This window comes from Haliotis asinina, chromosome 7 (genome assembly GCF_037392515.1).
Source record: "Haliotis asinina isolate JCU_RB_2024 chromosome 7, JCU_Hal_asi_v2, whole genome shotgun sequence".
Taxonomy (NCBI): domain Eukaryota; kingdom Metazoa; phylum Mollusca; class Gastropoda; order Lepetellida; family Haliotidae; genus Haliotis; species Haliotis asinina.
In genome coordinates this window covers 21175417-21463774 of record NC_090286.1, presented here as the reverse complement: position 1 = coordinate 21463774, position 288358 = coordinate 21175417, and the positions used below count along the sequence as shown (strand labels likewise).

At 37.1% G+C, this 288358-nt stretch overlaps 2 protein-coding genes across 6 annotated transcripts; one reads left to right on the top strand and one right to left on the bottom strand.

Annotated features, from left to right (window-relative positions):
* Positions 1-47824: 47824 nt before the first annotated feature.
* Positions 47825-253229, bottom strand: LOC137290481 (caspase activity and apoptosis inhibitor 1-like). Of its 3 annotated transcripts, XM_067821450.1 has the most exons (11): positions 253181-253229; positions 251483-251566; positions 196971-197044; positions 188090-188163; positions 187379-187537; positions 164707-164886; positions 123093-123177; positions 107566-107631; positions 51708-51780; positions 50516-50570; positions 47825-50065 (listed from the first exon to the last, which is right to left on the bottom strand). In XM_067821450.1, the coding sequence occupies exons 5-11, from the start codon at positions 187502-187504 to the stop codon at positions 49640-49642; spliced, it is 1011 nt and encodes a 336-aa protein (XP_067677551.1). In that variant the 5' UTR covers positions 187505-187537; positions 188090-188163; positions 196971-197044; positions 251483-251566; positions 253181-253229; the 3' UTR covers positions 47825-49639. The 3 variants fall into 3 exon arrangements, with proteins under 3 accessions (XP_067677551.1, XP_067677549.1, XP_067677550.1); XM_067821448.1 differs by lacking the exon at positions 188090-188163; XM_067821449.1 differs by lacking the exons at positions 188090-188163; positions 196971-197044.
* Positions 253100-286306, top strand: LOC137290478 (uncharacterized). Of its 3 annotated transcripts, none has more exons than XM_067821437.1 (3): positions 253100-253271; positions 264864-264926; positions 275729-286306. In XM_067821437.1, exon 3 carries the CDS (start codon positions 275923-275925, stop codon positions 280114-280116), a length of 4194 nt encoding a protein of 1397 aa, XP_067677538.1. In that variant the 5' UTR covers positions 253100-253271; positions 264864-264926; positions 275729-275922; the 3' UTR covers positions 280117-286306. The 3 variants fall into 3 exon arrangements, with proteins under 3 accessions (XP_067677538.1, XP_067677539.1, XP_067677540.1); XM_067821438.1 differs by lacking the exon at positions 253100-253271 and adding an exon at positions 256532-256665; XM_067821439.1 differs by lacking the exon at positions 253100-253271 and adding an exon at positions 258006-258112.
* Positions 286307-288358: the final 2052 nt, after the last annotated feature.

Below are 288358 nucleotides of genomic sequence, written 5' to 3'. Positions count from 1 at the left end.
CATTTGTGTCATGAATATTCACGGCATTTCTAGTACCGAACGTCCTGCATAGTCCACCATTCCTCAACCATACAGTTTACTTCATAATCCGAACCTTAAAAGAGAGATAGTACGTACTACGTAGGCGATAGTATGTCTTACGTAGGCGATAGTATGTCTTACGTAGGAGATCGTATGTCTTACGTAGGAGATAGTATGTCTTACGTAGGAGATAGTATGTCTTACGTAGGAGATCGTATGTCTTACGTAGGAGATAGTATGTCTTACGTAGGAGATCGTATGTCTTACGTAGGAGATAGTATGTCTTACGTAGGAGATCGTATGTCTTACGTAGGAGATAGTATGTCTTACGTAGGAGATCGTATGTCTTACGTAGGAGATAGTATGTCTTACGTAGGAGATCGTATGTCTTACGTAGGAGATAGTATGTCTTACGTAGGAGATAGTATGTCTTACGTAGGAGATCGTATGTCTTACGTAGGAGATAGTAAGTCCTACGTAGGAGATAGTAAGTACTACGTAGGAGATCGTATGTCTCACGTAGGAGATAGTATGTCTTACGTAGGAGATAGTATGTCTTACGTAGGAGATCGTATGTCTTACGTAGGAGATAGTAAGTACTACGCAGGAGATCGTATGTATAACGTAGGAGATAGTATGTCCTACGTAAGCGATAGTAAGTCCTACGTGGGAGATAATATGTCTTGCGCAGGTCTTTTTAACTCCTACAAACTGTGCTTGTGTCCACAAACTGGGTACACTTCCGTGGATATGACTTCATATTACAATACGTGTATCGTCTGATTGTTGTCTGTCATACAGACCCTGAAAACAATATATCAAGGAAGCCCAGTCTATAATATGAGGCAAGTCTCAGATTACAACAGTTCGGCTTTAACATACAGAAAGTATGTGGAATTTTTTTTTATTAGATTTTCTAAGTTAATTTCAGAATTATTTATGTCTATACTATGTTCATTTCAGGGTCTAGATGTTAGTGTAGATTGGTTGGTTGTAAAGTACCGAACTGTTTTTCCTCGCATACATGATCACAGTGTATTAATTTTACTAAATGGCGTAATCTGCTGATCTCCTGACAGTAGACCAGGCCTGCGCTTGGTATAAATTAGAAAACCAATACTGCGGAAATATTGGTACTCTGCATCACGTGACCTTGTCAGTAGTTCCAGACAAGTTTATTGCCGACGGACGCTGCCTGCTTACGAAGAATATGGCAGGAATTAGTAACACCAAATCCTTGCTGTTGCCAGTCGACCCGGAGAGCAAGTGCTGGCCAAACCTGTAGTCTGCTGTAGCCACTTTATTTGATTTATTCATTGTTTCCCTGCTCCAGCTCTCACGAAGCATTTGTAAGATGGAATCACCCCCTTGACGTCAAGCTCGGGGCAGAGGGCGCTGATGTGGCACGTCACGTGACCTTACATTTGCCAAGCAAATTTGATTTGGCGTTTTGGACACGACACGCATTCATCTGCATGTCCCTTTGGTATTTCACAGAGATCAAATATTGAGATAACGTCATGTAAGGAAATTATGTTTTGGATCATATAAATTCATTATTTCATGAAGCAGTCTACAAGTAATTTTCCTTATCGCTGTTATCAACAAAAAGTTGTGTCCGCATAAGAACTTACCATCAGATACCAAAGGGTGAAAATGTCCGGCTGTCGCATGGTCGAAAAACACATAATTCTGACACCATCTGTATGTTTTTGCAAGGTCGACAACGAGACAATGGCCTAGGATTCCACAGTTTATATATACTGTTTATAAATTCAACACGAATATCTATATGTAGGCACTCTAACACGCATGGCGATGTTGTCCGTACAATCGGTTTCCAGTTACTATGTCACACACAGCCACTTTAATCTACGATCGGTAAAAGTTACCCTGGATCGTTGCTCATGACGTCAGTCACTGAATTGTCTGGCCTTGTGCTGTAGCTGAAAAACTGCTGAACACAACGCGGCGTTAAACAAGAAACATCAAGAACAGTCACTGTTCTCAGCTGACACAATAGTGAGCTGACATTCCAGCCGAGTCAGACTTCACTGGAAGTTACTATCGTTTCTAATCTTCCCTCGAACAAACCCCAATTAGTCAAGTGTGTGTCAATCGTCCCTCCTTCACGTCGGTGAAGATCTAACAAGGGGAAATCCTGGATTAATTAGCTGTGATGGTTGTGGGGCGATTGGCAGCGTGGCTACCTCCTCGTCCAGTATATACGGTACCCATAACTTGTAATCCTTATCGGTGGTAGTCCTATGTCACTCTGGATTGTGTTTGGAAACATTGCACGGAATAAGGTATTGTTTAACGGAGATTCGTTTAGTAATATACATATGTCGGACAGCAACACCCACATTTAGGAGCAAGAAAAGATTCCTTACCCCTAGCAAACAACTCATTGTTTTAGACAAAGCAACATACTACAATCATGTATTAACACCCGAATGTCGTTGCTGAATTATAATTGCTTGAATATACACATTAAAGAATGCGATTAGGCAAGCGGTCATACATCTTCGTGGAATACATTCCTTTTGATTTGAGCTTTAACTTTTCGTTGGGAGGATGTGTGTTCTGACCATTTGTCGTCGTGGATGGGGTTGATTGCGTTGCATAAAAGCAATCTCTGAGGCTCCTAACGTTTTGTATCACATTTGTGGCCCATGTTGGGGATACATCGTGCATACTGCTACGGTTCCAGGTTCAGATCATTTGAAAGAAGTGCATTAAGGCTACCGGGAGGTCGAGGTTATATCATACTTCCTGTGTTTTAAGTACTAATTCAAAGAACACAGTAAACATACGACTAACAACTTCAGCTTTCCTTAGCAATATAAGGCGATGGCAAAAACACCCGTGAAATGATCACATATACAATGTAATCGAAAACAGACAGCATTTGTGTAAATATGTTATTGTGACAAATATTTCTTCATATGTGGAGGATATGTATTCGACTTAACCAGTGCAAATGTGTGCCAGCCGTGTGCCTTTACTGATTATTTAGATTATCAGACCAAGAGGGGTAGGGGAGTGAGCTAGTTTGGCTCTACAGTTTACACTAAACATCTTTTATTCCAGCCATATCATGGCGAGGACATGTTTAATGAATTTAGGAGTGAGTGAGTATGTTTTCATGTCAATGTAAGCGATATTCCAGCCATATCATGATGAGGGACACCAGAAATGGGCTTCATACATTGTGCCTATGTGGGGAATCGAACACGAATCGTCAGCGTGACGAACGAACACTTTAGCCACTAGGCTACCCCACCGCTCTCCAGACCAAGAGAAATTGCGGTAGACAATGTAGTGCATTTAGAGGATTTTGCGATTTTTGACATGCGATGTTTTCGGAACAAATATTCAAACTGCGACCAAATGTCATATGAGTATAAAACACTGATTTCCCAGGCTGGTGTTGCTGTTCGGGTAATTCTGTCACGTCAGTTATTGCTTTTTAAATTATTGTTCATACTTCAATAGGTTAGTGACTGAAATAGACAGTCTAAACCTCTGTTACTGAGAACACTAAGCGAAGATCGGGGTTAAAATAACAAGTTTCGATCGCACATACTCGTGAGCTTTGGATATATACCGGAAAGTAGAAGTATGGGAACATGCTTCACTGCATGTTGTAACATGTCGTTTAAAGTGGCCATTAAGCACACAAAAAGTTGTATTTAACATACAGTATCCTATACCTTTTCTTTGTAGTATATGTCTGTATTCAAATAGTAGATGGAACAGACCTACTCCATTCGCAGGAGAAGCAAATAGTGACTTCTTCTCAATATGCCCTGACTTATGTGTATCCAAGAAGGTGGTCCTACTTTCTTAGTGTGTGCTCATTGGGTCTCAGATGTCACTTATTACCTTGAATGACATCACCAGAGCTCTGGAGCGAAAACATACAGAACGGCAGGGAACTCGATGTAAAACATGTGAGTCTGGAGTTGATGCATGGTATACAAGCAGTTATCATCTTCATTAGGTCTTGCTAAAACAAGGGGAACAACTCTGTGGCCACATAACAATAGCCTCAATAATGCCTGGATGAGGGAAGTAGGTTTGTTGGGTGTGTCCTAAACATTTTTTCCGTTGAGATGGATGCAAATGTTTTCCTCTTTTGCACTCAACGTGCACCCTTGAGGCAGTTGGACAATCCCACATGTTCTAGCTCTCTCCCCCTTAATATGTATTCGGAACAGATGTGAGTGTGGTCCTCTTGAACATGCAAATGCGTCATCTGGCATTAGACATGGACAAGTAATTCTTTGTCAATATGTTCAAGTGTGTCATTATCTCCGTTATTTCCGGTTGAGGGAAACTAGATGACGACTGCCATCTTGGCTGGTATTTGGGCCGTCCGGCTGCTGGGGCTTGAGGTAAAAACGGAACTGTTGTGAACGTTCTTGTTTGCAGCAGATCATTGATTTTTTTAGAAAACAGCTGGACGATACCCCTCGTTCTTGACTATCCGACATAAGACTATAGTTTGTGACTGTAGGTACCCAAACCTGTGTTCCTACTTCTTCACGGTCAACCACAGCAACCATCGCTATAACAGTATCAATTCAATAACTGGATCGTCAGTTGATCTGACGTTGAATATCAAACATTCCAACATGGCGAAATGGGCTCGTCCTGCCTGGTTTGATCACGAGTGTGTCAACGTTTAGAACCAAATTCAATCATACCGTCAATAGTCATTTTCATGTACTCGTAAACCGCCTTTTTGCCTAAATGTTTAATCGAAAAAATGGCAGTCATACCTGGGGAAAGAAAATTATACCTAGCCCAATGAAATACTCTTGTTTATTTATTTATTTATTTATTTATTTATTTATTTATTTATTTATTTATTTATTTATTTATTTATTTATTTATTTATTTATTTATTTATTTATTTATTTATTTATTTATTTGGCACATATCCACGCAACTAGTACATGCTCAATGCGCTGGTATTTTTCCCTCGATCACTGCATGTCACTCTCAATGGCACATCGCATTTTCTGTCAGCACCCCGGGGATAATGCAACTATTGCAGGCACTAGGAGCACCAAGTTAATGTGGCTTTCCCATCCTTACGAGGTACCCATTCACAGCAGGCTGGACCGGGACACATGGTCACAGTATTTTGTCCACGTTCACTGCACGTTGTTGTACCCACAACTAAGTGTTTGCAAGTTTTCATGTGGCTACCATTTGGCCATATACCAACGGATTCGTGGGTTCTTGTAAGTACACGGGGCTGTGCACTGTAATATATACCTTGTTTTAAACGTGCATACTCATGGTGATACACTTGCAGAGGAAATGAAAGTAGCATATTACGTCTTTCGAATGTCAAAGAGCATCTTCATTGCATTAGGAAATGATCTTCAAGTACCGGATTGAAACAAATGATGCATGTGACATGTGATGAATTCCGAACTATTTATTATCTACGTATTCGAATAAGGAAGGCGTTCACACCAAGGTAAACGCATCCTGCCAAATAGTAACACCACCTTCTGTGAAATGTTTTGATCAGCAAGACTATGGCAGTTACTAGACACCAAGTGTTCACCAATTTTTGTAGAGTCATAACCAGTCATTTATTACAAACCCATTCTCATCAATGTCCGTGGTGTATTATCAGTGATATATTCTGACCCATGTCATCAGGAATGACAGGTAGAGCGTGACGTCATCCCTTATTGTGTCAACAATGTACGATACATCGTCATGCCCTGACGTTACGCGGTACAACTGGTCTGTATAATGCTACAGCCACGTAAAGCAGTGTGCTTGATTTCCATACTGAGACGGCGCTTTGACATTCGCTGACTTGGTGCTCTCGAAATTGTATTGACTAAATGGCCTAATCCACTTATCTCCTGTCACTTACCGACCTAAGCTCCGTATAAATCAGAAAACTAATACTGCGGAACTGTTGGCACTTTGGCTCACGTGACCTTGTCAGAATTACTAGACATGTCTATTTCCTACGAACGCAGTCTGCTTACGAAAAACATGGCAGGAATTAGTAACACAAAACCTTTCTGACAGTTGATCCGATGAGCAAGTGCTAGTCAAATCGGAGTCTGCTGTAGTCATTTTTTTAATTTCTGTATTGTTTCCAAGCTATTGCTCTCACGAAACACTTGCAAGGTAGGGTCGCCTCCCTTGGCGTTAGTGACGAGACGGTGTTTGGGTAACGTGACCTTATATTTGCAAAGCAAATTCGAATTTGCGCTTTGGACATGGCCCGTTTCCTCCAGGGATGAAATGCCAAAACAAATTTTACAATTTCGATATGTTTCTGACGGATTTTAATATTTAAAAATAGCACCAGATTTTATGAAGGTTGTGAAGAAATGCTGAAATTGTCTGGATATATCAGAACTTGATCTTTGACTGTGCGTGACCTTATTGTTGTGACACTGACGTGTTAAACTGTCATAGGTTTGGTTTTCAGACGTAGTTTTGGGCACACAATATATTGTCATATGTTTATGAAACATAGCCGCTTCTAACAGCAGTCAACGTGATTCTAGAATTCTGTATTGTTTAAAACTCAACTTAAAACCAGTTTGAACAGACACTGCTGCTGTACTTTGTGTTTTCCTCTGACGTAAGGAGCAAACTACTTTTTCAGACATCCAACAATCGATCTATTTTTGTGGTAAAAAATGAGTCAAAATAGTTTGTCTCAAATTTTCTCAAAATCAAAGTGAATGTCCCAGGTTGAAACAAATATAATTGTGAACTATTTACAGCAAAGAATATCATCACTGGCACACAGACGTAGTTTGAGCAATCGCTGCTGTTCAACAAAGAGCGGTTTGATTTAGGACCTTCATTTGAGGCGCAGACCTCAAACCTACTCTCATATTCCACCTCCCAGTACACAGGATCATGGTCGGAAAGACCAGGAGAAACAAGGCGAATATCTATGGTCATATTCTTTATCGCCTCTTAGACAAAACCCAATTAGTTGAAAGCGTAAGTGTCGTCCCTCCTTCATGTATTTGAAGAGATGACAAGGGGAGATAAGCCGGAGTAATTAGCTGTTATGGTTCTCCGACGGTTGACAGTATAATCACATCTTCCAGTGTGTATCGATGAGTATTTGATAACTTGTGAGCCAGACCATATCCGCGTGTATGTTTAGTAGTTTCTGTGTGGATACCGATAGTATCGGAACTGACAGATACTATACGTAAACAAAATGCAATGATTATTGTAGTGAATCTGTATTTTGAAAGGAAAAAATCTGCCCACACAACTAAGTGTAACAGTCAAGAAGACTCACTGCATATGGTTAGTAGTAAATGACAAGCTTTGGTTAAAGGAGAAATGGATTGCCTGGGCCTGTGATTTCGCATATATTGACCGAGAATAAATGTACGTAAAACATTATGTTTATATATGTATTCATATGATATTTGACCAATTTTGTGACAAAACACTTTTATATTCGTAAACAAATATCAGCCCCTAGCCATGTCCATGTTTCGATTCTGATTGCGTATTTGTCACCACAGTCACTATGGCAATCTAAGTATTATCATTGGCGGTAGAAGTGGCACCCGGTACAGGTGACTGTATGTTTCTTGTTGAACCTAATATTATTCTATGTATATGCAGCCGGTAAATATTCCAGCGTGAAAGAAAGAATCCAGTTAGATCCACGCTATCACCCAAATCACTCAATGATTCAAAATCTTCTTACAACAGCATAGCATCCAGGCGTTCCAGTCTTATGGAACCTGCATGGAATATTTTCCACTTGACATAACTTTCAAATTGACTTTCATGTGTTTCTTATATTATCAGAAGTATGTTTGTGTTGGTATGGAGGAAAGTGTTCATTTTTCGTTTGTTTAAGCGGTGGCATCAGACAATTTCTTCCATTTGCCAATAATATATCTGCAGTCTGTTCTCCGATTCATGATTGATGTTGCCAGCAAAATGATTTCCTCCCAAGCAGTTACTAATACATGAGAACTGAGCAGTGAAAGGGCTGTGATTGTTTGAGTGTATTTCTACTGAGGGAGGGTAGGGTGGGTAGTGTTGGAGTCATATACGTAGGCTGACAGTAATTTTAGACATGAAACGATACAAAACCGACACTTGAGCCCAAGTCCTGACTGGATGGCAGGCTGGAAGAGTACTGCTTTGTATACTGTAATTATCACCAGTATACTGTTATACCATGAAACAGTTAAATGATCTTTTAAGCTGGTGCACTCTTCGTGGACACTCTTTCGTGGAGTTCTCCCATTTAGCACTGCTTTGCATGATTGCTGTACCAACGTTTGGAAATACTTCTACTTCATAACACTGAAAACTCAGTCAGCATTCATTTTATTGTTATCACTGAATACAGAGTGATTGCCTATCAACCAAGTCCATTAGACAGTCTTTCACTTGAATCCTCCAGAGATATATAGAACTGTCTGAAACAGACAATACAGTTTCACCTTGAATTTATTTTACTGGCAATGTTCATGCCTAAGAAAGACCTATTGAACCAGACACTGTTAGAAAACCCAATACTATTGGTGTTCAGTTTCGGCGAATACGGCAGATTCGGGAAGATAGTGAGAGGCAGAAATGTTTCTAAGTTCGGAAACAAGAAGGGTTCCATAACCTGTACCGGGGTTTACTGAAAGCAAGTCTTCTCGATTGGAAGCTCTTGGGCTACTATTAGGGAAATAATTCCAAACAGAAGCCCATGGGCTCCTATTTAATTCCAAAGTCTGTCAAATGAGAGTAGCATCCTCTTTCTACAATGTAAATAGTGCATGTTGTTTCTTCCTATACTGACATGATGAACGTATCTGTTCACGTAGTGTCGACTGTCATGATCCTTTTTCCTTTGTGTGTTACCCGATTGAAAGGCAAAGTTCTCATGACCAATTTTGAAATATTTCAAAGTTTTCAAGAGTCATAGCAGAGTTTGTATGTGTTCCGTTTGATTGAATGGTCATTTTACTATTCCATGATTGTCACTTTCCGAATAATAGCCCATGCTTCCGAATATAAGCCCGGGCTTTTATCTGGTGTCAAATTTCACTTGTCAAAAACCCTATTTTCCATGTAGAATCCCTGGGCTTGCTTTCGGAAAACCCCGGTACTATGAATTCTGAAGACATTCTTGTGTTAGTTCTGTAATAGACAGTGCAGACTAATTGATCTAAAATGCTAAATCATGTCAAATATTTGAACAAAAATAGGAGATATTATGCCTTGAAATGGCCAAATGAAGGAAGAAATATACATGCGTGCGTGCGTGCGTGTGTGCGTGCGTGCGTGTGTGCGTGTTTGTGTGTGTGTGTGTTGGCTATAGTTGACTTAACCGTTATGATAAATGTATGATGTCATCTTTTGGCACCAGAGATCATCGATTTCTCAGATCATTCTGAAATTTTGTGTATTCAGTCATCGTGGCAGTGAATGTTTCAAGAACGTTTCGTTTTCTGATCTACTGCCCTTAGTTATGCGGCTCATTTCGAGCATCTAAACAACCATGTAGGAAGCAATGCAAAATATTTCTCTCGCATATATCCGTACCAGCTTTGAATGTATTTATCTTTAATTTGTAAATGCGTCAGATCCACTACAAGGCGTTGACCAAGTAAATAGTAGGTCCTAATCAATATGTCCGAGCTCTGATTTTCCAAGATGGTTGTCCCGTTTCCTAGTGTCTAGCCATTTAACCATTATCTCAATTACTTCCGGTTGAGGGAAACAAGTTGATGGCCGCCATCTTGGCTGGTACTTGGGCTGTCTGAGTGGCTCAAGCTTCGTTAGGTAAATACAGAACTGCCGTGGACATTTATGTCATATTTTCAGTAGATCATTGATGCTTTTTGTAAAACACATGGGCAGTATCCCACGTTCTGTGATGGCTGACAAGGCACCAAAGTCTGCGTCCATTAATGGCAATGTAAACATTCTCGGTATGTTTGTGACCGAACATCTAAGGTCTTGTTGTGTTGATGGCTACCCACTTCTTCAGCCTCAGCCAGTATGACTGCCCTTGTGCTCGCCGAATAACCGGCGTCCAAATCATCGATATTCGGAGACATATACACTTGTATAGGCCTCGTGAGAAACATCCTTCGTCTGTCTTGATCGTTTCAACTGCTGTTAGTAACTTCAGTCACAAGAACTACAATCAATGATATCCCAACGTTCCTGTTTCATTCAAACATGCAGTAGTTGTAATAGAACTTACAAATATTTTCAAATTATCTTGGATTGAAGTTCACGAGCACAGCTGAAAGTGAAATTTCTATCCACAGATTTCCGAAGCAGAAAGAATTCAGTAAAAGAAAACATTTGGCGTTGTTCTCTAGGGAGTAGTAAGTTGGTTACATGCAGACACAACATTCGTTGTTAAAATCACAGAACCATGTAGATGATATGAAATTGAACATACATACACCATTTAGCATCCTTGTTATGTTTATACTGGAAACTGAATTAGTGTTACTTTTGTAGCCCACATGAACTACATGGAATTTTCACCCCACGCGACGGTTTACTCATTCGGATGCTCGCTCTCGGATAACAATGACTTATGTCATGTCAAGATTGACAGAGCGATACCAGAAATATTTCACTGTGTTTACATTGTATGTGTTTCGTCGGCTATCGAAGAAAACGCATCCGGGGAAAAATGTTTGAGGCATGTTTGACTACATGTCTTGGTAGAGACCTTATATGCAATTCCACGTAATTTCATCTACTCGAGGTCATTATCTAACATATAGAGGTGACCCTGATCTTCAGGAACAATGGGTGATACAAGTGGGAGTTGGTAAGATAAAATTGTAGTTACAACTATATTGTAGCAATATTTCGGCCATATCGTGACTCAACGATACATTCATAGATAAGTAACATTACAAAATCTGTCGGCACAGGACAGTGAAATGACGAGATAATCACACCCCATGAAATCGTTTGGGTAAGGGTATCATATCAATAAGTGGTGCACAGTAAGCGGCATCTCTAGGGACACGTGGTGGGATCAGCCAAGGATTTGGACGACCAAGAGTACCGAAGCACACCCGGGCTTGTTGACTCACTGATGCCATCGGCCTTCTGATGACGTCATTTGTGGTTCCATACTGGAGAGGTGTTCACTGTGATCTTTGGCGAAGGATTGGTAACATCAAAGGTTAAAACGTCATTTCTATAGATCTGACCGTTCAGGTTGCCGGGGATGATGACAAGCCCCTCGGGTTGATTGCAACTAATTCCTCTCCAGACCGTCAACCCACCGCTGCCACATACACACACTTCCTGAATGCTGTCTAGCGCCACTGCTTCCTCCATGCGACCATACACCCGATTATCATTATGGCTCCCTGATCCTGATTTGTGCGTGCCCGGTGCCGTTCGCGACGTTAATGTTCATGGGACAAGGTTATGTCATAGAGACGTAGCCAAACAGTGTGTCGTTAATGCTGTCGTACCCGTTGTTTGGACAAACTGTTGTGTCAGTCCGCTTTTACCTGTGGTCCAGTAACATTGCCACAGCCATTCTCACCGTCACAAATGTTTTGCCTGAATGTCTGTAACGTTCAAAATTACTGACCGTAGTTGCATTTGTACAGTTGCAGGTTTTCGCTATTTAAGGGTAGCAGGCGTCCATTTGCCTCATTCCCACAGTCCACTCTGTCCAGACCAACAGATTGTGTTTCCACCGCAGTAAGAATTTGTTAATGTCAGAAATGGTTTGGTTGATTCCATTTTATTTCCAGTGCTTGTATTTTGTCTGGTAGTATTTGTTCAGAATAAAAAAAATATTGGTTTCACAGACTAGCATCGGGTGAAATAATAATGCGATCTGCAGTGACCATCACATCTGGACACGACCTAAACATCCAACTTGTACAATCATACACTGTTTCTTTAACTACATTTATCAATGTTGAAACTATCAGTGAAGGCCGTCTATGCACACCCTCTCTGTTTCACCTTCAGGTTAACCCATTCTTTGTTGTTTAGGCCAGCATTCCGTGGCAATCTCAGTCTTGCAAATCCTGCCTTATCTTGGCGAACAAAACCTAATAAGTATGTATGAATATTCCTCCTTCGTGTCAGTGCAGGGCTGACATTGGGAGATAAGCCATGGTAATTATCTGTTTAGCTTCTCAGAAGGATGACACTATCATGAGGTTTTCCCATGAGTGTTTGATAACTTGTGAACCCGACCATTTCTGGTGTAACTGTAATACATTCTGTGCGGTCAATGGCACAGAAGGAACTGCAACCTGAAAAAATAAAGTCTTAAGGAATTCATTTACCAAGACTTTGTACCTCTAAACTAACTTTTAATATGAAACAGTTATGACAAGAAAATAAATCCTGCGGTTATGAAATGCAACGTTTGGCCACAAAGGGCAAGGAATGTGACAAAACAATCTTTTGTGTTATACATATATTCATAGATACATACATGTATGAAGGTCGTAATCCTGCTGCATGAAAGCTAAACTGGTGTGTCACAAAAAGTGGTTTGATGTGACAAGTAAGTCCCCTGACGAAGGAATACAAGTAAAGCAATTGAGACAACTTTAATGCTGGTCATTAACAGATGTTTTATATGCACATATAGGTTTGCGTTTAGTGCATGAATTTCGCTCCCATGGATTATTTTGAATTACCTTGTTTTTGCAGGGTATGACTTGGTATGGTAAGAAAGGATAACCGAGAGCACAATAATACAATTGAAAAAAGCAGAATAATATGTTGTTTCACTGTAAATCATATAACGAAACAATGTTATACCCCGGTATTGTATTGGCATGGCATGTCCCTAGAGATGTCAGTTATTGTGCTCCACTCACTGACAACGATTACATATTCAGTGTGGAACCATCCACCAACTGACCGTGTATAGTTTAGGATATATTACTCACTGCACCCTCATTGTTGAAGGTTACAGGTGGAAATTGACTCCAAAGGTGTGTCATTATTTTAAGTCTGTGTCTGGACGAATATCGGTGTTCACTAATTTCTTTAATGGAGTTAACAGCATACAATCATATCAATACCAGTACATAACTCACACTGCCCTTTGAATTCAAACCCGATATATTGTCATTTTACGTGACGAGAATCCTTAGTGGAGTAAACGGCATCAAAAGCCGTGCCAGCAATGTTTAAGGACTTACAGTTTGGGTCGAGGTATTGCTTTGTTGGCCACATATACATACCAAACTAACAGCCACTTAATAGGACTGGACGTTGTTAGTGCATTTGAAGCATTGTCTCATTTCCTCAACACTTGTGCCACTTTTAACATTTCATACGAAAGTAGCACTTCTCCAGGGGCAATTATTCACTGATTCACTGACCCCCCGGCCACAGGGACGCGAAGAGACTTCCGTGGTGTGTATCACATTAGAACAATAACCTGTAGTATTTCGTTGTGACGCTCAGCTGTAAGGTACCTAGCCTCTTAACGAAGTTGACTAGACGAACATTCCCAAGAGGTGTTCATGCCTAATAGAACTGTGTCAGTCAAACAATGAAGTTTCACCTTTGAGTTAGTGTGTTCGTTGATGTCATACTGTAGAACTAGGCAACACTATAATTTGATTTAACAATACCCTAGATACATGACTTAGGTGTGGGTAGAAATGAAAAGAACATGCTAAATTTAAGCAGCGTTACCGTAAAGACGAATGGCCACTTACGATGGACTACTAAACTAGTTCTGTTGACTGTTCGCTGAACTCACGTACACAGAGTGAGTGAGTGAGTAGGTGGGTGGCTGGGTGGGTGAGTAAGTGAGCGAGTGAATGAGTGAGTGTTGAGTGAGTTTGAGTTGTGTCGACATTATTTCCGCCATATAGAGACGAGACCATATGGTAGTCAATGCAGTCACCTGCGTTTAGTTAGCTGTCCATAACGTCACTCATCATAGCCTGTCCGATACATCGCCATCGAATGATGACTTCTTCCCTGTTTGGCAGCATCAAACATGGGTATATACTTCATATTACCCAACAGATTGTTATAACCAGTTAATGAACCATTTCCAAAATACACATGTATACATACTGTGATTCAGAGATGTTCTGTTACACATCACACCATCTGCACAAACATATGACAAAATGGTTTTTAAGTAATGAAATTACTAGTCAATGAGGCATTTAAATGAAGATATGATGAAGACTAATGACACAAATTAACATTTAATGTCACTGAACGAACAAAACACCAAAGCAAAACCTACGCAGTTCAGAGATGGTTCAGTTGCATCCAACGTGTTCCATGCTCTACTGCACATTGGTAAGTCAATCCTAGGGCTCTGCTCTCTTCTCCATCCACGACCTTAAACCCCAGTTATCACGTTAATGACACACGTGGGAAGCATGATAAATCTGCTCTCTTAGAAGGGGAATTTAAAGTGATCGACCAAACAGAAACTACATTCTGCTGGACTGTGAACATGTATTTAATTCTCCCTTACCTTCCTGGCTGCGATTATCTCTCTGTACCGTGTGTTTAAAGAGGTGTGTTTTCTGTGTCTCGTGTTATATATAGACGGCATGGGATACACGCCTTTCTCTGTAAGACTTCCTTCACTAACGTTTTCCATTAACGTTTTCAAATGGCATTTCAAAGAACAAAAACACGGAGCACTGTCACCCTGCTCAGAAGCGACCATGTAACAAAACAAACACTAATGATATCTGTAGATGACGTTTGGGAAGGATGTGCTAGCCATGTCACATCCATTCACTGTGTACTGATCCTTGGATTTTGTGTACTTGGAAAGTTTGTGTGCTTTGCAATGCTATAAAACTACTGAAATTTAATCTAATTTCATAAGGAGGGACGAGATCCTTGTTCCCTGACAGTCTCCAGACTTCGTGTGCTGTCATGTTTCATTACGTTACGTGAAACCAGTGTAACAGATTGTCAGCTGTTGTCTTTGTGAGGTTTGTTATTCAGCTCCGTCATATAAATTTAAAAATATAACACGAAAAGATATACCTAGTAAATCTCTCTAGAGTCCCTTCTCTCTTATGCTAGTAATAATGATATCGTGAATTGCAATTATGATACTGTCGAAGGTCCTTCTATTTATATCATACTTTTCGATGAAGAAATTTAAAGCTGAATTATGTCTGAACTTTGATTTTTATACAACGGAGCTATGGTATATTTACATTTAAAGTCTATACTCTTATGGTCCAGTTGCCTCTGTGAATTGGAAATAAAGACTGACTGAGTCAGTGCGTAATGGTGTTTGCGCCAGACATAACATAAGGTTTTTTTTAATACTGCGTTTGATCCCCTATGTAACATTGTTCTGAGTTGAACTGTTATGAGCCAATTCAGCACCAGGTGTTGGCAAGTGTCTCTATCAGGTCTCCAATACTATGTTCTGAATAGGGAGTTTATTTTCAAAGTATCACCCTAATATATGCACATGACCGAAAAAGGTTCTCACATGCGAATAACTATATGTTATGTCCACCTGTTTAATACCTCCCACGCGACTTAATCGATATGTTTGAGCTGTGGTGTCCTTTGATGTCCAGTATAACGTTTACCATGGCCAGCTTCCATCCCCATGGTTTTCGAGAACTCAGATTTCCTTGATTTTCACTGACATTTTACCGACCAATCAAACGTCGATATAAACACAAAGGAAATGGGTAGGGGAGGTAACTTTCATTGCATACGGATACCATCCACTAAACATTGAGCCTAGTTTGTAACTCGCAGTTTGGTGCATTATGCGGAGTAGCGAAAGAAATCAAATTCGTAAATGAAAGTCAAGAGCAGGTAATCTGAGATCTGGAGAAGCACGGGAAGGGATCAAGGGTAAGTGTAGGTTTACCGAACTGCGAGCCAAGGAGATAAAGAGGATACAACCCTAGCTTTCCCTTGATGGAGGGGCATCTACACGATGTCTCGCAAGTACAATTTCAATTACTTCCGACTGAGTGAAACTGGTTGATGAAAGCTAACTTCTTCAATAACATTTATTGAGGACATTTATGACACTGTTACTGTTATGATATCGCGTTCTGTTGTCCAGAGACCCAAGTACTAACTGTGACTGTCTAGACATCCTGTTGTGCCCCACAGTCCGGTGACTGTAAGGAACCCACCGTGACGATAGACAGAGTACTTCACGACAGCCAGCAATATTCCAAGTTAATCATGGTGGCCTGTAAATGATATCAATCTGCTTTGTGTCTACTGACGTCATTCCTGTTGAGAAAGAAAGCCTCACATCTCACACTCCAGACGGCGGAAACCTGGTCTGTTTACTGTGGACAAAAAGAAAAAGAAATATGTTGCACAAAAAGTGGTATTTATGAAGACGACTCCAAGACAACGTCAGTACAACTGTAACTGAAAAGTTCAGTGTGAGGTAAACTGAAACTATATCGAGGCACTTGTTGTACTTTTCTTTTTAAATCAGACACAAAATATCCCTGTGGTACATGGTCAAACTGTCACCGACGGGGTGTTGCACTCCTAGAGTGCCAACAACGAGGCTATATAATTGACAATTGGATTTGTGCTATATTTAATTCTTAGCCATGAAATGGGTGTATATTTTCTATTGTCCAGCAGTGTATTGTTTTGCCATATAATCGTATGAACAGGAAGCCCATCTGATCACCAGGGAAGGGGTTTGTTTTTCATTTCCCGGATGATCTGATATTTTTAGAATCTGGGAAATCTCACACATGATATTCTACACTAACGTCAAATATGTTTTGTGTGGTGTCCCTTCAAAAGGTGGACGATGTTTTCAATAAATAAATGTGAAAGTGATTATATATCTTGCCTTCACTATCGGAGCACTGCAAACGAATACAGTTGTAAGACAATCAATGGCATCAGCTTTCTTTCAGTGTTCTTTGGATTTCGCTCCAGCTCTCAGGAGTCGAGATTCTTGAAGCACAAATACTATTTGTTATATGCTCCTCTTGTCTCGAACAGAAGGAAATCCGAGTAGCTATTACAAGTATTAACACATTCAGTCTGCGACTGTCGGGTTAGGGATCCAAGGACCAGTGTCACAAAGCCTGTGTTGTGATATAGTGATGTGGAACATCTGATCGACCACATGATGCCTCAAGTTTCCAACTGATCTACTACATTTCTCAAAAGGCTTACTGAGAACGTTTAAATTATTTTTTTCGTCTAGGTCTGTGACAGGACGGGGTTGTGAGTAGTACCGTCTACAGACAGTGTAGACAGAGCAGGCCAGTCAGGAGGGTACATCGTACATGCACACAATACTATATCGGCAGTTTGCCTCAAGATGAGTCAGTTCAGTTCTCGTATTGCCAACTTTTCTGCAGTATGGTGAAAGATTGATACGTCAGGAATTTATGAAGTATCTAAAGACTGGCAACTGGATTGGTTGTTTTATTTTTTAACACGTCAGTCTGTAAATACCGGAGTCTGGACCAGACAGTCCAGTCTCCAGGACAAGTTGTAACGCGCAGTACAGCTAACGCCATGTTATCTTGCGTCAGTTGCCCGCCATACTCGGCTGCATTCACTTCATCCCTGTCGTCAAATACACGGAATTTCGCTGCACAGAGGTGCGTCCCTTGGGCGTGTCAGAAACCAAAGATCGTGAGTTCGAACTGCAGATTTGTCTTTAACAAGCTTCTAGGTGTTTGTATGTCAGCCTCTGTGTAGGGTTTCGCCATGGCGACCAACACCTGAGACCTGCATCACACCGGGACGTACTGTTCACATCAAGATATAGGTGACTAATTCTGAGACGGCAATATCCAATATGTTGTAACGACTGTTCATCTGAGGATATCATAGCGGATTTCTGAACAAAGGAGAGCCTGGTGTATTTGATATATAGTTGGTATTAAACTTTAGTTGGATATTTAAAGTATGTGAAATATGTCAAGAACGTTTCACCGCACATCTGAGTAGGAGCATGTTCACGAATAGATAGACGCGTCAGACTACACTATATAATTCAGAGAGATCAAGTTCAATGACTTTTCATATACTCACGGTGTGAGGGCGCACACGCACACGCACACGCACACGCACACGCACACGCACACGCACACGCACACACCGTTTAATTGTTCCTGTGTTATTGTTACGAACACATGACTTCAACATCTCCTCATGTCCTAAGCATCACATGTGACAAACGGGTTTATCTTGAACACGTAGCTTCACGGGAACTTAACCTTGACCTTGTATTAATACCTCCCGAACTTGAAAGAAAATACCCACTGTATCTGTTGTTCCAATCTCGCGATAATTTCGTGTCGGCAATATTCCGATCCAAAGACAACAGCAGTCTGCAGTTAAAACATATCGTGTGCCTCATCCTCCGGTGATGGGTCGGTTTGTATGTTTTCTGGCTGATACCCCATCTGATAAACCTGCTGTACTATTGTCTCAGGCGTTACGAGAAATTTTAGTCCTCCCAAACACAAACCAGTTGGGCCTTTCCCGACAAGAAACAAACAGAGGGTATAGCCTATTTATATTACATATAGCGACAGCATGTTCACTGAGCTGTGCTCAAGGTTTAGCATTAGGTGTATAGAAATCAGATGTACGGCTGTAAGATACGTCGCGATGTAGATGAAACATTTGAACCACTATCCTTAAAATTGTAAATCGATACCTTTTTCTACGCAGGTTTAGAAGTGTTTTTTGTTCCTTTTTCTTTAATTTTTCATTCATATATCTTACGTGAGAATACTAAATTACCTTCTTCTATAAACGTTCTTCTAAAACATTGTAAACATAGTTGTTTAGTGAGATGATTCTCAAACCATACCATTTGTCGAAAGTGATTGTTCTCATTTTGGTGTCAAGTCTAATAGCTGAAATCACGACCTGTCTGAGAAATAAATACTATTCCTATTACTGACTTTTGGACTTTGTGCAACTAATGGTTAAACAACGGATTGTCCCCTTATAAAACGAAATGATATTGAAAGAACCACTTAAGAACACAGTTGGACATTCTGGACGTGTAAGACGTGGTGTCCCTCAGCCAGAACAAGGATTCCGTGGCCATTGTTGTTAGTCTGAGTGTACACACATCCACGCTTGTTTTAACCAAACCCACTCACACTTGGAACATCTGATACCGGTGTCACCGAAACGACACCGCCCATTCTCCGGTCTGGTCAACGTCCCTTAATGTTACGAATAGGCAGCTTCCGTCTGATCCGAATACACGGAAACACTGAGTGTACACGCGATGTTTACAGCTATACATGTAACTGTTGAAACCGCCCAGGCAATACCGACCAACAGACAGATGTACCAAGATCTAACCAAGTGCTTGGCACACATGCACCCACACTGTACAAGACAACAACCGGTCAGTCAGTTAACTCCTGTGATGTATTATGATGACATTCCGAACAAATTGATTTCACACGTCGTGTTCATATTGAGAATCGAACCCGGTTCTTTGGTGTGACAAGCCAACGGTTTAACCAGAAAAACACACCCGTCGTTTTAGTCACGGCTATTGTCGACTTTCAAATCTTACCTGATATGTGAATAAGGAGAGACGGATTACCGCCAACAAAAGCAAAATAAACGTCTTGTGGTGAAGTTTTCTGGATTTCTACATGAAAAAGCGGTGGTGTTGTTTACAGTTAAAAACACCCCCCCCCCCCCCCATTTTGTTTGTTCACAAACAACAGGAACACTCTCCTATTCACTCAAGTCGAATAATGACACCAACTCACACAGACCTCTAAACAACAAGGCAGCTCACTAAATCCGGGGTCAAAACAAATGGGTATACTGTTGTGTGCGGACACCCTTTCTTTGGTTTAAACCGGAAATCCAATTACATAGAAAAGAGGTTGAGGCCATTTCCACGCCTACCTGAGCTAATTTGGTCTATTTTACTTCTGCACACACGTACTTCCTACCACGTTAAAACATAATAACATCTCGTTTCGTATCCACCTCCCCGTAAAACCGTCGTAAAAGCCATATTGTCAAGACTCCGTGATGACAACAAGGAACACAATGGACGCTACTCCGGTCTTGAAAGGGAAAGTGATAATGGTGCTCTACTCGGAGTCCTTGCTGAAAAGGTTTAATTTTTTTTTGCAAGAAGTCAAAGGGAAGATTACTTCTCTTCGTGACAGTCTAGTTAATGGGCGTCACTGTCATTGGACGGGAATCTCGGTAGGATTGTGTTAATTACAACTATAAGGCAGGTGAAGAAACTGTAAACATTTAGAATCATTCAGTTTGATATTATTTTCTTTAAGCATGATATTCTCACGGTCCATATTGTATACACTTTACAACTTGAGACTAAAACAAATAGTCAGCACATCCTGGCACGGTCAAGGGAGAAAACAAAGTTAACACCCAGTGAGGAGCTTGAGCCCTGGAGTGTAAACTAATGCGAGGTTCCTAGCGCTATTCCACTGTCTAACATGTAGATACCGAACACAGACATACGAGTTTCATACTGCCTCTGAGCAAACCAGTCCTTCTTTTACTCATTTTACTTCTCTTACTCCCGGGATCGTGTTGTCACGCTCGCTGACTTGGTTGACTTGCCATCGGTTCCCAATTGCGCAGATCGATGGATATGCTGTTGATCACTGGAAGGTCTGGTCCAGACTCGATTATTTACAAACCGCCGCCACATAGCTGGAATATTGTTGAGTGCGACGTAAAATTAAACTCACTCACTCACTCGAGCACTAGATAGGGAAACCAGAAGTACTATCTTTAAGAGTCTCATGGTCTGGTCTAAACCAAACCAAAGTTTGAGACGAAAAACAATTGGAGTGCTCCATTACACATACAGACTTCTCGACTGTCCCCAAGTGTTAACGAAAGAACAATATGAACCGTCAAGGTTATACATGTTTATTGCATGTTTATGTCGTGTGAAACGTTGCTACACCTTGTGTTGGGACAATATCTGTACCATCATGGAGAACTACTGGCTGCAGTTACAATAAAACACTGCACTTTAGAAATCTGTGTGTCAGCATCTTTCTTAACTTGTTAAAATCTTACAAATTCACTTTTTACAATATTCACGCTCGACGTTCCAGTTCAAAGAATAGCATGCTATTTGGATGGATTGATTGATGGATAGATGGACGGACGGGCAGACAGACAGATTTCGATTCCACCTTTGTAACTTAAAAGAGCACAAACTTCTATGTTTCTACTTTATCCCGACCTGCAACTTAACCTTGTGAGAAAACTGTGGCTATTTATTGAGGCATTTTGAGGCAATCTCTTCGTCTTGTGTATTGCGTGGTTTAATTACAGCTTTACATCACTGCAAGTTTCTCTATGCCCCCACATCCAACAGCTGTTTGAACATTATTTTTCCAATCATCCATTTCTTTTGATCACAAGGCAGATTGATTCCACGAAGCTAATTCTCTGTGTGTGGACACATGACCTGCTTGAGTTTACTCACTTAATTACGACCGCGCGAGGCCCAGTTCGATTGCAGACTCGTGTTCAACGTGAAGCATTGACTACGGTGATATATCCCTGGGGATACGGATGTGGGGAAATTGTTCTCAGTGAGAGCAGACGTATTCAATAATCTCCGTCGCTTATGTTCTGACAGGAGCCCAACATACTCGTTTCATAATTCCTTTCATCAGTAGCCATCATCTGGAGTTATTTCTGGGTCACTTAAAGCAAAAATATATGGGGTCAAATTACTGATATTGACAGATAAACTGCAAAAGTAACAGGATCCTTTGCTGTCACAAATACTGATGTTTACAAATAAACTGCAAGTAGAACAGAATCCTTTGCTGTCACATCCACTGATACTGACACATAAACCGCAAGTAGAACTGGATCCTTTGCTGCCATGTTCACTGATACGGACACATAAACTGCAAGCAGAACAAAGGCATTCACGGTCACATACATTGAAATATACATGTAATCTGCAAGGCCAACATAGACCCGAGATTATAGTTACAGATATGTACATATGAAGAGATTACATAGCACTCATACTACACGCAAAATCTACACATTTTCCACATTCGTCAATCGTGTGAGGTGTACATTTACAAGTCAAAATATTTGAAGATGCAAATGTTATTTGTCAGTTATTGAATACCGTTCCAACAGGCACGCGCACAAAGAGCAATTATAGTCTAGTGTTTTGCCAGACTGCGGAGTATTTGAATGTATTTCTCGTTACAGACATTTCGATCGGTTGCTATGGACATTTGACGAATGATCGTATTCAGCATGTTTGCATTCCTGCCAAAAATCATCTGAATATGTCTCCTGATAGCGAAATCAACGTCATTACAGGGAAGATTGCTACATACAGACTCTGATGTAAGTCAGACCCCATCTGCCAGGGACTCAGACACCATCAGATGACTACTCAGGCCCCATCTGTCAGGGACTCAGACACCATCAGATGACTACTCAGACCCCGTCAGATGGCTACTCAGACACAAAACTACCCTGACGCAATCGAACGACTACTCAGACACCACCAGACAGCCATTCAGACACCATCAATCATGTCCACCATCAAACAACTACTCAGACATCATAGGACAACCATTCAGACAACATCAGTCGGATACTCGGCCATCCGCAGACAGATGGTTACCCCAAGGTCTTAGCCATTACTTTTGAACAAAGATGGATATGTCATATATAATCGTAGATTAAATATAATTAATTACGTTCTTGCCATATCGGTCAGATCGTGTGACTAGACATATATATTTATATATATTTATATTTATATATTTAAGTTCAGCGCAAATACCTCTATAAAACTTGAAATTTATTTTTTGTCAGATCATACCTTTGACCTTTCATTTTGGACTGATCGGATTAACAGTTCTGTCCCTTAATAGTATCAGGGTCCGCTGAGTTTTACGTAATGGTTACGTTGACATGCCTTAACAACACAATTATACACATGCAGTTAAACTTAACCCACTATCCACATTTGTCTTACAGACAGCAGTTACCGTTTTACTACACGCCTGGACTGGTCAAAAATGTCAGTGTCGCCCATTCGGTACTATCATTCAAAACAATGGTAACAGGTGAAGATTGGATATTCTATCCACGATTCTGTTTTTCTCAAATTTGTAAACCGGTTCTCCCATCCTGTCGACGCTGCCAAACATGAAGAATCAATGTGCTCTATTCGGTTTATGCATTTCTGTACAGAGTCGAGAGTAGGCTGTGTCTGTTATGAAAGAGATATCATATTTGCCGTTGAAATGAGGAGAATGTTGCGTCGATTTCTCTTTACTGAAAGGCCAGATAATGCCCGCCATGATGATTCATAAAGTCCAAGCTATTCCAAGAAAACACGAACAAGTGGAAAGTACAAATCAGAAAAGAGCAAATGTGTGTTCTGGACACAAAAGGAAGAGCAATTGTATACCGTGGACCGGGTTAAGTGCTCTCAAGGACATAGGAAAAGTGAAGAAATTGAAAGAACTCCTGAAAATGAGGTTAGCTTCGACAGCCCCATGTCTCGAGACTGACAAAGGAGAAGAGAGGGTTTTTTCCAGAGAGATTATTTGTATTGCAATAGCGCATGTATCTGCCCAAACCCCGACGTTAGATCAATGGTACAGATTATTATTGCAGCGAGTGGATACCGATTCAACTGCAGCTTTCTCTCCGGACAAACGGCGACCAGATTTAAGCAATTACTGTGGCTGAAATTACAGTGAATGTCAGAGGAATGTCCACGACATCCAAGCACGAAGCAATCGTGTGAGGGAAAATGGGAAAGGCAGCTCGAGGGTCGACTGTTCCACAGAGGGGGTGAAGAGAGGGTGATGACCAGAGAATGAGATTAAGTTTAGACAGAAGCAAACACGGCGGGCCAGATATATCGAGGAACATTTGGCTTGATGGCTGACCAAACATAGCTTGGGGGCTCTCTGTCGAAATACAAAAAACTCAGCCATGACATGGGTTCTTCTGATTTGGTGAAATTGTTCAAGTGCTCCCGATTAGGCTCTCTTATTCCTGCAAGGTTCCAATTACCTGTCAGGCTGCGAAACGGTTTGATGGACATTTCTGGTTAGTGGACAGTGGGCATTGAACCCAGGTTGTCACCGTGACGTGGGGATGTATAGTCGCGGTGCTGACACAGAATATTGTTAACATGTTAACGAGGTGGCTGTAATTACATGAATCCCACTCAGGGATCGCATAGCAACACGACCTCACTGTTACAGTTTTAATGGTTAAACCCTCTCTTTCAGATCTTGGGTCATAATTGTCATGGGTCATACATATCTGTATGCCATGTTACACCTAACGTGAGTGTATGCCATCAGTGAAATGTCCTGATGGCCTATGCTCCGTTACCTTCAAGATACTCTATTTACCCATGTGAGATAGCAGTTAAGGATGCCAGTGAAGCAGCCACAGATGAGAGAGAATTGTAACCATAACTGATGTGTGATCCAAATCCCGGATTTGACTTGTGTCATATGTTCCCGTGTTTCCACGAGTGAGCTGTTGACTGCCTCTCTCTCTCTCTCTCTCTCTCTCTCTCTCTCTCTCTCTCTCTGTGTGTGTGTGTGTGTGTGTGTGTGTGTGTGTGTGTGTGTGTTTATAATGGATGCCATAGCCGTAGCCGGATATGTCGAGTATCATGACAACGTGCGGTGTATCCGTATTGATAGTACTTGTCGGTAAATATTGTCGTTTTTTCCTATTGGAACTATATGAGTGAAATCTGATAATTATTAATGTCACGCGTCACGTGGATGCATGTCATGTACACACGTGAGTGAAATATCTTCATGTGTTGTACATATGCATGTCAGTGAAACACCTTGGTGTCGTGTCGTACATATGCATATCAGTGAAACACCTTGGTGTCGTGTTGTACATTGAAACACCTTGGTGTCGTGTTGTACCTATGCATATCATTGAAACACCTTGGTGTCGTGTTGTACATATGCATATCATTGAAACACCTTGGTGTCGTATCTATACTTTTGTTTGGACGCATAAGCTACTGGAAATGTCAAATAATTACGCTGTGGACATTGAAGGAAACTGTCAGTAATGTTCAAACAGCTGATGGCCTTTTGTTCTTAGATCCACAACGTTTTTACTTCAGCATGATCATATACATAGATACGTGCAGTTACATGTGAAGAGAAGGTCGACTTGTCAGCCTTAGAAAGAGAGTCTAAGTGTGAATTTCCAAACATGAATATCGTTTCTACAGTTCAATCACTGAGAACCAGCTTGGGTCAGACAGTTTCAAATGTTACAGTATAGTAAAACGCTTTCTGAAAACGTAAAATTTCTGCATAATAATTGTTATTCTTTCTATGGGTTTTTGGTGCAGATACGTTGATGAGATTATTTCCCATTCTTGTTGAACACATCTGACAACGTATATACTAATTTCTAAACGTTTTGCTCCATTCCTAAACTATACAACCATTCTGGGCCAATGAAGGTCCTTATATTGCTTTGTTCTTAGAGTATGGTGTGTGACATATCCTGATACCATGTGTGACATTTGTATTTATTTCAATAAAACACCTTACTACGTGCCTGATGTGGTATGTCTATATATCTGAATACAATATACAGCTGTGTATATCGCGAGTGAATACTGTGACCTCACACTTGACGTGTCTCCGTCGTGATACTGCTGGAACATTGCTAAACGCGGCGTAAACCATACTCACTCACTCACTCACTCACTCGCTCACTCACTTGACGTGTTCCTCTCAGTGAAGAATCACATATATTCAGTTTCAGGTTTCGGAAATATTTTACAATTTTGTACGAGTGCTCTCGATTTGCTCTTAACTCGAACTCGAGTGTGAAGATTCCATTCACGTCACATTGCTTTAAATCGCCGTTCTTTTGCAATGTGGAATATCGACAGTGGGATAAAATTCACAATACACAAGTGGTGTTCACCTTCCTTCGTCCACTGGAGCTCGCCCACTCTCCCATTTCGACTGCAGAGCAGTTGAAGCCGTCACAGTCGCGGTAACAAGCTATGGAGATCTCCGAGCTGATCTCAATTGACATCTCCATTGATTCTAGACTGAGCATTTACGAATTACGATGCACACTGTGTTAATAATCACAAGATCCTTTGCCGAGTTTTTATTGTTCCCAGTTGATGAGCGAGGTCATATTGTTGACAGGCTAGCAAGGAATTAAACCCGATGTGTGGTGGGACACTTCCCCACCCGGCTGAATGTCTCCTGGAGCTTGAGCCGCCCTCAAACCAACAATTTTCCGTTTGGGAATGCTTCCATCTTTGTGTGATCATTGCCCCATTGTGAGCGATAGAGGCGCATCTAGCCACGCTATTGTACTACGGCGTGCTCGGCCCTTCAAATCAGCGGCCACCATCGGTGCAGCGGGCAAGCTGAACAGTCTCTGTATTTCTATCATTCTAATTATGCCGAATTTATGACATCTCCCTAGAGATTTTGCGGCAATTAGTTGTAACTCATCAAAATTCATCTGCTGAGATATTACCATATTTATTGTATGACTTAACCTCCGAGCTGCCGAGAAATGACAGGAAAATAAAAGACCCCTTAATGAACAAATTACAGGGTGCTGTCCCCTGCTGGCCTCAGACATGTTTTATCTAACGTTATGGACGGGGGATACCACGAGGCGAGAAACAGTTGGAACAACGGCGGCAGATAGGCTGCTGCAGTATGTCGGAATGTAACATGGCGGCAAAGGCCATTCTGGGAACGTCAGTCATGATAGATTTAAAAATTTGTTTTGTTTTTGCAATTAAAACTTATACGTTACGTTTTAAATTAAAGAAATATGCGGTTACCTCCCCTTGGGAAGTCATGGAAACATTTTCGGATTTTTTCTATCAGTGTACTGTTTACGTACCGCTTGTAACGTCATAACGTGGTTGTAATCTGCATGGCTTACTTGAATGTGGCCGTCATGAAACTTCCGAATAGTCATTGTACAAGCAAAAAGCAAGCGTTTCAAGTGTTGGACATGATGCTTTGTTTACTGTAGTGAGCTGCCCAAGTGGGATGTTCGAACCATCAGTGATCTTGTTTCAATGTTTGTTCTTGATCTTTATCGAGGTTATGGTTTAATAGTTAATACAAAATATTCTTGTTCCCATTTGCCGAGCTGGACGTCCGTGCGAAATTGAAACGCCGCTCTGAAGCCACCTTTCAAGAGATAGATTCCTGGTTACCGCGGGGACATAATTCTTTTTCTACTACCCATATAATAAAAGACGGAAATCTATTGGAAACCTGGGCTGATAAATCTAAATAAAAGAGGTGGTAAAAATGATGAAATATTTAAAATCGATTCCCTTTGACTTGAGAAGAAATGTAATTTTCAAGGAGTTTGTTATCAGTATTCACATTTGCTGACAAGATTTTTCCCTCTGGAGACCAAGATAACATTTCCATCACACCTGCTTCCATTTGTCAAGATATTTCTGGACCGTTCTCTGCCGGACGATACAGGGAGTTATAGTCAGTATCAGGGAAAATCCTAAAAAATTCACAAGGGAGGAGAGATCAATAGTTAATTACAAGAAAAAAACAGATGTCTCTATGAATTATGGATTGTGTATTAATTGCACCAGAGATCGTTGATGGGAAAGCAGTATCGACATACCGCTCTGGGATGGAGGGTTTCACGTGATGCTGCATGGCGACCACGAGACTGGCCGGGGATTTCATAAGGCGCCATAAACATGCAAAACTGACCAAATTGGAAGCCAAGAGATGTGATTTGATTTTCTTCAAACAATGAGTGCTTTAAGAATAGTGTTTTTTGTTGATTTGTATTTCGAGTGTGACATGCAACTAATTATTTTGTGTCCTCGATGACACGCCTATGCAGAAAGGATGGATATTCTATTACATGCAGGTCTTATTTTAGTGTCTTTCTACCGACCTCAAATATTAATGGGAGAGATCGGTAAAATTGAATCTATCCGGGGCATCTGATTGAATTACAAATACATATGACGTTAGAATACATTTTCTGATCAGTGACTCCCCAATTTGATAAATTGTACAAACAGGATGCCAAAGGAATATTTTTGAAGATGTTTTGAATATCTGTATCATATTCTTGAATGTTGAAGTTTTATTTAAAGGGGAGCGAAGTCTGAAGACAATGTCAATGAAGTAATGACCTTCTAAATGCACGGTCTTAAACTGAAACGCTGCATCAATGCAATTAAGGTACAATTTTACTTTATCTTATCTCACACAAAAATGTCGATTTCTGATTTACTAATCGCTCTCCTATTATTTTCAATATACACCACTTACAAGGGCGGTACATTTCAGTGTACCCTGCTGCCCATGGCAACTCATTCGGTACTTCGTGGTTGTACTTTCTTATCTCGAATAACATTGAATCACTCATGATGCACGGAAATTACCGATATTTTGCGAATGCAACTCGATGAAAGGGAGATATTTCTTAAATATGTTTTTCTTTTTTCGCCTGCAAAATCTAGTGATGACTAAAAGACTTTCCTCGAATTCCAAAAAATAAATTTTGACAAAACGTTGTAGTCCCTTTGAATATTAAGAAAAGGAATCACTAAGAATCATTTCGAAGATTCGAATCACAAAGATTCGAATCATTTGATTGCCACATTTGGCAGAGGTGTACGAGGCAATACCCATGCTTCAAACAGTTCGAAATTTTCAGAAAACTAGTGAGGACTGCCAACTTTCTAAGGTATTACGTTATGTGAAATGCCAAGCACTCCTTTAACATTTGCTTGTTCCCACAACCTATAATTAAGAGTAATGTGAGTCGAACTGATGTCAGGTTTAGGGTCGCTTTTTTGCGTATTGCACATCCATGCACGTGTGCGCGTCTATGCCACTGGTACTTGTGGCTGTAGTTAAGCGCTTGTGAAGACAGTTTGATTTTAACTCTAGTAGTCATGTGTCCATTTGTGAAATGCTGCTAAAGTACAAATCAAACTGTCTTCTCAAGCGCTACAGCCAGATATTGGCGATATCTGTTACGCGGCGATAACTGGTTGCTAGCCAGTAGTGTCATCTGACAGCTATTGCCATGAGATATAGCCAGACGCTCTATCACCTTGATCGCTGAGTTCCATCACATATATAGAATGTTGTATATATTTACTATGTTGTATATGGTATGATGTATATGATATAGTATAGTGTATATGGTATAGTGTGTTGTGTCATAATGTAAGGTTTAAAACTAATATTTTAGTACATTAGTCTACAGTTATAACGTCACTAACACCTCTGTCACAATGCTATTGCACCAGGCTTGATTCACAGAAAGCTGAGAGTCATCGCAATGTAAGTGCCATACATTAACAATGTCTTAGGCTACATTAGCCCCAAGCCAGCTTCGAAAATCAAGGCTCTGAATACAAAGCTCGTTCGTTTGATACCAAATCAGTATCCTTTATATATCATGCAGTATGATGCATATGGTATGGCGTATGTGATACTGTATGGTGTATATGATATGGTATGCTATATGTGGTATGGTATATTGTACATGACATGGTATGTCATATATATGGAGGGCACTAAACGACCTTCCGTATAACACCATTTATATTAAAGGAGAGAAAGCGAATATTTCATAACGTGATGTATTTGACACTACACATTAACATACAACGAACACAACACTTTTTGTCTTGAATAACAGGTTAACACCCGTGACGATCCTCAGCAACACATGGTTGTCGGAGGCGAGTTACAGCATCGGGTAGTGAGACTCGATGACTTTCTGATGGTTCTGTCCACATTGTGTAAACACATGCTCCCATCACCGGGTTGTCTGGTCCAGAATCGATTATTTACAGGTGGTGGCCCTGTAAATGGAATATTGTGGGGCGTGTCGTCGTTAAGGAAAAAAAACAAATATAAATTCAAATGATACGAAATCGAATTGATGGACTGGTTTAACGTGCAAAGGGAAATAACTCTTATCTGTAAAAGTAATGTAACCGCCCGTAAAATCTGTAAACGTAAATGGGTTTACACTATTTCAGTAATTTTTGTCAGGCTTCGAATGTTTAGTTTATTTTGAATTAGAATTCCGTTCGTTCAAGTACACATTTTCCCTTCAACACGCACGTGTTTGCAACATCTCCGATTTTCGAGTATCTGTTTACACAGGGTGATGAAGACTTCATTTGCGTTGAAAACACATCACCGTTCTGAGAAATCTCCAAGACAAATCAAAATCGCATAAATATACACACTTAAGTCGGGATCTCATGGACGATAACACGGGATTCTCATTGTTCTTTGACAAACGCTTTGAACGGGTAGAAAATCAAAGAATAATATTGGTTTTGTAGCCCGAATCGTTCCAAATGTAATTTTCTGGCTCAACCAAACTGGAAGCGAAAACACGAGATTTGGCGAGAAGACTTAAAGTGGAGAAAGAAGATCAGGGCAGACATTCATCAAGTATTCTGGGCTTTTGTTGCCGGGAGTTGTGATATAAATGAAATTATCTAAATCCGAGACTGGAACGGCGGGGACATCAGGACGCGTTAGGGCAGCGACACCGTCATCTCGCCGTGCTTTTAATGGTCAGACAATGTCGACTTATGCAAGGTTGAGACCGGAGATGTGGAGAGGGCCAGTGGCAAATACAATTTGTGGGAGGCAAATGATCAATTATACATCTGTTTTGGTAGGGGTACGCATGTCCTGACATGTGCTAATGTGAGATATCGTGTGATGGGGATATTTCCTGTTGGGTTGGGTTTTGAATCAGGCCCAAAAGTAATGGTTCAGAACATATTTACCACGTACATTGTACAATATAAATTTAAAAAAAAACAAACGAAATGCCGCTACTTGCCCTCTCCCCATACAGTGTGGCAATGTAACTAGTACTGACTTTACTCTAGCCATCACGGCGAGAACGTTTTCCTCCAGATCACAGTTCGAGTCGTCATTAAGGAGCATGACAGAAGCCGTCTGATTATAATGTGAAGCTCTACTAAAATCTCAATTATTTATTGAGCGAACGATTTTGGTTTTACGCCGCTTTTAGCAATATTCCAGCAATATCATGGCGTTGTACCCGAGAAATGGGCTTCAAACACTTACTGATAATCCAACCTGAGAACACTTTCACCACTACTCTGCCCAGCGTTCCAGACTATTCAAATGACGTGTGTTTATATAGACACAAATATTACCATTACTTTAATTTCTGCCTAGACATCCAAAAGACGTTTCTTTTATCGAGAAAATTTCCTTCATCGGTTGAAACACATCTGAACATGAGTTACGTTTTTAATTCATTTTTGTTCCAAAGAGACTGTCCTCCCCAGACGCCAAGTCAACTCCATCGTCTGTGGACGACGTGTCTTGACTAACGGGAAACTGTTCCAGCATCGCAGAGGAAGTGCTTACTTAAAACGTATTGGATACAGAGGAGTTCCGCTAACTCGGGCAACATTAGCCTTGCAGATAGCCTGGTCTTGACCTTGATTGTGAAACAGACCTGCATTCTTCTGATGGAACCGGAGTAAAGGATGTATGGTGACACGCTAAGGCGTCAATCACAGGAGATGTGTTACGAGAGTTAACAAATTAGCTTGTGCAATACCAGGCGTACCAGAGGCAGTGGATGAACTAGATGTGCATAAATCTAAGGGTTATTCGTTGTACCATGAATAGATCACAGAGTTGAGTTCTGCATCATTCTAGCTTTACTACACCAACATTACACTTAAATCACACGTGGAGAATTGAGCCCGAGTGGATCTTTGTTAACTCACTAAAATCAGCAGCACCAAGTCAAGAGTGAGTGAGTGAGTGAGTTTAGTTTAGTTTTATGCCGCTTTTAGCAATATTCCACCATTGTACCCACCCGTGTCTTCGACGTGACGAGCGAACGTATTAAAAACGATGCTATCCTATCGCCCTACCAAGTCAAGAGATCTGGAGACGTTTGGATAACACATTCCCTTGATATTCCACTTTATCTCAACCAGGTGTTCGTTTCAAGCGATATTAATAGACTTCTCAATTGTTCTGTTTGCTTGTTACTTTCATTAAATGTATAGTCTTGTTTGTTGTTCCACGACGTGGGTTTCAAACTAGATCCAATGAAGCCTACCTTTATCAACAACAACAAACGATTCATCCACCAAACACAAATGTGAGGACTACCTATACAAAATAAGAGACGCCCCCTTCTCCCGTGGCAAGGTATTGTATGGGGACTGATACTAGAGCAAGAACTGAACAAGTGTCGCATGTAATCTTGACTTCTTAGAAATAAGGGTTAAAGGGCATGCGAGATTGTTCCTCATTAGTTTAGAAAAGTAATTTTTTCAAAGGCTGGAGTTGTTTGCAGACCCAAATACATGTGTTTGTTGTCACTTTGGTGAATCTTTATGCTTAAACCTAAGTATGACACATATGAGACGATCTCACTTGTCACTTTCATGTCAAGGAGTTCACGAGGATGCATACTTCTTCGTACATGTGCCTCCCGCAAAGTTCAGAATTTCACTTATTGTTCTCCCTGTAAATTTCAAATGGCAATGCCACGTTACCATAAAACTCAAATAGCCATTTTGCATCAGCGTCTGTAACAGCTATCTATGCGAACGTAAAATCTGTTTTGTGTCGTATTATCATTACTCAAACTGCATTCTTGCTACACTCATTCCGCTCCTACTATGCTCAATCTGCTCTCTTGCTACGATCTGACTCCACTCAGTCTGGACACTTACTACGCTCAATCTGCGCTCTTCCTATGCTCAATCTGCACTGTTGCTATGATCAAGCTGTACTCTAGCTACTCTCTGTCTCCACTCAGTCTGCATTCTTGCTATGCTTAATCTTTACTCTTGCTAAACTCAATCTTTACTCCTCTCTTGCTACACTCAAACTACTCTCTTGCTACGCTTAATATGCACTTGTGTTACACTTAATCTGTACTCTTGTTACATTCAGTCTGTACTCTTGCAACACTTCATCTGTGCTCTTGCTACGCTCAATCTGTACTGAAATCTCAATCTGTAGTATTGGTACACTCAGTCTGTACTCTTGGAAACCTCAATCTATAGTATCGGTACACTCAATCTTTACTCATTCTGTTCCCTTCATATTCTCAATATGTACTCCTGCTACTCTCAAACCGTACTGTTACTATTCTGATTTCGCACTTAGTGATTGCTAAATGATCGCCTAACCAACTACATACGTGCAGCTATAATGTTGATTTGGGGAAACTTGGGCTCATGTAATCTAGTTTCGATACCATACCGTTTTTTTTTTGTTAAAAAAACTCATGGTATATTCAAAATGAAAACTTTTACAAAGATTGTTAAACGACTTTTAACTATTAAATATCTATTGGCCTACAACTGATTTCGAAATTCAGAATCTGTACTTGGAAGCTGGAGCTGGCTGTATGTCAGACAACTTCGTCATCACTGCTGTCTTGGCATTCATTATATTTACTTGAAATTAACTGTTACATGTACCACCGTTGGTTGGTTATTGAGAATAAAGATGACGACGGTGAAGCTCGTTGTTTTAAGGTGTGCATATAGCATGTTGTTTTAAGGTGTGCATACAGCATGTTGTTTTAAGGTGTGTATACAGCATGTTGTTTTAAGGTGTGTATATAGCATCCTGTTTTCACATGTGTATGTAGCCTGTTGTTTTCGGGTGTGTACAGCGTGTTGTTTTCAGGTGTTTAAATTGCTGTTTGTTTTCAGGTGTGTATATAGCATGCTATTTCCAGGTGTGTGTAGCATGTTGTTTTCAGGTGTGTTTATAGCATAGTGTTTTCAGGTGTGTGTGTAGCATGTTGTTTTCAGGTGTGTTTATAGCATAGTGTTTTCAGGTGTGTGTGTAACATGTTGTTTTCAGGTGTGTATATAGCACGTTGTTTGCAGATGTATATGCAGCTCGTTGTTTTCAGGTGTGTATATAGCATGTTGTTTTAAGGTGTGTATATAGCATGTTGTTTTCACATGTGTATGTAGCCTGTTTCTTCGGGTGTGTACATAGCGTGTTGTTTTCGGGTGTGTTTATACCATGTTGTTTCCATGTGTGTATATAGCATGGTGTTTAGGTGTGTACATATGGCATGTTGTTTTCCGGTGTGTGTATAGCACTTTTTTGTCAGATGTGTGTAGCATGTTTTATTTTCAGGTGTGTATGTATCATGTAATTTTCCGCTGTGTGTGTGAACGGTGGTTTCAGATTTAGATGTTTAGTAGAACTCGATTTTAATTAATAAATCAGATACTGGTTTATATCATGCAAACATATTTTAGCTTCTATGTACATGTATATCATAAGCTATGCACACGTATGATGTCAAATGACATTGTGATTATATGTGTTCAGGGGCAATGACAGCGAATTGTACATGTTCAACAAAACTGAGGTGCCTTCGAATCAATAGTTCCTTTACTTCTTGTCGGTTGTATAGTTTCGTTTTAGATCCGGTTATGTTATAGCTCAAACTAAACTAGATCTGCTTCATGTCTAATTCTTTGTATTAACGACAGGACGAGATAACGTAAATCCTGTAGTATTCAGTTTCAAACATTTGTTGTAACTGACACGTTTGTTAGTTCCAAACACCACCCTAGAACCGGTTTTCTACAACATCCTCTTGCTCAGTAGAATGATAAACAGTGTCCCAGTCAGCAGCGAAACATGCCATTATGACTCCTGGAGTTATCTCCCCTAGATCACTGACCTAACTAATCATCTCGCAAACCAAAACAATTATCTCACACGCAAAGTCATCCAGCCACATAAAGACTTTCCTATTTTCTGTTCCTCACGCACCATAGTTCTAATAACTTCAGAATTGATGTTTCCTTCGCGACCTCAGCCACACAATTCCCAGCTGAAGACTGCCAAGTACTAGGGTGTCTGCCAAACAACATTGGGAGACGGCAAACCGAATAACTTCATTGTACAAACAACGCGTCGGAAAATGAAGATGAATATGTTTACAGTCTAAAGCCATAAACGATGTTTGCAAATATAACCTCAGTATAGGACTAATGTGTATTGATTCCCGCCATGCATAACATGTTAACTTGTCAACTTCATTTATATTAAAGACATATACTGTTTGAGTTTAGGCTATTCGTTTCTGACCGCTCAAACTTGGCAGAGAAAAGGTGTGTGGTTTCATGGCGTTGCGTTATTTCAGTTCCGACATTTACTACTGATTTAACGGTTCGGGAAAAAATGTTATTTCTTTGTGTGCAGTTCTATCGCAATGAGTGATCGACAGGCACCTGTATTCACCAGCTGAGGCAGAAAAATAATTGGCTTGTCACAGAGCTCACTACTAAACCACAATCCAATAAAATGTGACGCACTCTCGGTAATTAATCACAATCTCTTTGATCGTTTAAATTGCGCAATATTTATGGAAATAAAGCATCGCCTGACCTTTCGTTCTGCGACAGAAGTTATATGTTCGCTATATATCAAGCAGAGGCATAGGGTGCGTGGTTGTCTGGAGCAACACAGACCATACGAGTAATTGTAGGACCATAATCCTTGCTCATCACATCTACATCGACATGTCACATTCAGGCCTGGCCGGGGCTAGCTAGCCTTGTGCTTGAAGTTTTCCCTCGTCATTCGGAAGAACGGGTTCGATTCCAGCAATGCGAAGAACGTGTGAATAATGTTTTTGGAGTGTCAGTTTCTGAGAACAGATTATCAAAACATTATCACCCTTACCCTGAAAATAACGCTCGACCCAAGGAATGTCTTGATAGAAGATACGTTAGCGCTAAGGAAACCCGAGATGTTTAAAATTTACATCCATTCAATGCAGGGCCCACGATCACAGACCGATCGAGAATACTATACTCTAGCACAGCATGTTGAACCCTGGATGGCAATACACTGAAACCATTCTTACAGGGGTGCGTTCTTGGCATACAGGCCTTGCCTTGCCTTGCCTTACCTTGCGTTTGCTTTTGTTGAGAGTACAATTCTGGTCGATCATTGCTTTCATAATCTTTCATTGTACTACTTCTCACTGGAAGAAAAGAAAACAAGGAATGCTTGGAAGCTATGTCTTGCATTTTTAAAGTGGTTCATCCAGTGTTAGTTATCTCCCCTAGATGTACTGTAGACCTAGTGCATTATACTAAACGGTGAACACATACGTCCCTGGTTCTGCCCTGTGGGGAAACACACCATTTGTATAGGTGGAAATACTTTCTGTAACTATGGTTTTAGTTCATTATTTACAGAACAGGGAAAATGTATTTTATATAAACTATAAATATCTCTCATGGTAAATGCACCTACTCAAACTAACAATAGCCGGTGAATCTGTGCCAAGCAAACGAATTGCCTTATTCCGAGGAGGTTTCCAGTAGACGATGTTTCCAGTACCTATTGCTTGTGATATAACGGACTGATTAGGTGGGCACACTGGGGCCTGGATGCCATCGGTTATACTGACGTCGGCCATTACGCGATCTGTCTGCCCGCTGTTTCTATGACGTTGACTGGAATAGAGGCCTACGTGAATAGCTGACACATTGCGGCGTAAAACAATATCTACTCAGATATTCACATTATTCACAGACAAACAAGGAACTATGCGGTGTACTCCTCTACCACTAGTTGGCACCTGTGGTCTGCCATACCCAAACATGTCTGTTGTTTCACGCCGCACTAAGCAATATTCTAGTGTGTACAAGAGGTTACACTACAGCAGATTATGCATTGTGGCATTGTCATTGGAAGCAGACCCGGAGCCGGCATTGTCACTGGAAGCAGACCCCGATTATGAATGAAGAAAAAATAGCATGTCCGTGATATGGTTTCCTCGCCTAGTATGTTCCTGATGCATGTAAGCATGCACCCATGTTGGATCTGTTTGTCGTGTGAAGCGAACACTTTATCCTCTTAGCTATCCGAACCTCGAGACACCACTCAGGCCGTTACAGTCTCATATAATATGTGTTGTAAGCAAAAGTCGGTCGCTTACACACTCAACAAGTCTGTATAAACTTACTTAATAGTAATGTTCACGTAATAAAGTGCAACCTATCAGTTTAAAGAAAATTTCTAACTTTGAGCCACAATAATCTGTAAAACAGCTTCACGGAAACTGAATCCCGTCTTAATCTTAGACTGCCTTGTCGGGCCGCGAAGAGAAGACTGTAGCGAAGTGGAGCATATATTGCCACCGTGATCTACTGGTGTTAGTTAAATATCTTCCACACTGTAACCCCCAAGCTCTGTCCGGGCAATGCTGGAGACTGTTGAGAAAAGATAACATCCAGGTACATCAATAAACCAACTTAATGATCTTGTGGAGGCAGGTAATTAAGGGACAAACGTATTAAATCAAGATTGGGATCGCTGGCCTTTAGAAGAACCACACACAACTCCTAAACAAAGAGCTCGCTAACTCAAACCTTACGCATACATAGTGCGATTATAATAGATTCGGTAATTTAGAAATTTAGAACCATTTTTCATGCTTCTATCGTCTTTCCCTATCCTCAGCAACGATAGGTGTCCAGACAAACTGCGGTCAGAAGATTCTAACTTGATATAATATTTCAGAGCCACACTGGGGTTCACGGTAAAACATCCCACAAGGAATGTCATCAATGAAGGGACAAGATCATTGATGGCGTTTGGAAACAACACATTCCAAATAAACCATTCGTTGCAGATGATTCGTAAGACACTCCCAGAGCAAGTGTGTGCCAAAAGTTGATATGTGACACGAATGGATGGGTAGCTGGTTGTGTGGGTTGGTGACAAGAATGGATGGGTGGCTGGTTGTGTGGGTAGGTGACACATTCCCTGTGCTCTCAGAAGGGAAACAGTGAAGAACGAGCTCGCGGTGGTGCTACTCTGAGGAGGCACTGTGCATGGCACTTCATTCGTCATGCTGCGAATGATTTTGATGCATTTTTGCTTTCAACCAGTAGAAGAAAAACTACGTCATGTCATAAATGAACCCAAGCGGAATTTATTTACAGTTTTGTTAACTGAGTTGGCTTGTCAAGACTGACAGACACTTTTGGACCTTTAAAAAAGCAAAACCTGAAAATACAGGCACGTGCTGTTCACAAAATCAGAATGTGTTCCCAAGCTATATACAAGTCAGAAAGCCAATGTTGTACGGTGAGAATGAAGTACTGGCTACATGCCACATGGTGCAGTTAGCTCAGATTTATATTTCAGTCCCCGAAGTAATACCTTTTAGCATCGTGTTTGCGTAAATGCTTGTGGCATAAAGTTGCATACCTAATGTGGATAAATACAGCACCAATTCCCCACTGATCTCGGAGTTCAACATTCCACACACGTGTTTGAATTCAACAAATCGAGAGAGATTGTTGGTTGTCGAATGTTGAAAGGATATAACCTACTTTCAGCAACAATACAGCAATATCCGGGATATCTGTAGTACACGTTACAGTTATATCACGGATGTCTGTAGTTCACGTTACAGTTATATCACGGACGTTTGTAGTACACGTTACAGCTATATCATGGATGTCTGTAGTACACATTACAACTATATCACGGATATATGTCGTACACGTTACAGCTATATCACGAATGTCTTTAGAACACGTTACAGCTGTATCATGGATGTCTGTAGTACACGTTACAACTATATCACGGATATATGTCGTACACGTTACAGCTATATCACGAATGTCTTTAGAACACGTTACAGCTGTATCATGGATGTCTGTAGTACACGTTACAACTATATCACGGATATATGTCGTACACGTTACAGCTATATCACGGATATATGTCGTACACGTTAGAGCTATATCACATATGTCTGTAGTACACGTTACAGTTATATCACGTTACAGCTATATTACAGACGTCTGTAGTTCACGTTACAGCTATATCACGGATGTTTGTAGTACATGTTACAGCTATATTACGGGTGCCTGTCGTATACGTTACAGTTATATCACAGATGTCTGTAGTATACGTTACACCTATATCACGGATATATGTCGTACACGTTACAGTTATATCATGGATGTCTGTAGTACACGTTACAACTATATCACGGATATATGTCGTACACGTTACAGCTATATCACGGATGTCTGTAGTACACGTTACAACTATATCACGGATACATGTCGTACACGTTACAGTTATATCACGGTTGTCTGTAGTACATGTTACAGCTATATCACGGATGTCTGTAGTACACGTTACAACTATATCACGGATATATGTCGTACACGTTACAGCTATATCACGGATGTCTGTAGTACACATTACAGCTATATCACAGATATATGTAGTACACATTACAGCTGTATCACAGATGTCTGTAGTACACATTACAGCTATATTACGGATATCTATGGTACACGTTAGAGCTATATCACAGATGTCTGTAGTACACATTACAGCTGTATCACAGATGTCTGAAGTACACATTACAGCTGCATGACGGATGTCTGTAGTATACGTTACAGTAATATCACGTTACAGCTATATCACGGATGTCTGTAGTACACATTACAGCTATATCACGGATATCTGTGGTACACGTTAGAGCTATATCACAGATGTCTGTAGTACACATTACAGCTGTATCACAGATGTCTGAAGTACACATTACAGCTATATCACAGATGTCTGTAGTACACGTTACAGTAATATCACGTTACAGCTATTTCACGGATGTCTGTAGTACACATTACAGCTATATCACGGATATCTGTGGTACACGTTAGAGCTATATCACAGATGTCTGTAGTACACATTACAGCTGTATCACAGATGTCTGAAGTACACATTACAGCTATATCACAGATGTCTGTAGTACACGTTACAGTAATATCACGTTACAGCTATATCACGGATGTCTGTAGTACACGTTACAACTATATCACGGATATATGTCGTACACGTTACAGTTATATCACGGTTGTCTGTAGTACACGTTACAGCTGTATCACAGATGTCTGAAGTACACATTACAGCTATATCACAGATGTCTGCAGTACACGTTACAGTAATATCACGTTACAGCTATATCACGGATGTGTGTAGTAAGTGTTACAGCTCTATTACAGTTGTCTGTAGTACACATTACAGCTGCATGACGGATGTCTGTAGTATACGTTACAGTAATATCACGTTACAGCTATATCACGGATGTGTGTAGTAAGTGTTACAGCTCTATTACAGTTGTCTGTAGTACACATTACAGCTGCATGACGGATGTCTGTAGTACACGTTACAGTAATATCACGTTACAGCTATATCACGGATGTGTGTAGTAAGTGTTACAGCTCTATTACAGTTGTCTGTAGTACACATTACAGCTGCATGACGGATGTCTGTAGTACACGTTACAGTAATATCACGTTACAGCTATATCACGGATGTGTGTAGTAAGTGTTACAGCTCTATTACAGTTGTCTGTAGTACACATTACAGCTGCATGACGGATGTCTGTAGTACACGTTACAGCTATATCACTGTTGTCTTTAGTACATGCTACAGGTATTTATAAGGGGCGCGGTGGAAGCCAGGGTAGTGATCCAGTAAGGCTGTGGTGTCGGGATCTAGCCCACCAGTGACCGGGTGTAAAAACCTTGGAGTCGACTATCTGTGCAGACTCTTTCAGTGTTGTCACAATCCCTAGTGTGCAGTACACTACCCTGTTCACATAAAAGAACCCACGAATCCATTGTTAGATGACCAGATGGTGGACACATGAATACGTGCAGACACATAGTTGCGGGGACAGCAACGTGCAGCGACCTTGGACAAAGTGCTGTGACTATGTGTCCCAGTCCACCCAGCTGTTATTTGGTACCTCGTTAGGATGAGAACGCCACAATAGCTCGGTGCGCGTAGTGGATGCAAGAGTTGTATACTCCCCAGGGCGTCGAGATAATACGATGTGTTGTTGAGATTGACATCTAGTAATCGAAGGGGAAAATACCAGCGCCTTGAGCATGCACTAGTGCGTGGATATGTGCGCTGTATAAATATCCTGTATCACGGTTGTCTGTAGTGCACGTTACAGTTACATGTGGCTGTCTGTAGTAAACGTTACAGATGTAGAGGATATTATACGATTTCCCATGACACAAATTCCTAGATGTGGCATTTCCCGAGCAAGAGCGAAGAAAGAAACGTGACGTCAATAGCATTGTTCGTGACGTCACGTCGCTATGACAAAGTGATATTTTGCCCTAGGGCATCGTATGAAAAAAAGTAAATTTCCGCCCTCGTAGGTAATAAATTTCCAATATGTCATTTAGGTTAACTTGGGTGTCACTGATTAATCGAAATTAGGCTTAGAAATTATTAAATACGGCATCTTAGAAAAGAAATACAGTTCGTTCTACCACCATGTATAGTGTCATAAAGCACACGTTCGCCCTGAACTATTATATCGTTCAAGCACTCGGACGCTTGCGTCCTTACACTATACATGGCGGTAGAAAGAACTGTATTTCTTAAACTGTATTCCGACTGGTTCAACAAAGTGCCCCTATTTGCCCTTGTCAAAGGTTGTACCGAGTGCTTCCGTCAGGTATGTACAGTTATTAGAGAGCTATGCTTAGACGCAAGTCTGGATAGTGGACGACCCTGATATGTTATTGACACGTTTGTTTTTTCCCAAATATATGATCATTTAAACTATTAAGCAGTGACACGGAGACTTGTGCAAGTCTGTTTCCCTATATAAAGCCATCATGTTATTAACATGGAAACTCCCTATACCCGAGGTGTAGCATCAGTTCTCCTGAATAATTTAATGATAACACCCATCAAAGGAGCAAAAATGACTCAATAAAAATACCTCAAAATGCTTTCAATGTCACCTCGTAAAAATTGCAATAGATATCAAGCTGCCTCTATCGGCGTTTTCTCCTTCCGTGCTATTGAAATCTCTACAAACCATTCCTTAAACGACAAATTTTCACGCTGGTTTTTTTCAAAGAAATAAACCTCTTAAAAGAGCTTAAAAAGAACCGTGCCTTAAAAGGACTCAGTTTTGTACATAGGCAGGATATACCGCTCTCCTTATGTGCTCTTTCTTAAATGTGTGGCACAGAAGTGCCCCGTCAGCTACAGATGCGCTTTGTCCTACATTCAAAAGGCTCGATGGTCTGATACAGTCGCGGAAAGCTCGCCAGCGAAGGGGTCATTCATTTTCAATGTTTACAGTGATTTGTTCGGACATAATATTTATTGCACCGGAGATGAGTCGGCCGGGCCAAGTAGAGCGGCTTGCATTTCCTCTCCTCGGTTGTTCTTGCATAGCTATTAGCCGTTTCAAAACAATCATCAACTTTCAAGCCACATTTTCCCTGACGAGTGATTGGGCCTTGGAAGATTTCCACTCAATTTCATCTCACAAAGTATGATGGAAAAATCAAGAAGCTATTAGTATTGGCGACCCCCGTTTTCTGACCATTAATTTTCCCGGCCAAGCTCGTAGGGCCTATATACGTCAATATGCAAGCATTACTGGGGAATGCACGGTAAACAAATTGTCACAAATATAACATTAATTTCAAATAAAATACGAAAGTGCACGTGGTCTCATAGAGTTGTGACATTTATGATGACGATAAATCAATGAATCTAGGTCCATTATTAATTTGGAAGAAAGATGGCCAATAATGCTATTCCAATTTACCAAATAATGAGCAATAAAATTCAAAATAGCGAATCTTAAATTATTAATCTGATAAAAGGTAATGTTTACTAGAAAAATGCCTTCATCATATTTTATTTAGATTCTCTTTTCTACCATCATTTAGATGCTTTAAGTCGGGTCCTCAATGGAAAAAAGGATTCTAAAATTTTCATAATGAAAATTGAGAGAATTTAATGACAAGTAATATCTCGTCCAGTCGAAAAAAACATTACTGCTTTCATGTTCAGTCTAGTTCATTTACGTGTGTAAACTTGGTTTATTAGAATTCAGACGTGAATGTATCTACAATATGGTGCCATAAAATCTGCGCAATCTGTACATAAATCCCACGACGCTTAGTGTATTCTTTATCTAAACTGTAGAAAATAGTTTTAAGCGGAAAATTGCGTGTAAATTTCACATTTTATGACAACATCCATATTTATTAAAGTTTGAAATAACCAGTCCTGCTTGATGTTCCTGTATTAAACAGCCATCAAACATAACACTTTGAACACAGTATCTCTTTGAAATGTAGGCAAATTAGTTTTGTGGAATCGATTTAATACTATTTTACACGTAAAAGACAGCAGTATTTTCTTTTGTGAATTATGTAAACATTTTTACGTTGTTTGGGGTGTCATTGAATGTCTGGATGACGCATGCCAGTTATAGCCTTGTTTTTGTCAAATTTGTTACATCTTGAAACATCAGCACTTGAAGCCATCGTTCGGCATGCCATGGACGGGAGCTCTTCACCATTATCATGTCAAGATAAATAACTGAACGTGAGTTGCTTCCCTTTGATCAGTTGCCACTCAGTCTGCTGCTCTGACGTCCCACTCGTTGTCTCCTGCAAATATTTAAGTGACTGAATTTCAGTATAAGATAATTTGATATATTCTAATTAAAGGGTCTACTGCATACATGTATTCGTAACACTGGTTATATTTAAAGGTCAAGATTCTGTTTCCTGTGAAACAAGCCCAAATGTTCCGATAACAAAAACCACGAATTTGAGTGAAATATTTTTCACAGCAGTTTTGCTTTGCTTCCAAAATAAACACACGTAGGAGTGACAAAAAACCCATTTCTATCACAGTAACTGTATCCTACATGACACACTGTACTGCCACAAGTACGTATAAAGTAACCTCGAGCCATATTAGGGGCGGTTGGGTAGTCTAGTGGATAAAGCATCCACTCATCACGCTGAAGACCCCGATTCAATTCCCCACATGGATACAACGTGTTAAGCCCATTCCTGATGTCCTCCACTAGGATATTGCTGGAATATTGCTAAAAGTGGCGTTAAGCCATACTCAGTTAATTTGACCACATCAATGCAAGGATATTACACAAGTGGATCATGAATGTTTGTTTGGCAATAACTAAGCTATATCACAGTAAAATCTCAAATGTGGATCAGACAAACTACAGGTGGATTGCATGAGCATACATTGTGACAGTCCACATTGGTGTAGCTTTTGTGCAATGCCAAATATGGGTACAGATTCTGGTGTCTACTGCCATGATATTGCTAAAAGCAGCATAAAACCTTACTCACTCTCAATTTCTACATGCATACCTTATGAATCTGGGTTAGTACTGCTTCTGGCCAAGCAATGCTTGTCAAAAGAGGCAGCCAAACTGATTGGATACACTGGCATACTCAGTGGCTTTGTTGTTTCCTTCCCTGATGGTGTTTGGTGCTCACAATATCATGCACTGGTCTGTCTAGTCCAATCTGTCTCATTACTGACAGGGTGCTAGGATAGCTGGACTACTGCAGAGTCCTGCATTAATTATGTTATGGCCAGTATTGGAAGCTAGGAAACAATGTTTCTTAAGAGTAACTGAGTATGGTTTTAACACCACTTTTAGCTAGATTTGAGCAATGGTAGTGGACACACACAGGCTTCACACATTGTACCCATGTGGGGAATCAAACCCGGGTCTTCACATGACAATTGAACTATTTAACCGCCAGGCTACACCATCCTCCCATTTCATAGAATTCGTAACTGAAGCAGTCATGTAGGTTTCTGAAAAGATTAAATGTCATGGCAATGATTCACTGGTCACTAATAGGCATTGTTGTAAATGGGAAAATGAAAACCAGTTGTTAAACAAAAATATGTACTGTAAACCATATCATGTGTGATCATTTACATGTTGCAGTTGCCTCCCCTTGATTGGTCCCCTCGCGAGGCAAGTGGATGAAATAACTACTACACTGACATGTTTTCTATCCTTAGCAAAGGTTCAAATTAACGATAAACTTTTGATAGATAAAAATATTATTTGAATTAATAATGATGTAGTTTTTATTGTAAAAAAAAATGTGATTCTCGTTTTCATATATTTCATTTCCCAACAGCTCCCCAAATCTGTCATAGATGACGTGGTAAACGGTGATTTTCTACAGCCTAATTTGGAAAAAAGAAGCCATTTCTCTCTTGTGTCTGGAGAATTGACACGTCCAGGCAATTTGAATGAATCTAAGTAAGGCTGGAAGCTGAGGCACTTCCCCCTGTTTGTGAGGCTGAGGTAGATAAACTGATGCAGAAGTCGTTAGCTGTGATTGTAAACTAGGAGCTAAGGTTGTGACAAAAGGGAGGTTGTCACTATGTGACTGTGGTTGTAAATAATCTAAATATAGGTTGTGGTTGTAACCAAGACAGTAAATCAGTCAATGGGGACAAAAAATGTTTGATGGAGGTTACGCATGACTGATGTGATGGATATTGAAAATAGTGACAAAATGGTTACAAATGACAGATTACTGCTCTAACTGGGAAACAACAGTAGAAAACTGGCAACTGACAGTTTAAATGAGCTAATGAGGCAACAAATGTCTGACTGAGGTTTAAAAATGTCAGAAGTTGTAAATGGGTGACTGGTGATAGAAATGGTGCCTGATGTTGTAAATGATGGAGGATGGTAACCAACTGGGGAGTCAGCTGGGAATCTTAGGTTATAAACTGAGTGAAGCAAGAAATAAATTCACTGTAACTCCAAACTTGATTTACCCTTTCATAAGTTCTCCATACAGAATTCCTCCCATTATGTTTTCAATGTACTGAAACTCCCTCCTTTAGGCTATATCCATATGTATGATTATACTGACAAACTGGTGCTGTGAATTTCATAGATTAAAGATAAATAAACTTCTAACACTATTCAAACTAAGTGTAACACAGAAATGTATGGAATTTCATGAAACTGCTAAAAAATACTGATAAGAATTCCCACAGCACTGATCATCTTCCATCAATTTTACCATCCAACGTGACAAAGCGATTTCCAGATGTATACCTGTAGTTCCCCATTACCCTGGCAAGATTGTATCTATTGTATTGATTTTCAACAATAGGTATTAAAATGTCACTGGCTATCGGGCATGTTTGGAAGTGTTTCGAACACGATAAGTGAACTGCAACAGCTGAGCTCACTATCATCATTTACAAATAACTTTTCCATTACACGTGTCTCCATGCCCAAACAGAACTTGTGATTTATATGAACAGAAGCAGGACTTTGGGTGACTATGATGTCAGGCTAACGTAATAACACTGTCTGGACTTTTGAATGTTTAAAACATTAAGATTGAACTCACACCATGTTTTAGAGGTAGAAGTTGCTGGTATAATTTAACCATACACTACATGTATACCATTAGGAAGGTGTTATATATGATGACATGTAATAATTCTTGTTGCAATACACTCTCAAATGGGAATTTACAGCCCATTCTGAATGTGAATTTTAGCAAAGCTGTGAAGTAAAGCTGAGGCAGCTTTGGGTATACAGTGTACAATTAGGAAGAAAATATACATCAAAATAACATGGATCAGGTTGGAGAATCACCCGAATCAAGACTTGAAACAACAGATTCTAATGGGTTTTTTTCATGATAGGGATATAATTACTTCCTTTTGTAAAAGTTAATTAATCACTTATGTTGCTATTTTCCTTCTAAAATCTGTTATCTGTTATTCACAAGTTAGGACTCAGGGGCAGAACTGGTCCCTAGCATGAATTGCATGTTGTTTTCAGGATCCTGCATTTCACTTGGCTTATAATTACTTCTCCATATGTGACACGATTGGAAATTTGTTCCATGCTCTTCAAGCCAGCAACTGAATATCAAGGTTGAGCAATACTGTCCATATATATCTTGAACACAAACAGAGAAATGACCATCTAAGAAATTGCGTTCATGTTTTCATCAAAAGGTACATGAAAACATATACTGAACACATTCACTATATGTTATGTTTATACATATAATATATATGTGTATATATGTATATATAAGTTTCCATGGAAGCCTGATTACTCCACTAACCTGGGGGAACCAACTGCAAACCTTATGCTGATGATGTGCAAGAGGATCATGCATCAAATTGCTGAAAAGCATGTAAAAATATAGTCCACGTGAATAGCTGCATTTTTGTGTAAAGTTTTGTGAAGAATTCATCAATTTTCACTGATTTTGATCATTTATTGAACTCAATGATACAAATTTGTTGAACAACACATCTAAACAGTACCTTTAAACACTATGGAATATTTTGTAAAAATTAGATTAGAACAGTTGGCTGATGTAAGTGGGTATATTTACACTAGTGACTCTAAATTTTTGATGTGAAGTATACATTAGACTGCCATTGTAATCTTATTTCCACATCATGAAAGTCTTTTCCATTTCCTATTTGAGAATGTGCATATGACAGGTCCTTGCCTCAACTGTAAGTGTCTCTGTACAGAGGCATCAGGCTATGGCAATACATAACACTACAGGCTGGTGGGGTATAGCTGGGACACAGCTGATTCTGCCTTAGAATACATACATCAGCATACACTCTTGTATATTTATACATGAGATGTACTTTGAATTGTTTAAATTACATATCAATCATGTTTGTCGCTGTTTGCATGTCTATCAGTGCCAGTCCTGCTTCATACATGTGTCAAGATCTGTAACATTCTTTTTAAACATTATACATAGTTGTAATTTCTTTCTGAAATATAGGCTTGTATGAAATATAAAATACACATATAAATATATGATCTTTTTATTCATAAAATCTACATAAGAGAATTATTCAAAAGTCACTTTTGACTTTTAAACACATTTTCACAGTTTTAATGCATATAAAATATAAACTGTATCCCATGGGGTAAGTTAAACAAAGATGATATATAGACAACAATAAATTTCAACCTATCATTGTCAGAATGGTGAATAAACTGGTATCATTTAATGATGGAGATCAGCTTCTTCATATGTTAATATCATGTACATTTCAAAAGTAGCCCGACAGGGTCACATTAGAGGAGGACTGTAATACCCAATGTACATGCTCAAAAAGTGTTTCTCATACAATATTCGTCTCTAGTGCCAAAGGTAAAACATTATTGTCTGAAACAGTATCAATCAGTTGTTTAAAAAACATACACTTTGCTTCAGCAACTAGTGAATATTCATAAAAAATGATGAAACATACATGCATATTTACAGCACGATCATACGTCATTCCATATGAATTAAGACTTACTGAAGATAAACTTTATCTTCTTTTTCAGAAAATTACCTCAGAATGTAAACAAACTTGTATACCAACCCCTATGTGCACAAGATGTGCATTTTTTGTCATGTAAAAACACTTACTGGCTCTGTATAGCCACCAAAACATCACAAAGTCTTTACTGGAATGTAGGTCACTCGGTGTGTAAGATAAACATAGACGATTGCAAACACTTTTCTTAACTTCAATGGATGATAAAAACACACCCTACGGACATCAAACAGTTTAACCCATAGTTACATTTTCATGTTCTAAAAATGCTGAAGGCAGTATTGAAAAATGTGAGGACAAAGAAACATACAACTTTCATGTATTGTAATAAAGCCATCAATTAGGCATTTTAGATGTTGTTTTGTCACAATGGAAACACAAAACTCTAAGACACATTATGATCATAATGACATGACTGAGCGATTTAATAACTGATTGAGTGAACGGAGGATGTTTTTCACCCTTTGGTTTCATGACACAGCAAAATGCATATCATCTACACCATCAGAAAGAAGTGATTCTCAACATGATTTGGCTTGATTCAGGACAGGCATATGCATGAAACATTTCACTTGTTGAAAAAAAGTAAGGAACAAGGACAATGTGGGGAGAACAATCAGAATTCTAGCATTTAGGACAACTTTCTGTGAGGATGAGAAGAAACAAGACAACAAAAACAAAACTACCCATTTGTTTCCTTAGGAACCTTGCATGGTCAAACTATGTATTGTGCAAATCAGTCTTAAACTAGTATACAGATATATACTGTCACATCCAGTACTGCATCAGGCAATTTCAAGTTCTACTCTTGCACATACACCACCAACTCTTTAGTTGCCTCACTCCTTTAGAAACACATCCATTTGATAAAAATTACACAGCAATATACCTGACAGGAATCCAAAAGTCTAGTCAATTCATACTGTAAATATCACAAGGTATATTTGTAAGGCATATTATTTGCTACTAGTCAGAAGCAGAAGCATATGTCTTGATCACATCCCCAGTCTAATTAATGCCACAACCCAGACAGTCATCACATAACAATGTTGAGAAGAAACATGACATTTTGGCACACAATCACTTTATTCACAAAATATGACAAAGAGTGATGGGTCCATCAGACACGCTTCATCTTCCATCCTCACTCTTCCATTAGGATGAAATGGCAGTGACACTAAGTATGTCTATCCATAGTATGTCATGGCAGTTTTGTTAGACAGAACTTGTTAAATAGATGGACAGTTCTTGAAACACAAAAGCACATAACAGACTTTGTGTTCATCTAAAGATGGTCAGAGAGTAGTCTTGCTTTGGTGTTTCTTCAGCATGGCCTTGATGGCCCGTGCTCTCATCTCCAGTTCCAGGAGCTCCATCTGGTTCTTGGTCAGCACTGGGGTGATTATGTCACCAGCCTCTGATGCCTCTATCTTAGGCTTCACAGACTCAGTCAGCTCTTCCTCTAGATTTTTCACATCTTCAGGATCTGAGCTCTTCAGACTGCTAGCCTTGTCCTTGACTGATTCTACATCAACCTCTTCCTCCACTTCCTTATCATCTTCTTCCTGATCTTCACTGTTACCTTCGCCTTCAACTGATCCCTCTCCCTCCCCTATATCCTCTTCATCCTTTTCTTCTACAACTTCTTCCATCTCCTGATCACTGCCTTCATCTTGGGGAGGTGTTCTCCATTCACCTTCTGAATCTTCTTCAATATCCGTCTAGAAACAAACAGATGATTGGAATCAGAATGTCACTTAAATGATAAATAATAATAATGGCCATTTTTACCTCGCCTTTTCTACACACTCATTCATGCTAAAAGTGCTAACGCGTGATTACCCCCAATAACCCAAGTTGCCGGTAAGGCCCTAAAAGGTAATTAGTCAGATGACGTGTCCCATCCGTTACCCACTTTCTGCTGGGTGACAGAGGCAATTTTAAACAAACTAACTTGCCTAAGGTGAGACCACATGTGACACATGTGCATTGGTGTGGGGTAGGACTGTAGTCCTTGTGACTCTCAGGAGTCAAACAACCAGTCCATCCACGGACTGTTCGTGTTTCATGTTCGACATCACTTAACTATAACTGAGCTGAGACCTGAGCTCTATGCACAGGACCACACACCACCATAACTCATGATCTGTTACAGTTAACAACGACCTCACCTGCTCTTCATCTATAAGGATCATGTCCGCATTCAACATCTCAGTCTTCTCTTGGCTAAAAGAACACAAAAGATTTTCAAAACTACTCAAATGCAGCTCAACTCTACAGCATACTTTAAATTTGAATGATTTGAAATGATATATATATGGTACAAATATCAAACTAGAAAAACAGGTAAATACTAAAAATATTAAAAATAACCAATTCATCATAATTGATGAAGATCATTATAATCCATGACACATCTTCATTTTGAAAATGACAATTTCATTATGGAAGCTCTGGCTGCAATGACATTTTTTAATCTGACTGGAATGAAGTAAGTAACAATACTATGTTTTCAACTATGAAGGTCACTTAGTGTGTCTACTTCTATTAATTACATTTCATGATAACATGCTTCACAAAGCATGTAATGAAAGTATGTAATATGATCTGTCATTTTATATTTTAATCTAAATAATGTATGCATGAATGTAGGCTGTTTCAAACACTGTTGACATGTGACATGTAGCAAACAATGTTCAGGATTTTAAAGGAGCATGTAGTTTAAACTTAAGCTGGCTTAAGTATCTTCACTGTATTTGTCCCTGATGACACTGGGAGGAAAAGGTCCCCTGCATCACATGCTTGAGATAAGTGCACCCTTATTAGGATAATGCAGACTAACATGACCTAATCAGATGGAATATTTCTCATGTATTCAACCACTTCCATAGGTCACCTATTTAAGTCCTGTATGTCATAATGTTTCTAAACATTATCAAGGCAATCTGAATTTAACTATTTTTAAACTAGTCTTTGATCTACTTGTGCTTCAGTATTTCATTTGGTATGAAATACTGTAAGTTGTGTGGAGATTTACCATGTGGTTCACTTGATTAAGCAGATTTAGTTTAGGACAATAACTGATAAAATGTGCCACATATAATGTCCTGGGCCTCATTCCCTGGTGTGTAACCCTAGTCTATCACCAATCTTACTACCATGACAATTGAAAAGTTTCAGACCAATACCCAACGCTTGACATAAGTCTGACATGGACTGGATGGTAAGACTTTATATGTAACCTATGCTGGTTCAAGCTATCAACCATCGGTTTACAGGCTAACCTACAAACATCCTCAATGTATATGGAACAAGGCTGACTCCGAAGACAACAAACTGCTTGGCCTCTACTACATCACTTACTTGTCCTCCTGCTCCACCCCAGTCTGGGAGGTGGAGTCCGCTGCCTGCTGACTTGTTGCCTCTTCCACTCCATCTGTAATACATGACAATATATACTTATCTTCAAGCAGTCATCTGTCTTATCCCCAGGTAGCCAGCTACATCAGAATCTCAAAAGAAAACACATTACAACACACTATTACTTTCACCAGGGATCTGTTCATGACACATTGCATGGCAAGCATGGTTTGCTGAAGACCTATTCTAACCTGGATCTTCATGGGTCTCCAAAGATGATGGTATACAGACATGGTCAACACAATCACGATGTATTCATTTGATGTCAAGCAATATTTCCACAACAAGTTTCGTGATTCAAATTCCTCATCCATAGATTATCATATATACACGCAATTGTCTCAACCCCTTGGTAATATCTCCCAACATTTAGTAGGTGCAAATTTCTGGAAGAAAGCCTCCAAGTAACTGTAAAGTTACTGATCAGTATAATAATCAATACCCATCTTCAGCTTAAACAGGATTTTCATCCTTTAGATGTGATGGCCAGTTCATCAAATAAGATAAATTATAATCATTCCATTAAACTTGATAAAAATTCAGGTCACATACCCCAGACAGCTACATCTCTTGAATAAATACTCAGATGCCAAGACTGCACAAATCAGTTCCAATATTTCACATATGAGAACAATGCACACCAGTAAGATTTTAAGAGCGCAGATAAATTCTTGAAGATTAATGTATTGAAATACCTCAGCTCTTCATTTATAGCCTGTGTTTTGGTTAATCAGTCTCAGAAAGCTTTGTCTGCTGGTGTGTTCGCACTGTAATTTACATTTTTATTTATTGCATGGATGAACTTTCTGCAATTATATCGACTACCAAACTAGCTGTCTGGGTCACAGACAGTTTATTCCTCAATTATTTCAAAATGTTCAACTTCCTTGCACTGAAAAACTATTCATAACACATGGGACATAAAAACACTCTCTCACAGCTCATTTTCCAGCATGCCATTTTCTTCCCTACTGCTAAAATCAGTTTATGTTATACATCATTATAATTAATCAATTTCACTGATGTCTGTCAGATAATTTTCAAATTTATCAAACCATTTTAAGGGAGGCCACAGTTTAGCTAGGAAAAGCTCTGAATAGCAAATTCATTTCAATCGAATTTCACACCCAATATTTCAACATCTAAAGCATTTAAATTCCTTCATCTTTCCATTAGACTAAACATCAAAATAAGATAATATCCATGGGTTCAATTTGAAAGCGATTACATCCTGCAACATAAAAGGGCATTAATTGAGAATGCGCTAGAAAACTCTCAATACGAAATAAACACAAACGTCTTGAGCCTGTGGAATCATATAAGTTATTGCATTTCTAACACTTCAATTCATGAAAATTTCATAATCTTCATTTTATACTGCATGGCTTCGAAAATACACTATGATTACGATCACATCAGTGTTGTTTCTTTCAATTATTTCATTTATCGCGATTGAACGTAATCCACTTGACCGGCATCTAAAAGGAATGACGGCAACTTTGCCAATTCAAATACCTTTGATGTTACAGACTGCAATTGATAACTCCCACAAAGAAGATCTTAAATTTGATTTGCTACAGTTTCTATTTTCAGGAAGTGAAAATTGTGTTTTTTGTATTTCAACAATCAAAGATTATATCTGTATACATGCCATAACGAACAAACAATTTCTCCCAAGAGATAAATATTTGTGAATTTTCCATCCACTACCAGCATCCAATGAGAAGTCAGAACCATAATGATTCCTGTTTTCAACATGGCTGATTTTACAACCAGATTGAAATTATAATATAGGGTGTAAAACGAAATAAATGACGATGTTGTTGATTACAGATATCAATCTGCATTGGCAGGTAAATTTCCATTTCATATCAGGTGATGACAGATCAAGCCCTGTTTAAATGGAGTGTTTTGCCTGGAGCTGCCAGAGATAATATACTCCTCCAACAATTCTAAAGTCAGTCAGTGCTTCATTGGAATCAAAATTGATCTCATAATTACTCTGTCTTCCATTTTATAATCAAAACTTCATCGGGAATAATAGTTCACTTTCAATCAACGTGGTAGGTGCATTTGCGATCAATAATTTATTGTCGTTTTACATGAACAAATATGATGAAAGGACAGCTTTTAAATCAGAAAGTTATCTATTCATTATGTAAGCAGGTGTATGTTTGTAATCACAGTAGTGCATGGTTTCAATAAAGCTTTATGTATATTGATTTTATAGATGGTAAACATGCCAAATGAAGGGCTCCACAGTCATTATTTACTAACAAATATTAAATCTTTGAAATTTTGGTTCTGATGAAATAAAGAAGTTATGTCAAAGTGTCATTATACAGTTGGTTCCATGTGATAGAGCCAACAATAAACTTCACAACAAGGTGATTTAAAATGAGAGCCATAAAAAAAGTCTTGCCTCAAAGGTTTACAAAAGACCAGTCTTATAGCTGGATCAAGGATATTGTCTTGCAACTGATCCAGAATATGGAAATGAACTTCCATCATTTCATCAAACAAACTTTATCTGCACACATTGTCAATCCATTTATTTTTTTATTGAAGTACCCTGTTATCAAGCAATGAAAGCTTTGTGATGTAGGTCAACAGGTTTGTTTGAAATGAATTGTCGTTCTTGAGGCCATGATAACCCTGAACCTCAAATACTTCATTTCAAACTAAGAATCACAGAAAGCACAGGCTTCATTTCTGTGGGTGTGACATTTAGAGGTCTAATGACCAGCTGTAAGGACACAATTTTACAAATACCATGAAAAAAGTAGCTGTGCAACATCAGAAGGAAAAAACAACCACAGACAACACACGATCATAAAGACTATGCTGGTCCATTACCAATGGCGCTAATGTTTGGTATCAAGTATCTGCAGAACCTCACCATTACCTTACATTTAAAAAACTACAATTATAAATACACTGAAGTATAATTTGAAAGGATATGGAACTATCCACTGTAGGTCCATAAGCTTCAGATAAGATCTACACACAAAGATCAGTTGGTTATAATGTGAACTGCCTACTGGTATAACAATAAAGCAAGTTTCAGATTGTTGCACCACTAGGTGGTTTGAAATAGGTTCAGTTACCTTTCAGGCCACTCCTGGAATACTGTCAAGGTGCAAACATGAACTTCTCGTATAAGGACCAAGATGACTACAACCTGTGTTGAAGGGTGTGCATGAACTGTTACTGTTTATTGGTTGGCTGCTGTCAAGGCTATACATAACACAATTGTTCATCAGGGTTATTAATCATGTTTACACAGCCATGAACCATTAGTGCAAGTCTCACAGTATCAGTCTTATGTTCTTACGAGTTAGGACCAATAATCAGTCTCTTAAATGCTGCCTTTGAAAATTCATCTGAAAATCAATGTCATGAACTAGACCTGCTGATATACAAGAAGCTGTTTCATCTCGTTAAATTTTTAAGTAGCATGACAGAAATTAAGTTAAGACAAATCGTACACTGACACATATATTTCTCTGTGAATAAAACAATATCCCCATTACCATGAAATAAAGTATAGATTTTGAATTCTAAAATCAAGTACATCACAAATATATGCTTTGTTCTAAACAACAATCTAACATAATGCATTAAGAATATTTAGAAAACTTCTGGTAACTACAACAACAGCACAACAAAACTGGACACACATAATGGATGGTCATAAAATTGGAGGGCTGGTGTATGCGGGAGAAAATTCCACTTCATTTTGTTTCACCAATAGTGTTAGGGTCCTCACAACAAAATATCGGTAGCATATGAACACAATACAACTCTCCCTGTCCAGGAATAATCAATGCTTGTTGATATGGACTGTCAAACAAGTAGAGACAGTGCTGATAAAAACAGTTCCTAAGTCAGATGACTGCTAAATATTTTCATTGATTCTCAATCTTGGACATATTTCCTGCCTTCTGAAGTACATCCTCCCAAACATTACTGAAATAGCATCTCTGGCCACACTGCAATATGACCATTTTCCACTTGTTGAATTTCAGCTACAAACATCAAAGAAACTGATACTTCAGATTCCAAACACCACTGAAAATTCATCTGACCCTTACGTTCTTTTGAGCAATGTCTTTTACTTCTCTTTTGTCTAGACAAAAACAACATCCCACTTTTCTGATTTTTATTATCTTCAATCAACACTTTTATCTTTTATCCTGCCTCAGACGTCTGGAGTTTCAACAAAACAAAGCTCATAATTAGACCATATTCATTTCCGTCTTTTATGAACTAGTATAAAAACGGATATTTATCCCTGATAATAATCAGTTTTATTTTCTCTCCGATGTGATTATGCTATCAGCAGGACTGTAGGCAGATTTATAAACTAGAGGCAACAGCTTGGACTTAATTGTCAGTTAATAGGGTTTTCCTGAACCTACATAATCATGCCTAAAATGACAAAATATTTCCTTGCAAGAGAGACATATTACAAATAAAGCTATCAAATATGAATACATGAAATGGGAAAAGTCAGCTTACATCTAAGATGGAAGCATTTGCAAGGTGTATTCACATTACATACATAATTAATCCGATAAACAATGATGATTGTAGGACATGTTTAAGAGATGTAATGAAGGTTGTGGCATCATTATCTAGGCATGATGGTACAGTGTGTCTACAATGATTGGGTGCTGGTCATGCTTTAACCTTTTCAAGTTATGTCACACTTGACACGAGAGCATAAACTGAAGTACAACACACATGAAAGTTTGGCACATGAGCATAAACACAAGCCCAACAAACATAAACATAATGTAATTGTACATGTAAATCATTGATGTACATTCCACAACAGCAGTGTTTGGTCACAGTGGGTTGCCACAGATATCAATACAAGAGCGTCAAAACCATCATTACTGATACTATTCAAACATCAATGAACATTTTTAAAAGTTTCAAATCACTGATCATAGGTTCAAATCCTAAACCATTGACCATGTTTCTCAAATTCCAAATTAGATGGTCATATGTCAACCCTTTTGACGAAAATAAATAAAACTAACAGCCTTTTTTCCCCTTGTATCTAAAAGACATACAAAGCCACTTTAGCATTAACTCTAATCAACTCAGTTAGTTTTGGCTGGGCTACCATAAATTTCCTTTGATGATTATGTCTCCTAGCAAGGCAAGTCTCAAGTATTCCTGTAACGTATGCTGACCTTACTATCGACATACGTATTGCATCGTGACAAACTTACAGCCCTTGAGGTGAGTAATGAAAAAAGAACCAGACATTAAGGAAGGTCACACCACCAAGGTGACCAAATTCTATGTTCTGTGGCCATGATTTATCTTGTGGCTATTCTCATGATTCAAACCAGGCTCTGTCATTAGGCATCATTATCATAATTGTTAGTCTTCATTGGTCAACACCAAATTCCTGGGCTCCACGGAAGTATTAAAAACAACTCCTCCTGCACCTTGTGCCATCATGTAAACACATTACTGACCAAGGAAGTGTAAACATAACTCATTCCATCACTCTGTTTCCTATGTTTGTTCAAATGATACAGCATTTGAACAGTATACAGTATACGAAACTGTGCCCATATGTAAGGGAGCATGTAAGCTTATTACACATACTTACTGATGTATCATTGTGACTGTAGGACTTTGATGAAGTGGGTATTTATGAATACCTCAAGTGCATCATTAACCAAAAATTTCTTAAACAAGTGGTAACCAGAATAACTATTAAGATATATTTGTGTCCAGTGATTTATACATATATAAATTCAAGAGAACATAAACATTATATTGGTTGATAATTTCTTCAGGCCAGAAAGAACTTATGCTAACTTTATTTGAAGGAAAATCACATCATATTTCCTTCTGTGAACATTTGATAAAATAGGTCAGATATACTCTCTGACCAAACATTCATGCTTCAACAGTCATATATACACATGTTTTCAACTGTTTCTTGCAAATTTTTTAAAGGTTTAAAAGAAATGCTTCCACCTAAGATTATAACATATTTGAATTAAAATATGAAACCTGAATCCTATGTGGCAACAACCTTTCGCAAACTAAACACCTCTTGAAATGTGACTGTCATATTAGACAATGTCTTAACTTATTCCAGTGATCAAATATCAAATGATCATGCTTGTATGAAAAAATACTGTCCTGTATTTCAGGGAATTTGAATTTGTATTACATGGGATTAATCCAAATCCTTTTCTTAAAATGGCAAAACCCTTTTGGACAAAAGCAAAGTATTGTAAACTACATTTTTCAAACCTGTTTGATACAAGCACCTGTGATTATTCAAGACACAATTGTCCTGAATGAAAAAATAATGAAGCTTCTGGTTCATTGGTCTAGCAGTTCCAATGGAATTACCTTCAGTCCAGTAATCTCATCAAATACTATCCTATTTGATGAAGTTAGAACCTTCACAAAAAGACTCCATACAGCAAGCTTGAGATAGCAGACTCCAAGATGCACAAGTAGGACAGCAGTGAAGCTTTTAATGTTGATCATACCAACACTTGCCCACTACCAAGCTACCTGATGTAACCAACTATTGATCATACCAACACTTGCCCACCAGCAAGATACCAGGGGTAACCAACTATTGATCATACCAACACTTGCCCACCAGCAAGATACCAAAGGTAACCAACTATTGATCATACCAATACTTGCCCACCAGCAAGATACCAGGGGTAACCAACTTATCAACACTTTCCCACCACCAATGTACCAGAGATAACAAACTATTGATCATACCAACACTTTCCTATCACCAAGGTATCAAAGGTAATTAACCTCCAACTACTACTGATCATACCAACACTTCCCTACCACCATGGTACCTGAGGTAACTAACTATTGATCAAACCAACACTTCCCCCATCACCAAGGTGCCTGAGGTAACTCACTATTGATCACACCAACACTTGCCCACCAAGGTACCTGCTAACACTCCCCCAATACCAAAGTACCATAGGGAACCAACTACTGATCATACCAACACTTCCCAACCAAGGTACCAGAGGTAATTATTGATCATACCAATCTTTTCCCACCGCCAAAGGAACCAGAGGGAACCAACTATCAAACATACCAACTCATTCCCACCATCAAGGTACCAGAGATAACCAACTATTGATCACATCCACAATTTCTTATCACCAAGGTACCTGAGGTAACTAACTATTCATCATACCAGCAATTCGCCACCACCAAGGTACCAGAGGGAACCAACCACTGATCATATCGACACTTTCCTACCACCAATGTACCAGGAACAAGTAATTCACAGCAGAAGAGCCAGCACAGACTAGAAAACACTCAAAATGCCAGTGATAATCTGCTATCACAGCAACACCAGTGAAAACCCACTATAGCTAAATACTTATTTTCAAAGCTGATCCTTTATGGCATCCGAGCAGACCTGTTCCAACCAAAATATGCAAACATATTCCCGGAGAACATAAAATATTGTTGTTTATGGTCAAGCAGACATGGCTCTCTACATGTATAGCCATACAGAACACCCTCTGGTGGTCTATGTCTGCAATAATTCAACCCCCAACCCTCAGTGGACCTGAAATTCCAGCCGCATAGCATAGTTTAATATCCTGAGTAGCCTGCCTGCCCTGTGTTGGTGTTTCAATCACCCTGCGTCCACTTGCTATTATATTTTCTTGTACATGCGTGTTTTCTCCCCTCCTTGGTGGTCATTTGGGCCATTGATTTAGTCATTGTTTATGCTGTCTCAATCTGCCCCAGCAAGCATGCTGGCTTCCTAGCCCGGTCAAGTCATGAATATTTGACATCCTGGTCAGTCTATTTTACCAGAAAGAAGCTGAGCACACTAGGAGGTCTAGGATGTTCTTTGCATGGTAGACAGTGGACAAAACAGATCAGTGGTCAATACTGTCTGACTCTAATGATGGTCTGCTGTTTGTCATCCAGCACTGTGTGATCCTAGCACTTTTTTGTTTACCTAACATGATAACAATAGAACTCTTAAATAAGCATCTAAATGTGTGAAAAAGAAATACTGCCTAATGATTCATTTCACCTTTCTGTTTATAAGAACTGTCCTTTGGCAATTTAAGTTTTAAATCATAACTACTAATTTTCTCCAACTATCTGTCTCAAAAACAAATAATGAATGTGAATTAAGTTGGATATGTGACTTGTACATTATATGAATAATTCAGAAAACAAAATCTCATTGCTAAAATGTGAAATTTGCAAATCTACGAAAGTAATCAACTCAACAGTAACATGTTCAGATAGGTTGACAATGATAAAGATTAATTTGCAAAAACAAGCAATAACAAAATTAATCCTTGAGATAAAGCTCTGCTCTCATGCATAATAACCTGCTACTATAGTTTATTGTAAGTTGCTTAAGGAAAGCGAAGACAAAACCTCTTTATGGGTTAGTTGAGAGTGTATTGGGTGGTAATATGGGTGACATGCAGTTGTGTGAAAAGATAGGAGGATGGTGTGAAGATGGAATGGCTTGACGGGCAGTTGTGGGGACTCAGTGATGTAAGGGTTGTGAGGATGGTGAGGTAGGATGGGAGGTTTGTGTGAGGACCTGATAGTGTTGCAGGATGGGATTTGTTTTGGTGAAGAATGGGTGATGTGGTAGGATAGCAAGCTGCTATGAAGACCAGATGTGGTGTGGTAGAATGGGAGCTTGATGTGAGGACCAGGCAGTTGGGTGGAATGGGAGGATGTTGTAATGACCAGATTGTGTGGTAGGATGGGAGGTTATTGTGAGGACCAGATTGTGTGGTAGGATGGGAGGTTGGCGTGAGGACCAGATTGTGTGGTAGGATGGGGGGTTGGTGTGAGGACCAGATTGTGTGGTAGGATACGTTGGTGTGAGGACCAGATTGTGTGGTTGGATTGGAGGTGGTGTGAGGACCAGATTGTTTGGAAGGATGGAGGGTTGTTGTGAGGACCAGGTAGTTTGGTAGAATGGAAGGTTGGTGTGAGGACCAGATTGTGTGGTAGAATGGAGGGTTGGTGTGAGGACCAGATTGTATGGTAGAATGGAGGGTTGTTGTGAGGACCAGATTGTGTGGTAGAATGGGAGGTTGGTGTGAGGACCAGATTGTGTGGTAGAATGGGAGGTTGGTGTGAGGACCAGATTGTGTGGTAGGATACGTTGGTGTGAGGACCAGACTGTGTGGTAGGATGGGGGGTTGGTGTGAGGACCAGATTGTGTGGTAGGATTGGAGGTGGTGTGAGGACCAGATTGTGTGGTAGGATGGAGGGTTGTTGTGAGAACCAGGTAGTTTGGTAGAATGGAAGGTTGGTGTGAGGACCAGATTGTGTGGTAGAATGGAAGGTTGGTGTGAGGACCAGATTGTGTGGTAGGATGGGAGGTTGGTGTGAGGACCAGATTGTGTGGTAGGATACGTTGGTGTGAGGACCAGATTGTGTGGTAGGATACGTTGGTGTGAGGACCAGATTGTGTGGTAGGATTGGAGGTGGTGTGAGGACCAGATTGTGTGGTAGGATGGAGGGTTGGTGTGAGGACCAGATTGTGTGGTAGAATGGGAGGTTGGTATGAGGACCAGATTGTGTGGTAGGATGGGAGGTTGGCATGAGGACCAGATAGTGGGGTATGATGGAAGGTTGTTGTGAGGACCAGATTGTGTGGTTGATTGGAGGTTGGTGTGAGGACCAGATTGTATTGTAGGACAGGTTGATTTGAGGACCAGATTGTGTGGTAGAATGGGAGGTTGGTGTGAGGACCAGATTGTGTGGTAGGATTGAAGGTTGGTGTGAGGACCAGATTGTGTGGTAGGATGGGAGGTTAGTGTGAAGACCAGATTATGTGGTAGGATGGGAGGTTGGTGTGAGGACCAGATTGTGTGGTAGGATGGAAGGTTGGTGTGAGGACCAGAGTGTGTGGTAGGATGGGAGGTTAGTGTGAAGACCAGATTATGTGGTAGGATGGGAGGTTGGTGTGAGGACCAGATTGTGTGGTAGGATGGAAGGTTGGTGTGAGGACCAGATTGTGTGGTAGGATGGGAGGTTAGTGTGAAGACCAGATTATGTGGTAGGATGGGAGGTTGGTGTGAGGACCAGATTGTGTGGTAGGATAAGTTGGTGTGAGGACCAGATTGTGTGGTAGGATGGAAGGTTGGTGTGAGGACCAGATTGTGTGGTAGAATGGAAGGTTGGTGTGAGGACCAGATTGTGTGGTAGGATGGGAGGTTAGTGTGAAGACCAGATTATGTGGTAGGATGGGAGGTTGGTGTGAGGACCAGATTGTGTGGTAGGATAAGTTGGTGTGAGGACCAGATTGTGTGGTAGGATGGGAGGTTGCTGTGAGGACCCAATTGTGTGGTAGGATGGGAAGATGTTGTGAGGACCACATTGTGTGGTTGGATTGGAGGTGGTGTATGGATCAGATTGTGTGGGTGGATGGGAGGCTGTTGTGAGGACCAGGTAGTTTGGTAGAATGGGATGTTGGTGTTCAGACCAGATTGTGTGGTAGGATGGGAGGGTGGTATCAAGAATCCAACTGCATAAAGGTATGAAAGTGTGGTTGGAACATTTATTTCTCCCAAACCCTGCATTTATTTTTGTGAATTAATACCTAAATTAAAACAATACATAATTCTGTTGAAAAACCTTGGAATGATGATTTAGAAGGCTTAGCCATGGAATCAAAAATAGAAATGTTCAAAGGTAAGTTTGCTTTTACTCAAAACACATTTAACAACAAATTTCTTTCTAACAGCCATTGATGAAACAATACGCATAAACAAACCATGTTCATCTAAAATGGATTATGCCAACATCCGGTTACACTGACTGACACAACAGACTATGATATATATAGCAGGTGCATACATACTCCCATACTTTCTACCTAACATCCATTAGAGATGCTCAGATCAATACTCTCTGCACTGCACTAGTATACCTGTCATATATCCACATACCATTTACAGTCAGTGTGGTATTGTCGTTTACATTTCAAATTGAATTGACATCATTTAAAAAATACTGAACTTGGAACTTGGAATAAGGTCACCGAAAACCAATGAAAGGCACATAATGAAAGCTTCAACACTATTTCTGTGGTAATTCAAATGCAAAATCCCAACTTAAAATGAAACCAGCTGATACAGTGTATTTCTTTTCCAATGACACAAACTGGTTGTCTGTAACAAAACAAAACCCCATTTAATTCTATGGGCTCTCTGTAATCATGAACCTTTGAAAATATGGAATCATTACAAAACACATCCATAACATTGTTGAATAATTATGAGGTACCAGTATTGAAGAAGCAATTATTTCTCAGTGATGGAATTTGCTGGGTTAAAACTGCAGTCAATAAAAGCAATTCTTTTCCTTTCAAATCTAGTGCACAAGATTTTACACAAAAGCAAGAAAGACCATCAATATGAATATCAATTTTCCCATATGTCCATCATGCTATGACCACAACACAACCAGCCTCACATCAAGGCCGAAGCATGCTATAATGTGAGAATTTGACCCGAGATTATAATTATAACTCATTTCTATGGGAATTATAGGAACCATGACAACAACTGAAATGATCCAAGAGCATAGTTATTGATGGAGAGGAAATTGATTTTAGTATTAATGCTGTAGATGAGGCGATAATGCTCTGATATTGATATATAGAAATAGCCTCCCAACTCTGCTGCACAGTCAATCTTTATTTAAATGTTTAAAAGATTCATCATCTTCATTGTAATCCTCTCTAATGTACAGGATACGTAGATTACATCTACGTCGAGTGAGTCACCGGACAACTGATTTCATTCCAAACTCCAGGCGTAAGATTTTATTTTAGTGCATTATGAAATAAGTTTAAAATTGGCAGTAATACAGGGTTGATTGAGTTGCAGGTTGCGACCTGTATATTGACGATCATTTGAGGAGAAGAAAGGACTCTATTATTGGAAGCAAAGTAGGATTAGTTGACTACTCCGTCCCAGACAGCCAACACAAATAACATGCTTAGACATGATTACAGGAAATCTTGCACACTTAAAATTGAATTCCCGTCTCGTCGCTTTTCATTTATAAAATGCAGCTTCTTTTCCCTTTTAAACTGTCTGTTACAAACCTGTTAAAGCACAAGTACCTTTTTCAGTGTTGGTGAATGCATTCATGAATGTTTGGGGGACTAAGATATTTTCATGTTTCTTTTTATTACAATGATACTACCTGAAATGGTTCTTGTTAATAAACCCCATTGTAATTGATATTTTAGAAACTTTTATGAGCAGTAAATACATCTGTATTTTCCGGCTTAGAAAATAAACAGTTTCTGAAGCATATTTTTGGGATATTTCTCATAAATCTAATATTTCAGTTGCACTTCAGTTACAAAGCAATCAAATCTTCCACTTCTAAGCACACAAAAATCGATAGTTTTTATATCTTGTTTGAAATGTTTCCTCACGTGTTTGTGTCAAAATCCGTGCAACAGCAAGAACAAGTTCAAATCTGTTCTTTAACCCAAGCCGTGATCACATTTTATATTTACATGATATAGTTCAGGCATTATGAATTTTTTGGATGGAATTCAATGTCTGGTTTGCTTACATAGGCTGAGAACTGGCAAGAATCATCTCATACACATGAGTTTTGTCTCTGTTTAATGGAGACTATTATCCTGATTTACAAATTTACATCATAGTTTACCACTATACTAACAATCAAGAAGGCTTATCTGTCTATATGCACTGTAGCTCACCTGTACTGCTTTCAACCTGCAATGTTATTGACTGTCTGCTAACATAAATAAAACACATTTCAAAAACAGAACCACTGGAACAGTAACACTGAATTAACATTTACAATGTCATTTTTATAAGCCATGTGGTTTCCATGGAAACTTGAAAATAGAGATGCTCTATTGCGTTTAAACAAATTCCACAACAAAGGTCTTATGGTGATGAAAATGCAAACAAGGTTTTGTTTCTGTTTTCAGTTTGATTGTCATAAACATATAACAAACTTTCTTCTGTTTTGTTAGTTTGATATAAGCTGAGTAAATCAAGGTCAAGTCATGCCCTTTTATATAAATGCCCATATCTTTATTCTTCATCTGGAACAAAAAGATCAGACCCACTAAACGGCCATAAGTCTTGTATTTTAAAATGTACTCTTGTATTGTCCAAAATGGACATGGGTACACCTATAAACCATACCTGTAGCATGCTGGCCTATCATGGCAAAGGCCAGGATTTCAATCCTGGTGAATTTGATTTGGTGACCTGGGTCTCAAACTGTGTCTGACACTGTGTTGTGTCCCTTGGTAAGGCACTTCATCTACATTGCCCTCAGTTGACCCAGTTGTTTAAAGTGGGTACCTAAAAGGCGGATGTACAGACCTATATGATGGAAGCGGTTAGATGTGGCTTTAAATGTACAATTCCATCAGGGTAACAATGTAACAACAGAGAATAGCATTGTGTTGGATCCTAGGTGCAAATAATTATCATCATTATTATTAGGAACAAAACCAGATATATGTACAAGCATATCTTTAAACATCATTCAAAAGTAATCATCCACTGGACAAACACAATGGATAACACAAGAGATATGACGGTACATCAAAAGTGTCCTATGACCATGCTGATAAAGGAAATTACAAAAATTGGTCCTATCTTGACAGCATCTGTTGCTGATTGGAATCTGGTACAGGCAAACCACATGTGATAGTGAGAACATCATGAGAGAATCTTACCAACATCTAATTCTGATAGTTTTCTGATAGACATCTCAAGACACCAACCACATTTCTTCATTAACTTGTTTCTGGCATGCATGATGAACTGAAATGTGTGAACCTCTTCTCCCCATGAGGATTGTAAATAGTGAAAACTATCTTGCATATTAAGCTTTATCTCCTGTACCTAGTGACTTCACATTTGCTCCTATTACACAATTTCAATTGGAACTGGGAGCTTATGAATTACCAGCCTTTCAATAAAGAATAAATAGATAATTGGTTCTCATGACAACACTGAAAGAAAACCTACTTAATTTTAAAATGTGGACAGTCTGGCGATATTGTAGCCTTGATGAGCTTCAGAATTCATGCCCATGAGGGTGAACAACAAGCTGACTGATATGAATATGTGAAACGCAAAACCTCCTTCAGATTTGGGGGAGAACCCTGATACAGACAGTAGTCATTATGTTCTCAACGGCATACAGGCTTACAAATGTATCTTTTGTATGCAGAGTTCCATTTCCAATCAAATAAAATCCAACACTGAGTTCATCAGCATTGAGAGGGAGCCTTGGAGAATAGTTGTGCATCATATTCCATTATTAAATTTCTGAGCAAAACTGACAAGGCAAACAAAGTTAGAATGGTTTCCAAATATTTTACGATCTTCATCACCCAGAGTCTTGTGTAAATATTCATAGAAAGCAAATTTTTCTTTTATGTTGTATTGATTGTGACAGACCTTTGAAAAACCATTTCAACAGGTTTGAGTATCAGTAACAAAGAATGCAAGAAATGTTCAGGCACTGAGCTGAGTTGCTGTCACACAAGCCTTACTTGGGACTCACCTGCCTTCTCAGTAACACAACTTGCAACTCACAGTCCAAAGTGATAAGGATGAAGTTCAAAATTAAAAAATAAATCCCAATATGGTCAAATTACTAAAGCTTAAAGTTGATAACTCTGGGTCCTTGGAAAAAATTCCCCAAGATCTGTCAAATTTGGGACCCAAATTCAAACTGCTTCTTGAATAACAGCTAAGTTAGCGTGGACTGTATTCTTCTCTTGAGGAAAAATCTGGATACATGTGCCCAAAGTAGATTGGATCTTAAACTGTAGACAACAGTACGTTCACTGTTTAAAAGAAATTGTTCACAGCACAAGAACATGTTTTTGATGGTGCATGGATCGATTAATATCTAATGGTGTCATGAAATCTTGCCAGGTCAGAGCTAAAACTTGTCTTCTAAGGTGGTTGTCACATCAAGTGCAATCAATACTAGTCAGTGAGTATGATGGCATTCAATGGTCACTGTATAGTTACAGGCACTGCCCACTGTATGCCTTTACACTCGCATCACACCAGGTTTGGGTGGTCAAATGAAGAAATAAAATGTCATGCTTATATGATGTTTTCGCTCTCTTTATCATATTGACTAAGTCTGTATGAGAACTGTAGCAAAAATGATTCATCTGCGGATAAACAGAATTATATCCTTTCTAGAGGAGAGCAAACAATCTGAATGCAAAACAAAGTCTGAATGCCTTTCTAATGTCTTGTTTCATTCTTTGAGCTCTCTGTTTAAACACATACATCTCATGATGAAGCCTTTGGTTGCCATGCAGTATCCAACAAAGGCAAGCTATTATACATGCCAAACAGCCTGTAATATCATTCTAATTAAAGTTTCGCAAGCTTGCAAATCAGCAAGTAGATATATGTAATAGCTTAGGATGCGTAGGACATATCGTCTTGATTAATAACCACTGAGTCCACTAAATAATTCACAAACGAGCTTCACTAACGTGATAAAATGATCAAAATAATACAAAGTTGACTCATCTTGAATATCTGTAGCCCCATTGAAATGAGATACTCAAATCTGACATGAAAGTTGCTAATTAATCAAGATACTCAAACCCTCACGGATCTGGTTTATTGGTGGACATTTGTATTTGGTGGTAGGATATATTTACAACATGAACATTAACTGCCTTGCTGCAATTGCTCGATCAAAATGAATTTATCATTTTAATGGCCCAACACAAACACATTTATTGTGGGACTGGACCCAAGACAAATGAAATATATGTTATAAACTTGGCATAAATTTCATTACTGTGGTCATTTCTTTATTATGCAGTCATCTAGTGTCTGTGATGCCTAAGCAGTCGTATACATGATCTAAAGTCCCTCCTGTCTCCCTGGCCCAGGGTGTAGTGGTTATACAGCAACCTAGCAGTGCTAAAATAGAAGTTTGAGCAATAATTATGACTTAAAAGAGCTATATGATCCAAGAAGTTTCAGTAATCTCATACAGATGACGGAAACCTGGAGGCTCTGATGGTCGAGCAGCAAAATGATAAGGTCATAATTTAGTGTTGGGAGCTAAAATACTCTGCCTTGATATTCCCAACACTTGAGCTGTGTTCAATATCAATTTCGATATGAAGGGTCAGATTTGCAAAGGAGAAAATATTGGCGTATATGTATGCCAAAATGGCTTACTATTTTATAAACATACTGATGCATCCGGTTTTTACTTAAGATCCATGTCCTGAAACATTAAAGAAGGTGCTGCAGGCTGTTTGGTATTACACCTCCTCATCTTGTTACAGCTTTTCATAACAAGTGTCTCTAATGAAGAACTGTGTCCCACGTGAGGGCTCCTGCTGCAGGGGTAGGCTGGCCCAAAATGCAGCTTTATCTTTCTTGCATGAAAATCGACATATCAAAAGCTATGCTTTCAGTGGGTGTATGGACAATGTTGGGCTGTAATGATACACTGTCATGATGATATCCTGCAATACACAAGTCTTGACACTTGACATGCTAATGCTTTCGATTCCATCATCAAAGGAACTGATTACATTAAACTGGTAAGTGCCAGAAAGAATGGTACTCAGAACACACTTTCTCTGCTTGGAAACACGTCCAGTACATTTATCCACGTTCTCAATTGATAAGAGGCCTCATGACAAAACACGCAGGCCACCAAGGATTACATGCAATGCTTCCAAACACTCACTATTACACACCATCACTCCCAGACTCAAAGTTTCTGTCAAGGTTCCAAAGGTTACCGACATAGTCTTATCTGAGTGAGTGAGTGAGTGAGTGAGTGAGAATAGAATGAATGAGTGAGGTTTTTACCATGTCCACTAGAATCCATGTCCTTCTGGAATCTGTGGAAGGTTAAGGCAAGTGCTGAGGGAGACAAGACAGGTGGTATCTATAATAACCTCAAATGATAATTGTTTCAACCAATAAGAGGTAATGTGAACAAGAATAAGTGTTAAAGTATCATCTGTTTTTAGCTGAAGGAGTTTATCAAATTTTCCTGGCCCATTTTCAAATCTACTGCAACTGGATATTCTTGTCCAAGATCAATGAAAAACTGTTGATATTTGAACTTATCAAAAATATATTACCATTGGGCCATGGACAATTGAAATGCATCAATAGTTCTGTCATAACATCTCTTCTAACAATACTTTCAGTTTATCCAGGCTCACTCTCTTTTGAGAAGACTAAGATAGCAATATCTGCTACAGATGACATCAATACATTCAATGAACTCTACTAAGCTCCTATCGAGCTTGTGTGTCTAGTTGGGTATAATCCATGGTGGGCATCCAAGGGAGATAAAACCAGTTCCCAACACATAACCTGAAATAACCTTCCACATGTCCTTATCCACCATGGATTAGTCGATTTTTCAAAACTCTCCTTGATGTGTGAAATTAACATTGTACTTTACATATATATATACGTCTTCTAATTCAGAATCAACAAAAATCAATATGATAATGATTATTGTAGAACAATTTCATTACAAACAATAAAGCATTCTATATAGACTGATTCAACCAGCTCAATGGCAGGTTAAAATATAAACACATTCATACTTCAGGATGATAGGAGGATAAATATTGCAGCTCACTCTTCTGACAATTTGTTTCTCTGCTGACCTTCACTTGACAGCAAACATTTAATAAACATTTCTGTCATTTATCTCCCACATTTTTGTAACGGGATACAAAATCTGGCACCATGAAACAGGGAGCTCCTAGTACTGTAAAGTGACTGTGTAATAATTCCAAACAGTGTATTACTGACTGATTGTGAGACAACACAAAAAATGATACCAGATGCTTGAGGAAAATATTAAATCACTCTGGCAATTAGGACATACCAATCAAAATTAGAATCTTGCAAATGATTAGGTTTCACAAGATACCAGAAAATGCCAAAGTCAACTTTCTATCAAGCTGTTCTACATCCCTTATCAATAACAAACATACAATCTTATCATGTCAAAAATATTGGATATTTTGAATGTTTTTTCTATATTAGTCACCTACAAATCAGTGACTCTACTGTTTGAATAACTTCATTACTAAGATAACAACAAAGTGCTCTTACCAAACATACTTTCACTTAAAAAAGAAATAGTAAACTGGTTTGGTTTTGTCTTTTATATCTTTACACTAGTATTTCAATCAAGATACACAACTGGGTAAATGAATTCCAAAAGCCAAACAGAAAGCAGTAACTTGTATTTGATTTTTATCTAAGCATTTCAAATATGGCCTTTTTCTATCTATAGGAGGAATCAAGAAGATGACGTAGTGATAACTTCAAAAGCACTGAGGCAAAAAGAATGTCTCACAATAAATGAAGTTAATTGTAGGAATCATGGAATGTAACTAAATCAAAATGATATGCCCTACCAAACTCTTGATGTTATGTTTATTGCAATATCTTCAATCTTAACTACTTTCTTTTGTGCTAAATGTGTTTTCTGTTTGAAGATTTAGATAAAAATAAATCAAATTTGATGGGTAGTCAGACTCTTAGTTCTTTTCAAATGAACAAAATGTGTTGCTTTTGTTACCAGTTACGAAAACACTATCAAAGCTATTTTCTTACCCACTATATTATTCAAAGTAAGTGATTTTGCCAAAATGACATTAAAAAAATCTAAAAAATAGATAGAAATTGTATTTTACAGCAGGAAGTGCTATTTCAGTTTCTTGCCAACAATTTTTTGGTGAGTAACCTTAATAGAATTCCTACTTGTTCTCAATAAATAAAACAGTTTGAAAAATCAATGACAGAAAAAAATTCGGTTAACAATTTACTTTACTCAACAACATTCAAAGTAACAAAGACAGATAAAATTTAGAATGACCCAAACTATCAAAGTTCTGTGTATATGGAGGCTGATGTTTACAACAGCTTCAAAAGGAGTATGGCACATGGAATGTTGCACCTTCACAGTTAGATGCATTTTCACAAGAACAAACAAAAAGGTTGGCAACTGTAACATTACAATGAGCTGACTTTTTGTGGGAACAATTTCAAAGGTTTACCCAAAGAACCTTTCTAAAGTATCAGTTTCTCAGTTTCAAATAAAACAACATAAGCAATTTGTTCTTAAGTCAGTGAGTGAAAACTGAAATGTGCTGCAATGTTTCAGCTATAAATTATTCCTGCCATGGTCTGGAACAAACCTAGATGTGGATAATACAAGCTGCATTCAAAGACTTGGGAAAAAAGGGGCATGCAATCAACTAAGTCACCCATTGCAGCCATCCAATCAACAGAAGTTCTAAGGAAATACTTGATACTGATGCGTAAGTCTGAGAGATTCGTTTTACGTCGCTCTTATCAATATTCCAGCAATATCACAGTGGGGAACACATAATACCCAAGTGGGGAATAGAACCCAGGTCTTCTGCATGATAAGCAAACACTTTAACCACTAGGCTACCCCACCACTCCCTGGTACTGAAGAACCAGTGTGGTATATGCAACATTATAGGAGAGTAAGTTGCAGCTGAAATGTAAAAAGATCAAAGGTGCCATGCATTAGTATAGTTTCCTTGATTAATATTCTAAAACAATCATTTTCCTAACCTGTACTGTATTTACTGAAAGTATTAATTGTCACCTTGATGAAACCTATCAGCACAAGTAAATTGTTGACATACCAATGGAAATACGTGGGATTGCACTGGGCTTGAACCTAGAAACAGCAAATCCTGACAGCTAAGGGACACAACTCAGAGTGGTTGTGGTGTTCACTTGAAAAAAGAATGCTAGGTAAGTTTGTTGTTCAAAGTCATGCATGAGAATCTTCCAGTCTTATAATGGGTGTCCTCACAGTGACTGATATTTTCCACAATGACCTCAGCTATGATGTCACACGATCAACCCAGTCATGAAGTCTGACCAATCATTCTATTAAAAAGCCTCTAATTATTAGCATAGGTTGTTGGTTTCTTGCAGGAATCCCTAACAAAAGTGAAAGTGGCTACCTGATTGAAGAGCCAGAATCAACTCCTACTCATCATGCCAAAAAAGTGTGGAAGGTAAATAGAGCAAATTATGAAATATTTCATGCTGTTCATCTTACAGTCTGTGTCTGTGAAGCTGATAAATATTGAGGTTGAATGATAGCATCATTTAGGCATGGAAACAAGTTTATACAAAGATTGATTTTCACATTCATTTTTGTTATGCAAGATGATTGTTAGTTATTGATAACATTTCTTATTATAAATGCCATTTTCTTTCATTGCAAAGTTGTGAAGATACCTATACCTACACAGACATGTCAGGCTTGGTGGTAAATAGGAGGTTGTCATCAGTTGTATGTGCACATTACAGTTAATGCTGATAAAGGAGAATTCATAAATTAATGTGTTTCTTGGATGTTTCTCTGTTGACTCGTGCTGTTTTTTCTACTGTCACACTTTGCATATTCAACAATATCAATTAGTTGCCATACATTGCAATAATAGTTTCTCTTTGTCCAATCTATCAATTGATTAATGATACACATACATGAGACAGACTCACGACTGCATCTTCCCATGAAGTCATTCTAAGTGGATCCTTGTGTATATTTTACATATTCTTCTGAAGTCCTCATCTGGCACATCCCTGTGAAACTGGCAACTGTTATTTTAATGAGTTGTGTCCTGACATTTTCACAGATATACAACACTGACGTCAAACAGAATCATTAAAGTAAACTGGTAGCCATTACATGTTAAAACAATACAGAAGTCTTATCACATCTCCTCAGTGACCTGACCAGAGGCACAAACAGACAAAATGCAAACAATATTGGTAACAATGCTTCTCATCACTATTACATAAACTTAAGTCTTGCCAAATGACATATATATAGCTGGATATTAAATGTAGCCTAATTATATTGTATGTACAGCCATATACAAAGACTTGGCTAGACCTTAACAAAATCAGTTATCAACTCTAGCAAAAACATCTATAGATCACATTCTTTACATTGTGATAAATGAGTGACTAAGAACATATGGTCTGTATCAATTACGAAACCATATAAATAGATGAGAAACTGGAATCTATTAAGCAGTATTGTTCTAAGCTACAACGGCGTCAACTTGCACTGACCACCACTGTACAAATCAATGGTGGCCAAAAAACCAGCATGATGCGGTCTCAAAAACAACTTCACTATGGGTTCTTTTGAAAGGCCTATTGATTTTCTGACTTAAAATTAAACATAGTTTATATGGAAATTGGATTGATTGATCAATTTCGCAAACTTAACTATTATTCCTGATTGCAAAAAGCAAGATTCAGTATCAGCAAAGTTTACCAGGGCATCTCACTAATTCAATGGTTTAAAATTTGATAATTGATAGACATGGAATGAATCAAATGTTACTTTGGCAATTGGCCAATATAGCTGAACAAACAAACCTCAGTCACAACACTGCTGACCTCATTTAGCAGGCAGTGTGTTCATTTAATGATTGGCTAGGGATACCTGAACATTTCCTACAGTCCAGGTAAATAAATTGCGTGAGATGATTATCATGGGCATGACACATATTTCAACTAAGAAGTTTGCAATAGGCAGGCTTGATGTTTCCAGACACACCCAACACGCTAGGTCCAGTTTCTTTGAAAGTACAGCATACATATGTACTTGTATCAACCAAAATGCCCTGACAGCTGGCCAGACACGAAATCGCAACACAATCCTCTTTTATCTGAATCAATTCTTTGATTTAAAGTGGCACTTGGTATAATCAGGTTACAGTTGGAGCATTGGACAAACCTTGGAATTTATTACAAAATGAATGCATATGATGGAAAACGTAATTTTCTGAAATGACAGACTGGAATTAAATCCAAGACAATGAGCATTAATCAAATCAGTAATTACACAAGATAATCATTCTAACGAGGATTTCAAAATCTTGAAAAAATACTGCCCTCGTTGCCTGTGAATTTATGCCACGGTGTAAATGTACATCACGTGTAATGAGCGATGGGACAGAGGAATATTGTTTTGCACATTGTAATGACTGTACAAGTCGGTGCCAACAAGCTGGCTGACTAAATGCTCCATGTCATCTGCACTGGCAAACCACGGCCTGAGTGGCAGAGGCCAAAAACTCAACTTTCAAATGGGAATATAATTGTAGGATTGGAGAGCAACTAAAACCATTTGTATTTATTATTCTAGAAAAACAACTCCATTTGAATATCATGTGCAAAATGATTACAAATTGTTATTCTTCCAGTATGAAGTTTAGCAAATTGCGGATGGCATGAGAATGAAATTGCACAAAAACATGCTCAATTGCATTCATCATGTATGTCAAGTGTGTGAAATTGGCCGGTATGTTACTGACGGATGAGATGGGCTTCATATACAAGAAATCAAACCTCCTTGGTCTAGACGTACATTTGCTTTTTATGTACTGGGAAACCCTAATTAATGCCATAAGAAGAAGATCGCTTGACAAACTTAATTTCTCAAAGACTTAATTTTGACACAATCATTTTATATTATTGTTTAAAAAAGGAATTGAAACCAATAGTTGATTGAACTGTGTGATGTTTTTAACATGCAAACACAAATTGAATTAAAGAAAAATAGTCACTTGAGCATTTGTGAATTGTGCATTACATCTGGCAGAGTGTCATTCTCCTCAATCTTACATACAGGCTCTACTGTAGCAGTTCATATGGAGGGGTCCTTTAACACAGCACTGACTCATGGTCATCATTTGTGTGGGGGGGCAGAGGAGTAGCCTAGTGGTTAAAATATTCACTTGTCATGCCAATGGCTTGGGTTCGAATCCCCACATATGAACAATGTGTGAAACCCAGTCCTGGTGTCCCTTGCCATGGTATTGCTGTAATATTGTTAGAAGCCAGTCACCCATCCTGCTAATATATCCAACATGACTTCAGTAATCATACGTTCTGTGCCATCCCAAATAACAACAAGAACAAACCAACTTCAAACAAGAAACAGTCTTTATGTGTAATAACAGGAGACAGATTTGGTGGTAACACTTTGTGACTAGGATGATTAGATGAGCCATGTTGAAATAGGTGATACAATCTGGGTGTGTGATAACCGGAGACAGATCTGGTGGTAACACTTTGTGACTAGGATGATTAGATGAGCCATGTTGAAATAGGTGATACAATCTGGGTGTGTGATAACTGGAGACAGATCTGGTGGTAACACTTTGGGACTAGGATGATTAGATATCATTGTATCCCAGTTGTGACGATCTATGTTCATGACATTAAGCACTGAACTGTCTGGTCCAGACTTAATCATTCACAAACAACCACTGCATAACTACAATATAAAGAAACAAACAACATTTCTACAGTTTCATGTACAGATGTGCAGAAGCCTCCCAGCATGTGAACAGCTCACATAAATGGAATCATATAATATACAAGCTGAAACCTGTAGAACATGTTCATCACAATTACATCTACATGACAACATAACATTCACTTCATGTGTATATAAAATTCACATACATTACAGAAGCAAAAACACTGCCACAGGATGAATGCTCTGCTCAAAACCAGTCATGAATTATTGATAACTATGGGATTGATTCTGCCACTTTGAAATCAAGATCGAAGATCATGTAAGTGTTGAATTAACTTGTTTCACATTATCTCAAATCAATCAAACCTACACAAAAACAAAAAACAAACAGTATCTGAACTGAATAACTTCAATCTTATTCACCGACTACAAAGTCAGGTTTTGGGGAAAAAACTCACACAAATCTGAAATGACAAATGGAACAGAAACAGCTTGAAACTAAGAAATAAAACATTAGACAGCGCTCAAGTGCTTCACCTGTCTCCAACATCCGCAAACAATAGAATATCTCTCGTTACTGGAAAAAAGAAAATTTGTGGTATGTCTACAGAGAGCAAGACGACAACACGGTCCAAGGATTAATCGTGTGTTTGAATGTCAGAGCCTGATTAAAACCTTCAAAACCATTTCTTCTTCAGCGTCAAACCTTTTGTTAGGCCATCAAAATGTCCGACTCTCTTACCGACTGTGAAAAATTATCCCTCAACATTCAATGCAGAAAAGACTCCAACTAAAAGCTTTGACGCTTATCTCCAAATTGAGAGGGGCAAACTTCAAAGGGCTTTGACTGTCTATTGTTCTTCTGAAGCCCCTAAATTAAAACACCATTGAAGTCGTAAAGAAACACTTATGTTGTAGGGGTCTGAGGAGATTATAACCTGGCTTACTTTTCATACTCTTGTCATTTATCTTTTTTCATGACAGAAAAATCGCTTTTAAGTTGTGAGAATAAACATTAAAATGACTGATAGTTGACTGCTATCCTCTGGCCAATCTCCCCGCCTTTACTTATGTCTATTTACAGCGATTGCTTCAGATTTGAATGGTAATTTTCACCTGATAACCTCCAAATCTTCTTCCATTTGATTGATGAATCTTCTAAAAATCTAAAATTACTTGAGAGCATATCATTTCAATCCATTACAACTGACAAACACAATAACTAGGAAATGTTATCAAAATAAAGTTTTGCTACTTTCTGAAAACAATTACAGGGAATAAGCACGTTTTTCACTGTTTCTGCCACTGTATGAAAACAGCAAAGAATGATATTAGTTGAGAGTTTGGAAAATCCAACACTGTGGAACATCTGTCTGAGACTTAAAACCAACTCATCTATTCCAAGTATTAATCAGTCCACACGTTTATACAAACACCTACCAGATGATGTATTATGTTGCCGACTCAGGCTATAAACAAGAAACCTAACTGCTTGTAGCAATAGGTTTCTACACATCTGACCGAGTACACTATGGAATCATATTCCCAACCTACGTGAGGAAATCACTTATTTCTGTGTGTTCACAACAGTCAGCAACTAATTGTGTCAGGGACACACAAAACTAGTGGCTGATATCAAGAGCATTTCCTCCTGCCTACAGGTGTGAGGAAATCAAGCAAGTCACCAAGTATGGCAATCCAATCCACATAATAACTTCAGGACAGGACCCATTCTAACCTTGCATTCTCACTGGTCTACAGGTTCATCCAGTGAATAGTGTGTGTCTTGTACTATTTATACCTTCTTCATTTGAAGCAGGATAGGCATACCATCCAAATATTATTACCAATTATCTTACCTCACACATAAAGGTTGCTTTCTGATTGGCTGAGTGCTCATCTATTATTTTCAATGCAAACCACTTACAAGCAAGTAACATTTTCTATATACCCTGATGGGAATGCCAAACTCATTTAGTACTTTGAGGTAGTAATACTTTATCTTGAAAAAAAATGAATTATATACGATGTACGTAAATTACCAATGTTTTGCAACAGCAAATGGAAGGGAGATAACTCTAAATCTGATTTTCTTATCTGCAAAATCTAGCAATGGCTACAAAAAGTTTTGAACCTGTGCTTCACACATTTCAAAATTAACATTGAGGTGTTTGGCAAGATAAATTGGTCCCTCGGGACGGATGGGTTGATGGGCTCAGGGAACACAAACAGATATGGAGGGTACGTCAACCCATGTTCAAGTGTTCTCGTGTTCACTGAACAACTTCTGCATCATAACTTTGTCAATCCTGACCATGAGTGAACAATGGTAATACCAGCATACCTGCATTTACAGGTGTTACACCAGATAGCACTCATCTCAGCACTGGCAGCACTCAAACATTTCACAGGCCACCTAGCCTTAATTTCATTTGCCCTCAGTGACATCAAAATTTATGATGCCCTATCCTAAAGTTGTTGCAGTATTTTTTTCCACAATACTTTTTTTATGCAACCCACCATGCATTTTGATTAACTGGATACATTAAATCCCAAGAATTGCTGTCAGGTAGACTGAACCATTATATTTTTTCAAAATAGTTTTCATTTACCATCTGTATCTTTTTAAAAGTGATCCATTTACCAGAGCTCTCCTCTGTCCAATAATTCAATCATTCTTGCTTCTTCAGAGACACTGCGCCCAATGAAAATCTAATCGGCATAAAAATGCAAATTCAAATTTCATTTCTTATTCATTAAAGCTCAGACTTAACTCAATATCCACTGTATTTCCATTACAAAAAAAATCAATATGAAAGTTGAATCTGGAAATAAGTATGAAACTGACAACATGCCAATGAAATTACATTTCCAACTTAATTATTTTTTTTGTCTGCCTGACACTGCTAGGCGTCAAAGGAAATTCAAACTTCCACATTAACCAAGTTTAGAACATCCATTATAAAAAATAACCAATTCAGATCATGTTCTATGTAAAAATTACATCAATTATATCAAAATGAAACTGGCATGACATTGGTACCTTTTTATATTTCTGCTCGAGCAAGTGCCATTTTCACCAAACTCTTGATGCAGAAAACTCCTGTGTTCATCTCAGTGCTGGCAGGCAGCCTAATAAGCTTAAGCAGCAAATACCAAGGAATTAATTTTCAACATTGCTTTGTGGTCTTAAGGGGCAATAGACTCATACTTGACACAATCTTCCTTTTATCCCTCCATTATAAAATTAATCCATTTTCATTCTGGAGGTCGCAATTGATCATGTTTTTAGCCTGAGCATGACAAACACTCATCAAGCAAGGTAGAAAATTTTAAAGATATTACTTGTGAGTTGTGAGCACTGGCTGAGAATGTAGCCATCACAGACCGAGGCACTCCACAAGTTGCATGATTAGCTCCATGTGTCTTCACTCCAAGCTTCAAATCACAATTTCCTGGAGTGTAGGATTCTTTAACTGCTGAATAATTGCTGGTGGAACACTACAATGTGGGGTTTTAGTTTCTGCTATGTAGATGACCTATATTGTGTGGCAGTAAAACATTACTGCACGGATAATTCATTTTTTATGCCCTAAATGAATAGGTGATGACAATAACAGAGAGTAAACAGAGACCATTATCATTACAGAAATGTAACCCCAAATACAGACATGGGTGAACTGATAACTTCCACAATCAGTCAACTCAGCCAATTTAATAAAATGATACATTTCAGAAATTTAATTTGGCATAATAATCATTTCACACTGGAACAAACAGCATTCATAGACAATAAGGTAATTGAAACAAATGTCTTTTAGATAAATGCTCAAATGATTTCGCATGATCTTCGCACAGATTTCTAGTCATGGCCTATTATCCTTGCCTGAACAAGCTAGGTGTGACCTATTGTGAACAATTAAGTTTAAGTTATCATAAAACTCTTTCCAGAAACATCCAAGAATATCCAATAGTTAAAAGTGTCCCTGTGTGATGAATCTGTGTGCTTGCTTTGTGGGTGTATTGATAGTCAGTAGAAAAATATCACAATAAAAGAAAATACCTGAAATATTCCATCACATGCTAAAGCAATGTGGTACAAAGATTTAATTTCACATAATTACCAATGGCAAGATGTGAATGCTCATGAAGATGACAAAAAGTTAGTTTGAAAAACTGAATCATAAATTCATGTCATGAGAAATTCTCAGTGCCACTGCAGTGCTTTATAGTCAATGTCGATGTACACTTCAGTGCATCTTAGACGATGATCATGACCCTATAATCTGTCTTTAGAAGGAAAAAGAAACCATTAGTTTCCAGTTTCTGCATTGTTTAGAAACAAAGTGGTTGTCTGGAGGACATTGTCTGGAAACATTTTCTCATGAGCCAGTTGACTTTTTCTTCCCCAAAATGATGAAATATTTGATTTCAGAAACACATAAGTATTCTCTTAAGACATTCAAACATTTCAGTCTGTTTCCTTCAGGCATATGAGGCATGAATCTGAAAGTTGAGAACAGATGATGAATGAGCTGATAAAAGGGTTGGGTTGGGTTGGGTTGCAAACAAACCTTGACCAGTAGTTGTGCAGACAGCTGCTTCTTCTGAACCAAGAAAGACGCCTGTCAAGACCTCACATCCATTCTTATGCTAAGGTCATAAATTGTCATCTGATTCATCAATGTAGCTGTCAATTAACCAAATTTGTATTTAATTCAGTTTTATGTAAAAAATAAATTGACATCCCCCACTTCCCCCATGTTCTTGTCAAATGTCACGCCAAAAATCATGTCTACGACCTTCAGCTAGGCTTTCTCATGAGATCGTTAGCCTAACATATCAAAAATGATATGGCAGCCGATCAAATGTGACATAAGTTATATATCATATGTCTACACACTGAAAAGTCTAAAATCATCAAGCAGTCTGCCAAAGGAAAGCTTTGGTATAGTCAATGCTTCAATACATTTGTTGTTGATCTAATCATGAAAGCAGTCAGTCCAATATGACCTAGTAATGTGATCGTCAATATACCTCATATTGACCAAAATAGCTGGTTGTATTTAATGTTTGATCTGTGCCTACCTATGTACAAATAAATATAGTTTTATTTACACTCATTATCAGATACATATTCACAGGCCACTTTTAATTTATCATGTGACCTTTGACTTTGTGTCACTACCGACATGATAGGCTCTGGGCTATTACTTTTGTCTGATGAGTCACTGATCATTCATCAAATTTGTTGGGCTCTTGAAAAATTCATTACATATTCCACTTACCATCTGTTAAACTGAAAACAATACAGAATGGGGATGACCAACATGGTGTCATAAAAAGCTATACTGGTTACTAACCAGACAGTTGAGAAGTAAAGAGAATCTCTCCCTGAGGTTTAATGTTCATGTTTTGAGTACAGGTTTCCTGAAAGAGAATTAATGACAGGAAAACCTTGTGAGAAATCTGTGGAATATTATTACCTACTGCATCCCTATTCTGTTTGACTAGTCAGTCATGAAGGTTACTGACAAGTCCTCAAGCTACTCTTGACCCGGTTTCAAGCCTGTAAGACAGAAAGGCGATGAGCATGGACAGATTGAGACCTCCAACTGCTGAACTGAATGGGTTAAGACAAGGTGAAGAGACTGCATGTCCAATGTGGACTTTTTTTAAAGGTGACATGCCCTTACAATATCATGTCTTTTGTATACAGCCTGAATAAAACAATCACTCGAAGCATTAGGATCATCTGCTGGAGGTGCTGAAAGAGTGAATTCTGTGGTCAGTAAGCAGGATTTTCATCCAGACAAAGCAGGTACTCCAAATCATTGACATAACATGACTTCAAAACAGCACCAAACATAAAATAAAGCTCTGTATCTTCTTCCTTGTGTTTGTCAGTATCTGAATATCACTGACTGCATACAATCCAAGCGTATCAGTACAGTACTGATACTGAAGACAGTGACTGGAGGTGCTGAAACTGAATGTGAACACTGCACTGATACTGAAGTCACTGACTGGAGGTGCTGAAACTGAATGTGAACACTGCACCGATACTGAAGTCACTGACTGGAGGTGCTGAAACTGAATGTGAACATTGCACCGATACTGAAGTCACTGACTGGAGGTGCCGAAACTGAATGTGAACATTGCACTCATACTGAGGTTATTGACCACAGGTGCTGAAACAGAAAGTCTGTACAAAACTGATAATGATTACAACTGCTCAAACAGAATATCAGTACTGTTTGGTACTCAACATCAGAGCAGATGTTCAAATGTTTGGCATGTAAATCATATGTCAACATAAACATACTTTGGTTAACTACTACACATATTAATTATTTCAGCATAAGTATCAAAGTATATGGCTGATGCATAAATGGTTTCACAGCTCAACATGTTTGATTTTGATCCAACAACTCAACCATCACATGCAGAGGAAATGAAATTAATCTCAAGTCATAAGCACTGACTGCAACATACACCTCAAAACATGTTGCATTTACTACTCTGGCCACTTGACACCACTGAGCTCATTACATGATGACTGATCACTTGAATCATACTGCATAAGTGACCCTTAAACAGCTTTGGAAAATATGAATTTTCAAACCGGAAAAATAATGACATGAAGTGTGCTATTTGTGTAAGGACAAATATTTTAAATGTATATATACAACATTTTTGATCCAAGATTGCCTCCAATCAATCTTACTCAGTTTGCATATTCAGTTTATCTTCAGAACCAAAAACCAAAATGAACTGTTTGAGCAAACGATCAATCACAATATCGAAAACAGCCGATTCAGCCCTTTCTATAAATATAAATAGACTGAAAGAAGAGGAAAGGAGCTGATATTTTAACATTCCCTTTCAAGTCACAACATGAATTTAAATGTTTTTTAAATTTCAAAGCGTTGAAACAGAGACTCATGTTTCTACAAATTCAAGTTGTCGTTCAATCAATCATGGCTGCATTATTCATCTGTTCTCGTCGCATTCAAAAAACTTCTTTCTCTATTTCTTTAACAGCCAATTAAAGTTTAATTTGAATCTCTTTCTTTTATCCTTAAATAAAGATCAAAACAGATTCGGATGTCATTCAAGGAAAAAACTAGTTTCTCAAGAGATAGCGACTTGACTTTGTTTTGTCGAAAAAGCAATATGACGTTTTTGTTGCAGCAGAACGAAGGCATTAGCCATGTTTAAAAAGAAAGCTGACACTTAATTCAGACTCAATCTTGTTAAGCAGGCAGCTCCTTTGAATTGAAAACCGCGTAGCACTGTGAAGAAATTTAAATTTGATTTCTTGCCTGCCACTGCCATCAGGCATTTTAGACAAAACCTGACATTTAACACTAGCATTATTATGTTTGAACGAAGCGAGGCAAGAATGCATTAATGCTATCAAATGAAGTTTCGCTGAATATCAGCGCATGTTCTCAAGATTAAGGCCAATAATTTCTGACAGTGTCATGTTAAATTTTCAACACAGTTTTGATCAAGAGCCGAAAACAAGAGAGGGAAACTAATTTAGACTCGTGCAATACATGTGCACTCACATGCATGTAAACAAATTAGCACTAAGTCTTGGATTAAAAAGCCCCTGGTGACATGAATTCTTTATGTAATTTACTGCGTAAAACTTTTTTGAAAAACATCAAGAAACCGCAAGGACGGATACACAGCGAACAATCAATTTTTCAAGCATTCAAGGGCTTGCTCGGCTAGTTTTTAATCCAGTCTCCCTATCCACAATAATATCTTTGAATTATTGATTTATATAGAGAATCAATTCCACTGAAATTTCATTACTGTGCTCAGGAAATTGTGATTCAGACTTAATTTGATTTTGTGATATCCTAAAGCTGGTATCCCCCATGTTTATCACAGGGTTAATAAGTCCTGCTATGGTCATTACTTCATAAGGCGGCATACACATTCCACATTTGCACAGTGGCCAACCAGTCCTACATACACCACAACCATATCGCCATCTTAACTTGGGGACTAAAAAATATGTGAGAAAACTGATACAACCTTCAAAATGATTTAAAGGATAAGGTACCTTGTGTCTCACAGTTTATAAATTGAATCAGCCGAGATATGACTACAGGATATGTTAAGATATCTTTTTCCGTTTGCATGAAAAAATATCAAATGATCAACACGTGGTGGGGATTCAGATCAGAAATGTTGGTGAAATGTATGAGCTTGTCATCTGTATTTCATGGCAGTTGTTCGGGTATGTTTCAATGTATTTTATTTCCACAAAGATGAATCCAATTAAAAATATTATTTTGTTTTGACATTTTGTTCCCCATGCATAAATCAAAATAACAGTATAAAACACTATTAATCTTGTATAACATAAAAATTCCCTTATCATCATCTCAAATAATACGGCTTCGACACACAAATTTCAAATATGACATAAATCTAAATTCTGGCTTAAATCTCAGCTGAAGGTTTCAAATGGCAATGTTTGTTTTTGAGCTTTAGGACTAAGAAACATGCCAAAACAAAAGTTCCCTGTGTAAACAGTTCAGCAATTTCAACATACTTTCGAGATGAAATACTTGCAACTCACAACGATAACATTCCAGGAATTACTGTTGACATTTTCTAATTGATACACAGCACCCTATTAACCAGGAAAACTATGCTGAAACTCTCCACCTTCAGTTTCAAAGTTCACTTCAACCTTCTAATTACAACCAATTATCAAGCTTAATCACTTCACATCCCAACCATTGAAATTAAGTGCTGATACTGTATGAAATGAAACGATAATTCCTCCACATATCTGCTGGGCTCTTAATTACTTCAGGGTTGGGCTCCTAATTAAAATCAATGAATTATATATCAAAGAGGGCGCAGAGTACAAGAAATATTCGGACATTCTCGCTGATATGAACCTCGGCCAAAGTGCATGTAATCGCTGTAAAGTACCATTAATGGACATAATGAGTTCTGCACTAAATGATACTAAAACAAACATAAACTGTTTGAGCAAGCAACACTGTAGCCTTTATGACCTTTTCCACAGCAAAATTGACAAAGACTTAAATCGGGCACAAATTAGACGCAATCTATCCATGGAGACAAAGCTCCACCCTTGTTTTTTAGCCAATAAATATAAAAGAACCAGATGACCGTCTTTTCATTGATTTTTTAAAATTACAATCCTGGGAGTTTTTTCCCTTCAGGTCATGTTTCCTGATAACAGAATAACTAAGGCGGCTAGGTGGATCAATAAGTTAACTGTGTTTACATTGTAGTTTCATTTAAAATAGCTTTCAAAACTCGCCTTCATTTTATTTCCTTGAAGATACTGGCACATTTTCTTTGCTTCTTGTTGTGCAGAAAAAAAAGAACACTATGCTATTATCATGGATGTGTCCATGATTTTGATAAATATAAAATAGTGACAGGCATTTACTGTTATTGCTTCATTTCATTTAGATTTTAGAAAACTGTATCTTGAAAATATGAACAGAATACGTGATATTTGACATTCAGTAATTAAACGCTCATTGCAATGACATATTTCTTGGTTTGAAGACGTATTAAGAATGTAATTCCCTCAGAGAGAATTTCGAAAAAGATATGATATTTATATTTTTGTTCTGACATTCAAGACCAGTTAATATAACCTTTTTAACCTTGCAAAACATGGTGCAGATGTCATTTCAAAACAAATTATCCTCAGAATAAAATAATACTCACTTTCCATCAATCACAGGTGTTTAATAACTTAGGAAACATTATGTTTGTTAGCAGAGAACTGCCCAAGTAACATAGCCTGTCATTTCAAGTATATATGTTCTTTCCTTGGCACAAAATACCCTTATCCAACAATAAAAACATACTTCTAAGGCATTCATACCCTTAGTTTACAATACACTAACATCCTTTCCCTACCATAAACAAACACCCTTGTCCAGCAACAACCAAATACCCTTATCTAACAAATATACCTTTTACTGAAGAAACTTATTGCATCTATTGTTGTAGATACAGAATGAAGATGTTCTCCAAGATCTGGCCATAGCTGAAAGGTGCAGATAGAAAAAACAAAGATGCTAGATTTTTCTCTGGAATATTTTCACGTTTCTATACATGGGCAGTCCAGGCATGTTGCAAAAAGGTATGGGTCATGTCCCACAGATTTTAGATCAGGGTGATGCTGTTTGTAGCACCCATTCCTTTGACATAAATCTGTCTCTCAAAGAAAGGCCAGCATATGCAGCTTCTTGGAATATACCTTGCTACCAGCTGACCTTTGTTAAAGTCTGCCAAGGCAAATAATCAAGATGTTTCTATCATTTGTGATGGGGCTTGGTTTGCCCTTTCTCCAGAATGTACCCTTCCCAGTTACAAGGTTGGTTGTGATCAGAACCAAAGCATTGAGAAAGGGATCCTTCAAATTCTGTCTTCAGATGATTCTTTTCCGAAAAAGACCATCAGTGCAGACATGGTGAGTTGGAGGTGGATATTTGAGGAGAATACCAAACATGACATAATCCCAGTGACTCCATCATAGTAGGTATTGATGCAGATGTGCTGGAAAGGACAAGAGCATGTCTGGAGGTCAATCTCAAATGGTAAAATGATTAAGTCTTGCAGAGGCTATAGTGGTAATCTGCTCAGAAAGGTGATAAGTTGGCCAGATCATGTGCCTGAAAAAGAATACTTCCACAAAGGGTTCCAGGAATGAAGTGTCCCTGGCCTGAAAATGTGACCTCTAGCAGATTGGACAGATTGACAACCGAGACTTGAGGATGTTCTGAAGTGTCTTGTCTACATCTTTGCTTAACTTAACTAGTTAGTCAATGAAAATACTGAATATTCTTAGAATTATACACAATGACGAAACTTACGTCCATTACATCACTGCCAGAATATACCTGATGGAGAGTTTCTTGCTTTTGCATAATCCTCTGTGTAGTGACATTTCTGGCCCCATCCAAACACCCTTTTTCGTTTCTGCAGCAATAGAGAAATATTAAGACTGTTGTATTTGTTGGGGCAGCAACCATAAGCCTTACCAAATAGACACCCTGGGACATGTAGCTTCACTTTTCACAAGTAAAGTTGGGTGAGGATTTTTATCAGCCCTATTTGCATTCTGCCACGAATTGTTCAATTAAGACAGATGACCAAGTAGCTGAACGTGTACATGAAGTACAGTAAGAAGGGTGTGCAGAACATGATTCTAAAACCAGGGGAGAGTTCAAAGCTAGTTTTTTTGTTTTTAATAACTTATATGGAAGATTTCATCCAACCTTAAGGAATATCCTGGTTAGATTTTGTGTTACATGATGATCTCTTCCTTCACCCACACAGTAGAAGAAAAGCATTAAAGTTATAAAGCATAATAATTGGTTGGAGTGCTCTATCGTTTACCTATGGCCTTTCAGGACTGGTGGTAATAGGCGTTCTTTGATACAAAGTCAGGAAGAGCATGAATGGTAACACACTTCCAGTTCCTCTAATGTGTAAAGCTTGAGTAGTCTAATGCATGAAACTTTGAAACTCGAGCAGCTGTTGCCATGGCTAATAGAAATGCAGCTTTCTTAGATTTATTCAGCAGTAGCTGTCCAAGACTCCAGAATAAGTTGCTTACACAGTGATTGAGGTAGGAGATTTTGTTTCAATGAGTCCAGTCTTGTAGGTGGAAAGTTGCAAATGATAATGCATCTCTTTTGGGATCTACATAGTTCTTGTGCTTGACAGTGAGGGCACAACATGTAGAGGAGCCTGAGGGAGCCTTACAGGAGCCTCATGGGAGTCATATGTAACATGATGATTATAAATTAGTAGAAAATCCTGTACAGCTGTATGAAGATCACCTATGGTTTGTGAGATGTGTTTGTGGGGATAACCTGGGCAGAGGCCACATGCCAGGTGGCCATCGATAGGGTTGTAGAAACAGGTCCAATCTGAATAACTCCTCACACTGAGGTAGACTGGATGACTGAGGCATTTGTTTCACTTTTGAATAGATCTGGTTTCTCCATCTCTGTGGAAAATATCAATAATCAGAATATGAGCATTCATTGTTTTCATGCATGGCTCTTGATAAGAAAAAAACTGAATAACTCATGCAACATGTTTAATCACTTGTTTTGAAGACAAGAATTGTGGTAACAGAGATATAGCAGAGAATGACTTTTGAATATCTATATGGAATTTCTAAATTGTGCAAAAACCTTCTTAGACAAAGGAACACAAGGCTCACACTGTCTCTCATCTGAACATCATGTTCAGTGGTAGTGTGATTGTGGATAAATTACAGAATTTTTAGCAATGGTGCCATGGAGGTAAACATTTTGAAAGAATCGCACTCAAATCAAGAAAACGTAACCTGCCCAATATCAAGAGAATTAGACTTTAACCCTTTCACTTCATCAACATGAATTTCATCCCAAACCAAGGTACATTTTCAACTTTTTTCTTCTCTAAGTCTGAACATAGGAACAGTTAAGCAACTTCTTATTTTTCTGGAGACTCTAGTCAAACCTTTACAATTTTAAATATACTCACTCTGTCCCATCACCAGCTTATCTGATACAACCCATCGCCTGCCCTGTGACTGACTACAGACTATTCCCACAACCTGCTTCTACATCCCACTTACCTCCCCCTGTCTACTGCACTCCAGCTCCACCTAGCCTAACCTGCTGCCCTAAGATTGACATCAGTACGTTTTCACTGCAGACTATACAAACTATTCCCACCACTTACTTCTACATCCCATCATCCACTGTCCTCATCTCCTTTTCACACGCTCTCAGTAACACATATGCAAATTTTCCCTGACCAAACTCTACATTTATGGGTGAACACTGGCACACACTTTCATAGGCCTATTTGAAAGAAAAGATTAGTTTGATGTACACAATACCCTTTCATTTAATATTCACATCTTGTCCTGAATCTGAAATGTCTAGTAGTTAGATTGAAATTAATGCGTTTGCTAAATGACTGTGTATTAGTAGACATTTGTTGGTCTCCAGGCAATGCTGTGTTATGCATTAAATATTCCAAGACAATATTCCTATCACAGTTGATACCAATAATTCATCTTGGCAACTGTCAACTAAACAAATTTCACTTACCTAGGAATTATGTACGTAATATTTATCTCCAATAAAAAAATAATCCATTGTCAGTCATGCAGTCATTTAATAAATTTCATTCAAAGTATGAAGACTCGAAATGAGTCAAGAGGAAAATCAGCAACCCTTCATAGAAAATTTTCAAAGCAAATTGTTCAGTTTACAGTTGAATGTGTCTACATAAAAGTATTCCTCTCAAAAGGTTTTAGGCGACAGGGCACATAACCCATTTCTCTTTGATTGAGCCAGTGAGTGAGTAAACCACTTTAAAGAGGTTTTCACTTAGATAGTAGAGTGTTAGCCTTGTGGAGGAAATCTGGAACAAAGGACTGACTGAGGTTGTTTTTTTTCGCAGCAGTAAAACATCAGTTTCAAACCCCAGTTTCTTAACTCATTAGAGATCATGACCAATGAAATAAGTTTGTTTCATTTTATATCTCTAATTTAAAAATGGTTTGACAAAAATCAATCCCCATGATGAACAAATCCTTAAAACATCAAGTAGCTGGGAGTGACTTATATGGTGTCATAAACAGTAGAATCAGTGGTCGTTTCATCATGGTCATTGACTATTCAAATGTCCAATTTTCTGGAAGTTATTTCCCGTATTGAACACAGTATTATTCTGTCATTCTCATGTGTTCAACCACAGTTCAATTTGACAGACCCTGTTGGTCAGGATGTTGTACAAGCCATATGCATTTAGTTTGCAATTTGTCAAATAACACACACATTTCTATGTGTTATTGGCACTTGTTGACAGTATATGCCTGTCAGTTCCAAATCCAACATGTTGGAATCTCTGGTGCTTTGAGTTCCACAGGACATAGTTGCATCCATCATCATCCAGTACAGAGAAGATGTTGCTCTACAGTGACAAGACACTATGATCAACAGCTAGGAGTTGCTTCTGGTTGTATGTTATAATTGTCAAGGATGAAGGAGAGAGATATGTAGCAAGGAATAATACATATGAACCAATCATCAAATTCTCTTCTGAGGCATTCACAGAATGAAGTAAATTTTGTCATGCTACAGTCAGGTATATTCCGGTTACATCACAGACTTTAGATATCATGGCTGCACACAGGCAAACCAGTGGTTGATATTGTGAATAACACATCCAGGGTAGGATGACGCATATTCACCTATGTCACAATACTCATTAAACTTATGTTTTCTCTTATATAAAACTAATTTTTTAACTAAGAATTTCCTCCAAGTGATGAGCCCATATGCTGTACAGGCTGCTCATATTTGAATGATAAACACACCATGTCTGGATCCTGTGGTTTGGAGAAATGTCTTCCCACATGTCACAAGACATTAGTAGTCACCTGGGCTCAGAAAGACTGACAGGAGGTACGGTGGGATTTGACCATCTAGTGGCAAATGGACAACAACGCAGAACTGCCAAACATCAATCATCTAGAAGGAACAGGTATAAATCTCCACTACATAATCTAGGCATGTGAAGTTCCAGATTTCATGAACATGTTGGGTGAATATTGTATGTGATGTTTGGGTCAGAGATTATTCACAACACCAGTCTTGAGTGAAAATCTTCGTTTGGATATGTATTTATGAACAAAAGAACATTCTCTTGAGGCACAAACCCATCAGCAAAAATTCTGTTTCCCTGTCATCCTGGGGCGGTGGGGTAGCCTAATGGTTAAAGCATTCACTTGTCACGCCGAAGACCCGGGTTCGATTCCCCACATGGCTACAATGTGTGAAGCCCATTTTCTGGGGTCCCCTGCCGTGATATTGCTGGAATATTGCTAAAAAGTGGTGTAAAACTAAACTCACTCACTCACTCATTCACTCCCTGTCATCCTGAAGGCAGCCCAAACTAATCAAGTGAAGAAATGCATCCAGTAGATTTATGCTATTTGCTATTGCTGCCCTTCATCCCTGTGTGTCTAGGGTATGTACTGGATTATTTCTTATTTCAGTCACAACATTTCAAGCTTCCATTAAGGACACAGCATTGGTAATATGACCAGAGATGCCAACCCTAAAGTGTTGCAAATAGTAGTTTCAAGGATAAAAATTAGTAGTTTGACCATTAAAATTAGTGGTCTTTAATTTCACATGCCTCAAACAGCAGACTTCTTATCCATTTTGGGTGAAAATGTATTTAATCAATGAATACATATTGTAATAATATTGTAGAGGTTGGCATCTCTGCAATACTGGACTTGACAACCATCACGTCTCTGACCATGTACCTGGCAACATGATGGCAAGACCAGGTCAGCAAGACATTCCATGATCTAGGTGTCATCAGGTTCATCAAGGTGGATCATCTTGTTCAACTCTGTCCCAAAGGCAGGATGAAGTCAAGTAAGAAAAAAGATAGCATTTATAATCAGATACAAGTATAACTATTTTATAAATAATTTCATCAGACAAGTTCCAAATCATTTTTGGACTGAATGGCTCAAATCAATCCTCTTATCTCACTGCATACTATCTGCAGAAGATTTAAAGACTGTGTATTCATAGAAGACTTTACTTCAAATCTGCCCCCGTAAGACATAATATCAACTTTCATGAGGTGCAAGAATATCTTCTAAAACAAACTGAAATACTTCTACACTGATTTCTAAAACAAACTGAAATAATTTTACAATGATAAATCATCGCAACTAATTTCAAACTTCAATACGGTGGACAAGTAAACACCATTTCAATAAGTCATTTCTTTTTATGGCAACATGTGAGATTATATAAAACGTCACTTCAAACAGACGAGTACTCATTAACAATTTCCGATCAATCACATCTAAATTGATCATCTTTGAAAAACAAAAGTAATTAAAGTCTGAAGATGTTTTCAGAATTTGTATTATCAAAATTTTATAAAGAGAGTATTTTATGGACATTTCAAAGGAAAATGAATTATAACCTAAAACATTAATATTTCTGATATACATATGACTCATAATGAATGATATATGCATTCCTCAAAAAGCAATTTTGGGAAGACACAAAACATGAGTTACTTCCCTTCATCTAACAAAACAGCATTATGTAGAAAACTCTCAAGTTCACATATACAGCCTCAATCTCCTTTTCTTAATTGAAGTTTCTATTTTATGCATAATTTAAAAACAAAATGTACACGGTGGATCATGAAGCATGTTTTTTTTTAAATTCCCATTATGCACTTCACAGAATGGGTACATCAATTTGGACAATACTGAACAGCAGCTAACTGAGTGTTTACCGACAGATACAAAAATAAACCTTAAACTATTCTACCCTAATTATACAGGATTAGACATATGCCATTAATAACTGATAAAGAGAACTTCAAATCAGATAAATCCAAGAATGTTTATCATGCAATTATAAAATAAAATACAGTTTTCCGTTTTAAGTTTTACAACTAGCCAACATTAACATTGGGAACTATTTCAATTAAACGTAAGAACAATAAATACTAAGCAATTGCATCTTAACATGTAATATTAAATGGGGATTACACTTGATGAAGAGGCAATCTTTTCCAAGCCAGTTGCTAATCTTGGCATCCCACACGTAAATCACTCACTGTCAGTGTTAAGTTTCAATATAATTCTCATTTATCCGATAGTAAATATCAAACACAGCAATCAATAGACATCAATGGAAATTAAATAATAAATATTTCATTTGATCAATAAATTTCTTCCCAATGATTTTAAAACAAGCCCATACAATAACTAGATTGAGGTTTAATGTTTCATTAACTTCAGCTTATTGAGCTGGCTCGATTGACAGCTTAATTAAGTAAAGGATACTGTGGAGGTAAAATTCAGTCAACAACATTTGTCTCTATCTATTTCAACATGTCTACAAGCTTTGAACATGAATTCAGGGAAAAGCTTGATTAATTCATAACCCAACTGGAAAATTCTATTTAACTGATTCCTTTTATTAGTTATTTTCAATATTATTGTAACTTTGAAATCCATCATGGTGAAAATACAGTGCCGCTCCCTAATCAATTTCTACAGATCCATGTTTATATCAGTAATGTACCCTTTAGTCATCAGCAGTAATGGACACTTTACTAATTGACCCATGCTTGACAACGTACTTTGCTGTGACGTCACATAGATTTCCAACTCAAACATACATTCACATACACTTAGCCACTTCAATGTACTGGCAGTCATTTCCTTAACATGGTTTTACATTGACTTGCCTACTATTTACCCTAACACAATTTCAGTGTTTCTCGGTCAGTAAATAACTTTCAATAGTGTGAATACAATTTCATGAAAGGTTAAGTAAATACGCCATTAATGAAGCACATGTGATTGCTATTATAATTCTGTCCCTAACGAGCAGAATAAAATCATTATTCAACCTGTATGTTGGGTAAAATCAATGACGAAGCACCTTGGTCCACCATCTGAGGTGGAGGCAGCATTAAATATTCACGAATTTGCTTCATATTTAAAATCAATACAGTAATAAATCGGCCTGACTTGAATATCAGCTAACTGTTTGAACATGATGTACATACTGACAAAGATTTCTCAATTTACATGTGTTAGCTGGTCAAATTTCAATGAAATTTTAACTTTAATGAAAAATCATAAATAATAGAACAAGCATATTGAACAGCAGGATCAGGTTTCTAAAATAACAATATCCATATGATGTATGTGTTTGCTTTAAATGACCGAAGTCGGGCAGAACAGTGAGGCTGGCCACCATATTACCCAAGTAGGCAACAACAGAAATGAGCCTGGTCATTAATGATTTATGGTCAGTCATTTTCTCAAATTAATGACATTTTTATTCTGTCATGCGAAGATGATATCTCTCCACTAAAGGCCATGCAATATAAAACAATCATTAAAAATTCTCTCTTAACTTCATATGCGCTCTGTAAATGAGAAAGAAATATAAATGAGATTTCAAAGTGCTTCAATCCAAGTAAGTAGTCGAGGTGTCCCAAATATAAACATTTATGGGAATGGCTGAAAAATATATACCATGCATTGAAATTCATGATGTTTTTGAAAGCTATGTTATCCAAAATAATCAGGGTCAAAGATTTAATTTGGTGATTAAAATAAAACGAGCCAAATGTAAACTCTAAAAGAGCTTATTATGATCAAAATTTTATTCAAATTGTGCAACAAGATATTTCAAAAGTTCCTTCAAACTAAAAACTTCTCTTTTTTTTCAGAAAATTTCTTACCAGACTGCAGTAAATATTCCCTATCTACATACATGTTTTAAACATAATCCAGTTATCTTAATTAAATATCAGACTGAAAAGAAACAAAATGAAACATTGTTGAGATATTAAACCACAGATCTGAACCCAGACAGTTCCAATTTGAATAATATCATGTCCATTTTGAATTCTTATTTCAGTTCTTTGATAAAACCTAGACATGCTAAAACTATCTATTAGTGGTCAAAGTAGTATCTTATAACATCAAACAAAACCATATATTTGGTTTTAGAATTATCTACAAAAGCTGTCGTATAAAAAACTCAAAATGGCAGTATTCTTTTAATATTTTTTCTTCCACTATGGCCAGATCAATGATAATGACCCCAAAACTGGAACAATCTTTTAAGATGAAAGAAATGCTTTGCTACATATGACAAATTCATGAAAATTTTTGACAATGATATATTATCAGGATCAAAACCTAATTACAGTTGGCTGTCAGAAAAGCTATCCATTACAACACCGGCAATTGAACTGGAGGTTGTAAGGAGAGGTGGCTGGTCATATAGCCTTTGGACATTCAGGACAGCCTAGACCGCTTACCAAGTGTATTGGCACACATACACTCAGCCTGAAGGCCAAACGGAACTTTTGACTCCACCAATAAGTGGACCAGAGACACTTCATGTACACAGGGATATATGACAACTGGTGGAGAAGGTAAAGATAACATGCAAACATCTATGTGAATATAGGTGCTGCTATCATTGACATCATGGCTGGCCCAAATGTCAAACAGTGATCATGTCAAACTTACAACAAACTTGCAGTTGCCCCAAACACTTCAGAATAAGTGAACAAATAAACATACTACTATGGTTTGTAAATGTTTAGTGGTACTAAGTCAATTTCATAGTGTAAACATTTTCCATCACTTATCCACTAGTCAGAAACTGAAGTTCTCATGTAATTTTTTAAAGGAGAGAAAGAGGAGACATGCATGTGGCAACCATTTCCAAAATCTTCAGTCAAATTTAATAATCATACACTTTGACAGAAGAACAAGAATACTTAAAGGGCAAACTTCTCCTTCATAAAGTGACAGAACAAATTCGTTTACATGATAATACTATTCTTAGGTTCACCAGGGCGTCTATTACTGACATGTAGGTCATGTTCTATTCTGTTCAATGTTGAAGTAAAACATGTCCTGCATCATCTCCTGTAAACAGGTGCTTTGTAGCTCACCTGTTTCATATAATGAACTGAGTGAGTGAGTGAGTGAGTATGGTTTCATGCGGCTTTTAGCAATATTCCTACAATGTCATGGCTGGGGACATTCACACATTGTAATCGTGTGGGGAATTGAACCCAGGTCTTTGAAGCCTGACAAGCAAATGCCCTAACCACTAGGTTACGCCACTGCCCCTTGATGTGATAGAGGGCATGGTTAACTTCTGATACATGGGTAGGAAGACAGATAAGCATATATGAACAGCAAACAGAAAACAGATACTTGCTGGTCAGTCCTGCATATTTGGCTGAATCTGAAAATGGCATTCATAATCAAGCCCTTTTTCTGAATGCAAGTAAACTTTGCCAATGAATATGCCTTTTGAGTTGGTCTGGTAATCACTGCCTGATTAATCATATATAAACAACCATGACTGTAAACTGTATAAAAGAAGTTTCTTTACACAACACATAATAAAGTAAACTCTATCATGCATGAGATATTATCCCAATATTGTCATCTGACTTTCAATATCTTTGCTTAGGCGTCGCAATAACAGATAATGATCCTGGTCAATCACAAGGTCCATAGATGAATTCACCAATATTGGTGAAGAATGGATGGATAATAGCCTGACTAAATCTATACTGTGGAGGCAATCACGGGTCATGTGCTACAACCTACTTGGTCTAAACAAGAACCATATGGAGTAACACTACCCTGTTTAAACTGATCATTTTGATCACATTACTGCGCATATACCCCTAATGCCCTATCGCGTAGGTTACATTACTGGGAATATTCCTGTCCTATCTCACCACAAACACTACACTACCAAGAATATCCTTGTCCTACCCCATCACAAACACTACATTACCAAAACATATATCTTTGTCATAACCAACTATCTGGGCCATGGGTCAAATAACTGGGAGTATCCCTTTACTATCCTATCTTTTGAGATATATTACCTTAGAGACTATCCTACCGTACCACAGCTGGCAAAAGGTGACTGTTAAGGTGATTTAGATTTAGAGAGAGGGAGAGAAAAAAAAGTGAGAGAGAGATAGAGAGAGAGAGAACGAGCACTAGGTCAAACCAGAACATGGTGGCCAAGACCTTTCCAGTTGAGACAGACATTGAAATCTTTGTTGGAAGTGATGTCTCTATTCCTGTATGATGGAAGTGCTAAATACAGTTTGGATCCAGGTTTCAATCATATTGCCAAATTGTGCAAGAACCATTCTGAATCAGCCAGATTATGCCTCTTCAACTAGCAATGTGATGCTAAATTAGCAATTTGTGTGTTGGTCATCATCATATTGTGGATTCTCAAATTTAGTGTGGTTGGTGTATTTAATGTCAAGCCCAAGTACTTGGTTACTGCATGTTTCTCAAGTTTTTCAGTTTTCATGAGGTCAAAGATCCCTGCCCATTTTCATGACTTGTTGCACTGACTTAATTATGTAAAGGATATACCTTAAGCTAAGACTTGCAAAGGACATACCTCAATGACATCATATGCCAAAGAAATGCTTACATATTTCTTTCTATGCGGGGCTCAGAACTTAGTAGCTTCACCCATATGCCACTCATATTTAATATCAAAGAAGTTGTACATCCACTCCCTGTTGTTGACTACTTGAAAACTGAGCATCTTTCAACATTAATAACTTTGTTAATAGATAATAGTATCACCCTCAGATATCAATGATGCAATGAAAATTGCATGCTGTAACAGATTTATGAAACATATCTGAATTCAGACTTGAATAACTGTTCCAACATGCCACCAAAATAAATAATAGGCTATAAACTAATGATGGAATATTGCTGAACCAAACAAATTACTCACAAGAAACTTACTCTGACAAAACTTTAAAAAGTTCTCAAAACATTACCTGGCTGAAAACAGTGTGAAACTGTGTTGCCTGTATCAACCATTTCTTGCTTGCTTAATTGTTTTTCACCATCAAATACTTTCTTTTGCATGTCAGTTAAGAGCTTTACAGTATAAACCACAAATCTGTATGAAAAAAAGAGTTCCCATATCAGTGGTATGCTCACATTCCTACAAAACATCACAATGAAACTGTGATGACATATTTGAACATGATATCAGACAAAAATAAAGTCAAAATACATTCGCAACAAACAGAGATGTGATAGATTGTGTGGATTTTTTTTCACTGTCATTGGAAAACACATGTTCCTTTTAAATGCAGACTTCATAACTAATACTTTAAGCTGCATTATGTATGACCTTTCATGAAGGATGAAGTTTAAAATATGCCAATATGTTGTGTATTATATGGCAGGCAACTCCTTTGATCTTGCCTCAATCCATGATGGAATATACGACAAAATCCTCTGCAGGACAATATGCTAGGTCATGCATTACACAGATTCAAGTGATAACAAAAATAACACCTTTAACGAACCCTCATTCACCTTAGGAGTTGATGGTATAAAGTTCCACAAAACCACAAGGTCAGTGTAAAGTTTTTGAAAGCTAAAATATCGATCAAAATAGAAACCCTTCTACTATTCATTGTTTTCTTGTATTCCACATTCTGACATTTCTAAACTCCCATGATCATTTCAAATTTATATCCCCATTTTCCCAGAATTTTTTTCTGAAATATCAAACTCAACACATTTGAGAAACCACTTGAAAACATTTCCCTAAGGACCTAATTCACTGAGCTAATTTTGCATCCTAATGCGCTGACCAGTTCAGAGGAAAAAAACATCCTCTAAATACTTACTGACGTTTTCAGTGACTTCTCGAGTCTGCAATTTGTTAATGCTGGAAGGTCTTCATGAAACTAAATACAGTGTAAGGTTAATTATCTGCATAGGAACAGTGCCCGTTGCCTTAGGACTTAATCAGTGGCCTTTAAATAGTTTGCATGATGAAGTTTAAGCTTAGGGCCACTCTTGTCAGTGATGACCACATCCTTACAGGCCTAGACAGAAAAAGAAAAAGTGGAAATAGTTTAGACTGCATCACAGTGGTTGTTCGCCTTTCAATTCTACCTTTGTCAGTGATTTTCTCAAAGACGTCATCATATTGGATGTCTGCTGACAGGCGGGTGTCTCGACATGTTAGGCCTTAACATGTCTCAATGTCATAGCTTCATTGTCGGCGCCAGCACAGTGTTAAATACAGAAATGGCTTTTTCCTTCACGCTGGATGCCAGCATTTTGTGTCTGCCTCCCTGCAGTGATACATCTGCAGCTTCACAGACAAGAGGCATTTCAGGTGAAATCTTAGTCCCAAGGGGCAAAAACAATACGGATAGCTGGAATTCACATTGTTACTATTATCACCAAATATACAATTTTCTATTTATATGCAAAGGTTTCTTAAATATTTAATTTCAGGTTGCCCATATGCTTTAGTGAAATAATGCCCATATGATAAATTTGATCAAGGTTGACAATTAAACAGATAGGTGCTTGAGGCACTGAATGCCTTCAAATATAAAAGTCCATATGTAATCCCATTCTGTTCAGCAGAAACAAAGAAAGCAACAAGTAATTTTTTTCTGAAAACCCACCCAAAGAACTATCTTCATAACTATACTGGACTTAAAAATGACTAAGTGAATGAATGAGTGAGTGACCTGGGTTTTACATCATTTTTAGCAGGATTCAAGCAAGATATGGTAGGTGACACCAAGAAATGGCAACAAATACTTTCAGACCAAACAACATTAAAATCATTAAAATGTGCTGCTGTCATTTGTCCTCAGCAAAGTAACTATTTACTGCCATGAATTATCACTAGACATATTACTTCAATTCATGAAGCAGTGGAAACAAGAAAAATCTTTGCATGTAGATTTATCTACTATGGGTTTGCATAAGTTTACACTAAGCATCTATAATATGTAGCAAGTGAACACAGATGTTGTGTCCACATAAACGGACATGTGCATTATTTACTGACAGACCAAGTATGTTAAGTTTTACACTGCACTTTGCAATATTCCAGCCTTTTGGTCTGTAAATCGTGTCTGGATCCTACAATCCAATGATTAACATTATGAGCACTGATCTACATAACTGCGATACAATGACATGTGTCAACAAAGTCCTGTGACAAGCAGATCCCGTTAGTCACCTCTTACAACAAACATGGGTTGTTGTAGACCTATTCTAACCCAGAACTTCATGGGTCACAACTCTACTGACAGACCTTATGTGAAACCACTACTCTCAGCCCTTGTGTGAAACCTGTTGAAAGACCTTGTTAGCGATCAATATTGACAGTCCTAATGTCAACTGTCCACCGACAGCACTAATATGAAATTTCCAAAGTGATGACTGAAATTTCAAGTAACAGTTCTTGTGTGAAATCTCTACTGACATACCCTCTCTGAAATCTCCAGTCAGACCTTACTTGAAACTCCTATTGACAGCAATTACGTAAAATCTCTGCTGCCATACCCTGTCTGTAATCTCAAGTCAGACATTACTTAAAACTCCTTTTGACAGCAATTATGTAAAATCTCTGTTGCCATACCCTGTCTGTAATCTCAAGTCAGACATTACTTAAAACTCCTTTTGACAGCAATTATGTAAAATCTCTGCTGCCATACCCTGTCTGAAATCTCCAGTCAGACCTTACTTGCAACTCCTTTTGATAGCAATTATGTGAAATCTCTACTGACAGACCCTGTCTGAAATCTCCAGTCAGCACTTATGTGAAATCTTTTCTGACAGCTATATTCAGACTTTGTGCTCACACAGAACTTGCTTGAAACTTCTATTGGCAGCTCTTGTTATGAAATCTCAAAAAAAACTTGTGTGAAATCTCTACAGAGAGACCTTGCATGAACAGTCTATTCAGACCCACAGGCCATGTGAGAAATCTTTAACGATAACCTTTGTGTGAAATCACTACAGATATACCTTGAGTGAATAATACAAGATCTCATAGACATTGTGTGGAATGTAAAGGCTTGTGTCCTGTGTGAAAACTGTAGTATCTTACATTTTTAACAACTGATGAAATATTTGGCAAAAAAATAAAAATGAAACAAAAATCTATTCATCCTGATTAATTATACCATCAACACATTAATATGCATTAATGAAAATTAACTTCATTAAAAACCTAATCCTCCCCTTCCAGATGACCCGAAATAACATTATGGTTTTCACAGATGTATATCTATTACAGAGAGAATAATAATTAAAATGAAAATAAATATTTCTTTTCAATCAAAAATGATGTATACCTGGCATACAAAAATAAACTTTGTGAGAACTTGTTAATGCAAAATAACTTGCTGTAACCATTTATGTTTATTTAAACTCTGTTAGTTATTCATTCCAGTTGGCTGGACATTGCAATACATTCCACATCTGTGCTGGAGTTTGTTGAACAGATTCAATATCATTTACTATAACATTTATGTTATCATCCCAGCTGAAATACTTCCTTGTGTGTTTATGATAAATTAAAACAGAAAATATTAAATATCTATGCATCAAAGCTTACAATTCAAATGATAAAAGCATATGAATATAAGCAATGATTATGTTATTCAAACTTGTGCCAAACTGATGAACAATTCACATTTTTAAACATATACAATATTTTTTAACTGAATAGGTTTAATGAAAAAGAACTGTTTGTATTTTTACAAATTTAGGTATTTCTTTGTTGAAAGTAGACAATATACTGACACCTAATGAAATGAAAACAGAAAATCCAATATATATTTATAATACATTCCATATTTTTTATTTATACATAATAATCTCTCTTTCCTCAAAAAAAAACTATAGCTATGTTATTAAAACATGGCATTGTTTGTAGTTTCAACAATTTGAAATATTCTATCTATATTCTGATAATTTGAAAAGCAGTATATATCAAAAACAGAATCAATGAATGAATGTTCCTGCATTCAAGGTACACTGAATCAGTGCACTGTATGTGTATGCCAAACATTGATTTTAACCTTTAAAGTAAATCTGCGTTGTTCAAACATTTCATCAGTACTGTAATCAATACAAGGTGTGTATTCCAAGAGGTTACAGCTGTTGCACACGGTAAGCTCACAAGAAACATGTACACTTTCCTTCAGTCTTATGTCCGAAAAGAAATAAAACGAGACCCTTGAAGATCCGGGTTAGAACTGATCTTAAGTAACTGATGTTTGTCCTAAAAGGCGACTTATAAGAATAGGTCATCAGGCTCGCTGACTTGGTTGACACATGTCACTGTATCCCAAACGCATAGATCAACACTCACTGTATTGTCTGGTCCAGACTTGCTTATTTACAAACTGCCAGCTTATAGCTGCTATATTCCTGACTGCAGTGTAAAATTAAACTCACTCACTCACAATAAAACAACTTGAGAATTTATAAATTTCAACAAACTTCAACAGATATATTCACTATTTCTTCTTAAGATGGTTCAATTCAGTAGACAGTAAAGTCTTCACTACATCAACTGGCATAGTGTTACCAGAATGTTCCACAAATTGCAGGGCCTTTTGAAGAAGCTTGATAATACATCTAAGATGTGTCAGTGATTGATACACATTGACGGAAACTACTTGCACTTAGTTGATTTCATCACATAGTGTCATACTTTCACATCATTACATATATACAAACCAAATTTTAGTGCATAATGAAAAGATGATGAATGAACCCCATATTAAACAGCTCTCTTGCCATTATGATCATATGTGTAGTGACAAAGATAGAATCATGACTGGGACATTACACAAATGAAACAGTTGTTTGTATTCACCCCAAGAGAAAAGTTCATACAAAAACCAAGTAAAGTTTGATGCAAGGCATCAACAATGCAGCAATGCAGTATCATTTCTTCGTCACAATAGCAAACAAATTAAGGTATGTTTATATAACTTTCCCAAAATGTTTAATCAACACAGGCATGTTTCAGTCAAAATGAAAACAAAAGGTTTTACACCTGGACACTGTTTTGACTACTATGCGATGACATCCTTCACACACTGACTTTGATGAACAGCATCTCCACAGCAAACAATCGTAGTAGCCTATCCAAGCCACATGGACATCAAGTTAATTCTTTTAATGAACTGGCACACAGACATATCTCATGATAGTGATTACCATCCAAACAAAAGACATGTATTTGAGTGTTAATTATGAAGATAAAGTAGACCAAACATGACATATAGCGAATGGTTGTAAAGGAACAACAGAAATTTATGTGCTTTGTCATCAACTACTGTAATCAAGTCGCAGAGACGTTTGCACAACACAATTACAAACAGCCAAGGAGATTACATTGTTAATTCAAACCTACATTTTAAAAATTGTGTTTCTAATTTTACATCAACACAAAAGGAAACACTGAACAGGTGAGGCAGTATTCTCCTTCTCATTACTGTGACACACTTTGAAACATGTTTAAGGAATTTAGGAGTGAGCATGTTTTATGTCCCTTCAGCAATATTCCAGTAATATCATGGTGAAGGACAACAGAAATGGGCTTCACACATTGAATCAATGTGGGGAGTTGAATCCAGATCGTCAGCCTGATGAACGAATGCTTTAACCACTTGGCTACACCGCCATCCCAAGGCATTAAGAAAACTCACTGTGTTTGATTCAACAACGTCAGTTAGTATTTGTTGCTGACAGCAACTTGCAGTAATGTTCTACTGCATGATGACAGACTGTACATAATGAAGTCTGGACCAGACAAACCAATGGTTTCACCATCCCACAACAGCAGGGGACGATGGCTTACAATCAATTGTGTCACCAAGCCAGACCATGTTATCTATTTTGTCACATGGTATGAAGGAGAATCATTGCTGGGGTATTACTGTAACACAGATTTGCATTCAGTGTTTTCCCTAGTTGATAAGTACTTCAATCAAAGTATGACATATCAGCTTGTTTTTCAGAAAAGTGATAAAGGAAAAACATGTTTTCCACTCAAATGAATAAAAAAAAGAACTGTCAAGCCAGTTACTTATATCTAAGAGAATCTGAAACTGAAAACCATTCTAAAGGAAATAATACATGCCCACTAACGTATGGCCCCTTCTGCCATTAAGGAATTGTGGGTTAGAATAGTTCCCCATTAACTCACACCTATCTTGAGTGCCTACACAGTCTTACAGACCCCAGAACAAATATTTAAACCTTTTAACTCAAACCACCTCTCATCCCATTCTGTACTCAGTTAACCTATATATTCATCCCATTTTTAGCTGTAGAAACTGAAGAGCTTGAGGATTGCCTAATAGTAGTATTTTTATTATCTGGGGTGATATGTTTGTCACACAAGAATCAAGAAAATCAGATTCCATGCTTTATATCATGTCACTGTGCTCTGATGGCAAGGATGAAGTTTCAGAAAGATAAGGTGAGCTACAAGATCGATCCTGTGGAAAATAATGAAAACAGATTTCAAACAAATCATAGTTTCAGGCAAATTGTCTCTCACAAACAACACCATCGGTCATGTGTTGTGCGACAGCTTTAGTCACAACTGTATATGTTCCTGATGTTCCTGTTGAAAACCAGTACTTTTCAATTATTTCATGACGAGTTGGCCATCCCTGTTTTTGCCACCTAAACCTAACAGCTAAAGCAACACCATCAAAGTAGGTTCAACACCAAACAGGTAACATTTTGTGTCATCCATACATTGATAATGTTCCGATAGCACTCAACTCAATCATATGATTCATTTGAAAGTAAATTCAAATTTTTCATTGCAGCAAACTGTCTCCATTACACGTAGCAGATCCTGTTTTGACGTGTTGGCAATGCAGCTGTTACCGGCAGCAGTGATCATCACCTGCTGTTGGACAACTGGCTCACAACTCTAGTTTAGACTTAAATTAATGTAAATGAAGACAGACTGTCAAATCACATATCTGTCATTCCTATTTACAGATCACTTTATATGCTAAATGTAAAAATAACCTAACATTTCTCATTCTCATTCATAGACACTGAAATTTAAACTGTGGAAATGCATATTTTTGTTATGATCTGTATCACAAGCTAAAAACAAGTGATGTCATTCAGTTCTGTTTCCATTAAAAAAAAAACAACAGAAAAAAAACACCCGGGAAAAAGAACCTGGAATATAGGATTGCGAGAATCTAATAAACCAGACTGATAACAAAAGTCAGCATTAGATTATGTGTTTTCTATTCTATCTCCTCTTGAAATTTTGTATTAGCTTAGAACTAATTTCATCTCAGATTTGAAATAACATTATTCTATCTCCTTGTCGCACAAAATTAAATACAAGTGGCAGAAAATATCTCGAAAATGATGTAAAAATGATTATAGAAACTTTTTACAAGCTGAAACTGTGAAGATGGACAATTTAAACCCTTCTTCAAACTGTTTCATTTTGCAGTTAATTTTCTTTTTTTTCAATTTCCCTCCTGAAAAATCACTGAAAATTACATTTCAAGTCTTCAAAATTGATGACTAAGTCTCGTTCTGTCCCACATTAACTTTACAAATATCGGAAATGAAATATTATTCATGAGTCATTATAGCTTCAAGACAAACATTAAAATCATATTCAATTCAATTTAAGAAATTGAAAAACAAAAAACAAACATGGCCTGCAGAAGGAAGCAATTAAACGAATTAGAAACACGACAAAAACAGGGCTTGTATTATTTCATTACTTTGCAACCACAATTAAAAACGTGCCTCATGCCACAGGCTGGAAAACTCTTAGCAGATAAAAATCAAATTACAAAGCAGTGTAAAATCAAAGACAGTATTAATTCAACAATAGGGTACGCAATGCCTAAAATGAGTTCGACCCCTGGAATCTATATTAGGTTGCAGTCTTTTTGCCTGCAGTCCCTTCCCTAAACACTGGACAAATATGTCTGCAGCTTATGCTACTGCAATATCTTGGGAACATGGAACATCATCCCTGGAGGCAATCAGCTTGACACAAAGACAATACACACATACAGGTCTGGTTTGATCCACAGCTTTTAGATTGGCTTTCAAGACATATCCCTATCAATTTCTCATGACCCTAGCATTTTACCTTTCATATTTTATCCAAAAAGAGTATGTGATAGTGAAATTGTGTCATTGCATTGTGTTTAGTCCCGAAAGTCCAAGGTAATATCTTGATTATTAGCTTCAGGGCACATTCAGGAAAATTATAGAAACTTTCCCTGGGCCAGTCTCTAATTATTTCCAGCTGTTTATCCTTTCAGTGGAGAAGAAAGAGGGTTTAATCTCTCATTTCCCTCATTCAGTGGGCTGCAGTTTGTTAAATTTGCTTTAAATCTTTAGGCCTCTCAAATACATACTCTGCAATGCTGATTACTGAATGCTCTTGAGCGACTGATTTCAACACTCTCTTGTTATCGAAGGCACTGCTCCTGATGCAGAATCATACCTAGAGCTGCACAATGATGGGGTCATATGCCAGACCTGACATACCACCTACTGTCTTCCATCCATAAACTACAGTACCATACAAATGGTGTGCCTGAGGAAACTATACTTTCATCCTAGGCAATTCTTATTTTCAAATTTAGCTATGAGATCATCATAGATAATATGGTAGCAGGTTAAAGACATCATATATGACACACACGCTGCAGTGTATACCATATAAAAGTTTATAGTTTTAGTGTACTTATGTTCAGAAATATGTTGCAACTAAGACATCAGTGAGTGAGAGTATGTCTTTGTCTGTCTGAAGAAGTTCAGTCAAACATCAACATGCTGTCCACAATTAAGACATCTGATGGCAGTACTACTGGTAGACATTCTATAGAGATTACCCCAAACTAAGTACATGATGTATTGCAATCATGGTGTATATGTAAGATAAAGTTAATATATAAGTACATATAAAAGAAGATGTTTGGTATTTGTCAATCAATTTGCTCAGGGATAATATTTCTTGGCAGGTTTTGACACAGATAAACACATAAAGGGGCCTGGCTCAAAATAGACACAGTTTATCCTTGACTGACTCAATCTATATGTATGACATGGCCTTTACATTCTATGAGGGTACATCGTCACGCCGAAGACCCGGGTTCGATTCCCCACATGGGTACAATGTGTGAGGCCCATTTTCTGGTGTCCCCCGCCGTGATATTGCTGGAATATTGCTAAAAACGGCGTAAAACCAAACTCACTCACTCACTATGAGGGTACAAGAGACACACATGGTACATCTTAAACATCTGATGCTAGTACAAATGACACATAACGTGACGGCTTCAGATCTGATGATGGTACAAGAGACACACATGGTACATCTTAAACATCTGATGCTAGTACAAATGACACTTAGGGTGATGCCTTCAGATCCGATGATGGTACAAGAGACACACATAGTATGTCTTAAATATCAGATGCTAGTACAAATGACACATAAGGTGATGCCTTCAGATCCGATGATGGTACAAGAGACAAACATAGTATGTCTTAAACATCAGATGCTAGAACAAATGACATGTACATCGAGGCTTTCAGATCATATGATGGTACAAGAGTAACACACATGACCTTAATCGTCAGGTGATACTCACAGAGTGTCTTCTCAGGCAAACATATGGAATAGCATCTTTTCACAATCTGGTACCATGTTACATATGGTATACCCAAAACATCTCATCTCATGATGGTGCAGGAGATGCATATTGTGTGTCAACAACTGATGACAATGGCACAAATGAGGTCATGAACATCTACCAAAGGTGCCAGTGATAGATATGCTATGGTGATCAGATGAAGGAACAAGTCATACACAGAGTGTGCATCAGACAAACATACAAGTGACAAACATGATGCTCCGATAGTTAAAATGAACCAGTTTTGTTGCTTCAATATTCAGAGTGAGAATAAAATGATGCCATGCATGAGCCTTTGTGGTTTCAGACAAAATGTAGGAAACAATCAAAATGAAAATGAGCACTTTACTTAAACCAAATGCTCAGGTAAGGCACAAGGTAAGATTTCTAGACATTATTCCAGGTGTGACATATTGTTTCAATTTGTCCATATTCAGCTTGTTTCACATTCACATTCATTTTTAAGCAGACATTTTGTCTGTGCCATGGGAAAAGAAGAAAAATGTTGTATCTATTGTACTGCAAGTAAGATCTTGACTGCATATTCAGAGGCAGCTGCTAATAACAATTTCTTTGTGTTCACTCTTTCATGTGAAACAAGACTCCATTTAAATGTTGTATGGTTCCCTTCCATTTGGAGTTAAACAATAATTGCACCTGACAGGATTGGTGATCTAAAAAGGTTGTGTGGGTGACAGCATGACTAACAGATCATGAAATACAATTGTCTGCAACTATTTCATATACTGATGCTTGCTACTGTGATATATTGCAAGGACAAGCTGGATGCTACCAAATGGTTGTTGCCCATTCTGAGGGACACACAATATCATTCGTTGTACCGACAACACATCTATGACTTTGCTGTTTGGCTGTTTCCTTTAGAACAGTTATGCACATTTTTGCATCGACCAGTCCATATGATCAACCATTCATTCCAGACTCGAAAGAAATTATTGAAACATGCAGTTCTCCACATCATAACTTCACAAGACCCCCATTTTGCCTGCAAGGACCCTTAATACTATTAACTGAGGTCCCCAAGACCCCCATGTTTGTGAGCTGAGAAAAAACACCGCACATATCTTACACATGTGAGGAATCCAACACTGCAGTCTTTAACAAAACAGCATTGAAGACATACTGGCAAACCAACCACCACTGTCTTGCACACAGCATGAAAATAAACCTTCATGACAACTTTAACTTGATGCTAACATACCTTCAGCCCCTTCATCCGAGGTGTCATCATCTGTGCCTGACGATGATATAGCTGCAGGATCATCACCTGAAAAGATATTAAGCATTCCAATTACTATCCAGTTGTATTGTCCCATCTGTCAATGATCAAGTATCATTTCCCATCAGCATTTTAACTGAAAGGTCAAATTTAGCACAACTTATAACAAAAAATGAACCAATTTCATTTTTAAACCTGAACTAAATTTACACTGTTCTGAAACTGCTTAAGAAGAATCCAACACAAAAAAAAACATTGTACGTAAAAGTATGCAACAGCCCAACTGTGTGCTAAAATCAAATTAACAATGACTTCCTGCATTCAAGTAACATACGTTGCTATAACAGAAACTGTTCAGGTTTAGATAATCAGCAGGATTACTATTTCAGCTTCACCACTCTAAAACTATCTAAATTGTGATGAAAGGCTTATCACAGGATGGAGGCCTACATTTTGAGCATTGTAACCATGGCAGCCACAATGACATTTGATTGTATCAGGATAGTACACTATAAGGTCATCACTGATGATGTCTTGATGGGGAAGGTTCAGAATCTTTATTTAAGAGGATCTTTTGCAAAGATCTTACAGTGTTTAGATTGGCAGATGACACACCATCACATAAACTTGTCTGAGTTTATCATCTATCTTTGAAAATACTAACAACTTGAACTTTCAAGAGATCCAACTTCACTTCACTTAGAACACCTACACGATGCTGATTCTTTAGTCTGAAACTCAGTCTTCTAAAGAGTAACTGTTGTTCATGTCAACATATACTCTTCCTAAAAGTGGACAAACTTACATGAAAATACACTGTTGTGTGTATGTCATGTTATGTCTAAAAGACTAACAGTCTTCCGTGGGGTTGAAAGTGAGTGAGTGAGTGAGTGAGTGAGTGAGTGAGTGAGTGAGTGAGTTGGGTTTACACCATCTTTACCATACGGTTATCTCAATTAGCTGTGACGACAAAGTAATGATCACTAAACACCCTCATAATTTTTTCTTTTTTTTAAAAAAAACCCCCTATATTTCCGTCATACACTTTGCGGGGAGGTAAGAGATCCCATCGATCCTGTAATTCCAAGGTAAGTTAACTAATAATGACTAACAATATCTGTTATTGTTCCTAACTATGTTGCAAGAGTTCCCTTTGGACTATGACTGCCAGAACCCCACATAAGGATGGAGGGCCCCAGTGAATGAGGAAGCATAGGAATACCACTATACCTTCGGATCCAAAATTCCACTTTTTGGGATAACTATGACTTGGGTAACTTCCTGTTCAATATTCCCACCACCATATTATCTGGTTAATATTAATAATAATGTTTAAAAAAACAGGAAGTTATCGTGCAGGACGATTCGGAGGTATTTGGAGAGAAATCAGATCAATAACAGAATTAATCCCTCATTAATGACAAAGTTCTCATTAATTATGAAAAACCTCTTCCAGTCCAGATAAATTGTTTGCGACATCTACAAGTTGTATGATGTCAATACTAGTTCCGGCCATATGATCTCATCTCCAGTTCTTTGATGTCACTTCGTATTTTCATGACATCACTTCAGGCTCTATGACCTCACTTCCAGTCATGATGTCACCTGCCAGTTATACTGTACCATTCCTTAGATAACTTCTACCCTTATTCTGGTAACCTCCAAACCACTTCCATAAGTCTAATAGTTCTCTCAAAATCATATGCTCTGTGAATAAACCATCACCTTTCACTGTTACATGTTAATAGATATAAATTTCACTTTCTCAACAGATAATCTTGGAGATATTCACAGGAATATCTTAACATACCTGTACCCAATATTCAAAGTCCTGAAGTTCTGCTGATCCAGGATGCCCCAACTTTGGATCCACTTCTAGACTTTCACTTGAACACACACTCCCCCCCTTGAAAAAAGGTTAGGCAGAAGATACATGCTGTGCCGACACTAAGGCCTTGAGTCTCATAGGCCCTCTAAGGACCCAGCAACATCTCTAAGATAAAAGGTACAAGTATTTGATGATTTCCATTGACAGCTAGATACTATTTGTTTTGACACTAAATTTCATGCAGCCACGGGTGTGGCTAGAGCCCTTATTTCATGAGGAGACAACTTAGCATCTGCAGTCTCCTGATCACAGTCTCTATATCCAAAGGTAATAATAGTCTTTCTGATAAAATGGTATTCTTAGAAATCTCAGTATCACCTTACAAACAGACCACAACAACCCTTTCTGAAGGTCAGATTTCTATGAAAGTTCCATTGTAAATCACATATACAACACAATAATAATGATCTGTCTGCTCTGGAGTCAGTGGTAGGTAAGGCCAAAATTTCAAAAATCCTTGGTCCCAAAGTCTGCTAGCCACGGACTGATTTTTTGCTACAAATTCTGGTAATGTTCTGCAAGACATATAACTCTAACCTTCCATGAATGTTATTGATCTAAAGTCAAAAGCATGAATTTCAAATACTTTTGAGGCCATTGCAAAAAGAGCCAGCAAAAACAGTGTCTTAGATGATAGAAACTTTAAGTTTGTGGCCTGCATGGGTTCAAAAGGAGCTCTCATCAAACATTTCAGGACTAAGTGTAAGTACTACTTCAGAAAGATGGTAGGAGATCTGGAAGGATCTGATCAATTTTTGAAGTACAGAGTTAGATCCAACTGACAATCCTTCAACATCATAAACTGAATCAATGGCAGATCTATATACTTCTATGGCTATATGTCTTAGTTTCCTGACATCGCTCAAGAAAAGGAGGTAATCCACAATCATAGATACTGGGGAATCCAAGAAACATTGGTTTCTTCTCCACCTGACAAATCAATTCCATTTTGCATGCTGTTGTGTAGGGGCCAATAGATTGGGTAATTCCCAGGGATGATTCATTATCAAATTCTTGTTGCTGGAGTGATTTCCAGAGAGCCTCCACATGTGAAGAGACAGGCTCTGCAGGTTTCTGTGGACCTGTGAGGAATCCAGCTGACTGAGGAGATCGTCCCATTCTGGAAAAGGAAGAGGAGAGTCGGTGAGAAACTGGAGGAAAGTGGAGAACCACATCCTTGCTGGCCAGAAAGGAGCCACTAGATAACCAGAGTTGTGGGACTGAATCTTCTTGGGGGTCCAGAACGTCCAGTAGCATTCTGAACGGGGGAAATGCTTAAGCAGTCATATTTTCCCAAGGTATCCACTTGGCATCCAGTGCCTATGCCATAGGATCTGGCACTTAACTGACATATGTTGGAAGATGATTATTTCTGCAGGTCGCAAAGAGGTCTATCAATGGAGTCTTCCATCTTTTCCCAATTAATTTGAAGGCCTCCCTGTGTAGAGTCCACTCCGTGGGAGTGACACTGATAAAGAGTCCGCAAGAATGTTGAAACGTCACAGAATATTATGAGCCCTTAGGTAACATCTTGTACATTTGGCAGTGGCAAACAACCATTGTGTGGCTCATAAAAGACTCACCGATCTGGTCGCCCTGTTTAGTGACATAAGCCACTAGCGTAGAACTGTCCTTAGCTAGCATGACATTCTTGCCATGCAGATTCCAACTCCTGTGCGCTTATGCTTTTACAATGACTAGCATCTCGAAAACAGTGATGTGGAATATCTGCTCCTGAGACCATGTGCCTTGAACTTGCCCTGGTCCATATGCACTCCCAACCCTGTGGTCAAGCATCCAAGTATATTGTGAAATCCTGAGGAGGTGGATGAAATGAGTCCATCAAAGTAATTCTGCCTTGACATGATCCGGGCAGATAATCAATATGTCTAGATCCACAGTTCTGTCCTGATTTATCCACACTTGGGTTTCTCGAAGATGTACTCTGCCCTGCAGAGTAAAGTCCCTGATGGAAATCAGAGACCCCAGTAAAGGCATCCATTATATCCAGAATAAGACCCCTCCGAAGTGTCCTGTGGGTGTATCTCTATTATTGCTTGCTTTTCCAATAACTGATGCATAGCTTTCTTGGCAGCAATCAGATAATGACCTTGAATATGAAATCTGCAGCTGCTTGGATGACATCCCTGACGAATCACAGATTGAATCCACGTCAAGTACAACAGCGACAAGTACAATATGCATCCCCTGACTGATCTCGCTCTATTCAAGAATGCAGAGGTCATTACTACCTGTGTCGTAGACCTGGTGCCAACAAAGATTGTTGCACTTAGATGTCCTTCTTCCATGTATCACATGCATTGTGAACAAGAGTCTTGAATATGAAACATTTCCTGTGATGTTTTGAACTGCTCTTGTTAAGCCTCTCCTCAAAAAGGACAACCTCATCAAACTTGAAAATCTTCAGACCCATCTAAAATCAATGAAAAAGCTTTTCATATTCGTCTCAAATGTCACAACACAAATCATACTCTTCTAGAAACGTTTCAGTTAGTTTACCGTGTGATTGGGAATATTTGTCCCTTGATCACCGTAGAAGCTGCTAATTGCCTAGCTAGATGAATGATGATGAGTAGACTACTATAACAGCCTCCATGTAGTACTCTCTGATGTCCTTCTTGACAAACTTCAAAAGGTGCAAAATACAGCAGCATGAATCATGACCCTCACTACCAAGAAATCACAGATCAATCCTGTTCTTAGAAATCTCCAATGGCTTCCAATAAGAGCAAGGATCTAGTTCAAAATTCTGTCTGACATTTAAATCTTTGCATGAGCAATCTCCTCCATACATATTGGAGCTATTATCAGCCTATGTCTCAGCATAGATCACAACACCAGAACCATCTGACAGTGCCACAATACAAACTCAGTCCTTTGGTCAGAGATCTTTTGAACATTATGTCCCGTACATGTAGAACTTTCTTCCCCAAGATCTGAAACTTACGTTCGAATAATTTAAAGTTTTCCGCAGTTCTACTACCAACTTTGTCATATTCCCTCCATTTTACTTTTGGATTGTTCCATCTTAAGCATGCAGCAAGTGTGGAAATGAGTGCATTATAAACATGCACTATTACTAGCTTTTGCAATTTGCTCCCTATTTTTGTAATACTATGCTAGACAGCTCCCTCTGGAGAGAGGGTTTCGGGTGAACAAAATCAAAATCCAACACCAAATCCAGGGACAGACCCGAATCGTGAGGTGAAAAGTCAGAATTTGGTACAGAGTCAAAACTTCCTAGCCTTTCAGGGACAAAAGGACATAGCCCCTCTTGCTCTACCCCTGGAACTAGAAGGAGCTTCACGCTGATATGAAGTAGATGTATGCAGCCTAGTATCCATGGCCTTGTCAAAGGCCGAATACTGTAAAGGGGCTCAACGATTCAAAGACCGTGAGCATAAGCCTGAGTTGGACTGTGATCCTTCTCTCCTACCCCTAGGAGCACATCTGTGTCTATTCTGGTTCAGTAGGACCAAAGCTAAGTGTTGATAAAAATTCCTGGAAGTAATACCATCCTTAGCTTATACCGCTTGCTGACACTGACCATTGAAAATATCCGCAAAATTCAATGGCTGCTAGAACATCAACTCCTTAAAAGACTCTGGTATATTCCGGACTGAACTTAGCTTATGAGTCTTCTCCTTAGCAGAGAGTCTGCTGAGTGAATACACCTGGTTCAGAGTAGCATTCGATTCACCTTGACATAATACATCCAGGAAAGAGTTGGCCAGTGCAACCTCGTGCACCAACATAGATACCAAGGTATCCTTCTTAACTCTTAAGCTTTTCCATGAACATGTTGACAGCTTACAGCACACTTGGGTCCACAACTGGAATATGTTTTTCCAAATGTGTCATGGGTAGAGAGGCGAACCTTGATCAAGTGAAATATTGAGAAGTTATTAAACCTGAAAGCATGACTTTAAGTATCAAAGTTTTTTTCATCACCAATATTCAGAATTGCAACATCATTAGTAACATCATTAATATTCAGAATCATTAATAATTAGGGTATAATAAGGTATTTTGTACTACCAACGTATGGAGATGTATCCGAACAAGGAACACCTCATATCAGGTTGTAGAAATGACTCTTCATCTTTAGTGTCCACCTAGCCATCGATGTATAACAATGGGTTAGAAAAAGAATGTTGTTTCAGTCTGCAGTAACAAACACTGCAACTCACTGCAAATTCCGAACAGATATAGTAATTGTAAATAATGTAAACATATGTCATGCTCATCAATTAACTGATCAAGAATGCCAAAAGTGAAACTTTAACAATTATGTTATAATAAATCAATGCAATACATGTATCATTCTATAACACATTCTATTCTAGGAAACAATAACACAGCCAAGCAACTAGGAATACTTCAATTTATTTCACAGAAACAGTTGCCAAAGCCAACAGTGTTGGTCAGTGCTATGCAGATGAGATTTTTTTCAAGTCTGAAATTCATGTCGGTGATAAAGCTGTATCTCATTACTCTTTATAACAATGTTCATTTCCGAAATTGACAAGAGATTAGCACAAATATATTGCACTGTAATCACAGCAGTCATTCAAATTGAAAACAGATAAAGCTGAAGATAAAATCACTTGGACAGTTCAAAATAATCTCCAAAAGACATTTGGGTAACTGCAGTAATGGCCCAACTGATGTCTTTATGCGGTGGAACAGAAAAGAGAAAATGGTATTTATTTATCCAGCGATCTGCCTGCCAGCATGGAAGTAAGAAGGAGATAATTTGAAAATGATGTGCGATGTATATGAACATCGTTGTAGGCAGTTTCAGACAACAGGAGCAGTAATCTAATGATCATGAAGAGCAAAAGAAATTAACGATGTCTGATGGTTCATATTAAGAGTATTAACTTTTTCTAAAATAAGTATTCTAAAATCTTTATGATATAAGCTAACTGTCAAAAATACACAGGAATTGGTGTAGCGTGTTTAACAGTGAACGATGCACTTGCCTACTTTCCCTCAAAACTGAGTCATATAAAGAAATCATTCACTATGGTAGCAATATCACACTGAGAAATAACCATTAATATTTCATTAACAGTTGACTACATATGGAGAAGTTGTTTCTTAACAGGAAGAAAAGATAATATCTATATGTTAACATGGTAATGTATTTGCTAATCCACATGTAAGTATATATTAATATTTCCTTCAAATGTGTCAGTACACCACTGATGATGTCATACACAGTCATGAAGTCAGGCAACAATGTAACTAGGCAGTGATGTCATGTCTGTGCTATACAGCAGAACTACTCTACCACCAGTACTCTTATATTTACGATCTTTATCTAGAGTGCAACATATTTGATGATTTCACTTGAAATCAACTATTATTTCACTTCACCACTTTATAACCTCAACAGTTTCACTTCCACTTTTTTGTTGTATCATAACAGACACTAGGTCCTTGGCAATCTCTGTAAAAGAATAGGAAACGGAATGGGTACTAAGACCTGATCATTTGGTTGTTTGTTATCTTCTTGTTTGTTATCTTCTCAATGTTCTTGATGTGAATCATGAGTTTGTCTGCTTCAGACTTTATCATTTATGACTGTAATTTTGCTGAAAGCTATGTTGAACATCAAAGATAAACCAAATCTTACACAATAGTTGAGTTGCACATGATTACAAAGCCATTCCATGAAACATCCTTACAGATATTAGTTATTTAAGTGGTATCTCATTAATGAAGTGAAAGTGTAGATCTTTAAACAAAATGGGTTTTTTTTGGCAAATAACCAGCGTGTCACTACATGTTACTTAATACAAAAGCAGCTTTTACTGAGAAATGTTACTTGGCTTGCCCTTGAGATATCCACCATTAGGAGTTGGACATGTGTGAGACCAACTTAATACCATCACGATTTTGATTGTTATTGCTAAAGTAGATCACAGAAAAAGTTCTGGCGCCACAGCTCTTTATATGCACTGATGGGGAAAATGGCTATTCAAAGAATCACACAACTTATGTGATACTGAAAACATTATCTATATGACATCAACTGTTAGATGGCACAAGATGGCTCAAGATGGCACAAGACAACATTCATACAACCATAGTCATAGGTCATATCATCAAAAAGGATGTTTCCCTGACAAATCAATAAGTGCTTAAAAACTTTACTTGTGATCAAAACACAGAGTTTGAAAAAGTTGACTTTTAGCTGTTTTTTTTTCTACAAAAAACCCCCCACCCCATCAATACAGATATCAAATTACTGGTAGTGTATAAATACTATATTTGAGATTGAAACACAAAGTTTTGGGGCTTTTTCTAAACATTTTATTCATTAATGCAAAACAAAGTTGCTTTAAAAAGACAACTGTAAAATATTTCTTGACCCCCCAAAAAATCCCACTCCTTCATATCAAATGTACCTGTAAAACCTTTATTTGATAATGAAACACAAAATAATGTCAAAAGTGACCATTACATATCTTTTCCTTGAAAATAACCCATAATTCTCTCAAAATAATACATAAATCTTTTGTTTGAGATTGAAACATAACTATGTACAAAACAGATGACTGTAACATTTTTTCTTAAAATAGAAAATATTACTATGGGTGTCAAATTAATCCATGCCAACTTCACTGTACCAAAAGCAAGAGGTGGACTAAAGCTTCTTCTTAAGAGGACATAGCACAACAGTCTTTCAAATGCAAAACACAGGACTGTGCATAAAAAACATCTGTCAATTTTCCAAATCAGTAAGCAGAATCCTCAAATGTATCATAAAATTTGCCAACACTGACCCAACTCAAAGCAGTATTGAGACAAGTCAGAGTAACATTAAGACTTTTCATTGTTATAAAACTGCAATAAATCAATAAAATCAATATATGGATTTTTTGGTATGAATTTAATGGAAATGTCAAACAAATAGATTGAAACACCGAACCTTTTGATGAGAATTGAATGTGGCTTTGGCATGATTTGTGAGGCTTAAACCAAATTCAATGCCAAATCGGTAGAAAAGCTCAGTCCACCGTTCAAAATTCTATCTATTCACCATAATTATTTCCAAGCGAATACTATCTTGACATAGTAGATTCTACACCATCCACTAATCTATCTTCTCCCAATAAAAATCATTAGAGGGAATTCACACTAGCTGTATAATCTTCAATCGGACCCTGAAGGGCCCAGTAAGTGGTCAGCATGAATTAAAATCAATCTAGATATCATGGCCAACACTCTGGGGGCAGTCACAATCTGCCTCCGATATCACTTACTTTATTTCCTCTCTCTCTCGGGTCACTCTACCTAAATTTTAGCGTGCTAGAACACTGAATCGTGTTTTGATGAAATGGCACAAAATGAAATTAGAGTCTCGATGGACCTTTCCATTATCCCACAATCCCCACCAGTGTAAGACCTTTTGTAGGCTCAGTCCCTCTTTGCACATACAGAGTTGAGAGTGGCCAATTTTTAACGTCAACACTGTTAAAACAAAGAGCATTTACCATCATAATTCCTATTTTATGGTATTCGATTTCATATTTTCATTGTTTTCTTCCGTGTGAAATTTTTAACATGAATTATTGAGGAGAAATGGGCAATGTGGAAGAATGGACTTTTAAAAGGGTAAAGGATTATCTGGACTGGACAAGGCACTTATGAAATTCCACGATGACAGAGTGAGTTTGTACATGTATTTTGTTGTGGAAAAGGTCTATATATTTATCAAATGATATTACATCAAAATTTGATAATTCAGGCTAATGCAATATCTTGTGCTAGTCTGAGTGAGTGTCTGGCTATAGTTTCAATGCCACTTTGCAACATTCCAGGAACATCAGAGTGGGTGACGAAAAGTATAGTCTCCATGTAAAATACACATGTTGTTATATCCAAAACCTATTCCACATATGATTCTGGCTTCAGCATGATAGTCATACCACAAAGATAACAGGGCCCGTCAGCACATCTTGTCTCTATGACTGTTACAGGTTAGTGTTGGTGTATACTCCAGTGTAAGTTTGCTGTAGACAATGGTCTCACCCAGGTTTTGAGATTGATGAGGGAATCACTAGCTGACTGCCACTATTCCTACTAGTGAGAATACATATGTTGTTTCTGCAAGCAGATAATATCTGCATCACCAACTTGGTACCCAATGTTTTATTATCACCAGGTGATGCCACTGTTCTTAACGGTGAGAATACATGTGTTTGTTTTCATAAACAAGTAATCCCTGCATTACCAACATGGCACATATTGTATTATTATCACTAGCTAACTATTCCTACTAGTGAGACTACTTGTTTCTGCAAGCAAATAGTACCTGCATTACCAGTTTGGTACCAATTGTACTATTATCACTAGATGACTGCCACTATTCCTACTAGTGAGAATATGTTGTTTTCATAAACAAGTAATCCCTGCATCACCAACACAGTACATATTGTATTCTGTATCAGCTTCTGACAGACTTTGATTGTCACAAGACATGATGTGCCCCCTACATTTTTATCAAATGTCAGAACACAAGGAGCTTTCACTGACTGCTGAACTAACAATGTGACTCTCAGGCAATTGCCAGTCATCAACATATCATACATTCTCTAGATCATTATTGATGTTGTGGACGTGACAAGCCTTCCAGGACAAGGGACATCTTCATCTTTTTTCTCTGCTGCCCATCTCCTTACAGCAGCATCCTTCCTGATTTCCTAAACTTACACTGACAGATAGCTTTTGCTGGTAAAACATTTTTCTCAAAGTTTCTGACCACTGAATGCTACCCCAAGTTTCTCCTTCTTCCAATGGTAACAGAAGTGACCTGCACAATCTGTCCAGCAACTTGAAACAGTGTGTTCTGTTCATGTTTGTGGATGGGATCACGATGTCATACCATAAACCATTTCTCACATGACATTATGATCTCTTTCACTGTTTCATACTACTTACTACAGCACTGGGGCAGTACCATGGTTTAGCTTTACTTTGACCAAAATGGATGCTGTATTGAAGCCATTTCTTTGTGTTTCCAGTTTAATGCTTATGGACATTACCTTGTGCCTGCATTAAAAGTCAGAATGAATGAAAATGGGTATCTTTTGATAGACAGTAACAGGACAAATAAAGAACTTTGTTTGATCTGACAAAATCACATTCAGACAATCCAGGTGTTTCAATGCATGCATTAAATATATCAGAAAATCAGTTGTTTCATGATAATACAACACTGTATGAGTATTGTGTTAATGAACACTAATTACAAGGGTCAAAATAAGACATTGTGTATTATGTTGTAGATACGTTATGATTGGTATGGATCTACATCCACAGAGATATTACCGTGTATACCCACTTATATTGCGACCCCCCCTCTACACCCCTTCAAAATCGTGGACAAATCATATACCCTGTGTATAATGTGACCACAAAGTGTTTGCTAACTGTGTTTTTAACATATTTTTAACATGGAGAGCGAACCAGCAAAACATACGCGATGTGTCGAGATTCTGAAACCCAGTTCTTAGTATACGGCAAAATCAGTAACCTATTCTAGTGGTAATGTATAAGGAGTGAATTGCCATACCTTTGCATCCATGGTAAACAGGATTTTGCGGGAAAATGGCTACCATTATCAAGCGAGGTGAAAATGACGATCGTCTAAAAGACCTTGACTTGTCTGTAAAGAACAAATTTCGTTGGGAATGGCTGGACAGAGCGTCCCTTTGACCCTGGCTTGATTTTTCAGTTTTTTTTCACAATTTGTCATTCTCATGTCTGTTTACCGTGTCAGCTGGCTTGCAAATCTGGATTGATGGTCATTTCAACTTTATTTGCAGAGAATATACGTAAAAAACAAGGAAACAAGATTCAAAGGGTCTTTATTTCTGATATTAATAGTTATTTCGGACTAAATGTCAAATTTACTTGTGAAGTGCCAGGAAGGCTATCAAACACCGGTCAACATCGTAAGTGGAAACTGAAAGTGAAACAGCTGGAAAAAACGTAAGATCGTATACCCCGTGTATAATGTGACTCTCCTTCCTGACCCCCTCATTCTAGCAACGGAATACTCACATTATAAGTGGGTATATACGGTACCGTGTGTATTCTCTCTAGCAGGACTAGTCTAGTAACAGACACCTAGCCATTCTCTCAGCAGTAGGGTAGTGAAATGGTTCAGCTTTAGTATTCTAGCTAGAGTCAGCTGATGGTCATACAATAAATAGGGCACATATTGTATCTCTTGTTATGGCAAATACACCATGATATGAATACAGGCAGAAAAGAAGAGCAGAAAACAATCCTTGCCAAGCCTGCAATCTTTGAGTGTGGCTTTGAACTCATTCAGCAGCCACCTCATAGGCCTGATGTAACTGTGTCCAACTGTTTGTAACCAGGTTTGATTTGAACAATGATGTCACAGTAACTTCATGAACAACAAGGACATGATCTTCTGTGAAACTGGTATAATCCAAACCCAAACAAAATAGACAAACCATGTGTTTCATTATTCTAGAATTATGAATCTGATCAGCTTTAGAACTTTCAAGACAAGTACATTGAAAAATGAACACCAACATTTACAGCTTATACTGATACTTTACCTCTTACTATAAACTACCCAACAAACGTTCAGAAATATGTCAACACATTAAATCAATATCAAAAGCTTATTTCAAAAGAAAAAGATCATGATTCTTGGACCAACTTTTTCAAAATAGTCATTTCAGCATAGTCTGGGAAAAATATTGCCCACATACTCCCCATTGATTTCAGAAGATGCGTTCAAAGCCATTGTGTTTCCATCATAGTTCAAACACTCTTGCCTTTTCTTTCAAGCAAGTTTTAATGACATACATACACCGAGGTCAGCAGTCTGACCAGTTTGGCTTTAAATCAATACACCATTGGCTGGTTAAACATTTTCAAATTCTTCTTTTCTCCTCTATTCATCTTTGATGCATACATCCTCAGACATCAAACAACGTCTTCCTCTTTTCACCAGACTCCCAGGCTAGAATGGACATCAATGCAATAAAGCAAAAGTTAATTCTTTTTTTCCATGACACACAACTGAAAAAGTCCTCTTTTAAGACACTGGCACAACTGTAAATCATTTTATACTTACTGTATTGTCTATTATATCACATTGATAGATGACTTAAATCGGACTCTGTTTCAAAGTTTCATTAACCTGAAGGCATAAACTGTCATAGATACGACAGTTCTTGCCGAAGTTTACTACAGTCAGGAGCACATTACAGGTTGACAATCCTTAATTAGTAAGATACTTGATAGTTCCTGGGTGTGTGACATGATTCTTATCACAAAACATGGGTCATGATATGTCACATAACATCATGATAACACAATCACAATATACTATATATTTATCAAATGATATTATATCAAAATTTGGTAATTGCAGCTAATGTAATATCCTGTGCTAGTTCAGTGAATGTCTAGGTATAGTTTCAATGCCACTTTAGCAATATTCCAGAAATAACACAACAGGGAACAACATTGGTCATCTTGTAAAATACACATATTATTGATGTCCCGCACCAATTTCACATATGATTTTAGCTTCAGGATGACAGTCACACCAGTGAGATCCCTAACTTGTGGAACAGGCCCCATCAGCTATGTACAGAGGTCTCAACCCGGTTTTCAGGTTGATGAGCAAATGACTGACTGTCACTAGACTATTCCTGTTTGATATTACATGACGCTTTCACAAACAAGTAATATCTGTATCATCGACATGATACATATTTCTGTAGGTGGTCGGGTAGCCTTGAAGTTTAAGTGTTCACTTGTGAAGCCAAAGATCTGGATTTGATTCCCAGTCATAACATATCAACCACATAGTACACATCATATTATCTTGAGCCATCTATTCAGTGCTGAGAAACATAAGAATTGATACAGTGTAATGCAATATCATGAAAGAATTGATATTCCCTTTTATATTTGAACATGCTTTAACAGACCTGGATTGTCTGAATGTGATTTTGCCCTGGGTTTTCTCTCAAAAGAAACCTATCTCTCTTATTATGAGACTTTTTATGTTGGGACGACTTAGTGTCCATATGCATTAGACTGGGACACAAAGAATGGGCTTGAAAACAGCATCCATTCTGGTGATGTGATTTTTTCAGCAAGAAGCTAAACCATTTCATTATCACACAGCTGCAGTAAGTTGGTTGTTTCTTGTTTAACACAACACTGAGGAGTATTCTAGATGTATGGTTGTGGTCTGTAAAAAATACAGTCTGCACCAGACAATCAAGTGATCAATAACACGGGATAAGATGACGTGTCAAGGAGGCTGACCACCCGACCATGTTAGTCACCTCTTAAGACAAGCATGGGTTACAGAAGAAAAATTCTGTCCCAGATCTTCATGGCATGGAAAGCTGTAATAAGCAGTATGAAATGATAGTTAATGCTTACGAACTGAGGAATTTTGAGGAAACATGTAATTCAATATAATATGAAATGGCAACAGGAGAATAGCATGTCTTGATCATCAACCCAAACAGAATCCATGGGGCATAGAAGGGAAAATATATGAATGGATTACTGAAACTCAAAGATGATAGCTGGTGTTTGAAAGAGTGTAGGCATGTCTACCACACACCACGAACACTATTTGCAAACACCAGTGACTGCTACCTGATGTCACACATGAATATTGGTGCCTGCTGGAACTGACCAAGAGACTAGAAAATCAAGTGACACAATATTAACATTTACTGATTCTGTTGAAATTAAAACACATGTATTTGTTTGAAACACTGTGATGCCCACATTTTCACAAATATTTAATCATGACCATACCAGTACTGAACACTTTCCAAACGTAATTTACTTTTGTGAGTGTAAGGGATAAATAGGTTCAAACAGAACTCACATCCTTGCAAAAGATTTATTTTCACCCTGTGACACATGTTTTATGCTTTAAAGGATTTTAAACCTAAACAGAGGATTATGCGAAGGACATGAGGCAGACAGGAGAACATAAATTGTACTTCTTGTATAATTAAGTTTATCCAATGACATCAAAAAGAAGATGTATAGCAACTTCAAGAAGAAACCCCTGATATCAAGATATATGGCTACTGTGCAACTATAACAGTACAGTATTGGAGTCCACGCAGAACAAAAGATGACTTGTGAGCTAAAGACAAAAAAGACACATCTGGTTCATGTCAGACATGTCTTCTAACAGTACCTCTTGAGTATTCAGGGCTAGACTTAGTAGTTCATGTCTCATATTTGTTGTCAGTGACTTAGTCAGTGATGTAGTTGAGTATGGACTGGACTTGCTGACAGACCATACACATGAAGGATCAGTTTCAATTTGGCACACTTCAGCCAAGTACAAGGTGCTTATAGTCATTGGGTTGCCTGGTCCACACCAAAATGAACACTGGAAAATTCAGTTGTATAGCTGAAATCTCTTATGCAGCCATATCAAACAGGGAATTAGCTTTCATTAGTCTACATACTTTCACTGGCCTTTAGACTCTGTATTTGAGACAAATGTTGGAATTTTCATATGTCAGGCCAGAAAGCAGTGCGTGCACCTTACCATGCAGAATCCGTCTGATGCGTTTCTTAGACATCACTTCCATGTGCTCCAGACATTTCTGTTTAAGGACATCCAGAGGCAGCTCCTGAAATCAGTATTCCATTGTTACTCACTGGTATGAAGGCAAAGAGTTTTCTGGTTGATTAGGTATGAAAACAATAAGATAATGCATGAACTTAGTTTAATGCGGCCAGAGACAAGATTTCAGTAATATTTCAGTTTGTCAGTATCAATACCGTACTAAACAAAAGGAAGAATGGCTCCTTCATGGGTTTGAATTTCATAATCTGGAACATTTCTACAAATCAAGATGTAGTTAAATACAAGTGGTTTGGTAATATGTTCAAATTTAGCAATGGTGTCCACGAAGTCTTCAATTCCACTGAAGTAACTTTTATAAGCACATGGCCAATAGTCTAATCATTTCACACAACGAGCATTGATCTTTATTTCAGTTATTTCTCACAAGTATGGGTTCATGATCTTCATTTTAGTTACTTCTTACAACAAGCATGGGATCTTTTATCCTCATTTTCACCACTCCTGATAACCAGACTGGGGTGCTTGACCTTCATTTTTGTCCATTCTTAAAACATGCATGGCGCCATTACCTCCACTCCTCATAACCAGAATGGGCTGTTTCATCTATATTTTACTCATTTCTTACATCAAGCATTAGGGCCAGCCCACCATCTTCATTTTTATTGCTCCTGACAACCAGAATGGGCACTTGATCTTCATGTTGTCAGTTCTTAAAACATGCATAGGACCTATTATCTTCACTCATGACATCTACAATGGGTTACTTGATCTTCATTTTAGCCACTTCTTACATCAAACATGGAGTCCATAATCTTCATTCTAGTCACTCCTCACAGACAACAATCATGGAGAACTTGATCTTCATTTTTGTCACTTCTTACAAAAAGAATGGGCTACCTTATCTGTATTTGTGTTGCTTCTTACACAAGCACAGGTCACTGGGTACTTGATGTTGGAACCCCCAAGGAGCACATATGACATTGGAACACAAATATAGCTTCTCAGTACAGTGAACTTTAGATTTGGCATTTCAATTAATAGGGAAACATGGACAGCTGTTCTTCATAAGGTTCAGAAGGTCGTCTCTTCAAAAGAGCAGCTAACCTAGCATATATTTCATACAGATTTAACTGATATGGCCATTCTGACACTGACGGTTATCAAACTGTATTGTTCTGTTGAAGCTTTGAACTGGCTTCATTAGCCCATATCAAAATTATTTTCAAAACATTGACTATCAGATAATGACAAATAGCTCAGAAGTATCTAATGTGGAAGAAAAGTAATTTGATATGGAATGCATTTCTATTATCATCAAAAGTTGCCATTTTTTTCATGAAACGCAGCTGTGAACTCATTCATTTAAGAAAAAGATAACTTAATTCATTTCCACTCACCATAAGCGTTTTTATAGCTAGGTTCTCTTAAACAAGCTGCTTTTCTACCTCATCAAGTGGTCATATAGCAAGCATACCATACGTACCACACATTCCTTATATCTTTGATGGAGTTATAATTAATCAGACATTAGTTTCAAATTTTGGTCCAAAAAATTCTAATACTTTGAAGATAAAAGAGAACTAGTCTTTCTCTATATTTCACATTCACTCATGTTCCAACTCTGGAGATGTGGTGATCGGCTCTGAAACAGCATGAATGCCTATTCATGATCCTCAAATACTGGACTCCAACAGATGAAAAGCATGAAATTCCCCAGCCATGGTTGGTCAAGGGCACAGCTGCCACAGAACTGACATTCAACATTTTCTTACAATTCCTCAATGCTTTAGGGATGTGTTGCACTACACAGACCAGATAAAAGTTTGAATAATTCAAAACGATATTCGGTTTCCATATACTGACATTAGCAACACTGAAAAACATTCCCTCCAGACTTTTTCTCAACACATGTTTAATCTTCTAATTTTGGTCACTTGCAAGTGTTCCCAGGAGATTTGTACACTTTGTAGACGGCATTAGTTCCAATGCCACAGCATTAGCTTCACTCTCCTACTATGATGCACTGTACAGCGTATTTTTAAAATAACATCCATTATGTTTTTAATGTGACACCCTAGGGGAAATTATCCAATTTTCCTTTGCTTTCAGATATAATTACAGTCTAGGCCTTGAAGCATAATTGACATTATATGCTCAAAATCAACTAATGTTGAATAGTTCCAGAGCTGATAAAGTTAAGATTTAAATTTACACTTAGAACATAAAAAGGTCAGGAGAACTTCAAAGGGCTGTTTTTTAATGACACTGCCATGATGTGCTCTTAACAGCAAAGGGAGGCAACTTTTGACATTTTTTTATGGTCAAAACTGTTCAGAAAATGGGAGCGCTCTTGTTTGGATAGATTCAAATGATTAAATCACTAAAACCCTTGATATTTTATGTGTAAATGGAGAAAGGTTATCATTAACTTCAAGGTACTGAGATAAATGTTATTTATTCCTTTGCTTCCTGTGTATTCTTGCAAAAACTAAATAACAATCAGACTTGAACATAAAGACTTAATGCAAAGAAAACAATAAAACCATAGATTACTTCACCTCACATGAAACAAATTGAACATATAAAACTTGGAAGTGGATACACAATTGATATGCCATTCTTATCACAAAAGAAAACCCTGAAAAGGTTACCTTTTTTTTTGTCTTTCTTGGGTCATTACAAACATATATAAACAGACTATATTGTGTATGAGCACTGTTAAATAACCTTATGTTCAAAGATTTTAGGATCCATTTTGCCACATGCAGCTCAAGAGTGATCAGATAAATCTGGTCAAACAAAAATTTCCTCCTGAAAGTAATTTTGAGCAACCTTCACCCTTCTAACAATCAACATCTTCAAAGGTCATGTGTGTAACCAATACTCTATCTAAAATATAACATCAGCTTATTTCCTTACCCTCACAAAAAACCAAGCCTCCATACATAAATAAACAAAACTCTGAGAGCTTCCACCTAACCCTTTAGTGACTGGGCCTAAGTCTAGTGTTAAAAACAGCAGTTATGTTGTAGTACTGTGAAACTACTAAATGTATATGGGTGAAGTTGGCAGCAACACAAGGTGTATGTATCTGCACACAGTACTTTGCTCCATGCAGGGTTAATTGTTATGCTTGTAGACCCACTCATGGAATGCTGAGATTTTCTACACATATTTTTCTCATTTTTCTTGCTTGTAGGTATCATATTTTCCTGACTGCCAGCTTGATTCAGAGCTAGAATGGAAAGTGTGCCATGCCTCCTCTGTGTGGCCAATCCATAATACAGCATCTGGTTGCTTCAATATTATTTGAATTTATTATTAATTGATTATAAGGATTAGTAGTACACAACTTTCCAATTACACAGAGAGGTGTTGTTGGCTTTCAGTTCAATAAGTCATTCCTTTACAGTTACAACTAGCATACAATATCAAATGCTGCTGAAATATTAATAATAACACATAATACTCTCCACTTCAGGACTGGGCATGTATTTCAGGGGTGCTGGACCATAATGGTTATTGTTCCATTGGGGACTAAAGACAATGTTGCTGACCTAATTATATGCAGTGTTTGGACAATTCCACTTCAAGTACCATTTTAAGTCCTCCCCACACCACCAAAGTTGTTTCATATCATCACAATAATATGAATATTTCAAACATTTGAACACAAAAACAATAATATATTTGTCAAATCATTCCTCTCATCCTACAGTGGATCCTATAGTATTTTTATGGTGCCCTTACCTGACATCCATTTCATAAATTCTCTGAAACTCTGCTATCCATAGAAAATATAAACTCATTTCAAAATAACTTTTACTTGATCAAAACATACATACCATTAACCACAAAATGTTACATAGCTTCAAAAACACACTTGCAATAAAACTATTTAATATGAAATATCTTTATTACAAAATGCAGAAAATTACATTTCCCCATACAATAGTCGTATATTATGAAAGAGGTTCTAGTTCAATTTAATCATAAATTCTATGTATCTTTACTCTTCAGTAACATGAATAATAATAACCCCTAGTCTCCTCCCACTTTTATCACAAGCAATATGTAACTCAAAGGGAAGCAACTGCAAAAGTCATGAATTCAAGACCGAAATTTTGATACCTTCCATTTTGATACATACAACAATCATATTTTTTTCTGTATGTATTTTTAATTTTCTTCTTTTTCTTTTTTCTTTTTTCTTTTTGCTTGATTGCAACTGGGAGCAGTAAACCTTACAAGCAGTTTTCAAACTGTGGCAATAAAAACCTATTTTTTAGTATTTTCTTTTTTTCCCAATAGATATCAGACTATTATTTGACCTCTTCAGGATTGCGATATTCCACTCTCCAATGTAATTCCTCTCTCTACAGGAACTACATCACCAATTTCCATAATAAAATCGGTAAACCAAGAAATTGAATTAAATGAAGCCTACTAGATATTAACTCCAGGCTCCAAATATGACCAACTTAATAGTCAGGACAATCAATTTTTTCACCGTGTTCAAAGCCCCTGCCCAGGAACCTGTCTGCCAGTAACTGACCACATAAACTGCTCACTGTATGGAGGCCAGTCTTGTTATTGGAAAACTGAAAATGATACACTTCTTAGGCAGAAATATCGCCCAAATAAAGCAATTTCGAGACTATCTTCTTGTGATGAAGCTGGCAAAAAATAAAACCATAAAGCTGTTCGATCTTGAATGTGTTCCATGTTCCACTGGCAATAAAATGTCTCCATGTTTTTATTTACTGGGTCTGGCTGCCTTGCTTCTTCTCTGGAGCTCCATACATAGTTATCTCCCTTTGATAAGGGATAGGACAACCCCTAGTGTTTTTTCACACGTCATGGGGAAACCGACAATTTCTTTTCTTCATATCAATGATTAAAATCAACCAAATGATTTCACAGAAAATGAATTACGGATTTAACTTCTTTCGTGCGTGCTTCATTTATTTTTGATATTCCTTTCATTCTACTGACGATTCCCAATACTTTCAATGAGTTAAAATTCATTTGGATCCTCTGTTGTTATAATTACACTGAATTCTTTCTTCTCATTACGTCTTTCATGTTCCAATTAAATAGTAAATGAATCATTTTCTGCAAGATTTCACTTGAAAATTCACATTGATGAAATTAATTTGCAAGATTTAAAGAAAACGCATTTGGAAAGTAATCACATTGCACGGCAACTCAGGACAGTTTTCATAATTTCCACCATTTTCATTTTTATTCTTGAAAATTCTTTTTTCACTTTATCCTTTCCTGGATTATTCTATTCAATATCACATCAGACAAGTTCCATGACTTCCCAACCTGAAAAATGAATTCATGCTCTACATACATATACATTACTCATGATGGAGACAAACATGCTTCATAATATATCAAGCAGTGTCTGCTCAAAAAATCAATTTGTATGAAAAACACACAAATACCTTCTTTCAAAGCAAACAAAACCCTACCAAGAAAAATCCATGACACTCTGATAATAAAACCCTGTCTCCAGGTATATGATCTATCTAAACTGATGCATGATAAATAACAAGATCTTTCTCATATGTTGCATGCATTCTACATCATTGTAGCCACTTCAATTAAAAGAATCCATTTGACGTATTGATATTTGCAACATTAATACTGCAATTACTCATTCTCCTCGGCCCGTCACCTGACAAATACCTGCAAAGATTACGATTACTTTAACTCTTTAATAAATAGCTGGCTGTATGGTAAGTCTACAAGCTTGATCTGTCTGGCTGGCTCATTAGGCCATCCAGCAAGCCAACATAAGCTTGCTCATAATGACCTGCTTTAACATTTTAACAAAGCAGATCTTGTCCAGTTTGTCAAATCTAATGATCAAAGCCTGTCTCGTTACACAGGTCACCTGAAGGTCAGTGGTCACTTTAAGTTAAGATGATTATAGTGTGGCCAAAATCACCATGAAATTGACTTAGCCTTCTTATTCATTGTTCTTGCAATTATTTGAAAATTTTGAAAATGCTGACCTCCTGTGCACCTCTCCCCCCTGAATTTTTTATTATGTTATTAACCTAATTCTTGTGCAAAATGTATGATGAATTACACTTACTTCTTTGCCAGTGTTTCATGGCTATATTTATTAATGATCAATCATTTCAATTGTAATTAACATTTTTGACATTCAGCAACACACACATAAATTAACATTCCTACCAACATTGATTTCCAATGAAGCTAAATAAGGCCACAAGAATGAAAAGATCCTAGCTATTACTGCTCAGACAAAAACATCTAGCATTTAGAAAAAAAACTAAATATAATCTCCCATACTCTGATTTACCAATTACATTTTATTGCCATCAAATACCATGCGGCGAGGCTACTACATATTTGTGTAAATGCATTAACTCCAGTTAGCATTTCAACAATTGATGACGGGATACCCACTGGCTCAACGATATAAACGACACTCAGTAATGAACCAGCATTGATTTATGTAAATTTATCCTCTGTCCTAATTCTACATTTTGACCAGATATGGACAAGATAGCCTTCAGCATTGGACACTGTTGGAACGCTGTATCACCCAAGATGCTTTCAGAAAATTATGGAACTGAGGATTAAATTCAGTGTTATTTGCTCATTAATAGAGTTTGCTTGTCTCCCCAGATGGGCCTATTGTCCAAAGCAATGTCCATCGGAATAAAATTATCGTTTTGATTTCCTTTGTCAAAAACAGCAATTTGAGTCGGATGTGAAACTGGGGTCACATACTGAATATGAAAGATTGTCGGAAATTATGCATGGCTTAACTTGAACTGAAAAGAGCTTAAAATCAAGCATTACAAAATGTGGCTCTCCTTGCAGCTTGATTTGGAGTAGTTTGGTGAAAGAATTATTTTCAATAACACATGACTTCCTTAAGGTGGATAATTTCTGTATCATAACTGTGTTTTCAAAATAGCTGTCTAATAACTTGGGACTCATTGACTGTGAACTATGCTTGTAACGAATCCTATAACTACATTTATCATAGCAAAAAAGAAATGTAATTTAAAACCATTTGGAAACAAATCAGAACATGCGAACCATTAACAACATATGCCAGGTAATATTGCTGCCAGTTTAAAAAAAAACCCATTAAATTATTAATGTCATTTGTAGAAAATTACTACCTTAAAAATTACAACCTTGAAAATTACAACTATCTAAACAGGAAAAGCAAATGACATACTGTATTGATCAAATGCGTAAAGTCACCAACAATCTCCCCCTAAAAATAACTATCCCTTAACTACTCCTATGACATGACTGCTACACATCTGCCAGTTCACTTCATGTTAAACTAACAAATTCAAAATACTACCCCAAACCTGACTGTTACACAGAGAGGAGTTTGTTCAAGCTCCACATCCCAACCAAAGTCAACACCAGATATCATAAATCAAATCGGTTCATATCTTTTCAGTGCAATAGAGCTGAATCGCAAAACAATATTGGAATCAAGATCAACATTAAGTATATTGATATATGAAAAGGTAAATGCTCAAATCACTCTCCAAATTTAATTTGTCTCAAAACTTGACATGTGAGGTCAAAGGATATTTGACTTCAAGCATTTAGGTGAAATAAGGTCAAGTATAATAAAAATACCTGAGAAACTGACAAGACTGTCATATATTCAGTTTCCATTCACCTATCTTATGTTCATTTATCTACTTTGGACATACGTATTCCAATCCAAGTAATTACAGGAAAAACTGAATTAAAAACCCATCCTGTTATTTGGGGGAATGCTATTGCTTCTAAGGAATACAGAGATGGGTTTTAAAAGGTTTTAGTTTGTCCATCATTGTTTTCATAACATTATAAAAATCTGAACTTTAAAACAGTGCTACACATTATTACACACCTCATACGGATGAAAGTGCATTCAACATTCTCCAACTGTTACTATGAGCTTGGTAACCTCAGCATTGTTATACATCCCTCTTCACTAACACAAGTCCAGAGCCAAACCACTCCAAGTCACTCCATATTTTTTTAATATGATGGTGTTTCCTTTACCATCAGTTCACTTCAGCTACCAATAACAGCTGCGTCAAGATTTGGTCTGCATTCAACAGTGGCCAATTGCTCCCAGAAAATCAGTGACTTATGCAAAACAGAGCCATTAGGCATGGGCAGCTCACCTTTCGGAGACAGTCGTTATGGCCCTATTATGCATCGTAATGAAACCAACAAACTAATATGGTATGCAAATCAGCAAATGGCTACTTGCTTGCACACAACACAGGTTACAATGTGTCTCAAGACAAAATATTATCTTTGCCTGCAAATAAAACATGTTACAAAAGGTGTATGTTAAGATCACGTGTCATAGTGATACATAGACTGATTGAGAAATTTCACCTGTGTGTATTTTTATGTGCATGTGTGGGCTCCTGTGTAGGACTGCTTGTACTAGTGAGGACTGAAGCTGCTTTATAGAGCTCATGTTGACCCTCTGTCATACCATACAATGCTGAATGTGGATACTCAACTCAGAAACAGTATAATCTGACCGAATTATATCCCTTACAGAGCATCAGGCAGGGGAACAACAAGGTCAATACTTTACTATTTGGGGTATGAGATGGCCAGGGATGAAACCAGTGTTCTTCCGTTCTCCAGGAGGACATGCTATCCCCCATGACCACAGATGTGTTTTTCCAGTTCATGAAAGTAACCATATTGGTTGTGTAAGTGTCTACATTAGCACTGAACGTGTAAGTCCTCCATATTACATAATAATACAGCACAGACTTTATAATCTATATACGTTAAACCGGGCATTCATTCATTTATCGGATCCATCTATGTTTTATTACAGGTGTGATCGCCAGCATGTGAACAGTGGCTGTTACCATGAAGGGACATTTATTTTCCTGCTGTGTGAAGCCAACAACTATTGTTGAATTCCATTTGTCTCCTTTATCAATTGGTGTCAAGCTATTTTCCCATAGTGTGTAGAGCCATCTTTTTTCTACTTTGTGTGATTATGCAGAGACACAGAGAAATCTTCCTCTCCACAGATGCCCTTTGCAGGTCTCCACTTGAGAATGTTAACTTTCCTACAATCCAATATCCAACATCCATTTCATCCAAACTATTTCCATAAACAAAGTTTAACTAAACTTTTTTCACACTTTTGAGTGTTTAGTTCACTGCTTCATTCAAGTTCAATTAAACTTCAAAAAGAAAAGGCTTGAATCTAAATCCTTTGCTTCTCTGACAAAAACTTCTAACAAAATTTAATGGCATTTTACAATTTCGGACATTTTTTAAAAAGCACATGATGCAATTCAATTTTGTTTGTAATTTCACAAGTATCATCTCCAAAGCTAGCAGTTGAGTACGGCCGCAGAAATCGTGATTGGTGGCCCACCCCAGGCCATTTTGTTTCAACCAATTTCAAACACACATTCATTATGGATAAAAGAAGAAAGAAATTAATGCAAAAATGGATATTTGATCCTGGGGCACTTTGAAGCAAGTTTCCATTTTGACAGATTAGAACTGAATTATTATGATGAATTAATACATTGTCAACTGGACACGACACCCTGAAGCACTCGAATACAACTTTTGATTGTGACTTATTTAAATTGAGGCCAATGATAGATTGGACCAACGTTTGCATCACTGACAGCTCTGTGTTCTAGCCTTGAGGTATACTAAAGCTATTGGCCATTCAATCAGCTTAACTGAAATAAAATGTGATTGATGCACTGTAAAGCCGCTGACATAACTAACATAAAATGGGAATCAACTTCAAAGAAACAGCTCACTACAAACTGACAGCTTTATTAGCATATCTCATTGTCTTTGAGCAAATCCTGACCAACAAAATTTGTCCACAACACAATCGTTTATAATTTTCATTTTTCTACATAAGAAATGGTGCAATAATGATTCCTGGTCTTGATTTCTTGCCAAATACAGGAATTCAAAGAGATTAGGACATCAACTTCAATAACAACTTTTCTTGAAATTTCCAATTCTTTCAAAATTATTCTTGGTATTAATGCAACATGACACACGTTATGTATTTACTCAAGTCACTAGAGACCAATCTTAGAAATGAGCAAAAAGTTACATTTACATAGCTCGTCATCAAATAGAGAAGTCAAAACAAGTTTCAAAGACATCAAATTCTTCTCAAGAAGCTTCTATTCTGAAATGATGGAAAACTAAGTAAGGTAATACTAAACTAGTCCATCATGATCTGAGACAAGATTGTCTCCCTTGATGTCATAACCCACTGAAAAGATACACATTATCCTAACACAGGAACTCCATGAATGGTTGCTTTTAAGAACTAATGCAATAACTATTCATCAGTATCCCTATTGCCAGTTATATATCTAGAAATTATGATTTAGAGTTTGAACTTTCTCTGAAAATTTGCTCCTTTTATTACAATATGTGAATCTAAATGAACCCATCTATGAAAAGGTTCATCATGTCTGCAGATAGATGCCAGGGTAGATGTTATGAAGCATTGGATGAGAATGTTGGTGTCAAATTTTGTTGATATAACACTGGCTTGAACTATATTTTCATTTTTTTAAGAGATGATAGTTGTAATAATTTAACCACTGAAAAATATTTGGAAGAGAACTTAATAAACCCTTCATAAAAAAATTAATAATGTAGCTGAAGATCACTCTAATCTCAGCGTTATTATAAAGAATCTTGTGTGATGAAGATACTATTTCCCTAAAGCATCAACACATTAGACAGGTCTAAATAAATCTTCAATCCTGGATGAAATGACCACTGCCTCCTTTACCTGGTCAACACAAAGGGGAGTTAGGAGAGGAGGAGGGGTACACACCCACTCAGCATTATCCTCAATTGTTCTGGCTTCACTCTGTATTTGAAAGGAAAGGAAGAGATTTGGATTTCCTCTGATATTGCAATTATCACCCTTAAATTGTATACCCAATTGATGTTGAGCTTGATGGATAGACATCAGCTTAGGACAGACAGGCCACGGAAACTGGGATCATGCTCCACAATACCAACAACTTAAACTGCTATTTCAACACATTTTTCTGAAATGGGCCTTTTTCAATTCATACTTGAACTTCGACATATTTCTACCTGGGAACTTTTTTGGGAAGTGACCACTATCTGCAGATGTCAGTGTCAGGTCTGGAGATTAATGTGGTAAACCTCTGATAAACACTGTAATGAATACCTTGCTGTTCTGGGAATATCACATGAGTTCAACAGAAATAGCTAGAGCACAGTTAGAACATGACATTACCATATAAATATTCCATGCAACTGTGTAAATAATGTTATATTTGCAAAACAAACAAATTCAAAATCAACCAAATTAAATAAAGTCAAACAGTGTTCATGCTAGCAGCAGGCTAACGTCTTGATATACAAACTTCTGTATGAACAAGTGACTGTACAATATGCTGAACAATAATCTGGGTTTCCAAAGTAACAGTTTGTTATACAGGGTTACAGTGTATATCATAATTACGGTTTCAGAACTTTCCCTCTATCTCTTACTAACAGAGTCATACTTCTCAGAAGACCATGTAGCATTGACTAATCCTATTATCTATCACTTGACATTTTTGGCATTTTTACCTCCTTGCAAAATCTTCCTGACCCTCTGAAAGTACTATGCCATAGCTTTTCCTCCACCTACGATGATGCTAGCAACATTCATATCATGGTGATTAATTACATCAATTTTCAAGGAAATGAAATACATATGTAAACATTTCACTGTTTCACCTTAGGAAATATTTCAACATCCTATTTGCAAACATTCATGTCAGTTAATCACTTGCAAATTTATTTTTCAAAGTAAATAATCAAGTATTTGACTTGTAACAGCTCACTGAGTGAATCCACATGGTCTAACTCAATTAGATCAAGTTGGAAACAAACTGCTGTAAAATGTCTGATGGACAGAAAATTAACATGCATGTTTGTTTACAATCTTGTATATGTATATTACAGTAGGTTGATCTACCTCTTTATGCCATTAGGTTTCTTACTCATCGTCAGAAAATGTAATTTAATGGAAAAAATGCTCATCATATTTCCATGTATACTGTATATCTGCCCCTTGAGCTGTACTTCATGAATTTTTTTTTCCTAAAATGTTTTCCTTAATGCATGCAGTTTATTCCTTAGATTGGGAGTATATCATATCAGCATATGCACAACATGTTGTATATAACATTTCATAGGTGTGGATGCAGGAGGAGGTGCAACAGAGAGCACGTGAATGTCTTAAAGGTAAGAAAGCAAGTGTAGAGGGGTGGTAGATTGATGTAGGGTGGCAGTGATGGTGGGTGGTTTGAAGCACATGTGTAGGTAAGAAAGACTGCAGTGGGGTGACACTGAGGAGGAGATATGGTGAGGTAGGGTGAGGCATAACACATGACTAACTAAGGCCAGGCTGAGATGTACACAGAGGGGGTAGAGAAGACTGAGGTGGTATTGATAGTGAGGAGCATCAAAGGGGAGGCGACAATGACAAGCTACAGAGGTGACAGTGAGAAACGTTGAAGGGGAGGTACATCGAGGTGGAGGTGACAAGTAAATCGATTGGAGGTGACAGTGACGAGGGAGGTAACTGTGAGGGATCGGTACACAGGGGAGGAGATGACAGTGATGATAGAGCAATGATGGTGAGGTACATGGAGGTGCAGGTGACAGTGAGGGGGTTGACTGTGAGGGGAGGTATACAGGAGAAGATGACAGTGATGATAGAGCAGTGACAGTGAAGTACATGGAGGTGGAGGTGACTGTGAGGGGGAGGTCCACAGGAGGAGATGACAGTGATGATAGAGCAGTGATGGTGAGGTACATGGAGGTGCAGGTGACAGTAAGGGGGAGGTGACTATGAGGGGGAGGTATACAGGAGGAGATGACGGTGATGATAGTGTAGTGAGAGTGAGGTACATGGAGGTGGAGGGGACAGTGAGGAGGAGGTGACTGTGAGGGGGAGGTATACAGGAGGAGATGACGGTGATGATAGAGCAGTGACAGTGAGGTACATGGAGGTGGAGGTGACTGTGAGGGGGAGGTACACAGGAGGAGATGACAGTAATACAACAGCAGTGACAGTGATGATAGAGCAGTGACAGTGACAATGACAGTGAGGTACATGGAGTTGGAGGTGACTGTGAGGGGGAGGTACACAGGAGGAGATGACAGTGATGATAGAGCAGTGATGGTGATGATAGAGCAGTGACAGTGACAGTGACAGTGAGGTACATGGAGTTGGAGGTGACAGTGAGGGTGAGGTGACAGAGAGGGGGAGGTGACTGTGAGGGGGAGGTATACAGGAGGAGATGACAATAATACAACAGCAGTGACTGTGATGATAGAGCAGTGCCAGTGCCAGTGCCAGTGCCAGTGACAGTGAGGTACATTGAAGTTGAGGAGAAGGTGAAGGGGAGGTACACAGGAGGAGGTGACAGAAATGATATAGCAGTGATAGTGACAAAGTACATCAAGGTGGAGGTGACAGTCAGGTACATCGATTGGAAGTGACAGTGAGGAGGGAGGTAACTTTGAGGGGAAGGTACACAGAGGAGAAGGTGACCGTGACAGTAGGGTAGTGACAGTGACATACATCGAGGGGCAGGCATACTGAAAAGATGACACTAGTAGTGGTGATAACTGTATGGGGTTCTGAGAGTGAAGATGATGTACATTTATTTACTGAGACTGAAGAACAGGGTGTAATGTGGGGACGGAATGGTTGTAGACAGTGCAGGTCAGTTGGAGTGACAGTATCTTGTGTTAGAAAGTGACACAGATAAGGAAATTAGGAGTGAGATAGAGCTCAGTCAGGGTTGAGATAGAGGGGGTAGAGGATGTTACTGAACAGTACTGAAGATGAAGGAGCATAAGTTACGGTTTCAGGGAGTACAACCAAAGTTTGGGGTAAAGATGACATATATCTGGGATATGTGTATGGTAGAGACAACAATAAGAACAACAGGAAGTTAAGATAAACAATGTTGGGTAGGGGTGAGGTTGTGAAAGTTGAAAGTTCAGCAGGAGTAGCATTGAGTGAACACTACCTTGACTTGGAATGTATTCATCAGATAAATGAATGCAATGTTCACATCAGACAACCCTCACTGAAATTTCTCATGCTGTTTTATTTACTGCATGTATAAATATTTCCATCATTCCATATGAACACATTTGCTGTCAATTTTCACCCAGCTCACTGACTGCTTTCCTTCATCTGACATCCATACATGTTCCTCAGCGCATGGCAGACATAGATACTCATGTTAAATCAGACAATATCAATCAGAAGTAAGTTAAAGAATTCATGGCTATTCAAGTATCACCATACCAGCATCTCACTGGGATGCTACAGCTGTCTTCCAATAGATTGAGGGTTACACTGAAACTGACGAATTTCTAAATCAATCCATAATATGCTGACACCAGTGGGAACTTTCTATGCAGTTGTCATTCTAGCAGACACATTGACACATAAGTATGTGCATATAGATGTCACAAATCCCATGTCCAACATGATGCTGCTTTGGTCTGCGATTTGTGCAAACTTCTGTCAGGTCACATCAATGATATGACGATTATCAATAGTGAAGATGATCACATATAATATGTTTTCTAAATGACGAGTGTCGAAACAGCAAAGAGACAGAATAAACTTTTAGATACTAATACTCAAATGCCACACTGTGTCTTCAGTCCTCACCTGTAGATGTGCATTACAAATGTCAGCCAGAGCACAAGTCCTTAGAAAAACTGTAAAACTAGGATTAGTTCTGAATCACCTTTATTTAATTTTCTTTCAATAATACTTATTCCTTACTATCATACAAATAAGACCAATACAAAATACCAGCTGCTTGTGAAAGAAAAGGAAAAATCTATCTTAGTGTCAAAGCAACTGGGTTGACACAGACTACATTCCAAGTTCCCACAATACCAGCTTTGACATATTGTCTTTTGGAAAGACCACATAAGGAAATACTGTCTTAATGTTTACCGATTAAACAAAAAAGCCCCAGGCAAAAAGTTGAAAAAACGCCCATATCTCTTGTCCTCTCGCCTCTGTGACCTCTATATATCCTGGAATATAGCTTTACTTTTTCCCATTTGTCAAAAAAATGTTTAATCCCCAGGTGAATATTCTCTGTAAGATTATGCCCCAGGTCACAAGTTGAAGCCCTGCCTGACAAACTGGCAGCTTTAAAAAATGACCAGTCTGAAAGGTCACAATTCAGAGCCCAGGTCAAGTGAGCTTTGGTCTGGCATGTTTACTTTCTCACAACTCTCAACTGGTCATATTAAACCCTGTAAACATCTGCCTGGACAGCTGGCTTTTTAACCCTGTCACAACTTTCCAATGTGTTTTCAAGCAGTGTTATAAATACTGACTTTTTAATAGCTTAGAGAGACAGGGGTTGTGGGGTGTGGGGGGATGGAAATTAAAGTTCTCTTCAACTAAAGATAACATTTTCAATCATGTGTTAGTCACAAGTTTTGCCAACGGAATCAGATAAAAATGTATTTATAGAAGGACCAGTAATTACAATAGGCATTGATGCATGCAGAACAGTACAAGATCAAATCCATGACTAGAGATATTCAATTGATAAAAAATTTAAAGAAACAATAATACTTGGGGTAAAAAGACATACCAGTAAAATGAAATATCTAAATCTTCCATCTAAACTGAGAAATAATTTCTTCAGTAATAACATGAAGTGCTGGATGAACTTTCAGATAAATCTTGCATCACAAATAAATATCTACAATACATTAATCAATCAAGCTTTAAAGCGCTTCTCACAGAATGTAATAAATAAAATAAATAATGTATGGACAAAAATTAATTTTCCCAACACAGTGCAAAAACATCTTCAATCATATATTTTTGAATCTGGACTAAATACATAAATCTTGAAAAGTTGAAAGCTCCTTAAATCTTCAACACATTTAATCTTTAAAATCTTCTTTGAAAGAGCACAGGCTTGTGAGAGCTGGAAATCTTTTATTAAGACATAATACTTTCAGTCGAACTTTATAATCCTGAACATATAAGACCATAATAAACTATTGAAATTTTCAATTTTCCTCTTGAGTAAACCTACTCGTGGGGCCGTGCGGTAACGCAAGAAATTTTAAACACTTAATCCGCAACTATTTAACTCCATCAACCGTAACAGCCTGGAGATTATAAACTTCACAGGAGGGGAAGTACCCACCACGATCCAATAGAAGGCTCACACTGTGCACAAACTGAATTAAAATTTCTATACTGATTTTACACAATACGGGAAACGATAAGTGGATCGCGTAACGCTATCACAACTCAATCTTGTTGATATGTCACGAGTTCAAGTCTGACAGTTAATATGCTACTATAGTGCTTTACATTGGCTGTATGATATTCACATTTATGTTTTTTGTCTACAATAGATCTATGAGTGTCTGGAAATTTGACTGAATAAATAGCCTGAGGTTAAGAATCTAAAGAAAATCCATTTAGTTCGCATTACATAGGGTTGAAACATGTAAACTGTTAATGCGAGCGCCAATGAGTAGCTCTTAATTCATCTCTTTAAAATGTTGTAATACTGTATCTAAAAGGGATAACTATTAATCAAGTCAGTCCATCGTTTCATCCACAGCAAAATTTGTATGTTTGATAATGTTAGCATTATTTATGACTTGCATATTTGTCACCATCAAAAGAGTATAGCAGTGACGTGTAATTGTTTAACTATATTATTCTCATGGATCAACATTATCTAATCCAATTAACAGCAGACTGGAAGAAACGTTGTCAATGTCAACACTATACACATGTCTAATCTTCCAAACACAAGTCCAATCTTCATTTTCTCCACTTGTTTAAGAAATGCAATTTTAATGATGTCAGACGAAGATGATGAATGACTTGTGTTGAATGGAAGTGGGTACATGTAGCAAGTATTTGAAGCATCACTTCAACATTCTGCCGTTACAATGTATCAGTCATTAATGGGCAAAGTAAATCCTCTAGTCCAAAAAGCCAGTTGTGGGAAGTGCAGTGGATTGTTAGAATGTACGCCTGAATGATGTCTACCTCAGACTAATGGCCATCTTCGGTTGACACTTTACTACAGTCCAGGAATATACATCTTCATTTGCTGTACTTGGATGGTCTCATATTCACTTCCACCTTTCACATCAGCATTTGTAGCACAATGACTATGTACAAATCAAATCTTGTTTTTGTGAATCAGGACGGACAAAAACATGCCCATTATTATATTTCTTTCATTTTCACCATGTCAACAATGGGGATTTTGCCAATATATTTAATTCCTCAATCATCATTTGGTAGACAGGACTAATGAGAATTAAAACCATAGTCTGTTGATATTCCCTTGTTGATGTAACTTTTATATGGGACCTTCAGCATATTTGAAACTAGAGATAACACAGTGCAAACAACAACTTTACCTACCTAATGGAAACTGCAGTCAGTCTTTTGTAGGCTGTTTCAGACTTTGCTTAATCTTACTATCCCTTGCTAATGGTTATCACCTATGACACCCCCAAGATCTCAGTATTTCCACAAAGCTTAATCATATACCTCTCCAAATAAATACCTTACATGGCATGCCTTTCCCTCAGCACAGACTATGGATATGCCTACCAAAATGAAGTACTGGATACCTCAACACAACTGAAGGCAATACTTACCTCAAAGCAGTACACGATATGCCTATACCTCAACAGTCACAAGGATGTCTATACCTCAACAGTTACAAGGATATGGTCATCCCTGAACAGTTACAAGGATATACTTATAGCTCAACAGTTACAAGGATATACTTATAGGTCAACAGTTACGAGGATATGCCTTTAATTCAACAGTTACAAGGATATGCCCATACCTCAACAGTTACAAAGATATACCTACAACTCAACAGATACGAGGATAAACCTATACCTCAAAAGATACAAGGCTATGCCTATACCTCAACAGTTACAAGGATATGCCTATACTTCAACAGTTACGAGGATATGGTCATCCCTGAACAGTTACAAGGATATACTTATAGCTCAACAGTTACAAGGATATACTTATAGGTCAACAGTTACGAGGATATGCCTTTAATTCAACAGTTACAAGGATATGCCCATACCTCAACAGTTACAAAGATATACCTATACCTCAACAGTTACAAGGATATACCTATAGCTCAACAGTAATGAGGATATGCCTATAACTCAACAGTTACAAGGATATGCCTATACTTCAACAGTTACGAGGATATGGTCATCCCTGAACAGCTACAAGGATATGCTTATACCTCAACAGTTACAAGGATATGCCCATACCTCAACAGTTATGAGGATATGCCTATACTTCAACAGTTATGGGGATATACCTATAACCCAACAGGTACAAGGATATACCTACAACTCAACAGATACGAGGATAAACCTATACCTCAAAAGATACAAGGCTATGCCTATACCTCAACAGTTACAAGGATATGCCTATACTTCAACAGTTACGAGGATATGGTCATCCCTGAACAGTTACAAGGATATACTTATAGCTCAACAGTTACAAGGATATACTTATAGGTCAACAGTTACGAGGATATGCCTTTAATTCAACAGTTACAAGGATATGCCTATACCTCAACAGTTACAAGGATATACCCATACCTCAAGAGTCACAAGGATGTCTATACCTCAACAGTTACAAGGATATGCCTATACCTCAACAGTTACAAGGATATGCCTATACCTCAACAGTCACAAGGATGTCTATACCTCAACGATTACAAGGATATGCCCATACCTCAACAGTTACGAGGATATGCCTATACCTCAACAGTTACAAGGACATGCCTATACCTCAACAGTAACAAGGATGTCTATACCTCAACAGCTACAAGGATATGCCTATACCTCAACAGTTACAAGGATATGCCTATACCTCAACACTCACAAGGATATGCCTATACCTCAACAGTTACAAGGATATGCCTATACCTCAACAGTCACAAGGATATGCCTATACCTCAACAGTTACAAGGATATGCCCATACCTCAACAGTTACAAGGATATGCCTATACCTCAACAGTTACAAGGATATGCTTATACCTCAACAGCTACAAGGATGTCTATACCTCAACAGTTACATGGATATACCTATACCTCAACAGTTACAAGGATATGCCTATACCTCAACAGTCACAAGGATATACCCATACCTCAACAATTACAAGGATATACCCATACCTCAACAGTCACAAGGATATACCTATACCTCAACAGTTACAAGGACATGCCTATACCTCAACAGTTACAAGGATATGCCTATACCTCAACAGTTACAAGGATATGCTTATACCTCAACAGTTACAAGGATGTCTATACCTCAACAGTTATATGGATATACCTATACCTCAACAGTTACAAGGATATACCCATACCTCAACAGTCACAAGGATATACCTATACCTCAACAATTACAAGGATATACCCATACCTCAACAGTCACAAGGATATACCTATACCTCAACACTTACAAGGATATGCCTATACCTCAACAGTTACAAGGATATGCTTATACCTCAACAGTTACAAGGATGTCTATACCTCAACAGTTATATGGATATACCCATACCTCAACAGTCACAAGGATATACCTATACCTCAACAATTACAAGGATATACCCATACCTCAACAGTCACAAGGACATACCTATACCTCAACAGTCACAAGGATATACCTATACCTCAACAGTTACAAGGATATGCCTATACCTCAACAGTTACATGGATATACCTATACCTCAACAGTCACAAGGATATGCCCATACCTCAACAGTTACAAGGATATGCCCATACCTCAACAGTTATGAGGATATGGTCATCCCTGAACAGCTACAAGGATATGCCTATACCTCAACAGTTACAAAGATATACCTATACCTCAACAGTTACAAGGATATACCTATAGCTCAACAGTAATGAGGATATGCCTATAGCTCAACAGTTACAAGGATATGCCTATACCTCAACAGTTACAAGGATATGCCCATACCTCAACAGTTATGAGGATATGCCTATACTTCAACAGTTATGGGGATATACCTATACCCCAACAGGTACAAGGATATACCTACAACTCAACAGATACAAGGATAAACCTATACCTCAAAAGATACAAGGCTATGCCTATACCTCAACAGTTACAAGGATATGCCTATACCTTGACAGTTACAAGGATATGGTCATCCCTGAACAGCTACAAGGATATACTTATAGCTCAACAGGTACAAGGATATACCTATAACTCAACAGTTATGAGGATATGCCTATACTTCAACAGTTATGGGGATATACCTATACCCCAACAGGTACAAGGATATACCTACAACTCAACAGATACGAGGATAAACCTATACCTCAAAAGATACAAGGCTATGCCTATACCTCAACAGTTACAAGGATATGCCTATACTTCAACAGTTACGAGGATATGGTCATCCCTGAACAGTTACAAGGATATACTTATAGCTCAACAGTTACAAGGATATACTTATAGGTCAACAGTTACGAGGATATGCCTTTAATTCAACAGTTACAAGGATATGCCCATACCTCAACAGTTACAAAGATATACCTATACCTCAACAGTTACAAGGATATACCTATAGCTCAACAGTAATGAGGATATGCCTATAACTCAACAGTTACAAGGATATGCCTATACTTCAACAGTTACGAGGATATGGTCATCCCTGAACAGCTACAAGGATATGCTTATACCTCAACAGTTACAAGGATATGCCCATACCTCAACAGTTATGAGGATATGCCTATACTTCAACAGTTATGGGGATATACCTATAACCCAACAGGTACAAGGATATACCTACAACTCAACAGATACGAGGATAAACCTATACCTCAAAAGATACAAGGCTATGCCTATACCTCAACAGTTACAAGGATATGCCTATACTTCAACAGGTACGAGGATATGGTCATCCCTGAACAGTTACAAGGATATACTTATAGCTCAACAGGTACAAGGATATACTTATAGGTCAACAGTTACGAGGATATGCCTTTAATTCAACAGTTACAAGGATATGCCTATACCTCAACAGATACAAGGATATACCCATACCTCAACAGTTACAAGGATATGCCTATACCTCAACAGTCACAAGGATGTCTATACCTCAACGATTACAAGGATATGCCCATACCTTAACAGTTACGAGGATATGCCTATACCTCAACAGTTACAAGGATATGCCTATACCTCAACAGTAACAAGGATGTCTATACCTCAACAGCTACAAGGATATGCCTATACCTCAACAGTTACAAGGATATGCCTATACCTCAACAGTCACAAGGATATGCCTATACCTCAACAGTTACAAGGATATGCCTATACCTCAACAGTCACAAGGATATCCCTATACCTCAACAGTCACAAGGATATGCCTATACCTCAACAGTTACAAGGATATGCCTATACCTCAACAGTTACAAGGATATGCCTATACCTCAACAGTTACAAGGATATGCTTATACCTCAACAGTTACAAGGATGTCTATACCTCAACAGTTACATGGATATACCTATACCTCAACAGTTACAAGGATATACCCATACCTCAACAGTCACAAGGATATACCCATACCTCAACAATTACAAGGATATACCCATACCTCAACAGTCACAAGGATATACCTATACCTCAACAGTTACAAGGATATGCCTATACCTCAACAGTTACAAGGATATGCCTATACCTCAACAGTTACAAGGATATGCTTATACCTCAACAGTTACAAGGATGTCTATACCTCAACAGCTACAAGGATATGCCTATACCTCAACAGTTACAAGGATATACCCATACCTCAACAGTTACAAGGATATACCTATACCTCAACAATTACAAGGATATACCCATACCTCAACAGTCACAAGGATATACCCATACCTCAACAGTCACAAGGATGTCTATACCTCAACAGTAACAAGGATGTCTATACCTCAACAGCTACAAGGATATGCCTATACCTCAACAGTTACAAGGATATGCCTATACCTCAACAGTCACAAGGATATGCCTATACCTCAACAGTTACAAGGATATGCCTATACCTCAACAGTCACAAGGATATCCCTATACCTCAACAGTCACAAGGATATGCCTATACCTCAACAGTTACAAGGATATACCTATAGCTCAACAGTAATGAGGATATGCCTATAACTCAACAGTTACAAGGATATGCCTATACCTCAACAGTTACAAGGATATGCCCATACCTCAACAGTTATGAGGATATGCCTATACTTCAACAGTTATGGGGATATACCTATACCCCAACAGGTACAAGGATATACCTACAACTCAACAGATACAAGGATAAACCTATACCTCAAAAGATACAAGGCTATGCCTATAACTCAACAGTTACAAGGATATGCCTATACCTTGACAGTTACAAGGATATGGTCATCCCTGAACAGCTACAAGGATATACTTATAGCTCAACAGGTACAAGGATATACCTATAACTCAACAGTTATGAGGATATGCCTATACTTCAACAGTTATGGGGATATACCTATACCCCAACAGGTACAAGGATATACCTACAACTCAACAGATACGAGGATAAACCTATACCTCAAAAGATACAAGGCTATGCCTATACCTCAACAGTTACAAGGATATGCATATACTTCAACAGTTACGAGGATATGCCTATACTTCAACAGTTACACGGATGTGCCCATACCTCAACAGTTACAAGGATATACCTATACCTCAACAGATACAAAGATATACCCATACCTCCACAGTCACAAGGATACACCTATTCCTCAAAAGTCACAAGGATATGTCTATACCTCAACAGTTATGTGGATATACCTATACCTCAACAGTTACAAGGATATACCCATACCTCAACAGTCAAATGGATATGCTTATACCTCAACAGTTATGAGGATATACCCATACCTCAACAGTCAAATGGATATGCCTATACCTCAACAGTTACAAGGATATGTCTATACCTCAACAGTTACAAGGATATACCTATACCTAAACCGTTACAAGGATATGCCCATACCTCAACATTTATGAGGATATGCCTATACTTCAACAGTTATGGGGATATACCTATACCCCAACAGGTACAAGGATATACCTATAACTCAACAGTTACAAGGATATACTTATAGCTCAACAGTTACGAGGATATGCCTTTAATTCAACAGTTACACGGATATGCCCATACCTCAACAGTTACAAGGATATACCTATACATCAACAGTTACAAAGATATACTTATAGCTCAACAGTAACGAGGATATGCCTATAACTCAACAGTTACGAGGATATGCCTATAACTCAACAGATACAAAGATATACCTATATCCCAACAGTTACAAAGATATACCTACAACTCAAAAGTTACAAGGATATACTTATACTTCAACAGTTACAAGGCTATGCCTATACTTCAACAGTTACAAGGATATACTTACACTTCAACAGTTACAAGGATATGCCTACAACTCAACAATTTTGATAGTTGATTGCACTTTATTGCATTGTACTGAGTAAGCAGTTTCAGTACAGACTTAATTACCTTATTGCTAATGTTATCTTGATGTGAACTGGGCAGCTGGGGGATGTAGCTTACCTGCTATTTTGTTCAATTCAGCAGCATCTTCCTACTGCCTACAAGTTCAAGGTGAAATATTACTGTGAGTAAGGTGAGCTATATGCTACCTTTGAAGAGTGTTTCTGTCACAGGGTATCAGCTTCATGTGGGAGGAGAGCCCCAAATCAAGCACATCTTAATGTTTATCACAGTTTCTCCAACCAATGAGTACTGGGATGGTGCGAAAACCCAAGTATCATAATCAGTGTTAGGTACCTTAATAGATACAACTTGCACAGCGATTCTATCACCTAAAATGACTGAGGCACAAATGTGAACTCAGTAAGAGGTGCTTCACACATCATTTAAATTCTGCTCCAGACCCAGAACCATTTCTGCATATCACTACAGTATCTGATCACTTATGAACTGGCAACAAATAGTGATTTCAAAATTGCAAATAGTCTTTGCTTGTTCACATCAAATTTTTCCTTGTTTCAGAAAAGGCCAATAACATCATTTCCTATGAACTAATTGTTACAAATAATTGAAGATGGCATCATCCATTGTTCATGATGTCACAACTGATTTTATGTGATCTCGTTCCAACAACATATTAAATGGGCTGCAGTCTAAATGTGAAACCCAGGAAACCCACATTTTGCAATGTTCTCTAAAACAAGAGGACAAAGGAGAAAATACAGTACAAACTATTTATAACTCATTTCTAATTACCTGACCTTCAGGAAATAATACTTAAGTTTCCCAACCAGTAGGTTCGTTCTCTCTCTCCCTTGCTCGCTTGCTTGCTCGCACGCATGCACGCACGCTCGCACGCACGCACACACGCACACACGCACACACACACGCACACACACACGCACACGCACACACACACACACACACACACACACACGATTTATAATGTGTCAACTGCATACCCTATTCCATCCTGTTACTGATACCAAAACACCAGCAATTTACAGAAATGCAAAAAAGACAAACTTGCCATTACTTTTGCTTTGGTTTGTCAATACGACATATGTGGTCATCATACAAGATCACAAAATATATACACATACTTACTACAAGGATTTAGAAAACTTCCTTTCACAATACTGGAGTACACTGACAATATCTTTCATACCTTTGTGTCCAAGTTGACACTACAGCCAATCACTGTGTAAGAAATGTTTTCTACTGCTTTACACAATTTTCTACGAACAAAGGAAGCTGGCATTGTGAAAAGTGATGTGACTAAAACTTGTTTGACCATATGAATGGTTTAACCATAAAGTTACCCCCAAAGCCTATGAGTAACATGCTACAACTCAAGTGCAGCTTTTAATCATACTTTCAGCTTACTTATAAGGTCATAACTGGAGTAGATGTTTCAAGTAAATTTAGTATGCAACGCACGTGTGGGAAGTCATTCACACTTAAAACATTACATGTGAAGTGCATGTAAAATGGGTCATGGGTATCTAAGGTTGTATGACTTAAGGAATCCAAACAATACATCAGGCAACAACAAAAACTACAAATCTAAATTGGGACCTCAATATTAAAAAATAAAAAAACATTGATTGCAGGGGTGGAAGTAATTCATGCATTGCTAATGTACTCAAGTACAGTGGTACTTGTAAATCACTTGCCCTGATAATTTTTTCACTATACTAGCTGATTTTCTTGTTGATTATTTAAATAAACAACATAATTGACAATGGAATGTCCACTGGACACCGGTCCAGCATGATTTACAAATTAGCTTGCATGACAAAAAAACCAAAAAAAAACCCCACTAGACTGGGACGTCGGGCAATGGGTTATTTCCACCCCTGGATTGTATTCTCTTATGGAACGTTATAGTCCTGGTTGTCATATCTTGGAAAAATCATTGGACATATTCCACATCCTTTACAACCTTCACTAATCATTGATTGCACAATACAAGATCTAAACTTGAATCACAACTATCAAGGTCTGGAAAATGGCCTCAATGGTACAGTGATGGAGATTTTAATAGCAATAAAATTCTTCTTTTTTCCAACCCTGAAATTCTAAAATGAGAAAAAATCTGTGGTTAAAACAATTTAGATCAAACTTCAATTGACAGTCTCCAAGGAAGAAATGAAACAATATTTTCCACGTAATTACACTTAAAATGGCTATTTGTTCATTAAACTCACAACATCTTGTTCAACCTTTTCAGATTAGCATGCGAATTAATAATGTGAAATCACAATTGTTACATAAGAGAACGATGACTGGTGAACGGTAATTGGTTTGACAAACAGGCATTGTTTGTTCCATGTGTGATATTAGACTGGCGACTACCACTATGTGTTTTTCGCAACAGAGAAATAAGTCAATCAATTATCAAAATTTTCACTTTGTAATATCAGTGAGCAAGTCGATGGCAGTGACAAAGAAATCTCATTAAGCATCAAATCACATTGTAATTAATCATGTGCATCTAATTCACACTGAGTCTGAATTTTTATCAACATGGACTTCGATGAAAGAAAGTTGTTATTGTCAATTACTGAAATTTTCACTTTGAGATATTTCCATATGAAACGATCGTGTGGCTTGGTCAAGGTTTATTACAGCCATAATTACAGTATAAATGAGGATCAAACAGATAACAGGATGAAAGGGACACAATCTTATTTCATCCATCGCCAATTCACATTACAGTAAAAACTTCTATCACACATCTCTTTTTTCAGAGACTTATTTACAGCTTTTGATGTTTTTGGGCATGAACACAGGCCAAATCCCCCTTTTCAAGAAGTGATGCCCTTTTATTCACAACAATCAAATGGCAAAAAGTTTCAACTTTAGCAACGTGTAATTCGTTCATTTGTTCAGTCTCGTTTAATATCTAATGGCAAATATCTCCTCAATAAGCCAGTCTGACCACTAAAGGTTGTTACCTTTGTCCACTTTCACTTTCAAGTTTGAACACAAAATTGCTATTTCTGTAAAAAATATAGTTTCCTTCTTGAACAAAATCTTTCCCATCTTCACATTTTAGATTGAGACACATAATCTGAGCTGTATGTGACCAGAATGTCATCAAAACTCATGTGCCTTCCAAGGTGATCATTAAGACACCACAGTTGTGTTTTATTGGACACTGGTCACTTTGTCTCTAATCTTGGTTGTATAATTGGTCAAACTGTGAGAAGAAATACCAAAATAGACCCATACTAACAACCCCTCTGAATGGAACACTTTCACAGTTTGCTAGTTTTCTTTTTATTCAGTTACTTATTGATCTTTGGACAGTTGTGCATGCTGGTTGACCTGTGGCGAGTCCCATGACAGTCTTCCGCTGCTGGTCAAATGTCTAAGCTCCTGAAGTTTACTCTAAACTACATGGACTAAACTCTGTCGTAAAGTTGAAAGCCCATATGGAATTGTAAAGCTTTAAAATGTATGACGTTATACAACTATGAATAAGTTTATACATTTAGGACTGCAACTTTAATCATGATAAATGACACATTCAGATAACTAAGTTGATATGAGAGTGAAAAGCAAACCTATCCAAGCAAACAAGAAAAGAACTGCTTCCTCAGGAATCATTAGTTGTCTTTAAATAACAGATAAAAAATCCAACAGATTTTGTGTAAAAGTGTGACTACAGTAAGTGATTTCCTGACAACAGTTCACAATATAGGACAACTGAGATTCACACAGCAGAACCTGGGCAAGAGGCTTGCAGATATCATAGCAGAATACAAATGCCGAAGACTTTTATGGGAATGCAGACATGAAGTAAGTATGTGTAGTGTTAGATTTCTTGAACAAGTAAACATCTGTATTGTTTTACAGCCCAGCCAACAACACATTTTATGCTTTGGAAGTTGTAGTCTAGCTATGAATGGCATACTATCGTAAAATTATATCGTAAAGTACAATCATTCCCAAGCTTACAGACTGTACTTGATCCAAATACACAAGCAACATATGTCTGAGTGACATATCTCACTCTCTCATGATGAAAATGGACAAAATTGTCTGCCATGATGTCATCAAGTATCTGCAACTGAAAGCGCTAACTCTAACAGACACCTATGCAAACATAGTGTCCACTTTATGGGATGATGCTCCTTCCATTGTGAAGGGGTCTACTGGGCCTCATTAAAGAAGGGAAGATAGAACATCAAAGATGAACCATGATCAGCATGGTCATTCTTCTTATGAAGAAATTGTTTTTGAAAATGCATATGATAAAAAAAGACTCACAAAATCCCACAAACGTATCCTACATAAATATATTCAGTAACTTTCCTTCAAGAAAAAGCTTGACAATATTCTGAGGAAATAAATTGGACATGACAAAGGTTTCATGACACTGGGTTCCAAGACTTTGGACTCCTCCTTTGAATTTTCTCGGTAGTTTTGAAAGGAACCTGCTGATTTTGTTTATTTATTTGCAACTATGGATGAATGGGGTACAACATTATCAGCCAGAGGCTGAACAGTCAAAGCAGTGGAAAGAGCAGAGCAGACCAGGCAAAGGCCTTTGGTGAACCACCTCCAAAAGAGGTGTGCTAAGCTGTTTTGCCAACTGTATCAGATTCTGAAGGTTATACAGCGTGGACATTGAGATGCAAATCTGTTGCTACCATGTCTGCATAGCAACAACAACCCTGTACTGGAATTCAAAATATGGACCTTCTGATCTGAAGGTGGATGCTTCGTCCACATGATCAAAGAGGTTAACCCCTTCACCAAGCTGACATGGTAAAGATGTCATCTGTGGGATGACTTCACACCCTGCTATATAATCCATTGTCAACAGTAGGTATGACCCGGGGGGTATAACAGGGTACTTAGGACTTATTTTTCTCAGGTTTCATATGAACATACTCATCCACCTGCAGCATGCACCTTTTCAAAAGATTGTAGAATGACACCACACAAGCCTTGCAAAACCAGTGGAACTTCAGCATCATTCAGAAGGAATCTTGCAGATTAGTTTGAAAAATAAACAGCAACTGACACAATCACTGCAGTCCATCATAGTCTGAGAAGGTTTTAGACACTATTTTAGTTAAAGGAACATCAATATAACTTACAAATAACCAATTCTGTGCCATGTTATTCTGTAACAATCAGTCAGGTCATACACTGGAACCCATGAATCCTTATTTGACATTGCTCTTTTCACAAGAATGGTGTTACTACATGACAATCAGGTTTAACTTCATGCCTGAAGATTGTTCTGAGCAGTACAGCATGAAGTTCCTGTTCCAACACAGCATAGACAATATATAGGTTACCATACTAAGTAAGTAAAGGAGACAAGAATCTCTGTTAATGTTGTAATTAGCAGAATTATGAATGCTTATAGTATGAATGCCAGAAGAAGACAGACTGGGGAAGAGAATAAGGGGCAAGTGCATAACCAATACACTTTGAGATATCTTCAACAGAGAGTACTGTACAGGTATTGGGAGAAGTTCATAAGGTCATAGATGAAAGAGAAGATTCCTAGAATAAATAATTGAGAAGGTGAGATCATGGAAGATTTGATGTTATTAGTCAGTGGTGGAAAGGGTAATGAGTCTACTGTTTTGAACTGGAAATTTTCAGATTTACGATTCAAATCTGTTCATGTTAGTCAGAAACATTAATCCTTCTTCATTTTTCTGTCATGATTTTTCAAGAAACCTTCCTCTCCATCAAATATAGTCTACCTAAGCTATATGAATCCCTAAAGATCACATCCATTTTTCTCTGTTCTAATACAGTTCTTTCCTTAATAAAACTTCAAACAAACCTATCAACTTATATCTCTTCTCCTAAGACTAAAACGTCATTTCCATTCCATCAAAGTTGCTAACTAGCACAATATGTCAGTTCTACTACAACATCAAAAGACACTGCCTGATCAAAAGTCCCAAATTTGGATGTGATAAGTGAAAATTGTGCTAAAGTTATTCTTGCGTCAGTGGCTTTCTCTAACAAAACGTGACATGGTGTAGACACACTATTTTTACCCAGACTAAGAGAACTGTGTATAAGTAATAAGACTGCCCCTTTGCAGGTGCTATGTCATTAGCAGCCAAGTTACACCAACAAATGTGCAGGTCAGCAAATAATATTTTCTGTCATCTTTGGCCTCAGGCCAGTTTTTATAATGGGCATCTTGGACAAGTGGTTATCTGTAAACTTGTACATCTGCAAATGATAATATCATTGGCCACATACCATTACTCATCCGAAACAAATTCTCATATTTGTAATCTCACCATCTACGATTCCTTTAAACAATTTTGACAAGTTTATTTGCATTTTTTACGTGTGAGTATTCTCACCCGGTCTTCTATTTGTATGCATCGCTCGTCTTTTGATTATTCGCGAGAAAAATTGGGCTTAAAATATGATTGATAAAGTCAGTTGCGGCACGAAACATCTAACCCTCCCCACTTCAATTTTCAATTTCCACTCCTATTTCATTATCCAATTTTCAAAGAAAAAATAATATAAAAGTTGCTGAATTCAATCACAGAACTCACAATTAATCATGTCAGAAGCTCTCCAAATTCGGTGCTGATTTAATTTAACATCAAAAGTCATTTCAGTGGTTCGGAAAAAAATAGAAAATTAATATCTTTTTGAAAAACGAAATCGTATTCAGTCTTCAAATTATGATCGGGCAGCAAATTTCTTTATTTGTACAGTTCAAACACTGTTGTATTGATTTTTAGGGAGAACATGCTTAATAGATTTCATAAAAATGTTGTCCATTCACCGCTGTGAAAGCAGTAGGCTGAAGGAATCATGTTGTACCATTTTATTCATAAAGTTCTTTTCATCTTGGGGCTTAAGTGGTGTTTTACATTTTTATCCGTTGGCTCTTTTAAAGTGCTAATTTTCGCTGAATGCCAAAAGGACATCTGTGGGAGAATATCTCTCATTCATTTTATTCGCTGAATTTTTTCATCTACAATCTGCAAAATTTAATCAATTAAATCTTTAAGTCTTTTTCATCTCAACTTTTTTCAAAGGAGTATAAAAGAATTTCATTTCAAAATCTTCAGATGCGTTATCCCTTTCTGAGCTATGGCCATTTGTCTGTTGGCAAAAATAATGTTTGACCACTTTAACCAATTTGAATACTTCAAATTTCTATTCATCAAAAATTTTCATCAAAATGTCAAAAGAGCTTTTTGAAAAAAAAGTCAACAAAAGCCGCACTAAATTAAAATTGATAATTGCAAATTCTGTCGAGGCTAGTTGTTCTGTTTCATCTTGGCTATTCGTGTTTCCCCTCTTATCATTATGGATTAGATTTTCTTTCGCCTGTCATTGTTATTCGTACAAAATTTAATTTCAGTCCTGCCATTCGTCTATAACTAAAAATGACATGATTCCAATTCGTGACATGATTCATTTGTTTTTCTTGGTGAGGCAAGCAGCTCTGATTTCTAGTCACTGAAGGCTAGCGACTAGAGCAGTCGACAGATCAATATTTAAGTTGGGCGCAAAGCAAGGCAATATCCTTATGAAAATTTCATTAAAAACTCTGTCTGGACAGCTACCGGACACACAAGGCGGCCCTCCTCTGCCGCAAGCTCTCATGCGAAAAAGATATTTTTCAACGGAGGTTACGTGATCAGAACTCCCAATCAAACAGTAGACGGCAGAATATAGCAACAGGGTTACCAGATAAAAACCTGAGCGCACATCTGCGTTTTTATCGCACCAAGATGAGATATATGCATTTTTTCAAAACAGAAACAAGAGGGGCAAAAAGGTGGAAATAATTTATAGGAAAAAATATGAATGATTATTTGCTCCAGATCATCGAATAAGATCAACGGTCAGAAAAACTTCCCGATATGGAAATGTGGATTGTATAAAAGAGGCTTTTATCAATAACGATGCAGTTTGAGTATGTGGATCATGAAAGTTTGATTGCGTATCTGTCTGGACTATCACCGGACATGTCCACCTTTCATATCCTTCAAACAACTCCTTATAATCAACTCTGACCTTTGTCTTTCAACACGCTTTCAAGTGAAAAAGAAATAATGATCCTGCATAACTAGAGGAATATATACATAGTTGCGTCTCATCACTATCACAAGAAGATGAGCCATTGCTTTAGTTCTTTGTAATATACTGACTGCAAGAAATACAAATCATGTACAATTTGGCACTGATCAAACCAAAGAACTGACAGATCACCTATCAATATGGAACATGATCATTACTTACAAAAAAATATGGAAAAACAGGGAAAAAAATGAAGTAAAAGATACAAGGAGATTGGGGTAACATACACTTTCTTACGTAAGAGCTGAATTAAAATAAATAAAACATCAACATTGAATACTTGAGGTTAGTTTGTTGTTTCACTCTAGTCAGCAATACTCCAACAGTACAGGACACCTGCATATTCAATTCCAGACCAGAGGGAGTGAGTGAGTGAGATAGTTATATGACCGTAACATTGAAGGGATGCACCAAATAAATAGCTGCCAGACATTGACCACTTTGGTTAAACCCATCAATACTGCTATGTTATGCTGACAAACACAAAAACATAATTAGGAGTAAAAAGAATTAAAAACATGATAAAAAAAGCCAATAAATTCTTGATTTCAACCACATTCACACAAAACAAATCTCCAGAATTTTTCAGTCAAGATAATAGTACTGCTGGTAGGCATCCAGCTTTTCACTTTGTCAAGGTGTAAATAAACCTCATTTCTCTCTGAACATCTGTCTGCCATTATGATTTCTCTATGTCTGCTACATCAAGGCTAGGACATGCCAGAATGAGTGAGTTTCATGGCACTTTTAGCAATATTCCAGAAATAACACAGCACGGAATACCAGAAATGTGCTTCACACATTGTATCTGAGGTATCAAATCAGGTTCAGCGTGACGAGCAGACACTTTAACCACTAAGTTACCCAACGACCCCCAGAACATACCAAAAGGTTCTGCTTCAGGTTTTGGTGTACTCACAGTATTGTTGACTGTAATGTCATGTTCTTGTGGATTCATTGCAGTCAAGAAAGTGGTATCTTCACTCGAAAAAAAAAGAACCCATCCCATCTGATGTTAGTGTACTGTAGTTCTATCTAAACCATCAATCATCGATGTATTTTTTTGTTATTGTCATGCCATATCCTGTAGATCAAACTTCCATTTATGAAGCCACTTTCTCTCCAAGTTGAACAAATGAATTGTTAACAATGTCAATTCTGGTCATTTTTAGACCATGACAATATATAATCCTGACATCACTTCCAGTAAATTAATCATAATGTCACTTTTTCTTCTGACTGTGTTGTCATTTCCACACCTTAGGGTTATTTCCTGTGTCTAACATCACCTCTGCTAACTTTATTTCTGTGACAACACAGTGATTCCAGATGAAGCTTCACTTGCAGTTCTTATGTGACTTCCAGTCACATTCAGAACCTTTTGTTATTTGAATCTGGCATCACTTACAGTCCTAATTACCAGCATATCACTCCTACTTTGTCTGTTTCCATGTAAACTGCACTGAAGGTTTCAATAATCAAAAGTTTACCTACTTTTGAGACTGCAGATTTTGAATGTCACAAAAACAGATGCCATGAGTGTTCCACTGTCCACTGGATATCAACTGTTCAACCAAAACTATATTCAGGGATGCAATACTATATGCCAAGGCTCTTAGCAATAGCCATGGGAAGACTCTACAGATGATTTACCAATCCTTCAACCATTGCTTTAATAATGTCTTTGTCTAAGCATGTCTCACAAGAGATAAACATCTCATTCTATGCTCATCCTATGACTTTGTAGATGAATGTAAGACACAGCATTGAATACCATAAATGGTCTTGTGATCTAGTGATAGTTTATATAACAGTTATGTCCCAGTGGCCCAAGACATGGGGATTGGTTCATGGTGGAAAACTCTTCTAGTTATCTGACCATAATTGTGCCCTCAAAAGCATTGAAAATGTTTTATTGCATAATGTTGGATTTGAGTTCTTTTATCTTAACAACACTGATTGTTTAAAATGCCTGTTACCATAGGACTAGTCACTGGCCTACAACCCAAGTTATGCTGTTGTTTCAAATGGAAGAACTTACTCTGTCAATTGTAGAGATTGGATTATGTAGGTGTCCAAGAAATAGACACATCTGTAAACAGACCTCAATGAATGTGTTCTCCTTTGCTTGGACAAAGCAAATCAGAGTGATGATTGTGTGTGTCTCTTGAATGTTTCTGGATGTGTTGAAATCTGGAGCTTGGGTGGTGGAAAGGACTGGTTGAGGTCTACTTTGATTGTCTACTATCATCTTGTCTTCATCTTCGTGTAGGTCTTAATGGGAACAAAAAATACAGGAGAGTAAAATCACTTGGGGACTTTTGTTCTCATATCTTCATCTTTGTTAGAAGATTGCCAATGGCTAGACCTAATGCCATCCTTTAGGTTAGTTCCTTCCAAGTGTCCACCTTCTGATAGAAATACAAACACAGGAGAGTGGGGAAAGAAAAGCTTGTACCGTTTTGTTAGATACTTACCTGCCCAGTTTTAGTTGTAGGGAAAAAGACGTCTTCTCACTGCACCCCGAGCGGGTGTTCTGTTGCAAGTCAGCATTCTAAATCGATATTTCCATGCCAAAAGTGACAAAATGAATGGTTGTAATGCTACAATATATGTTTTGCTGCAAACTCCAACTCTGGCATCTCTTTTACCTTGTCTATTAATCAGACTGGAGTGATGGCAAACTTCTATGCTTCTTCAGAAAGATCTGACTGGAATCATTCCCAATGGGACATATGTCATATTTGGGATTTCACTTTCTTAGTAAAGTACAAATTCTAGTACTTTTTTGGTTGAGTCCCAAAAGTACTAGAATTTGTACTTTACTAAGAAAGTGAAATCCCAGATATGACATATGTTGCATTTGACCACTTTCTAAATGGCATCGTGTAATCATGTTCCCAATAGGGTTGTACTTCCTCCAAACGAGTTTGCTAGCAAAGCTGTCATGTGGGTGACAAACAATGAACCTGAACAGCCAAATGTATCTTGACAACATTTTGTAGTATCCCTTCTCACCTCCAGTGATGCTGCCAACCTTTTCACTGTAATGGACTGAAACACTGCCACACTCTTGAGTGTATCCAGGACAGTAGGAGTTTTGATATGCATCAATGCTTGTGCGGATAGCAGATCTCCTTGCATATGGATTATCTAGTCGATTGTTTATGGTTATTACCAGGTTCATCAAGATGGATCATGGAGTGTGAACTGTACCTTCATCTAGTAGTGATTGCATCGTAGGGCAGGTTCCAGCTACAAACACTAGTTGACTCCAGTATCCATGGTGTTTTTGTCAGTTAAAAGAAACTTGACACTGATGTTAGATGAATGATCTGGCTTAATGAGTACTTCATCCAGGAAGTGACTGAAAATAATGTTCCTTTCAGTTGTGGTATAGGGAGACATTCATTCTTTCACTTTTGACAAATTATCAGAAGCATGGTGTATGATTTTATGAGCATAACTTGGCCACAAAAGTGTAAAAATGTTCTAAGAAAAGGAACAGGAGTTTGAAATCCTGCATATTCCAGCCTGTGAAGAAATTCAGATTCTCCTGACTTTGCCTGGGTCTTTGCATGAAATGATCAGTTCTATCTGCTTCATAAAGGACACTTCAGACACTTGTGGTTGGCTTGATGGAGACTGTCCTCCAGTGGATCAGAAGGCATGTGTATAAATGTAGATCAGTGCATCAACTGTGACAGGCTGAAGATGGGCCCTTGATCTAAACATGCAGTGACAGTACTGTGTCTGAGATGATCCTCTATAGTTTCCTGCTGATCTGCTCCTGCTGTGTTGACTGAATGGTTGGCTTTCATAATGGTCGTGGATACAGAGCAACGACCATATTGGCCATATTTTTTTGGATGTTAAGCTGAGTAGCCTCTCAGTTCAAGATTTCAAACTCAGTTTGAAAAGCTGATGTTGCTTATAGCACACCCAGAACAGAATCTTTTCTGCCATGACTATCTCAAGAGCTTGATGCTGAGTGGTGGTTCAGTAATATTAGCAACTAGTTAAGTGCAACATGTTATATTTGGGATTACGCTTTCTTAGTAAAGTACAAATCCTACTACCAAGTTTTGTTTTAGCGGAGTCCCATCCGGGATTCAAACCCATGCCCCAGAGTCAGGCACCTAATTTTATGTACCCTCTGATAAGTGTAAACTGGCACAGCTCTCATGGCCACAGACTAAGATTACAAAATGCCATTTAGAAACTGGTCAAATGTAACATAAGTTATATTTGGGATTACACTTTCTTAGTAAAGTACACATTCTATGTGTAGGTGACAATGAATAGTTAACAGTGAATAGGACTTGAATTCGGAAGATGTGTTTTGTGTGACTGTGGCCAAAATACAGAATTTTTGACAATAATGTACAAGAGGAAGAGGATTTGTAAGAATTATTGCATTTTGGCATGTTGAAATGATGCTACTCTGCACAGTTGCAATATCCACAGAATCAGGGTATGATCAGGTAGACCAAACCAATTCAGTGTGCTCTTTTCCAAACCTATTACCTGTGTCAGACAGCCCAGTGCTTGATATTTAAAGTGACATTCAGTTTTGTCAAGGTACAGTGACATGCAGGCAACCAAGCCACTGACTTTGACCACATTATTTACTTTTGTTCCTTTCATATATAGGCAGCCGGTGACTCAGAACCTATAGTAAGCCAGGTCAAGTCACAAGAAATAGAACATGATATTCTGTTAAATAATTTGAACAAGTTTTGTATATCGTCACCAAAAGTTGAACAGTATGTGAATAGTGTCATGATACAGCTAAGCCAAATCGGTGCACTGCAATCAACTGTAGCAGTTGTAAATAGATGTATCATCTAGGCAGCTGTTTTTCAGCATACTGTACCATCACATCTTTACACGCCTACTAAAACTTGAAGACAGAAACTTGTGTGTCTTCTTTTGTCATCCCATTTCAGTTTGTCGTGAGGATTTAAAACAAACATACAGCCTTGTTGTCTTATGTTCAGCTCACAGATAAGTAATGCCAAATCTCAGAATAAAGGTATTAGTCATCAACTCGAGAAGTGTTCTCACAATACTCTTCTACTTTGACTTCACGTTTCTTAGCTTTATTGACCAATACATATTACTCGAGAACTGTAATGGCTTTTCCAGGTCCCATTTGAGGTAAGATTGCTTGTGCTCTACAATAAAAAAAATAAACCCTGGACATGACAAACAATAGACTCATACATATCATGATTTAAGAGGACACTGATACACATCTATGTCCAAACTTACAGAACATAACCATCAAGTTCTGAAAACATATACAGATAAGTATGCTCACAAGTCTGTGTTAAAAAGTTAAACTGATACACGCTTTTTTCAGCATTGCTTTATATTGGAGATAATCTTATCTTTTCATATTCTGCATAAGTAATAAGAAAATAAAGTTCCCCTGATGTCTGTCTATCCTCTGTTTATGGTTAGTGGTAAGGAGACAATGTAGATCAAGTATGACAGGAATTGTGCAACATGCTTATGTAATGGAACTTATGTAATGCTATGCCATTTTGGACTAGAAAGTTATGACAATATTGATGATTGTGATGAAGCTGATGTTGCCAGGGTATTATGTGTATAGTCTTGACAATTATAGCAATGATGTCTGCATCCTATTAGAGTTTTCATAACATTTGGGGTTCTAGCAAATCATTTTATCCAATAAATCTCCTCAATCAAGCTATTAAACTTATGAAATATACTGACCATCTTTCACAAAAAAACATAGATCTGAATCTTTCATTGGCTGCTAATGCCAAACAATGTGAGTTAAGATAGGTATTAGGCATAAGTTGTTGTTGAGAAATGTGTTTTATTTTGTTTGAAAAGCATATAACAAGACGCCCTATAAACCACATCACAGAGTATACATACATTATAATTCATAGAACTGTCTTGATGTTTTCATATCATACAAAGATTCACAACATTTCGATAATCATCCAAATCTTCTACATTTTCCTACTTCCATTGAAATGAAAGGTTTCTAATCTCCCTTCAATATAAAACATTTTACTTAAGATGATTGTAGAGTTTGATAAATGCATTCTGACATATCAATCCAAGATCATAACAAATGGATCTATTTTCTGACTCAATGCATTAAAACTACAAAAAACTTTCAATATATGAATTCAAATCTTTTATCTAAAGCAGTATAACAGCCAAACTGACACATTTTTATGGCCAGTTAGCCGATAACTGAATATCCCAAATGAATAATAAATTACAACAGCCAATGACTGCAGTTAAACTTCTAATAAATTTATTTCAATGTTATCTTGAAACAAGACAAGCTAATGAAGCAGACAATCTTTGGAAGCTGTCAACAGATTGCATAAATGACTACATACAGCATACAGTGTTCTAGGTTCACGATACCAAACAATCCACATTGTCACAAAAAAAATGCCAATCAATGAACTTGAGAAACAGTTTGGTAGACGAGGTTTACTTCATGTTCTAATCTTACATGTCTTATCACAGATGAACAATTATAGACAATGCACTGACATTGACCTATACCTTCACACTTGAAGAGTACATGATACACTTTAGTATCTCATGAACACCTGTTGTCATCTTAACTGTCACAGATGTCTTTCTGTCATCACTCAGTGTCAGGACACTCATATGTGTTATGAATATCTTAGCACAGTATGGGAGTTTCAAGCATGCTGTTTTATGTGGCCAGAACTGGATTGTCATCATTGCTATTATCAGTGATTTCATTACTTAGTCATTGTAACAAATGTGTTCTTCTTCTGGAATAATGCATGAGTAGCATTCAGTTGTAGAAGTTTGTGGGGATTGGGGTTTTTTTCCCTGAAGTAGGGTAAAGAATGATATCTTTTATACATTCACCATACCCATGAAGATCTGAGATACACCTGGCCTTCAGCAACCAATGCTTATCCCAAAACGTGACTAACATAATGGGATCTGTGTGGACAGGCACGCTGACTTGGTTGACATACTTCATCATATCCCAATTGCATAAATCAATGCTGAAGATGTTGATCACTGAACTATCTGGTCCAGACAGATTATTTACAGACTGCCACAATATAATGAGAACATTGCTGAGTGTGGTTTTACACAAGAAACAAATAAAATACATTCACTGGTTTTACTATGTTTTTCATGGGAGTTTTCTATGCTCCTATCTCTACCCATCTGTTAGTGTTACATCCTACCTGTTACACATGTAACTTCTACATGTAATGCATGATTCAGGTTTAAACAACTGCTAAATTTGTTACTTTGCATGGTACACAGAATTTGAAAGAAATTGCACAAGGGTCATAACCATTCACTACAACATGTTAACATCAACTGTTAATTGTTCAACATGTTCAATCTCATACAGTGTGAAAGTGAATCCACCTCTAATATAATCATCCACATAAAATCAATGTTCTGCATGTAAGTACAGACAAAAGAAAAGCCTCAATAGCAAACTGTTATGTATCTCACAGCCATTCCAAACAGGACTGACATCAATACTGACTGAATTATTTTCTTTTCACTTGTATTGAACATGTTGGACAAAATCCCAGAGCACTAACATACCAGTTAACTCTTGAACTGTTTGAACCTAATGCTACCAGGGAAAAGGTCAGTCATAAAAAAGGCAACCAAATATGTTTACACTGTTTTCCAATCCTATTTCCTGGGGAAAAAGTCAGGCTACAGTGGTACCCAAGTTAAATGAGTGGTATTTGATATGAACAAGATCCACGGTTATGTAGGTATAGGAACCATCTGCCACCAAGATTGGAACACCATGGGGCAAACTCTGATCTTTTGATCTTAAAATTTAATTCATTCCTCAGCTTACTTACAGCCCATGCCCAGACTTTGAAATTGGGAAAATATCCAGAGGTAGGCTTTATTATGACTACTTCTACCCAACATTTTCCTGTTGGGATAAATTCCTTCTGTGTGCCCAAATTCTGTTTATTGCTCAGTAAGATTAGCCTTTAATGAAGTTTAATTTGAAGATCTTTCACTGGAAGTGGTAGAGCACCAAATTGCTGGAGTATTTTGAGCTTTGGATAACTTGAGCAAGCAACTGGTAGTTCTTCAATTCCCAGAATTTTATGTGGTGTTACTTCATTAAAGAGTTAACAGCAGATAGCTTATTACCAAGGCATACAGGAAGAGAAATTTGTCTGTATATCAAGGTGCTGTTGGATTTTCAGTCAAACATTAACACATCACTTTACTGTCTGAGGTGCATGGGAAGAGGCACAGAGCAGACTGAAAGACTATATGTTTAAACAGCAGTATTCTTTGTCAGTCTCTACTTTCACGGTTCTCAATAAATATTCAGACAGAGCAGTAGGTTTCTACTTCAACTAACACAAGAATATTTGTGTACACATACTAGTTCTCTTGCAGTTACAATTCCATCTTAATCATTCTATCTGACTGACATCTAGTCTCAAAGATTATAAGATGAGTCCACGATCTTATCAGTTGCATTGCTGAAACTGCAGGGAAACATCATGTCAAATATACAGAACAAATACTGATACTCCTCTTGGAATGTTCAAGCACATTAAATTTTACAATTTAACATCTTAACTACCTCTATTCCAGACATCAGCATTTTATCTTGCACTCATAAAATGTCACATGACTATCTAAGCATAATGAGTGATGATAGCATCTCCTGTCTTAGACTAGTTCAAATGTCACAATATCAGCCATTAATCTCCTCTACTCTGTTATATCTGTTATCTGTTAAAACTAGTTTCTAGCAGAGTTATTTCAGCTTTTTCTTCTTTTCATATCTTGGATTTTTCAATGTCATGTTCTAAGTGCGAACTATAACATAATGTTATAGCATACACAACTTTCCAAGCTCTATATATGGGAGTGAATCTGCACCTGACATTAATAACTGTTGTATATGGGCAGCTGGTCAAGGCTACTGGTCAGGCAGAGTTCAGCTCTTCATGCATACTGCTTTGGTAGTGTGCAGCTCTTCATGTTTACTGATTTTGGCAGTGTTTCAGTTGTTCACATAGTCTCCTTCACTATTTGCAGATCTTCAAGATTACTGATTTTGGCAGTGTTTTACACCTATGACTTCAGTTGTTCACATCTATTTTTATTGATGTTCAGAAGTTCACATTTCCTACTTAAGGTGGTGCTCAGTTGTTCACATCTACTACAGTTGGTGTTCAGCAATCCACATCTATGTTGATGTTCAGCTGTAAACATCTGCTGGTGTTAAGCTGTTCACATCTCCTACCTCAGTTGGTGTTGAGCAGTCTACATGTCCTACCCTTAATAATGTTCAGCTGTTCACATCTACTTGTCTTGGTGTTCACCAGTTCACATCTCTCTTAATTGGTGTTCAGCTGTTTGCGCCTCTTATTTCAATTGGTGTTCAACTGTTCACACCTCCTACTTCAGTTGGTGTTAAGCTGTTCTTCATCTAATACTTATGATGGTGTTCAGCAGTTTACATCTACTTCTCTTGGTGTTCAGCTGGTTACATCTTCTCTACTTGGTGTTCAGCTCTTCATATCTCATAGTTCTGTTGGTGTTATGCTGTTCACACCTCTTACTTTAGTTGGTCTTCAACTTGACTTTTCTTCTACTCATGATGGCACAATATAATTTGCCACAATGGCATTTAACTCAACAATGCAACAATGATAAGTCAAAGAGCAATACATAGAACAACATGGGACTGAATACCTTCAAAACATCTGGTAAAGCTCTTTGTAGACTTGCTCCCTGAACAGCATTGAACATCTGGTTGAGCATTTCTTTGCGATCTCGGATGTAGTCCCCAATGTCCTTCACCTCTTTGTTAAGGTCAAGATCAGGGTCATTCAACAGTGCATCCTCTTCCTCAGTGATTTTCTTTTTCTTAGCCTACAAAATATTTTGATGAAAATATTTTAATGAAAATTATCAAATGTTTAAAATGAATTGAATTACAACTATGTTGGCAGAATCCAATCAGAATCAAGACTGTTGCAGAAACAATGTGGTTAAAAGCATGAGGTGCAATCTGCCCAACTTGTGTGATGGCATGTTTTAAACCAAATCGCACTTGCAGCGACTGATCTTGTAAACACATTTCTGTTCAATGCATCAAGTTCTAGTATACCGAGTTTTTCTGAAATGTGTGTTGTTTAAATGGAAAAGAATGAATATATGACAGTGTGTGAGTTGAGAATTATGTGACATTAGCGATTTGCAAGCAAAATAGAGATCTGACTTCATGAAACATTACAGCAAAAACTTGCAAAAATTGTTATGTCTATACAAACAGCTACAGTAGAATCACATGGTTAATGCAATGAGATACTGCTTTGAGACAGTACTGTTTGTTAAAATGAGAGTTGATGAGAATTTCAAAAGTTTTGGCTAATTCACATATGGCCAGTTATACAAAATCATCTGTCATGTTTGTCTTTGTTAAGTAAACACAACCACTACAAAGCATTTAGTTTAAGTAATGCAGACTTCAAGAACTTATCAGACAGAGAACTGCATAGCAAACAGTTTTCCATGTCCTTTTGTCACTTATGGGAAATGAACAAAGGAGTTAATTTCTCTCAACCCTCCTTATTCTTTGTATGAAGAATGAATGATTTATTCACAATACCATCATTCTTTCATGTTGCATGAATACGAAACTGAGAAAACACAAACTATAAATAGAAAATCACATAGTGTGTCACATCATAGGATAGCTTCTCGCAATATCGAGACCCTCTAGACCCAAACTGTCCCTAATGTAAAGAATTCAAGTAAAGTTAACAGAATAATTTGATTATACCTTTCACATCAGTTTGTGAAGTGAGCTTCCACTTGGGCATTTTCAAAGTGCTATAACATCTAATAGAGATTAACCAAGTGTTGTGCAAAAACAACCATGTCTGACACCCCTTTGAGAATGTGCCTCCCCTAACACTAAGAACCCACTTCAAACGACAAAGCCATCCCTAAATCTATTTATGGATTCTTCTAATGCAATTTCTAGAAGAGTTCACTTCCCATCCTGGGGGTGATGGATGAACTGTCACAAGTTTAAGATGATACAGTTTGCCAGATGTTTTACAAAATCAGGAATCTTTTCTCTAGAAGTATGGAGAAATATGTTGGTTTTGCCTGTCATTTTTATTCCATTACATTCTGCACATTTGCTTGGCACATCTGTTTTGAAGATGAAAATGAACACAAGCATGTTGAATGGCAAAGAAACAACAGCAAGTGCACTACTTTCTAGGATGTGCTTGACATTTGCTGGAATTTCAGGTCCCATTTACCAAGGAGAAGAGACATACTTTCACTGGGACATGTATCTGCTTTGCAACTAACTGTTTTTGCTTTCTTAACTGTAGACTGAAGGGGAAGGTAACTGAATTATCTATCTCATTTCAGTTGTTTCTCATTACCTGAATTGTGTGCACATCACCAAAAATATTTATGCACAGTAACACTGCAATGGAAATGAAAAATGGATGGCACATATTTGACTTGATAACAAATTCCAAGACAATGACATACGTCAAGTAATGATCAGTCAAACAATTTACAACAATATGTCTTAGAACCATAGTGTAGCCAAAAAAGAATAAAACCTTTATATATTGAGATTACACAGATATTGTAACAGATTACTTTACACATGTAAGATGCTTCAGATCAAATTTTACACAACAGAAATTAACATCATTGAAACTTGAATCATCATAAAGGCATAAAATTGTAAAAAAAAAGTCAAATGAATAAAAGTAAATGTTTCACAAAAGACATGAATGGGTGGGTGAGTGGGTTAGTGAGTGAATGAGTGGTTTTACGCTGCTTTTATTGCAACAATATCACAAGGGAGACATTAGAAATTTGTTTCAAACATTGTACCCATGTCAGGATTTGAATCCAAGTATTCAGCGTGATGACTGAATGCTTTAACCACTAGGCTACCCAACCTCCCCCATTGAAAGTAAACAGTGCAAATTTAAAACAAAAAAAGAATGAACATTAACAGAGACAATGATGTGTTTGGGACAGGTGCCAACAATTGGATAGTATCTGCTTACCTTCTTAATGATCACATTTTGTGTAACATCACAATTTGAATGTGTTTGATAAACACATGCTTGTGACATTGGATTCTTAAAATCGCTGCACATGACAATGCATGTTTTTTAATTATTTTTTTGTAATTTAATGAGATAAGAATAAAATAAAAATAACTCTTCAAGATACCATTTCTGGGGTCAAAAGCTTGACATGTCAGTCTCATAAAATTAGAGGTAAAGAACGAGGTGTTAAAAATATATATTGAAGTGATGATGGTCAAGATCATTGCAAAACAATCAAAATATGAACTCAAAACAAACATCATTACCAGATATAAGTGTATGTTAGATTTTTCAGTGCCACTAAACAGTGGCTGTGTAAAGGGGATAATCACACTGTAAATCTGTAAGTACAACTTGGAGACAGGTTACAGGTCTGAAGGTTTCAGACAAGGTACACACCATCACATAATGACGCCTCCACAAAAAAACATCAGGCTGTAGCAGCAAACAAACATGTCCTCAACCTTACACTTGATAAATACTTGGGGTATTTGATCAGAAATAGAACTGCTAATGTCAAAATCACCATGAACACCATGAACGCATTCGCATTTCATGAAGAGACAATATCCCATCATTCTAGAACAAGCATGGTTACCTAATACCGACAATGTAATCTGTATCACAGCTGAATCTCTAACACATCAGTGGCTTCAATACAATGCATATTCTTGCACATACATAGACTTGATCTTTGCAAGAAAACAAACTAAATCAGAGACAAGTCATAATTACTCATTATTTATGATTGAATGCAGGAAATTATAATATAATTACTTAATTGCTGTAATTAGAGTTGTTATCACATCTTGATATGATTTGACATACTTTCACCATGACATGAGGCAGATGTGTGGCAACTACACTGGAGGACATCTACATATAACTGTGCAGCTAAGATAATTCACACATCAACCTTAGTGCTGTGTCATCTTCTAACAATAAGCAATAAATATAAATATGTACAAAAATGACTCGGGTTGTTACAAGATGTTTTAGAAGTGAAGTGTGTGGTATCAGCAACATAGTTTTCTTCAGTGATGTGCCTTTGCAATGTTAAATGTCACATCTACTCAGCCATGCTTAAAGACAAACACTGATGCTACTTGGGATATGAAGGCTATTAAAGATGTAATTTTCCTCATGTGTCACAAAGAGATTAACAAAATATTTGGTCCATGTACAGTCAAACATTAGCCTCAGTTTGGTTATCCCAGAGTATCATATATGAGTGCACATTACCTGATATATGATATTTCAATGTGGTATTAGTCTGGTAAATCCATTACCACTATCATCTGATAAGAAATGAACAGTCTGGATTAACTATGCCTCACTGTATATTCTGATCCTGTGCATTCTCCATAGAAGGTACACTTACAATTGTAACATACACCAAATGTATTATTCTTGAAGTATTATTCAATATCTGCAATGCAAACCTTCCAAAGCAGACAATTATGTCCACAGTAGACTGAGGTTACTATAGTTATTGCTACTGAGTGTAATATGTAACTGCCATCACAAACCATTTCCCAGGCAAACCAATTTCAATGAACACCAGTGGTCTGAAACGTTCTGAAACGTTTAGAAACCACAAAAGCACTTTCAGGGTAATTTTCACTCATGATAGTTATTCCTTCATCAACCACACAAGAAATATGCCTCGCCCTTTACTCATAAACAAATCCATCACTGCTGAAAAAAAACAATTCCTCAAAAATGAATGGCAGAATAATATCAATGTCACCTGATGTCAGTAAACTGTGTCCAAATTATCACTGAGCTTTTTTTCCCAGACAAGATATGTTCTTAAAATGTCCATTAAAGTCAAATGGACTGAAGCTTCACTTATAACCTTTGGACTTGTTCAAAATTATACAGGATTGATTTTGTAAAAGAAGAAAGCCAACAAAATACAGCTAATGGATTGACAAATGGATGGATGATGGATGTATAAAAGACCATTTTCTATATATAGAAAACAAGTCATGTGCAGTATCTTAATATCTTATTACATAAAAATGCACTTAAAAATTAAGCGAACTTCATGATACTAAGAACTAAAGCTGAAATTCTCAGACAATGAGTCATGTTAAGCCAAGGTCAAAAATTAAATTAAACCAACAAAGGCAAAATGAAGTGTCTGCCGTACCTGACAAAATAGCAAGCAAAATGACAGCTTGAAATATCAACAGTATCCTTTTACAAAATGCATTGCATTGTTTTCCAAATTCATCATTTTCAATGCAATTGTAAAACGAAGTTTCATGTAAATGGTAAATATAATACCGCTAATGGTTAAGTCTGGCTTTGATTGAAACAAATGGATTACTCTGACACGCAGATTTGGTTGCTACATCTATCAACGTGAAGGATGTTTGGTGCTGGGACTGTGATGGGTCATAATACATTACATTGGCGATAAGTAATTTCAAACATCAATACAGTCCACTTCAAATGATTGATTCATAATTCACACCATCGGTTCAGTTGCATCAGGGTGAAGGACGTACTGCACTCACCTGCTCATCACCCTGGCAAATGATTTTCAGCTTGTGGTTTTTGTTCTCTGAATGTCAAAAATTGTAATTTTTGTATACTGAATGTTTGATGCTATTATTTGTTATCAAACGATAGAAATTGCATTGTTTAAGAAATAATGTTCTTACTGTCCACCAAAACAGTTCAAATTTCAGTTCATGTTATCTTAGAAACCTACGTGCCTAAGTTTCAAAGGAAATACATCAATTAAATCATTAATTATTAACAGTTTTCATCATCAAAGGATGGCTACTATAATTACCCATAATTACACAAGATTCCTTCCTCATTTTTTTTCAGAACTTTTATTTGAACAAATCTGACATCGCCCTAACTGTGAAAACATTTTTATTCTCCACAAGTTTGATAACAATTATCCTCTTTGGAAATATTCCCACGATCAGAGCTTCCTCTGGCTTTTTGTTCTGTTCAGTCAAAAGCATGAACATCAGTTCAAAGAAATGTATGACTTCAATCTTAACACTAGCTGCGAGCATGTTCTCCCTTTAATACCTTACGATCAAAACCATTTTATTCATGGACGGATCAAGAACCATCGTGCTCCAGTTCTCAAAAGATTTAACGTTATAGTTTGTAATGACAGTTTCCGCCACTAAAACATGAATTTGATCAAGAGAATGAAAGAGGTTTTATTTGACAATGCAAAGACGGACTTCTAATTATAAACGAAATGATCAAGTTGAAACACAACAAAATGCATTTGAAAAAAGTTTGTGAGAATCAACTTCAATAAAACTGAAATAAACCTTGTTGGATAATTAAGTAAAGAAATTCACTGGCGCTGGTATTGTTGGATCTATTATTAATGGTTATGAAAGAAAAAGACATAAAATTTCTGGCATTTGAGGCTTAAATACTGAGCACTGCACCCACCAAGATAATGGTTTCAAAATTAAATTACACAGGCAGCAAAAGTTAAATTCATGAAAAGAAACCTCCTCATTCGTGGGAACAGATCCACACTGGGGGAAAAAACTTACCCTTGGCATTAAAGAAGTGAGGCCTGGAATTCGACTACCATTGTCAAAATCTGTTATATGTTCAAAATGTGATATCTGGAATATCTCCTTAATAAAGGAATTTCGTAAACATTTTAACATACATTTAGAGAGGGTTCAACAATAATCTATGCTGTTAACAGCTGTTAACCACTCAAATGAAGAGCAAATTTCATATGGTTGATTTAGTTTCCATTCCCAGTGAATATAATGATCAAGTTCAACACCTAAAAAGTTTGAGAAGGTCAGTATTTTGCCACTTTCCATATAAAAGTATGCTACGTCAGTGGAGTGAGTAAAGTGAGGTGATTAAGGTAGTAGGATGGGGTGAGGTGAAATTCACAGGCAGCTTCTACAGTTGCAGTAGCTCCTGATCACATTTCATACATAGGCAACATTTAACTTGACATTCATTCAAGTTCATTTCATGGTCAAGGGAATTAAACCAACTTACAGTGGCACATAACACTACACTAAATCACTTTGAGTGTCTGGAAAATGTCTTTTTTCACTGAAAGTAAGGACAATAACAACATATTTTCATTTACATGTATACTATAGTCAAAGCCTGGCCCTTTCACACAAAAGCTTCAAAGTCCCATCTCTTACAATGAGATGTGGTTAATAAACAAACACCTGTTGAAACAGCCCTAGCTATTCTAAAACTTAATACCACGGATACTGATTTAGTGACAATATATAAACATATATAGCAGATGTGTTACAGTTCATGTGACACACTACATTCATCTAAACTGTTGAACTCCACACACATGTACTGATCACACACTGCTGTATACTACTTCACCTGAAACCCTAACATACACTACAACCTACATTTGTACAAGTAGCATTTACTATAAGAACCAAGGTGGTTGAGATGTCCTACGTGTAGGCTATGCTAGACAGGGTTCCCAATAATCTAGGCTTTGGTAAAAGGTGACATAATGGATTGGGTGGACACAGTAGGTGACTTGGTCACTTGTGTGCCTTCATATCTCAATGGTACAACGTGTTGTAGGAATCACTGTTTTGTCTGGACAATAGTTTATAGGCGGCCATCATACATCTGGAATATTGCCGACTGCAGTGTTAAACAACAAACAAGTCTTATCTTATCAGGAACATATTGCCAAATGGAATCTTAGCAATCTAACCTTCAACAGCAGCAGTCTAAATTGATAAGTTTCTGACATTCAAAGACATCAAAGTAGCGACTCTGTTAGTCCAGCAAAAGTTTTGTCTAGTAAGTGACCTATGGTAGAAGTTATGTAATGAGTTGATCCTGTTGAAATATAAGCCACAAAACCCTTCCCATAATCATAATGTTAAGGTCTTGATTCTAGGCTGATGTTGCTATATATTATTATTATGAATTTTTTACCCAGTTGTAATCCTTGCAGGTTCAGTTCGATGACAAACTTTGGATCTGATGAAATGACATTATGCTACAACTAGCAATGTCTGACGAACTGAATTTTTGTTTTGGAATGCTGAATGTATTACTGTAATGTATACTATATATTCTGTATAAACTTCATGAAACATATAATACCGATTACTGGTCAAGTGTGTTTCTGGTAAGTACACCTTATGACCATGTGTGTGTGTTGCTTTCGATCTGAAATCACCAGCAGCATTCCTGTGGTATGATGATGATTTGGGTCCTGACGATCCAGTGATATTCTTATAAACAACCTATGCTGCTGTGGCACCTTGATATAGCAATAAGCAAGTCTCTGAATCTGATGACTTCATACTTAACGTTAAGGTGTTTATAACCACCAGCATAGATTGATACAACCTGTCCTAACTTGGAAAGAAACACTGACAGCACAGTCATTTCAGGCACCATAATTCACTATGCATCCCAGTTGTCTACAGTGTCACAAATAGCTTTGAAGAGTTGAGTCCCTTGGGCAGGCAAGAAACGATACGACTAGATATGACTAGATATTTGTACAGCGACGAGTCCCTTGGGCAGGCAAGAAACGATACGAATAGATACGACTAGATACGACTAGATATTTGTATCCAGTTAGTTCAACTGCTTAAGGGCTTTTCCCCCACATCTATCATTGGATGTCCATGACAACGGCACACAGTCTTTTCAACCTCTATTCCCTGGGGATCATACAACTCTTGCAGCTTACCAGCTGCACAAAGTTAATGTGGCTTTCCCATCCTTCCGAGGTACCCATTCACAGCTGGGTGGACTGGTAGAGACAGTCACAGTACTTTGTCCATGTTGACTGCACATTGCTATACCCGCAACTAGGTGTTTGCACGTATTCATGTGGTTACCATCTGGTCATCTACAATGGATTCGTGGGTTCTTCTAAATGCACAGGGTTGTGTACTGCTCACGAGGGGTTGTGACAACAATGAAAGAGTCTGCACATAAAGTTGACTCCAAGGTTTTTTACACCCGGTCACTTGTGGGCACCTCCATACTCGCTGGATTAGTAGCCTGGCGCCTCAGCCCATTGCGCCCCAAAGAAACCTATGATTGTGTGCTTGAATAGTGGTTTCCAGTTGTATTTCTACATTTGTCAGAACCACCCTGATGTGGTTCTGAAAGTCAACATAACATAAGAAACATCAGTATTGTTCCAGACAAATAGCAGCGATATGTAATAACTGAAATAGCACTGTTAACAGTTCAGGATATTGTAAGCACAATTTAGAAATATCATGGCTGAAAGTCACCCATAAAAGTTTCAAGATATGAGAACATGAAATAACAAACAAAGTGTCAGGTTAAGAAAGACTCAGCTCACAATCAGCTCAGTTGCACATTCTGTTCATACACAGTTCAATGAATTCATTCTGTAGTGAGAAAGGCATATCCATGAAAAGTATTATACAATTATAATAGACACTGCCTACAATTTTTTCAATGACAATTTTACAATGAGGGACTATTTTCTAGGATGTGCACATCTGAGACAGGATAACTTCATGGTGCAATGGTAGTGTAGAATGAACTGCAGGGGGGCTGTAAACTTCCACGCAAGTTGAGGCCTATGTCAATTAAAAATGTAAAAAGTTTGAATCAGGTCATTCAAACAGCACATAACTGATGTGCTAACTTGGTTTTACTATCAAGTTGAATCAAACAGTGTATGATTACTCTAATTACCTTGGGACAATGCCTCAAATTCACACAAGGCACTAATTGCAATGTCTAGACCTACACTGGAGATTGGCACCAGGCCATGGAACCTAGTGCTTCTTTATAGGCAATCTGAAAGATAAAAGGTTCAGTTATGCCTTATAAGGTACATACACACAGCAAGGGGGAGTGGTAAAAGAGATGTGTGGATCAGGGAATGGAGTTATGTCACTCTTAGCAATTTGATACAGCAAAATCAAAATCACCTGTTTAGGAGTCTGGACCACGCAAAGTAGTTGTCAACAGTTCTATTCATAAAGTTCCATCACAGTAAACTAAAGGATTGAAATGATTGTAAACTTTGGAATTTGTGTCTTTGAAATGTTGGACTATCTTGATTATTCATGAAATTTAAAACTGAAGCACTAAATTTCCTTTGGCTCTCTTTGAACATAACCCAAGTTTGACAGTGACTCAAATGACTCAGTACAGGCAGAGGAATAATGTCATTTACTTAACCTTTGGAGAAGGAAAGTATAAACACATAAGACTATAAAGTATAGCTTACAGCTTGCAAACACAAATGAATCAACAAAGGAGAAATATATATCTCATATATTTACATCACTTTTTGTCTCTTAAAAGAGAAAAACCTATCTATAAGTACCACATATCAGAAAACAGTAAGAAAAAAACTTTTGACAAAGATTTATTTTCATGAAGAAACTTACACTTGTAGCTGTTAAAAAGAACATGAAGTGCTAGAATATTATCAGATATATCCTTCAGTATCCTGGAAATGGTCAAGTCTGAAGAATAGTAATCAAACAAAGTAATATTCCTGCTATATGGTAGCTGTCAAGAAATATTCACATCTGGATCAAAGAAGTCAGTCACAGATATTAGGAGCAATGTCTCACGGCCACTAGGTACAATGACATGTAACAAGTCACCATGCCAGAACTGAACAATAGTTATCATTGCTAAAAATATTACGAACAAAATTCTATAACATTATTTCTAGAATATTTGTGAGGAGAATCCAGATTTGGTCATTTGATTCTGGATCCGGCATAACATCTACTTCTGAAATTATTCTAAGAATCTCTGAAAATTCTTGCACAAAATCACAAATAAGTAGTCTCTTCTGGTCAAATACTGTCAGCATATGATGGTCACCCCTTGTCATACATAATTAGAAAAATGCCACATATCTAATACTGAAAACATAGCACAAGACCACAGGCCCACTGGTGAGACTCTATTGGTATTACATCAAGAATACTTTACCTTTACTCAACCTAGTTCAACTCTTGAGTTTAGTTCTAATCATGAGATATCTGAAGGAAAGGGTATTTTTTTTTAAATGGCAAATATACAATATGAATCACCTTCACCATGATCTTGATATATTGGGTAGGCCACTCACATCATATAAAATAGTGCCACATAATATCGTAAAGGCAGAGTTATCATTTAAACAAATATGTCTTTAAGCTATTAACTGGAGAATGACCTTGACACTAGACAGGACTGCTTGATGTCTTAAAACAATTTCCCAAGGCTATAAAGGAAATGGATTTGATGGTATTTCTGCAACTACTGTATTTCCTGGAAAACAAATTGTGGCAGTGGCAAAAGTAGACTATTTCTGACTTGGGAGTGAAGTTCTAAAATATTAAATCAAACCCTGAAGCAAATAGAAAAGAAAAAGGACAAAACTCATTGGCATTAAAGTCACAATTAAAAGAATACAAAAACTACATGCCTGTTTCCATTCCAAATTTGAAGGTGGCAAAGTCCTGTTGTCTTCTACAATGCCTGAATATTAACATAGTCAAGAACAAATCCCTAACTGCTAATCCCATGTAGCCCAGCAAAAAAAAGTATCATTCAATGTTGGATGTTTCCTGGTCTAAAAACATGAACATTATTCCACTAAGTAACACATCACATTGTCATACATTGTCCCCATAAATTAATCAGTTAAAAAAGAAGATAACTCCTTTGCTTGTCTGAGGAGCATTGGCCAAAACACAGATTTAATGGTTGATCCTCATGAGGGAGAGAAGATATGGAAATCATGAGAGAGTCTTCCAAAAGATACAGTGTCATCTGATGATTCCTGATCTGGGCTAGAACTTGCGGGATTAGCACTGCCTGTGGAAAGGTGTATGCAATCTCAAAAAGTCATCATAGCATCCACTGCTTGCACTAGAGGATCTGGAACAGGACTGATATCAGTTTGTAACTGGTTGTTGAATGACAATGCAAATAAATCTGTATATGGTTGCTCCTATTTGAAGATATCCATAAGAAGGATCTATTATACAGGTAGGACCTTGTCCTAACGAGGATCTTGATCTTCCCTAGGATCTATCTGCCAATAATACTGCAAAGACTGTCCATTAGATCAAATGTTCCATCATGAGCTCCATAGGACTTGAGGGTGGGTTCCCTGAGCCTCTTGAACTACTACTGAGGAAATGTCTTTGGCAACAAGTAGAAAATTGCCTGTCAAAAGTTACCTGAGTCATCATGACTGATGTTCCAAATCTTTTTAACCCTTAACTGCAAGAATCTTACTTTGACAGCAAAATGTATCTCTGGAGGTTTGGATTAATCAGAACAAGTAGATATGCAACCTGCAAGACTATGTATGCCCTATAGAGATCGTTTGTCTGATATTCCATCTGAAACTTGAGAGGCTGTGTTAGGTATTCCCAGTTGAAAATCTACAGATGGAAAATCACCTTGATGTCTGATGAATCCTTGCTGTGGACCAGGACTACTGAAGAGAAAAAACAATGGCCTTGGCTTCTTGTCCAAATCCTTAGCATTAGATTAGAAGAATGACTGAGGAAACTTCCGAAAATTAGCACTGGTATTGAAGAAAGAAGCCTTTGCCTGCCAAAGTTCTGTGGCAACCTTGATCAGGTAAAGGTTGCATTGATTCCAGAAATATGGCATAGTGACTTGTGACCTGTAGAGTCCAAGCTGACCATGCCTCTCATGGAGCTTCTTTCCTGCTCATATGTTGACTGCATTCTGTTATGAAAACTGTCCTTGTGGTCGTTGTGACCAAAGGACAAACTATAACATCACTTGGTGTGTACTCTCATCTCTGACCCAATCTTCTCTGCTTTAATGTCCTTCAAGACAATTAGCAGATCTCATGTAGACCATGCAGTCTGCGACATCTACCTGGTGCAAAGTTACAAAACTGTCAAAGTATGTGCAGTCCATAAGATTAAAGCCATGGCCCATGCCTTGCATCTCTGGGGCGACAGCAGCAGCTGGTGAAGTCCATGAAGTCTGAGTTGCAATGAAGATGCCAAAGTTAAAGCACTGTGGAACTTCTGGTTTTCCTCCGATCTTAGTACTACAGAGGCCACTCCACATTTCCTATTGAAGAACTGATCAACAGTGTAAATGTAGTTCATGTGGCCCATACTAGAACATCAATCTTGGTCTGTTTGGCTACTGATGCCAACTCTCATGTGGAAGAAGATTGTGAATGTTGTTCATGTCTAGAGAGAGCACTTAAATTCATTCTACTAGACCTTTTAATAAAACTCCAAACGGTTTCAGAGCTTTCAACAAGGCTTCCTCCTTGACAAACTAGGTTTCACTGCCTAAGGGCTCATAGTCTGGCTGACCATCATCTCGGCATCTGCAGGCACCTTGAATGTATTTTGAGCCATTATATTTATCTATGATAGTCAAACCTTAGTAAAGATCTTTAGACAATTTTTTTCCCCAACTAAGTAAACATATTTTTGCATGTGTCACATGAATGCTTTATGTTAGGGGAGATAACTCCTGTGGATAGCACAAAGGGGCACACTAGGGAAAAAGGCCAACACAATTCAATGGACATGCAGAATAGTATTTAACTATTCACTTAGGAAATACAAAGCATGTCAAGCTATTTTATACAGGTTTTGTCAAACTCCCAAAAATTTCAGCCAGACCACTGGGCTGGTTAGATGTAAAACTAGCCAGCCCTGACCTAAACTTACCTGCCCACAAAATATCTTCATATACGTGTCTAAATTTAAAACCAAGGATCAGGTGAATTTTTGAATCTGGCAGTCCATGTTGAAAATAACCTGTCCTGGGTGGTCGAGCAGGCACCCATCAAGGTTTTCCTAAGCAGGTTGGTCAATAACAGTTCAAGCAAATGTGTTGGCCGTTCAGTAATACCCAATATTTCTCTGTTGTGCATTAATAATTCTTTTCACAAGCCCTTAAATTCTGAACAAATATTTGAGCACAGGTTGTTTGCATGTAAAAATTGTATCCAGTTTTAAAATTCTAAAATACCTCAGAAAAGCACTCCTTTCATCATTGGTACCCATGTATCCAATTTGTCTTCAAACTAACCAGCAGCATATTTGGGTCAAATAAAGTAATAGGGATCAGGTGTTTAGCACAGGAGAGACAATGAGTCTGAGTATCCCACCATTATTGGCATTAGATAGTGCTCAAGGTAGAAGGTAAGACTGCCACAAGGATTGGGAAAAAAAACTTTGACAATTGGCCATTTACAGGATTATTAGCCATTTTCTGAATTTATGATGGGCCATTGCCCTTGTGTCAGTAGTAAACTTCAAAATTTTAATGGGCCATTCTTTATTCTTATGTGCAAATTGGCCCATAGCCCCTGCCTTTCCTAATCCCTGAACTGCCTGCCCAAAATATAATATATAATAAACAGGCCCAAGGGAGACAATCTGCGTGTTTGACAGAACACTGAAAATGATGGATAAAACCCCTCACTGCCCCTTGAGTAGACTAAAACCAAGGTGTTGAGATCGACAACAAACTGTAACCACTTGACCACCCTACCTCCTTTATAATATCTTGCATCAATACATATGTGCAAGTACTGACCTATTTTGTACCATTCTGAAGTAGTTTTGGAGAGACAATTTATTCAGGATGAGCTCATCAATTAGATCATTTGCTTGAGTGGCTGATTATATTTTCCAGACAATCGCAAAACATGTCAAGTGTATATCTATAATATTTACTGCAGTTAATTGTATGTAATTGTAAGTAACCGCTGGTGGTGATTGTTCTCTGGACAGTTTTCTTTATTTACCCTATTAATGTTCTGTTAACCATACATCTCTGAGTGGTGTTCATCTGTTAATAGTATTGTATGACTACAGCCCCTTAATGTCCTTCAAAACATTTGTATATTTAGTTTTCGTAAATTTAGACGTCTTAACTATTTTAACAGAATAGTCGGATAATGGGGTTTGAAATTCTACCAGCTTCTCATCTCATTTAGTAATGAGAGCAGATGCTTCTGTTTAGAACACTGACGACTATATCAACATCAACAGTTTATCATATAACTGCAATACAAAGCTTACTTTACAAATAATCTCACTGAACTGCACAGTTCAAAATGCACAATTCAACAAATAACAAGACCTGGAAAACCTTTGAACATCCAACTTAGAACTGATCTTCAGCAGGCCATGCTGGTTGAAAAAGAGGTAAGTAACAGGATCGGATGGTCGGGCTTACTGACTTGGTACACACATGTCATCATATCCCTACTGCATATATCAATAATCATGATGTTGATCACTCGATTGTCTGGTCCAAACTCAAATATCTACAGACCACTGTCTCATAGCTGGAATATTGATGATTGCAACATAAAACCTATCTCCTTCACTCACTCACCAAGACAGAATGACAAACTGTCCCCTCTTCTTTTGACATAAATTACTTATAACAGGATGCGAAGGCACTATAGCTTGCCTGGGTCTGTAACCAAATTTAAAATGACCATACATAGGTTTTACATCATGACAACCAGAAGACCGGAATCTCTTGATTAATTGGTTGTGGAAGTTGTACATGTTGTTTCTCAAAGGGTTATAATCACAGTGCAAAAGAATGAGAGAGAGAGAGTGAGTTTAGGTTTACGCCGCTTTTAGCAATATTCCAGCAATATCACAGCGGGGACACCAGAAAATGGGCTTCACACATTTTACATGTGGGAATCGAACCCAGGTCTCCGGATACTCCATCGCCCCTGCAAAGGAATGAATCTTGCATGACTCTAGGAGCATGGTGAAGGAGTAAAGGTCACAAAATGGTCAAAATTATAACATATTTTGCAATGAAAGAGGAACAGATGTTTGAAGAACCACTACTAACCACACACTCATCACAAATGTCATTACATACTGTACAAATATCTGAATAAAAGCCATAGATATATTTTCTACATATGACTACTGTGGTGGAGATATTGCAAATGGCATCAAAACCTCCTGAGAACAAAATCATAGACAAAGTGGTTCCTGGGGAGATGTCTTCTGGACACAATATGACTCTAAGCCCTTATATTTGACTTGGTCTGGTGACCTAAAACTTAAACCTTTTAGGACAATTTGTTCAACAGCATTGATTATTGTGGTTTCAACTTAATAAATTCAAGGAGTACCTACTCTCCTTTACTCTGAAGGATGATTCCAGCAACCATCTTTTCAACTGAACTATGTCCTTGCTGCTTGAAACATAAAGATTACCCACACCAGCAAAGATATTGGAGCAGTTACTTCGAGTCATTTTTCCAACATTCATTAATGCAAGACATATAATTCATATCCCAAATAAAAGATATGTGCTTAATGTGGTGTCTAAAAGATCCATTCATAAGAAATCAAAATGATGAAATGTGTCATAGCATCCTTAAACATATACTTTAATGACATTTTCACACTTGAGTAAACTTCACGTCCCAATTCTTTCTACATTCATATCGCTATCCATACTGCATGCAAACAAACTGACCCACTAACTAATTTCAACAATAATTTTTAATACTGCTTTTCTGCATTACTTTGCTCTCACAAACACTAGTGCAGCTAACATAACCCCTAGGGTTTATATGATACAGAATGTAAGGTTCTAATTTTCTTCACAGCATTATTATTTTAGGAAACAAAGATGTCAATCTGTTTAAAGACAAAAAAATCTGCTTTAAATCTGAAAATTTATTAAATTGACAATTTGAAAGTATAATAAAAGGCAGAATGACTCAGGCTCATAAAAGACTTGCTGCACACAACTGGAAAGTTTTATTTACCACTATCTCAAAAACAGAGGATAATTATATGAGAATGCATAATAAATTCATAAACTACGTTGTTGCAGCTAATTACATGAAACTTCAGACATAATGGCCATGTAAAAAATATTTATGGTTTACTTAAAGTGTCATAAATTTGAAAGCACACAGTAATTTTTACATGTATTATTCCAGTGCCCTTTCAAAGCCTGATGTAGTAATTGATTTTCATTTCAAAGTTTGTAAAGAGCAAGGCAATAACGACACAGACAGAAGCAGCAGCATGTGTTACAATATATTTAGCTGTAAGTGTTGATATACTCTGAAGCTGCCTAAGGAACAGATTTAACTTCTCTCAAAAGGAATATTGATTCTGTTTGAAAATAACACTCTCAAGATATAAAACTAACAAAAATTGGGCACATATGTTGTTCCATTCAGATGACAGCCACATACTACAAATTGATTTTTCTGCTGGCAGCTGCAACATAATAAAACGAGATTTGTTTTCAATTTAAACATATACATGTATATTTGAAGGTAGTTTGAAATCAGCATGTCTTACTGCTATCTACAGATAACTTGAGGCAGCATATCTCAGTCATATTATTCAACATCGGTTTCCTCATACAAGCAACGACACCCACAGCATGTAAGTTCAACATTTTTCTTCCCAATTTACTATTGTAAAATGTGATGTTTTACACATGTGTCTTTGTGTGTGATGTACATCAGAAGAAATTAAATGTATTTAGAAAGTAACAAGAATCCTGGTGCATCTCAAACTAAGCTGTAAGTTTATTTATACCAAGATGCAACTTTTGACAAATACTAACTTTATGCTTGTCTGTGTTGTTTTCTTTTTTCTCTAAGCAACACAAACAGGCTTATCAAATCAGACCTCAAATGCATCTTTCTTAGCAGATGGTGTGGAAGAGCTAGAGCCTGCTGTCTGGTGGTAGGGTGAAATAGGAGGTGGTTAGAAAGGCAATATGTGTAGAGCAGGGTGTGAAGGCAGGTAAAATGGGCAGGGTGTGGGGCAGGTAGTGGAGCAGGATGTGATGCACAGAATGTAGGCAAACAGAAGAGCAGGAACAGGAAGCATGAAAGGGGACGGATAAAATGTGATACATGAACAGGACACATCAAGCAGTACAAACAGGTAGTGAGGCAGATAGCAGTGTAGGATGTAGTACATGAAAAGGAGAAATGTGGAAGGTCATTGGCAGAACTGAGCAAATTGAGAGAAGGCAGATAGTGGGGCATGATACGGTCCATGGAGATGGGGTTATTAATCAGAAAAGCAGAATGTTTTCTATGGGGATGGGGTAGGATGTGGTCGAGGGAAATGGGGTAAGCAGAAGGGCAGGATGTGGTCTATGAAGATGTGGTCTATGTAGATGGGCAGGTTGTGGTCTAGGTATATGGCATAAACAGAAGGGTAGGATGTGGGTTATAGAGATGGGCAGGATATGGTCCAAACATATGGGCAGGATGTGGTCCATGAAGATGGGGTAAGTAGAAAGTAGGAAGTTGTCTATGGAGATGGGCAGGATGTGGTACAAGGAGATGGGTTAAGCAGAAGGGCAAGATGTGATCTGTGGAGATGGGGCATGCAATGGGGCAGGACAGAAGAGGCAAGATGAGGCACATCTAGTGGTGGGGTGGAAGGGGGGGTGGAAGGGAAACGTGGTGAGGCAGGATGTGGAACACCTAGCGGGAGGACAGGTGGTGTCAAGGATGTGGTACATCTAGTGGGAGGGAACGTAGTGAGGCAGGATATGGGACATCTAGTGGGAGGACAGGTGGTGTCCAGGATGTGGTACATCTAGTGGGAGGGAACGTAGTGAGGCAGGATATGGGACATCTAGTGGGAGGACAGGTGGTGTCCAGGATGTGGTACATCTAGTGAGAAGACAGGTGGTGTCCACGATGTGGTACATCTAGTGAGAAGACAGGTGATGTCCAGGATGTGGTACATCTAGTGAGAAGACAGGTGGTGTTCAGGATGTGGTACATGTAGTAGGAGGTCAGGTGGTGTCCAAGATGTGGTACATCTAGTGGGAGGGAACATGGCGAGGCAGGATGTGGTACATCTAGTGGGAGAGCAGGTCGTGTCCTTGATGTGGCACATCTAGTGGGAGGACAGGTGGTGTCCAGGATGTGCTACATCTAGTGGGAGGGCAGGTGGTGTCCAGGATGTGGTACATGTAGTACGAGGGAAGATGGTGTCCAGGATGTGGAATATCTAGTGGAAGGACGGGGTGTCCAGGATGTGGCACACCTTGTGGGAGGACAGGCGTGTCCAGGATGTGGTACATCTAGTGGGAGGGCAGATGGTGTCCAGGATGTGGTACATCTAATGGGAGGGCAGGTGGTGAGGTAGGATGTGGTACATCTAGTGGGAGGGCATGTGGTGAGGCAGGACAAGGTAATGGGACAAGTAATCAGGCTAGGAGTTGCTTTCACAGTGACAGCTGAAAGTCAATGATGATTCTAAGGACATATAACCCAAATCTGTCATCTCGCGAAGGGTATCTTACTGGAACAGAAACAACTTATCAACAGCAGCTTTCAAATTTTTACCAAACTAAGGATATCAGGTACATTGAGAAGGACCTATGTTTTAACCAAGAACATACATGACACAGCACGTTGCACTTTCTTTTCAGTATAGACGATAACATAATCACTTAAAAACACTAATACTGTAGATTTTCAAACTTGTCACACTACTAATATGTGAACAATCACACCAACAACCAACTGACATGCACAGTAAAATACAGGCAAGATTATATGTCATAAAATCTGATATGAAGGCAATTATGATATTGAAATCAACTTTGATATCAAAAGACATATTCACAGGTATTAATCATAAATATGAATTAATCATTATTCATCCTGAAAGTATAAACTTTACTATTCGAAATTATTCCTAAAGACAGATGATATGAGTTGAAACATAAAATGAATATTAAGCATCAAAAAGTATTCACATAATGTTATACCATGACTACTGGCATTGTGATACTTTTTGCACAATTAAATTAAATGGTTGGTATATTAAAAGATCATTATACTTCAGCAAATCAAAAACATGAATAATGATGAATGTTAATAGCATGAATTTTCTAGGTATTGTGATGAAATTCTTTACTAGTCTGATCATACTCTCCACTATCTTATAACACCCCAGATGGTCCCACCATAAAATAAGCTATATTCTGACATCATTTCAGAGGAAGTATTTACTTTCAACAATTACTATACATCTCATAAGTTTGACAATACTCATTAGGATACTTTCTGTCACCTTTATCATAAATATTCATGGAAATTAACCTGAAGTTACAAAATACATATTTTAGTATAATTACAAAGTAAATATAAACCAAATTTGTCAAATACTTTGAATTATATACCGAGAGGAAAGCTAATTCTTTCCTGTACCTATCCACTAAGTTCAAGGTCAAGGCTGTACAACATATAAAGACTGGCCACGTAGCTTACAACATGAAAATCCATAGTTTTGCCAGCTTCTGAAGCTATACTATACTTGCTATACACATATTACTTTCATAATCTCCTTTTCTCTATTGAAGTTGAGGTAAAAATATTAATTCTGTTTGATAGCCTATGAAATGAAAGCGCAACAGACATTGACAATTAATGATGCCTTAAGCTGATGTCAAGATTCATAAAAAATACTCGAAATATATAAGTATTGACATGAATTTCTAACCATGGAAACTTTATGGAATTATTCTATGCCCAGATTATAAGTAGCATATTCACTGTTAACACAAAAGATTGTTATGGAAAAGTTCTACTGTCTGCTTGTTTCGACTACTGTTGAGTATCTTCAAATCTTGATAAGACAGCATATGTTTATACTTTGTGTATGACCTAGCACTAAGCTGTTTTTGCAAGTGATTTCCACATAGATGTCCTGTTACTGTAAATTTCAACAGTTTGCTAATGCCAAAGTAATGTATCCATTTATCTCAGTGCTGACAGCTGTCTACCCTCATGTCAATAGCAGAATTTACATGAGAATTATTTCCAATCCTTCGTGATCTGCTTTTCAAACATAATCAATCCATGAAAAGGAATTCTATACAAATCAGAATTGAATGTATTGAGAGACTTGTACTTATGACAGCTAACAGGAGCTGGAGTACAGGCACATGAGTGGTATGAACATGCATGGTATTTATATTAAATAAATCAGATTTAGCGTATTTGCATTACAGAGTATGCATCACAAAGTTGTTATCTATCAAGCAGTTCAGAAAGTGGAATGAATTAGTTGTGAATAAAACATTTAAAGCAGATAGGTTTGAATAATATTATGTCCCATATTGTATAAAGTGATAGAAAACCAGATCAACTTTCACAATCAAAACCAGGCCATTTTTCTCTTAAATTATAGAATAATACATTATTCATTCTTGATACTATCATAAATCAAAACTACTGCCACATTTGAAATTGGAAATGCTTCTAGATGATGGATTTTCAGTGAAATATAACCATGATTTTAAACATCAGAAATATAAAAAAAACAAACTTAGAAGTCCTTAAAGTTGAAACAAAGAAACTTGTTGCAAAGATATTTTCACTTCATTGACACATTTGTTCTTCCATAATTATCAAGAAAACGTGGCCTAAAATAATCAGTTAAAAAAGTAATTAAGACATTTGAAAGTGTAACCAAGTTTACATAACAACTTTTGCTTTTTCAAAAACTTCACAAAACATAAGCACCTTATTACAACCAACTAAATTAGGACACTGCAGACTCTTGCTGCTAGCTGGAAATAGCTCAATGATTATATATTCACAGAAACAAATAAGGGAATACATGAAAGTACAAATGTTCTTTATTTGTTTCCAGGTTTCTTCCCAAGGTCCGTATTGCACTGAGGGTGAAATGCTTATTCTTTCATGTGTTCACCTATTCATTTCCTTGAGTGTATATTTGGGGCGAGGTCTTTGTAACTAGCTGGATAAGGACCTGTCATGAAAAATGAAAAATAACTGTGATCACGTAAAAAGTCAAGACTCAGGCTACAAACTTCTCTACACACCAAAGAAAACTGTTAAACCCCTTTATTTCAACAAAAAGAACCAGGTACCATGAACAAAAAGTAATTTGAGAAAGGTTAATCTAATATGTATCTATTTTTATGTCACTGTGACCTCAGTATTGTTACTTGCAAAAACACTTAAGTCATATGATCCCATGAGTTTCACAATGACAGAAAATGATACGTATCCAATATCATAATCTCATTGCAATTGCTTGAGACTGGGAGATTGATTATAAAACCATTCAAGTCATACTCAAATGAATAACAGTATGCTTCATAGATTATTAATCAATTTGCACACAGTAATAAGTTTTAATAATATGTTAGAGGCAATATCGAGGTAACCTATCTTTACCCTTCATGTTCATGTCAAAGGATTTTAAGCTGACATCACGAATCAATTCTTAGAGGTGTAATCAGATACCAAAATCATTGTCCAAAATACTTTTTGCATTTGTTTTTCAAGAAGTTTGAAAATAAGACCAAAAAAAAGGCTTGATATAAATTTCTTCTGCTTAATAAATAATTCATTCCTTCTATCAATGACAGCTCAATAGGTGTTCAGTTAATGAGATTTATTGCAACAGTTCCAGTCTGAGCATCTTGAATTAGTAGAAGTCGGAGAAGGTGAAGAGGTTTCACGGTATGTTACTCTTCAATATCACACTAACAATTCCATTTATAAGGGCTGCTGTTACTGAATCATTTTTTCCACTTTCACAAAATATGTGTTTTGAACTTGAAATGACTTCACCACGTGCAAAAACTGACAAAGAGAAAGGGAGCATGAATATTTATCATTGTTGGATTTCTGTTGTGCCAAAAGATTATAGCCCAGAAAATTCTGCTACAACTTCAGCTTATCCTACTAAAATGCTTTGCAAAGTTCCATGAAAGCAGAAGTTACCACACCATTTACAATGATCAGGAAAAATCCATTGCCTGGATCTGTACATCATTAGGGCACACAAAACAACTATTTTAACAGTTGCAGCACTATTCTACAGACCTAGGCCCAAGGCCAGTCAGTATGTATTTTCAGCTAGCCTAGTGCTATTCTGATGCTCATTGTACTTATTACTTAGATGTTATTGAAAATAAACATGAGTGCTTCTACCTGCATGAAAGAAATATTACCCCCTATTTGTGTGACTAATCCTAAGAGTGCTGTCTTGGGGCTTGTGGAGACTGGGGCTGAAGACATATGTTTTTGTGATGACAGCCATTTTTTTAGCTTGAACTAATTATTTCTATTTAGCAAACATATTTCACATGGAACTGGAAGCAAATATGAAACGTCCACTCTTGAGTGTGTGCGTGTGTGAGTGCTGCATGTGTGAGTATGTGCATGCATGTGGAGGTCAGGTGGTGACATCTATGACTGTCAACATTACCTTCCTGCCATTTCTCTTTGCCTTTTTAGTCTTTTTCTCTGCACTTTTTCTGTGTCGACCTTTGGTGGCAAACTCTGATACCACATCCGACTGTGTTGAGTCTGCCACCATTTTGGCAGCACTCATTTTTATTGCTAAGGACGTTCAATCTCTTGTTGTCTGAAAAAGAAGGTCAATGGTCAGAGAAACCCAGGAATCTAACAATCAGCGATCATCCATCCTCACTGGTCTAACCAATGAAACATAAGTGGCAGTCATACTTCACAGTTGATACAAAATAGGAAAACATTAAACTGTCAATTCTATTTTGTCAATGGTCTATCAGAGGAAATAAATGGAATAAATCATTCGTTATTGATCTATTCAAGAACATCCCTAAGTTCCCATTTTCCATCCTGTAAGGAAGCATAAGAGGTTGTGAAGAGTTGTAACAATTAGTTGCCTGTCTCATCTGTTCATAGGTTCAAATCCCAGATTTGGCCTATTTATGATGCTTGGTGTGTCAGCTCCTGAGCATGATTGTGATTCTTACTGATGTAGTAAACATATATCACATTAAGGCTGACTGTGATATGAGTGATATGCTAATAAAACACAAATAAAACCCAAAGTAACTTGATTACACCCTCATCACTGGGAGAAGGGAAGGAACACACAACTGTCAATCCTCCATCCTAAATAGAATGTATTGTTAATAGAGAGGCTACATACATGATTATGTATCATAATCTTCTTGATTCATAACAGCACCTATCTTCACTCTACTCCACTTTCTTAGCAATTACCTGAAAAACAACGTCTAGGTGGCAATCTTCATTCAAATACTAACTCAGAATACTACAGCACAGGACTAAAGTAAGACTGGAATGTAGGGGAATGTTACAAGACTGCCCTTGTCAGACAAAGCATAAAATTGATTGATTTATTAGTGAAAACATGTACTTCTACTCTTTATATATGCTTTCGGTTTTTAAGCATCTGAGCTGTGGAAGAGGTTAACTCTGTGTTTGTGTATGAGTTAAGTTGTTACGATCAGCAATTATACAAAACAAGAAAGTGACAGCGATGTGTGTGTTCCATTTTTGCATATACATGTTTTTGAATACGAGTCAACAGTCCTTTATAACTCACTTAACACTGACATATCTATATTTCATCAAAACCTGGGTGTGGTACATGCCATGCAACAACCTCAACTACACTGTCATGAAAACATGTTAGTTGATGCAAATATAAACAGACCTGACCCTTCATTCTATGACTCAAACTTCAGATATTAGTAATCACCTCTTCTAGAGTTATTGAATTATTTAAAATTATAATTCATGCAAAAACATGAAGTCTATTGCTTCTTGAATCGGTTGATACAGCAAATATGCAACTTATTACAATCAACATTAAGGTAAGTGCTAAATGAATATTTTAATACTGTCACTAAACTATAAATTCAAAGTAGTCATGCAGTTAAGGGTATCACATTAATCTTCTGCTTGTTTATCCACATATTTGAAAAAAAATGCAATCCAGTTTCCGAATATATAGCGAATGACTGAAGTAAACATCCCTGTAAATTAATTTTAGTGGGTAGGAGTTGTTTTTCAACAAACACCATGACTGTCCAATTCCAGTAAGTTCACTAGCATGCATTAGTGCAAGCACACTGAAACATATGGTCAAGTGGTCAGACTGAAATGTCTTCACATACACGTTTTGAAAATTGTTGTCTTCCCTGACTAATGCCTAAAATGTTCTCTATTCACTGAATATGAGTCCAGAGACAAGATAAATATTTGTTTATGGAGAAGAAGGGTGATATTCAATGGCATTCTTGTGATAAAAGAAGGTCAGCTATCTGAGAACTGATGTAACATTCAGGCTGAACATACTGAACAAACAATGTAAACAAGCTAGAATGCCGACACACACAACTGGATTCAAGTTACACAAGACAGACAGTGGTTTGAGTGGACATGTATGATATAGTGCTATCATCCTGTGTATAAATGGGAATGGCTGTGAATTGGAAAAGTGAAACTCAATTTATATTTGATGATGGGTTCAGGGTTTCAATATAGTAAACGATGGTAAGATAGCCCATTACAACTGATTAACAGTAAAAAATCTGATAATGACTGGCCCTGTAGACTGATGATATCTGTATAAAACAGGGTCAGTTTCCCTTGTCCAGTTATACTTACAGCTCTTTCCACCATTTTTGTCAGTCTATTTTGATCAATGTCGTTAGGTATAAGCCAATTTCAAAGTAACCAAGCTTAGAGATACACCATCAGAACCACCGAACATCAGAATCCAAATAGAATGAGACCCTTTTTGGTTTCTATGGTATCACTAGAGTCATGATCTTGTGATCTGACCTTTGTCAAAGTTGTATTTGAAGCAGTAATAAAGTTACTAGTTGTCAGATTTATATAACCAGGGAACAAGTGTGAGTAAGGGTTGCACTTTCCCCACACAGAGCAATGAAACAGGCATCTAAACAATGTCCAGTAGTGGAGGCAAACATGATGGATGGTGACCTGGAATCTACCAAGACAGATTGAAAGGAGACTGAAAAGCATCTGTGACAAGTGAAAATGGCCATTCAGTCTCATAATGAATTTGAAGTGTGCAACAACTAATTATACAAGTCTGCAGAGAAACATATGCAAGCAAGTCAGAATGATCTGCCCTAAAGAACAAGCCTTGAAGGACATGTCACATGCTGAATCAAAGGCTGTGACAAAGATGTCTGGCCTTGTGGACAAGTTTCTGACATATGCAAGGAGAACACACTGTCCAGATTTGTTCTTGTCACTGAAGTGTGGTTCAAAATTTGTTCACTACCTAACCTGTGGGCAACCATACCATGTTCTGAGAGCCAAAAAATATTTCTGGCATTTCTTGTGCTAATTCATAACTTACTTAAGTTGCAAAAACAGTTACAAGTGAAAAATATTGTTGGTACAATGATGTTGATGATGAATACCATTACTAAATGTTCAATTTTGCAAACAGCTCACTAGCCTGGAAGTGAGCGACAAGCACATCCTTCTATGATATGTATCCCTCCAAACTTTAGAGATACTTCCACAGTAATCAAGTATCATCATCCTCAGTCAAGAAGAGACTGTACATGTGAATTCAGGAGTTGAAGGGTCACTGGGCAGATGTGGAGGGTGGTCAAGTCTTTGACCATTTGACTGGTTACCAGATATACCTATGTCAAAGAGAACAATAGGCAACCCACCACACAATGCCTGTCCTCCAGACTAGGGTATGACAGCCCAATTGGGTGCTAGTGTTAAGTCCCTGCTATTTTCACAGCTATTGGCCTTTTAGTCCATAGAAATTTGCTTAACCCCTTACATTGTTATGCTGTTCTCACCAGTCTAATGATTTAACTAAAGTGAAGGAAGGACATGTGTTAACCCTTTATGCTGTGTCACTGATACTATCATTGCCACAATGCTCTCTAATCCACATTCACTATGGAAACAAACTGTTGAAAAGTTCTATAATCCACACTCCTCTGTAATGTACTTTGATTTAATAGTCCTGTTTGGTGTTAGATTTCAACACAACCTTGATAATTTTGAAATCAATCTCAAATCTGATAACCATATCCTTGTCATATTAAAACTTTCTCAAGTTTCACAGAACATTTTTAATGCCTCAAACAAAGTGTCCCACCTGCTGAATCTAAACATTGAGATATTCAGGGAAGATCTGTCAATGAATAATACTGTACAAAAATATCCATGTTATGTTAGCATTCTTTTCTAAAAGCAACTTCAATGCAAAACAACTTATTACAACATAACAAAAACTAATAATTAATCTTTTTCTGAAAGTAACATAAGAGAATACACAAACATTTTAACATAGATGAAAGAATGGTAATAATGCAAATCCTGTGGATGCTTGGATTGTTTTTGAATTACAGGTGCAATTAATAAATATTCATTTTCTTTCAATATAATGACCGATTGTTCAGAATTGTGAGAAACAGAATTTTTTTCTGGCGTCTGCAAAAAATTGAAATCACTGATATATTTGTCATCAACGTTACATGAAACATCCATGAATAAAAATCAAATTTCCCTTCAGAGATAGTTTCAACAAAAAGAATAAAACTTTGAATTGCTAATAAATGGTCGTATTGAGCAAAGAGTCCCTTAAAAAGCACTCATAATTCAAGCTAGCTGTCTATACGACTGCTGAAGAGGAACTGCGGTCCCTACTTGGGAGCTAATGAAAACATCGGGCCATTTGTATGCCTTGTTTGTCAGCCACAAACTCAATTTGAACATTTTCCACAACTCTCTTATCTTGGGCCTCGAATGCAATTGATTTGCCATCAAAACGCTGAACAAATTTCAATAAATATTTGAGGGCAAAAATTATCAAAGGCGATTTTCCCCTTAAAGCTGAAGAATCCCTAGCCAAAACGTACATAATGCAAATTTAAATGCCCGTTGCTAGGTTACCAATGTCATCATTAGAAAGCCCAATGCAATGAAGTTTTAATACATCAAGGGTGAGTGGCATAAACTTCTACTGACCTTTCATCCCCTAGCCGACATAAAGCAGTTGTGACTGCCCCATCAATCTAATAAACAATTGTTCCAGCTAACTAACGAATCACTGTTTCATTTAGGATGGTTGGAAGGATAGTTCAAAGGTAGTCAGTTTCAAATTTAAAGGCGATTTTTTTCCCAATCAATCAAAACGCAGATATAGTTCTACATAATTTGGCATTCTAATCTTCTCCAACCCCGTCAAGCTCCTTGAATTCCATTTTAATCCTCTTTCGATAAATTGCGCTGCCATATCTTAAGATGATGGATACACTTGTGACATTGTTTGAGAATCTCACGTTTAATTTCCTAAACTCATGTAATGAAAGCAGGCGATATTATACCGAGACACGTTATCAGAATGTAGTTGTCGAATCAGATCTTAGGAGGCAACATCAAGCTAGCAGCTGATGCGTTTCCTATTTGGACAAATAGTTGTTTTTGAATGCCTGCAAGTTTCAACAGCATTAATGAGCACAGTATTGATGAAGTACAATTGTGACATACAGAGATTGGAGGTCATTCCCATTTTCAGCTTCATGTTGTCCATATTTCTCTCAGTCATAGGGACATTAAAAAGAGCATTATAATCATTATCAGGACCCATTTTTGTTCTTCTCCAGTAGACTGAAAAGAGAGTACTCATGGTTCATAGGCAGGAAATTTAAACAAAGTGGCTATGTCCCCATGCAAAAAATGTGAACAGGGTCTGAAATGAAAATGTCTATCAACAACTAAATCCAGATAAATAGCTACACAGGTTTTGATCTCCCACATGGATATGTCGAAAAGTTATAACAGCATGTCATAAATGAATATGTGCGTAAACTGATAAGTCATATGTCATGAATGAATGTGCCTGTAGTGATATATCTCATCACAAAAATGGATATGATACACATCGATATGTGTGTAAAGCAATAATTCACATCACATAGACAGATATGTGAACACATGGGTATGTGTGTGACATGATAAATCATATCACACATATGGATATGTGAGTAAAGTGATAAATCACATCACATTAAGGGATATGCAAGTAAACTGATAAATCACATCACATAAACAGATACGTGAGTAAAGTGATAAATCACATTGCATGAATGGAGATGTGATTTAGTGATACATCACATCACATAAGCAGATATGTATGTAAAGTTATAAATCACATCTAATAAACGGATATATCAGTAAAGTGCTATATAACATTCCATAAACAGATATATGTCTAAAGTGATAAATCACAACATGTAGACAGATGTGAACACATGGATGTGCGTGTAAAACGATACATTGCATCACACAGATATGTGAACACATGGATATGTCTGTAAAATGATAAATTGCATCATATAGACATACATGTGAACACATGGATATGTGTGTAAAGTGATTAATCGCATCAGACGGATAAGTGTCTAAAGTGATAAATCACATCACATAAATGGATGTGTGTATACCATTGACAAATTATACTTCACACATGGATATTTGAGTAAATGTGAAATTACATCATTTGCTAAAAATGTCCTGGAGAATTTTATCTAAGGAATCTAAGATAAACAGAAAACATCATTATCAGCCTATATAGTCATACTACTGGGATTGTCCAATATACATACAGGAGTTATGCAAGAGTACCTGACAAAAGGAGATAATTCAAACCCTCAACTTCAACATACATGCTTCAGACCTGGAAAGAAAGCATCAGTGTTTGGATAAATTTTGTTACACAGATGATGTTCCAAAAAATGACAAAATATTTAATATGTGATGGTATCATCTGCTAACTCGATTCTTTAAGAGACTCCTAAACCAGTGGTACTGGAAAAAGTAGCTGTTGATCATAACTGGCAAACCAAGTTAAGACCTCACGGTCTCTGGATTATAATAGCAGCAGGGTTCGAGTCATCCACAATTCCAAAGCTTTGACTGGATGTTGTCTAGAATTGGATGAAAAAGAGAATCAGGTTGATGCTGAGAATGGTCTGAGTAGTGAAGGGCACTTTTGAGGCAATGAACTTCTGACCAGTCAACTGAAAGAGGAATCCTGGTACTGGTTACACACCACTAAGAAAAAAAAGAAGACCAAGCAAAATTGATGATGGAGAACAAAAAGCATTTAGTCATATCTTGCCAACAGTAGTTCCTAGCTGGTTTGTTAAAGATATTGGTGGCTGTGATAGGTTGTGACATCATATTTGTCTGATTTGAAGCTGCCTTCAAACACAGTTGTGGCCTTGAGATGGCTGTGGATGATACCAACCCAATCAGCGAGATAGACAGGTGTGTCTGGATGAGTGTCCTCATAGGAGGCTTGTGCTATAGCACGATGAACACTAACCACAAGTCAGTTAATAAAGCATGTATTACCTATTGGACATAGGCAGACCAATCTGTTACGGAGAACATAAACTTTGAATTCTCCATAAATGTCAAGCGACCTTCATCCAAAACTGTGGATCCAAGAACAGCAATATGTCTAATATAACTTTCTCTCCAAAATCAGTCAACATGCTTTCTTGATCACGATCTTGGTTTAACATGGCTGTGAACGGGTATGTAAGGATATGGCAACATATGACAGGGGTGTGGCAGCACACATACTTCAACAATAGAAGGGGAGCTGTCTTGTCTATATGGGGGTAGAAGTGAGGATAAGGGCAATCCACATTCCCATCAAAGGGATATATCACACAGGTGACATTCATCCTCACAGTCTTTATTTAAGTCCATGGGGAGGTAAGAAACCCTGGAATTGTGCTGATGTGCAATCAATAAGATCCATGTGATGTCTAACTGCGTTGTCATCCATCAGTGGCCATGATTCAGGAAGGATGTTTACATGAGAGGGACGCTATGACGAAAACTCATCTATGATACTCATAGGGATGATCAGTTGTGAATCCATAACTTGTATCATCCTAGTGAAATTAACATCACAGCTATCATACAAAAGTTGTACAGCAATGAGAGCAGTGTACACAAGAACATCTACGCAATCCTGTTAAGGATGAAGAGCCCAAGTGAGAAGTATGGTGACCACGAAGAACCCTAACTGCAGACACATAGTCCATGAAGTTCATCAGGGAGTGCTCAAGAGATTTATGTTTGATGAATTGGCACCTGCCTCAAACAGATGCTACACAGGACCTTGTGGAGACTGTGACAGGAGTATCTGATGGAATTCTCCATGTTAGGGACACAATCCAGGTCAAACATCCTAAGCTGAAGTAGAAGTGGTGCATACAAAATTTGTACTATTGATTACATTATTGCCTCTTAGAATTATACCCTCTATTCTGCACAATACCATCTCAACACTTGAAATTAGGTATCAAAATCCAGGTTGGGTTTTGAAGGGCCCAAACTCAAGTTGTTTTCTTTCTATTAGAGGCTAACTCAGCAACACATACTACCATTCGTCACACAAGGGGACTCAGTTTCATAGGTTTTAAAAATATTGTATGACATATATGTCACTTGTCTAAATGACACATGACTCTATCCCATACTAAAAGCTTTAGACAGAATATTTGCACCTCCTACCTGACCCACTTCAATAAAGATACATGTTTAACATACTGAATGACAGAGCAGGGTATATGAACAAACACAGTCATGGCATTATTAAATAATGAGATCAAATTATACACAATGTATCCATGTTTCACCTTTTACACGTATGTAATCTATTTCAGCAGGTATTTGATGGCTTGTTATTCATGGGCATTGACATTTTTAATTCAAATCATCCAACAGAGATTTGAAAAATGATCTACAGACTGGGCCTGTGTGAAGGGCAAATCATGTTCAGCAGTATTGTCTGTTAAATGAACATGACAAACCAATGGTGCATAGTACAAGGAAACATAATGAGATGGACAAGACCTGTATGCTGCAAGACAGATGTGTCATGGTAGACAGACACTGTGTCAGCTTTTCACTGATCATCAGGAGGTCAAACCTGGTAAAATTGATAACTACATTCAGGAATGCATTTCACATCAACAATCAATCATACAGAAATCATTTGTGAGGACAGTGTATACCAAGCAAATTAACCAAAGTAAAATCTGCTGCTGTTGGATCTCCCGACACATGCTTCTGTTTTGAGGAACAATCTGAAACAAGATGCCTCCAAACTCAGCGGGAATCATTAAGCACATGGCAACAACAATCACAGCAATGCACTATACAAAATTATCAAAACAGCCAGTCACAAAACAAACTATCATGAGACTTTCTTAAACTGAATTCTGGATGAAAATCAGTAAGGTTGAACTTATCACTAAGATGCTGTGGGAGCAATAATCCTTATAATTTCAACACCATCATCATCATCATCAACATCATCATCATCATCATCCCAAGCATAATTCAGTACTTCAGTACATCACTGATCAAAGTATTGGCATGCTCTGTCTGATGATGCAATAAAGTCATGAATTCCCCCTTGAACTGTAGCCCATAGCATTCTTTACAGTGGGATGAAAGTCTCTTCTTTCATTTAATCATTCCAGAGTTAGAAGACACTGAGACAATCTACATAACTGAATGGTGATGTATACCTATGAAAGTATGCAGGGGGTCAGCGGAGGTCCCCAAACCAATGGTACCATAAAAGCGTTAAGTACATTCAAGATTGATCCCAAAACAACATTAAAAACATTTTGTTGTTATTGCAGCTGACAAATGACAGTAATTCCTGCATTATTCATGCTGATCTTAGATCACTAACTACTACTAGACTGTAAGTAATTAATATGAATTATGTATGGTGTATAATGTACTATATGAAGTAAAATTACTATGTTTATGGGCCATTAACTATAAGATGCAAGGATTCAGATTGTGCAGTGTATCTGTAACTTGCAGGTTTCTGCAGGTGCACAGTAGGTTTGAGTATACTGATTTACAGCAGCATCAAGAGAATAAACACAAACAGTCAACAATGCAATGGTTCTCGTTAAGTGATGAGATGAATAGTGAAGCAAGAAAATTAAACTCACCGAAGCATACCAAACCATGGCTGATGAGGGGACTAGCTTGATGTTTTGAGACTTGTTGTTTTCCCTACAACAGCCTGGAAACACAAGTTCAATGAAACCACCAGTGGTTGGAAGTATGCAAATATAGTTACATAGTCCAATAGTCAGAGTAACCTTACTGAACAATAGCTATGATTGTTAGCAATTTTAAGAACACTTCATTGCCATAAAACCTGTAATTTGCCTGCAATCACATTACACCTTTCTCTAAAATTTTCAGTTGAAGTCATTTTTACTGGCAACTTCATACTACTAGTCATCTCCACAGTCATGCATGAGCTAACAGCTCTTCTGTGTGCAAAGGTAGGAAAATGTCATTTCTGTCCACTCCTCAAATAAAGACAATAGGTGTTACAATAGAGGAAATTTTCCTAGATTTATTAACACTGATAACTGTTGTTTTGATTATTCTTTACTACTATTAAATACTTCTAAAGAGTCCTCTACATCTATCACATTGCTGTACAAATAGCTGCAGTGAAAGGCAAGTTCTGCCTCTCATACAGTCCCTGTATAGTTGTCAGGAAATCTTCATTACACCCTCTTTAAGACTGCTTCAGGTTAATATCTAATACATTCACTTGAAGTATGTTTCTATTGCTGACATTCTCATAATGATTGTCTTAAACCCATTAACTCACTCTTTGTCTTTCTCAAAAAAATTTTGAAATCATTTCCATACTTTGATAAGCATTTCTGTTTGTAACTGATGCATTTCGGTTCATGACAGCACCAAAAACATCACTTCTGGTTGTTACAGGGGCATTCCTGGTCTCATTTCTCTTCTGACTGTGAGGGCACTTCCGGTCTTCCTATTATCAAATTCAAACTGAACCGTGCAAGTGGTTATTAACAACGTGTTTCACTCAGAATCTAATGGATCTAAGGTATACAACTTGTGGAAGCTGCAGGTGAAATGCCTTGTCTTTTTCGGTTTGTCTTTTAAGATATGAATATTCTTTTGAACAACATCAGTTGAGTTCAGTAGCAGCAGTATGAAATGTCAGTATACACACTGCACACAAGAAAGGTCAGGATGATCTATCTACCTTCGGTCTCAGTGCAGGCATAGTGAAACGTTTGTGACCCAATGGACCAATGGTAAAGAATTGGTTCATGACCACAAATAGAGAAAACTTCAATGTTTATCATGAGTGAGGTCCTTGAAGTCTAAGGCATGCAGCGAAAATGTTCATGACTTGTGACTTCAGATGCAAGGGGAAGCTTTTCAGACCTTTGTGACCATTGCAAAAAGTTCAAAAAGTTCACTCAGGAGAGTAGAGAGAAGGTAGAACTGATAATACATTTCATTTGCAAAACGTTTATACGATTGCAAATATCTACTTTATAAGTGGAAAGAAAGCATAAATCTCTTCAACATGATGTTCGAAAACAGAATGAAGAGCAAATGAAAAGCCTTATGACTGTACAAATTCTTTTCCCCTGTTGCTGATGTAGGAAGCATGCTACCATGGGTTGGGGAGAATAAAGAAAAGGAGGAAATCTTTGTCTTGAGCATCTCCTGACTCATTTCATCTACTCCACTGTACAAACCTGTCATGTGGAGGGAGGATGACAATCTCCAAGATCCAGCAATAGCTGAAGAGAAACATGGACATTTCAATTTTCTGCAAGATAATTTCCTGACTAAGAGAGAAAGTTTGGAGGATTTGCAGAAAATATGTCCGGTTTGGGATGATGCAGAAGATCTCATCATGTCAGACTTTGGCAAGGATAACATAGTCTGTTTGCCAAGATTGGAGCTATCAGAATAATGACACAATCTGTTTGTTCTAATATTATTGAATGTCAAAGTGGGAACATAGAGAAAAGGTATAAGCATTGAGGCCCATCCAGTCAGATAGTGTACATAACTGATATAAATGGAAAGATAATGATTTTGAGAAGTTACAATCATGCCAGGTGAAGAAAGTCCCACCATACCTATAACCTATACCTATCTCTGTATGTCCTTGACCAAAGATTGGTTAACACGCTGAGTAAGAACATCCCAAATGGATCAAATGTTATGCTGGAATCAGTGCCTTGATAGTTGGGAGAGTTGGGGTAAAGCAATCCCAAAGAGGACATTGAACTCAGGTCCCCATGTTTTTGATGTCCTATTTAAGCATAAGTACAAACTTGGATGGTTGAAAGAGGAATCCTAGACAAGTCATGATTAAGAAAATCTACTCATGGACTCATCCAAGTATCCAGCTGGAGATGCAAAAAACAGATAACTAATGCCATTTCCTAGTAAACAACCATGGTGTGTTGGAGTTCCAAATGGAAGTATATAGAATGCATTGTGGTAACCATTCACTACAAAGGTGAAATATCACTGCAATGAATCGGTTCATTGAAGGTAAGCAGGTAAGACCCTGAGATCAAAGATGAATTTCCTTACCTTAGAGTCCATTACAACCACCACTGAGATACCATGAGGATTTTTGTTTAGGAGAAGGTAGCTGGAAGAATTTGTGGAGGACCCTAGTGCATATGAACATCTTCAATTTGGTCAACCTTGATGCATATGAGTATCCTCAGTTTGGTAAAAAAAATAGCATAAAAGAATATAGTTTGAGCTGTTGCCATTGTATTGACGATGATAGCCCTTTTCAAGCCTTTCACAAATGGCCTTTTTGCTGGAAAGGCAAGTGAAACTGTTTTTGTGCCTTCAGAAAGGAAACTATTACCAAAAATTTGGAAGATAGTCTGAAGATAGTAAACATGTGGATCCCCATCAGCCTCTTGTCTTGAACTGAAACCAACTGGATCTCTACTGCTTAGATTTGGACAAATGAAGGAGATGATGCTGTTTGAAAGACCTAAAAAGATTTCTTTCTCAAAGGAATACAGTTCTTTGAGGCTTGGTCATGTATAGAGACCTCATTGATTCTTGGCCAGCTGTACTGCTGACCATGTCAGCATCTCTACCTTCCAACTTGTTCAGGATGACATACCGGAAGAACTGTCCAGAATCTTTATGGTAAACAGAAGGTTGGCATGACTGTCCTCCATACAGCCTCCTGGCCTTCTTAGGAGCCTGATCTATTGTAACATGTATCAATATGTCTACCTTCCTCTAGCTGGTTGACAATAATATGTCCAGAATAGTGTCCAGAGGCCATACGGCTGTGGTGCTGATAGAAGACAGATAGGCATGGATGTCTGTAACTGACCCCAAAGCTGCCTCTTGACCAGAAAAGTATTCTATACCTATCTACTGAGTACACACTCAGACATGTTAATTTGGTTGCAGGGTCAGGCAACTATGGTTGCAGGGTCAGGCAACTATCTAGGGCTTAGTAGGTTCATGAGCCAGTTGGAAATCTTCTGTGCTTTTCTGCTGAGTACAGTCACTAAGACACGCTAATGTGACTGTTGGTTGCAGGGTCAGGTGACAATGGCTTCCAAAGGTTAGTACGTTGAGATGTGAGTTAAATCACTGGAAAACTGTTTTCTACACCTGTCTTCCTTCCTCTGGCATGTAGACAGAAGAGCAGAGGCTGTCATAAAAGAGTTCAAAACCATTATTAATTATTATTATTATATATGCTAGTTAAAAAAACCCTAAAAATGGCCAAATAAACTACTTCTGAAAATAACTACAATAAACTTGAATTAGTGCTTCTGTATAACCAGCTGTTGAGAGCAGCAGCAACATAAGAGATGTTAACTCATGCACACAACAGAAAGACGTGGGTTTTTCCTGCTCTTGGGGAGTGCTGTCAGCTGATTGTGAAGACACCTAAATAAATATAGTTGACAGTGAGTTGTCTGAAATCTGAAATTTTGTGTTTTTTATTATTTCTGCAGCCCAAATAAAGATTAATTGTAATAATGCATTACGAGGCATAAATGTTTGTAACAATAAAGCCATCCCAAAGCACTGACAACAGCATCTGAAACCTGGAAAATGAAACAGAGAATGACATTTACACTCCAGGTACTTAATACCAAACAAGAAAACAGTGATGCTTATCCCAGTAAACTATCCATATTCAGACAAGCCAATTTCATATCGATTTCAGGGAGATATACATGTCGATTAATTCAGAAATGAAATTTAACCTGCACACACATTCAACAGACCAAAACAACCGCATTTATGAGAAGTGCCAGGTTCTAGCTAAAACTGCCATATGCATGTTACATACTGAGATGTCTCATTTGACGCTCACTGCACATCAAGGTTTCAAAACTAGTTCTGTTTTTTACCTTGTACACTGAGCATGTGTATTCATTTCCTGATAAAATTCATTTTAACAGCAACACAAAACACCTTGCACAATACCACATGCTAGTAATTGGGGTTTGACCTTGGCCTAATTTCCATGTCTAAGTTGCGCAAAGTTGCTAACTTTCTTCAATCTCAATTTGAATTTCTTCCAGACAATTTGAGTCATTTTCATGCTAGAATTTCATTAAGCTATCAAAGAGTGAGCTACATTGAAAACATAGGGAATTTCATAAGCGGATCTTTATGCTGAAGACACGCTTTTGACCTTTGAAAATAAGTGCAGGCGACAACCAATATTTTGATATCCTGCCTCCTATATTGAATCTTGCCAGTTTAATAGGCACTCCCGACAGAGACCTCTTCTACAGCATAGGAGTCTTATGTCAGATTATTCTTGTGGACACTTTTTCACTAGTTACCAATATTGTCGCTTTAAAACATGTAATTGAATTTGAGCCCAGACAAATCCAGTTTAATTTGGCTAGCAGGCGAGGAAATCCCGGTAAGAGCTTCAACATACAGCTGATATTTCTGAGACAAACCATATTTTGTCTGCGCAAATCCGGATAGAAAAACCTATAATTGAATTTATACCAGACCAGTTTTTCACTCTTTGCCAGTGGTAGGTGACGTCTGCTATACAAGGGATATCTTACAAAAGGCATTTAAACCTCAAACAGTGTGGTTTAACCCCAGAAAAATGATCTAATGTCAGTGTAAATAAGCTGTTATCAGCTGTAATAATGTAGCTCCCGTTATCATTAAGTCGGAGCTACAGTCAGGGAGATAGTGTTTACTCGACTATAATACATAGCACCGACAAAATCAATATATAAAACACAGCCAGACAAAAACATGAGCATCTCTTCAAATAAAACGTTTTAATCCTTCAAACTGTCATTAGCCACAACGCTGTTTTTCTTACATAGGAGACGTCTTGTTCACTTCTTTGATAAGCCGATTATTAGTGGCGGAGCATGAGAAATATCAAGGTCACAATTACTTCAGATTATTGATGTGAAATGGTTTCAAATAGTGGTAATGTTAATATGCCATAGTCTGAAAAAAAAACCCGAAATGGTGCACAGGAAAGAAAAATCAATGAAAAACACTATGTATATGAAAAGATCAAGCTTAAAAACGTCTGAGTAGAAATCCTGCGAAATGGACACTTATGTCTACTGAATATGTCTGGCTATGAAAGAAAATATTTAATACTGTAAGATTTTTCAAGATGGCTAACAGGAGGCCATGTTTATACTGACTATCACTCACATTGATATAAAGATGTTTGTTAAAGAATAAGTATGGAACAGTTGCAGTACTGATGCCCTTTACCAATACCAAAAATGTTTTATTGCAGAAAGATTTCACCTCATTGAGGTATTATGCAATCTGTTTTAACACAATTGGCGCCTTATACCATTTCCTATAACCAGTACCAAAAGAATAGCCTCATAAATCTAAGAAACAAAGCTCGACAAATGGGGCTGATGTATCGTGAACCAATAATTTCTTTTTCAGCTTGAAACTGAAAGAAGAAGTTTACCATAGAAATGAAATTACTTTTAATGGACAGAATTCATATATCTCCATTCAGAACATTTTCAGGAGACATGGGTAATTCATACAAAGTCACTGGTATTTCCTCCTCTTAAACTTCTACTTTGCTTTTTCCATTTTTCATTTGGAAGATTACCATTGAATATCAAAACTGTAGAGTAACATAAGAACAGCCCTAAAGTTCAGACACAGAATTAAAGCATTCATTTATCTCATGTATGCAAGTGGAGTTTCCCATTAACGTCAAAACTGATGGCAACATATAGTTACCCCAAACTATTCTGACAATAAATACGATATTGTAATTTTGATAACTGACAAAGCAAAGCAGAGGAGATCACAAATAATGCTTACAAAACAAATATTTGAGTCATTTTGGCTAGTTTTACACTAAGCGATGTCAAAGTTTGGAAATTTCTTGACAAATAAGCTCACCGTAAATGCTAACAGAGTCGGAATCAGGATATTTTACCATAATACAATGCATAACTGGGCAAGGTCTCAACTTTCTCTTCTTATCAGTGTCACAAAAACAGCCTCTTTACCATCAAATTCTATCAATTTCCATAACATATTGGATAATTGACCGACATGATCAAATCATTTGCAAGCTTTGTTAACTTTAAAACATGTCTGGATCTTTTCAAGTTCTGTTTCAAAAGCAAAAACACAAATGGAAGACTAAACACTGGTTGTACACTTTTCAAATATTTCAGACAAATAATGTGTGTTGTGTTTGTGCAAAACTCTGATCAAATATGTCTGACTGGTGAGCTGTGTGTGGGGGCTATCCTTATGATCACATGTCAAATAATGGTATTTTGTCAGCGATACTTGCATATGCTTGTCAGACAACCCTACGGCTCTAGGGACATCGCTCGTGATGACAGACGCCATGCATTAATTAGTCAAAGATGATCTCTAGACAACCCCAGCTCACACTGTTGGATATTTTTAACAGTGTCTGAGCTCAGTGATGCAATGGTTAATCAAGTAATTCTATTTTTTCTCTTCTTTTCCCATCTGTTGAACATTTATCTATGCTGTTCCCAGATTATTTGGCATAAAGTCTATAAATACATGGTAGGGACAATGAAGATCTATGTGATAACAACCAATCATAGTCTAAAATTTGGATTCCAACCTGGATTTGACGTTCACTGTGGCATGATACATGAAGGAGATTTCTGAGATTCATCTTGGAAGAACAAATACATGAAGACAGAGGTTGAGGCAACTGAATGAAGGACTTCTGAACATGACTATGAAAGACTTCGAGAGAGATCGTAAGAATGAGCTATAATGACTAATCCAGTGGCATATGGACATATTTGAAGAACCACCTGCTGGATCTGAAACTGCTGGATCTGAAACTTAACTATGATGAACTGCATTCGAAAAGCAATTAAATCATTTTTACAATGAGAAATATATAATCAGTTAAACAACTCGGATGACTGAAGAATATTCCAACAGTTGAATCAGTTGTAGTGATACATCAGTTCTCATGCCTCAAAACTTTGATCAAAACTTTCTTCCACAATCTCATGGACAAAATCAGAGTGTTCCACATTCAAACACACAAAAATCATGTCTTCATTAGCTGGAATTTGAAACAACATCTCACCAACAAACTCTTCAACTATAATTGGAGGTGTTTTTTCTCATGATCAAGCAAAATATTTGAAATAAGAAAAGCTTTTTTAACCAACTAAATAAATACTAAAGGGAAAAACTGTTGTCCTCATGAACATCTATTTTCAAACCAATAAGCATTTCCCAACAAGACCATCTAAAGGGGGACAACCTAACCATTGAGAACATTCACTAAACAGCATCAGCTCGGTCTTTCAAGAACATCTTCAAGGGGTTGTCCTTCTGATTGCCAAGAACATTAACAATAGGAGCATCAGTACTGACATTCAAGAACACCCAGACTGAGAACCCACAAACTACTGAAAAACAAATGCAACTGTGAACCAGCTCAATAAAAGCCCTACAAAAAGCCAATGCTCACCTAATCTCATCAAAAACATTGTTTCATTTGTCATGCAAACACTCAAACACAAAACATTGTCAATGGTGTCATATTTTAACCAGAGCAATTGAGTACAATCGAAAATATTCTGAAACAGGACATTATTTTCCTTGAAATTATTTCAAATATGCATTATGTGCAATGTTATCAATTCACATATCAACTTTTTCTCTCCCACAGACTTTATGATATATATTCAAGTCAAGAAGTACATTAGTTTGACACTATGATACTATTTAATACCTTAACTGTGATAATAATAGACATTCTACGGCAACATTACACTCAGCCACAAACCAAACATTATACATCATTAGGGCAATTTTATGATGATATTAAACATGACAGGTCTTACTAGAGCTTAGAGCTTGAGCAAGAAAACTTTCAAGACATGTCTTATGATTATTACCCTGCTGACTCCAAATAGCCAACAAGAAATATCGACTGAGTGGCCTGAGGCCTTAACCTTTTTTCTGCTGATAAAAAAACAAAATTTACAAGCATTTGCTTTTAGTGTAAGCTATTTTCCATATGGGACAGGTCTGATCCCAGAGAGGTGGAGTGGTCTGCCATTGCTCATTTGGTGTCCCAAGTGGCCGTTTGCATGAAGTGTGATAATGACCATGTCCGTGATAACTGTGAACATGTAGTTGGCACATTCCAGGAGATGAAATGTTTGCTGTGTATATGTAAGCTCATGATAGGAAGACCTAACACATGTCTCGCTACATCTTAATCAGTGAGTAGAGATTTCATGAATAATCGATGTCAAATACAAGAGGAGACACAAAGGGACTAAGTGGAACACCCAGATCTTTATCATCTGCAAGTAATCCCTCCTTCTACAGCTGATTGTATCTTTTTCGTGACCCCATGCAATATAATTGCAAAGCTAACCAATATCATTATTAAGGGATTATATGGGGTCAGCGCATTACCCAAGATAGACCACAGCAACAACACCTTCTACAAAAGGCCATCATATTCATATTCAAATTCCATGTAAAATCCAAATAAAGCTCATTTACTTTCAAAATTCACATTACATCAGGGGTGATCAGGCTTTTTCTTTTCTTCATAAATAATTCATTTTTCATTACAGGATACCGGGACTTATCTATGCTAATAAAATTCAGGAGGGATTTCAGGGTTTTATCAATTCATAAAAGCTGGCTAGACTGCTCCTCAAAAGTGATATGATGTTCAAAAGATTGTACAATAATGGCCTTTCAAACTTTGAAGTATAATAAAAGCAGAATCGACTAGACAAAATGCTTAAATCCAATCATTTTTCCGTTAGGTTTGGGCCATTTAGAAATGCTATCAGGGGATATTTCCCTTTAATATAAATGTTAACTTGTAAACAGCCTAAAGACAGTCCACAACAGTGGCTCTACTTAATTCATTGATGTGGTCACTGATTATTTATGATATCGGCACCAAATTGAAACTGCAGAATCAATATCCCTGTTTGACTTTGAAGACAGGACCAACTTCTATACATGCCTTTCCATCTTTTCACCAAATCCTTTCATTTCAGTCCCCAGACTACCATCCGATCAATTTATTTTAACACATTCTAGACAATTTTATCTTCTTCGAGTCAAGGTATTCCCTGGATAGAATCAAATTCCTTTCTTACAATCTAATTGAAAAATAAACAGTAACATTTCTGAAGGGCGGCTAAACACTTTCCCACTAAATCATAACATTGCCACACATTTTACTGGTGAACTTACTTTTGTTCTGGCGATAACATTTACAACCTGACATGGATAGAATCAATCATTTTAATGCTGTCTGAACATTTACATCAGATTACAATTTATGACAGTTTTATCAAGCAACACTTAAAAGTTTTCGTCTGTATGAATTGTCAGGGGTATTGGCTGTGGATTTAGTGAGAAGATGGTAATTCTATTTTCTCACCAAACAATGCAAGAAATCTCCCTCATGCAATTTGCCTGGTTATTGGGCTAATTGAAGATTAAACACGAACACATAAAGACTTTTATACCTTCCATGTTTGCAACACTGTTGTTACATCTTCAAACTAATCATCAATGTCAACAGCTTTTTGGACTAATGGACAAACAGTGAACTCACATTTCCTTCCAGGATATTTGATACATTTTCTCACCAAATATATACATTTATGATTCAGAAGTGATTATATTGCCAAGAGGGCATTTAAGTTCACATGTACATGTTTTTCCTTTGCTGCCCTTTTAAATGAATGTTACCTTGTTTCATCCTACCCAATCTTCATTCAGATATTGGAATTCATAAGAAAGATTTGTGTAGACTAGATGGTTTTGTCTGCTGAAAACAGTGTAAGGTTTACCAAATCATTGTTTTTTGACTCACAGTATTAAATTTTACAAGATTTCTAAAGCTCAAAAACAAAACAAAGTTAAAAGATCGTCTCTTTAATGTGTTTTTAACTGTTCACTTGATGCATTACTTTATAAAATTAACTCGATCACACACAATCAAAAGATTAGATATCACTTAGAAAATATGTTTACAAAATTTCTACAGCTATTTCATTTGTTGCACTGACCGTCTAAGGTGTGTACATAATCCTTCATAAATGATCATTTTTTGCAAAAAGAAAGATTAATCACATCACAAAGAATGTAACTGATCATTTTGAAAACATCACACCTTCCACTGCAACTTTAAAATTTCAAAATGGAAGTAACTGAAGTCGAAAATAAATTTTCATCACCAATATTTATATGATTAAATCTTACACAGTAAAAAATCACAATTTCTGCATGAAATACATGCCTGGGAAATTTCATCACATGAACATGGAAATTGTTCTGTTGCTTATATATAAATGCATGTCATCGTTTTGCAGTTACTGGATATACAAGCTGACAAATGTAAAAATTGATGTATACAACTTGAAGTCTTTGAGACATGAAAGACACTTGAAAATTGACAAATCTATTTCACATCTATCCAACAGTATACGAAGAAGTTAAACTTATTTCTTGAAAGGAAATAAATATTTGGCACTGACACCTCAAAAAATCCTGTAATTTCATAGGAATCCAATTAATTCGATTTTGCTGTAGAATTTTGTGGTGTGTACTGCCCCACACAATAATGTGGGTACCTTGATGTAAACAATGGCTTGGCTGAGTACTATTTCACAATAGTGACCAGTTTTGAAGGAGACTTCCCTTAGTCCAGTGGCCACGGGGTATGTGTCTTTATGCACTAATTGAGCATATTGTACACCAACTAGTCCTATTCTTGCCTGGAGCATGTGCACTAATTGCTAGTATAAGGACTTGGAAGTCTTCTTATCATGGTCAGTTTGGCAGAGTTAATTTTACAGAATGCTTTGAAAAACCTACACTTCATGTGCCCTGTTTTTCATAGAGTTCATACTTCACTTGTAGCCAAAATACTTCTCAAATTATCACTTTTCCCTGAGGATATCTCAATCCAGTTGGGTATTCTATCTTCAGTTCCAAACACAAATGGCATAAAATTTAATGTAACAAAACCCCATTTTGGCACCTAAAACCAACTCAGTAAGGTCATTTATCATCATTTTCTTGTAATAAGTGATTGATGTAGAATAGGAATCAATTCCAAAGAGGCTTGTCAGCTGGCACATACACAACACTTTTCTAGTTGACAGCAACTAGTTCAGTTTATTCCTAGGAAGTCAAGAAGCAAATTGTTGCCAACTGACATTTTTCTCCCATCATGACACACACATTCTCCAAGTAATATACTCTGACATCAAACCACAAAACTATGCCTGCACACAAGCTGATTTTGTGGCTGGCTAAAAAAAACCTCTGTCACATTTTACTTATTCTTAATCACATGTATTGGAGCCCTGAATCTTGGGAGGCAGCAACTGGGAGAGCTCTGATGCTGTAAATGTCAATTGAATTTGTATGTGGTGGTACTGACATGTAGCACAGGAATATATGCAATATGTAGGCAATGTATCAAACACTCAAGAGCCTAAAAGGTGATGACGGAGCTTCCTCACTCCAACACATGGAACAGGTAAGTGGATCTGGGACACCAGTCAACTCCTACTACTTGTAGCAAGAAACATGCATGTAGACTTGATTGGTCTTTCACTGGATTGTATGTGTGCTCCACTGATGTACGTTGTTGGCATGGAATCAGATGTTAAGATTCATCTTCAGACACCTTTTAGTTCGAGCAGTGAGAACTTTAGCTCATAGATGAGAGGTCTTACATGCTATGTGTATGTTTGTCAGACAGAAAGTATGTGTAATGCGTAAAATATGACAGCAATCTTATATGATCAAGTATGTGTATCCTAATTAGGTTTTTCTCAGAAACCAATCTGTCCATAGACTTGGCAAGGTTCCTTTGCACATATTTTGAAATAACCCTTGTAATTGAGGAGAGGATAGGATTGCATATAAATATGTGTAGCATGATAGTGTAACACATGTCGAATTTCTGTAGTATGAACAATTGTATGCAGGCAAACTAAAAACTGTACCTAAACCTTTAGAAGTGATGCATTAGCAAAGAAGATATTACACCAAATGTTCAGAAAACTGTATGCTCTAATCCAACTGAATGCCCCCAAGGCTATCAGACAGGTCATATCATTGCATTACATTGAATGTACAGTTTTGTTCTCTGTTCTCTTACATCTAAACAATTCAGACAAACCTTACCATTAATATGTCTGGTAGAATGCTGAGGAATAAAGCTGCTTCCACTGAGAAAACCACTAAGATTTATACACATAGGGTTTGCTTCATACAAAACATAGTTATGCAAAAACCCATTTAGAGCAACATTACAAATCAGGAACCTGAGACATTCAAATGTGTTGTTTTAGTGTTCCTAAGTTTTGCTGAACTCTCATAAATTTTATTTATGTTTTCATCTTCAAACATGTACATCTTCACAGATTTAGGTGTACAAATTTGTTTGAGAAAATATTTAAAGCAATTTATTTGTTTACTGTAATGACATTCATCAAAGCTGTTTCTCAGCCTCACCACTTGCCAGCTACATGATGCTACTTTTTACAAGAGGGTCACATTTGCTAAATTCCTGAACATTTGCAAGTGATGTTACTGTCATAGAACTTCTTCAACAAACAGACTTCCAAGTGTAGTGTGAGTCACAAACTCTGAACTGTGATGACACTCGGCACCTGGTGTGTAAGCCCAGAACAGACAGATTATAACTAAGAGATGCTGCAATACATTTTGAAAACAGCTAATGCTTTATTCCCACAGTAATACACGTACCCAGGGATGATGATAATTGTGACATTTTCTTCTTTCTGAACTTGATCAAATACATAATACAAGTGGTCTAAACAAAGGTTCATACTTTATGTGAATAACATTTGTTAGTGCACAGATGTCTTGAAAACATGTTGAAAGAAGAGAAAATATGCATCATGCTCACATTTTTCAAATTCCGATGAAAATCTTTTTAGTTCATTGTGGCCACACAATCAAGGAATAAATGAAAAACTTATTATCAACATCATAAAAAGACACCATAGTGACAGTCCAAATCAAGTTTCTATTGCACCTACAATGAATAAAATTAATCTTTATAATACTCAAACTTCACTTTGATTTCTTTTCAGAATTACACTCAATCCGAGTCACACTTCTAACTAAACTCTCTCTCTGTTAGAGGTAAGTTGATTCACTTTAATCTCATTCACAACAAACCTTTTTAGTTCAGCAGCAATAGTTGTGTTTTAGAAAAGTAAAAGTTCTATACTACCCAAGCATCCTTGGCATTTATTTCCACATTTTATTACTTTTGACATGTTTCAGAGATTTTCTGCTTATCATAAACCAATCTTTAACCTTATCTTGTATCACAGTTCTGCTAAGTGCAGGTTTCAAAGTGTGGGTTGAAACATCCCATGTTTACATATTACACAACCCAAAATGTAAGCACCTGTCAGTTGGCACTTGTCATACCATCAGCATCTGTATTTCAGTATAAGGTATCCATTGTAATTGTAACCTTTAATGAAGAAAACATCCCTCAAATTTTATCAACGTTACAATTAACCCTCCAACTAAGCTGAATGTTAATACAAAATGTAAGCCAACTGGGTGACTTTTATGAAGGTATTTTTGAAAAATTGCACAATGTATAATGATAATGTTTTAGGCTAACTTTAAGTCAAATACTGGTATTATTGCTCATTCCACCTCACATAGCTATCTGTCTCCTGAGAATGTTACAAGGAATTTTTTCGTCTATCATTTTTGCTATAAAATTGTCAGTGAATAAAGTCTTTTTTTTTTTAACAACATGTTGCTTAACATAAACAGCATGTATGCTATATTTTCAGAAGGTGATGTGCTTTGCTAATTATGCTGTTTTGTAGAAAACAGTTTGAAATCTTTCACAAACTAAGTTTTGATATTTGTGTTCATTCTTTTTTCATGAAGCAAATACCTCAAAACTTTCAGAAACATCCACCTTATCTTAAGCAGATTCAAGAGGGGATATCATCAATTTTCAATTCTTTATTCTTCAAAAGTGTCAAAACCTTCACTGTTAAAGTTTTTGGTGACGTGTGCCACATTTCAGCAGCTCTTTTAGTCAGTTTAAAACAGGAGAAAGTATGCAAACAATGTCATATGCAAAACATTCTTACAACACAATGAATTAACAGATGACAGTCCCTCAACTGGCCCCTTTAAAAACTGCCAAATATCTGACCCTTATATTAACTACACATATATCCAAAATTGCAGAACATTTTTAACGAAACTTACAGACAATGATCACAAATGGCTTTGTTTCAGAATGCATGATAGCCATATTGAAAATCAGATTTCATATTGTTGAACACACTCACTTGTCGTCATTGGCAGAAACAAGCATGTGAAATTCAATGTTTCTGAGGCAATGGTATTTACAATGAGAGGAAGCACATAATGTGACACTGCAACAGCATGGCCAGAACTGCAGAGATCAAATGAAGGACAATATTTGATATGTCATCATTGGTAGAAACAAAATGTGAAGTTTCAGCTATGCTGATTCTGTGGTTGTCCAGATGATTCTGTGGAAAGGAATACATTTTGAGATAGTTTAGGATCAAATGATGAAGTGAAAAAGATGGGGAAACTTTAGAACACATGAATACAACTAATACCTACACACACACCAAATTTAATTCCACAATAAAGATCACTGAAATTGGGCCAAAGCAAGGTTTCAAGTCTTCCTGAAATTCAGATATGACCTTCTTGACCAAAGTGGTGAGTAACTATTGGTGGGAACAAGCATGTGAAGTGGTTTTTGAGAATATTTTTTGTTACAGACAACAAACAGGCCAAAACATAAATGAGTTATAATGTTCTTGAGCACACGGACTGGCTATTTTCCACATTCAACATCTGGCCCAAAATCAGAAAGACTTCTTTGCACATCCACTGTAGCTTGGCGGGAGTAACATAAGGGTGTAGAATGTGTAATAGTGAGTGTATCTTGTCTAACCAGAATTCTTGCAAACAGTCTAAAAGCTGGACAAATGAAAGTCATCGGAAAGTCATCTCCTGACTGATGCATTTTGGAAATGGAAATTGGCTACAAATACCCTCTTTTGGCACAATGCCACTGAATATCTTCGGTTCAACAAAACATGATGCTGCTTACTAGTTTCAAAAGACATATATGGTTGTAAGGCTTATCTCCCAAGCATCCCTTCATGGCTTTAACTAAACAACTTACTAGATCAAGATGGCAAACATGGCTGAATTTGTGTCACCACTCCTAAATTTGAGTGGATCATTGCTCGAAATATCAATCACTGGCTTGTCCAGTCAGTAAGAATTTAATAGACCTCCATCAGTTGAGTGAGGTTTTAAATAGAAACATAAAGCCATAATTCCTGACTGCAATATGTAAGATTGGTTAGTTGGTTTGTTGCTTCAACTGCACTCAGCAATTTTACAGCTATATGGCAGTGGTCTGTAAATAATCAACTCTGGACCATATAATCCACTGATCAATAGTATGAGCACCGTCTATGCCATCTGGATATGATGATTTAACCAAGTCAGAGAACCTGACCTCCCGATCCTTATGTCAAGCATGGGTTCTTTCCCACATCTTTATGAATCCAATATGTGAGAAATAGTGACAACATGGAGAAAATATATCATTTTCTTAATTGCAAATTGACAACTTGAATACTTTTCACATCTTTTCATAGCAGTCAGATCACACAGTCATACCCATTCTCATAACTGAGTGAATGTGGTTTTAAGCCACACACCTCCATCCTTAATATCTTGCACCCATTATGTTTAACATGAACTCATGGCTTGCATATCACTGGAGCTGTGGAACTTCCTTGTTCCAGTAGAATCTCTGTTGACTTAAGCTATATTTGCCCTCTGACTGACTGACACTGCAGATGACCTGCCAAACTAGTGATGATTTTGAAGCATCAGTATTTACTGCAACCATGCTGTACATACTATGCTGTCATGTGGACTACTTGTAACTTAGTATAAGAGCCTTGTATGTTGTGCAAACATACTGAGCTGACAATTCTCGCAAATGTGATTCATCAAAAAAACTAAATTTGTTCCTGCTAATTATAATATTATGATGCATACACAATAAGACAAATCAAAACAGTGTCCATGGTTACTCGTGACACTTGTACAATTTGGATCCAACCTCGACATGAAAATGAAAGTGGAACATGTCATATAGGGAAGATAACTCTTCCACTGAAAATCTCAGTGATCTAGATTTTCAGGAAATCAGTTTTAAAACTTTTTGGAAATTGCCCAAATCAGACATAATTGATTTTCCTGCTTTTTTCGGTTTGTTTTAAACAACCTACACATTGATGCACATACCACAAGAAAACGTTAATTAAGTTTTCAATTTTGAAAAGAACATATCTCAATTCTAAATAAAATTAATAACTATTACAGCATGAACAGCTGTCAATCATGTGGTGCAACTGAGGGAGAGTTACAATGTCAGACAGTATGAAAGTCAAGAGCAGAATAATTGTGCTAATATGATAGTACACAGGATGGCCAAGTTTTGACTGTTAAGCCTTGAACATGAGCATCCCTGGGGATGTGGTTTTACAATACACAGATCACGCTAGAGGACATCTAACTACAACATGGCACATGTGTAGGCATACTGGAATTACACAAATATGTGTAAAGCAATGCTCCTTGAAAAACATGGGGAGATTTATTACAACCCGCAAAGATAAAGTATTTGTACTATCATCCCTGAAAGTTTTTCCTGTATGTTTTAACAATACATCCTGCTGAATGCATTAGTACGGTTCTTTCATCAGTGCTTTTTTTTATTCTGGATAAACCAACAATCTGAGCAAGTCTATGTAATCGTGGTATATTGAGATGTTCACTTAGTGTAATTGAAATACATGAATTTCTCTCTCGGTGGGGTGTAGTATATGCTTCTGCTGCAGATACAACATATGGAGAGTAGCAAGGCTGGTATTCAAATCTAAACTATAAAATTCACTGTGACTTCCCCCACACTGGATATAATCTGAAAGGATCCAGGGGAAGGTGACTGGTGCCAAGTTACTCTATCCAATCATGTACAAATTTGTTTAGTGTTTCTCATTACTGTTATCCAGATAACATATGACATAAGGCTTATTTTACATTACATCTAGTTTTAATTTTATGTCCAAGGATATTTTGTTGTGATTTAAATATCTGTCACTGCATCATAAGATACTGATATTCAACCGATTGTTATTTCCAAAATTATATGTAAGATATATAAATATACCTTATCTTATGAGTAAAACATCAATATCATCAACAATCAAATCACTGACATTTTAAAAATAAGATTGGACCATATGCTATTAATATTACATATTCCCAAACATTAAAAAATTCAGAGAGAATTTGTCTAAATCCTGTCACTCATTCTTTTTACAGTTTGACAGACACGTTAAACCAGAACATCAACCAAACATCATTATCATCAAAACCAGGGCAGCATCATGAAATGCCCTGAGAATTTTATTGTTATTACCAGTTGTTTTTGAGACAAAAAGATACAGATTTAATAGACAGAGAGGCCATAATTTGTGAACTCAGGAGCCATCACTACAATTGTGTTGCCATGGTAACTCTATTACAAACAGATGTGAAAACAATTATGGGCTAATCAGTTTGATTATATGAAATGCAAACATTGAGGAAATGGGCCTGCCAGTGGAAGTACCACCAACTGCCCAGTGCCGCCATAATGCAGTTGTGCTAGGACGCTGGTCACGTGAGGTATGCCTCTACATATTAGTTCTACCTACTTGCTGTATCTGATAATAGGATCCGATTCCCTAAAACAGTTAGACTGGAAACACTTTAAAGGTCATGGTACAGCATTCCAATAGGCTCATGTTATTGAATGCCCTGGGTGGCCATGGATGATTTACTGCTCTCAAACTGGTCTTTAAACAAGATGGTCATTTCAACTAGTTAAAAATTTATTGATTTTTAGGCACATATCAAACATCTGTGCACTTATTAAACAGAAAAACACAATTGTACTTCATCTAAAATTATAATTAAACATCAATACAGTTATGTCCATTTCAAACGTTCTATTGTTATTTATTTTGAAATTATTATTTTGTGAAAATTGATTATTTGTGCTTGTGCTGTTTTTAACATTGACACAAGAGCCATTCATCCTCCAGTCTGCACATAGTTCAAGCATCCATTAACATTTTGAACTGTCATCATAACCCTTACTTGCTGGTTTCTCCAACTTGTCCCCCCCTTCCCACTATTTGTTCCCCTGCCTCATCAATCACATAGCTGCAAATCGACACTTGTCCAAAAAACATATTTACCTTCAGTTACATATACAAGAAGTCAGGCTACTTGAACCTTGCCCCAACACCTGCACTGTAGCTTGGCGGGAGTAACATAAGGGTGTAGAATGTGTAATAGTGAGTGTATCTTGTCTAACCAGATGCTGCAACAGGCTGGTATTGAAACCTGAGCTGTGCAAGTCATTAACCAAACGGTTTTGGCATTGTTTTCAAGCACACTCCAATTTTGGTCATTTCACCCTTGCAACCCAACGTTGAAGCCACAGTCAGTGTCATTATACTGTTGTATTACAATAACTTTGAGAAATGCTTTCCAAATACTGGGCCTGCTACATGATAGCATTGCAGTCAGTGAGACAGATATGAAGCAGGCTGATGTGCTGGTGCTAGAGTATGGTAAGGCCATCATTCTAATTGCCCAGTGTACATATGGTGGTGGCACTGTAGGAGCCCTATGCCCTCAGGTTCCTGCATTCAGGTGTAATTAGCATGCAGAAAGCATCTGTTTATGTAAGCAGAGTTCAACTACACCATCAAAGACAGGAATTCAAATACTGCCAGTGGCATCAGACAGCATTCTAATTAGATTATAGTAGAAATTATAGAAAAACTTACAAAGTAGATGGCCTAATGAATGACACTTGTTTAACTAATGCTTGACTTTGATGAGCAAATGAGTATTACCTGACCGATTAAATCTGTTTCCATAGCCATTTGATTGAATTAACTCATGCCATAAAGCTGCACTAAATTAAATATGTTTACCATGTAAAAAAAAGTATTTAGTCAAACTTTCTTTCAAACCTTTTACATGACAAAAATTTGAAGAATGCTTTAGCCACTTGGATAAAGGGGAGAACTGATGAATCTACACCCATCACTTTGAAATCATTCCCCAAAAAGTAGGACCATAATGTGTTAAAAAGATCTTAAACATCTTCCTATTACATTTGATGATCAGTTCCTTTATAAATGCCTGCCTTGCTATGTTATTTCACTGTTGTAATTTATCTCACTATTAATACAGCAATTTTAATGTTAAGATGATTAGCCATCTGTTCCCAATCTCAAGCAGCACAGATCAAAGGGGTAAGAAGTCCACTTTACACTTCTAACAGCAATCTAACCTCAGCACTGCAATGTTTATTGTTCTTCAACAAAATCACCCAGTTTTAATATATTGCCTAATCACCCCCACCAAATAATAGAATAAAGTTTAGCCCTGTCAAACACAGCCTTATTTTATGTCAAACCAACTGGTATCAGTCTTCACACTTTCTTATCAAACTGATCATTTTAATTTCATTAATAGTTTTCATCTCTGTAATGCAGTGTAACTTTTTGAAAATTGATCCCATTAGCTTTGCTTTTAGAAATATGATAACATGTTATTTCGAAGGTAGCACTTTGTGAAAACACCTTTCAGGAGAAATTGACTTCTAACATGCTATAATTTCCTTCCCATTACTGATTGATTTGTATTGACAACAAGAATTCAAGTCAAGGTATTATCTGTCACACTGCAGATTACTCTCTGATAATGTTTTTTCCCCCTCAAGATGCAAATTAAGCTAAAATGTGAGGATATTTAATACAGTTATATTTAGTGTCTGCAGAAAGGCAAACTGGGTTTTCTTTCAAACATCCAAGACTCTGATTTCACAGAAATATGAATATGACTGAATAACTTGCATAAACAAGGTACTATGTGTGTGAGTGAGTTTGGTTTCACTCTGTTTTTATCAGTATTGCTGATACTCTGTATGTAATTTGCGATGTTAGCCATGAGCATTATTTTGCTACAGCTAAACCTTGTATTAGTATGAAACCTCCATTACATAATGACAGAGATTCAGTATATGTGTTGTGGCACCAAAACTGGGAAACACTGTCATTCAAATGACAAACAAATGTAAAGCCCCAATGCTTACAGTGAAAAATGAACTGCAGGGAAATGTGATAATACTTTCATCTTTTCCCCAACATGGATAGCCTATGAAATAGTGTCAGTGAGCAGATAATACATCTGCAGTTCATCTGGTAAGACTGACTGAGCCAATGATACTTAATACTGCATTAGCAGTGCATGGGATATTCAGGGCAATGTATGATTGCAGTTTATGATGCCCTGTTCAAACTTCAATGGTTTGGAAAAGTAATGACAGACATTTTCACAACATTACACAGCTAAGTGACTGTTTTGAAGCAGTTGAAATAAACCTGTAAATCTACTTAAGGTCATTTTCATACCTGAAATATTCAGATATTCTTTGAAAAGTAAAGTAAGCACAAGCACACATGACTTCATTTCAGAAATATCAGAAGCTTATAAATAATCAAGATTACAAAAGGGTCATAATTGGAAATAAGCAAATGGTATACACAAGCAGAGTTCAGTAAAGAACACAGTGACTGTGATGAATTGCCAAGAAGTGGACACAAATGAATTCAAACCTGCAGTCACGAAATGTTAATGAGTAAAATCCATCGTGAAAGCATGGGAGTTTCACTAAGACGTGTAAAAACATTACTTCCTCACTCTCAACGGGTAGAAAAAGCCAAAGGTCGACCAAAGTAACAGATATACATGCATATGTCTGTACCTATCTGAAAATGAAATTTAAGAGGTATTTCTGCAAAATATTGCTTGAAGTGGAAAAAAATAACTCACTTGACATAACATACATTTTCAGCACAGTATACATCCTCCTTACTCAAACCCAGCCACTGATGTCTGTGTGATCTAAATTAGATTAACATTAAGTCTCTGAAAGGAAAATATTCAAGTAATAGGTCAGAAGACACCAGATGTGTGCGTTTTAAAGAATCAAAATTAGGCATTCTGTATGACAAGCACATGTTTTTACAACTAGGGTACCCCCTCACCCCTTGTTTGACATGGAGTCACCTTCAAGTGGAAGGACAGGTCAGAGCAGGCTGTGGACATGCACTATTCTGGTAAAACCCAGAAGCAAGGACAACTAGAATAAGTGCAACTATAACACAGTGAATTGCATACCATTAGATCATGAAATCAAAACAACCTGATCTGCAGTTCACCAAAGTTTCTAACGTGTCAATACTTGATTGTTTTGATATGATCTGCAAAATATAGACCCAAACTGCATTGAAGCTCACCTATTGAGGTTGTTAACAGTTTAAAATGGCCCCACAATTTCATGATTTTAACAAAATATTTAATCACAGGGAGAAACATACAAGCTAATGTTCAGTTAAACATGCCATTTGGGAGCAAGGCATGGTCAAAACTAGGTCCAAATTTAAAATATAATAGACATATAGACAAGATAATGGGACATGTGTTGAAAGTAAAGGCAAACCAAATATCAATACATTCTCAACATTAATGTGAAATGGCCATAAATAGCAATTTCATTATTGCTGCATTAGCAGGTCAGATAGAACCTTTGGAACCAGTAGATCTCAGTGCTGCATTAAGTCCACTATGATGCAAATACAATACACATCAGGAATAGTGGGTATCAAATACAAACAGTAAGTAACAAATACAGCAGTCATGTACTACTCAAGACATTCAGTGTTTATTTATCATAATTGCTATGATAAATAAACACTGAATGTCTTGACCAGTGACCTCATTACTATCAAAGATAATATGTAAAGCTGTTGGTTATTATCCTTCCTGGGTTGTATCTAGTATACACTCCACTTTGCTACTTCTGTTTTGATAAACAAAACCCAAATCTGAGTGAAAACATTTTAAAAAGTTCAGAAATACTCAAATCTAGTGATAAAAAATAATTAATTAAATGTAAAAAGTGACAAATGTTTATTCATGAAATACTTGACTTAATCAGCCTGTGTAGATATGTCATCATTTTGGGGAACAAACATGAAATTTCAGCTTTGTTGGCCAAGTAGTTCCTGTTTAGATAATGTTTACATTGAGATGAAATGCATTTTCAGTGAATTAAGAGTATTTTCAAAGTAAAAAGGTTAATCAGTGAAAAGGGAAACAGACAAGCAATTGTTATGCCCGACAAAACACAAAGATACCAATTTTGTTACATGTGGCTTAGTGATAACAATAACACATTTAGGCTTGAAGTACATAGCAATGACATAAGCAAGCTCAACTTTCTGGCAGGAGGGCTAGAAAGTCTGAGGCAGAAAACACATTATGAAATTAATGTCCTTAATTTTCAGCTTAGAAAATGAAAAAATATAAGTATGGACAGACAAATGGAACAAAAATGCGGCCTGGATTGTTGGACAGATAGGCAAGACATGAAACTGAATGATATGCTGATTACTGATCACTGTATTATATGCTGGGGACACCAAAACGAATCACTATGAGATGACAGACAGGCAGACAGCATGACATAACCTCTCTTCACCTCTTTTGTCTGGACTTCGATATTGTCATATAATGAATGGCTGACACAGAGCTTCAGATTCAAAGTAAACTCATGTTAAATCCTGATGCATTCATATGCAAATAATTTGTCAAATCATCTTAGTTCCATAAGCTTCACATCAATAATACAAGTCATCTGGTCAGGATGAGCCAGAGTGGTCAAATATACAGCTATTTCTTTTTGTGTTGAATTGCTGGCTGGAGCATATCATTAATATGCAAGGGTTGAGTGGCTCTTGCTCTGTTAGTTGCCTGTATGCGTTACAAGCATGGTACATTATCACTGTTTGTTCTACCAGCAAAAACCACATGGATCCTTGCCCTGTACATGATGCATGAATTGGTATGTTGCCTGGAAAGGCCCCTTGAAACCCTATCCTAATGTTTCTAAATATAACTAAATCTTAATGTCTTTAATGGTGGGCATGAAGTAGTCCTAAGGCTTAGAGCTCAAAAGAAATTTTATCCTTCAAAATGTTTTTGAACCTTGATCGCCTTTTGTAATGGTGTCTGAATAGCATTCAGTTTTCCTTTCTCGGGGTTAAGCAGTCACAAGCCTTGCCGATTAAATTTATTCATTGAAAGTAAGTGAACCATACAGGCCAGTCGGCTGTCCTGGACACATTAACACCTAAAGAGTGCCAAATTTTTTCAAGGTGCAATAGTTCAATTCAGTTTTGTTGAAATGATTTGAACCAAATCTGTTACAGTGTACAAAACAACTGTGAAGCCTGCTTTCATGTGTCAAACATTCAAATTTGAATTGATTTCTGTAACACTGGAGGCAGTTCACGCACTCCAACATCTTCAAGCTCAGGAAACAATTCAAATAATAACCCATACAATTTCTGTAAAGCACGGTGAATTTTAAAATGTCATGATTTCATCTGATTGATAACCGGTCAAGCATATCACACAGCCTGAGAAATGCAAAATAATTTGATAACAGCTAAGAATGACAAGGTTAATCTCATGTGATGTTTAAATCACTCAAGCATAACCGTTTCATTTTCATCAATTCTGGTACTGTTCTGAAAACTAAAAAATGTGTCAAGCTCCTGTAACATTTGCTGTTACTGGATTCATTGATGTTAATCATTCTCAACAAGAGGATGAGTATATATATAAATATATATATATATATGCATTAAAGTATTCCTGTCTACACAATCACAAACTCCAACCAAAGTTAATTTCAGTCTCCTAGATTGACAACATATAGCACACTGATTTCAGTTTCATATTTTCAGTATGTTTAATTCATTCAGGTATCAAATCTACTGTTATCACTGAATATGTATTTCATTATTTCATAAATAGAAATGTGATACATATACAAAATTACACCATCCATGGATCCTTGAAATTGTATTCCTTATCAAAATATTTCAACATTTAAATGTAAATTCCCACACAAAATTACCATGAAGATAGTTTCAAATTAGAAATAATACATACTTATCAACATTTCATATTCCAGATAAATAAACTATTGAACTGAAACTTTCATGTGTGAGAAATGTAATCTCCATACCATTACAGATGCTAGATAACTAACTTGTATTAATTCTCTATCTGGCCTCTATATACATTCTGTTCATTTCAGGCAGCATTCTGAAGTGAGTTCAGACGTAACTTCAACACCAGAGAGTCTTCTCCAAAGAGGTAGTTCATGTTCTAATTTACTTCATTTTACACTTTATTCAATTTGGAAATGTTTGAAACATGATCAGCATAAAATTGACTGATGTATTCTTCAAAAACATGCTTATAATTCCAAATTTTGAAATGGATATATCTATTAAATTCACCAATCCTTCAAATGAGTGGATACGTTTATAACTTAATTTGAAACATCTGTGTTTAATTCTAAGTGCGATTCATTTCACACTGGCATACACATACTACACTTACTGTGAAATGTGTTCTTTGAAACTGATACTGGGGCGTTATAGAGAATTTAATGACACATTCCCCTCTGTTGTATGTGTCTGACAGTGTTTCAATGAAAACAGAATTAAATGCTCCCAAAAGGAGTAACTGACAGATAAGAGAATAGTCTCATCACAAACAATATAAAATGTCACAGGATGACATACTCATAAAATAGAAAATATTTATCAGTCACAAAGACCTGATAGGTACTTTGAAAACTTTATTTCTGAAGTTTTATGTCCCTACCCAAGGGGCTTTTAGGCAAGATGAAAACATGAACATATTCCTGTGTGATTAATGGGGGCAGGAAGAGTGAGCAACTGGCTGAAGTATACTTTGTGACCTTGGTGACCCCAGGAGCTCATGTCCATAGGCAATTACTGACACACAAACAAGAATTACAATCATAGAGAAAACATTTATAGTCTATGCCATAAATGGGTTAAAGTTCTGTGGTTTGATACAGGTTTTTGGTATCCTTGTATAATTTCAAAGGTTGTCTGAAGAGCAAAGGGAACATGTGAGCTATTGATTTGTGTCTATATGTAAGATATATAAGCTGACGACTGCTTTATAAATACTACTTGGGGTTCAATGCCTCTTTTACTAGTATTTAATTTTGATCACAGTGGATCAGGCAAATGTTTAAGGCAAGTGGTAAATGTTAACCAACAAGTCAAAATATTATAACATGAAAAGATAAGTGGCCTGAAGATAAGAATAAAATTACCTTTCATTTATTCACAACTAAACTTACTTGTCATAAGAGGTGATTGATGGGATTTGGTGGCTAGGCTCTCTGACTTGGTTGGTACATGTCATCGTATCCAATTTGGGTAGAGCAAAGTTCATGCTGTTGATCACTGGATTATTTACAGATCCCTGTTATATAGCTGGAATCTTGCCAAGTGCAGCCTAAATTTTAAATCCAAATGTGGTTCATTCATATGGGACATACCATTGGGAAGTTCATAAATTTATACCATCACAACAGTTTGCCAAAACCTGATACAATTTCATCTATGCTCTTTTTGAGTTTGGTCAACAAACATTCCCAGGTTGAATACATAAACCTCAGCTAAAAGGAAGCCAGTGTGAAGTTGAAAGTACAAGAACATATCCACAATGTCAGGACAAAATGACAGACAAGAGCATTCAGGTTGTAGCTCTCCTTCAGCAACAGCTGACTTTGGTCATAAGTCCAGGCAAAGCTAAGATCAGCACTGTAGATTGATACCCTTCCAATAAATTAAATCCTTGTAAAAGAGCTTTCAAAGAACAGTAGATAACTTGATCAAAATCAATCAAGAAATGACAATCAAAATTATAACAGACATGTAGGTAACTTTCAGCATTCTGACAATCCTGAACAACAGATCTTGCAGATTTCTTTCTGCTATAACAAATGTGAATCTCGTCAAAATTGTTCAACATAAGGATGAAAAAACATTTGGCGAGTATTGTCATTGACCTGTGTGTATCCCGTGTGCATCTTGACCCTCATCATTATGTTCTCTGGAGCTGGAACCATTTTCACCCCACAGAAATCATTCACTCATTCTTGCTCTTCTCAATTCAAGCTGTCATGTATCTTAAAACATTCACAGAAATGTTTTCCACACATTTTCTCTAATCTTAAACTGGAAGTACAAACCTACTTGAGTAAGCCTATGCTGTACATGTGTAATTCACATTAGTATTCTAGATCTGCTAGTGCTTGACCTCAACAGAAGAGGAACAGAAACCTTTTGTGTTGGCAAATGTCCAATGGAAAAGTAATTACATTTCTGAGTTATTTAAGCAAACACTGAAATCTCTATCTGACATAACCTTTCAAAAGTTGGCAAATCATACTTAAATCTGTTTATTCAAGCAGAATCATTTGGTACATAAACTGGTAGCATTTGAAAACTGTAATATCTGATGTTTCAAGTCATAACATCACAATTCTATCAAATGACTGCTGCAAAGAAATCAATTGTTTGTAGAACTAACTAATATGAAATCAATGTTGTTAAATAATGACACCTTGTCAAATATAACCAAACTTGAAAGAAAAGCTCTTCTGACAGTATTGCAAATTGTTCTTGTGGAAGACGTTTATGGAACATTAATACAATCTCAGCATTCTACTGTTTATGAATTACTTACTGCTATTTGAATCAGAAAGTCAACATCTACGGTATGTAGCACATCACTAAAACATAAGGGCTTGCATACATGTTTGTTGTTTGGTGCTGCAAGCACACAATCTAATATTCCATATTAGAGGCAACAGTAATGAACAACATCAAGATACTCTGCCACGCCATCAACCTTGACCACTCAATCCACTGATTGCTTCATAGAAGCAGCATTGGTTGTTAGGGACAAACATTACATGAACATGTAACAAAAAACTAAACACTAGCTCTCATCTATGTGAAGTTCCAGCTTTGTCAATTCAGCAGGATCTAAAGAGAGTGTCAAAGCAGAGCCCTGTAACTGAAGAGGTCTACGCTAATTCAATATTTGCTAAATTACTAGAGATCACTGTGAAATAAACATTCAGGGGTTAAAAAACCCCATCGACCAATACCCAGGACAAGTCAGTTTACCTTTTGGGCAATCAAATAATGGTATCTTACTAGGCTGCTAGATAATTTCTGCTTATGGTTTCAAACTGCAAATAAAATTGGATTTCATTTCAAATATGTGTAAATGTAGCTACTAAATTTCACAATAATAATAAAGCTAAGTTATCTTTCTTTGCTATTTATCACTTATCAATAAATAGTCCACTAAACACTAACATCAAGTCCATGTTGATTTATTCTTTCACAAATACATAATGATTATGTCATAAAAATCAGGGCAGGTGGAAAATAAGTCAGTAGAAGGTACTTTCTTAAAGTCACTTGTCCTGTGGCAAGTGGCTTTTAAAAAAAAAATGAATCCCTGAATATTCAAGAACTTCTCTTTCATGACAGGGTTTACAATGTTAACAGAACTGACATATGTAAAATATATGTAAAAGTATGACAACAAAAGGTTACATAAAATATACATACAGTGAAAACACAAATTTATTTACTACAAATAAAGATCAACAAAGTTGATGTTTATTGACATCGTATGATGCAACAGATATCACTCCTTTTCTGTAAGACACAATGCGTTATGAGTGAGTTTAGTTTCATGCCGCTTTTAGCAATATTCCGGCAATATCACAGGGGAAGTCACCAGCAATAGGCCTCACATTGTACACACATGGGGGACAAAACCCAAGTCTTCCGCATGACAAGTGAATGCATTAACCACTAGGGTATTCCAATGCCCATTCATGAGACAGATATGAATGATGCAATGAAGGATACCATATGCTTCCTTGACAACTAAAACATCTTAGTTAGCAGAATACAGAGAAACCAACTAAATCAAACTTCTGATCCCACTAAATATCTTATTCAACACTTTATCTGTTTAGACCAGCTGAATGGTACTACTTTTCAGGATTTTGGAAGTGAAAAAGAAGAGTTCCAATATGGAATGACCTGTTAGCACTGAGTTTTGCCCCATAAAGTATTGGTGCACTAAGAACAGCAAGATTCTTTAACACAGTTATGACAGTTTTGAAAGGAACAGCAACCTTCGGTAATCATGATATACCATGTGGTCAAGCATGGCTGACATTGTATCATTTCTCCCAATTCTTGTAGGTTACTTTTCAATCAATTATCTGTCTGGTCCAGACTCTAATACTCAACATTTAACTGGACTGTTGGTGAACGCAGGGTTGAACAACAAAACACAAACATGCATATGAATCTTGTCCACTAACCCCATTTAGTTGTCAATACATGTTTACGGCACACAAGACTACAGACGAAAGACTCATAATCATCTCAAATTGTTGGGCAAAAATTCCTATACAGCTGCAGGGAGATCATTGAATGTCAGTGAACAGGTTGTTGTTACACTATTGAGAGGATCATCAATCCAAAATGTTTCCTTCATACAACATTAGTCAGAGCAAAGGAATTTGAAAATGTTAAGTTTATGCATCCTGATAAATCTACAATACAAATATACAGGATAAAAACAATGGTTACAGAAGGGATGCCTCTGTGTTTATTTCAATCTCCAACATCCTAAGCATGTATCATGTATTCAACACAAGTAACATAGATTTGACAAGGTCTGATGACATACATACTCAGTGACACTGGTTAAGTTCATCATGACTGCATGCATTAGACCTACACAATCTCAACTTTCAACATCATAACTGTCAATAGGGTAAAGAATGACCTGAACAATTTTAATGTCATCATTCGGGGAACATGCACTGCCATGTTGACAGTTGTAGTCATACAATGTCAGACACCACAAGTGGACAATCTCAAATTCTCCTTTTGAAACTTGTCCAGTGCCTTAGGACCTAACGATTATTATACACTGCACCAATTACTACAACTATATCAGAGAGGTTTCCTTATGTTTCTGAAGATTTGTTTCCAAACATATAGCTGTGTAAAATTACAGACTATGCTTTTGAGAAAACTTCAACTTTTTTGCAAGGACTTGAATGAAGCAGTTTAAAACATCCTGAAGAAAGTGTTCAAAGGTTCACAGATGATGTGGATCAATTTACCAGCTAAGGCTTCTAAGTCCAGGTAAGCAACAATGATTTTGAAATGCCACAATGCAGAACCGAAGCTATACTTACACACTTCTGGCACCATCTTATCACTATCTCTTCTCTTCCTCTCAAGTAAACATTATTCTTGTTATTTACCCTGAATATGAAAATCATGTCAAAGAAAATGTTGACAGTCTCTTTGCATTCAGCACTCCTGTGTACATACATCAGTGCGATGGTTGCCATATAAACATCACAGCAAGAGAAGATGCTTTCCTAAGAACAAGCTATTGCAACTTTCAAAATGCCACTATCCAAACATGCAAACATTCACTAAATTGATCTGATTTTCAGTCAGTCTACAGAGACCTGTCAGCAAAGGAAAAACCAGAACTTCTTTTGTCAGCAAATTTAAATAGGAAAGCAGAACGCTGATGGTGTGAATCTGGGGAATAGATAATAAAAGGCTGGTCTAATTGCCACAAATTAAACTGGTTACCCGCAGACACAAGTTTTATTTGTTTTGGGTCTTTACAGGTTTGTCAGTTCTGTAACGTCAAGCCTTTCTATTGTTACACAGGGAGTCTCCAACATGTTTGACTTTGTTTTGCAGTGACTTACATGGCAAACAGAGTTTCTAATATGTATTCTTATGAAATTTATGAGAGCTGTGAGCCTTGTAATTTTAATCAAAACTGCCAAAACCCGTTTTGCATAACATATATTTGATATTATCGAAAAAAGATCTCACAGAAACTAAATCCTTTCAGTTTAGAACTATTAAGTAAACACTTTAATTGAACAGTATTGATTCTACTCACATTTTTCTTTTGCTTAATGACAGCCCACCTGCTAGGATTTGATCGGTAAATAATTATAGCTCTCGTAGCTTCCCTTCAGTCCAGATGAATTAATTTGAACAGGTGGCTGTAATTATATAAGTAATACTTTTGAAACATGAAATGCTGAAAATGTAAATCAGCATAATTTGAGTCATAAAATATGCAATCAAATTCTATCTCTTGATAATCAGAAACCTCACAAACTGTCTCAATAAATATCATCTGGTAATTCAAATGAAATGAATAAGTTGCAGTAATAAAAATTTCTAATTTCCGCTATGAATAAGTTTAGCGCCATCTCACCTGTGCAATATCATTCATTTAATATATTTGGACTTGAGGCAGATATTTCATGTTTTATTGGTATCATTATCATTTTAGACAGATAATCCTTTTGTACTGACCCAGAAATGGGTTCAATATTGTCTATGATGGCAGTAATAAACCATATCTATCAGAACTTTTAAAACTCAATAACTCCTTTTCCTCATTTGCAACTTAGCACAAGTTTTAGATCTTAAGGGAGGGGATAAGATTCAATAAAAAAATAAAAATCTTTGTAATTGTACATGTGTCATGTTACTTGGTAAGCAGTGGAATGAAAACCAAGAAAACGCTCGCATATTATGAAATATGTATATAAGGGTATCAAAACATGAACTTCAACGTGAAATTACCTTCCTGTCGTCATAATACCTAGGAGCAGGTTTTCAAAAGTAGAAACCTAAAGAAAATGTGTCAGTATCATATGAACATGCACACAGCTTAAATGTTTATGTTCATAGTGACGTCTGCAGTCACCAGGGAAGAATGTAATTTAAAATGATCAAATTTGAATCTTTGTGTAACAACAGACATAACCCTCCTGAAATCTTCCATATTATTTCATAGCAACAAAGAATATTCTCTAAGGAACTAATTGATCCATATTCTGATATGGGTTCAAAGAAGGACTGTGGAAATATTAAACTCCTGTAACAACATATACCTAAAGCCATTTGCACTTAACAAAGAAAGATGGCTCACAATCCTGTCAGAAACTCTCCAAAGTATTAACTTTAAAAGTATTGTGATAGTTATGTGCAAGAAATGATATGAGATGTTGGTTCTTCTGTAATCTAATACCCTGCACCTGCTTTTAATTTGACAATGAAAATCACATGGCCGTGTGCATTCTCCAACCATGAAAGCTTGTAAATGTCTATGCTTTTCAAACAGACAAAACCATTTGGTGCCTGCCTGTTTTTGCTAATTTAATCTACATACAAATTTTACACATATGTCACAGGGCTTGGCAATATGGAAAGTTTAGTCCCTTAGAAAATGGCGTAACCTTTCAGTTAGATTGTCTCGAGCAAATAATTTTGTAGATGTGTTGATGAATAATAGAGTACTCGTCCATTCCACTTGTGTTTTGACACTCAAAAATGAGTTGAATTTACTTGGGCCACAGTTACGCAAAATTTGAAGTAACTTTTAGAAGTTTCGTTTCAAGATAATACAATAGAAAAACCAACAGAAATCAATTCCCTGACAGAGTAACTTTGTTTCATTTTACCTTATCCAACTTCGACATCACAACATGAGTCATATGATGAACAATCATCACCTCCAACAATGAAACAGACCATTAAGGATTTCACAAAACTCACTACCGTGAAATCCAAAAACAATATGAGAAAGTCTAAAGGAGTCTGTCCTACTTTTAAAATAATGATAGAGAGTGAATATTTGTATACCATTTTATGGTGTTGTAGTACAAGCTCCCACCCACGACAGTGGAACACTTCTCACCTGACAAGCAGCCATAAACCTGTGTTAATAGCTGCAAGATATCTTCAGACATGCTCTCCCCTACATCCACACTATCTAAGCATACTGCATATCACACTTAATATCTAATCCAGGGGGATTGGGATTCAAATTTAATTAAGTAAACTCATGGAGGCTGTGAGCAAGATGGAAATATGGTTGTACTTCGGTCCAGCTTGTAGTCTAGGTAACCAACGAAGGCCCCTTTATCTTGTATTTAGTCCAGGTTGAAGTCATAAAAGTCCAGCTAAACATTATTTTACTGTTATTGCTCAGCTGACCTTTACTGAGGTCACAGGCTGTGCCGGACAACCAGACAGGCCAAGTTGAAATGTTAATGTGTTTACACATAAACCGTAAAATATAGCTGGCTTTATGTCCAAATTCTGGTCACTTTTTGTTTCTGGGTTATGCGTTTGTTTCAGTTCAGTGCAAAACTTTGTACTTATCTGTGAAATCAAAGGCTTGAAATGTCTGCAGCAGCTAAAGATTCTGTTTGAAAGACATAAAAAGGAATCAATGATTGTTGTCACATATTTTACTGCCACATGGATTTGTCCTGTTGAATTGAAAACAAATGATGTTTGCAATTGATAATTCACCGGATGCTGAACAACACATGTTCTGACAAATAGATGATGAAAATACTGAAATGGATACACATATATTCAAAAATTTATCACTCAAATGTATATTCAATGAGTTATTTGAAGTGCTTTAGTAACATCTGTAATTGGTTTACATAAAATAAATATTATAAAGTCACTTGACAGGTGTTCTAGTAATATAAAACAGGAAAGCAATTTCTTGTTACTCCAAATCATTCTTTTCTTGTTTTGGGTTTAAAAAATCACAATACAAAACATTACCAAAAGAAAATTAGACATTTATGCAAAATGCAATCAGTTATTGTTTATGTCTCATATCATTCAAAGTTAAATATACTGCCACAAAAAAAATTCACTTACAGTTATAGCCCTACGCTATGGCCAATGAGTTATACACACGTGCTTCCAAGCAATTTGAAAAAGAATTTTAAAAATGGTGAAAAAAGAACATCAGTGCTTATATCTTCATTTCACATGAATTTTATTCCTCCCTGACGGAGCCTCTTTAAGCATTCTTCAAAGCTGGTAAAACAAGAGTTGCCCATCTGAAGGGGTTGACCTGAGGTCATGACCTCAGTACAGGACTAAAGCATAAGCATGCCACAGAAAATTTGTTGAATTCTGTTTTATCAACATGGCAGAAAGACCCTTGGCCATCTACTTATTTGGCTAGCTGGAACTGGTGGTAATAGAGAACACATATTTAATGTGAGGAACCCCCCCCCCCCCCCCCCCCCCCCCCCCCCGCAAGCTCACATTTCTGGCAAAATGGATTAAAATATTCCACTGACAGCAACATAAACTTTCAGTCATGGTGAACAGATTGAGAAAACCTGATAGGTGTTGGGCTGGATTTTTTCAAAGGAAGGATCATCTTCAAATACACCATTCATATTTGGACTAAAGGAGAGAGATAACAAACTGCAATGAAGGTTTCAGTTTATGAACATTTTGTATAAACATTGAGGAAAGGTAGGGAGGCTGATCATACAGCCATATGGACGAAGGCAAATATTAAATTTATCATTGGAGGCAGAGTACATCTTCAGTTTGTTGAAGATTAACCATTTAACTGCTAAGAGACACTTCAAACAACCTCTGTGTGCCTACAAAAACTCCAAGACAATGTCCTTTGTTCTGGGTTATCATTTTTCAATTATTGACAGATAACATGTTTCAATTGGCAAAGTTGTAACTTCAATTGCGACACATTATCATGGTAGATTGGTGACCCTAGCCCTGAACAGATAAGACATAAGTAGGGAAGTGTTAAGCTCATTTAACTTGCCTGTACAAACAGATCTTGTATGTGTGTAATGACTTTACCTCCTTGGTACTAGAAACTCCCTAAACATTCTCACAGCATGTTCAAGTAAGTATCCAAGGATTACATAAAAGCTGAAAGAAATATGAAACAGTCGTTAAATATATCATTGTGATCAAAGAACAAATTGACGTTTTGTGCTGTTTATCAGGCTAATTATTCTAACCACAAACTGATTTGCCTTTGAAGTCAAACAAGTTTCAGAAGTTTAGTTAAAAACTTCTAATTTTTCAGAGGACTGGCTTAAATTCTACAGCCACATAAACAAACAGCAACTTTGAGTGAGTGAGTTAGCGAGTGTAGTTTTACGCTGCACTCAGCAATATTACAGCTATATGGCGGCGGTCTGTAAATAATTGAGTCTGGACCAGACAATCCAGTGATCAACAACATGAGCATCGATCTGCACAATTGGGAACCAATGACATGTGCCAAACAAGTCAGCAAGCCTGACCACCCGATCACGTCAGTCGCCTCTTACCCAGCAACTTTGAAGATATCCACTGATGACAGCACTGATCATTTGTTCTTACTAATCAAGACTGCAGGAACTATCTTAACTCAATAGACCTACGAATATACTTGTATACTTCTTTTTCAGGTATAAACAGACTGTAAGAAAATCAACCTATTAAAGTATACACAGGTAAGCATATCATTTTATGAAACACAAGAACATCTATCACAGATCAATTTTATCAGAATGAAAATGGTCATAACAAAGTCCTTTGAGGAAGACAATCCTTAACAAGAGTCAGTATTTCTCACTGGTGAGGAGTCAGGTCAATTCCAAATCTGCACCAAAAATACCCATAATTTTGATAAAGTGAACCCAAATGTAGACCAGAGGTTGAAGTGGGGTTGGATTTCTGTGAAGTACCTTCAACACTGATATGTCCCAGATACTGAGCGGCTTGAGACCAACTTGGGATACTTTTTATGGGGTCTGTAACCCAAACTATCATGGTTGTGACAGCATGATATTCCATGCTTAAATGGTTTTGTGTCAGAATGATATTTCTGGATAAGGTCTTGACTCAATGGCAGCCTCAGTGGAACAAGCATGATATAATTCCCATATAGTAATGTTCTCCAGACTATGGTATGGAAGGACACATGTTTTCAATGAATACATACAAGGGTAAGCCTTCATGAACACAATGTGAACCCTTGGCTGAACACAAGGAATTCATGTTTTCTGTGTTGATAAAACCATGAAGTTCTCATCTGAAGGAAATTCATATTTAGTGTTGGATAGTTAACTAAGCTAAATGTTATAATCTCTTTCTGTGACTGTTAAAAGCGTGTTCTGACTGAACAATGTATAGCGCTTTCTTGAACAAGATTGTTTCTACTGACAACTTAACATGATATAATGCAACAAAACATCTGGTACACACACCAGAAAATATGAATATTATCTTACTGTTATCACTACTTTACTATCATAGATGAAAAGATTACATGCACTCTCAACAATCCTGTTTTGTCTTGTCATAATGCTTGCTGACTTCAATCAGACCATAGCAGTGTAACTGAGATACACAAATCAAACCTGTATATGTGTGCAATGTTAATCCATTAGACCATCATTTTACCAAGACCTACCATAAACTTCAAAAGACTGAATTTTCACTACCCCTGTCTGATTAATTTGCTTCTATCTTCAAATTCATGTATTATACTTATTGAACTAGACAAAATTTATCAGAAGGTTAATAAAGCTAGCCATAACAGTTACTGAACAAATTCAAACTGCACTTGATTCTATTGGGTTCCGGCTTTTACACATGACTGGGCTACAATAGCAGATTTTACTCATTAGGCGAGTTATTCATCAGTTCTAGGTAATCAAACTGGCCATAACATCTCTCCCTGTTGAAGCTATAGTCCGGCTGAAATCAATCTAAATGCCCTTTGATCAACTAGCATACAAATATGGGAAGGAAATCTCTCCTATTGCAAGTTCTAGCGAACTCATTAACCCTTTCAACCATAACATAAACATATCAATCGATACATTTACCAAGATGAAATAAAATAGAAGTACACTAAAAATAAAGTTCATGAATATGAGGATATTGATGAAGTAGTGAGTCATAGATGGGTTTCCATGTTTCACAATGTTTCAATTTAGAAGTTACATACTACTTTGCCTGCACCATGTTCATGAATGAGCCCAAAATTTCACAATCAATTTGCACATTCGTACTAGATTTATCTACAGAATATAAATATTTATATGGAATTTTTAATGCAGAAATGGTCAATGTAGCAAAAACCTTTCCTCACAAATTTAATACACTTGACTTAACACAAAACATTGTTTAGCTTGGCAGAAACATTTGCCACCAGTCAAGGAACTTTATGAAATAATATTTATCAGAAGGATGTGTAGAATTCTAAATAAATTACAGATTGGAGTTCTTATGAATTAATGACTAATGTCTGGGAACATGAGAACACGAGCGTATATGAATTATAATAAAGAGCTTTGAGAGATTTAAGGCTTGAATGACACAAGATCTATTAATGGTCCCAGTGTTAAAGTTAAGGTGATAAACAAATAATGGCTGGCAACAAGCCATTGACATGTATTTTCAGGTGACTGATTTCAATACATAGCCAGTTTGATTCCTTCTTTGTTCTGTTAGTGTAACTTCAGAATGCATGAATTTGTGTGTGGTGCATTTCGTGTTGGACTCATATCATATCAAATTCATATCAACATTCAGAGGAACTCTGACATACTTATCAACGTATATATTCAAAATTAAACAATAATTCAATGTAATTAAATATTTGAATAACAATTCAATGACATTAAATATTAGAAGGGGAGAAAATAATTAGGAATTATGATATACATGTATAACAATTAGGAGTGTCTCAATAACAAGGTGTATCTCAGTATCAAGATAACATACATTTCAGTCGTGAATCCAACCTTTGGAATTATAAATGGTTCACACACATTAAATATTTTACTGACAAATAATCTTCTGAAACAAGAGATAAGATAAGCATTTCACTAGAAATATGCTTATGGTGTTCTTATGAAATCTGAACAGTTTTAAAGAGATAGCAAATACAGTTCTGTCCTTCACATAACCAGTTTTCATGTTTGTCTCTATTCCATTACATCTACAAATTTCAACACCCCAAACATACATCTATGACAATCATAATATATCCATTTCCTTCCTTTTTTTCCCCCATCATCATAAAGTTATGATTATTTTTCTGAGATTTATCTTTGCTATCCTTGGAAAGTTTGTTCCTGGACTGTCGTCATGCCCCATCTGTTACACATCTTTCAATTTCAGGAATGCGATCCTTTCATTCACTATTGACTTTTGTCCTATGCAGTCCTGTACGATTTCAGTCCTGACACACTGTCAAGCAATACATAGATTTGTAATGGGACTGGCATACACTCATTATTGATGTCTACATTTCTACAGGAGTCTTCTGTGGCAGATCAATTGTTTAAACGTATTCCACATCAGTCCATCTGGAAACATGGCACCGAAGAATGCTTCCTTAATGAATCACTTAGGAAAGTCACTTTTGCTGTCCCAATCAGTGCTTTCAGTGAATCTGAGCAACATACACGAAAAATTAAAACAAAATTTCATATCCATGCCATGCAGTCATTGTGAATATATGTTGGTATGGTTAAAAGGAAAGATTTATACATCTACTTCATTAATGACAATAAAAAGATGTCATTTTCAGCTGGGTACCCAATCCAAACATTGCTTGACTCCAAACTATACAGTGCCTATTTGATCCCTTTAATGTAGTGTACAATTCACAACAGGTACCTTCCTTTGAGGACTTGGGTTTGAAGCTACCACAGTCCTTCAACTATCTTTGTTCAATTGATAAGCTCACCTAATGGCCAATCTTTCATAAAATGGCACATAGACCTATGTTCGTCTTGATGGTGTCAAATAGATATAAGTTGATTTTCTCTAAGTGTCACTTTGCTCAAATGATCTTACATAATGTGGAAAATATAAGTTGATCTTTCATAAAGAGCCATATAGACTTAAATCAGAAATTTTCAACCCCTAATAGGAGGCGAAACAAACTTGTCCTCATGAAAGAAGTTATCATCATTCCAAGTCATCTCTCTTGATTTTGAATTCAGGGTGTCTTTCTTACATCCACATTTTCCTAAATCCCCCAACACTTCAACTGTCTGAGAGTTTCTTTCTGATATAAGGGGATGTGTTTTACTTTCGGCCACAAATCTAAAATGGCACCTTAGGTCAAGTGATCTGATCTACAGACAAGACCAAATGACTATGTACTCATTTACAGTGAAAAACACAACACAAATTGCTACACTGACTCATCACTGATTATGGAGTGAAACCAGTTAATTCCTCACCTCAGTTGGCTGTCTACATTGGCATCATTGTCATTACCACTTGGATCTAAAACAAGCAATGTTGATGCTAAAAAAACCTGAAAACCTCAACGTTCATCCAAACTAAACTCCAAATGAATGCCCTACCTATGAGAACTCCTATTCTTCATGACAAAATACTACATTGTCCTGTCAAGTTGTCTAGACACAAATCTAATAAAACCTATGGTCATCTAACACTATGTCTACCATGATAACATACTTTCTTTCCCTCATCCACGATTATGTGCAGCTCAAGTGGTGCTGCAAATGTCAAAACGGTTATGACATACTGTCTTATGGCTACTTTTAAATACCACTGCAAATGATACCCTCGAAATTTTACAATTTACACAAAGAAACATGCAACATAAAGCCCACCCACATTTCTGCACGTACAAAGTGGTGTCCACTGGTACAATGACAAGCCCAACATTCAACCCAGTGACCACAAACTTGAAAGTAAATCACTGGGATGATAAAAGCTTCAACTTTCCAGATAGTCCTTTTTATATTATTTGATGGCTGTTTCTGTTCTGACATGATATAATGGCTGGCCACTTGCATATCAAACGCTGTTACTATGTCCTCATGAACTAAACATTAGCTGTACTTGCCCATAGCGTGAGTTAGTCACAAGAGATATGAACACTATGACAGGTTATTTTGGCATGGGTTTTTTTAAACTTAAAAATGTAGACTCTTTGTCTGTCTCAAGTACATAAAATGAATATTCCAGACAAAATTGTGAAATACAATGCCACATGTCCATAATGGCAAAATTGAACACTGCATGCAAACTAAATTAGTTGCAGATCTTAATCCAGATAAAAGGATCACGTGTCATCAAAAAGATATATGAGTGGTCGGAAATGATATCTCTGCCTATAAACTTCTTCAGTGCACTGGTGAATATTGTTGTTAAACTTCTAAAATTACCACACACAATCATGCTTGCCCGCTTGCTCTGTTTTACGATACCTCTTCAGCACAATTATGCAAATTACACGTTGTTTGCCAAGCCTAATTTCCTCCATCGTATGTTTGCATGCAACTTTGACTACAGTTGAAGTATGTTTTACGAACAATTATATCTGTGTATGAATATCATATGGGACATATTAATACAGCAAAATACAGCCAAACATGAATGGAAATTGCTTTTGAAATATTCAAGGTTCTGAATATTTGTTGGGAATGCAAATAATGTACCAAGCATTCCTTGTTATCTATTTTAATAAATTTATAACTTATCTGAAAAAGGGGAGGGTTCAGTCATATTTAAAGTGAGTGTGAAGTGTGTCAATAACCACATATCACCATCAACATTCAAGGTCAACATTCTGCCAACCATTAACTATATCCTTCATATCAGACACATATGCTGATTATCTCCTAACATTCCTATAAATCAGAGATTCATCAAGATTCTGAACATATCTGAAATAACTCTGGCACCATCCAAAACCTAAGTTAACAACACTGGTTTCACTGACGTAATATAAATGAAGTACCCATGACATCAGAGACAGAACAAATTTTCTAGGTTATAAGCCTGGGACTAGATTTTTAAAGTTCTCTTAGTGCTAAGATTGTCATAAGTGTCATACATTAACACTAACTTCTGAATCTCTTAGCACTAAGAGAACTTTGAAAATCTAGACCCTGTGATTTAACAGCTTGGCCAACCTGATAGGACAAGCATAAATGTATTACATGTTTCACTGTTTGTCTGATTGTTGTTTCTTACCACCACAGTAACTGATGATGTCACTATCTAAAAGATCAGAAGAAATTGCTACATATTTACAACAGATATTTTAATATACATCATTTTATTTATCAGCAACCTCACAAAGTTTTTATATATAATCTGTACACAAAGAAAAATGAAAAAAGAGGGCTACTTTTTCATTAATTCCTATACATATATATATATATATACATACACCACAACACCACGACATTCATTATCACCTAATCAGAATGAAAATGTGGGGCTTAGCCTTTCCAAGGCTGTTTTTTAACCACCAAGAGTGATCATGATAGGAAGCTGTCAAAGCTAAAAGGATGCTTACAATAATGGCATCTGAAAAATATCACTATGGTTCAAGTTTTTTGTTGTACACTTTAAAAAAAAGGCATCAAAATACGAACATATTGATTCAATCATTGCCAGCAATACAATTTTCAATATATGGAGGCTTAAAAACAACTAAACATGAAAAACAAATCAAGTTAAAGGAGCCATCTTGAACAAAAAACATCCAGTTACCACTACTACACTTCAGTTCTACTGCACATCTGACTTTCTTAAACTCATCAATACCATTTTCTTAACAAAAAAATATGAAACAAATGCTTTCAATCATATATAATTACATTATAACATACACACCTTGCCCAAAATAGCTAACAGTAACACCAATTACATACACCATACCACCAACATGTACAACACTGACTATATACCTGCACTGTATTGCACTACGGTCGATATATGCCACCAGTTCGCTGAGACGGCCCCCAGGTGCAGTCGGAGTGCAACTATCTTTACTAGCACTTGCTATTACATGTGACAAGAGTCAATGATGTCATGTAGCGTGAAATCTGAGCGTATGAAGCAACAATGGGAAAGCAGCATGGACCCTCCACCTTCTCACTGCCTACCTAATCCTAGCGCATTCAGGCACGATAAGGGGAAATTACAATGTTAAGGAGCAGAGACATTAGGCCAAGACCTGAATACAAACAAACAGGCAATTGGCGAATAACTCTTACAAAGGCTTTTTATGTAACCTGCTTGTTGATACTTCAACATCGCTTCAAACAACCCTCGACAGGTATTCGAAACAATGACTACTGCACGGTCATTAATGAGGCACGCGAGTGTTTTTTTTAGGGGTGCTGGAGCAAACTGGGTGTGAATGCTCGCTGTTGCGTATTGACAACATAGAGTGATTTCAAGCAGAAAGTACATGCTGCTAACAATATCTATATTGGCTTGGCTACTTCTGTCATTTTTGCTTTATGCACAAACAATTTGAACTAATAGAAATCTTAAGAGGAATTCATGTCTGGATTACTTGTTCTCATAATTTTTACATTCCTATATTCTGTCACTCCTGACTCATTATTTAATGGTTTCTAGTTTGATTCAGAACAAGATCACTGACATGGTAATGATGGTTTCTGAAATATATAAAACAAAGTATAACCCAGTCTATATATGTTATCAGCCTTTGCCCACCCAAAATACATTTTGTGACTCATTTATAACTTTACCGAATCTGTTAAAACTTACTATTACTCACAGCCAGCAATAGTCATACATCTACAGCTGTGGTCATTAATAAGCAAAAAAATGTTCATTTTTATAATTGCCAGTACCAATAGTTTCAGCTACTGGCTGAAATAAATGCCATTGAAATGGCAACATATATTACAATTAATTGTGTCTGATATCCAACACTGCAAAAAGCAAGTCAGGAAAAGCAATTATCAAGTCAATTAGGAACTAATTATGAAAGTATAAACAAGCCCAATAAACTGTCACATTACATTGCTTGGACACTTAATGACACAATTAATGGATGAAATAATACAGAAACAGGATGACATAATTGTTCAGACATTCTCATGGTTTTAAAACATCATTTTCAACACACAATATCTCCCATACAACTCGTAAAGGATTGAAGGAAACTTTTCAGCCAATTTCTTACCCAAACCATGAAAATGTAACAGACAACCTAAGACACACCACATACTGATTACAAGTAATTGAGCCACCACAACATTTATCATGATCCTTAGTTTTCCATACAAACATAAATGGCTGTGGTTATCAAGAGAAGTTGTGCAACACAAGTTCACACATTGTCACACAAATCAACAGCAGCCAGATGGCAGGTAGAGTTACTGTTATGTTGGAGGGTATCCTGCCAGGGAAACACTATCCTTACTTAAATATCAACCCCAAAAATAGGAAGAATAGAAAAAAAATTAGAATTGATTCACTTTTGGCAGTTTACTTGTACTTCTCTGTATATTTAGAAAGAAGTTGCTACATCTTGAAAATGTTGAGATAAGTTTGCAGTGACCTGATAACAAGAGCCTACAGATGGTCGACCTCAGTTATGATTGCATTATGTTCCACACATTAAATCCCTACCCCCTTACATCCTTATCTTTGGAAGCTCATAAAGGATAAAATGAATTTATGATCTTGCCAAAATAGAATGTTTTCTGTTCTTTCTTTGGCGTCACTCATTTGGATTCTGAAATTTTATTCTCAGAGTCTTAATGGCAGCAAAGAAAACAGTTAAAGGCCATCACAGATCTGAAGCTGCTGTTGTGTCAGCTTATCTGGAAAAATCAGTCTAATTCCGCATCAAAAATATATCACATGAACAGTGCATATTTTTATTTCGATTTCACAAAGAAAAACTGGATACTGGGAGGAATTTGGAAAAGGGCATACTATTTCTCACTGCCCTTTGGAACAGCTGTTACCATGGCGACTATATCACAGATGGTCCATGAATCTATATTACTTAGAGCTACAATTTACATAAAGGTGTTGTGTTTCAAATTCTCAAAAATCCTCTCATCCCTTTCGCATTTGGCAACATTTCCAAAGCATCTTCCTTGTCCAATCTTGCTACTGTCACAAATCTGTTACTGCAGATTTTTCCCTGAAATGTATTTATTCTCGTCAAATATTTTCCAGCTGAGATAACAACAAATGGTCCTTCATCAAAGAGAAGCAATTTCATCTAATGCCAGAGAATTTGAAAAAGTCAGAGGACCCTAAGAGGCTGCTTCTTATTTGGAATGAAATGATTCAAATTTACATTCTGTTGTCTCGAGTATGCCTACTTGAAAGTCTCTTTGATACTGGTAGACAACATCGTTACTGATATGATAATAGGCCGGTGATTGAAAAAAAATATCCTATTTGCATATCTGTCTACAGCTCCCAGACAACTGTTTCAGAACTGACGAAGATAGATTCAGCTTTCATATACTTTTGCACCAACTTGAAGCATTTCAAACAACATTTGTGTAAAAATTCAATATTTCAATACCTTTCATGAAACGAAAGCTACACTAAAAAGACTGAGGAATTTCAATCAATGTAACTCAAGATGTCTCAAGAGATCTCCACCGTCTTTATACTTCCATATATCTAATATGCTTTTAAGAACATTTCAATTTGAAAAGGACATCAGCTCCGTTTACCCAGACTGGTATTTTAATTCGAGTGTACTTCAGGTTTATCAAATATTTCCCTGAAACACCTAAAAGGCCTAGTCACTCTCTGTTCTTGTTTAAAAGCGGCAGCATGCCACCAGACATGGCGTTTCCATCAAAAGAACCTATTCAGCCAACTATTGAATAATATCCCTCATTTCAAGGACAGTTTAGTGAACATTTTTAGCTGTCAATCTGTTACATTGGGGCTATTTCACCAACAGCCCAGACACAGGACTGTGATTTGTCAATAGGAGGTCAAACAGACTGCCTGTTTCACATCTCACTGTCTACTACAAATTTCTTAAACAATCATAGGAAAGGTTTTCTTCAAGATGCTTTCAAACATAACAAAATTTTTTAAGAATCTATCAGATCATCATCGTTTCACTAATATTATTGCTGAAATGTTAGATGAATTTATTACTGAGTATGATTAATCATCAAGACAAGACGACATAAAAAATATAATTCCTGTCACATTTCAGTTTGGTAGAATTCCCTCAGCCTATGTTCAGCAACTTTCAGTCTTGGCCACTGTCATACTGGTAAAAGAAACTGGACTAGGTTTGATGTGAATATCAAAATTCTAGCACAAACACATTGATATGGTAATTATTTGAAGACCTCGAACACACTTTCTACCTCTCACCAGGGAATACTGACCGCTAATGTTACATTCCTCCAGACAAAGGTTGAGGCATATGCAGACAGTGACAGGAACTAAAAGCACATAAAAATATAAACAATTCCCCCGCGACCCTCTATCAACTCTCTTTGTTTTCTTTGATGAATACATAAAATTTAACATTCAGTCTAACAGTTTGTCCTGGGCTGCAACAACCATTCTGACATTTTCAACCTGGCTCCAAGCCAGACAGCCAAATCTCAAATGGCCACAGTGCACGGACAACTGATATAAAGTCTACGAAAAAGGGATGATTCTAAATTCAAGTTTTCAGGATACAGACCCTTAAAACTCTCTTCATGTTCCAGGCAGGGTTTAAAAACGTTTATATGTTCAAGTCTTAATCCTGATATAAAGTTGACTCCAGACATTTTAATGTCACTTTAGGGAGAAATACAGCGATACACAGTTTTATTTCTTCTTTTAAATCATTTGTCATCAATATTGTCCTCATTTTGTGGTGCAAAGAAGTTAGGTGTTTCAAATCTGCATAGAAATCTTGTTAATCTCAAAATGAAACCCCCCTCCACATTGGGAATATAGACCTGTATCACAAGTGTGCCTGACAATAGTTACTTATACTTACAAAACCAGCTATTGATCTACTGATTAACTTTCCTGACCATTCGCCTCACAAATGTGATCACTTTTTTGCATCAAGTATCTTCCAAATTTGGTTTCCTTTGATGACAATTTTTTTCTTATTGATTGTCATTATTACAAAAGATTTCAAGCCAAACGGAACATCACTCATCATTTCAAAGAAAGCATTAACTTTCATAACTTCAATTACCCAATATAGCATGGCTCATTGATTATGAAATGCGACAAGTCGGAATATACAAGGCAAGCTCCACTTTCAAGACCTCAGTGATGACACTAATGTTTCAGTAATCGGAAAACTTTTTCATAGTCTTAAGTGCCAGCATATGACCTCTGTAAAACAAGACACTGACATAGAACATCTTCGATGTTGCGAATTATCGAAAATATGTTTGGTTCCAAATCGAGCCACCGCAGACATAGTAATCAGTTTACTATGTAGCCAATTCTTAATTGAATGTGAATAAAACCATACATGCATTGTATTAGATTTTGAAATGTCAAAACTACAGAACTGACCTCTATTGAAAAGCAAAGCAGTTATTGGGTGTATAGTCAGTAAATTCCATCTCCAGGATCCCACTTACAGCCATGTATTAGTGTCGTGATGCCGTCAACTCGTTACAAATTGATGGAAGAAATTAGATTACCATGAAGCATCAGACATATTAAGGCCAGACATACTTTCAAGACCTCTTTGTTAGGTTTCCAGTTTTTTCAATTTGTGTTTTTGTTGTTACTATGTGTCAAAGTAATTTCAAACCACAAAAAGAACCTCCAAGTCTAACACTCATTAAACATCAATCAAGCGTTCTTTCTTTTGTTTTCAATTTATGGCCAATTTCTTGCAGCATGGATTTGGTACTATACTATGTGAACATTATAGGAATGTTCTAATCTCAATGCCTTTATTAGAGTGTGCCTGTCTCACTCAGTTAATCAAGCTCTCACACCCAATTTTTAGATTATCACTGTACAAAAATAATTTGACCAAGCTGTCAGCTTTACTTTCAATAAACAGAACTTGGCTCTGCAACTAATACCAGTCTCTAATGACCTCAGTAGAGCAAAGACTTTATTTATCAACTCTGAGGTGTTTCATACTTTCTGTGCCACATATCAAAGTAAAATTTCTTAGGGATTTAAGACACTGGTGAAACAAATTACTTTTGTTTACTTGAGACTTCTCAGAATCAGGTGGTCAGACTTGCTGAATAGGCTTATGCATGTCATTGTGTCCAAATTGTGTGGATGTTAGTCACTTGAATATTTGATGGAATACTTAGTTCGAATCTTGCCACATTAAACAAAGAAGATAACTTTTCCAAAATGAAGGCTTAAATGGGGATGTTAAAGGGTGTTGTGAAAAATTATTATGATATGGCACTATCTACCTTTCATGAGTAAAGCATTAAAGGTTTAGAAAAGACATTGCATTTGTAACAGGTATAAACTGATCACAAAGACCTTTCTTCTGGCATTACACATCTAAACATCTGAAGACTTATGTCCATCTGGCCCAAAGTTATGGTGCTAGTGAACAGATTTTATGTTTATTAAATTCGCACACAAACAACATTTTGTGGTCTGGATCTGTCACATACAACCTGCTAGTCAAATCACACATTCAGTGGAAGAAGCAGAAATGATCAGTGAAAGATATTTTCAACATGCGTAAAATACAGTGACCATTTTTCTATAAAATCCCACTACCACCATAATCTGTAAAAAAGTCACAAAAAAGAATAAATAAAAAAGAACATCAAAGTTCCAGATAAATGGATAACAAATGGATAAATGATGCATCACTCCAACTAACATGAACCTTCACTTCAGATGGAAAGACAGAAGCAAAAGGAAACATGTTACTACTTTGGAATTCTTACAATTACAGCAACAGAATGTTGTGACTGAACATGATGATTTAGACCAAATATTGTCAGGTGAACAATAACAGTTAGATGTTCACATGATGCAGTTCGCATTTACTGGAAAAAAATATAGTTACTGGAAAATTTCAGCTAACAAGTCCAAAAAACCATGTTAAAACCATTCAGTAGAGGTGCAGATCTGATTTTGATACAAACACTATTGGCGTGATGCCCTCATTGTATATGCCAACTACTGATGATGGATCATTTCCCACCCTGTGAGCCACCCTGCCCCAAGCCCAGTGCCTGCTGCCAAGAAAAACTGAAATAGACTTCATGTGTGAAAAACGTGATTACCCTACTCGAACACCTGAGGTCAATTTCAATTCTGAACTCAATTTCATTGATAGATGTCATTAAGCTCAAAGGATTTACAGGGGCAAAAAATCTATATACCAGGTCTGAGACCAACCAATTCTATCTATAGACTATTATTAGAGCTGAGCCAGCTGGTCACAGGATTTACAAGTTTCATTTCTAAACAAAACATCCACAACAGAACATTTCTACTGTGGCCATTCAATAAAAACAATATCAAGAACGTCAGAAACAGATCCAAGTCTAAAGAATATCTTTCTTAATGAACTGTAAATACTTGACCTACTGCATATATATGAATGAAGGAGGCACACACCAAAACTAACAAAGAAATGCCTTCAAAATAAAATGTGAACATGTCCATTTTAATAAACTTAACTTTTCAAAAAGTTTATTGGCAAAATAAACATCAGCACCGATTCAGGAGGTGACTACATAATTAATATGAAGTGGGCCTTTGTGGGTAAACTACAGAGTAAATGGGAAACAAAAAGCATTGGCTCTCCTACCTAACAAGCTTCCTAGACAATCAGGCTGGAGAAATTTCATTTTCTATTTTGGGCGCCATGAACTTTTATTTGCGCATTTTCAGACGCAGACTTCATAGCTATATAATCATATCACAAGAGAGGGGCTCTCGCTACAGAAATGTCAGATTATCAAGGGACCTTTCAAAGTTTACACTTAACAAATAACCACAAATATGAAGTTAAAATGATTTGTCTGGTAAATGTCAAATTTCACTGTATTAGTAGCAGATATGGGATATTGCTTTCTAATCATCACGTTCATTTCATTTATGAGCTAAAGAGTAGAAACAACAGTGGGAGCATTTAGCTCTCAGGTTTAGTAAGGAATCTGTTGGAATTAAAGGGTTAAACTGGTGTGGGCATTGCATTGGCCACATATGTAATACATTAACCTATCCAGAAAATTGTGATATGAAAATGGCATCTTAAACTATGCTTTTAACATGTTTCGTAAAATATACTTTGAAGTTTCAGTAGGATAACTTTTGGCAAAGCCCTATGGGATGAACACCATTGGACCAATATCCATCCATTAGACATTACCATTGGACAACATAGAAGAACATTTATTACAAGTTTTCTACCAAACAAATAAGGAACCCTTTTAGATTTGTGTTGCAATAAGCATACAAGTTATTGTGATCATCCTGTGCTGGACTTCCATTGATACCAGATTTCAAAATTAAGACAAGTGCACATGCTTAAGACTAGTAACATTCAGGAGGGTTAGAGACCCTGATCCTTAACAATAACTTTCACCATGAAGAAGATGTCTTTTGCAAATCACTGTATTGGCCTTGTGGAAATAACTGTTTAAATCAGCCATATGCAAATTTGAGTGTGGCTATGTGGACCTACTTAATTCTGACTGATTTGGCCGGTCATCAAACTTAGTTATTGTTTGTAAGGATATATACCACATATACAATAAATCAATGAGTTTGTATTTGACTTTAGCTAGTCATCTAGAACTTCTTTGCAATGATATAAGATTTATTGGTCTATCTTATAACTACTCATGTATGAAAAGTTACTTAATGGTGTAAAAAATACTTTGGTCCCTTTGGTATGGAATACAGCTCAATAAAGCCAGACTTGATCTCTTTCTTCATAACACTGACAACATGCTATCAACAGAACTGTTCCATTAGTCTGTAACTATTATAGAAACCCAGAAATAAATGCACATAGACAAATCCAGAGGGGTCTGTGCAGGGTGCACACACCCCTTTTTGTCCTGAAATTTTATTAAATGACCATTGAGACGCGGGTGAAATTCAAGTGTGCACACCCTCTTTTCTCAGTAGTGTGCACCCCCCATTTCACAAAAAGCTGTATCTGCCCCTGATATACTCATGGAAACAAATAAGGGAACATATGAAAGAACAAGCGTTCCTTTTGTTCTTTTCAATGTTTCTTCACCAGGTATGTATTGGACTATGAGTGAAATTCTGGAAATAAATAAAGGAACACTTTTACTGTCATGTGTTCCCTTATTCGTGTCTATGAGTATATATCCAAGAATGCCCATGTAAGTCTGAAATAAGTGGCAAGTCCAGACTACCACATTTTCTGAAAATGAAGAAAGTGTGTGGGGACTTTTCTATCGTAATTCTTTTATCATAGTTTAGGAGGCATTGTTTCTGAAAAAATGTGTTCATTTCTGAGACTAGTTCCATGTGTTCATTCAAATTTGTGTATCAGGTATCCCCGTACTGTACCCGGATGGTGATGACACCCAGTTTAACAGTTTTTTTGCAGCATACAATATTTTATTGGCATTTTGTGGTTTTCTGGGGATTTTACTGTGTGCAGATCATATTATCCCTGAAATGGCAGCTGGGAAGATTTAATGGAGAATTCCTACATTGATCATTGTTATTTCTGGAAGTTCTTGGTGCAGTAAATATAGGGTCACAATTAAATGATCTACTGATGCATTGTGATATAACAAATACAATGCACATTTGTTTGAATTAATTTGAATTCTTCACGGATGACTATCATTTACAAAGTTTTGCGATGATCCAGACTGATATCTAACTTGGCAGCTACAACTTATACAAATGATGAAACAAGCTGGATAGCACATCATTGTTATGAGACCAAATTAACTACACTTGCCAGTTTAATAACGCAAAGGAATGAACATGATGGTTTATGCTGGGCCATAAGAAACATGTGAATTTCCTGCAAAAGGTGCAAATTTAGTATTCCAGTATGCATAGTATCATGAGTCAAGGATCCCACTAGGTATCGATACATAAGGCAGACTTGTCCCAAACTCTTCAGCTCCAGTGTTTATGCAACATAACACTGAGGTGTTGGCTAGGAATATTGGAGAACAATGGTCAGGTTAATGTTTGTAATAGAAAACAAGTACTAGATACTACTGTCTGGTATGCTATATGCAGAATACTGTCTGCTGCTAGCAGATTTGTCACATTTGCATTGCAGCGTATTTCAGCCTGAATTCCCCAAAAATTGAACTGTGCAGTACATACAGTGTTCTAGCATTTACAACTGTTCTTGGTGCTGATACTAACCAGTCTGCATAAGCGTTCATATGTGTGGCCTTATACACTTGCAGTAAGAAACAAGAATCATGTATAAATGTGAAGGGATAGAGTATACACATTACATGTCATGCAATGATCAGTGCAGAGTATCAGTGAAGGAGCAATGGTGTGTTTCTCAGCATTGTAACACACTGTAAAACAGATAACTAAAATGTACAAATACTGCTCTGAAAAATTATGCAAAAGTATATACAAATGCAGGAAAACTTGGTGACTTATGTTTAATGTTTCTGCTACTGCAATATCAAGGCATATAAGAGAGAAAAATGTATGTGCTACAGGTCATTATAATATACTCTTGGGCAGTGGGGTAGCCTTGTAGATAATCACACCAAAGATCCAGGTTCAATTCCCCAAATCGGTACAATGTATGAAGTCAATTTCTGTGATATTGTTGGAAAATTGATAAAATCAGCATAAAACATAAATTTACTCACTCACTCACTCACTCACTGTAATGTACCCTACATGAACTATATGAACTTCTGATTATGATACTGACAAACTGGGATAGTAGATTTGGTAAATATGGGTTCAAAATATATGATCAGCAGATCCTGTTGTAATCAAGGTTCACAACTATACCCTCTTTTAAAAGACATATTCACCGCCCCTCCTCAAATATGTTACAAAGCATGAAATTCAACCAATATCACAATACATAACATAAAGGACCAAAAACATGCTGACAATGATTTTGAACAAATGACAGTTTCCCCCCAAGTTAATTTAAATCTGAAAAAAAAATCCAGAATAATATTTACAAAATAATTAATGAGATTATAGTCACAAAATATTCCACTGTCTAAAAGTTCTTCAAAAAAAGCCTTCAAAACCATATGAGAGCATATTACTTTTTTGTAAGATCTCTTGTATTATATATTCACTCAAACTATCCTCTTGCGCGACGACAGATTGAAGGCTGCAATCAGTATTTCATGACTATCTAACTATTATCAGCCTGTGATCCCTGATCATCAATGAGCCTCCTATCAACTCCGTTGTTATCCCCATGAGTCCACCAGTGTTTGCTGGACTCATTACTGGAAATACCTCCTCACAGTCACAAGTAAATTGCATAACACTATGTGAGCAGGGTATGATCAACCAACCACTCCTTCCTGTCAAAATCATGGAACACTTTCTACAAGTGAAGGTGGAAGTTCTCTTCAGTTATCAAAATTGTTATATTTTGAATTAAATTAACTAATAAACTTGTCAATCCTCTCATTTACTTTCAGAAGAAAATTCCATAATGACCAGCAAGTACATGTTTACATAATGAAGCACTGTCACTGTCATTTCTTTTTAGACTTTTATCAACAGTCTAAATTTCATATCTTATACCTGTTAAAAACATCAGGCACATTTAATATGCTGACACAAACTTAATTAAACATGTTGTTACATTCTCAACTCACTTTCTACATAAGTAAATTTATTTGGAACTTTAGCTTCATTCATTAATGTATACCATTCTGCTGAAATTTGGGTCATTCCTAATTAATCATCTGATGAGTTCTTTTTCAAAAGTAAAGTCACTTCAAACAGCATTAGTTTTCAAAAGTCAGTTTCATTGTCTTTGAGCACTGAAAGTATGAATATTGATTCTTGACAGATGATATCATGTGATTATTTATCAAAGATCACTTATTACTGATTTGGCTTTTCGTTCTGTTAAGAGAAAGTTTGACTTTCACATTTCTGGCAAGCCACAAGAGTTGTGAATTATGTCACTGTCATGACAAAATAGATACATATTGGAATTTGAAAACTGAAACATCATACTTTATAATTAAAGAATATATGTATTTATCTTTAAAACCACTTTATCTTTACTTGTCCAAATGTTTGTTGTAGTCCATCAGATGTATTGATACAGACTCAACAAACAAGAAATAAAACAAACTTTAAGCAATAACACTGAAAATGGATACAAAACATGATACAGGTTGAACTGCACCAAGGTGAAGAAGGGAGAGATGATGCTCTGTTCTTCATAATTTAGGGATACATAGAAAACAATTTCCACAAAATCATTGTCAAGTTCAATACACTGGCAAACACTTATTCTTCTAATGCCAGCACAGTGTATACTTGTTTCACCTGGGAACACTATACGAAATAATAGTCACTGAGCCAAGTTACCAAGTTACATTACCTGTTGGTCAAATCCTCCCTGACCAGGGTTGATTTTTGTACAAGATAAATATTGTAAAAGAACTTGAATTAGGTAGAAAATGATAAATACTTCTGTTTTTTGACTGACAACATGCTCCTCTATTCCTGGTACCGTTTGGTATTTATTTATTTTCGATTTAATTATCTATGTAAATCCCAGTACAGATAATTCAAATAATTTGAGAAATAATACACAACAATACGAATATAAGTGTATCTTGTATCCTGTAAGTTAGATGCAGTCAAGGATCAATGAATAACTTCATTTTTAATTTCATGCAAGGAACTTAATAAAATCACTACCAAATTGTTTCAGTGGTCTATTATTAAAATAGGGGATGGTGATTCACACAGTGTTTGGAGGTTCCTATGAGGTGGAGTGTCAGAGGCATTGTGCATAAGTCGTGAATGGGACATTGTTGACGAACTACCAGCCCACCATCAAACTTCTCAGCATATTTCACATTTATGTATGCAGCCAAGCTCTCTCGACAAAACAGAATTTTACTAGACCAAGGCTTCAGACAAGTAAAGTTTTTGTTCAGTGCAGTAATCTTAGGTGATGTTCTCGTAATCTGTTATGATAAAATATTGCTTGGGCATTGACCAGTAATAATACAATAAGCACCTACACCTGATTATAGAAAAGGCTATTTTTGTTAAAGATTTCCACATCTTAAAAACGCATTTTTCACCTATTCAAACCAACATTTTCATTTGGACATCTTCAAAACCTGGCACCTGTCACAATGAATCCTATTAACTTTCAATTTCCAGACTTCAAATTGTTTGATACAAACAGATCTGTGTGCTGCTTATAAACATAGGATAACGCATTTCATGCTTATATTAGCGACTGATGAATTGAAAATAGCTTGATCTCATGGGAGATCATACATGCAACATAATACTTATGTCTGTTATGTGTTATTTAAAAACCTCCACTCAACACGTAAGACAACATGTCAACAGAATTTACAAGTAATAGAAGAATAGTGTTCTTATGTCGTATTAAATTGAAATATAGGCTTTCAATCGAGTTTTATCCTTTCAAAGCATCAATAATTATTCAAAAGTTATCAAATAACTTCACTGATAGACAGTTTTGAAAGGCTATGTTTTTAACAACAACAAAATTTTAATATTTTCTGCCATGATTAAAGACCGAAAGTAGATTGACAAGGTACTTGAAAACAGCATCAAGATTTGATAGCTGAGGTGATTTGGTTACAATGAAAATAAACTTCATATCTGCTCTAGATAATGAAGGAATATTTTCTGGTGGTTTAATTTATGTAATATGTGTACATAAAAGGACAAAGCATGCATCAGCTGATGACAGAATGGCAATCTGCCATGATAAGTCTGACAGTTAATTAAGCCCTTACATATCCACATACCCACAGCAATGTTCAATTACTGTCACAAAATGCAGTTGTCAGTAACTAAACTTTTGATCATTTTGAAAATGAATTTGCTAAAATATGCAATGCCCTTGAACAGCTTCTGAACAGTCATGTTTAATTATCTTCCTTCCAATAAACAAAAAGCTTTATTCTTGCATAGAATATCATTTTAATGTAACCATGGTCATAATCTGTATCACATTCACAATGACAATGATCTTCTGAATGCCAACAAAAGTGAAAAAGGGACATAAAAATTTACTAAAAGCCATCTTCATTCCAAAAAACAAAAGTTTCAGTTACCTGTTTCATTAAATAGCTATCCTTATATTCCCCAAACAGGATGTGATCTTGACTCTTGCATGTCTTCATACAAAAACATGAATACTGAAAAGTGACAAAAGAATATATATCATTACTTTGAGTAAGAGAAATAAAATTTAATTGTTAAGTTTGTATGAGTCAATCTTCATTTGTACAACATTTAGAAGGACTATACAAAGGAAAGGTTGCATACCATGTATACAGTTTATGATATATAGGATCCATCTATACATTGGCAGTATTTGTTGAAATATGAAAAAAAGTATTTGCAGACCTATGGTCATATTGTCTTTAAACCAGAACACAGTTCTCAACTGGTTTAGTTTTTTGTGAAAAAAATGTTGTTTGTGATCCACAGACACACAAATCACTGTGAAGGCTCAAGTTGACAGCCATGAGACTGAGGGGAGGTAACTCTTGGTTGTATCATACTGGGAATTTTTCTCCCACACACCATCACAAATGGTAGACTGATTTACTAATATCACCAAGAAATAGGAAATATCTACAATTCAAAGTCTGTGGTCCGACTTTACTTAACTACTACTTTCACAATAACATTGATCAATATGACCGCTACTAATCTTGATTGGTCCCCAGCTGGCATACAGTGCATGTTGGAAACCTCGCTGAACGAAAAGGTTCATATTATATGCTGTTACAGACTATTACTGCCTTGGTCTCTAACTGCATTCACCTATATATATAGACCCAGTTGATATTCCAGAAGTGAAAACTATAATCTGCAAATGTTAACTTTGATAATGCAATATGCATTGGTTGCTTTTGCTTTACAATACTCCATTCTTCATGAGACATCGTTTTGAACATTTCAAACATTCAAGAGAGGTTTTTTTAGGATGCGAAAGGGACAGGTTTTACAAGCTGTAACATTTGTTGGCTATTTACAACATTCAAAGAAATATCACTTATTTATCTCATTGTCAGCTGTTAAATTAACCATATGTGTCATGCTGTAAGTGCATTATTTTGGAAATAACCGTTACCCTTACCTTCAGGCATATACATCATGTTTATTTCCAAACAATAATCTAACAATACCGGTACTATTTCTCTAATTAACTTGTTTTCACACCATCGCCAGATCAGTGGACTTCGCGGTGGACTTGTAAAGATAATTAATTCCGTAAAAGACACACATTACGTAATATGTACATAATAGCCGTTTGGACAGGTGGTAGACAGACCCGCTAATTAACTGCGTTGTTTGAAACAAAGGCTCTGACCAGGTGTAAACAAAGCCGGCCCATGTCAGACTGCCGCAGCCAACGAGAAACGCTGGCCTAGCTAACAAATGTCAACAAAGCTTGAAGTCACCTGAGGCTATTATCGGCTTTTGCCTCATTAAATTTTATATTACAATGTTCGGCGTATCGATTCGAAACTTATTAAAATAATTCGTCAAATTCTGTTTAGTGTTATCGGCACGAGATCATTTCATTCATAGCAAGTGAGCGAACTGGACGATTGGTTGGCTAGCAGCCGATCCGATTCAACTGGTTCGCTGTGGACAGTTAGATTTATCTATTGAGCCTTGACAATTTGCATGACAGACTTCTAAGCCGCATGCTTGAACTGGCACCGGTCTCTACCATTACACTGCCAATGTCCAGTTATTATTTACTAAAAGAAGCTGTCAATTTCAGGACTTCTTACCAACGCGTGTTTTCTACTTCCGCCATTTTGGCCGTGGAATTCTGGGTATGAAGACAAGATGGCGAGAACTTGAAAGGGGCCGTACAAGAAGGTAGGTCTTTCCGTAAATTCAACTGGAATTAACGCCTCAATAAGTGACATTTTTTATGAAAAAAGTCGCTCAATGGCTAGTTTATCCATTTTGTGAAATTTTCTTATTGATCATTGAATGTTTTCCATATATTTTATATAGAAAAACACACTTCATTGTCCGTGCTCTAGCCCGTTTTAAAATTTTAATTCAGCTCTCAATTTGCCCTTGAGTACAGCGCAATTATGATGATATTAGCCAAACGTCAGCATAGAATTATGGAAGCCATTTTGTTTTATAAGATCTTCAACACTGAGACTATGAAATATATTCATCTTTGGTTGGCATTTGGAAGGAAGTAGAAGGCAGGAGAGTCAATATTTTCAACTTATTGAAGGGCGCAGAGCGGAGTTTCGACTCGCTCAAGGTTAGTTATTGAAGATTTTTTATTCGATTTTTTTTTCGCTGTCCCGAGTTATGAGTGGGCAGTTGTGGTTAGCCGCTCGGGTCAGGCCAGTATGGAGCACAGGGCTGTTTTTGCAAGTATCTGTGAGATTTAGGTCACGAAGTAAGATCATTTAGGTAAGTTTGTGCAAATTAATCCCATGTGCTTGCTTAGATTTGTAGACTTGCAGTGTAGTATGTATGTACGTATTTAGTGAACAGGCTAGCGGTCACTTGATCCGTGGGGCTGAATGTCGGCTCGCCAACTTGAATATTTTTTATGGGTCATGGAGCAAGTTTAGAGGGACTTCGTGTATGGGCGCGGTGTGTAATATGGGCTATTGACAACTTTTTTCACAACATGACTACGTTGTTGCACTCAGTCACGTTACGTTTTGTTAATTAGTTAAACAATGTTACGCACAGATCTTGTTTTGTCCCATCTTCGTTCGAACATGTTTCTTGCTTTTGGGACATACTTTTCACACATTTAGGCAAATTTAAAACAATTTTCATTCAAGTATCGGACTTTGAAACTCGTTTGTAACTTTCGAGGGCAGCTATTTTGACAGCTGTCGGAGCTCATCCTGCCACCAGAAATCATAAATTGTGTCTCATTACAAGATGCCAAGACTATAAAACGAAATGAATTGTTTTAAATGGAGTTTTAATATAAAAAATGTAAAAGTTAGATTGCTTTCAACATTGACCGTGACACACCCTTTCTTTTACATGACAATGGCAGCTTCTCATATGTAGTGATGTTCATTATTCAAGTGTATGTTCAAATATTACACAGATCTTTTGTATATCTTTTTTATATATGTAGGAAAAAGCATGATTGTTCCAAACATTAACACTGATTCCAATGGTAATATAAGCAACATGTAGATGGAAGATATACTTATATGTTTTGTTCTATGGGTATACATATTCTGTGTGTGCTTGAAACTGAAATGTTGTAACAGAATATTTCATAAATTAAATATTTTTATGTTTGAAGTATCTTACCATCAATACCTATCAGATTAATTTTTGTCAAACAATATTTTTCATAATAACCTTTTATTTAATTTTTTAATTTTTTTGTATGTTTTGTGTCTTTATACCATTGTTTCACTAGCTTTGTTGGATTCATATTTTCAACCAGTTACATTTGTCAACAACTTGCAGATGATTGATATGAGTAATATTTATTTGGACTGAATACTTACCATTTTTCTTTTTGTTGTGATGTGTGGATATATTATATTTCCAATAAAGGCTTGAAGTTTCAGTTACTTTTTAGAGACACCGATACTGGTTTTACACTGTCAGTGATTCTGTTTGTTCTTTTTGTTAAAAAAATGAGTTAAATAAATTTTGGGGATGGGTGGGTCATATGGTACTTTGTCTATGAGAAGCACATGCATGTGTTTCATGGTAAATGTCCATTATGTCAGTGCCATATTAAGCTTGACACAATGTGACGTAACTCACTCACTCTGTTCAATGTTAACATAGGTCAACAAGGTTTGTTACAAGTTGTTCCAAACATGTTTGGTACCTCATATATTACAGAGTGTCAAAGTAAGATAGATGAAGATTTAATGTACCTTCAGAAGTTATTACACATGTGATTTATGTCAGGTTTGAGCACTTGGGAGTTTACTCAATTATCATGAAGAAGCATAAGTACCTGACATACTTTTCATACTAACCATTTCTCACAAACGTAGAAACTAGGTCACAGCTATATTTAATGTAGCTAGGCAAAGGAAAGAAAATTGACATGTTATTTATCTACAGTTTGAAACTTGAGTTGAAACTGACAAGCTTGGAATGATAAGCATGTACTATAAAACGAAATCCAATACTGCTGATAATATTCATGCCAATCCTGGGGATATGGTCAAAGTATTGAGTCAGTCCCACCGCTATTCTCTCAATTCCCTTGGCCACGCCCAGTTCCCCACACCCTGCATCACCACCTCCCACCCCCTTGCACATCAGCTTCCATGACAATTTGGTGCTCATTCATTTCAGGACTATTGATCTTGGCAATATGGTATCAGTTTGTGGAAGATTTCACCTTTCAATTGCCTCTCCTACCCCTCTGCTGCAATCTCTTAGATCACATGACACTTCCCACCATCCCCACCCCAAGATCTGTTCCCTTAATCACGGATGTGATTATTGTATTACCACCAATGGCAGTAGTTTAAGGAGCATGTAGTTTAACCCCTTTGTTTGGTCCATATTTCTGTATTATTGGTGTTTATTGCGTTTGACATATCCCCTGTGGGTACACAGTACCCCACCCTTCCTGTAAAAATGTTATCAATAGAGCTGTCCTTGTTTATGCTGTTAATAAGGTTTTTCACTTGCATTTAAGAATAATTATAAACTATGAGTTTCTTGGATAAAATTCATTATGCTAGTTGTCTCGGTAATTAAAATTGTTATTAAATATTTTCAAAGTTTACGACAATTAATTTGTGATTTTTCTTCTTGAATGTACACACAGAAAGCATCTTTTTGTGATTACGGTGGAAAAACACCAATAATGGATTAAGGATATAATCTGAATAGCAGATGCATTTATTGCACATAAATGTAAGGATTGGTGTTGAACTGGTCCCTTTTACGGATGTTCCACTCCCTACAATGGCTGAGCAGACATGCATGGCTGACCACAAAGTTTACACAAGTCGTGTGTCACCTGTATGGTTGGAGGTGTTACAGCAATTTATATTGTACTCCCCAGTTTGTGAGTTGATGAGAGTGATCATCTGTCAGATGCTGTCACCACCAGTGCAATATGCATGTAAAGTGCTCACCACCTTACATACACATCTGTCTACAAGCCATCTAATAGTGAGGGAGGTTTGGAGAAAATCTCTCTGGTACAACTCTAAACCAATCGTTGATGTCTGATGTTGGATGCACACTTGGACACAAGACAACTTTCCAAACAAGATGTATCAGACTAGTAAGACAGAGCATTCTCAGATTTCAGTGAACTGATACTTTTTGTTTGCTTGTTTATATTACAGTATCACTGTATGTTAAGTTTTGTCATTGGGGAATTATGCTGACATTTCTTGTATCAGTCCACTCATGTTAAATAACACTATCATATTTGAAATATGTACAGAAAACAAACTGCAGAAGACAATATTTAAGCGTTATTATTGCCCTACTGCTTTCCGATAATAGCTTGTGTTAGCATGTTTGATATATTTGACTGATATTTTAGATACAGGAAATATTTTGACTTGTTTGAAAGGCATATTCTTTGCATTTCTGATTTCAGCATTGTTACATAATGCTTTAATCCCTGTATCGATCCCACTTTCTCTGAATTGTCACCCAGTAACTGCTACTTGTTTACTTTTGTAAAGTATCTATTCAGAAATTTATCTTTGTTACAAATATGCTGTCCCTTGAAGTTTGTCATAGGAAAGGTAAAATGATCTCACAAGTTCATAACTAAACGGATAGCATGTCATGGTTTTGTAGCCTGTTGCCAAGTATGAGGAAATATTTGTCTCCATTTGATCAGATAATATTTTCCTGATTGATATTGTGTTCAAATTGAAATTTAAGCATGTTGTGTTTTCATAAATTTTAGACATTCTGAAAAGTGTCATATTTCTGTGTTTCCATGACAATCTGTTAAATTTGACAAAGCTTGTGATACTGGCAGGAGGTCTGTACTTGTTTGTATATAGACTGGGAATACTGGCCCGTGGAAACAGTATCAGATGATATTTTGCAACAGCCAATCAAATCTTGTTCTATGATCTTGATAAAGCTTGACAACCAATCACAGTTCTCAATATCTATTATTACTCGTCTGTTTGTTCAAATCATTAAAATGCTATTACTTGACAATTGCCAGAGCTATATAACCTTTGGAAATACTTTCAATGGGTGTGTTCATCTGATATCTTTACTATATTACCGCCCACTTTTGAATATTCATAGCGATTGTCTTTGCTCATTGTTTTGGAGATAAAATTCATTGTCTCTCTGCAATCGCCAATTATATTGGTTGCATTTTATAAATATATTTATCTACACTGAGGCACATTTACATAGCTATGAATATTTATCATGGGCTGTTCGTAAATGTCACCCTTGGCTAATTAATTTGTATTAATCGGTATTGCTATACATATGTCAAATTGTTTGAATGTTTTGATCAAATATGTGTCATATTTATACAAAATCAATAAGAAAGCTAAGCATACGAAATTAGATTGGCTTTTTAAAGATCTGTCAAATTCTCAGCTGAGCGATATAAACGCATGAGCAAGTTGTGCCTTCACATTCACTGCTAGTGTGACAGTGCTGAGACATGTTTTCTATCTGAGAGACTTCTCAACACACGGAATTGTTTTTCTTACTTTCTACCAGGATTCCTCCCTATATAGGTAAGCCTTTCCTTCATCACTGCCTTCTCTTATTCCCTCGTTTGCAACCATGTTTTTGGCTCTTAACTTACCATGTAAAGATCATCTTCATATTTGTTTATTTACAAATTACATTTTTTGACAATGCATGTTGGAAGTATGTTAGATGAGGGCAATGAGCCATGGGGTTCCTGCACTTGGTACAGCTATGCCCCGATGTGTTGCTACAGTTGAAACCTGGTAGCAGTGCCCCATCGACATCCCTCACTATAAGGCACCGGTGGAGGTATTGTCACATCTTTTATGGTTACTTATGCCCTGCCCATCAATGCTTTGCCAGGAGGTTTGAATCATTTCCTTTTAACATCTTCTCTAACATTCATGGCATCTGCAGTGCATGGAGTGTTTGGTGTCCAATCACCTCATTGTACAGCACTTCTCTGATACTGCTGCGAGGGGGTAGTAGTATTTGTGGTCTTTTTGCAGGAGTAAGTCACATTCCTCTTCGTGGCTGGATGTTCAGTTTCAGTAGGCTGTTGTTTCAGGTGTAAAATGTTAGGTTTTATCGTGATAATGTTCCACAGCTTCACAGGAAGATTCATACTAACTTACCTGACTCTTGTATCATACCACAGGTTAATATTTCTACCACATATGTTGGGAGTAACACAGGCTTATGTGGCTGTATTGACAGAATGGAGTCATACATCCAGATTTGTTTGCCTTTCTAAGTTAAAATGTTATGTGTGACATAAGGTTATGGATACATTTATTTGATACATTTTGGGTAGCTCAAGCTTTTCAGTTTGTATTGTTAAGGCAAAGTATAGCTACACATGTCATTTTCTTTCATGTAGTGTGAAACAAGTATATCAAGTTACTCATTAAACCAAATTTGGATGGAGTACTTGTGTTACTTATGGCCTATGAACTGCACACCTTAAGCTGCAGCAGCAGAAGCACTTTACTATATTTCTGCAGAAGCCCACCAGGGGAGGTTTTGCACTAATTACTCCAGTAAATGGTAGTTATAACAAAACTGATACCTTGATTGCAAAGCTTAATTTCAGAGTCACTTTCTTTTTATTAACTGGAAAGTGTTGAAACCCCTTGTGTTTTTCTCAGCTTGCATTCCAAGCTACACATGTTTATAATCCTGGTATATTCACTAAGTACATGATAACATCATGTTTCGGCAATTTTACTGTAATGCACTGTGGAATTGCATGATTAGAATGAAACTTGTTTGTTCGCCTGGGAGAGCATTACTTTAATAATTGATAATTACTGCTATTCAACTGGTGCAATGAATAAGCGAAAACCAAAATAAAACCTCTTTGAAATCCTATGGTGTTTTAGTTATAATAAATCGATGTGAACAGCTTCAGTAATCTTTGTAGATCTTTGAAAGGATGAAGAGTTTTTCTGTATATTGACTGTTAAAGGTAATGGGAAAGCACCATACGGCACAGAGCAACAACGAAATTCAATAGCTGGTATTTCTAGTTATATGTACTTGATAGAGGTGGAATCAAGAAAGCATCATTTCATGAAGATCATTGGTATTGCAAAGAAATTAGAATCATTTTGTAAACAAATACCAGTGTCTGTCACACATCTCCATTTCAGCAAGGCAGTGACAAAGCCATTTGTTACAACATTTAGTGTCACCTACTGATGGGAGCCTTAGGGAGCCTTGTTAAATGACATAATGTTTTGTAAGCTAACTGCCTGACCTTAAACATCTGTTAACCCTAGTCCTTCTGACTAGTCAGCAAGCTGCTGTCCTCACAGGGGGGCAGTGATTAACCCATTAGGAGTGGCTGTGGACATAAAGTGAACAGACACCAGTTGTGGTCATTAGAAGACAGAAGGCCTCCTGTTTTTCTCAATCTGATCTTGAGTGAGCCCCACCCATGATACTGGTTTGTTCAGGATTGATTTCTTTAAGTAAGTCATAAGAGAAGATTATAGGTGTGCTCTGGAATTGTAGTTTTGCTTGTCAATATTTCATCAAATTAGCTTGATGGGACGTATTGGTTTCTTTTATCAGAAAAATGTTTACTCAACTTTGTATTTTGTCAAATTTGGGGTACAAGCTCATTGAGGGCCTGAAAAACAGGCTGTGGTTTCCATATGCTTGAGGTAAAACTGTTACTGGAACCATTCCCCCAAATGAACACAACATATAGTTGTGTGGTGAAGAGTGCATAGAGTGTCCGCTGCCATTAAGTTTAATAAGTGACAAGGTTTTTCAATAGCCAGTATTAATGTTGGAAAGTCAGTAACTTCATTCTCCTAAATGCATATTAAATATTAACTTGATTACCTGTTACAAGGCCATTATGTAGGAGCCATGATGGGCTCTGGGATGTAACTTGATACGTGTGAAATATCTGTATTGAATCGACACATCATGTCAATCTCAGTGCATCATGATTATGACAGATGGCCCCAGCAGCATAGAAACAGGTCATGTGACACCTGATTAAGTCATGTGACAACTGCTTAATGGCTCCATCAAAGCACTGAAAGATTCATTCGATGAGGGCATGAAGCGTGTCGGATAGTACACTCTTATTTCACAGATCATTACATGCTTACAAAACTGTGGGTTGAACATAGGCCCCTATTCACATATTGGGAGGTTTATTCAAGGGAAAGGACAAGGTCAAGAATTTCTAGTTTTGTGTTCCATGTTACCAAGTGCAGTTTTTGTAGATGTGCCTCAAAATATACAGTGTTGATTTGCTTGATATGTTGCAGTATCACATTGCCCAGCATTTCAGACAGAGATTTTTTTATTACTGCAAAAATAAGCTATAATTTTCTGCATTATTACATTTTTGGACGAGTTGGGAAGTTTCATTGAAAAGCAGTTGTAGCAGTACTTTTTCATTGGAACCAAGATTAACCTGACTCTGTGACCTTAGCTATTGGGAGAGTACTAAACTTCTGGCACATTCCCCATGCTTGTTATGCTATATTGAGGTTTGCCAGTAAGCTTGCTTTCCTGCTGCTATAATGAGGTGCTCATGAAGAGGCCATTATTCATATATACTAGTGTTTACATGTAGCTCTCAAATAGGTCATGGAGAAGATGATAGTGGTGTTTCACTGGCCTGAAAAAGAATTCTATCTCTTGGAAACATGACAAAATGTTTTCTCCATTTCCTGTCTCTATAAAATGGGGAATAAATGGCATATGGTAACTGTTTTTTCCCTGGCACATGATATGTTAAGGTTTTGCTGACCTAATGTACTATCTACCCCAATTTGCTGCCCAGATGTTTTTGAGATGTCTTTAAAATATCTTAACGATGCCCTTTTTTCCTCAGGGGTAAATTGGTAAAGGTCATAGTGCCAATTAGACTGCTGTGTTTTAGAACATGTTCTTACCACATGGCTTCAGGATACTGAAATTGACCAATCTTGCATAAAATATGCATACATTGCCACCATCAAGGTTTGATTTGAGACAGAGTCAAGTTTGGCTTTGAAGTGGTATTATTGTCTAACATGTCAATTACAATGTCATCCTGTGTCAAAACTAGCGAACACATCAGATGATTCTATGTTGTAAAGCATTTTTGTAAAGTGTAATACTATTTTGATCTATTAGATGCAGATATTTGGTTAGAATATTTTACATGTCTGTGCATATCAGCCACCCCTTCATTTGGATCACATACCCACAACAATGGTTTGAGCATGGCATTAAGAGTAATTTTACTGCAATTGAATCATATTATATTTCTGTAAGATATTTGTCTAGGAATTACTTAGTATTCAGTCTAAAGATCTTGAGGATTATTTGTGAAATATTAATCAATAAATGACTCTACCCCTTTGATACCGATACCCTGTTGATTATTTATTCATATCTAATAGTGAAGGTAATCTATCTCACCTGCTTAGCAGAACATTTAGTTAAAAGAAACAACAATCCCACCACCAGTTTAAATTAATTTTTCAGTTTCAGCTACCTAAACAACCTTATCAGTTTCAACTTTGAAAGTAGTGATGAAATCTGTATTCAAGTTGATTAATCCTGATTTACAACCAGACACAATCAGCTTTTATGCTTGAATGATCCTATCACCAAGCATTAGGGCACAGTGTTCATGGCTACATTACATTCTTGAGGTTTTTTCAAAGGGTAAAGTCCTAAAGAGTAAGTAGGATAAGTCTGATTTGAAGATCACCTCTATTTCAGCTTTGATGGAAAGTAATTTGAGAAGCTCAGTTTGAAAAAGTCACTGAAAAGGAGAATAAAGATTAGGATAAAAACATTAAATGCTGTTGATTTACTAGTTTGACTTGTTGAAATGGGTGACTTTGATCTAATAATTTTGCTCTCACTGAACATTGGAAGTTGAAGGATATATATATCCAAATTTGATACTAGTGGAGAGTGTTATTGGATTATAAGTGAATGTCATTCCAAAGGTAAGCCTAGATTCCCATTACACAAATATTTCTGATTACGGTTATGTTAAACAACAGTCAAGAGGTGTATTGGAAGGATTATTGTTGAATGTAAATATACACATGATATTCTTTTCAACATATAATGAACTTTGTCATCTATACAATTCCCATTTTATCTTCCAATTTACGATACAAATTTATCTTATCTTAAAATTCAGAAATGTTGACATCAAATGATATCAAAGTAGGTGACAAGGTCTAATTTAATCATCCGATAAGCAGATCAAACTTCGTTGTTGTGCGATGTGTTTGGAATATTTGAAGATATGAAAGCTACAGAGACGAACTGTTGCTGTGAGTCTGATATTTTAACAGTAGGTAACATGTGAAGTCATGATAAATCTTTATTTGATGAACAAAATTCTTTCTTATCTTGGTCTGGAAGCAGCACAGTCCTAAAACACCAAATCTTCAACTGATTTTGAAGCAGATTTAATTTGTTATGATACATTTTTCATTAATTTAAGAATTTCAATTGATAGTTACTTGACGGTAATAGATGTCTGAAAGGTTCCTTTGATACATTCAGCCATATACTCTTGACTAAAGCCTATGCATGATAAAATCAAATCGAGGTTGATAAATACCAAAGTATGATTGAAAGCCTTTCGCCCCTGTAGTTAGTGCCCTACAGTTTCTACCTGTTAAACATTTCCTAATTAGGAACATCCTCAGACAGACGCTACCACAAAATATGCCCTCTTGATTTTGTCAGTTTTTGACAAGGTTTCACAATTGACTGGTATTTTATATTTCACTGGCTCCTTAACAGCAGACGATGGCTATTTTTCATTGATTAATTATATATGCAGACACAACAAATGGTTTTGCAATTTTTACTTTTTCTGCATTTTCCTCGCAAAGTGACAAATACCCACGAGGCGACCGTCTAAGCCCGTAAGGCTCGAGCCAAGTGTTTCAAGAGCTGTTTTTTATAGACGCAAAAATCAATAAAGGTAGCCAGTTATTTAATGCATGAGAGGAATCGAGACAGCATCCCAGACCAATAATTGGTCTATCAGACATTTTAAGAAAATAGGTTTTCTGCCACTAAAACACTTATTACCTGTGGAGGAAAAGGTCATTTTTATCATAGTTTGAATGTATTGATAGAAAATTTTTATGATCAGTCTTGTAGGGGAGTAATGCTGTTACACGTCGCGGAGAAAGGAAGAAAAATTGTATTAGTGGATATAATTTCTTCCATTCTGTCCTATTTTTGTGCTGAACATGTTATATGTAGTATAAATAATGATAATGCATATTGCATATAAAATGTAGTCCTGTGACTTGTCTGGAGAGGGCACCCTTTGGTGTTGGTTACCAATATTGGTAAGACTTTTCGGACTTGTAAACCATTTATGTGCAGCAGAAATCTCAGTTTTGTGGAATATATTGTATTTTGATGCAGCAAAAATGTCATGACGTCATTTCTGGCTCAAGATGTCCAGTCATATAGCAGAATTCATATCCATCGGTTAATGTGACAGTCCACAAGGGAGAGCAATATCATTGTGTACCTGATGCAGCTATATTTTTTAATTCATGAATTGCAAGTTTGATTCAAGTTTGTAATTTGAAATGATGTTAGTAAATGAAGTTATATATGTAAATTCTTTTGCTGGAAATATAAGCATATTTGGATGCTGTCTTTCTGTTTGATATATTTATGTATGGTAACATCAGAGTAAACAAGAATCTGGATTGTAAATGCTGTTGTTGCTCCACTATAGCTTCTTTCTGTTATGAACTATACTTCATGGATATGGTTTTAATGTCTATTGTACCATCTACATTTCATACTTTGACTTGTCAATTTGTCATGCTAAAATTCTTAGCAGAAAATACATGTAAATGATACAAAGACAAGTTCTTATGAGGCTATTGTCATTCGGGTTTTTCCACATAGCTGAGATATTTCAGGAGGAGGGGAGAATTCCATGTGTTTAACTCAATTGAAACACAATACATGAGCCTGGCTTTATGTCACTGTTTCTTTTATCTTATGGCTTGTTCTTGAAAGTAGTATTTATTTTGCTGGGGACCTAAATAGAGGGCACACCAGCAGGATAAAGTCAGTGTCTCACATGCATCTTCCATGCATTGTTAAGGAAAGTTGAGTGTGAGACGTTCATCTACACCTGGGTTCCATAATTGAGGAGGTTTTCTTTGTAAAACTTCAGCTTCACCCAAAGGCCATAGGTAATCTGTGTCACAGTGCATTGCTTTTCATTTTACAGCTATTGTCCTCAGTCTTCATTTTGATTTTTTTCTATTTTAGACACGACCAGTGCCCATCACTGACTGATCAGCCATCAGACAACATAAACATCAAGAACTGAAGGTGAGAAAACATAGAACATGTCTGTAGACAAACTTGTGACACAAACCTAATGAAGCCAGTAGAAAAAAAAATTGTTTGAAATTCAGTGATGTCATAAGAGTATTTATCCTTGAAGTAAAATCATAATTAAAATAAGGTGTTTTCTTCAAATTCAGGCTGTTGTATTCATAAGGTTATGTAATAAGAATAGTTTGTGTAATTAGTTTCATTGTCAAGTGGAGATTGGATTGGAGACCCACACATCACACATTCCTTTTATATAAAGAATAAAATATGTTTTTAGATCAGTCTGAAAGTTTTTATAATTAAACTGCCCTGTTGAAATGAAGTAACAATAGCCTTTATTGGAAATTTCATTTGAATACACAATGGGAAAAAATAATCAATATTTTATGTCAAAGTAAAATCTAAATGGCACCATCTGTCATTCACATGAGTATATGTTTAAAATTAGATGGCTCTCTGACACAGTTAATTTTGAAATAAACAGTGACAGTGTACTGCGAGAAACCTCCATCAAATCTAGATTTACGAAGGCTAAGTTCAACCTGGTGAATGCAAGGAGTGTCAATGAAAACCACCATAATTAGACATTGTTTGCTATTGTGCGATTCAAGTGTGGACATATGGCCAGCCAAATACTAAATCATTCAGGATTGGCCTAATCAATAAGAAGTATTAAAATTTTCATGATTTACCACCAAAACATTGAAGAGAAATAAATGGGTTGTGCTAATTAACAGTGTTGATTAACACGAACACTGCAGCTAGGTTAAAATGAGTTCAAACATTGTACTCCATACTACCAGTTCTGTTTTAATTCATTGATCAAGTGAAAACATTTATGAAAACAGTTGATCCCCAAAAGTATGTAATTTCATGTGTTTGGCAAAATTAAATAAAACCATGTACATATATTATTCCATTTCACTAATCACTGATAGAACAAAATCACGTAATTAACATAAATATAATTACTGAAAATTGCATTCTGCAGTAAACCATGAATACAAGATAATACATTGCTCTTTAAAAATTGATAAAAAAACAAAGCTTGAATTCATTGCTTAAACAGAAACAGATGTTCTGTTGGCAGTATTCTTTCCTCCATCCAGATGTTTGGTTTAAAAATAAACAAAAACATACTTGAAAGGGCAAGACATGGGTTATTTGCAATGAGATGGACACTGTCCACAGGATATATTTGGAATATGGGAATTGGGGTAAACATGAGTCCAGCATAATGAAGGGGAAATGTCTTCCACTCCAGTTGAACTTTAATTTACTGGGGGCTTGATAACACTGATGGAAATGGATTTTGTTTCATGGGAATAGGCCAGGCCAGGCGCTGGACTTTATAAGGATATTTATTTAATTGGTCAGCCAATATGGTTGCCATGGAGATTCAATATCTGGTCAGTTCTTGACCGCAATTGCAGTTGTTATGAAAATACTGTTGTGGAGATTTTGCTGGGGTTGAGAAATTGTATGAAATTTTGTGGATTTCTCTCTGGTTGCCAGGATACTGATAAACAAGGATGGATTGATTTGGGTGGAAGCTACCAGTCTTCCTATGTTTCAATGGCAGGTGGGATTTAAGTTGGCATTTCTCAGTATTTGTAAAGCTCTCAGAATAGACTAACAGAAAAATTTATAATATTCATGCCCTGTTTTCCTGAAGGATTTTGTGTTAAGCTTGAGTTATTTACAAGAACCCTGACACAGTACACAGTTGCTTGTTTCAAGGTTTCATGGGTTTGTTCAAAATGACAGTATTGATTTGACTTGAAGCATTATCACAAAATCTAATATTCAGTCTTTTGTTTGAAAACAAGTCAGGCATTCAAAGTAAAAAATATCTCTCATAGTTGAAAGTATACAATCGCTTATCAAAGCAAGGATTGTAGCATAAATTATGGATAAATCCAAATGAGGATTGATAAAAATCAATTAAACAGATCAATGAATTTTGAAGGTGAATCCACCGAGGACTATGGCAGTTATTGTTGGCATACCCGGTAGGAAATCTGTCTTCCATAGTCAATAGAAACACTGGAAGAAAGAAATTGTTGTCAAGCTCTGAGAACAAAGCCTAAGGTCAAGGTTTGTGGTTAATCACAATAAAATCACCATGTATGAAAGAACAATACCATTCTTAGATATGAAGGATAGGGGCCTGTCTCTTTGTCTTGTAGCCATATAGTTTTCATCATCTTCCAAACATTTGTCTCTCCAGAGAAATTAAGACCTCAGCAACACCCTTGCCAATCCTACAGGGCAACAGGTTTCTTGCTTTCAAAACTGATAGCCTTGTATCATTTCTCAGTTGAAAATACATTGCAACCACATGCATAATAGGGGTGGTGGGGTGCTATATCTATTTGCCTGAGTTTACAATAGTCTGGATTTTGTGTAATGACTAAGTGGCAAGATATTTTCACCACAAGAGAAGAACATTGAGATCTGAATAGTCATCTCCTTCAACAGTGAGTTCATTTAAAACATCAAGCTTCAGTGCTCCCAGAACCAGAAAGTCTGGATTTCTTGTTATAGATATCAACAATGTGCTGTGATTCATGTTCCCACACTTACGACTCTAACAAGATCTTAGACATGCCTGCTTCACTGATCAGAGTGATGAATTGGAAAGTAATTGTTTGAAATATTCTTCAAATCTCACTTCACACTTGTATCCATTTGTTTCTCTACAAAAATTGCCTCATTTGTTAAAGAAAATGTGTAAATAGCGTGCCTAGGGTGAATAACGGGATTAAATCCTACATCCTTTTCCATCATTATAGCTGATGTATGATAGATTGAAAACAAAGGGATTCTGAACTTTTGTAACAAATATTCAGTCAGAAATAATTAAGGAAACAAATATTGAATTTTCACGGTGCTGTGGAGCAAGCATCAAAAAGTAACTGATGTTATTAATTTCTCTGGTCACCTCTACATAGTACTGGTAAACATTGAAATAAGTTTTGAATAAAAAATTATATGATCGTTTGAAATAGCATGCAATTGTATTAGAGATATGGTTGGTATCCATCAACTGTCATGTCTGAAAAAGGTTGTTGCTTCATTATAGGATAATTTATCCCAGGGACTTGATGTTCATAAGAGATTGCACATCAGAGACGATACTGTACTTTCTGTAGTAAGTGCCCTGAGCACTTCAAAAATTAACAAGGGTGATAGAGCTTCTTGAAACCAAGTTAAATTTTGATGTGAGAAGAGGAGTAGGAGACATTTGGTGCAAATGTAGAACTTGTATTGTTATAGCAAGCATATTAGCTCGAACTGCGTAACATGCTAAATCAGTTACTATGCAAACATTTGAGAATTTCGTTTGGTTTACCAGTCCTGATCCCAATAGATCTTAGAGAAGCAGGAATACTAAATCTGATGATGGCACCAACTTGTGTAAAAATATTTATATCTTAATTCATGTCTTCTTAAAAGGTATTAAGCATAAGGAACATAAAAACCCTGACTACATGATGCTGAAAACCAACATGCATTACTTAGGCCATCTGCAGTATCCTTAGTCAGTGTACCACAACCTTCAGCTCAGAGTTTTTCCTACCAAGTTCAGTATAGGTATTCCCACTACAAGTTCATTTTTCCACAAGAAATCTGAAAGTATTCTTTAGTGAATGATATGCCACACTTACATTATCTTTTTATTTATTATCTGAGAGTGATGTCCATGCATTTTGCCATTCACATGATCTGCCCATGTTTGAATTGTCACTCCTTTACCATTTTCTTTAACATTGTTCTTCCTGAAAAAGGTCTGTACAGTAAGATTCCTTTTAAACAACAAATCAGGCGTCTGAATTGAGCCAGCAAGGTGTTTCTGCAAGGTGAAAAGTGCAGGGGAATGTTTGTAATTTGTTCCAAGGTTGAAGGTGAAATATGATAATGTAAGTTACAGGGAGGTGTACATCCTTTAATGCATTTTCCATGGCCATTTATGGACTCCAAGTGGACAGATTCCAAAAGGTTGTGTGACCTTTTCCAAAATCATGAAATCAGAACCCAAGATTTTCAGAAAATTGAACATTATTGGATTGTGAGTGTTGATTTTGCGGTGGGATGCGTGCACTTAAGCTTTTGATTTTCAAAATTTTGACATTTCCCAAGCTAACATTGTTAAGAGCCAAGGATGAACATCAACTGAACACCTCAGCTGTCGTAAACTCTTTCAACCTTTAACTTTTGAAGTGAGCAGATTTGCATTTTCATAAGCGACAGAATATTAATGCCGCCTGTGACTAGCCTAGGCAAGGCAAATATGAAATATTCTCCTCTCCGGTAGCTGAAACCATTATCACATTCTTCATTTTATACAAGTTGATCATGTTGCTGGAGCCAGTGGGATGTTAATTTGCTAAAGTTCTTACAGTGACAAGTCTGATAATGGAAAAAATTACCTTGGAGAATTGGGAATTCTTTGTCAAATTTGGAAATATTTCACACAAACGAGGCCTAGCCACTGCATTCACCAATCTGCCTGGCATAAAGGCATAGATACAGTCTATTTTCTGCTTAATAGGGGCATTATTATCACAGTAGGGGGGATTGTGTTTATTTTATTATTATGTTATACTTGAAGCACCGCTTTTTCTATGGCGCTCCCTGATAAAATCAATACTGATCGATAATAAAGCCATCCGTGAATAAATTCTGAAAATTTGAAACATTGTTCCATTCTGATGAGAATGAAAGGCAGTCATAGTGTCAATGAAGGGTGAGCATTTTCAAAGCCATCAGGTAAATCGGTCTATTGTTATTTTTGGATCTATTTTCTTTCTGTGCAGTTTGCTTGTGTACGTTCATCTATTGATAGTTGTCAGGAAAACACTGTCAGCATTACTCTTCATCTGATTGTTCAAACAATCTGCTTCAGAATTTCTTCTATTCTGTGAAAAACAAAAGGCAATTTGGTAAACATAGCAAATTATTTATTCAGTTGTATTAATTATTGATATTTGAGATTAAGAAAATATTTGTATAAAACCATGATTGATTTTTTAAATTAGAATTGTTAATGGAAATAAGATACGTCCAGTGATAATGAACAGTTTCCAGTTTACCAGTTATGGTTTCAATTATGAGAAAAAAATATCCAACAAACAGTGTATTTGAAAGACTTAAATTATGGCATTGTTGTGTATGAGCTTTAGATAGTGCAGCAATGTTTGTGGTTTATGGTGGCGATGGCAAGTGTCAGCATTGATGTTTGTGTTATTGACAGCCAGTTAATGGTGCTGGTTATGTCACACCAGGGCTTCATGGCAACAAACTGTCAAGAGGACAAAGTGGACACAATGCATTAGGCCTGCAACCATACACATGGTTGTAGACTTGGTAGGAGCAATGGTAGGATACCTGATATACACACTGTTTGTTGAGACATGTGGTATTGTTGCCATAGTGAAAGAATTGATAACATCAAAACTGTTCTGAGCATAAGAAAATTTGGTGAATGTCTGTTTTTATGCATTGGTCAGTTCTGTTTACTTTCATTCTTTCATTATACAATGTAGCATAAAGTAGTGTTTCAGGATGCACCATTACAGCAAGGGCAAGTAGGTCCTGCTTATGTGTGTCTTATGATGTGGTCAGCTCTTGCATGATGAGCAAGCACCTCAAGAAACCTGGTAACATGACTTGCCCACCTTGAAACATGTAACATTTGTGAACACATACCTCATGAATGAGGCTTTTCTTTAAAAAAAGGTTCAGTATAAAATTTGGACAATTTTGCTTCTTTAGACATTTTGACAGCTGCTCTAGTGAAATGTTTAGTGGCAAGTACTGGTTATGCTGTTTATTCTAGGGAACCTTCTGACATTGTGACATATGTCTTCAAGTTAGATGTGACTAAGGATGCAGTGCCCCAACAACGACAGGGCATATTAAAGTGTCGTATCCTACAACTGTAAGGAAATGACTTCCACTTGGGAAGTTACATGTTTCCGTGCTCATTTCTAGCCTTGTTTCTCAGTGCTGCTCTCAAAGGAAATACTTCCTAGAACATCCTACTCAGGTGGGTTTATGAAACCATTCATGTCAAACTGCGAAATTCATTTGAAATTATGGTGCTACAAGTACATCAGTTGCGTGAAGATATATGTTAGTTGTTTCATATTTAGTGTTTCATATTTATTTCCTGTGGCTCTGAGTTGATTTAGGCCATTATTATTGCTGCCAGTAAAGTATGTTCATGTGAATACCAGTACTAGAGAGGAATATCTAAATGGGAGCACTGCAGTGTGGCAGCACTGAACTTTTCAACCTGTGATTTATAAATGACCTTATCACAAATCATAACGACAGGTAGAAAGAAAACAGTCAAGTTTAGAGCATTTTTCAACAAAAGAATGAATGGTCCATGTCACTATGGGTCTTTATTAGAGGGAGTGATATATTTCAGCCAAACTTGAAAACAAATTCTTTGTGGGAGAGCAACAGTGGAACCTAAACAGATGGTTACTATGAAAAGTCCTAGACAATTGGAGCTTTGACAATTTTGCAAGCTGTAATATGCATTGATTTCTGGATCCTACATGACAATAAGAGAAAGTTGACAGGTCCCAGGGACAAAGCTCCAAGCCTAATTCACCCACTATTATTCCCCACATACTTGAGTTGCCCAGAAAAGCTAGTGTTTGTCAATTTTTCTCAGTCTCAATAACCACATAGCTTAGACTAGTCATCTTGTCCCTTAGTCAAAAGTGATTGGTGTATTTTGTTGAGTTACATGAAAAACATGATGTTTTTATCATTATTAAGCAGGAACAGAACTTTTTTTTTTAGGCTAATTGTGTGTGGCTGACTTGTATTGGACTGATGTTGTTTTTAGTGTTTGTAGATAGTTGATTTTTATACTGTGCAAATAACAACTTGTGAATCTAGCTGAAAATTGTAACGATGAAATACATGAAAAACAACAAATTCATTTAGATATTCCAATAACTGCCAGAAAGTATCTGTTGACATTATTCAAGTCAGGTTGACATAGTTTAACACGGGTTGAACCTGACTGGTGTTTTAAAATAGGTATCATACATTTCATCACATATTTAATGTAGTCTCTGATTTATCGCTCCGGCCATTTTAGCTGTGTTTGTGGAAAAGTGTTTGATGTTGAAATTCATCACCATCAAGATTTGAATATGAAACATGTTGGAGTGAGCCATGCAATGTAAAGTGTTTGCAACTTCTATCAAGTTACAGCAGAGATAACTTTCCTAGAGTCATAGGAACTATGAAAGATTTTATGAGCTTCTCTGATCTGCTACCTCTGAAACGAGGAAGAAAGGAAAATTACAATGTAAAATAGAGATTAACCACTACAGATTGCATAAAAGTCTCCAAAATGTCCACAGTCCGATCTCTCTAGTGTTTATGACTATAGATACATTAAATATCAAAGGAGAAAAAATTTCACAGGTCATAAAGCACATTGAGCTCAGCAAATGAGTTTGCTTTTGTGAGTTTTTTGCTGAAGACATCTTTAAGTTGTGGTTATCTGTGTGCAAGACTTCAACAAAGCTTGAATTTAAGAATTATGGTCACCGTGATTCATGCATTATAGATTCTGCACCATCTTTTAATATGACTCATATCAAACAGAAAAAAGGACATTTTAAGGAGGGTTTAAAAATATAACTTGCGTGAACAGTTTAATTTCTTATGGATTGATTTTGACAGGAAAAAATGTCAAATATCAGGATGATTTCCCAAACTGATTACCTAGAGCTGACAAATATGATTGATTTTAATCATAGAAAATCACCTTATGGTTTTGGATATTTTGCGCTGACAGGGGCGATAAGCGGATGTAATAGCTTGTTGAACTGGGATGTGCACCTCTATGGCTTGATTGCTTGCGTTTCAGATTTCACGAAATATCCACAAAGTTGCAGACATCTAACAGCCAAAAAAATGTGAACATCTATCAGGTTTCTTTGTGCTTTTGTTGGAAGATTTTTAGAGGAAAAATATGCCAGAAAGTGATGTGCAGTTATTTCTTCTTGAATTGTATAAACAATCTAATAATGATCAAATGACATCTTACACAAACATTCCTTTATCTGGACACGGTTTAATCAACCATCTGGTGACTTTATTTTAGAGAAAAGATTCAAATTACTTGTCAGCTTCTGGGATTGAAAGGTCATTAATACAATCCATGATAAAGTAGACACATAAAAAATTATATGCAATTCATCAAACTCTTTGAGTGACACATTCAAATAAAGCCATTGTTTCTTTTCCACTTTGATGTTTAAGAGGCCAGACCTGTTGTCCATAAATCAGGGTACAGCAGAATTACATTCTAGGCTATTATTCCTTCACCCCTTGTAATCTGACCTTCCTGAATTATTGTTCAGTTGCATCTGTTTCTTTCTATTGAAAGAAGTCAATAATGCCAGACAGAAAATAAGTAATTTTGCCTTTAACTTAGAAGAACCATTAGATGCTGAAATTGAGTTTCCTTTCATGCTGAAATATTCAATAATTTAATAAAAGACTGTATCATTCCATTATTGAAAATAATAATGAGCATAATTATTGCCATGGTAACTAGTCAAGCCTAGCACTAATGAGGGGTCGAGAAGGTGTGAAATTTGACCTTCCTTTAATTATCTGCACATTTTCTCTGGATTATATCATTGGGAGACCAGTAGAACCAGTGATTAGTTCTAGTGGTGTCTTCCAACTAATAATACTGGCGGAGTCAAGGCGAAAACTGTTGAACTGTTGATTGTTATATTTATCCTGCTTATGTGTTGTGTGGGTAACTTTGTACATTCAATCCCATTTCAGGCACAAAAACCCAGGAATATAAAATATAGGTAACAACGTGTTAGTGCTTTGATACCACATAATCTGAATCATCCAGTTTATATTATTCAGTTATTGTGAAATTTATGCTATATCAGTATTTGAAGTGAAAAGGAATATTTGTATATCTCGTGTGGCAATTGAACACTTTGTCGATATCACCGAATCATTGATAAATAGAGATGTGAATAGGTCTTGCTTCTGCAAATACTTATTTTTTAGAATAACAATCATTGGAGACAAAGTTGTTTTTTCTGTTGTTCAGGAAACTATTTATTAGATGGATGTGATTTGAACCTAACTTGAAGTATTTTCCAGTATAATCCAAATAGATACAGCCATTGCATGTTCACTTGCTATAGGGCAAGTAATTAAGGAAATTGCAAATATGCAAGTTATCAAGTCAAGAGAATGTAGGTGCTACACACCATTTGGGCAATGATTGATGATGTAATTATCATTAAGATATTTGAGATTTGTAGTGACGACCACTCCCTGTTACTCTGAAGATGACTCGGATATTTATACTTACTAGTATCAAATAACGTGCACAGAGAGATGAATTCAACAAATCTGATTTTATATGCATGATTGTCACGCAATATCAGACCCAAAGAATTATTATCTTTATTCTTCCAGTATTGTTAATTGAATAGGCAATATCTGTCAATAATAAATGAAAGTAAGGGAGCTCCTTTAAATTTGCATTTATAATAAAGTTTTATGTGGATCTGTTGAAGAAAACCCTTTTGTACATAAATCTCCACATTTGCAATCGGTGCAAAGAGTGATAAATATCTGCTAACTTGCAGAATCAATACTTGGTGAAAAAACTAGAAAGAATTTCTTCAATTTTGATCCATTAGACATGAGAAAAATTGGTATTTTGCACAGTTGTTATTTTGATTTAAAAGCAGGCCTGTTGATGGCAAAGACTAGACAAACACGTCAATTAGGCAATTGAGAGATGACAAAACTCTTACAGTCGCAGACTATTTTGACATCTCTCTCTCATCACCAATGCAAAAAGAAAGTATTGATTTTGCTCAACAACTGCGATAATTCCAATATCAAACTCAGGGATAACAAGATTTTGCGTCTTTTTATTTGTAAAGGTGTCGTATTGGCAGAGACAGTATTGTAATCTTTTGTGTTGCAGTCTTGCTGACAGGTTCATTGCTGGTGTGCCTTTCTGTCAGAAAGGCTTTAGTTGTGTTTGGTTCCCTGAATACGAATGTGATCTTCATTTTATCAGGGTTGATAATGAAATTTACTCGCAGATAAAGCAACAAGATTTTGGTGTCGATAATATGTCAACAATGACATGTCGGAGCATGACATGTGCTAGCACTCATAGCCAATGCTTATTGATTCCATTCTGTCATCTTGCACGTCTGCTGCTCCACCAAATGCAAATTATGACATGTGATTTATCACGATAATTATACTTCACTAACACAGAAGCCGCCATGAAATCAGTTGGCCCAAAAGCTTCTTGTTCGCATTGGATTCTGAAATATTATTCAAGAAATGTCAATCCGGTTCTTGATCTGGCAGCAAAACAATTTCAAGATCTCCGCCATCGTAATTTGCATTTAAATGGGTTTCCTCCCTTGGGTTAAGGTTTTTGGGGCTGTAGGATCTATTTACGAAAAATCTCATTTTGTCGAAAGTATCACTCCAAATGAATGTGTAGTCAGACTAGGGATTGATATTATTGTACTCTCAATCACATCATTACTGGCTTGAAAATTAACCATAAATTACATTTACATGCACTATAAAGGATATTAAAACCTAGATAATGAGAAATCATCTCAAATTTGAAGTATGCCAGGACCATCATTGTTACTTTCTGTTTGTTTGTTTTTCAATGATAATATAATAAACTTGTAATATTCTGAACTTTCACACCACTCTATGTTGTTTCTCTTTTCCAGATTGCATGGTGGCAACATATTCCTAATGAGAAGGTCGCAAGATTCAGTTGAGCCATTGCCAGCCTGGATGACAAGAAAATGAAAGGTTCATCGTTCTCAAGGAGGTGATGAACATTCGGGCTAGTCATAGACTTTGATGTTTGAGTGAAGGAACATTTCTTGACTGTCTGGGAGAACCCATCACAACAGTTAAAATGGATATGTCCAAATCCAGTCGCCGGAAGCAGACAAAACCAATACGGGTATATGAGGGTGAGGAGGCAGTAGGCTCAGATCAGACTCCGCCCACTCAAGGAGTGCCAGAGGACTTCACAAATGGAAGTTCACAAGTGAAGGAAAATGGTCCACAACAGACTGAAGATATGCCTGTTGACCTTCATGTGGCAATAATAACATGTACTAAATGCCCTGAAACTTTTCCTTCAAAGGAGCATTTCATGAACCATATGAATGTTGTTCACGCATCTGCTAAAGAGCCCAAGGTAGATATTGAGTCCATGATGTACAACTATCCTACAGCATATCATCGTCTAGGCAGTGAATTCCAGCAGGAGAACAAGATCATTGCCAATGGTCATGCTGAAGGTGATAGTGAAAACATACCTCCTGAAACTCACAATGTTACGGAAGTCAAAGCAGATGCTGAACCAAAGGACTTAAATGGTGATCACATGGATCCTGTCAAAGATGGTAGCAGGATCTTTCATCCTGATGCTTATTGTGAACTGTGTGACAGAGAGTTTTGCAACAAGTATTTCTTAAAGACCCACAAAGCCAATAAACATGGAATATATGAAAATGCTCCATCTCCATTTTCTATGACTCCAGGGCAAACAAATATGATCTTGCCACCACAAGAGCCTGTCCTACCCTCACCCTACAAACATGAGCCTGCCCCAACACCTTCACAACCATTACCTCCAAAGAAAGAAGCTGTGGCTGCAGTTCCTAAATCCTTCAAGCTTGATGCCACAACAGCAAAGGTGGAAGCAACAAGCCTCACCTCCTCCAAGTCAGCAGCAAGTGACAACTCCAAGACAAACAACAGTGGCTCAACTCAGCCAGATATGGAGGACTATTGTGAAATTTGTCAAAAGCATTTTTGCAACAAATACTACCTCAAGAAACATAAGCAAGATGTACATGGTATTGTGCCTGAAAACTCACCCTCTTCATCTGGTAAACGTAGTCGTGCTGCTTTTGATATTCCCATTACGGCTACTGTCACCTCATCCCCAATGATCTTACCTCAGACTATGGCCAACATGGCAGGTCTACCAAATATGCCTAACATGCCTGGTGTGATGGTCCTCAACCCTTTTATGCCGCCCGTCGCTATCATCCCCGCCCAATCCTTGCTTCCCCAGCAACAAGTGCATCCCCAATCCCATGCTGTCTCCCAGCCACTGCCTGTGACTCTTCCTGCCCCTTCTCAATCGGACCAAGTGCCAGTATCACTACAGTCTTCAATGTCATATTCTCCAATGTCCTCAGCAGTGTCCCTGACAGCTACCTTGGGAAAACCTACTCCCTCCATACCTAATGATGCGCTTAGGAGTATCGGGGTCCTGAATGCTGAGGCCTATTGTGAACAGTGTCGAAAAGAGTTCTGCAACAAGTACTTTTTGAAAATCCACATGGCTAACAAACATGGAGTTTTCAGTGATGACATGATTCCTCCACCATATGGAAAGTCGATCGATGCCTTGGAGAACTCAATGCTTTCTCCAGTGAAGATACCAAAAGATGTGAAGCAAGAACCAGGATCTCAGATAAGCCCATCAGGTACAGGAAGTGGGGACTCCTATATTACGTTCTGTAACCTGTGCAACAAGGAATTTTCCAGTAAATATTCATACAAAATTCATCGGATGAATGTTCATGGAATGTTGAGTGATATACAAGAACCTTCACTTGCTGATGGACCAGAGATTCCCGTGTCAAAAATTGATAGTGTAGCCATGAGTAGTTCTGAAGGTCTGCTAAAGGTTGCAGCTGAAGCCCAAGCCCAAGCCCAAGCCCAAGCCCAAGCCCAGGCACAGGCACAAGCTCAGGCCCAAGCACAAGCACAAGCACAAGCACAAGCACAACAAGCTTCTGGTGCAGCCAAAGATAATAATGCTACTACAATATTTGGCAACATGATTGCTGCAAAGTTGGCCGACAGGGTTGTGTGTGATATCTGCAACAAGGAGTTGTGCAATAAGTACTTCCTCAAGGCCCACAAGCTTAGAATCCATGGTGTTGACTTATCTCCTCAGGAAAAAGCTGCAGAAGCAGAGAGGGAAAGTCCTTATGATAGCCCTTATTCCAAGTCAGGTTTAAATAGTACACCAAAATCAGAAGCTAAAGACCTGTCTGCAATTACAGCTGAGATGATCACAGCCGATATCCTGCAAAGGTCTCAGATTCGTAGCAGTGCCAGTAAGAAACTTGACCTTAGCAACATAGCTCCAAACTTGCCATCAGAAAAACCATCAAATGAAGAACTCGTGAAACTTGGCATTGATCCTGAGGCTTACTGTGAAATTTGTAAAAAGGAGTTCTGTAGCAAGTACTTCCTTAGAACACATAGACTGAACATTCATGGCATTCGTACTGAAAAATCTGACTCTGATGCAAGGGAAAAAGAGAGATCTAAACAATCAAAGAGTTCTCTTTTCAACCAAATGAATGGTTTTGGCTTAGGAGGTCTTGGTGTCCTGGGTGGCCTTGGAGGCCTAGGAGGATTCATGGGAGGAATGCATGGTGGCCCAAATGGTATCTTCAGCTTTGCAGGCAATGGGGGTCTACTTGGTATGAATCCACAAGCACCCATTGGCACTGGATCTCTTGGAGGACCAGGAAGCTTGTCCCCAATGATGCCAGAACTAGGTCGTAATGATCATCAAAATAGCATGAGAAGTCATAATGGAGGGGTAAGTGGTGGGACTGGTGGTAGTAGTGCTGGGAGTGCAAGCAGTTCAAGTAGTGGTAGTGGCGGCAAGAGTAAAGATGGATATCAGAAACACACCTGGCGCTGGAAGGAACCTGTCAATTCGTCAAGAGTGTCATGTGAAATCTGTAACAAAGAACTCTGCAATAAGTATTTTCTGCGAACACACAAACTTAACAAACATGGGATAATACCAAGTGACAAGTCTCCTAGCATGGGCAGCTCACCAGCACCTTCAGACTGTGAGACAGCCAGCAATGCCTCCAGCCAGCCTGATCAGACCGTCTCAGACAGGGGGAACCAGACTCCAGTTTCTCAAAATAGTAAGGTTGACAGCGTTTCTCCCCATCCATCACCAACATTAGACAAGAGCTTTGAGAAGTCAGCTAGTCAGCTGAAGGCCGATCTCCTCAGATTGAAGAATGAGGAAGAGTTGAATAATCGCTACATAAACAACCAGTACAGTGAAGTGTGCAATCTCTGTGATCGACGTTTTAAGAGTTCCAGATGGCTGAAGGCACATATCCTCAAAGATCATGCTGGTTGGCCAGTAATGGATATGTTTGACCAGAAGACTTCTGGACGAAGTGGACTGCTGGAGACACCAGATCCTAAGGCTTGTACAGTATGTGGTTTGGTCTTTCCAAGTGAACTTTCGATGCAGTTGCACCTTATTCAAGAGCACAATGCCCAGGTCACTCTGAAGACTGAGGAATCACAACAAAACGGCAATGGGGAATCTGGAACCCCTCCCTCAGATTTTGGATTTGGCCTTGGTTTCAGGAAACGGGTATTCAGGGCAGATAAGCAGAAGCTCTATGCTTGTGTCCTGTGTGACTATAAGACAAAGTGGTTGTCAAATCTCACATCACATGAGATGAAGATACACAACCTCAGTAAGAACAGCAAGTTGTGTCCTAAGTCATTCCCAAGTGAACTTCTGCTTTCTCGGCATGTTGAGCCCCAGCTTGATGAGCCTCTTGATATTTCTCGCTCAGGGAGTAATAAGAAAATACAAGAGAAGAGATATAAGTGCAGCATCTGTGGCGACAAGTTCGATTCACGCGTAGTATGTAATAGGCATTTGAGAGAAGTTCACATACGCAGAAAGAAAAACTTTGCATCAAGAAACACGATTCACAGATCCAGATATTCTTGCAGTCAGTGTTCGTATTCCACTCGTTATCCTCAACAGCTCCAGCGCCATCGATCACGCTTTCATGCAAGTCGCAGCACAGGAGGCCCTCTGCAGGAATGGAAGGGGAACCTGGACGAGGTCCATGCAGAACCCATCACCAAGAGCTACACTGCCTCTGCCCAAGTCCAATGTTTTGAACTGGCTGTGAACACTCCAGATAGCACCTTCCTCCCTTCACTTGCGCACATGCCAGTTCGACAGCGTGTGTCAGAGCCCATGGCTGTAACGTTTATTCTTACGCCTGTCAACCCCTGACTGTTACCATGCATGTAGCCTTGAACTATTGAGTGAAACTATATTGTTGAGTAATCCTCAGGTACATTGTGTGATGTCTAGCTCCACACATGCTGTGCGTGCAATTAATTTGTTTGTTTTTTTTTTTGGTTTTTTTTGGGTTATATTTTTATCATTTCTCATGGCCATTGACTTCCAAACCAACCAAGATACCAACATGCATGTGTGTGTGTTTGTGTGTGTGTGTGTATATATATCTATATCCATAAAGTATATATATGAGTATATTTTCAGTTCCCTTAAAAACAGGCAAATTTTGGCAAAAGCTTAAGACAGCGTTCTCTCTCTTCCAACCTTAATACATTTCTCTGATGTGTAGTATATATATATATATGTATATATACAAACCCTCAGAGAAGCTGCATGTAGTGTATATTGTTAACACCTCTGTATAACTAGTCATAAGCTGGCATTTACAAGTGTAAATACCATATTTATTCTATAGGACTTTCACTGTGTAAAAGAGTGACACCAAGCTACCATTGCTTTACGCCAGGATGCCTCCACAATGGCCAACCTTTGCCCCACCGGTAGTGTTCAACATTGCGGGCAACCATATAGTACTATCTGTGATTGAAATGTGTTTTTGATAAAGAAACTTAATCTTGAAGCATTTAAATGTTGTTTTGTGGAAATGTAGACATACTTTGCGCGTGAAGGTGTTGCACAAGGGTGACAGTGGCATCTAGCTGCGGTCTGCTGCTGCAACACCTCAGGAACTATTTTGTACATATTGTTGAAGTTGATATTTATAATAATCCATGGCAGTGAATGTATCCCTTGTGCAACAATGTTTCCCCCGCTTTCTGTAGTGTTGTGAATATATAATTATATATATATTTATGTGTTAAACGTCTCTTATTTATATTGACCACCAAATGAATGAAACTTGATGAATATGATACAGTGATGCTTATGCTTTTGTGAGGATCAGGATATGATGTATCTTGCAATTGATCCCAATGAACAATAAATGCACACACATCAAATGTTCATATGAAACAGAATGTTTACTCTGTAATTGGCAAAGTGGAAATTCAGAACTTTTGTTCATGTTTGAACTGACTTTCCAGATAAGTTGAGTAGATAGAACTAGGCAACTTCTGTCAGCGTTGCATGATACAACATTCCAAAGGCTAACATTTGTCACTGATGATGAGATGTATTTTGATGTGTGTGTATTGCCGGGGAAGAGAGAGAATACTGACTTTACTGAGTTGTTCTAGCTTCTTGCAGAGCAGATGTGTTCTCTAGTATGTCAGTATTACTTGCCAAAGCCATTTCAACTTTTATCCATAGTCCAGCACACCAACCCAAGCATTTATATTGGAACATGGATAGAATGACAACTGCTTTGCACAATTTTGTACACCATAGCATTGCTTTGCTAGTGCACAAAACAGAATTTACTAGTAACAGTGGAAACTTGTGGTATGTCAGAACCATTCGCCTGTGTATAGAAACAAACTTAGAGACTGAAAATTGCCAATATTGTCAGTTTTGAATATATATGAAGTTATTATGTTACGAAGTCTTGGACAAACGTGTTTCCATGGTTCATAGGGATACTGATTCAGTAGTGATAGTATAATATGTTACAGAAAAAATGTGTGTGCCAGTTAATCCATTGTACATGGATGTATTTGAAAGTCCTACCATATAAGCATTTTATGTTGTGGTGATGCACAGCTAACGTTGGGCAAGACATGAGCAATAACTCAGATTCTTTTACACAAGTGTTGTAAAGTATAGATAGTTCCAGAGAAGTCAGATGTTTTTGAAATATTGTCAATTTTTTTATTTAGTTAAGCTAACCCTTCTATCATCTACCTCGAGCAAGCCTTACTGTTTATAAGAATACTTGTATACAGTTGTATGAACAAATCTATTCGCCATGTTGTTTAGGACCTGTAGAGTTTTAATAGTGTTTTTAATATGCCTTTGTAATGTTAACAAGCAATCTATTTTGACCAAGTTAACTTTAGAATTCTTAATGGGAAAAAACAATGTTCATGAATGCATGAACATTGAATTATTTTTTACCCCTTCTAATCCCCATATTTCCTTGTTGTCATGGGAACACTACCAAGATTTAAGATTAATTTAAAAATGTTCAATATCAGAAGATTGCATTGCTCTTCTTTTTACTGAGCTGTAAATGTTATTTTCATTTGATGTTCATCCCTTGAATGAAACTTGTTGAAGGCCACTATGTTGGCCTGGGTTTGTTGTGTATTTTATTTCACAGCTTCTCCAGATGTGTTTTTGGGTTTTCTGTGTGATTCTCTATATATGGCATATTGTGATCTAAATTATGCGTGAGTTTGACGTGTGAGTGTGACAATTGGAATGTTGGATTCTTTTATTTTTTCATTTATTAAATTTTATGACATTCTATTTCGCGTGGGATCACAGTAGTCCAGTCAGTACGGATTTTCCCGCCTTCAGACAAACCTATTTATTATTCCATTTAATTTTCCATACAAGTATTCCTCTACCCACAACTCCCCTGTCTGCTCTCATTTCAACTGTCATTTGGCGTGCCCATTAACTATTTTTGATAAGCACGTTTGTCTGCCTCCCATATCGCCAAAGTAATCACAGGAATTGTCTGCACTCGGAAAGTTCCCTAAATTGTTGATTATACTGCATACCCCACATGTTGATATCTGTGTTGGACAGTTAGCTTAATGCATTGTGTTGTGTGAATTCAAATGGGGAGATTTTTTTATATCCTTGTGATTTTTGTTCACACCCCAAAGTTGATCCTAACCCTGTAGCACAAAACTTCTTTGGTACAAATGCTCTCTGTGAAGTCTAGTCTTATGCATTGTTGCAGCTATTTATTTATGACTACAGTCAAATGATAAGTGTCTTATGTTTTGGGATTGGTTTCGTTTGTTGTCAAAAATAGAAAATACTGAAGTATGTGTGTGCTTAAAACTGCATTATTTGAATAAAAATCATGATGGAAAGCTGTTCCTAACATATTGTTCATTTGGTCTATCCATAAAAAGACAAGAAAAGAGCACTTTGATATATTTTCATGCCTTTGTTGCGAAAGATGCTTGACTTTGTAAACTTTATTGTTCTCTGCTTGTATGTTTATGTTTGATGGAAAAGTCAAGAGAGTGATATGGACTTTAAATCTTCAATAATGTCTCTTCAAATCCTGCAAAAGAACAGTGTATCCCTTTGACGGGCAAAGCTTATTTCCTATGAGACGTCAAATCAAATTGATTTTTTTCGTATTTGAACCTGGAGGATCAAATATCCATTACGAAAGAAGTCATTCTGAGAGAATGCCCCAAAGAGATGATATATTTGTCAGCTGGGGGTATTTTGGAAAATCAAAACAGATTAAGAAGAAAAATCATTCTTTCTTGGTGGATCAAGTTGTCTCTCATTAAGAGTTCCAGGAAAATTTGACATAATTTTGATATGCATTCCAACATTTGTCCCTCATCAAAAGATTTCTCACTTGCGTCATTGTATGCAGAAAATTGCTTTATTCTGTAGAAAGGGGAAAGAATGTGTTGTTAATGTAATTGAATAGTAATGAAGACTTAAGCTACCAGATGGACATTTTTATGGGAGTTTCAAAATAATCTTCAAATTGAGTGCTGTTTGTGTTTCTGAGATATTTTCTCCAGGGCAGAGAGATACAAACTACTGATTTATCTAAAGAAGTAAAGTGTGCAATATGTATTTCTTTAGCAAATGTCACAGGATTCAAATCACTTAATACCATATGTAATTCTGAAAATTAAGAGAAACCAAAAGTGTATGTTCACAAGAATAGTTGTAATTTAAGTGGCTGGTATTTCAAGTTGTCTTAAGAGTGAATGTGAACACATGAAATAATTAGAAGTCAGTGTAGACATTATCAAAATAGTATGTATGAGATGAATATGAAAATGAAACTAAACTGCCATCTGTTTTATGTCTTAATCAAGTGGTAACTCTATAGACTCTATTCAAATATGACTATTGATTATTTGTACCAGAGAAGTTTGTAAAGGAGAATATCCTGATGTGCAGCCATTCTGCATTGTAGGTGTCTTGTGCTGTCTTCATGTCCTGTACAAAAATATGGGATTTGAAATTGACTGTTTTATTCATTGAGATATACTTTCAGAAAAAGAGATGATCTTGTTTTTGAAAGTTTTATTGAAAATCTTGTCTAGTCTTTCCTGGCATGTGTTTGCCAGTCGACCAAAGCATCCCAATTAACAGTGAAATACCTCATACTGTCGTATATCGTGTCAACTTACACGTACCATTATATGTTTGCTGTAAGTGTACATTTAAAGACTGCCTTTGTTAAAGTTGTTTGTCAACCTGTACATACCCAAGGTATTAGCTTTTACTTTCAGATGACTTATTAGTGCATAATATGAAATAGATAAATGGAATATGCTAGCAACATAGCATTGTTCACCTTCATGCAGCCCTCAAATTTCAGCTTGGTAGGCCAAGGCCCAAGCTCAGCACCTTACCATGTTTTATTCAATGCACGGCCAGTTATTTGGTTTGTTTGTTTGTTTGTTTGTTTGTTTTGTTACAATATGTACCTACCCCCCCCCCTCTCTTGGTTCTCTCATCTCAGGTCCTCAGTACTTTCAAACTCCTTAGTTTGAGTTGAGCTGTTGTTTATAATACTCCCAAATTCTTTATTGACTTACTTTAGATATGTTTTTGCCATCTTTCTTCTCAGCAAAATAATAAAACCAAGCTTCTTATTCCATTTCCTTCGCTTTTGTTTGTGGCTGTTACTTGTGTGTTGCCTTGATGTCCATGTTCCTCCTTAGTTTAGCCAGTCCCAAGTGACTTTCCGATTCTGTGATGTTTGTCTGCCGACCTAATCAACCCAAGAATACCTCATTTTTGTTAAATAATCACATAATTACACCTGCACAGTTTGAGGGCTGCATGGCACATGTTATTACTGTGTATCTTTGTCTACATTTAGTCTACTGTGGAACACACAGTGCGAAAATCAGGGATTTCTTTATTTATTATTTCAATGCACTTGTTCCCAATATTGTCAGAACTATTCTATTTTTGGTCATTGTTCAAGCGGGTCTGTCACAATCTGTCCAACTGGGTTAATGTGTGTGTATGTGGCTGCTTCAGACATGATATGTGGCTGTAGTCCACAAGCAGTGTGAGAGCTTTAGGGTATTGGTGTCACACACAGTAGATATGGAGCTCACCTTAAAGATTGTTTCTGAAAATAGTTATATGTATTGAATGACATTTCTAAGTGCATGTACTCCAATACTGTCTTCTAAACTTAAGGATGTTAAAAGAATATTTTTTGTAAATTTCAAATTTAATTTGAATTATTATGGTTACCAGTTTTCAAATCTGATTGTTATGCATCTTGCACATAATACCAGTTGTCATAATAACATTTGGAATGGTTGACAAATTGCTCCAGGTGTTAACAGCTTTGACTCTGCAATAATACTGAAGGCAATAACCAGCTGTATCACAGGGGCAGAAGGTGACCCTAATCCCCTGAAGCATAACCCTAGCAATACATCCTTAGATCAAACCTTGATGAAGCAAGTATGGAAAATATCTTCTGAAGCAATAACGTTGTGATAACCTTCAGGTAGCATAAGGCAAGATATAAAAGGACGTTTTAATTTGTACATAAGCCAAGGTCACAATATTAAATGTTTCAGTGAAACATACTTTAAAAATGTGTTGTAGATAGATTGTATGTAAAGTAATAGTACTGAGAGTCTGAAGTAACCACACACACCCATACTACCCTGCTTTTTACGTGTCCCTGCCCTAGGACCTGCATTATGGAGACGGTCTAAGGGCAGGGTCAAGCCTATATATAAATATTATATATACATATATATAAGCTGCATAATCGAGTGTAGCTTAACATGTTTCTAAAGTACTATTTAAAACCTCTCCATGGACCAACAGTACTGGCCCATGATGCAGCTTACACGATCAGTTCCACTCCCGCCAGCCCTCCCTCCCGTGGTCTAGTGCACACCTTGTTTGTACGTATGTATGCATATTTTGGTACAACATACCGTATTTTTGTATAGTGGAGTGAAGTTTGGCACCTGTCTATGTAGATTATGGTGGTTTTTTTGTATGCAATAAAAGTCTTGACAAAGTACTGTTCTCTTGTCAGCTTGTCAATGGCGTGTTGTTTCACAAGGAAGTCGTTTGTGTGGGTGGGTGCAGGTGTTGATGAGGTCGTAGCCTTCAACATGCGTGAGCGACAGTAGCACGGGATGGTTTGTGTCCATTTGTTAACACGATTCGGTAAGACCTATGGGAGGGAATATCATTTTGTTGAAGGTCATAGTAATACACAAATGTAACACATGTAGAGTGTGTTTTCTTCAGTCGCGATTTAGTTCGAGTGATCACATAGGTACAGTTAAAGAGGTACAACTTTGGTCATTGTTACCCTGATGTGGCAGGAACACTGCCTGGTACAAATTCTCATTTATTTACCCATCGGTGTTTATGATGGGCTCTCCTTAACGAACGACGATGTTTATAACATCGACCACTGGTTCTCCTGTCTCGCTACCAGGGTGCCAAGGGATCCTAGCGCTAAGGTGACAGAAACTTCCACACCGTAACATAGACTTACGTTAGTCTTTGCCAAGAACCCGTGACGGCTGTTGGAGAAGAGCCACACTGGCATTAATCTTCCCTCAAATCAGACCAATTTCCAGTTCCGGTGTATTTCGCTCGTGGTCAACCTCTTCAGATGTGGCATCCTGGGCCAAGATTTTCGCAGCTCTTTAGCGTTACGATAGTCGTAAGTCCCAACATTATCACTATCTTACAAATCTTAGCAGTACGAGAGCTTCGTAAATCTAGGCCCTGACCTTGCAGAGGTTTTACGTGTGTTCGATTCTCCACATGTGGCACGCTGCGTTTAAGCCCACATTCATTCCCGTTTCTTTCGGATCTACCCATTGCTGAAGCGGTTCAGTTGCTGTCATAGTGATTGTGAAACATACGACTCATAATGTGAATACATTACATAGGTATTAAGGATAGAAGACTACTAACGTTACGATTACCATTGCGTCTTTATGTACTACGTCTTCACACGTCCAACCAGAATACTACCTACTAGTAATACCAGTCACTTGTTTGGTCCACACTCAAGGACCTGCTGGACGCCCTGAATACATGTTGTCACACAACTATTGTGACACTACCAGAAACTCCTTCCACCACAAAAACTAACAGACATTCTCTCTATTCTCTCCATAGGTTTACTACAGACACGCCCCTGTGTGACGGACAGATAACACCTCAAGCCACGTACAAGAATACCTTAACAGAAAACAATGTGCTGACGTCACGTGGTTTAAGGTTGACCGACATGAAATGACAGCACAACAATCAACACATCTTAAAACTGAAGCTACATGATCTCGGACACTGTCAGTTAAACACATTAATGTTCTTGCTACCCCCATTCCCTTCCAACCAGTATGTAGTGAATACCATATTTAACGTTCTGTTGGAGCATAGGAAATGAACATTTAATGTACGGAATGAAATAACTCTAATTAGAAATCATTTATTGTTTAAGCCAGAGAAACTGCTTGGATGGAAATTGAGTTCAAATATCATATTCAGTTTGAAAAACTACAGCTGTTGCAGACAATTTTAATAGGGTTCAATCGTAAATATTCTCTCATTCGGAAAAGTAATTTACATGAAAAAAGTGTACTAAAAGAGCTGAACTTGACTCTGGGAGTCATTATGTTTCTCTCAGAATTAAATTTTGAAAACGTTTATTGCTTTTGGTCTATAGTCATGTTGCGATTGAAATAGTAGCACTGATAATACATCGTGCTTGATTAAACTTAAAATATGGAGAAATCTCTTTACCTCATTTATTTTTAAATATTTTAACATTAAAGTAATGGCGAGGAAACGATGATATCCAGAATGAGAATTATGTTTCTTAATGTCCCATTCAAACTTTTTGCACGCCTATTTTGACTGGCTAACGGGATTCAGAGCAGTCGCCCATGCAAGAGTTCTTTAAACAAATTGACTTATTAAAATGCAGTCACTACACGGGCTAGATAGCGGAAACATTTAATAGTGATTGTTTGGAGTTCAAGGAACGCACTGGACAGAATATTAAGAAGGCAAAATAAATCTTCGCACTTGAATACATCCACATCTA

Coding starts and splice junctions, on each gene's coding strand:
- LOC137290481 (XM_067821450.1), bottom strand. CDS start 187,504: ATGAGTGCTGCCAAAATGGTGGCAGACTCAACACAGTCGGATGTGGTA. Junction 164,887..187,378: donor CAAAGAGAAATGGCAGGAAG/GTAATGTTGACA, acceptor AATATTTTGTAG/GCTAAGAAAAAGAAAATCAC. Junction 50,571..51,707: donor GGGGTGGAGCAGGAGGACAA/GTAAGTGATGTA, acceptor GTGTTCTTTTAG/CCAAGAGAAGACTGAGATGT.
- LOC137290478 (XM_067821437.1), top strand. CDS start 275,923: ATGGATATGTCCAAATCCAGTCGCCGGAAGCAGACAAAACCAATACGG.